This window comes from Xyrauchen texanus, chromosome 17, assembly GCF_025860055.1.
Source record: "Xyrauchen texanus isolate HMW12.3.18 chromosome 17, RBS_HiC_50CHRs, whole genome shotgun sequence".
NCBI lineage: Eukaryota > Metazoa > Chordata > Actinopteri > Cypriniformes > Catostomidae > Xyrauchen > Xyrauchen texanus.
The window spans coordinates 10,858,537-11,102,329 of NC_068292.1; the positions used below are offsets into that span (position 1 = coordinate 10,858,537).

The 243,793-nt window shown below is 40.2% G+C and overlaps 3 protein-coding genes across 4 annotated transcripts; 1 reads left to right on the top strand and 2 right to left on the bottom strand.

Moving 5' to 3' along the window:
* Positions 1–84,807: 84,807 nt before the first annotated feature.
* On the top strand, positions 84,808–192,132 carry LOC127657985 (zinc finger protein 236-like). Its single transcript, XM_052147029.1, has 31 exons — positions 84,808–84,879; positions 92,012–92,139; positions 102,701–102,865; positions 103,022–103,200; positions 115,027–115,154; positions 115,470–115,642; positions 119,239–119,364; positions 119,553–119,723; positions 121,485–121,683; positions 124,752–125,024; positions 136,187–136,390; positions 136,751–136,883; positions 137,409–137,669; positions 140,629–140,780; positions 142,208–142,309; positions 142,762–142,898; positions 143,940–144,040; positions 156,209–156,360; positions 156,460–156,642; positions 156,870–157,161; positions 157,636–157,739; positions 164,591–165,010; positions 165,351–165,496; positions 165,572–165,800; positions 167,195–167,380; positions 168,174–168,305; positions 170,494–170,651; positions 178,588–178,767; positions 182,415–182,544; positions 182,631–182,825; positions 190,174–192,132. The coding sequence occupies exons 1-31, from the start codon at positions 84,828–84,830 to the stop codon at positions 190,335–190,337; spliced, it is 5,355 nt and encodes a 1,784-aa protein (XP_052002989.1). The 5' UTR covers positions 84,808–84,827; the 3' UTR covers positions 190,338–192,132.
* Positions 192,133–197,234: 5,102 nt separating this feature from the next.
* On the bottom strand, positions 197,235–222,727 carry LOC127657994 (myelin basic protein-like). The gene is made up of 5 exons (XM_052147045.1): positions 222,586–222,727; positions 209,340–209,441; positions 208,293–208,319; positions 198,551–198,634; positions 197,235–198,466 (listed from the first exon to the last, which is right to left on the bottom strand). The coding sequence occupies exons 1-5, from the start codon at positions 222,700–222,702 to the stop codon at positions 198,431–198,433; spliced, it is 366 nt and encodes a 121-aa protein (XP_052003005.1). The 5' UTR covers positions 222,703–222,727; the 3' UTR covers positions 197,235–198,430.
* Positions 222,728–222,765: 38 nt separating this feature from the next.
* LOC127657993 (myelin basic protein-like) lies at positions 222,766–242,901 on the bottom strand. 2 transcript variants are annotated; one of them, XM_052147042.1, is made up of 4 exons: positions 242,728–242,901; positions 236,546–236,594; positions 231,971–232,037; positions 222,766–223,064 (listed from the first exon to the last, which is right to left on the bottom strand). In XM_052147042.1, exons 2-4 carry the CDS (start codon positions 236,588–236,590, stop codon positions 222,766–222,768), a joined length of 411 nt encoding a protein of 136 aa, XP_052003002.1. In that variant the 5' UTR covers positions 236,591–236,594; positions 242,728–242,901. The 2 variants fall into 2 exon arrangements, with proteins under 2 accessions (XP_052003002.1, XP_052003003.1); XM_052147043.1 differs by lacking the exon at positions 242,728–242,901 and adding an exon at positions 242,471–242,564.
* Positions 242,902–243,793: the final 892 nt, after the last annotated feature.

Consider the following 243,793-nt stretch of genomic DNA (forward strand, 5'->3'; position numbering starts at 1 on the left):
TATTCTAATTATTCTTATAAGACAGCTGCTATGTTATAATTATTCTACCTATGTTTATTGCCCGATTATGTGGTTGAGTTCCCGTTTTACTCACGCGAGAGTTCTGTTGTAGCTCCAGGGAATCCCCCGTGACGTCACTCGAATCAGCTGAATGACTTTACTTCCGTTTAAAAGGTAAATTTAGCTCTAAAAAAACCTAATTTTGTACTTTTTCTCCATGAAGTTGTACATTATATTAATTTGATTTCTGGCTCCAACAACAAAAAGGCAGTTAAAACTGTCAACATATGGTCCTCTTTTTCGTTATAATGACCTATAAGCTTCCACTGGCAAAACTCTTGTATTTTGTTTTCATCTTATGTTTGAAAATTGTTATGTATATTTTGATAAGTCACTTGTGATTTGTATTCTTTTTTTTTTTTTTGGAAATAAAGATGACTCGCGCGAAAATCACCCTATCAAGCTGTTCCAGACTGTGACAGAAAATACATTGTGGAATTATCTTTATTTTCTTGGATTTATTTGCCTTTTGGATTTCATCACAGAACAGCGCTGCTTCACATCGAGCTCCCTTTCTCAAAACGTATCAACCGGTGAGGCCGATTCAACACACACACACACACACACACACACGGGTAGGGTAAGACCGTAAAGTTTTTTTTGGTGTGTCATCACTCTAGACTGAGCATTGCATATTAATTCTGCTGTATTTTTTAACCCAACAAAATCCGATACAGAAACGTCTTTATGAGATTTTGGTCTCTGTTTCCCTAAAGTATTATGATAAGTTATTTCTGTAAATATAATATCACATAATTTAGGCTTTTGAGTAAAATAATTGATACCAAGTTTCCAGTATTTGCTTGTTGAACATTAGGCAGATTTGCCTGTTGATCAAATAGATTTTAAAAAATAGATTGAAAAAGATCAGATTTTAAACTGAAATAAAATTAATTTAAGGACCCATCCTCCTCTGGTAGTCAAGTCATTGTTGTCACTTTCAGTAAAGGTGATTTTTCCAATGATTTTCAGGTGTTAGCTTCATTAACATAATCACTGGACAGACAAAGAGAGACAGAGCGTGCCTCTCAGTGGGAGGTGTAAATCACTTTACTGTCAAGACTCCCTGCTGAGTTAAAGGCTTCAAAGACTGAAAACACACTGTTTTGTTTGAAAAAAATCCTTCTGTCACTAAAGCGGGGTCTTGTTTTCTCATCAAGTAACCAATGAGCTTCTTCTTTTACTGAAGAACAGACAAGACATCAAGCTGATGTGAATGTTTTCATCGCACTCAGATTCTGTCACCAAGCTTTTTTCTTGCACTAATAAGAGCCACAATAGTATGTTTTTATTGGATGCATTTCTTTACTTACTGAAAGTTGCATGTGGACATGCATTCTAAGACTCGATCAGATAAATAAACAATCATGCACTTTCACAAGGAAAAGTATTCCATCTTCACAATCACTTCTTTTGTGTTATGGCAGAAAACTGTGAGACTCTGTGACTGTGAGAACCGCTTCTTTTCAATGGCAAAATAATGCTAAAGCAACTTATGACTGATAAAAATAACCACAACGTAAATTTTCCAGTTCCCCGTATGTCGCTCACTTCGACTTTGTGTCGAAGAAGCGACACTAGGGGTCTCTCTTGAGCGCCGAATATACCTCTGATCTATGAAAAAAGGCCAATGAGAAGTTGGCAGACAGAATTTGCATGTCCCGCCCCCGAGAAATTCCCCAGAGAAATGCGTCTGTTTCAATCAGAAATTTTCTTCGGAGCGATGGTCGCGTATGCAGCGATCTGCTGTTGGATCTATGGCGCACTTCAGCGCAAACGTAAAAGAGTGTTTGTTAAAAGAGTGATTTTCTCTAAAAGAGCAAAACACAGCGGCGTTGAACGTCCTTTTCAGGACGCGTCTTTATAAAGATGTCTTTCCGCCCCTGTGTATTTCCTGGATGCGGTAGAGTGCTCTCCGCTTCAAATGGCCACAGGCGCTGTCTCGTGTGTCTGGGCTGCAATCACACCGAGGCAGCGTTTGTGGATGGTTCATGATCTCACTGTGAGAACATGACCATGGCAACGTTGTGGTCGCAGCTTTCCTTCAACCGAAGGAACGCCACTCCAGCCGCCCCCCGCGTCGCTCCTTCTTCCCACAGGATTGAGGACGACGCAGCTGGCAATGGAGGCGATCTGGGGATGGCAGCGGGCTCGGTTTCGCCGGGTATGCCCCCACGAACCACCCGCCCCCTGGCATGCTCATTGACTCCTCCAGTCTATCCTCTGGAGCCACCCGAGCTGGATGAGCTCGCCGCTGCATCGGAGAGCAGTCCGGCATCTGATGCGGGTGACTCGTCTGGGCTGCCACCTTCGGGCCAGCATTCCCAGGCTGAGGCCGACGCCCAGATGCCCGACATGCTTGCCCGGGCCGCTGCCAGCGTGGGGCTGGACTGGAACCCTCCGTCCTTCCCACAGCCGTCGCGGCTGGATGATTGGTTCCTGGGGTCTGCGCGCTGCTCACAGCCATGCCCCCCCCAGCCATGCCCCCCCAGTCCCTTTCTTCCCGGAGGTGCATGATGAGCTGACAACTGCATGGAGAGCACCCCTCTCCACTCGTCACAAAGCCCCTCGCTCATCCGCTCTCACTACCCTCAACGGCAGAGCGGCCCACAGGTACACGGCGATTCCCCAGATGGATAGGGCGGTTGCGATCCACCTATGCCCCGAGAACGCCGCCACCTGGCGGGGTCGCCCTGTGCTCCCCTCCAAGGCCTGTATGAGGAGGACGTCATCATTGGCCGCCTACAGCGATACCGGACAGGCCGCTTCCGCCCTGCATGCCATGGCCCTCCTGCAAGTCCACCAGGCCAAGGCACTCAAAGATCTGCACAAGGGTAGTCCTGATCCCGACGTGTTGCAGGAACTGCGCTCAGCGACCGACCTCGCCCTCAGGGCCATGAAGGCCACAGCGCAGTCACTCGGGCACACTTGTTGTTCATCTGTGGCTGAACTTGGTCGAGATGCTAAAGATGGATAAGACACGCTTTCTCGATGCCCCTGTCTTCCAGTTCAGCCTCTTCGGCGACACCGTCAAGACACCGACCCTGGACAGACCTCTGCTTTCTGCGGGCAGGAGTCCCCTTGCAGCAGGTGTCCCGACGTGTCCTGGTCACGACCGACGCCTCCAAATTGGGTTGGGGTGTCGTGTGCAACGGGCACGCAGCCGCAGGCCATTGGAAAGGGGCCCCGCTGTGCTGGCACATCAACTGCCTAGAGTTGTTGACTGTATTCTTTGCCCTGCGGAGGTTTCTCCCGCTGGTGCAGGGCAAACACGTCTTGATCAGATCAGACAGCACCACCGTGGTAGCTTACATAAATCGCCATGGCGGAGTACACTCCCGCCACATGTCACAACTCACCTGTCATCTCAAGTTGATGCGTGCCACTCACATCCCCGGCAACCTCAAGGTGGTGGTGGAATTCGCCCAGCAGTTCTCCATGGTTAAAAAGCAGATGGAGGCCATCTCACACATCCTGCCCTGCCGCAGACCTGCCGCCACGGGCCAAGCCCCGTCTGCTCGCCGAGGGCGTCCTCCTGTGGCTAAGAAATGTGCGGCTCTGCCTCAACCCGGGCCCTCGGGCTGCGGTACCCACGTTCTCAATAAAATAGATATTTCCTTTGTCTCTGGGTCACCTGGCCCGCAAATGACTTTCTCACTGCACTCTGCCGCCACACCTCAGCAGTCCCGGCATGCTGGACGCAGACCCCCCGCCTGCAGCCCCACGACTGACGAGTCTAGAGGACGACACAACCGGACCTCTTTATCAGTCACTAACCCACCCCCTGCCGGGTGTGCGGAGCAAGGTAAGTGCTTCGAGTCTTTTCTCAGCACCAGAGCCTCTGGATGCACATTTGCCTCCCGACGTCGTACTACCTACTCCACCCCGCTACTCCGCCCCACCGGGTACGTCAAAAATAATCGTCCCGTTAGTGCCCCTAGAACGGAGCTTTGATGCGTTGCTTTCACTTCCCAACCCGTCACGCTATCTGGCCAGGACCATCCGACTCAATATGCAATTCAGTTTGCCAGCCCCCCCCGGGCATCTGATTTACCGCAATACACAGCGAACATGCCAAATCCCTGTGCGCGGCCCTCTTACTCAAAGACGCGATACAGCCTGTCCCTCTGACCGAGATGAAGAAGGGTTTCTAAAGCCCTTACTTCATCATACCCAAGAAAGGCAGCGGCTCACAACTGATCTTGGACTTGCGAGTTTTCAACCGGGTGTGTGCCCACAGGGACCAGGCGCTCAGGCACCTCAGCCGCTTAGGGCTTCAGGTCAACTGGGAAAAGAGCAAGCTCGCCCCGGTTCAGAGCATCTCTTTTCTTGGCATGGAGTTAGGACTCAGTCTCAATGTCAGCTTGCCTCACCAACGAGCACGCTCAGTCAGTGCTTGAATGCCTCGCCGCCTTCAAGCCAGGCACTGTGGTCCCTTTAAAACTTTTCCAGAGGCTCCTGGGGCATATGGCGTCCTCTGCGGTGGTCGCGCCGCTGGGTTGATGCATATGAGACCGCTTCAGCCCTGGCTCCAGACTCGAGTCCCGAGACGAGCATGGCGCCACGGCACGCACCGTGTGATGGTCATCCCCGCCTGCCGCCAAACATTGAAACCCTGGACAGACCTCTGCTTTCTGCGGGCAGGAGTCCCCTTGCACTAGGTGTCCCGACGCATCCTGGTCACGACCGACGCCTCCAAATTGGGTTGGGGCGTCGTGTGCAGCAGGCACGCAGCTGCAGGCCATTGGAAAGGGGCCCCGCTGTGCTGGCACATCAACTGCCTAGAGTTGTTGACTGTATTCTTTGCCCTGCGGAGGTTTCTCCTGCTGGTGCAGGGCAAACACGTCTTGATCAGATCAGACAGAACCACTGTGGTAGCTTACAAGAATCGCCATGGCGGAGTACACTCCCGCCACATGTCACAACTCGCCTGTCGTCTCAAGTTGCTGCGCGCCACTCACATCCCCGGCAACCTCAAGGTGGTGGCGGACGCGCTATCAAGACAATGCTTACCCAGTGGAGAGTGGAGGCTTCACCCCCATTCAGTCCAGCTGATTTGGGAATGGTTCGGCAAGGCTCAGGTAGACCTGTTCGCCTCCCAAGAGACCTCCCACTGCCAAGGTCAGGGAGGGCGAGGAACAAGTCACTCTAGTGGCTCCCTATTGGCCCACCCAGGCTTGGTTCTCGGACCTCGTACTTTTCGCGACAGCCCCTCCCTGGAAAATTCCCCTGAGGAAAGACCTTCTTTCTCATGGACGGGGCACGCACTGTTATCCGCACCCAGACCTCTGGAACCTCCACGTATGGCCCCTGGACGGGACGCGGAAGATCTAGCTGATCTGCCACCTGCCGTCGTAGACTCGAACAAGATGGCGCTGCGTATGGCTGCTGCATTGTGAGCTCTGTTACAACACTGCGGTTTATTGTTTGTTTTGTTTACAGTTCTTTGTTTTTTGTCTTGGATGTTGTCTGCCTTATTGTTTACAACAGACAAATGCTTTTGGACATTGGTTCTACAATTTCACATCGAAAACCGGACTTCAAATTCCTTAATGCCGACCCGCTGTTTACAGACACGCCGGCGGAGCCCTTTGTCTGGGCTGCTCGGCCGCGGAAACGCAGAAGGAAAAGGGGAAAATGAGCCGGTGTTCTCATCAGAGTAAGACGTCGTGCAAATCGACCCCCGCTACCCAGTATACTACTGGCAAATGTTCAGTCTCTGGACAACAAGCTCTGCGAGCTGAGAGCGCGGATCTCTTTCCAACGAGAGACGAGAGATTGCTGTGTTATCTGCCTTACAGAAACCTGGCTGGCTGCGGAGATTCCAGACTCGGCCATCGAAATCACGGGCTTTTCCGTGCACTGAGCGGACAGAGCGAAAGACATCTCAGGTAAAAGCAGAGGTGGTGGTGTATGTTTTATGATCAACAAATCATGGTGTGATCAGAGGAACGTACATTTCATCAAGTCTTTCTGCTCTCCTGATCTGGAATATCTCATGCTTCTGTGTCGACCATTCTGGCTACCGAGGGAATTCACAGCGGCCATCATCACAGCTGTGTACATCCCCCCACAAGCCGACACAGACCAGGCACTCAGGGAACTGTATGGGAGTATAAGTAAGCAGGAACCGCGCACCCTGAGGCTGCGTTCATTGTTACCGGGGACTTTAACAAAGCCAACTTCAAAACAATCGCTCCAAAATACCACCAACACATAAAGTTCAACACACGAGGAGACCAGGTTTTAGATCACTATTACTCTCCTTTCCGGGATGGCTAAAAATCCCTCCCCCGCCCCCCATTTGGCAAATCGGACCACTCTTCCGTTCTGCTTCTGCCCGCTTACAGGCAGAAACTGAAACGGGAAGCACCCACCCTCAGAACGATCCAGTGCTGGTCGGACCAATCAGACTCTGCACTACAAGACTGTTTTGATCATGCGGACTGGGAGATGTTCCGGTCCGCCTCTGATGACGACATCGAGGTTTACGCTGACAGCGTAACGTGTTTCATCATGAAGTGCGTAGAGGACGTTGTTCTGACCAAAACAATACGGATATACCCCAACCAGAAACCATGGGTTAACGGCGATGTTTGCGTGGCACTCACTGCGCGGACCTCCGCTTGTAATTCTTCTAACACGGAGGAGCGTAAACAAGCCAGTTATGCCCTCCGTAACACTATCAGTGCAGCCAAATGCCAGTACAGGCACAAACTTGAAGGTCAGTTCAACACCACTGACTCCAGATGTATGTGGCAGGAAATTAACACCATCACGGACTACAAATGGAATAAAGACTCCGCCATGAACACTGCATCTCTCCTGGATGAACTTAATACATTTTATGCTCGTTTCGAGGACAATAACACCGCCCTCGCGGAGAGAGCACTCGCGACTGACGCTACAGAGGATGGTTCACTCTCCGTCTCTGTTGTGGATGTAACCCGATCATTCCGATGGGTGAACATCCGTAAAGCTGTGGGTCCAGACGGCATTCCGGGCTGCGTCATCACAGCGTGCGCGAACCAACTGGCTGGTGTTTTTATGGACATTTTCAATCTGTCCCTCTCCCTGTCTGTAGTCCCCACATGCTTCAAAACATCAACCATTGTGCCTGTACCGAAGCAAGCTATAATCACTTGCTTAAATGACTGGCGTCCTGTTACTCTGACCCCCATCATCAGCAAATGCTTCGAGAGGTTAATCAGAGATTACATCTGCTCTGTTCTGCCCACCTCTTTGGACCCATTGCAGTTTGCCTACCACAACAACCGCTCTACTGATGATGCCATTGCATCTACACTACACACTGCTCTCTTCCATCTGGAAAGCACATATGTGAGAATGCTTTTTGTAGACTACAGCTCAGCATTCAACACCATAGTGCCCTCCAAGCTTGATGAGAAACTCCGGGCTCTGGGCTTAAACAGCTCGCTGTGCAGCTGGATCCTTGACTTCCTGTCAGGCAGATGTCAGGTGGTTAGAATGGGCAGCAACACCTCCTCATCACTGACCCTCTACACTGGAACCCCGCAGGGCTGTGGTCTCAGCCCACTCCTGTATTCCCTATACACACATGACTGTGTGGTAACACATAGCTCCAATACCATCATTAAGTTTGCTGACGATACGACGGTGGTAGGTCTGACCACTGACAATGATGAAAGAGCCTACAGAGAGGAGGTGCACACTGACATGCTGGTGTCAGGAGCACAACCTCTCCCTCAACGTCAGTAAAACCAAGGAGCTTGTAGTGGACTTCAGGAAGAAAGACGGAGAACACAGCCCCATCACCATTAACGGAGCACCGGTAGAGAGAGTCAGCAGTTTCAAGTTCCTCGGTGTCCACATTACTGAGGAACTCACATGGTCCGTCCACACTGAGGCCGTTGTGAAGAAGTCTCACCAGCGCCTCTTCTTCCTGAGACGGATGAGGAAGTTTGGAATGAACCACCACATCCTCACATGGTTCTACACTAGTACTGTAGAGAGCATCCTGACTGGCTGCATCACCGCCTGGTACGGCAATAGCACCGCCCACAACTGCAAAGCCCTGCAAAGGGTGGTGCGAACTGCCAGAAACATCATCGGAGGTGAGCTTTCCTCCCTCCAGGACATATATACAAGGCGGTGTGTGAAAAAAGCTCGGAGGATCATCAGAGACTCCAGCCACCCGAGTCATGGTCTGTTCTCACTGCTACCATCAGGCAGGCGGTATCGCAGCATCAGGACCCGCACCAGCCGACTACATGATAGCTTCTTCCCCCAAGCAATCAGACTGTTGAACACTTGATCTATCAGGATCAATAATTACTACATGATAGCTTCTTCCCCCAAGCAATCAGACTGTTGAACACTTGATCTATCAGGATCAATAATTAGCACTGCACATTATTCATCTATAATCTCACACTGGACTGTCAACATATTCTCCTCAATACAACTACTTAAATATATATATATATATATATATATATATATATATATATATATATATATATATATATACATATACTCTTACTTATTGTATTTTGTGTATTCTATATTGTGTGTATTGTCTGCTGTACATTGTATATAATTATTGTGTTGTGTAAGTATGTGTACATTTGATATGTATATTGTGTTGCGTAAGTATGTTGTTTACTGTAATTGGTATATGTCTTGTCACTGTCATGACTGCTATGTTGCTCGGAACTGCACACAAGAATTTCACCTACTGTTGCACTTGTGTACATGGTAGTGTGACAATAAAGTGATTTGATTTGATTTGATCAACCAAGCCAGAGCCCCTTCTACCAGGCAACGTTACACCCTAAAGTGGCGCTTGTTCACGAATTGGTGTTCTTTTCAGGCCGAAGACCCACAAAGGTGCGCAGTCAGGTCAGTGCTCTCATTTCTGCAGGAGAGGTTGGTGGGGAGGCTGTCCACATCCACCTTGAAGGTGTATGTAGCTGCTATTGCAGCCCACCACAATGCAGTAGACGGCAAGTCTTTGGGTAAGCACGACTTGATTATCAGGTTCCTAAGAGGCGCCCAGAGGTTAAATCCCTCCCGGCCAAGCCTGTTCCCCTCCTGGGATCTCTCAGTGGTCCTCTCGGGCCTTCAGAGACCCAACTTCGAGCCGTTAGAATGAGTTGGACTCAGGACCCTCTCCCTAGAGACGGCCCTGCTGATCGCGCTCGCCTCCATCAAGAGGGTCAGGGACCTACAAGCGTTCTCTGTCAGCGACACTTGCCTGGAGTTCGGTCCGGCAGACACACATGTGATCCTAAGACCGCGGCCGGGCTACTTGCCCAAGGTTCCTACCACGCCCTTCATAGACCAGGTAGTGAACCTGCAAGTGCTGCCCCGGGAGGAGGCAGACCCAGCCCCTTCGCTGCTGTTTCCGGTATGTGCTTTGCGTACCTATTTGTACCGCACGCAGAGCTTTAGAAATTCTGAGTAGCTCTTTTTCTGCTTTGGTGGACAGCGGAAAGGGAACGCTGTCTCCAAACAGAGGCTCTCTCACTGGGTGGTGTACGCCATTTCACGCCATCGCACCCCCTTGCGTGTCCAAGCACACTCAACAAGGAGAGTTACATCCTCATGGGCACTGGCCAGAGGCACCTCCCTGGCAGACATATGCGGAGCAGCGTGTTGGGCAACACCTAATACCTTTGTGAGATTTTACAATCTCAGGGTAGAGTCAGTTTCATCTCATGTTTTCTCAGGTCCGAGCCAATAGAACTCGGTTACACGCTGATGGACTGACCGGGTGGATCGCTTGCACCTAGTGCCCTTTCCCTCGGTTGAGGTAAAACCGTGCGCTTTTTCTCCCAGGCGATCCCAATCACTCGGCTCCCTGGATGACTCCTTCCTAACCCTCTGGGTCCGCAATTCAGCGGAGGAATTGGGGGAAGGGTACGTGCGGTCTGATACAGCTGATCATTTTGGCATGTCAAGTACCTGCCTGCTCCTGCGTCAGCAGTACGCGTACACGGCTCAGCGTATGGCGTGATTTATATTGGACCCCTAGTGTCACTTTTTCGACACAACGTCGAAGTGAGCGACAGACGGGGAATGTCCTCCGTTCCCTGATGGAGGGAACGAGACGTTGTGTCCTCCTAACCACGTCGCTGAGCTGAGCCACTGTTGTGGCCGGACCATTTCCGGCTCCTCAGACAAATCCTGAATGAAACAGATGCATTTCCCCGCATTTATACCCGTATGTCTGGGGGCTGGACATACAAATACTGTCTGCCAACTTCTCATTGGCCTTTCTTCATAGATCAGAGGTATATTCGGCGCTCAAGAGAGACCCCTAGTGTCACTTCTTCAACACAACGTCTCGTTCCCTCCATCAGGATGCAATTTCTATTTGCTATGGATTCTCAATAGGACATGTCTTTAACAAACAACCAAACTTAGCAGATGCTGCAGATTCTTGTGTTAATATTGAAAAATATCTGTGTATTCAAACGCTTCAGGTTGATTGGCTGTGAAAATGGGGCATGTGTTGAGAAAAGTCAAAGGCAGTCATTAAATGTTACACCTTCCCTCTCTTTTTAATCTGTATGTGTGACAGTCTCACTGACTAAGAGGGCAAGATCAGCAAAAACAGTCACTATTGGGACTTTTCCACTGCACGTTATGGTTCGACTCGACTCGACTCTGCACGCTTTACTTTTCTGAGCTTGCTTTTCCATTGCAGTTTAGTCCCGCCTCTATATGGTGGGATTATAGGCTGATCGTCATAGTTGCGCCGCCTCTACTGCCGTGACATCTTCTTAAATGCGACACAAACATTACTGATCATAAACAATAACATGACCGCTAGCTGTTAGCTACTAGCTCATTGTGCTGCACAAAGCAGTTGTTGCATGGTGATTTTACACAAGTGTAAATAGGCCTGGTTGTTAAAGTGAAGCTTTCAAGCAGAGTATAGAGTTTATGTAACAAAATGTACCATCCTCCATCGTGGACTCCAACAACGCCATGGCCATGTTCAGGGCAATCTCCCTCCCATTGCTCACCGGTCTATTGCCATAGATAGTGTCCATTTTGTCGAAACCACTTCCACTTTCTTCTGTTTGAACAACTCCGGATGTTGTGGTTTTTGATGGTTCTGTAGTCACTTTTATGTTTTTTTTACTTTTCCCTACACTGTTGTTAGGTCCGGTGGTAGCCATTTGCAGCCAACAGCTTAGACAGTTCCTGAAAGACTTTTTTGTTTCACATTGTTTTCTTCGTCGCTAACGAGAGGAACGTCTGCATCTTGTTTATTGACCACGGCGTGGTTTTGCGCACAGCCATTTCTTTTTACAATTCAAAAGTCACGATAACAAATTATACTGCTATCACTGTTGCTAACTTTAAAACTAGCGGGTTGATGTCGCGTGTCGAAAATCCAGTGATGCTGGTAGTGACGATTCTCTCACAGTGATCTGCAGGGTTTTGACGTCACATATAGTATCGGCTCTGCTCACTTGTATCCTCTACCGAAGTGATACTAAAAAAAGTACCAGGTACTATCCACAGTGGAAAACCCCCAAAAAGTGAGCAGAGTCGAGACAAGTCAAGCTGTACCGTGCAGTGGAAAAGCCGCATAAGTATGATTATGCCCCCACCCAAACTGAGTTGTTCTGAGTCAGTGTGGAGCCTGTTTAAGAAAGAGGTTGGCCAGTTCGAGACTTCTCATATCTCGCATTGCACTGGCTGCATTGAGATGATGGTTGTTTCCTCTCTTGTGAACTTAAAATAAATCAAATCTAAACATGTTAGTAATTATGAGCTTATCAGGTCAGATATAATTACACTATTACATAATCTGATGGGAGTGGTATTTTTTTTTAAATATTTTTCTTCCATTATTCAGACTCTTACAAGTGATTAGATTAGGCTAATATATTAAATTGTGTTTATACAGTATGTGATGGAAAATATCAGTAGGGTAATTAATCTTACCTACTATCAATGCTACTGGCTAGACAGAAGATCATGTTATCACTAATATCATGAATATACTTCTCTGTCCAGTATGTACACTTACTTTGACACTTAAGTTGAAACAAATGGATTTTGTATTCAGTGTAGCTGCGTGAGTGACCAGGTAATGGATCAATCAAAACATTTTAAAGATGGCCACAGGTAAAGATTTATATAGCAGAAATTCAAGTTAAGCAGAAGTTTAGAAAATCTTATTTCTATGCACACATCAGCAGCTCTGCATGGTTTTTTAACATCTAAAGTCGATGTGTGTCATTTCTGCATCACTAGCATTATCAAACGAAATAGCGAGAGAGAGATCAGACTCACCAGAACCCATCTGTGTGTCTATGAAGATTGAACAGTCCAATGATAAAAGGATTATTTTTAAAGATGGTAAAGGTAAAAAGTTACATTTACATTTAACATTGAAGATGTTTTGCAGATACTCTTACACAGAGAGACTGCTGTGGTCAACAGATGACAAACATGCAATTTAGACAGTTATATACAAGGAAGAACAGCCTATACAAATACAAGTAAATGAGCCAAGACAAGCTTATTGATGGTTCATCCAAGTATTCTTGAAAGAGTTATGTCTTTTCTCTGTACCTGAAAATTAAGTAGTAATTGTCCTGTTTTCACGTTTTTTCCATCACTTGGTGTCGACCTTATTCACAGTAGCGGCATCTTAATTTTTGATGGGAATGACAATGCGGGGAAATCTTCAAAATTCTATGACTAGATTATTTGAATAAAAATTATACAAATGAATAAATAAAAATGTTAATAAGCATCTGCATGAGCATTTGAATGACTGAAACACTGACTCTTTTTCCATTTAAGCCCAATCCAGCAGGAGAGATCAGATTTACTGGAAACCAGCTGCGCATCTATGAAGAGTACATTGGAGTGGGGGATCTCGATTATGAGGTTAAACTAACCGATAGGATGTCAAATATACCACCTCAACCTCCTGAAATTGTGGAGGGAGGTGGTCCCTGTGACGTTGGCTTCCGGAGAAGGTGGAGCTCGGGCCTGATGTGAATTAAAAAAGGGAGGATTTCTCCCTCCCTTTTGTTTTACAGATGGACGCTTCAGACAGAGGTCTGGGGGCCGTACTCTCACAGGTGGTGGAGGGGGAGGAGCACCCGTTGCTGTACATTAGCCACAAGCTCTCATTGAGGGAAACTAAGTACAACACTGTAGAAAAAGAATGTCTTGCCATCAAGTCGGTGGTTCTCACTCTCCGATACTACCTGTTGGGGCGGGCCTTCACCCTCTGTTCGTATCACGTCCGACTCCAATGACTCCACCGCATGAAAGACACCAATGTGCGCATTACCCATTGGTATCTGGCTCTTCGGGCATTTACTGTAAGTTCACGGTGGTCCACAGACCGGGATCGCAGATGGCTGCCGGTGATTTCCTTTCCAGAAATGGGGCGGAGTGGTAGGCAGGGGTGTGTTCAAGCGTCCGTCCGGAGAGAGAGAAAGTGGTAAGGGTGCTTCCACCTTAGCCTAATTATGTCTAACACCTGTCTATAATTACAGTGAGCATGGGGAGAACGGCATAAAAGAGTCACAGCGCCAGCAGACCCAGAGAGAGAGCCTGGGTCTATGAGTCTTATAAAGCTGAAAGAGTAATGTGAAGCTGAAAGATTATTGTGAAGCTGGAAGAGTATTGTGAAGCTATTTTGAAACTGTGAAGCTGATTTGTTGTGGTGCCCCTGTAAAAACCCAAGTTACTCAATTAAACTGCTTACCTGAATTGAAGAAACCTGGTTCCCGGTGCCCTCCCTTTACAATTGTTTTAAAGAATGATTATAGCACGAGCCAATAGCATTCGAGTGCTGGCTGTGAAGAAGCATATTATTGGCTTCACTTGCAAAACAAATACGAAACCAGTCTAAACAGTCATTTGAGTCTGAACGAGATGAGATGTCTTGCACATGAATGACCTGAATGTACTGATATAATAGCTTGCGAACAATATTAATAAATCACTCACTGAACAAATGAGAGGAGTTAAGTCATTCATTCAGTTGGCATGTGAGTCCATTGCTTTCAACAAAGAGAGAAAGGAGTGAAATATTATGTGTAAAAATGACTGAAGACACAGTTAAAATAACATGATTTATGAATGGAAATGTTTTGCTTTGTGCACATTGTAAGATATTTAGGCTTTTCTTCATTTTTTCTATGTCTAGGTAATACAGGCCAGCATTTGTGGTAACGGAAGCATCAAAAATCATTGTAATAAGAACAGTGTGGAAAATGCCATCTTTTCACAGAACTTGGGAGTTAAGGGGATCTGCCAATATCCCTTCATCAAACCGAGAGTCGAATAAAAGCAAGCCGCGCTTAACTGATCGAGCAGTTCATCAATCCAAGGCATTGTGTATGCATCAAACTTAGACATTGCATTGACTGAACCAGAACCACCAGGCTGGCCCAGACACTGTGGGATTCCTCTATTACCCCCATAACTAGCACGGTCTTTAATTCTTCCCGTACCACTTCTTTTTTGTGTTCGGGTAATCGGTAGGGATGACTGCGTAGCAATACCCCTGAGGTTGTTTCAATATGTGCTTTATGAGATTCGTACGACTGGGGAGAGGCAAGAACATGTCTGAGAATTCTCCTTGCAACCTGGCAACCTCAGTGACTTGGGATGGTGAGAGGTCATCTCCACAAGTGTTCGGGGTGACTCGATCGGTGGCTTTTAATTTCACCTCTGGCACAAGCTCCTCCGGCACCAGCTCCTCCCTTTCCGAAACCACCGTCGCCAAAGTCACGCACTGCCTCTCCATGGTTTTAGAAGGTTGAGGTGGTAAATCTGACGTACTCTGCCTCTATCCATTAGTTTAACCTCATAATAATTTCCCCAAAACACTGTGTGACATCAAAGGGTCCTTGCCACTTGGCAAGTAATTTAGAGCTCGATGTGGGGACCAATACAAGAACTTTATCTCCTGGTGTATAGTCCCGTTGTTGAGTGCCCATTATACACCCAGCTTTGACGTTCTTATTTTAGGCAAATTCTATTGTGTTAATTGCTGCAGTGTGTGGAGTTTGCTCTCAGGTCAAGAATGTATTGAATTTTATTTTGCTATTTGAAGGTCCCTCCTCCCAATTTTCCTGTAGAAAATAATTCAATAATTAAATAATACAATATAATACAAGAATTAAAATGGGGAGAACACCGAGGAGATTTGCAGGACCTCTCATACTGCAAATAATAGGGGCTCAAGCCACTTGTCCCAAGATTAGTGGATGGGAGAGGTGGGGACTAACCGCAGACTCGACACTATGCTTTTGTTCCCGAAATTGAATAATGACCATCATTAAAGGGTAATTTTGAATATCTCCATGCACACACCTTACCTTCACATGCAGGCTTGTATCCAAAGCCTCGGATTGAACCAAGCTTTGGTGAATGGAGGTTTGATTACAACCTGAATCCACCCAGGCCTATGTACCCATTTAATACTCATAGGTATCTGGTATGCTCCTGCTTGATCGGGGCCGGCCTGTGGATGTGTCAAGGATCCGAGCCAATGTTTCCACCTCCATCGCGGGACATCGGTCCTGAAAGTGCCTAGGTTCCTCGCAGCTCCAGCTGACCGGCCCAGACTTCACACCCACACCCGCAGCAGCAGATTAACTAGCCTGTGAAGGAGAGTGGAGAGGGTTAGTGAAAACTGACGGGTTGAAAGGTCCACGGGACCGGGGAACTGGGTTTGGGTCATAATTCCCCATTTTTGGGGAATTGAAACAGGACAAGGGGAAGGAAAGAGGGAGTGAAGAAGAGGGCTCACCGGCCCCCGAATACGCTGCCATATGGTCCTCAGCCAGCTGGACCACCTCATCTACCGACGCCGGTCGGTGGCACTGGACTCACTCTGCTGTCCCTTTCAGTAGCTGGATCATTAATTGTTCCAGTACCTCCAGATCGAGGTAATCCTCTTTGTCACGATCTTCAGCAAGCAGAAACCATCGGCAGGTGTCACGGAGCTGTAAAACGAATGTGAACGGGTGGCCAAGAGTTGGTGATGCGGCTGAGCCACGAGTTGTGCTTCCCTGGACAACAGCAACAGGAGCCAGGCCGCCTACTCAGAATCAGAATCAGCTTCATTGCCAAGTATGCTTACACATAGAAGGAATTTATCTTGGTGACAGGAGCTTCCAGTGCACAACAATACAAAAAACAATACAAAAACAGCAGCAAGACATAGATAATAAAAAATTTAAATATATAATTATACATATGTACATACACACAGACACACACTTTCATACATACACATACGTAGTGCAAATTTAAAACAAATCCGTTATATAAATTACAAAAATACAGTATGTTGTGTACAGTGCAAAACATTTTTTTCCCTTTGTATGTAATGGCAGAAGAGGATATGTTAGATAATATAAATAGACTTAAACTGTGTATTGCACATAATTATTGCTCAATGGGGCGGCTTTAACTGTTTATGAGATGGATAGCCTGAGGGACAAAACTGTTCCTGTGCCTTGCGGTTCTGGTGCTCAGAGCTCTGAAGTGTCGGCCAGAAGGCAACATTTCAAAAAGGTAATGGGTTGGGTGAGTGGGATCCAGAGTGATTTTTACAGCCTTTTTCCTCACTCTGGAAGTGTATAGTTCTTGAAGGGGGGGGCAGGGTGCAACCAATAATCCGCTCAGCATTACAAACTTTCCTTTATAGTCTTCTGATGTCTGGATTTTGTAGCTGCAACAAACCAGACAGTTGTTGAAGTGCAGAGGACAGACTCAATGACTGCTGAGTAGAACTGTATCAACAGCGCCTGTGGCAGGTTGAACTTTCTCAGCTGATGGAGGAAGTACAACCTCTGATGGGCCTTTTTCACAATGGAGTCAATACGTTGTACTGAGTGCTGGGCAAATTCCATGCTCCAGCCATCCACTTGAAGAGCTCAAGGAACAACTCTGGGATGTCCTGAGGTCCCATCTTCACCAGAGTGGGTCCAGGGTCATAGCTAAAGACCTCTCCTGGTGTACCAAGCTTCTTAGCACCTGCTGGTTCACTGCTTGAGCCTGGAAGAGCACCAGGAACTGCTGCTCCTTTTCCATATGCAGAGGACTGATGTTGGGCTTGGTGGATACTGGCGAGGGTCTTGAAAACTTCGGCCAGCAGCGAGGACTCCATGATGTCCTTCCTCCTAATCCCGGGGTTTGGCACCACTATGACAAATCACTAGCTCTCTTTATGAATGAGGAAGTGACGGCCAGGTAAACTGTCTTTATTTTTACACACTTTTAGGTGCAACACAACAAAGGAACACACACATAAACGCTGCTGCAAGTGTCTCTCTCTCTCTCTCTCTCTCTCTCTCTCTCTCCCCTCTGATGGTCTGGACTGCCCTTTTATCCCTCTCCAACTCTCATTGCAATACAAAACAGCTGTTAGAGATAATTTCCCACAGGTGTCAATCCTTACCGCTCTTTTTCTTTACAGTATCCTTCCCCAGGTAGGCGATTCCAGAATGCCCAATGATGAGCTCAACTCTCCATCAAATATCTTTGTTTGTGTTCTGCAGAAGAACGAAAGTTATACAAGTGTGAGACAGCATAAGGTCGAGTAAATCAGGAGAGTATTAGAGAAATATTTTAGGGTGAACTATACCTTTAAGACTACTTTGTTAAACGTTTGTTTTTATAGTGTCCTACAGAAGATGCTGGACTGAGTGAAAAGAAGAAGGAAAATAAAACAGGAGACCAGAACAGTCAACAGGTGATACCTTAAAGATATTCTGGGGAGCAGAAACTAGATTTGCTGTAGTAAATGCAGTGAACATAGACTAAATGTCTGTAACAAGAAACATTTGTCATAGTCTAAGCCTCTGGTAAAATGTTGCTGCTATTTCCCATCCTTTATCCAGAATGTTTCTCAGACAAGACCGAACAATTGCTGAAGGAGAAAACAATTACTTTTTCAAATCCTATTTGAGGATGAAAGTAGATAAAATCAGTATTGAACATGAGGTGTGACAGAGTGAGATCCAGGAGAACAGAAACAGAGGACACACCAATCAAATGCAATGACATCTTTAAACCTTTACCTGGACAAGACAAACCCATCAGAACTGTGCTGACAAAGGGAGTCGCTGGCATTGGAAAAACAGTCTCGGTGCAGGAGTTCATTCCGGGCTGAAGGGAAAGCCAATCAGGACGTCCACCTCATATTTCCACTTCCTTTCAGAAAGCTCAATTTGATGAAGGACAAAAAACTCCAAATAAATGGAAATATCCAGTGATGAATATAAGATTTTTGATGGTCTGGATGACTGTTATATGTCTCTGGATTTTCACAGCAATGTGAGGATGTGTGATGTTAGTGAATCAGCCGATGTGCTGCTGACAAACCTCATCAAGGGCAGTCTGCTTCCCTCTGCACTCATCTGGATCACCTATAGACCACCAACAGCTGATCTCATCCCCTCTGAGTGTGTTGATTGAGTGACAGAGTTATGAGGATTCAATGAGCTGCAGAAGGAGGACTACTTCAGGAAGAGTATCAGTAATCAGAGTCTGGCCAATAGAATCATCACACACCTGAAGACATCAAGGAGCCTCTACATCATTGGTGTTCTCAACCTGCGGCCCCCGTCACACAAGGAAGTGGATATGCCACCCACATTTAAATAATAACTTTCAGTTTTACAATTCCTTTTCATTTTTAAATTAATTCAAAAAATAATATATATGTCTCAAACAAATATAAGTTTGACCTATAACGTTTTTTTTTTTTTGTCATATAAAATAATTTGGGTGATCATATAATATTTTTAGACATGTGCAGACCTACTATGTGAGCACATAACTCACGCAATTACGCAGTTAACGAGCACATGCAAGTGCGTGCTTTGGCAGAATTAAAACAGTCATCAGCAGTCATTAGTTCTGTATAATAAGGGATCAAAATAGACAAATTTGTTATTAGGGGAGAGAAATGAAATGAGGAACATGCCAATGAAGGAACACATGCAAACAAGAAGAGTCGAAGCATCAGCAGTGAAGGTAGGAGAGTGCTGGAAGAATGGAAGAACCAGTTTGCTGTCACTGGTCGAGACGGGCAGCCTTTCTGTTTGCTCTGTAGTAAAGTACTGGGCATATGCAAAACCTACAATGTCAAAAGACATTTCGATACCACCCATGCAACATTTGACAAGAAATGCCTGGTTTGATCACAGGAGAGAGCTCTCAAGATAACTAATCTTGAAAAAAACTCTAATTGCTGAACTGAATATAATGCAAGCTAGTTTAAAAGTGTCCCAGGCCGTGACATTAGCAGCATTCAAAATGTCATGGCTCCTTGCCAAACACGGCAAACCATACAGTGATGGGGAACAAGTTAAAAACTGTTTTCTGGAATCACAATGTCTATTTGATGATTTGAGCAACAAGAGCGAGATAATCCGCAGGATAAAAAGTATACAGCTCATCAGTAATGACACAGTTATACGTCAAATTTCAGAAATGTCTGAGAACTTGACAGAACAACTAAAAACTAAGCTAGCCACTGCTTCAGCACTCAGTTTGGCAGCAGATGAATCAACAGACATCGGAGACTTTGCTCAGCTTTGTATTTGGGTGAATTCAGGAACGTTTGAGGCTACAGAAGATTTATTGTCATTGAAATCGCTTCATGAACGAACAAGGGGCGAGGACATTCATAGAGCACTCAAAGACATGAACATACCGGCATCCTCCGTCGTCTCCATCACTACTGAAGGTGCACCCTCAATGATGGGAAAACACAAGGGTCTTGTTGCTGAAATGTGAAAAATGTCCCCTGAATTGTTGGCATTTAACTGTATTGTGCACCAGCAAGCACTGTGCAACAAGTTAGCTGATGGATACCTCTTGAAGGTTACAGACACTGTGGTCAAGGCAGTCAACTTAATTCGAGCACGCCCTCAACTGAAACGCCGGTTTGTTGCATTGTTGGACGAACTGTTCAAAATGGAGTTTCAAAATGAAGCTAGTACACTGCACAACTCAAAGATGGTGATTTAACTCATTTCCTACAACTGAATGTTGTGAGTGTGTGTTGGACACACAACAGAGAGAAAGATTTGTTGCAACTGTCAATCAAATGCAAGAAACATTTATCTCTCGTTTTTCAGATTTTGAGAAACTTCAATTTGCTGGACATTTCATCAGAGAGCCATTCACTTTCCATGTGGAAAAAATCAAGGACTTGGCTGCAACTTTCGGTTTGCCCTGCCACTCACTTAAAGATGAACTGATGGATGTTCAGGCAAGAGGAAACAGCACAGCCATCCTCCCCAGTTACAGAAATGTGGCGAAACATCCCTGGACAGAACCTCAGATTTTTAAATTCGAAAGTGCTTTCCATATTTTGATCAACACATTTGTGAATGCACATTTTCTGCAATGTCGTGCATCAAGTCACACTTCCGTGTGCGACATACAGACTGCAACTTACATTTGCAACTTCATTGTGCTGTGACCCCTTTCGAGCCGCATTTCACCAAATTGGTCAGCTCCCGACAACTCCAGGTGTCCTATTAATGGTGAGTGTTGTGTTCTTTTATAAGTAATTACTGTCAATGAGATAGCACTATGGTTCCATTTGCTAGTGCCTATAAAAGATGAAGAACAATAGTGTGTAGACTATACTAGATGCTGCCTGTAATGTAACACGCTGACGATATTTGTTTGTCCTCCTTGATGTATTATTAAAATCTCTGAAACTTACAAGTGATGCTTACCAGAACTATACATAATGAGTAACATTATACTCTGTTTAAATGTAATTGTCTAGGTATCACAATATTCATATTATTAACTGCTAATACCATAATATTAAATCCGGTTGGTTTGCATTGATGACGTCATATGTAAATTATATGTGGCCCTTGAGATTTGCACTTGGACCGTAGTGTGGCCCAGTAGAAAAAAAAGGTTGAGAACCATCCAGATCAGCTCAGTAAGTAACACTAAGGACATTCATTATTGTGTACTTAATTATGAAAAACTTTCACATTTCATTATAAAAACCCATAGGAAAATCCAGAAGGAACCCATGGCGAATTAGCCTTCTGGGTTCGCCTCTACAAATTGACATCGCGACTGAACAGCTCTACTGTATATACTTAAGAATAAATAACATTTGAAAAATTAATATTTTATTATGTACCAAGTAAGAAGGTCCTCTGTATAATTAACAGCATTATCCAAAAGAGAAATTTCTTTCATATGCAATCAAAATAGACATAATAACAGAATTGATTCTAATTAAATCAAAATCGGAATAGAAAAGAATCAAGAGGTTGTCAATCAGAATCAAATAGATCAAACCAATACTGATTGATCAATAATAATCGATATTAATGATAATGTTAAATTATATTTAGTCTTTGGTACACATCTTTGGTTTTGTGTCGATGAAGGGGTGGGCCTTACTGATGGTGCTCTGGGGGTACTACGCTACACTCTCATTCTCTCCACTTCCATGTCTTTTGTGGGGAGAGTCCCTGTTCTCTAGAAAACATCATATCTTGTCCAGGTGTTGTGATGAAATCTGACTCCCTGCCAGATTTTTACTCCCTGCTACCAGATTGGTCTCCATCCCTCCAGCTCACCTTTTACATCTTCCCCTAAACAAAACCGGTAACACTTTACAATAAGGTTACATTTGTTAACATTATTCAACATGAACTGAGAATGAACAATACTTTTACAGCATCCCATAAATCTTAGTTAGTGTTAATTTCAACATACACTAATACATTTAATATACTAATACAATACATTTTAAAATCAAAAGTTGTATAAGTTAACATTAGTTAATGCACTATGAACTAATATGAACTAACAATGAACAATTGTATTTTTGTTAACTAACACCAACAAAGATTAATAAATGCTTTAAAAATATTGTTTATTGTTAGTTCATGATACCTTATGCATTAGCTAATGGTAACAAATGAAACCTTATTGTAAAGTGGTACCACAAAACCATACTAGGCACGACTGGCTACCATTGTATTGGTATTTTAATAACTACAGGCCAGCCACACTAACCTCTTTAATTAATTCAAATGAATGCTTTGACACGTTTAAATATTTTTTAAATCAAGGTTTTACATTAAAAAAAAAATGGCTAACGCTATAGTAAGATTCAGTGTCTTCATTGCAGAAGTGTGCACTCTACAAATTAACATAACATAGGTTAACATCGTGGAGAATTATGACTTTTCATGTCAGGATGACCTTGTGTCAAAGAAAGCCAGTAAAATTTTCAGTGCGATTATGGCTCAGACTTCATCCAGCATACCTTAATCAGACCATCATGGCCTCTGTGTTGTGCGTGAGTAAATTAACAACATTTTCTTCTTTTCTTTAAATACCCATAATAATGTGTTATGGGCACTTTGTCAAATTATACAGATATAAATGGGAGAATCAAAAGTCCACCACTCCTTTTAACATGATGAACATGGTGAAACTCTTAGACAAGCTATTCCCGAGTCTGCTCGACATAACAGGCTAGAAATCGAGCGAGTTCAGAGAGCCTGGCTCGCAGATCGGCTTAGGGAGTCAAGCCCTGATCAATTCTGGCCAAATTTCTGATATCATCTGAAAAAGATCTTGTGTTAGGTGAGGTGAGGAATAATGGAAAGCTTTCTTGGAAGAATCACAACATTTTCTTGTTTCCAGACTTTGCGATTTCGACAAGAGAGAAACATGATAGATTCAAGGAATGCACTAAACTCTTACATCAACAGAAGGTCGCTTTTGCTCTGATGTTCCCGGCCAAATTGAGAGTAGATACTAATGATGGCTGCAAATATTTACTTGCCCACAACAAGCGATGTCCTTCATAAAGTCAGTGGGGTGAGTAAGCCATATGGTGTTTCTCATATGGCCCCCAAGTGGATTGACTCGGCTGTCTGAGGAGGCTGGGCGCCATTTTGTTTATTTTTGTGTTGGTTCCGCCTGGCGTCTGGAGTATGTTTTGTGAAATAACACTCCTTCAAGACATTTTTGCATCGACGAAGAGTCACTTTTACATTGACGTTCCAGGCTAAATTGAGAATAGATACTAAGGATGGCCGCAAAATATTTCTATGCCCACAACTAGTGATGTCTTTCATAAAATCAATGGACAGAGGAAGTCATGGTGTGTTTCTCACATGCCTCTAGTGGACAGACTCACTGAACTCACTGGGTGCCTTTGTTTCTTTTTGTGCTGGTTCCGCCTAGAGGCTGGAGTCTGTTTTATGGAATAACACACCTTCGGGTCAGTTGTGGATGAATCTGCTCATTCTCTGTGCTTGTGCCTCCTATTTGCTGGAGTTTGTTATGTGGAGTATTTTTGCAGGAAATTGAAATGATTACGTCATCTGCTGAGCTCATGGTACAGCTGGCTCACGGAAAATTTGTTTGATTGCCCATTACTTTATTATTAAAAAAAAAAAAATGTTTGTGCTGGTTCTGCTAGCAGATGGAATTTGTTTTGTGGATGATCACACCTTAAAGACAGTTTTGTTAATGTCTACATGTTCTTTGTGCCTATTCTGCCTATTGGCTGGAGTTTGTTTTATAGATTAGGTATTTCTGTCTCACAAAAGTTATACAGAAACACAAGTTGTCGCAGGGACAGCACTTTATGTAAGAATGTGTAGGTCTTATTTAGTCTGTGTAGTCTCATGTGGTTCTGTGTTTGTCCTATGTTGTTTTATGTAGCATCATGGTCCTGGAGGAACATTGTCTTATTTCGCTGTGTACTTTACTAACTGTATATGGTTGAACGACAATAAAAAACACTTGACTTGATGAGCATATGGCTGAATCCTATACTATGTATTAATAAGTCCTCTTTAATACACTCTGTGACCTATTTAAGAGTGGAGTGTTGAGATCTTTCGAAAATTGTATTCAAAATTTTTTGGATTCCCAGATCAGTTCTATAGGTATTTACAGCTGCGCCACCTGCTCTGCACTGTTTTTGGGAATAGCACACGCCCCGCTAAATCGGCAGATACTCTTGGAGAGGTGATTACTGCTTTCAGAAAAGGTCTGGGGGACAGAGTCTAGGGGATGGAGATTTAACTTCTCTCAAAAGATTATGGGAGGAAGATTTAAACTTGGGCTAGGATTCTAAAAAACATCAAGTCTGCATCTAGAGATGCATGGGTGCACATTATGCAGCTAAGATTTAAATAGATTTGATTATACCTCCCTAACCCTAAGACACACCCACCTGCTGGCGTTGCCATTCAGATGATGGAGACACAACCCATGTTTTTTGGGGGTGTCGTAAGATCCATGAATTTTGGTTGAAAGTGCAAAATTGAAGCACTCAAATTTTGTTCTGCCCCAGACTCTGTATTTTGGGAGATGGGGAGGTCATAAATTTGGAAGGTAAGTACATAAAAAATTGGGTTTTGACCAGTGTGATGATTGTTAGGTAGGTTATTTTAAGTGGATGGAAGTCAAATGGAGCACCCTCGTTCCCAGAGTGGTGTACAGAGATGGGGAGGGTGGCTGATTTTGAGGAGGAGGTGGCTGATATTTTTCAATAGGAAAAAACTATTTTGTGTTTTTGGGGGACTCTTGAGGAGAGTAATTTAGTTTTTAATTATACTTGATTATTGTATTTTCTTTTTTGTTGTTTTAGTTTTGTGTTTTCTTTTTTGTGTGTGTCTCTATATTTTATTGACCACAGGGGTGTTCGTGGGGGGTCAGGGTGGGGTGGGAGATTGGTAGGGGTTATAGTGAGGGTTAATGTTAAAAGTGATTGATTAATTATATATATATCTAGAAAAGAAAGTGTGTCGAGACAAACTTTAAGTTGGCTTGAGGTAGGGATAAGGTCCAGTGGTGGCTCAGTGGTTAAAGCTCAGGGTTACCACTCGAAGATCGGGGGTTGACATGTTATTAACATACATTAACAGATGAGCCACCATTGGTGGCTCATCTGAACATTCCATCAATGTAAGTGAATGGCATTTTTACAGTTTTTCATCATCCGCTGTGGGAAAACCGTAAGTCCGATCAGTTAGAAAAGATATAGCACACTATTCGAGATTAGTCTGAAGGTCTGTGCCGTGTTTGGTGCATGTAGCTTAAAAGCTCTAGGAGGAGTTAGATATAGAAATTTCATCAGTACAATATCAGTAAGTTGGCTCTCACAAGCCAACTTAATAATAATAATAATAATTTATTACCTCAAATTGCTGGGCTGCTAGAGGGCTCTGCTTGCTCATGCAGTGCTGCCTTAAGTGGTTAATGCAGACTATGAGATTATAAAAAACAGCCTTTTGCGGTTTAGTAATCTTAAGTCAATCAATCATGCAGCCTTAATAGATACCATACCAATGTCACAGAGGTCAAAGTCACAGCATTTTGTATTTTCCTTTTTCCATATAAATTTGTTTCACATACTGTATGAGCAAGTTTCCCAATTGAAACTGTAAAAAAAAAAAACTTCTATGGACTATGATGTACAATCATAAACCCAAATCTGTAGAGGTTTATGATTGTTCATGAAATTCAGTGGCGTAGCAACAGGTGTGCCAGGGTGTGCAAATGTCACCCAAATGTTAGCCTGCAAATCATATTTATTGTTATTTATTATTATTGAAATCACAATTATTTATTTATTTACTGGCACTTAATACTAGAGGTGCATTTGGTGTGAATATAAAAATGTTATACATCACCATCTGGATTTAATGATTATAATGTTTATAATAATACCAAATGTGTAACAGAAGCCATCTCAGATTGCATATGCAGTCTCGCAACAAGCAGGGAGTGCATGACTCTGAGGAAAGCGAGGACATTAAATTCAGAGTGTTTTGTTTCTGAGTTCTGTTTTCAGTGTCATTATTCATAACTGTGTGCATCCATTTGAGCAAAACATGATTCATTGTTCTTTTCTTCACCACTGTATTATGCATATTATGGGATTTGTACAACACACTTGGAAAGGTAGTTCTTTACATGTTAAAGGGATAGTTCACCCAAAAATTTTTATTCTCTCATTATTTACTCACCCTCATGATATCCCAGGTGTGTATGACTTTCTTTCATCACTAAAACACATTAGGGATGTTAATGATTAATAGAAATTAAATGAATTGTTGTTAACAATGCTTATCGAGCATTGATTAATTAATTTAAGGACAAATGCATTTTTAATAATGACAACAGACTTTGATAAGGCTGTCTATACAGTCCTCCTCATTCCATTCCAACCTACTATTACGTCAGTGATCGCTGGGAAAACACGAAGGCACATTTAGCTAACATCACAATATTTCCAGAGAATTGGTATATGTAGTGTATATGAACAAGCTTGTTATGATTTGACTTCATTTCTAATAAATAAATAAAAAATATGTCAGAAGGTCAGAAGTACCCCACAATACACAACGTGAAGTTTTTATGAACTGAAATATATATCAAGTGATATATAGAAGTTATTTTTAACAGTAATTCATTAACAGTAATTATACAATTCTCAAATTTGTACAAAACATTGTAATAAACATTAATTATATTTCAACAGTAGGCTACATGCAAATATTATTTGGAGTCCTCCTCGTGTGTTTGGGGATATTAACCATTAATCGATTAATCGATCGTTAATTTTCAGGATGATTGATTATGAACATTTCTGAAAATTGACATCCCTAGAAAACAATTGAAAAAAAAAATAGAAAAATATCTCACCTCAGTTGGTCCTTAAAATACAAGTGAATGGATTTCCCTTATGACTCAGTACACTTGACATCCTTTATTAACTCCTTACACAACCTAGTTGAAACCTCTCTACAATAAAGGCAATATTCTAATATTGGCTATGGTGTTTGAGCCCCGTATGTTTTAGCGTGAAACTGTCCACTATAAAAACAGGTGCAGAAACACCATTGTGGCAGCGGGGGCGTGGTCAAGCGCCCGTCCGGGAGAGGAAAGCGGTAAGGGCGCTTACACCTGAGCTAGATTATGTCTAACACCTGTCTCTAATTTCAGTGAGCACGGGGAGAGCGGCATAAAAGGCAGCCAGAGGGCCTCCATGGGGGAGAGAGTGGCATACCAATTTACTGTGTTTGTGTGTGGTCAAAACTGACTGTTTAAAAGTGCTGTGTGCACGTTGTAATTAAAAAGAGAATAAAGAACCTCACCTCTGAGCCGCTGTGTCAAGTGTCGTCCCTTGGAGGAAGTCAGTACAACCATTTCCTTAGAATTTCTTCTTTCAAGACAGCAATCATCTCTTGTCTAGAAGCCCTCTACCTTCATGTCAATATACATGAGTCAGAGGGCGGAATCTTCATGGGAAGACTTTACGCTCCCCTGCAGTACTCCGGCGAACATCACACCACCTCGCCACCTGACACTTCGCTGGTGAACGGTCCTCAGCATCCTGATTCCCTGCAGTGGCAGAGTTTGAGTATCCTTACAAAGCAATTGTGTATTGTATATTGTGTGATATAAATACAAATATATTATATATATATATATATATATATATATATATATATATATATATATATATATTTATTTAAAAGAGTCACTTACGTGTTCACGTTAAAGATATTGTTCCATAAGTGTTCCTTGTGCGAGTGGCACATCCCGCCGTCAGATCAGCATGACTGTCCTCACTGTGAGGGCATGAGTCTCAAGATGCTCAATCGCCCTTGTTCTGAGGGACAATTCAGCCTCACGCGGCCTCCCACCCGCCTCTTCTGTGATACCTGAGGATTCACACGAGGAGGCACGGCGGGGCCGCAAGGTCGAGTAAGATGACTTTGAGGAGGCCCCTCAATCTCTATGAAGCGCATGTTTTCCAATACGTTATGTAAGACACGAGCTCCAGCCTTCTGAAAGAGCGGGTGGCCTCGTCTCATTCAGCGGTTCTGACACTGTGAATAATAATGACAATGTCATGTCTCTCGCTGCATCAGGCGAGTGGTCAGTGGATGATGCTGTGCCCGCGGCACTGACAGGGAGATGCTCTGCATCCTTACAAGGGCGGTTGAAGAGCTTCACCTTGAGAGGTCTCCCCCAGAGGAGCCTGTACAGTCTTTCCTCAATGAATAGTTCCTGCAGTCCGGGCCGTCAAGCGGCAATGTCACACAAATCTGCCCCATTCATCCCCGAAGTTCATAACGAGTCTTGGCACGCTGACACATTCAGTCATGAACACAACTTTACAGGCCAGAGCACCATCCACGAGACGCTTCTATGCACTAAAATGGAACGTGTTCACTGAATGGTAAAGATCAGGCATTAACAGAAAATGAAACCGTAATATCTATAATGTTATTGTGTAGTTTCATAAAATACAATTGTGAATTGAGTTTAAAAATATGTAATTAAATAGAAATTGTATTTATAAACTGCCCCATACATGAAATTCTAATCTTTCGTCAAGAGCGATTACACGCAGGACTCACTCTGTCAATGCTCAGTGTATGTGGCAACTATATCTGCGTATAACGCACATGAAGCCGGCACAACTATAGGCAAGCATGATTTAATCATATGTAGTTCTTTATAATTACATTTTACATTTATGCATTTGGAAGACGCTTTTCTCCAAAGCGACTTACAGTGCACTTATTACAGGGACAATCCCCCAGAGCAACCTGGAGTTAAGTGCCTTGCTCAAGGACACAATGGTGATGGCTGTGGGGATCAAAGCAGACTTAATTTTGTCCTAAAAGCTCTCGCAGGGCCCCCCTTCAAGCCTTTGGACTGTTGATTTACATGTGCTCTTTGTTAAGACCACACTACTGCTGGCTCTGGCCTCAGTAAAGTCGGTGAACTGCATGCACTATCAATCAACAATTCATGTCTGGATTTTGGCCCCGGCCTTTCAAAAAAAACTGTCAAACCCAGAAAAGACTATGTGCCTAATGTCCTAACCATGCTCCTTCAGAGCGCAGGTGGTTCAACTTCAGGCCTTCTTCCCTCCTCAATTAATTCAGATGAGGAACAACTATTGCATTTGTTATGACCTGTGCGGGAACTACACGCATATGATGAGCATACACGTCAGTTCAGACTGTCTGATCAGCTCTTTGTATGCTATGGAGGATGCACAAAAGGAATGTCCATCTCCAAACAAAGACTTTCTCACTGGATTGTCAATGCAATTGCCCTAGCTTATGAGTCGCAGGGTAAGACTTGCCCAATTGATGTTAAATCACACTCAACTAGAGGTATATCCTCCTCATGGACATGGATGAATTGTGTGTCCTTACAAGACATGCAGCACTGTGCAAAATTATTAGGCACGTAAGATGTTTCACAAAAGTTTTTCTCTTAAGATGGTTATTTATATATTCAGCTTTAGTGTGTCAATAGGAAATATAAATGTTAGACTCCCAAATATTAATTTAGCAAATAGAAAAGATTAGAATATAAGAGGGAAGCATGCAACAGATGTCATGGCCCCCACATACCCCCTATTGAACATCATGTCAGTCTGAGATTACATGAAATTGAGATAGATTGCCTAAATAGATAGAAGAACTGTGGTGAATTCTCCAAGAAGCTTGGGACATCCAGTCTAACAACAACCAAGAAAAACTGTGTCCAGGGGTAAGTAGGAGAATTGGTGCTGTTTTAAAGGGAAAGGTGGTCACGCCAAATATTGATTTAGCTTTTTTATGTTTACTGGACTTTGTATGACATTAAGTGATAACTGAAAATTATTTATGTCATTATTTTTGAAGACATCCTCACTATGCATAATTTTTCACAAGTGCATAAAACTATTGCACAGTACTGTATGTTTTGCAGCAAGATGGTCTTCTCAAAACACATTTGCAAGTGTGACGGAGCGGTACAGATTTTGTCCACAAGCAAATTTATTTTACGTATAAGGATTTTTGAGTACGCCACCCAGGGATTTTCACCCAGGGAAATATTAATAACAACCACAAATTGTTATTAGGTCACACAGGATCAATTCTCTAATAAAAATGGTAGGCAGAATCATATCACGTGGGGATCATATCAAAATACAAAAACTTCATTAATACACCAATTGGTTTTAGAAAATGTCAGTTCTTTAAAATAGCCTCAATGGCACTATACAGCGGATGACAGCTCTCGGTTTCAGATACAAGACGATAAAGAAAAATATAAATACAATACAGAGAAACAATTAACACAAAAACTGAACAATTACCCAAAAAAAGAAAAAAAAGAAATACACCCCTACAGGGCTGAGGTTCCCCACAGCTAGTTATCCAAAAGCACACTTCCAAACACACCACCGTGCACTCTGATCACAGAACCAAACACTTCAAAAGTGTCACAAAGCACATGTTGAAAGAGTACCACCACCAAAATATCCGTCCACTCTTGGGACCCCAGTTCCTGAAAGAAATAATAAATAAGCCAATTAACTTAAATTTATTCACAGTTGATGGTTTCCCACAGCTCATTCATGCAATCAAGCAATAGCAGTGAGCAATCACAAAAGCATCACAACAAACATTCAAAATGAAAACTAATAAATAAAACAAAGATGGCGGCCACGTGCAAATAGAGCTGAGACACGGAGTATGTATTACCTCTGGATACTGGATGCTTGGCGTATAAATCATCAGAATGCCCCCATCGAGGAAAGGCCCGATACCGGAGGAGTTCGAGGAGATAAAGCTCTCTATCCACTCCCTGTGCGGCGATGTAGCTGCGGTTAGAGTGCAGCAGGAGCAGCTCTTGGGGCTACTGGAGGAGATGAAACAACTACGCCTCCAGAACGCGGAAAAAGACCAGCGTATTGTGGATCTCGAGCGGAGAGTGGACGAGCTGGAACAATACTCCCGCATGAATGATGTGGTCATCACCGGCATTAAGATCAGGCCGCGCTCCTATGCGCGTGCGGTGGCCATGGACAGCGGGGAGCTCAGCGACCAGGAGACACAGTCGGTGGAACAACAGGTTGCTTCCTACCTCCAGAACAGGGGGATAGAGATGGACCTGGAGCACATCGAGGCGTGTCACCCACTGCCCACGAAGAACGAGAGACCACCAGCGGTCATTATGAGGTTTACAAATCGAAAAAAGAAAATAGCACTTCTGAAGCAAGGACGCAAATTGAAAGGCACAAATGTTTTCATAAATGAACACTTGACAAAGAAAAATGCTGACATCGCAAGGATTGCACGACAACTTAGAAAACAAGGCAACATTCAACAAACCTGGGTAACTAACTGTAAGATCTTCATCAAACTAAATGGGACACCGGAGGAAGCAAAAGTTTTGGTGGTGAAGAGGATAGAAGATCTTGATAAGTATTGACATTGATGCAGCATCTGAATATCCTACAACATCAACAAATGGAACTGGAAACGTGCGAGTATCAAGAACACACTACAACAGAGCCTGATACTGAGATAGACCCTGACAATAATTTTTTCTCTTCGATTGTTAAAAACTGCAATTATTTTACCCAAGAACAATATGAAAATAGTGTAAAATCAGAAAATAACCTGTCAATAATACATTTTAACAGTCGAAGCATGTACACTAACTTTGAGGCTATCAAAGATTATTTGGAACACTTCGCTCATCCATTTAGCATTATTGCAATTACTGAAACCTGGTTTAACGATGATAAAAGTATTGATTTTTGTCTTGATGGCTATGAATTAAGATATACAAACAGAATAAACAAAATAGGAGGGGGGGTTGCTTTGTACCTTCATAAATTTAATGTTTCAACTGATATGACCATAGCTGTGGAGGGCTTATTTGAATGCATAACAGTGGAAATTCATAATGATAAAAAGACAAATATTTTCATGAGTTGTGTATACCGGGCACCTGGTTCAAGCATAGAAACTTTTAATGAGTGGATGGGTAAACTGTTTTCTACTGTGAACCAAAAAAACATATTTATCTGTGGTGATTTTAACATTGATTTGTTAAATCCAACCAAACTAAAAAATGTTGATGACTTCACTGACATAATGTATAGCTTGTCTCTGTACCCAACTATAACGAAACCGAGCAGAATAACGACACATAGTACAACAATCATTGACAACATTTTTACTAACATTATGGGAAATCAAATCATCAGTGGCCTATTTATATGTGATATCACTGACCACTTACCTGTTTTTACTTTGTATGACTGTAATCTTAAGAAAACGAAAGATGCTATGGCAAAAATCTCTAAACGAAAAATCACTGAAGACATGATCCGTGCCCTAAACAATAGTTTAGCACTCCAGGATTGGACTTCAGTTTACAGAGAACCAAATGTGGACAGTGCTTATTGTAATTTTTTAGATAGTTTTACTTCCCTGCATAATAAACATTGCCCTGTGAAAGAATATTTCATAAAGGAAAAACATAAAAAAAAGCCCCTGGATTACGAAAGGAATAATTAATGCCTGTAAAAAGAAAAACAATCTCTATAAATTATTTATTAAAGTAAAAACAATAGAAGTGGAACAAAGATATAAGAAGTACAAAAATAAATTAACTGATATTATAAGAACAAGCAAACGGTTATACTATCAAAAAAAACTATGTGAATATAAAAATAACATAAAAGGAACTTGGGATGTTTTGAATAGCGTAATCAAACAAGGATCCTCAAAGTTGATATATCCTGATTACTTTATTGATGAAAATGGTGAAGATTATAATATGAGTAATGTAGTAAATAAGTTCAACAATTTTTTTGTAAATGTTGGCCCTAAGTTGGCCGCTGATATTCCAGAAAATGGAGCTGCAAAATCAACTATTGAACGGAATTCTTCGTCATTCTTCCTCTCAGCTACAAATGAGCAGGAAGTAACAAACATTGTGTGGAAATGTAAAAATAAGTTCTCCACTGACTGTCATGATATCAGCATGATATTGATTAAAAAAGTTATATTGAATATTGTAAAACCTTTAACTTATATTTGTAACTTGTCATTCCAGACTGGCTGCTTTCCAAGTAAAATGAAAATTGCTAAAGTAATTCCACTCTTCAAAAAGGATAACAAATATGCTTTTACTAATTACAGACCAATCTCTCTTTTGCCTCAGTTTTCAAAAATATTAGAGAAACTCTTCAGTTCTGGACTTGAAAAGTTTCTCGAGAAACATCATGTAATTAATGATGGTCAGTATGGTTTTAGGTCCAAAAGAACTACTTCAATGGCAATAATTAAAGCTATTGAAGAAATTACTAATGCACTGGAACAAAAAAGTATGCAGTTGGTATCTTTATTGATCTAAAAAAAGCCTTTGATACTATTAATCACTCAATCCTATTAAATAAGATGGAAAGATATGGAATTAGGGGGCTGGCTGGAGATTGGTTAAAAAGTTATTTAACGGGGAGGTTACAGTTTGTAAAAATTGGTCAGTATTTATCAGATACTCTTGGCATTGTTTGTGGTGTCCCCCAGGGGTCAGTATTGGGTCCAAAACTGTTTAATGTGTATATAAATGATATTTTTCATATATCCAAAGTACTGAAACTTATACTATTTGCAGACGACACGAATATATTCTACAGTAGTGATGATTATAATGAGCTCGTAAATACGGTAAACAGGGAACTAAATATAATAAAAAAGTGGATGGCTACAAATAAATTATCCTTGAATATAAATAAAACTAAGACAATGATGTTCGGTAATCGCAACAAAATGTCTAAACAGAGTATAAGTATTGATGGTACCCAAATTGAAATTGTGAGTGAGAATACATTTTGGGAGTAAAAATTGACAGTAAATTGTCATGGAAACCCCATGTCAGACACATAAAATCAAAAATCTCCAAAAGCCTCTCAATTATAAATAAAGCAAAACTATACCTTGATGAGAATGCACACCGTACTTTATACTGCACCCTGGTACTACCATACCTTATGTTTTGTGTTGAAGTGTGGGGAAATAATTACCAGAACACAATAAATCCTCTGATCATATTACAGAAAAGAGCTGTGAGGATCATTCATAAGGTTGGTTTTCTAGAACATACTCATAATCTGTTTACGCAGTCAAAGTTGTTAAAATTTGATGATCTTGTAAAATATAATACATCAATGGTCCTATATAAAGCATTTAACAACTTATTACCGCCTAAATTACAACGTTTTTTTCAAATTCCAGTGCGAGCTCATAACTTGAGAGGTTTTGGATATTTTTCATTACAAAGAGCCCAAACCACTCGTAAACATTATTGTGTGTCTGTATGCGGAGTGAAACTCTGGAACAACCTGGACTTACAACAAAAGCAATGTAAAACTATTCATCAATTTAAACTGTTATATAAACATCGGGTCTGGTTAAAATACAGAGATGAGGATTTTTAATTTACATTGCTGTTGTACTCTGTCTTATAGTGTTAACATGTGCTCAATGTTTCCTAACCATCGTTGGTATATTGTCCATTAACATCGTCGGTATATTGTCCATTACCATTGTTGGCATTGGTAATTCTTCTTAATTGTTGGTACTGTTGTTATAATAAATACTTGTTACTTGTGGTAACGCCACCATGATACAACATTTGTAAACAATCCGTGAGCAAAGTAAAATGAAGCTCAATGTATTAATTATTAAATGGGGAACTGGGGTGGGATTAAATAAGTTGTCTTCTTCCCACTCCCTTTCAGGCAGATTTCGATCTTCATAGTTTAATACTGTATGTTTGCTTTACACTGTATGACTTAACAATATTTGTTGCCTTGTAATTCTGTGCCATTGCCTGAAATAAATGAAAAATGAATGAAAGCAAATTTAAACCAGACAGCAACAATCTCTGCTGCTACAGTCAGGTCCATAAATATTGGGACATCAACACAATTCTAATCTTTTTGGCTCTATACACCACCACAATGGATTTGAACTGCAGACTTTCAGCTTTAATTTGAGGGTATTTACATCCAAATCAGGTGAACGGTGTAGGATTAACAACAGTTTGTATATGTGCCTCCCACTTTTTAAGGGACCAAAAGTAATGGGACAGATTAACAATCATAAATCAAACTTTCACTTTTTAATACTTGGTTGCAAATCCTTTGCAGTCAATTACAGCCTGAAGTCTGGAATGCATAGACATCACCAGATGCTGGGTTTCATCCCTGGTGATGCTCTGCCAGGCCTCTACTGCAACTGTCTTCAGTTCCTGCTTTTTCTTGGGGCATCTTCCCTTCAGTTTTGTTTCAGCAAGTGAAATGCATGCTCAATCGGATTCAGGTCAGGTGATTGACTTGGCCATTGCATAACATTCCACTTCTTTCCCTTAAAAAACTCTTTAGTTGCTTTCGCAGTATGCTTCGGGTCATTGTCCATCTGTACTGTGAAGCACCGTCCAATGAGTTCTGAAGCATTTGGCTGAATATGAGCAGATAATATTGCCCGAAACACTTCAGAATTCATCCTGCTGCTTTTGTCAGCAGTCACATCATCAATAAATACAAGAGAACCAGTTCCATTGGCAGTCATACATGCCCAGGCCATGACACTACCACCACCATGCTTCACTGATGAGGTGGTATGCTTTGGATCATAAGCAGTTCCTTTCCTTCTCCATACTCTTCTCTTCCCATCACTCTGGTACAAGTTGATCTTTGTCTCATCTGTCCATAGGATGTTGTTCCAGAACTGTGAAGGCTTTTTAAGATGTTGTTTGGCAAACTCTAATCTGGCCTTCCTGTTTTTGAGGCTCACCAATGGTTTACATCTTGTGGTGAACCCTCTGTATTCACTCTGGTGAAGTCTTCTCTTGATTGTTGACTTTGACACACATACACCTACCTCCTGGAGAGTGTTCTTGATCTGGCCAACTGTTGTGAAGGGTGTTTTCTTCACCAGGGAAAGAATTCTTCGGTCATCCACCACAGTTGTTTTCCGTGGTCTTCCGGGTCTTTTGGTGCTGCTGAGCTCACCGGTGCGTTCTTTCTTTTTAAGAATGTTCCAAACAGTTGACTTGGCCACAAGATGGCGGCGCGGTAGCACGCAGCGGCCACTCTGGATCCACAATGGTGCTATTTTTGTTAAAAAAGCCCGACTTTTGCAACACATGGACATCGGAGCAACCAGTGTTCGTGTCTACCATCGCCAGACACTACTCAAATATAAGACTCATGCAAAAACCAAGCTGCATGATGACCTGCAGGAGGCGCTACGCGTACTCGGCTTGCTGCGGAGACCAGGCCTCCAGCCCTCGGCATCGCCTGATGCCGGTGGCTGGGGAGAGGACGTCGTAGCGGTGTCGCGAAAGCGGAAGCGGAAAGAGGGCGGGGGTCCATGCTAGGCTAAAACAAACCCTAGCCGGCCGGCTCTCCCGTCTATCCTGCTCTCAAATGTTTGCTCCTGGACAATAAACTGGACTATATCCGACTCCAGCAGGCTACGCAGCGTGAGTTTAGAGACTGCTGCGTCTTTGTTTTCACGGAGACGTGGCTCAGCGACAGAGTTCGGATGCCGCCATTCAGCTAGACGGACTCGCCTCGTTTCGTGCCGACAGAAATACAGCTCTCTGCGGTAAGACTCGCGGTGGTGGCTTGTGTGTTTACATCAACACGGAATGGTGCAAGAACTCTATGCTAGTCTCTAGTTACTGTTCATCGCTGTTGGAGCTTGTGACTGTTAGATGCAGACCTTTTTATCTACCACGGAATTCACCACTGTTTGCATAACCGGAGTTTACATTCCCCAGCGCTAACGCTAAGGAAGCGCTCTGTGAACGGTATGGGGCTATGAGCTGAACTGCAGAACGCTCACCCCGACGGACTGTTTATTGTTGCCGGAGATTTCAACCATGCAAATCTCAAGACAGTGCTCCCTAAATTCCATCAGTATGTGGACTTTGCAACGAGAGGGGCGAACGTGCTTGATCTTGTTTACACAAACATCCCAGGCGCTGCACGGGCGGAGCCCCGCCCCACCTCGGCTACTCAGACCACATCTCTGTTATGTTAATTCCAGCATACAGACCACTCGTCAGACGCACAAAACCGCTTCAGAAGCAGGTGAAAACCTGGCCAGCAGGAGCCATCTCTGCTCTTCAGGACTGTTTTGAGTGTACTGACTGCACATGTTCAGGGAGGCTGCAACATATGGCGATTCTACCAACTTGGAGGAATACACAGCATCAGTGACCAGCTACATCAGCAAGTGCATTGATGATGTCACTTTCTCCAAGACCATCACCACACGCTCCAACCAGAAGCCGTGGATGACTGCGGAGGTGCGCACGCTGCTGAGGTCCCGAGACTCCGCCTTCAGAGCAGGCGATAAGGCAGCCCTAAGAACAGCTAGGGCCAAACTGTCACGGGCAATCAGAGAGGCAAAGCGCGCACACGCCCAGAGAATCCACAGTCACTTCCAGGACAGCGGTGACACGCGGCGCATGTGGCAGGGCATCCAGGCCATCACCAACTACAGGACAACATCAGTTGCCTGTGACAAAGATGCCTCCCTTCCAGATGCGCTGAACGACTTCTACGCTCGGTTTGAAGTGCAGAACGACGTGATGGCGAGGAAGTCCACCCCTCCTCCCAACGACCAGGTGCTCTGTCTTACCACGGCAGATGTGAGGAAAACTCTACGTAGAGTCAACCCACGGAAGGCTGCTGGACCAGACAACATTCCTGGCAGAGTGCTCAGAGGATGTGCAGACCAGCTAGCAGATGTTCTTACCGACATCTTCAACATCTCTCTGAGCAGCGCCGTTGTTCCAACGTGCTTCAAGGCCACCACCATCATCCCCATGCCAAAGAAGTCTCCAGTGTCCTGCCTCAACGACTACCGTCCCGTCGCACTTACACCCATCATCATGAAGTGCTTCGAGAGGCTCGTCATGAGGCAGATTAAGACCCAGCTGCCCCCCTCACTAGACCCACTGCAGTTTGCGTATCGTTCAAACCGTTCAACGGACGATGCCATCACCACAACCCTCCATCTGGCCCTCACCCACCTAGACAATAAGGACTCATACGTTCGAATGCTGTTCATAGATTTCAGCTCAGCATTCAACACAATCATTCCCCAGCACCTGATTGGAAAGCTGAACCTGCTGGGCCTGGACACCTCCCTCTGCAACTGGATCCTGGACTTCCTGACTGGGAGACCTCAGTCAGTCCGGATCGGGAACAGCATCTCCACCACCACCACACTGAGCACTGGGGCCCCCAGGGCTGTGTGCTCAGTCCACTGCTGTTCACTCTGCTGACTCACGACTGTGCAGCAATGCACAGCTCGAATCACATCATCAAGTTCAGCTGATGACACGACCGTGGTGGGTCTCATCAGCAAGAACAACGAGTCAGCATACAGAGAGGAGGTACAGCGGCTGACGAACTGGTGTAGAGCCAACAACCTGTCCCTGAATGTCGACAAAACAAAAGAGATGGTTGTTGACTTTAGGAGAGCACAAGGTGAACACACTCCGCTGAACATCGACGGCTCCTCTGTGGAGATCGTCAAGAGCACCAAATTCCTTGGTGTTCACCTGGCGGAGAACCTCACCTGGTCCCTCAACACCAGCTCTATCACCAAGAAAGCCCAGCAGCGTCTCTACTTTCTTCGAAGGCTGAGGAAAGCACATCTCCCAACCCCCATCCTCACTACATTCTATAGAGGGACTATTGAGAGCATCCTGAGCAGCTGCATCACTGCCTGGTTTGGGACTTGCACCGTTTCGGACCGCAAAGCCCTGCAGAGGATAGTGAGGACAGCTGAGAAGATCATTGGGGTCTCTCTTCCCTCCATCAAAGACATTTACAAAAAACACTGTATCCGCAAAGCAACCAGCATTGTGGACGACCCCACACACCCCTCACACAAACTCTTTACCCTCCTCCCGTCTGGCAAGAGGTACCGAAGCATTCGGGCCCTCACGGCCAGACTGTGTAACAGCTTCTTCCCCAAGCCATCAGACTTCTCAATACTCAGAGACTGGTTTGACACACACGTGTCCTGAGTTGCACTTTAATAACTGTCACTTTATAACTGTCTGCTACCTCAATAACTGCTATGTGCATAGAACATTATCTCATAGTATGTTATGTTTACATTTTAGAAACTGTCATCTTTTTGCACTACTGTGTACTGGTCGGCGCTGCACTGTCTATTGTCCTGTTCATTGTCAGTAATTTGTTGTACTGTCCTGTACTTTTTGCACATGTTTGCACGTGCACTTTATATAGGTATATATAGGTAGTTTATATAGGTATTTTATTTCGTTGTGTTGTCTCATGTGGTCCTATGTTGGTCCTTTGTTGTTTTTATGTAGCACCATGGTCCTGGAGGAACGTTGTCTCGTTTTGCTGTGTACTGTACTAACTGTATATGGTTGAAACGACAATAAAAACCACTTGACTTGACTTGACACCTAATGTTTTTGCTATCTCTCTGATGGGTTTGTTTTGATTTTTCAGCCTAATGATGGCTTGCTTTTTTCAAAAATTACTATGCCTCTTGCAACATTTTTTTTTTATGTTGTTTTGCAGAGAAAACTCTTAAATAATCATAGTATATTTGTGTAATTTGTGTCAATGATGGTATAGTCAATGCAGTTACCTGTAAATATTTTAGTGTATAATAATTGAATATGCAAGGAAAAAATAATAAATAATTTACAAAAATACCAAACATTTAAGAGGTGAAGCCTATGTTATGGCTAATACGAGTTCAATGGAAGACCCTTAATTCATTTAGTTTTTTGCCTCATAAAATGCAAGTAAACTTTGGTATGGTTAAAATTGTAGACCTATGCCATTCTGAACACTGCCAATATCTTGTTCTGCTTTTAGCTCTGGCATTGCCCACATAATGCTACTTTATACAAATTGTCCAGTAATCATTAGCTGATGCTTTGAAAGGTCAGGGGCAATGGGTTCAAAGGTGAAATTGTCTGAAATTTGACTGGAGCTTCAACAGACAACCAACAAGCTAGCCTGCCACAGCAGTCCCTCATCAGTGTCATGTATTGCGTGTTTGGTTTAGGTGATGGTTAAGACCTGACATGCTTTTGTGGTCATTAAATTCTGCTTTTCAAAGGCTGCATAATCATTTATTTTTTTATAAATAATGATTTTTCTATTCTTTTGGGATAAATCTATCCCAAAAGAATAGATTTACGAGGTCCTTTCTTCATCACTTGATCACTGACACAGAATCACTGTTGTGTTTGTTTTGTGGTGTGGAGGTCAGTGTAATGACACCTGGCACATTGCAAAGAGTGATTATAACTCACACGGAGCTAAACTAAATGTCAGAATCTAATGTCAAAATCTAATGTCAAAATTAGCGAATCAAACATTTTAAATTAATAATTAACGTGTTAATCGTTAAAAGAAAATGAATGTGTTAATTTTGACAGCTCTAATTTATTTTATATCCAAAATTAATTTGAGCCAGTGAATGAAAAACCAGCTGTATTTTTCATTAAATATTATATAGGCCTTCTGCATGTCCCCAAATTGTCTCTACCTTTACATTTGTGTCTTCAGCATGCTTTGTAAAATAATTAGGGCTGTGAATCAAGTAAAACAAATGTAGCTTAATAATTGTACAGTTTTCTGTGATTAATCACAATTAATCAGGGTACATTAAAATATAATTATCATAAATATATTTGATTTATAGATGAGAATGGAATACATTTTAGAGTGCTACTTTCTGGAGGAACCTCATGAAGTAAAATTAGGTTCGTTTTTTGCAATCATGGAAATTAGAAGAAAATTCCAAGGCACATCTAGTACAAAAGTTAAAATGCCTTTATTTATGTTTGGCTGGTCACATTGGGACATTAAAAATGCTTTAATCAGTGATTGCACATTGATGCATTTTGGAAAACAGACTTTTGCAGAGTGTGTCAGAAAACAAATAGGTGACAGGTGTAATTGCATTTAACTAGTCAGTAGGGCTGAGGGAATCCAAAAACTATATTTAATTTAAACTTTGTCTCAAAAAAGAAATTGGTTTGTCAATCAGTGGGCATGCTGTAATCAAAAGTTCAAGGATCAGATGGCCAGATTCAATTAATATCAAACTTACACTGCCAGTGCATAATTAGACACTACACAAACATATCTAAAACACATTGAAGTTTAAAATCACTAAAAAATATTATTTTCTCTGGCTGCCAGTCTCTATCACTCACATTTTTATTTATTTATTTTTCACACAAAATTCTGTGCTTTTAAACATTACATGTTTTCAGTGCTTTTTGATTTTTGGCTTGTTCCAAAATGTTTATATTATTTAAAGTCATTTATAAAATGTAAAAAAACTGGGTTTACAAAGTGCCCATTCCTTCTTGTGTACAGTATATTTTCCTAATAAAATAAATAACTGCACAATGTATTGCTGTTTACATTTCAATGTGTCATTTTGATAATAAACATTTACATAAAATACATATATTTCTACTACACAACCCAATTTTCTATTAATATAAGTTTTCTAAATCCTTCAAAAATACTCTCGAGTAAATACAATTATAAAACAAATTCAAAATTGTTTATTTTTCCAGTCCACAAAATTTTAAGCTTAAATCTTGGTATTTTCCATGTTTTATCCCAGTAAATATTGCCAAATAATGAAGACCAAAAAAAACTGCAGCAGGAAATGTAACAGAACAAAGAGCATTTCTTATGACCTTATTGCTATATGTTTGTTTTAAAACATCTACATTATTTATGTAAATATGTTCATAAAAATCAACTATTTTGATTTCCGTTGAACTAGAGTTCCTTAGTAGCCTAAGAAGCGTCACACTCTTTGGAAATGTGTCGAGAACAATTGCTAAATCTCGTAGTTTAACTGGAAATTGACATTTTTGAAGAAATTCAGTATATGACAAAAAAATAGCCATTTGAATTAAGCAACTGCCTTACTAATATAATTCTTTTAATGTACCGTGTGATAGAATAGAGATTTATTTTTAAACAGTATATCTTTGTTGTTCCATATAAAATAACTGTGGTGAAACATTGTGCTTGTAGATCATATTCCATGCTAGCAGGGCTTGTTTGTGGAAATTGGCCAATTTGACTGGAATTTTGTCAACAGGAATATTAAATATATAATTAGGAAATACATTCCACACACTTCTTTTATTCTTCAGAAATTCTATCAAACATTTAATTTAATAAAGTGTCATTAAGTGTATTATAATAGAAGACCTCAAGTCCCCCGTGCTTTTTTGTATTACAAATGACTTCCTTTTTATAAATAATGTGGCTTTTTTCCAAATGAAGTCATAAAGTATCTTGTCTAAATCCTTAATCACCTTAGAAGGCACATCTAATGACAAAGAAATATACACAGATCTAGATATTCCTTCCACCTTTGACAACAATACCCTACCATATATTGATATAACTACAAATTAAATTTCTTTGTTCTTTTTTCAATAATTGGATCAAAATTGTATTGGTTCCTTTGCTTTCCATTTTTACAAATTACTATTCCAATATATGTTATTTTTTGTTTAACTGGAATACTTTCTATTTCTGTAAAAGAACACTCTTTAAGGGGAAATAATACAGATTTATCCAAATTAATATTTAGGGTTGAAACATTTACACATTTAGTAAATAGATACATTTACTGCTAGTGATAATGTATCATTTGGTATCTCAAATAATTTTTGTAATTCAGTGTCATCAACAAACTGGCTGAGTTTAAATTCTGTACCTAAAGCTGTGATACCATTAAAGTAAATTTTGTACATGCATTGCCAAAATCTGAGTGACTAACAGAAATAAAAAAAGTATAGAGAAGGCATCCTTGTCTAATACCTCGATTTATATCAAACCTTTGTGAAGTACCGTAAGCAAGTTTGACTGAACTATTACATCCATTGTATAATGTTTTAACTGCTTTCAAAAACATATCCCCAAAACGTAACAACTTGATCGCTTTGAACATAAAATCGTGATTCACCGTTTCAAAAGATTTATAAAAATCAATTAATAAATGAAAACTATCATATTCAATAAAATTATTATAATCAATCATATCTAAACCATCCATCCATCCATCCATCGTCAGCCGCTTATCCTGTGTACAGGGTCGCGGGGGGCTGGAGCCTATCCCAGCTAACATTGGGCGAAAGGCGGGGGACACCCTGGACAGGTCGCCAGTCCATCGCAGGGATATCTAAACCAGTGTAATATTATTTCTAATATGATGGCCTTGCATAAAACCAGACTGTTCTTCATCAATTATTTTATCTAGACCTTGCTTCATTCGTATTGCAAAAATCAGGCCACCAGGGGGCCCCCAAGAGCAAATTATTATTATTATTATTTTTTTTTTGTGATTATACTGTCATTATACAAAATGCAATATTATGTTAACGGGCTGCAGGATGCAAGCAAATTCAGACAGCAAAACAGCAAAGTCACAAAAAAGGACATATCCTCTGGTACAGAGAAAAGGATGTTAGGGGTATAACAGTTATGACCCGGACCAGATATGGAGAAAGAAAACCAGGAGTCGAGAAGTTCAATTAAAAGAGTCAAAAATTTACTGAAGTATAGTCTGCAGTGAAATTGGTAGAGCCAGCGGCAAAGTCTCACGAGGAGATCGAAAGCCAACTCGTACCTTACACAAAATCTTACATCAATTATACCATTTGCAAGGACGTACATTCCATTATTTTACTCCTGATTGGCTAAAAGAACATACAGTCACAACATATAGACAGCTATGCGGCCTATCAACATTAATCAGCGCACTTGTCGTCCGAGCCCGAGATTTACATCTGAAGTGACCTCGCAGATGGTCGCGGGCGTCTTCGAGTCGGCCTGGTGTGCATCCCTGGGTTCAAAAACTGGGTAGAAGGTCAAACGCACACACAAAACACTGACGAACGACAGTTCTTCTCTGGGCACAAGAGAGCCAGAGCACACATTATCAGGCCATTTGAACCAAAACAGAGAGATAAAATATTCACTCCTCGGGCAGAGGAGAGGGTTGAAATAACATACATTTCTTCCCTAAAGAAATAATAAGAGAAAATCACACTTCTACTATTCAGGTATTATTACATAGGACTTTAAACCATATAATTAGTCATGGAAAGGTAACAATCAAACACAGAATACATCTGGAACACATGTTTAACGCATTCCCCTGACCCCTCCCCTGAGAGGCTGGAGAGCGTCACAAATAAGCTTATCCCCAAAAGACCTTCAGCCGACGTGCAGGACAGAGAGACTCTGGAATGTTCCTAAAAGAGACTAATTAACATTCAACACACATATGATTCAAAGTATATTTCAGTTATGCATAAGAAAATAGAATTGATTATGTGATCATGCATATAGTTAATTCATCACTTTATTAAAGAAGTTAAGCAACAGAATACAGATAGATATTGATATAAAAAGATATATATGTATATGTATTGATATATCTGAAGAGACAAGGGATTTTGACCCTCACCCTTCAGTCCCCCGTTTTAGACCAATGTGGGGTCCAATACCGCCACGTCTGGTCTACCAAGTGAGGTCACTATGGAAGGTGGAGTGGTAACGCATGCTTCCCTGACGGGTCACACTTGTCTCTTCGCCTTATTGCGGACATGCTGGATACTAAAAATTCCCAGTCCCCACGCGAAGGCTCTCCCACCTTCATCTCACAACAGGGCATGGATGTTATCCTTCTTAAGTTTCTCTTCCAAGCGTGTCGTCAGTTTTCTCAGTCGGTTCTCCTCCTCGGAAGGGTTCAAGTTACTGCAAGCAGACCTGCATACATAAGAAAAACAGAAACAAACACACATCCACACACACAGACAGAGGTCACCCACTCCCAAAAGAGCTCCAAAAGCATATAACACATATTTAACAGCTCCCATGACCAAATCCTCTGACGCAGCCACAAACTCCTCCCAAGCTTCCTCCACATATTCCTCCACTGTTTCCGTCATGTCAGTAAATATTGCTCCTACCGAAAAAGCCAAAACGAATGCTACTGCTATAGCAGACGGAGGTTCCGAATCAGTACACCATGGAGTGCCCTTAGATTTAAGCCATACAGAATTCAAATACTCATAACCTGCAAATGGATCATTAGTTTTTATCTGTTCCAGAAATGCAGTGATAAATTTCTGCCGAGCTGTTTGCGCCTTCAACCGATTAAAAACTCTGCAACACAAAGAGACAGCTCTGCTTCCTTAGCTTTCTTACTCTTATCAACTGGACGCCATGCAGGACCCATGGGGTGTGTCAACCTGTGTTTAGCACAGTCCTCTGATGGAGTCTTAGACTCTAGATCTCTGATTTCCTGTACTGAAGGAATTGGAATCAGAAATTGTCTAAATTGTTTTGCCCTGTCAAACCACTCATCTCCAATAGCTACATCGGACAACTGAGGCCACATCCTCACCTGAAATGATTTATAATTGTCCCACAATAGCTCCTCATACTTTAAAGGTACCAGACTAGTCTTTGCTCGAGTGTACATCATTTCAATATTCAGTTTAAACACTTGCAAATGCATCCATGCTGTCACATTATAAGCCATTGATGTAGGATTACAACATTTATCTTCAAGGTAATCATGCAAGTGATCCATGTTGAAAACAGTTTTGTTAGCAAGGTTCCTAGCAAACTCATACTGGTGCAACACATCAGAAAAACTAGCCCAAGTGTAACCTGACTTAACAAAAGAAGCATTACACACCTCCCAGGGTATCTCCATCATCTTTACACCGGTGAGCTTCTCAGAAATTTCTCTACATTTATCAACATCTCCAGGAGGAAACATCTTAACAAACCACTGTTGAATTTCTTTACCTAAACAACGCTCAACATGTGCAGTCTTCTTCCAAGGGTCATCGAATCTAGTGTACCTGGGCCAAGAGAGGGACAAAGCATTAATAGCAGGCAAACCATTTTTACTGCCATTCAGATCGAACTTGTCCTTGTCAGTTTTATCTATCCGTCCTAACCTATCACAGACTGCACCGTAAGCCCTATTAGTGTCCCATCGGATCATGTGGCATTTAGTTGGGACTAACACTCCCCATCTCATCAAATCCTTATCATTTATTGCTGTTTGATACTCATCAGACCCCGGTTCTTCTCTAATCACAATATTGCTGTATATATAGCTTTGGGCTACATCTTTAACGACTTTGTTGTAACCAAGTTCATTCTTAGCTTTGGGAAAATAGTATGACATGATGTGGCGAGGATCAGGAGCACTTGGGTATAACGGAAGTTTCACTGCTTTTCCACCTAAAATCATGTGGGAGTCATTCACATCTGCTACCTGACGCCTCCTTTGTTCTGCTCTACTCTCACCTTTTCTAGATTTTAACAAATATCAATTAACCATATCCATTCGTATAGAGCATGCACTCATGTTTTCACGAGCTATGTGGTCAGGGATCCAGCTCATTGAACTGAAATCTCCTTCAAACAGGTCAACGCCTCCACTCCTCACCCACCGACCTTTTTGCATAATGAGGGTAGTATCGGGATAATTTGGGGAGTGACCAAGCCAATAGGTCACTGTCTCATTTCCGTCCAGACGATAACAACGATCATTTACCTTTTGGTACATGGTCGGAATTAAATTTAGACCCTCAGTTGAATTTAGACATGGGTATTGTACCCATGATGGACGGTTATCGATTTCCTCACAATCCCAATGAGTTGAAAACGCATGGAATCTCCCTGTCCAAATTGAAATTTGAATCCACATCAAAAATGATAAAGCGATCAGAATTAAAAATACCAATGAGAGCGGAAGTACCAATCAGATGAAAGCTCGTTTCACTTTCAGTCGTCTCTCACTACGCACTTCTTCTTGAAGAATTAGCAGCTTCAGTATGTCGTCGGATTCAGCCATCTGTAATGATAAAACATTTGTTCTAGAATTCTAGAATTTTAACATACACAACAGACATTTAATGATCCCGAGGTAGTAAGTTGTTACACTTTTCAAGTGGTTTCACCTGTGACCAATGTCTCCATACGGTACCCAAAACCCCCCTGTCCAGTAGAACAGAGGTGTTAGTGGTCAATACCACCTGATAAGGCCCATCAAATTTCTGACCTAAGGGGGAAACTATCTCCCGCTGTAACATTACATTGTCACCTATTTCAGGCAAAGCAGGCATGTCTTTTTGCTCAACATTATCTCGATCTGCTTGTCGTGTGCTAACACTAACCCGTGTGTCTCGCAGACTGTCATCCAAAGCTTTCAGATAATTTTGTAAAGCGTCTTTCAAAGGCCCGGATGGTCCCTCATGTTGCAAGGGGGCATCCCAGGGCAGCCGCATGTAGCGACCTGTCATTACCTCAAAAGGGCTGAGCTGTGTAGTCTTGTTAGGGCTGGCTCTCATGCTTAACAAAATCGCTGGGACATTCGCATGCCACCCTTTCCCCCACTCCAACAATCTCTTTCTCAATGAAGTATTAAGTGTACGATTAGTGCGTTCAATAGATCCGCTAGATTGGGGCCTAAATGGAATGTGAAAGTGTTGCCTCACCCCCATCAATTTCATGACATTTTTCATCACCTTCCCAGTAAAATGTGTACCCTGATCTGAATCAATTTGTAAGGGCAAACCCCATCTTGGGAAAACTTCATTCAACATAATCTTGGCGGTTGCATCTGCGGTGCAGTTTCTCAGTGGAAATGCCTCAACCCATCTGGAAAACAGATCAACAATCATTAGAATGTATGTAAAACCTCCACTAGGGGCAGTGGACCTATGAAATCAATTTGGAGGTGTGTCCACGGCCCTTGAGGTCGAGGGGCATGTCCTAAGGGAATTTTCAGCTTAGAAGAAGAATTAACCTTAAGGCATACTAGACATCTCTTACAAAAATCATTGCAAGAAGCCCTCAGTCGGGGCCACCACCAGGTTTTGGAAATCATTGCATGTAGTTTTTCAGGACCTGCATGTGCCAAACCATGATACAAAGACATTAGTTCAGTTCTAGCAGAAACAGGACAAACAAAACGCTCATTAAATTTCCACAGTTCCTCTGCATTTTTCTGAGCTCCTAATTTTGTCCATTGTTCTATCTCTTCAGGGTCATCCTCATCATAGAGTTTAAAAAAGTCTCTGGGGGTCTCACTCTCCTGAGGAGCAAGAGCCATAACACTCACGTAAGTCTCAGTCCGTGTTGCAGCCTCACTGGCAGCTGTGTCAGCAGCTCGGTTTCCTGTGGTCTCAGGAGAATTGTCCGTTGCATGTCCAGTGACTTTGATAACTGCTCCTGTTGCAGGAAGATCACAGGCATTCATAAGTTCTTTTACCTGCTGTTGATGAGAGATCGGCAGACCGGCAGTGGCTAGAAATCCTCTGCGTCTCCACACAGGGCCGAAGTCATGAACAGCACCATATGCATAACGGCTGTCAGTGTAAACATTGACTCGTTTCCCCTGGCCATACTGCAATGCTCGTGTCAATGCGACCAGCTCGGCCACTTGAGCCCCTCCTCCTGAAAGAGAACCACAGTCAACAGTTTCACCATGTTCATTTACAACAGCCCAGCCAGTGAAGTGTTTTCCCTGTTCATGAAAGCTGGAACCATCCACAAACAACTTCATGGCATCAGAAAGTGGTTCAGATTGAAGAGGGCTCTGGCTGTCCGTCTCGATCAGTCGGGCACAGTTGTGTGCAGTTCCTTCTTCTGGAAGTAAGGAGGCAGGGTTGATAGCCGTTTCAATGTCAATATTTATATCCACATTTTTACTCAAGAGAGTGGCCTCCCATTTAGCTCGTCTTTGATTAGAGATAGAGCCTAAATGAGTGTTTGTTAACAATTTCAGAATCTGGTGTCTAATGTGCAGTATCACCTTCTGATGAGTCACAATGTCCTCGGTAATCTTTACAGCCCACTCTGCACAGTCGCATATCAACAGGCACGGATGTTGTCCTGCCATTGAAACAGGAATAGGAGCAGAATAATATCCTACCATCCCATAGGAGTTTCTTCCTGGAACCCTTTGACCCAGGGCCGCTGAATAGGATCGAGTTCCCACCCATGTCCATAGATGGAACGGCCTGCTGGCATCGGCATGACGTAATGCTCGGGAGGAAGCAAGAATTTCTTTGATACTCACAAACGCCTCCTCCATCTCCTCAGTCCAGTCGATCAGCTCCGATCCAGGTTTTCCTCCTTTCAGCGCCTCTGTGAGTGGTTTAGAAAGTTCAGTGTATTCAGAAACATACTGGCAGCAGTAATTCAAAAGACCCATTACTTGCCTTAGACCAGTAACCGTGTTTGGTTTTGGAAGTTCAATGATAGCTTTAACTCGTTCAGGAGTGATGCGTCTGCCGTGCACACCCACAATTTTCCCCAAATAAGTCACTTCAGGCAGTGCTAGCTGTGCTTTCTTCAAGTTCACTTTGAATCCCCCGTTTTGGAGGGCATTCAAAACAGTCTGTACAGCAGTCAAATGTTTGAACTTGGTTGGACTAGCAATTAAAATGTCATCCACATATTGTAGGACAACAGATCCATCATATTCAATTTGTTTTCTTACCGGATCGATGAAGGATGCTAGTACCTGATGAAACAGTGTGGATGAGTTGCAGAAACCTTGTGGCAAACGACTCCATGTCCATTGGCGACCCCTGCTGGTGAAAGCAAATCTGCCTTGGTCCTTCTTGGCTAGGGGACAAGTCCAAAAACCGTTAGAAATGTCTAAAGCAGTAAAAAAACAATGTTCAGATCCTATCTCATGTAGGATAGTTGCGGGGTTGGCCACCAGAGGGTGCATTTTCTCAGACACTGAATTCAGAGAAGTGTAATCAATGGTCAAACGCCAGCTCCCATCCGGCTTTTTGACAGGCCACATGGGAGAGTTAGTGGGAGAGGAGCAGGGAATCACAATCCCCCGTTTGCATAATTCATCTACAACAGTGTCAGCTCCCTCTCGAGCGTCATTTTTCAAAGGATATTGTCTTCTGGCTTCATGCAAAGGACGTGGGATGCTCAGTGGCTGAATCTGTGCTAAACCACAATCATATTTATCTTTTGCCCATACATCAGGAAATTTGGAAATTATAAACTTCCACTCAGGGCGAGTTTCAGTTAGACTAGCAGGTTCAGCCACTGCACATCTCAGCTCATGGTGGGGGCCACTCTGAGATAAGTGAGTTGTTTCATTGCAGCCAAGCACTAGCTTATCTTGAGAAAGCAAAACATCAGCTTCGAGTTCTTTCAGAATGTCAACACCGATTAGAGTCCCTACAGTAATTTTCCCTACCCAAAATTCAGTCCAATAGACTTTTTCAGAGTTAGAAATGGTTAGAGGGATAGGAACTGATTTATGATATACATTTGTGCCATTTAGACCTTCTATATACAAAGTTTCAGAAGTGATCTCAAGATCGAGATCTGTAATTGATACAGTCGCGCCCATGTCAATCAAAATAAGGCATTGCCGGCCTCCTAACAACGCATGTATGAATGGGCGGGTGTCTGCATAATTACATGAACCGGAGGCCGCTGACCCCTATTCGTCCCCTATCAGCTGCCTCAGCTTTTTGAGCTCAGCTGTAGTCAGAGAGTTAAGCTTCAGAGTATCACTGTTGACAGAAACATCATTTTTAGGACCTTCCTTTTTCTCATTTCTGTGATTTTTTTGTTTACCACTACGACAGTGTCTAGCAATGTGGCCCTCTCTGTTACAATTTCTGCATCTGGCAACAGGCTTAGTACAATCTCTAGAGGTATGACCTCTTGTCACAATTATAGCAGGTTATGTTATTGCGGGGACTCATTTCCACTTCAACTGACACAGCAGATACTTTACCCACATTAACATCATCATCACGTGTTTGCAAACGGCTCCAGCTTACAGAGCACCAACGAAGCAAATCCTCCCAATATCTGATGTCAATGGCACTGTTCAAAAATATTGTTGATTCAATCCGCCTGTAGCGGATTCTATCACTATGGCAGAATCAATATCTTCTGCGTTGTTGTTTGCAGCACAGTATGTTTCATAGGCTATGCGAAAGCGCTCAATGTATTCTAAGGGGTTTTCGCAAGCCCTCTGTTTAATCTGTGTCACACTGGTCCAGGGAAAAGACCCCCGACCCAAAATATCTTTCACGCGTAACTTGTAATCTGAGTAAGCTTCACAAAACTCAGGCCAATCTGTGGGGACTCTGGGGTGGAAAGGAGCAATCTGAACCGCCCTTAATTTGCTGGTGGGAACCAAACCCTCAACCAAAGACTGTATATCTGCCATCCCCAGATTCTGTTGCCTAGCAACGGCCTCTAGCCTGTCCCATAGAATTTTGTTTGGGTTATACAACTTAAAAGGTTCCAACCCTGCAAGCAAACTGTTTTTCTCAGCCGCTGTGAGTCTGACCCATTGACCATCCTCACAGCCAACACCCATCTCAGCATTCAATCCTCCCCAAGCCTGATGTCGGATTGGGGCGGCGAATGCCGTCTCAATGGGTTTAGACCTTTCTCTGGGGGACATGTTAAGATTTCCGACCCCCGGTTTTTGCTTAATCTGCTTTGCTTGCACGGCAGGAATCTCCGAAATGTCATAAGGTGGGGGGCGCGAAACAGCCACATTCAACAATCCGCGCGCCTCAGCATATGGCCCATCGTTCTGATTATCAGTCTGATCAGCAGCGCTGAAAGCAGCAGCTGCCTGAGCAGTCTGAGAAGAGCAGGTGGGGGCCAAGGGAGCACTGGGAACTGTCTCATTTTTCACAGCATTTTCTGCCTTCTCACAAACAGCCTCGAAACCCTTACTCAAACTACACAGATCACAGCCGACTTCCTGCCCAATAATTTTTGCCACTCTATCACGCTGGGCAATCAAACTAGACCATCCGTCCATCATATTTGGAATTGCCTTTTCATGGCTTAAAGGTATACCACCCAGTTTACAAATCCATGAATAGGCAAACACGGATAGATATTTGGCCCTATCAGCGTCTTTTTTGTTCTGCAGCCAGTCAATCTGCTGCATGACGTTCCAATCAGACTCAAACCCCTGACTGACCATTTTCTTAATGAGCTGTGCACATTTCTTTGATTTGAGCTCGTCAGAGCAGAGCTGTTTACAGCGTGTGCCCTCCTCGTTTTGGTCAGAACTACTCAGAAAATTCCCTTTATCAGTCATTTTTCTTGGTCACAGTTCAAAATCACTACCGAAAAGATTTTAGCAGCAAATATTTTACGTGGATAAATTAACTATAGCAGCAACAATACTGGATTTCTACACAATACACCACAAAGTATTCTTCACAAACATCCTGGTCACATATACTGATCCATACCAATTCGGGTCATAATTTATTTATTTACTTGGGACCGCTCCTGATGCATCCCTGGCAAAACAATCCCTATTGTATTTTACTTTATTTTATATCTAATATCTGAATCCCTAACTGCCTGATTCACTAAGCTCGGGGTACCTCTATCTGAGTTGGAAGAGATTGAGCAGGTTTATGGTGCCACTGGACCTCCCGTCCAGGGACGCACTGTGCCGGGGTGGTGCTACACCAATGCCCACCTGGGCCCCCCCACAGAGCACGCTTCACTTGCGCTGTTTGCTGTTTTAACCCTTAACAGCTCTCTCAGCGACTTCTTATACTTTCAATAGCATAATTAAATTACTCTTCACTCGCCTCGTCAGAGTGAAGCTCTCCCGCTCCCCTTCAAAATCTCTTCCAGTCAGACAGCCCTAACAATTAATAAAAGCTTCCTACCTTGTTTGCTGATTTGCCAGAGATGTCACCGCGGAGTGATTGCCCGCCGAATCCTCCACCAAGGAGGATTATATAACAGTTATGACCCGGACCAGATATGGAGAAAGAAAACCAGGAGTCAAGAAGTTCAATTAAAAGAGTCAAAAATTTACTGAAGTATAGTCTGCAGTGAAATTGGTAGAGCCAGCGGCAAAGTCTCACGAGGAGATCGAAAGCCAACTCGTACCTTACACAAAATCTTACATCAATTATACCATTTGCAAGGACGTACATTCCATTATTTTACTCCTGATTGGCTAAAAGAACATACAGTCACAACATATAGACAGCTATGCGGCCTATCAACATTAATCAGCGCACTTGTCGTCCGAGCCCGAGATTTACATCTGAAGTGACCTCACAGATGGTCGCGGGGCGTCTTCGAGTCGGCCTGGTGTGCATCCCTGGGTTCAAAAACTGGGTAGAAGGTCAAACGCACACACAAAACACTGACGAACGACAGTTCTTCTCTGGGCACAAGAGAGCCAGAGCATACAGTATCAGGCCATTTGAACCAAAACAGAGAGATAAAATATTCACTCCTCGGGCAGAGGAGAGGGTTGAAATAACATACATTTCTTCCCTAAAGAAATAATAAGAGAAAATCACACTTCTACTATTCAGGTATTATTACATAGGACTTTAAACCATATAATTAGTCATGGAAAGGTAACAATCAAACACAGAATACATCTGGAACACATGTTTAACGCATTCCCCCTGAGAGGCTGGAGAGCGTCACAAATAAGCTTATCCCCCAAAAGACCTTCAGCCGACGTGCAGGACAGAGAGACTCTGGAATGTTCCTAAAAGAGACTAATTAACATTCAACACACATATGATTCAAAGTATATTTCAGTTATGCATAAGAAAATAGAATTGATTATGTGATCATGCATATAGTTAATTCATCACTTTATTAAAGAAGTTAAGCAACAGAATACAGATAGATATTGATATAAAAGGGTATATATATATATATATATATATATGTATTGATATATCTGAAGAGACAAGGGATTTTGACCTTCACCCTTCAAGGAAAAAGAAGAAAACAGAGGAAGAGAAAAACAGCACTATAAAGGTATGTTAAGTAGCTACGCTGTTAAGAGCTAACATTAGCTGGCTAGTTAGTTAACATAGACTTTGTAGCATATCTGCTTTTTTAGGAAAGTTTGATTAAACATCAGTAAATAGCCTTGACATCTTAATATATTATAGTACAACATATTACTTAGCAAGTTTAGATTAAAGTTTTTGTCTTCTGTGTAAAAATAACTTTCCTGTGTATATATTTTTGTAATAAAAATAAGCTTCTGTTCCATAAACTTTGTACTGATAACAGCTTAACATTATTTACATTAGTCTACCATTTTGGGGTCTTTGCTATTATTTCCAATATCATTATGCCTCAGTTAGCTAGTTATAGATTAAGAGTTGTTGTTTAGGTGTACAGATGGCTTGCTGCTGTGTATAATAATTTGTGTTGAGAAAATAACATATTTTGTCAAATATTCTGTCAAATATGAACTCTTATGAAACTTCCCTAGGAGCACTGTTGAAATATTTTGGACGTGGGGCACAACCAACGCCACCTGCCCCAAGTGCCAGTGCTACAGCTGATGATGATTTTTCAACAATCCCAGATCATTATATTTATATGCATAAACCATGCCTTTGTTTTTGACAGACAGTTGCATTACCTTTTAATATGACATCTAACATGGCTAGCTTTTATTATTATTTTCATCTTTCATCAGGTCCATCCTCTGCATGCGAGGAGCACTTCCCAGCACGTGCATCCACTGATGTGGTCATCTGACTCTGAAAGGACTGATCTGGTAAGAAGAGGGCCACTGCCTATAAAGGAAAACTTCACATTCCCTGAAAAACCTGATGGCCTAAGCTTCCACTACATCTACAGAAAGTTAATTAATGGGGAAAAAAATGTAAGTGGAGCTGCTCACTTATTCAAAAAGAAATGATACTGTCTACAGCTTCTGCTGCAAATTGTTCTCTAGGAAGTCCACAAAACTGGTAACAGAGGGACAACAGGATTGGGTAAATATAGGTGTGCTACTGTTACATTTAAAACCGTAGAAGGGTAAAATCATGCCAGGCAGACATTGGTATGTTGTAAGCAATAACATCTACAACTAATAAAATTGATAAGGGGTGTGTTAGATTTATAGTGTGCGAATAATCAAGCATTGACAATATTCAATCATATTGGCAGCACCGAGGGGCCCCCAAATAAAATTCTGCTTAGGGCCCTATAAAGGCTTGGGCCGGCCCTGCATCCTATCAACTCCTTAATGTCAATTTCTTTATCACACAGATTCTTAAAGTTCTGGTCTATTTTTCTGGTATCACTCTGAATGCTATTTAGTGTCAATGTTAAAGAATACAAATTACTAAAGAACTGGGCAACATAGAAATAACTAAAGAGTTATCTACTATTTTATTATTAATCATTAATTTTGAGTTTTTCAAGGCCCAAAAAATATAAATATATATATTTTTTTCCCTTTTTCTAACCATTTAAGTCTGGATCTTATAAATGCTCCTCTTGCTTTATCCTCATAGATATTATCTAATTCGGTTTGCAATAAATCAAGTTCTTGTACCTCACAATTAGTCCAGGCTCACCTATTCTTTTTACTTAAATTTAAAATTGATTTAATAATATCATAATAATAATTCTTTTACATTTTGATTCCAATTTTCCTTGGTTAATTGTTACCAATCTGATTTCAGATTTCATGAATTCCCAACACTTTCCAAATGACTTGTCTTGTATTTTTCAATAATTTGTTTAATTTGAATTCCCAGGCCTTCATTTTCTGGCAATTTATTATTTAGGTTCTAGTAACTATTACCTTTTTTTGACTGATTTTCCTTGCACCTGTTGTGGAAAATTTATATTTTACTTTCTTTAAGACATTATGTGGATTTTCTTTCGATTCAATCATGTTTCTCTATAGTATTTTATTTCTTTTTCACCTGGCAGAAACAGAGACACACACACACACACACACACACACACAGTAAAACAGATGGTCAAGGAGAAGGCCTTTTGAACTCCCCAATATGAGTGCGGGAAAGACTCTTTGAGTTTCACGGGTGTGAAACTCAGTGGAGCTCAACAAAGGACCACTGTCTTCAGGACGAGATAGTGTTTATATGGCCTTTTATGACCTCACAGATGTAAGCATCGTAAAACCCGGGGGGCTTAGAAGAGCCATTGGTATTTCTAAGACCAGTTAAAATCCGGTTTTAGTGGGATCAGTGGAAAATTACGGAAGAAGGGACTTTGAGGACGGGGGTATAAATAGGCCATGTGTTTTCTGTGTGAGTTGGGTCTTGTTCCTATTGCGAGGTAGCTGTCGCGATACTTTTGTGAACAAACCTCTTTTAAAAGAATAAACTATCTTTTAAAATGTAATTTGGATCCTGATGTCTCTTATCTTGTTATGCATATTTGTTTAATGATTGTTTTTGCCACAACACACCATATTTAGTCAAATAAATATTCCTTTATGATCCGTTATTATGGAGGGTTCTATCAGAACAGAAGCCACATTATTAGTTGTCAATAGACACTATAACCAATAGTCAATATAAGAATGAAGAGAAGATTCCTTATTACTCCATGTATATTCCTTCTCGTCTGGATTCTTATATCACCACACATCAATAAGGCCTAATCTTGAACTCACATTTTCCAATTCTCTAGAAGGACCAGGTCTACTTTTAGGAGGCCATCTATCGATGGTCTCATCAAACACAGTATTAAAGTTCCCTCCCCAGATAATGTTGGCAAAAGACATATGAAAATGAAATGCTGAATTCTTGATTGAATATATGTGAAACAGTATTTTGTTATCCACTTTGTTATTGGAGGCATAATGGTTGACTAATACAAATTGTTCATTTTCTTTATCTATCACGAGTAGTATCCATCTACCACAATCATCTTTTTCATAATTTAGGATCCGGCCATTACATTTCTCTTGTAAAGTAGTGACCCCTGCTGAGCGATTACTGCCAAATGACAACCAAATCTCTTTCCCCGGTGATTTCTCCTAAATGTAGCATCTGAAGAACAAGCATGTATTTCCTGAATTAAACAAAATCTGCACTTTTCCCTTTGTAATATAAAAATAAAGCTTTCCTCTTTAAAACATCACGAATACCTCTGGCATTGAATGATAATAGAGAAAAAGACATAAAGTACAAAAATAATTAAATGCAGTAACTACTGACTAAATAGCCCAAACTTTAAAATTTCACACACAGTGGGATTCTCATAAATAATCAAAGACAACTTGTAACAGTTGCAAACATTAACTAATGCTTAAAGTGCATCAAAATATTATATAAGTTCAAATTTACTCAGTGTCTTTCAAGATACCACCAACTTCAGGCTTTAACGAGATGATCATCTGTCTAAATAGCCTCTTTAAGATTAAACAAAAGCCCTCCCTCCACTGAAGAATGCGATTTTGCAGTAGGGATAAAATCTTTCCATGGCACTCGACCTGCCACGGCTCTCACTCGACATCACTCGCCCTGCCACGGCTCTCACTTGACCAGCCACGGCTCTCACTCGACCAGCCACGGCTCTCACTCGACCTGTCACCGTCACACATGTCTATAACATATTGTAACATGGCATGGCGTGGCTGTGATATGGCCTGGAGCTGACGAGACGGATCATGTGTGAGAGCTGGGCTGTCTAAAACATTTTCTAACATAGTATGGCATGGCTGTGACATACAGGTGCTGGTCATATAATTAGAATGTAATTCCATTCAAAAAGTGAAACTTGGATATTATATTCATTCATTGCACACAGACTGATATATTTCAAATGTTTATTTCATTTAATTGTGATGATTAAAACCGACAACTAATGAAAATCCCAAATTCAGTATCTCCGAAAATTTGAATATTACTTAAGACCAATACAAAAAAGGATTTTTAGAAATGTTGGCCAACTGAAAAGTATGAACATGAAAAGTATGAGCATGTACAGCACTCAATACTTAGTTGGGGCTCCTTTTGCCTGAATTACTGCAGCAATGCGGCGTGGCATGGAGTCAATCAGTCTGTGGCACTGCTCAGGTGTTATGAGAGCCCAGGTTGCTCTGATAGTGGCCTTCAGCTCTTCTGAATTGTTGGGTCTGGCGTATCGCATCTTCCTCTTCACGATACCCCATAGATTTTCTATAGGGTTAAGGTCAGGCGAGTTTGCTGGCCAATTAAGAACAGGGATACCATGGTCCTTAAACCATGTACTGGTAGCTTTCGCACTGTGTGCAGGTGCCAAGTCCTGTTGGAAAATGAAATCTGCATCTCCATAAAGTTGGTCAGCAGCAGGAAGCAGGAAGTGCTCTAAAACTTCCTGGTAGACGGCTGCGTTGACCTTGGACCTCAGAAAACACAGTGGACCAACACCAGCAGATGACATGGCACCCCAAAGCATCACTGACTGTGGAAACTTTACACTGGACTTCAAGCAACGTGGATTCTGTGCCTCTCCTCTCTTCCTCCAGACTCTGGGACCTTGAATTCCAAAGGAAATGCAAAATGTACTTTCATCAGAGAACATAACTTTGGACCACTCAGCAGCAGTCCAGTCGAGACGCTTCTGACGCTGTGTCTTGTTCAAGAGTGGCTTGACACAAGGAATGTGACAGCTGAAACCCATGTCTTGCATACGTCTGTGCGTGGTGGTTCTTGAAGCACTGACTCCAGCTGCAGTCCACTCTTTGTGAATCTCCCCCACATTTTTGAATGGGTTTTGTTTCACAATCCTCTCCAGGGTGCGATTATCCCTATTGCTTGTACACTTTTTTACTACCACATCTTTTCCTTCCCTTCGCCTCTCGATTAATGTGCTTGGACACAGAGCTCTGTGAACAGCCAGCCTCTTTAGCAATGACCTTTTGTGTCTTGCCCTCCTTGTGCAAGGTGTCAATGGTCAACTTTTGGACAGCTGTCAAGTCAGCAGTCTTCCCCATAATTGTGTAGCCTACAGAACTAGACTGAGAGACCATTTAAAGGCCTTTGCAGGTGTTTTGCGTTAATTAGCTGATTAGAGTGTGGCACCCGGTGTCTTCAATATTGAACCTTTTCACAATATTCAAATTTTCTGAGATACTGATTATGGGGTTTTTCATTAGTTGTCAGTTATAATCATCAAAATTAAAAGGAATGAACACTTGAAATATATCAGTCTGTGTGGAATGAATAAATGTATTTTATGTATCACAATAAATGTGTATGTATTAATAAATGGAGCAAATCCATGCTGTAAAAAGGCTACTTACTAAAAATATGCCGTACCAGTCAGATACAGACTCCATGAGTGCATGCTGAGTGTCTGTGCTCGCGCTGCTGTTAGTCAAGCACACTGGACTTTTGTATACATTTGTTTTAGTATTTTATTGGCCAAAAAAAATATAGCAAAGTAAATAAAATAAAAAAATCTACTTAGTTACTTTACTCAACTATTCCTATATGATCAGTATAGGAATATATGTGAACAACACCGTCTCTCTTCCGGATGAGCTTAACACATTTTACACTCGTTTTGAGGAAAACAACATAGCCTCCATGGAGAGAACTCCCATTCCCTACACAGCAGAGGTTAGTTCACTTACTGTCTCTGTAGCGGATGTAACTGATCTCTCAAATGGGTTAATATTCTCAAAGCTGCAGTTCCAAACAGCATTCCGGGCCGTGCTCTCAGAGCATGCAGGGATCAACTAGCGGCCGTTTTAACAGATATTTTCCATCTCTCCCTCTCCCTGTCTGTGGTTCCTACATGTTTAAGACATTGTGCCCATACCAATACAGTCAATGATAACTTGCCTAAATGACTGCCGTCCTGTTGTCCTAACTCCCATCATCAGCAAGTGCTTTGAAAAGCTTATCAGAGACCACATCTGCTCTGTGTTGCCTGCCTCACTGGACCCACTACAGCTTTCTTACAGAAGCAACCACTCCACTGATGATGCCATTGCATCTACAATACACACTGCTCTCTCTCCCACCTGGAAAAAAGGAACACATATGTGAGAATGGTGTTTGTAGACTACAGCTCAGCATTCAACACCATAGTGCCCTCCAAGCTTGATGCGAAACTCCGGGCTCTGGACTTAAAAAGCTTGCTGTGCAGCTGGATCCTGGACTTACTGTCAGGCAGATGCCAGGTGGTCAGAATGGGCAATAACATCATCTCATGGCTGAAGAAGTTTGGAATGAACCACCACATCCTCACACGGTTCTACACCAGCACTGTAGAAAGTATCCTGACTGGCTGCATCACTGCCTGACACATCATCGGAGGTGAGCTTCCCTTCCTCCAGGACATTTATACCAGGCAGTGTGTGAAAAAACTCGGAGGATCATCAGAGACTCCAGCCACCCGAGTCAAGTTCTGCTCTCACTGCTACCATCAGGCAGGTGGTATCGCAGCATCAGGACCTGCACCAGCCGACTACATGACAGCTTCTTCTCCCAAGCAATCAGACTTTTGAACACTTGATCCCTCACAATCAATATACATCAGCACTGCACTTTATTAATCTTATATCTCACACTGGACTGTCATAAATTGTACTCTTTCTTAACAACACACTGGCAACTGACTATCAACCAACTGCCTGAATGTCAATACAGCACAATACAAACTTACTGCACATTTCTATATATTATTTAGATTTTATACTGTGTATACTGTATATCTGTGTAACTGTCCGAGGCTTTGTCAACCATGAGGTAAAATTCTAACATTTTGGGATATCCAACACAAATCTATTTAGTATTTTGATGTCTGAACATGAAACATGAAATCTAATGTTTACAAAACCCCACATCCATGTGGGGTTTTGAACATTAGGATTTGTTCACACTGAAGGGGAAATTTGAAGGGGATTTTTTGGGGGAAGTTATATGTGGCTAGATCTCTTTTTTTTCAGACTTCAGTCACTTTTGCTAGCACATTTTGTCATAGTAATGATGCAATTTCATTGACTTCTGATTATTTTCAATGCTTGTTTATATGGACAAAATGGGTTTGATTACTGATTGAGAAGCCTGACTCCAGTCACACAGTAGGATAAATTGGATAAAATCACTGCATGCATATATAACTTTAATAATGGTAGACAGTATAAGGTCTAATTATATGGAAAGATTTCAGATTTGTTGTAACAGTTTTACCCTCTTCATGTGTACAGTAGATCAATCTTTAATATGGAAAACAGAATGACACCTTAAAACATATTGACCCTTGAGGAATACCCTTTTTATTACTTTGAAAAGATGACCTTATACCATTCATTTTAACACACTGCTCTCAAGATTTTAAGGATGATCTCAAGCAATTTGACATTTCTATTGAATACTCGATCATAGACCCACGGCTTCGCCTCCTGAGCCTCCCTCGGCTCCGTCTCCAGGGCCTTCTACGGTTCCGCCTCCTGAGCCTTCCATGACCCCACCTACCATGGCCCTGTCTCCGGAACCTTCTACGGCTCTGCCTCCTGAACCATCCATGGCCCTGCCACCTGAGTCTTCCACGGCTCCGCTCTCCTTGGCTCCACCACCAGAAACTTCCATGGCTGTGGCTCTGAGGCTGACTCCTAGGCTTCCAGACCCAGACCCTACACTGCAGCCGGCTCCCAGGCCTCCTGAACCGGTCTTTGCCCTATGGCCGGCTCCTAGGCCCCCTGATCCAGTCCCTGTCCTGTGGCCGCCCATTTAAAGAGGGGGGGGGGGGGTAATTTCACAGTTCCGCCTGACACTCCCAGCAATTACACTCCACGTTCTCTCTCTCCCCGAATACTAATCACCCGCACCTGAAACCTGTTCCCTCATCATCTGCCTCACACTATATAAGCTCCACTCTCCATTCACTCTTGGTCTGGTCTCATAAGTCGATCATAGACTCACTTACCTGCTTCCTCTCCTAGACGTTTCATAGTCATCGTCCAGAGCTCCTCGCTCCTTCGTTCCAGCAACGTTCCACGTAATTCTCCTCTCCAACGATCCGGCGTGTTCAAGCTCCTCACTCCATTGCTCCATCGACAAGTTCCCGTGATCTCCTCTCCGAGCTCCGAGCTCCATCACTCCTGCTACGTTCCACGTAGTTCTCCTCTCCAACGCTCCGGTGTGTTCAAGTTCCTCACTTCATCACCCCATCGTCCAGTTCCCGTGATCTCCTCTCCATAGCACTGCGGTGTACACTCAGGTTCACCAGCTTCCCTTTTCCCTTAATAAACTACACCTCCGGGTTTAACTCTGCCTTCGAGTCTGTGTATCTGTTACAGCTATATTGTATCATAAAAGCAGTGTCTATTCCAAATATGTCTGTAGCCTTAGAATTTTGCTTTAATCAGCTTTAGAAATATAAAAGGTGGAATGTGTGTCTCATATTATCTCTTGTGATAATTGTACTGGTTTCAGATTTGAAGCAAGTTCTTTCACTGATTGAACAAAAAAAATAAAAAATATTTACAATTTCACTACTCTCATTACTTATCCTTCAATTTATATTTGCACTCGCATTTAGTTAGATTATTAAGGTGCTTCCTAAAGACGAACTCCTTCCATCTGCTTCTACTATCAGACGCATAAAATAGGCAGTCTTTGCCTTATGTAATTCACCAACTACCTTCACTGTGTCTGTGATATCCATTATATAGGCACTATATGGGCAGAGGTGGTTCAGCAGTTAAGGCTCTGGGTTACTGACCAGAAGGTCAATGGTTCAAGCCCCAGAACCGCCAAGATGCCTCTGTTGGGCCCTTGAGCAAAGCCCTTGACCATATTTACTCCAGGGGCACCGTGTCATGGCTGACCCTGTGCTCTGATCCCAGTTTAACTGGCATATGTGAAAAAAAAATTATTTCACTGTATTCACCTTTTTCCTGACTTCTCCATGGGTGGCGCTATTGTGGCAAGAGACATCCTCTCGGATGCTCCACACTTCCGCTTAGTTGTTGTTTTCAGCTACACTAACGTTACTTGTGATGGTGAGCAGCTAAGGGTCTGGATCGTTATGCAATGTTATAGGGTGTTATAACAATTACAGATTGCTCAAAGTCTACTGGAAATGAATGTCACAACAATAAGCCCCCCAAAAGCTGCCAGTGCTGAAACATTCCTAGTCGAACCAGATTTAATAATCAGAGGTTGCATCAAGCTAATTCTCCATCCTGACAGAGAGACAGAGTTGTTCTCGCCAGAGTGTGTGCGAAGGCGGCACTTGTTAATGCAGAAATAATGCCATAAATCGGAAGATTTTTAAATGGTGACCATATGATGACCATACACCCTCTTTTCACGGACTTATCTTCTTTTTCAAACCTTAATAAAGCATCCGGTCGGATATCTAGATTCCCTAAATGTCCGCGACTTGGCTGTTTTCATACTGAAGTGCACGACAAGAAACGCAATGAAATCTAGTGCATATTCGTGGATTATCTCTCTCTCTTTACACACACACACACACACACACACTTACAGGGCGTGTGCAAAGAGCGCTAGAGCAGGTTAACTTTACCATGCAAATGTGTGTGTGATTGTGTTCTCATCTGTTAAGGATTGGCCATTTTGTAGGAGTGTCTGAATTCTGAGTGAGCCAGTCATTTCCTACTTTTGCTCATTCTTACTCACAATGTACTCTAATTTCGAGTGTACATTCGATGTACACTCAGCGACAGTTAATTGCCCATAATCCAATTGCCCGTATAGACATACGAGTTGGGAGAGGGAGTGTGTGCTGGAGAGAGACAGCACGAGTGAGCGAGCGGGCGAGAGGGAGAGATGCCAATTTACTGCTTCCCTCACTCCTGCAATGTTTTATTTCATGCTGAATGTAGTAAATTACTTTTTGAAAAATCATTACTTAATTAAAATAACAATAACATATAGAGTGACAAAATATACAGATACATTTTAAAAGAATCCTTTTTTACTACTAAATAATTCACTGAGGTGAAATAATTTTAACTCAGGAGACTGCACATAGCGGAAATGATAATTCTGTGGATGATTTAAATATTCGGTTAAAAAATTTTCACAGCTTCACAACAGGGCTCTCTCAGTCTCTGACTCTCTCCCCATCTGGAGGTTCTGTGGCTGTTTATATGCTGCTCTCCCCATGCTCACTGAAATTAGAGACAGGTGTTAGATATAATTTAGCTCAGGTGCAAGCCCTTACCGCTTTCTCTCCCGGACGGGCGCTTGACCACGCCCCCGCTGCCACACAAGTTCTGTGCTTTTGTATCTCTCTCATGTTTATTTGTAAAAATGAGATCAATAAGCATTTTAGTAATTCTAGTTGAGCCATTCTGTCATTGTTGTACCTTTCATTAGTTCATTAAATGTATTTAGTTGTAATTCATTTCTATTTTTACTTTCTGCCTTTATCTGCCCAATTTATATAAAAATGACCAAGTAAAAATGTTTCAGTGTTTGCGGAGCGACACGCCCCTCCCTCTCGTTATCCTCACCCTACCTCTGAGGGCCATTCTTCAGCCAGGCTCACAATGGGAGTGGGCAGGGAGATGAGAGGTGCAATTTAATAAGCTTAGTTTGGGCAGCGGATGATGAGACACCCGATGTGAATATAGCCTCATCACCACTGTCATTAAAATGTAGATAGCGCCTCTCCTCGCGAAGCCAGTTTCTGTCTCCTCGTGTGCACATGCTGATGTCCTGCAGGTCCAGCAATGGAGCAGGAAGGGTCCGGCAAGAATTAGATGTGACGCCAGGGATTGGCGTCATGGCCAATGGGAAGCATTCTCATGAACCATCTAATGGACACTCCCCTTTCCTACACAGAGCCCCGATTCATGGCGAGGGCACCAGATCCCCCTTTATTTTGGACTCTTTACCCCTTTAACAATTTAAATCACTTTTTTGGGCATTTTATGTTGACTATTATTTCCAATCAATGCCTGGTGGGTTATATACATAACCACAATATTAAAATAAATTTTAGGACATTGCAACATTTAACACTAAATATTCTAAACCAATGGCATCCAATTTAGAGTATTTCTAAGTAGCTCTAATATACAGTGCCATTGATAAGTATTTGGACAGTGAGACACTTTTCATACTATTGGCTCTGTACTTCACCACAATGGATTTGAAATGAAGCAATAATATTGGCAAAGTACAGACGGAAATTCAAAGTGATTCATATTCAAATTGAGTATACGGTCTAGGAATTACACCAATTTGATTTGACATACCAGGTGATGTGGTATGCTTCTATCATGAGCCGTTTCTTCCCTTCTCCAGACTCTTTTCTTCCCATGACGCTCACAATTTTTACCTTAAGGAATTAGCTTCAATAAGTGAATTATGATTAATGTGATATTATTCTCATGGCTTATTGAAAATTATATCACATGTATTTAGGTACAGCTTTGAAGCAAAATCTTTTACAAACAGGGATGAGATTATTTATCAAAATATACCACAGTCATTCATCTTTGAATGCAGACAAACTTTGTAGCTATTCTAAACATAAATCTAATCTAACACATATATGCATGAGACAGGTTGGTGAAAAGAGTGACAGAATGTGAAATAAATGATCAATACAGTGAAAATGAACTTTAAGGAGTCTGTTGCCAAAGCCTTAAGAAATATTTAACCTTATTTTAGTCTACATCGATTTGCTATCGGATTACCCAAATTATTTAACAAATACACCATCACTTTGAGCACAATATTGGAGATATACTTGAATGTTGTGGTGTTTCCTTGTGAAAGTTCATTCCGTCGATGTTTTGGACCTCTGTAAGATCGGATAGTTATTGTCTGTATGAATGATGAGGTTGGCTTTGAAGCGAGGTCTTCTCATGTTAGTGTGAACCGTAGAGAGTGATGAGCTTTCTCAGGACTTCGAGTCCCAAGCTTCCTTAGACCTCACATGGCATGGATCTGGTTCCGACGAGCAGGGCCGACGCTAGATTTTTGGGGGCCCTAAACAAAAATAGTGTATTGGGCCCTACAGGTTTCTGAACCAGCCAAAGGATGTGCATGAAGCACGAATCATCCCCACAATGATGAGACGATCCGGCACAAATTAAGCCCTAGAGTACAACAAAACACGATACACCCTGCCCCCCATTGCCTATGAATAGAATAGATTTGCAGTAGATTAAACAAAAATCCATTGTTTTAGGGAACACAATTATTTATTTAAAAATATATTAAAACAGATTTATATCTAGATAAAGTAGATTTAACAAATTCAAAGAGCAGATTTAACAAAGTGCAAAGAGCAGGCTATAAATGTGCAATAAAAGTACAATGAAAGAAAAAAACTCTTAACAAGATAAACGATAATACAAAAGTGCAATAAAAGTACAATAAGAGATAAAAACTCTATAGCCCAATATGGCTCTTCACAGCCAGGAAATTGGCCTAGGCTTCAGTAATAACCATGGGTTGCCTGGACTTCAGAACTTCTGCTTCCTTGTCTTTCTAGAGGCAACATCATCTATAACTGCATCATAACACATCTGGTTGCCAACTTCGGGTTGATGCTAATAATAGCCAGTCGACTTAGGTGCTCCTGAGACATGGATGACCTCAGGGAGATCTTTATTAATTTCAGCTTGGAAAAGCTTTTCTTTGCAGATGCGACAGTGACTGGAAGAGTGCATGCTATTCTCAGCGCTATCCAGAGGTTTGGGTACAATTCGGACAGCTCCTTATGGTGGATAAAGGAAACCAGCTCCATTGCTGTCATTTCTGATTTTGGAAGGTTTGGAAGGCTCTGGATCTCCCTCACTAGCTCTCTCCCATCAAAGTCAGCTGCATCACCACATGTGAGTGTGGTGTCATCAAGATGTTGGAAGTTCAGGAGCACTCCAAATTTATCTCTGACTTCTCCTAGAGATTGGAAACAGAAATGGAAATTGCAAAGTGCCTCTTTGTTCTTCTCAGCCTCTTTTGTTGAAGCACTGCCTCCACATTCATTTTTTCACAGAGATCTTTCGCTGTGGTCTGAGCATCTCTGAAACCAGTGGCCCTGTAATTCACTAGCGATGCTCTGGTTTTGTCTATTAGACTGACTGCAATGTCCAGCTGCATGTTCACAGATTGAAGATGCTTAATTGTAATAGTAATCTTGCACAAAATGTCATACCAGACAACAGTGCATATTTGGAAACTGAATGATCCTATTTCTTCAGCTAGAGACTGGGCCTCGTGTCTCACAGATGGATTTTTTGCCTCGTCTCTGACCTCAAGTAAGGCATCCCTGACTTGTCTGAATGGAAGCATAAAGGCTCATTGCTATATAGCCGGCTTTCCCACCTTGTGTCACTCAAGACTTGACGTGTTTCTCTAAAATTGCCCACCTCTGCGTAGCAGCTGAAAAAAGGTTATACACCTTCTGTACCACTCCAAAGAAGCTGGTGGTATCCACTGACCCTTTGGCAGCATCTGCAACAGTCAAATTGAGCGTATGTGTTCCACATGGAACACAAAACGCAAGAGGGTTCCTCTCCAGTATTCTGGCTTGCACCCCCTTGTTCTTCCCCTTCATGTTAGCGCCATTGTCATAAGACTGGCCTCTGCAGTCCTGAAAGGGTATTTTGAGCTCCTCCAGTCTGTTCAGAATAAGAGTGGATAACCCAAGACCTGTAGATTCAGGGGCTATCAGGAACCCAAGAAAATGTTCATTGATTTGAGGAGTTTTCTCTAGGCACATAGTTCTGATTACGACAGACATCTGCTCCTGGTGGCTGATGTCTGGGGTGCAATCCAGAATAATTGCTAAATATTTTGACTTCTTTACTTTAGCCACCAATATATTTAGGATTGAGTCACTGATACTGTCATGTTCACTGTTGTCTTTTGTTTTTGTGCTTTTTATGTTGAAGTTTAGTTTAGTTCCTGTTTACTGTTGTCTTTTGTTTTTGTGCTTTTATGTTGAAGTTTAGTTTAGTTCCTGTTTGGTTTTTGTAGTCCTTTGTAGTTTCTTTTTATGATTGGTGTTCCCCTGATTGTATCCCCCAGGTGTCACTCATTCCCTTGTTTGTTCCTCTCTGTATTTAAACCCTGGTTCTTTGTTCAGTCATTGTCGATTGTTGAATGTTCATGTATTCATGTTCGTGCCCATGTTAGCATACTCTTGTCATTCGTGTTCGTTCGTGGAAACCTTACCCTTCGTGGATGTTTTATTAACCTATGTTCTGCTGTATGTTATTTTGTGGACTTTTCATTTGTTCCCGTGTTTGTCTGTGCTTGTTCAATAAAACCGCAGTTGGATCCGCACCTCCCGTCTGCCTTCTCCTTCTCCCTGTCATAACAGATACAGGTGATGAGCTCATTTCGGATGGTTTTGCCCAAGTATGTTACATAATTCCCTCCACTGTCAATGCGCCTGATATGCTCTTTTAAAACCGGGTCAAACTTGGCTCTTAGTTCCACTTCTTCGAGAAAGTTCCCATTATTGTGTCAATACAGGGTGTCAACAGACCCCCTGAAAGCAAGGTTTTTCTCTGCTAGAGACCGGATGATTGAAACTAATCGAATTAGCACCTCTCTCCATCTCCTCTTCTCTGCCTCCAGGAGGTCAACTTCGGTTTGGTCTATTGTTTTCCCTTTTTTTAAACGGGCTCTAGTTCCTTCCAAGCCTTTAAGTTGTTTACATGTTCTGTGCTGTTTTCATGTATCCCCAGTATCTTCCCAATATTCATCCAGTCCTGTTGTCCCACTGTATTAAGCTTTGCAGATTTTTATTTTGAATAATTTACAGCAAAAACAGTAGACAGCATCCTTCTTTTCTGAATACATCAACTAGCTACGTCTAATTTTCTCACCATTAACAAGTGGCCTAAACATGTAACGATGGTGGAATATTCTATTTTGTCTTTTTGGAAAAACAAAGTCTTGGTTCACCTGTATTGGCCTACTGATAACCATATCTACCCTAACTGTATCAGTTATGTGTGATGGCCAATCAGCTAGATCAATTGGTGGACCAGAGGCAGAAGAGGACGGAGCTGAACTTGCGGTCATAGTAGATGTAGGGACATGTGAGGGAGACATGTCGATGTTGCTGCAGCACCAGAATGACCAGCAGCTGATGGGGAAGACGGACCTGGTATCATGAAATAAAGAAGATAAATTAGATATTTTCTAAATAAAAAAAGCTCTCAATTCAAAAAGATATTTTTCTTTATCAATGTGTCACAAGAATAGAGAAGAAACGGATCCTTTTATGTACACTTACCAGCTTAATCCTCACTGGAGATATCGAGAGGGAGTACCTGTGTACCACTAAGACCAGTCGGCATTGCTGTATCGGAATGCTGTACAGTTGCTGCAGCACCAGAATGACCAGCAGTTGCTGGAGATGACGGACCTGGTATTATGAAATAAAGCATTACCAAGATGGCAGCGCGGTAGCACACAGCGTCCACTCCGGATCCAAAAATGGTGCTATTTTTGTTAAAAAAGCCCGAATTTTGCGACACATGGACATCGGAGCAACCGGTGTTCGTGTCTACCATCGCCAGACACTACTGAAATATAAGACTCATGCAAAAACCAAGCTGCAGGAGGCGTACTCGGCTTGCTGCGGAGACCAGGCCTCCAGTCGTCGGCGTCGCCTGATGCCGGTGGCCGGGGGAGAGGACGTCGTAAGCGGTGTGCGAGGAAGCGGAAGCGCGGCAAGAGGGCGGGGGTCCATACTAGACTAAAATCAAACCCTAGCCGGCCGGCTCTCCCGTCTATCCTGCTCTCAAATGTTTGCTCCCTGGAAAATAAATTGGACTATATCCGACTCCAGCAGGCTACGCAGCGTGAGTTTAGAGACTGCTGCGTCTTTGTTTTCACGGAGACGTGGCTCAGCGACAGAGTTCCGGACACCGGCATTCAGCTAGACGGACTCGCCTCATTTCGTGCCGACAGAAATACAGCTCTCTGCGGTAAGACTCGCGGTGGCGGCTTGTGTGTTTACATCAACATGGAATGGTGCAAGAACTCTATGCTAGTCTCTAGTTACTGTTTATCGCTGTTGGAGCTTGTGACTGTTAGATGCAGACCTTTTTATTTACCACGGGAATTCACCACTGTTTGCATAACCGGAGTTTACATTACTCCCAGCGCTAACGCTAAGGAAGCGCTCTGTGAACTGTATGGGGCTATGAGCGAACTGCAGAACACTCACCCCGATGGACTGTTTATTGTCGCTGGAGATTTCAACCATGCGAATCTCAAGACAGTGCTCCCTAAATTCCATCAGTATGTGGACTTTGCAACGAGAGGGGCGAACGTGCTTGATCTTGTTTACATAAACATCCCAGGCGCGTACCGGGTGGAGCCCCACCCCCACCTCGACTACTCAGACCACATCTCTGTTATGTTAATTCCACTTCAGAAGCAGGTGAAAACCTGGCCAGCAGGAGCCATCTCTGCTCTTCAGGACTGTTTTGAGTGTACTGACTGGCACATGTTCAGGGAGGCTGCAACATATGGCGATTCTACCAACTTGGAGGAATACACAACATCAGTGACTAGCTACATCAGCAAGTGCATTGATGATGTCACTTTCTCCAAGACCATCACCACACGCTCCAACCAGAAGCCGTGGATGACTACGGAGGTGCGCACGCTACTGAGGACCCGAGACTCCGCCTTCAGAGCAGGTGATAAGGCAGCCCTAAGAACAGCTAGGGCCAAATTGTCCTGGGCCATCAGAGTGGCAAAGCGCGCACACGCCCAGAGAATCCACAGTCACTTCCAGGACAGCGGTGAACGACTTCTGCGCTCGGTTTGAAGTGCAGAATGACGTGGTGGCGAGGAAGACCACCCCTCCTCCCAACGACCAGGTGCTCTGTCTTACCACGGCGGATGTGAGGAAAACTCTACGTAGAGTCAACCCACGGAAGGCTGCTGGACCAGACAACATTCCTGGCAGAGTGCTCAGAGGATGTGCAGACCAGCTAGCAGATGTTCTTACCGACATCTTCAACATCTCTCAGAGCAGCGCCGTCGTTCCAACGTGCTTCAAGGCCACCACCATCATCGCCATGCCAAAGAAGTCTTCAGTGTCCTGCCTCAATGACTACCGTCCCGTCGCACTCACACCAATCATCATGAAGTGCTCGTCATGAGGCACATTAAGACCCAGCTGCCCCCCTCACTAGACCCACTGCAGTTTGCGTATCGTCCAAACCGATCAACGGATGACGCCATCGCCACAACCCTCCATCTGGCCCTCACCCACCATGTAGAGTATGAACGGAAAATCATGAACTCATTAATTCTGAATGCAATGCACACATTCTTGCGAAGGGTCCTAAAACCCCCACACACTGTTACTCTCCCCACACCCCCCTCCTTAGATGAGAAAGGAATGTGAGAGGTTGAAAGACACACACGTTCCTACCATTTAAAACCCAGAAATGGCTTATTTTTAAGGAAATATGTTTTATTCCCGTATGCTTGGGTATTTCTGCTGTTATATCAAACTAGTTAAGATTGTTTAGTTGTGTAGTTAAACTCTGAGGGCTTATATAAAGAGTCTAAGAGTATATATTCAATTTTAAGTGTACCAAATACAAGTTTCTTGGTATCAAATTAAACCTTACGACTCACCCTAGCTGAATATATATATAAGGTTACATTAAAATGTATTCTGCTATGTTTTACCATCTTTTGAGTGATTCAAACCACATCCGGACCCTGTTGTAAATTAGGCAATTGACGAGCCTTGACAAGACAAAGGGAACCATCTCGCGCCAAAACTGAGGAGCCTCATTGGCTCATTCCTCCCAAAGGAGGTGCGACCTCCCTACCTTAAAAGTCCAAATCTGGTGTTGAATCGCTCTCTTATCCTCTTGCTCTCTTGTCTCTTGTCCTTACATCTCTCTCTTACACTTCTCTCTTGCTTTCTCTTCTGAACCTCTTCAAGTTTTCTTCAACTTCTCTTCAAACTCTCGTCAGACATGTCTTTTGTTTTATTTGGCGTTTATCTCAGTCTTTTCCTTGTCTTCGGACAAAGCTCAACACCCTACGTTTTTGGAGCAGTCCGATATCCTCCGGGTGAAAGGACTCTCTCTCAGTTTCAACCGTTACTCCTAAGATGCTTTGAACTTCCCACGAGCGATCCACACTCCGGAAGCACCAACAGAAATCCTCCAGCTCACGGACGCAACGAGGACATTCACGCACACACGCAGTCTTGTTCAGCGACACAAAGGTCAATTTTGCAAGTATTATTCCATCTAAATTCAAATGCGTTAAAGTGTTTAATTCCCTTGCTGGCTCTTAATGTTTAACTGTTGTAACAAGTTTGCTATCCCTGTAATCCCTTTATTTTCCTTACTGTTTTACTTTGTTTGTTCTATCCCAGATAGCAAAAAATGTCCGCACGGCTTCTTTTTGCCACCATCCCCAAGCTGTCGGCTATAGGTGTGTCCCACTGGCGGGGATGAAACGTTTGCCGCCGAATTCGTCACTCCCATTTCTTGCGAGATGCCGCCGGCGATCAGATGGCGGGCCGCCCGCTTCATTTTCTCTGGCGGTTGCCTCGCGGCAATCGACCGCGGCCGGCCGACGGCAAGCCACTTTGAAATACAAGGACAGCTTAGACTCTCAAAATCGACCAGCCATGTTGGCTATTATTATTTTTTGCTCCAAAGCCATTAGGGTTTATAACAGATTCTTGACTCTTGATTCCATGATAAGGTAAGGTTTAGGAAATTACATTTAAATTACTTTGAAACTCTGAAGCGATTATACAGTAATATATGTAAAATATATTGAATTATTTATGCACAGGTGAAAATTGTTTACATTTCCTTGATTGATGCACATTGAGACATGCACTAATAAACCAAAAATAATTCCTTTTTGTAAAACTTACTTGGCAATAAATATCTTTATGATTCTGATTAGGTTTTAAAATAGATATTTAATACAGGGTATGAACAATTTAGCAGAATAAATTGATGAAGTTAGACTTTTCACCAATGCCTGTATCAGTGAACAGTGAAAGACATCTGCAACATGGCCAAAATATCGGGTATACTTTAATTATTTTTTATTAATTTGCAACCATGGTGATATCTATCATAAACATGAAAATCCCTGTTTTGACGTGAAGGATAAACTCAATGAAAAAGCGAAATTATCCTCTGGTTTCACAGTTGCGCAGAAATTTCGTTTATGTCTACATTTTTCCAACCTCGATTTTTTTTGTTATTTTACCTTTTACAGGTTTTGCAATTATGACCTGTACAAATGTTTAAGAAAGTGTTAAAGTCCCTGTAAAGGCAATAAAAAAAATCTAAACGCATTATAAATGTTAAAAATATATTGCTAAAACACATGACAAAGACTGAACTGTGAAGTTCTGCTGTCGCCATATCTGTTTCCGGTTTACTTGCGCGTCGCCCAAAATGTCTTTTTACTTGATGTCTCCAGAATCTTCCGAAAATACGCGTCAGCGATGTTCATCGCATTGTTGATGCCTGGTCCCCTGCTCCGACAAGCAAGAGGGACAAGGGCTTTAAACTCTACATATCGAGTTATCTGCACAACTACAAGGGTAAGTATTTTAATCTAATGTGGTGTGCCGGCAGATAGCGGCTAAGCTAGTTCGCCACGTGTTCATTTTTAATGTAACGTTAGTATAGAAGCTTGTTTTTTCTTAGTTTTAAAGCAGACTGTTTGTTAATTTTTGTGATAATTGTGATATCAATTATATTAACTTGGTCTCCTCCCAGTTTCTAATAAAGATCAGGACACCAGTGAAGTCACTGTCAGGGCATTGTGTTACAGGTCCATGAGAAAAGCAGATAAACCTCACAGTTTGAGTGTATGGTGAAGCTAGAATTAATAAGACCGCAGTTATAGGCTTGTTACTTTAATAGCCCGATGTTCCTGGGGACTCGGCTAAGGTTATTCATGTTTAATGTAACTCAAATCAAATGAAAACAGTTATTGTAGGCAGGTAAGTTTCCCTAGCTGGTCCCTCTGTGTAAAATGCGTTCTTATTCAAGTTTTCAACTCAGTCATTCGTTTAAGATGCAATCTTGTGTTATTAGTATTAGGCTATCATGATTATACAGTGAGCAAGCTATATAAATAAGTATTTAATATAATAAAAGTGTAGAGCAACAACCGAGGGTGTAAGGTAAAGGCTGAATATTGTAGATTTATTACAATATGTTGCATGTTTGAATTAAAATACCTGTGGATATGCAACTTCCCACTAATGAAAGTTTTATTCAAAAGGAGCACACTCTACAAAGGCCTGACTGGAGATTTGCCTGATCTATCCGGTCCTTCAGGTGAGTAGGGATATAACAATAGCACATTTCACTGTACAGTATGATATATCAACCAAAATCTGTATACCAATATTTCATTTTCTTTTTCCTCCCTTTTACAAACAAATATTCTGCTTCAAAGAAAAAAATGAAATTGATGTTATCATAAGGGTTCTTCATTATGAACTTGTATGCCATGCATAACATACTGTGGATAGAAATTACAGGGAAAGTTACTGGTATGATAATTGTGGATATATTATATTACTATTATATTTATTGTATTGCTAATCAATATATTGTTACTTCCCAGATGACAGCGGCTCGCTTCAAGAGCAGGTGAAGCAAGTTGGGACAATGTTGAAGACATTTGCTCGCACTGGGCAATCAGGTACAACTTGCAAACAACACCTGTGGTTGTTGGTTTAATTCCCACTGGGGCCACCTGTACATGTAGTAGACCTAGATATAAATGTGATAGTTTAGTAGTTGAAGGACCAGGACTGACTACTTTATTCTTTTATTCTGGGAGCCCCTGTAGATGCAGATCAAACCCTAATGCTGCGACGTCTTGGAATTTGGCGATGTTGTGCGTAGCATGGACGACAAAATGCTATGCTGCAATGTTTCAGTGCCAATGTGTCTGTTGGAGAGTTATCCCTGCCAGGGGATCTGTTACTCCCCCCTAGACACCCAGGAAGATTTGGCGTTGCTTGACAACAGTTTGAGGCAGGATAAAGAGCTCCAGCAACGATTTGTAAGTGTGCCGATTTCGTTTATAATGCCATAGGGTAATCTAAAAAGTAAAATTAAGATCGTACACTGCATATTCTACAGTCTGAATCCACAGCCTGTCACATTTTAAATTTATGAGAAGCTTCAGAGAAATGTAATTTGTAACATGTTTTTTTTGTATTTTCAGCTTCGGTTTTTGGCAATCAAATGTGGGAGGGACCTAAAGACAACCGTGTGGCTGAATGCTTCAGAGTATCTTCTCTAATCACCTTTCCATCAATACAACCTGGACTGGTGTAGGGGATAAAGCATGTTTTAGAGACATGTTCCTGAAGACCATTGTTCAAAGTAAGTTGGATATTTTTTTATATTTAAGTAGATGTGTATGACCTTATTACCATTCAAATGGAATGACAGACCTTTATTTTCTACAGGAGCCATCCGGAAGAACCCGGCAACCCAGGATGCCACTGATGAGGCATTCCAGGTTAACGTTACGCGTTACCTGAAAGGAGCATCTGAACATGAAGGTGGAAAAAGGCGCCGCACAGCTGAGAGGGACCCACAGCCGACCCCTTAAACCTAGGCTGACTACTGACACCCCAGCATCACTGACAACTGGAACCCTTTCTTTATCCTGCAGTCAGTAACATCAAGACCCCTAAAAAAGCCTGCTAAAAGTGTCAGACTACACTCACCCAATCCACACAGTTCACTGTGGAAATTGCTCTTTTTTTTTTCTCTCTCTCTCTCATGTCCCTGCTTTGAGGGCAGCTCCTTGGATGAATATGGGATGGTTTGTGCTTTTATACAGGCGCACGAGGAATCACTGAAGATATGCTAATTTGCACTGCCTCATTCTGGAGGTCGGGGAAAACCGGTGATTCTTAGCCCACTACGCCACACAGTCCCCAACCTCTCCAGACATTCTGATTGGCTGTGTTCTCTATAGCCAGATTTTCTGCTGTTAATTATATTTATTCCCACTTGTTGGCATGTGTAAATTGAATGTCAAAATGTATATTATACCTGTTATCCTGCACATTCCTTGATACCAAAGATCTCAATTATTTCATATACAATTTGCTGCTTATTTCATTGTTACAGTGCTTAACTATTCTATTTTTAAATATAGCTTGTAAATCCTAGATTATACATCTAATACTTGATATTTGCACATTATCTGGTATCAAATATTCTACTTACCGTGACTTTAGTATTGGCTTATTTCATTCTGTCAGTGCTTAACAATTCTATTATAGTTTGTAAATCCTATTTCATACCTCTGATACTTGATATTTCACATTAACTAGTACCAAAAATTCTACTTTCATTCCATCACAGTGCTTAACTGTTATTCTATTGTTACATATAGCTTGTAAATCCTTGTGCCACAGTCAGCATTGCAGTTGGTATATTCTACTCCAGAGCTTTACTCTAAATTATTACCACTTAACCTATTGTTAGAAATGACTTGTAAATATGATGTTATACCTCAATTTATTTGGTATCCTGCACTTTCTTTGGTACCAAATATCCTCATTGCTTGTGTTTACTGGTAATTCTTTTCATCCCAGAGCTGACCTCTTTATATTATTAACAATTATTGTAAGTGTTACAATAGTGTTTTTTAAAAAAAAAGAAATTGGAAACCTGCATGTTCTTTTGTGTGTGTGTGTATATATAATGTTTGTATTTTTCTGTTATTTATATTTCAGTGATCTGACATCTTGTTTCAATGACAGTTACTGTACTTTGAAATGTGGAATTAAAACGCCAAATGGAAATTTGTCTGGTTTGATCAATCATTATTCTTGATAAACTGCAAGCTATAAATATATATATATATATATATATATATATATATATATATATATATATACAATAAGCGGCGGCAGATCGCTCGGAAAAAGCGTTTGCCTCCGACGGTCCGCCTTCGATATAACGGCGGCGGAGCGGCGGCTGGCCAGCGGGCCGTCCGCGTATCGAAGGCGGTAGGAAGGCGGCTGCCGCTTTTAAAAAGCGGCTGCCGCTGGCGGACCGCCGTCAAACGTGTTTGCGATATTGCCATTCTGCCGCTTCTACTGCTGCCGGCGCACTGCCAGCGGACCGCCGACTTATTGCTATCTGGGATGTTAAATGTTTGTTGTTAAATGTGTTCTACGTTTGTTAAGTTTGTGATATATCCTAGTTCCTTGTATTAAACCCAATTATACGCTTGATTGTCTGTGTTTGTTGGTCATAAAGCAAAGCCTCTTTAATGTGCGATCTAAAGCTACGAGCTGATATTATCAAAGTAAGTTAACGTGCTTTGATTAAGTAAGCTTATACTAAGAATAAACCTTCTGGAGAATTGATCAAGAGTATCGAGCAAAGTGGTTTGCTGGACGAACTGGTTGGTTGCGGTACGGTTTAATTCCATTAAGGTGTTCTGAAAATTAATACAGCCTGTCTGCATATGATGTATATTCCTAATTAATTATAATTCATTGTGTTTAATTATCTATATATATCTGAAGCAGACTTTTGGGCTATATAACCCCTGTTTTGGGGCAATTTAGAATGTATTGTTATCTAGTTCAAACCGTATTATTAATCATTGATTACAATCATTAATATTAATTGTACATTCCCCAAACCTGAACCAAGAAACCCTACACACCAAGACAAAAATGACTCATACCTTCGAATGCTGTTCATAGACTTCAGCTCAGCATTCAACACGTTAATTCCTCAGCACCTGATTGGAAAGCTGAACCTGCTGGGCCTGGACACCTCCCTCTGCAACTGGATGCTGGACTTCCTGACTGGGAGACCTTAGTCAGTCCGGATCGGGAACAGCATCTCCACCACCACCACACACTGAGCACGGGGGCCCCCCAGGGCTGTGTGCTCAATCCACTGCTGTTCACTTTGCTGACTCACGACTGTGCAGCAATGCACAGCTCGAACCACATCCTCAAGTTTGCCGATGACACGACCGTGGTGGGTCTCATCAGCAAGAACGACGAGTCAGCATACAGAGAGGAGGTGCAGCGGCTAACGGACTGGTGTAGAGCCAACAACCTGTCCCTGAATGTGGACAAAACAAAAGAGATGGTTGTTGACTTTAGGAGAGCACAAGGTGAACAATCTCCGCTGAACATCGACGGCTCCTCTGTGGAGATCGTCAAGAGCACCAAATTCCTTGGTGTTCACCTGGCGGAGAACCTCACCTGGTCCCTCAACACCAGCTCTATTACCAAGAAAGCCCAGCAGCGTCTCTACTTTCTTCGAAGGCTGAGGAAAGCACATCTCCCACCCCCCATACTCACTACATTCTATAGATGGACTATTGAGAGCATCCTGAGCAACTGCATCACTGCCTGGTCCCCTGGTTTGGGACCATTTCGGACCGCAAAGCCCTGCAGTGGATAGTGAGGACAGCTGAGAAGATCATCGGGGTCTCTCTTCCCTCCATCAAAGACATTTACAAAAAACACTGCATCCGCAAAGCAACCAGCATTGTGGACGACGCCACACACCCCTCACACAAATTCATATATATGGTATATATATGGTATTATATATGGTATTCATATATAAATTAATATTTATATTCATATAACATCACACACCTGAACTATATATACCATATTAAATGATATAAATATATGTATGATTATTTAAGGCTAATCATCCTTTATCAATAAGAATTTACACAGCAATTTTTACAAAAATCTTCTCCTGCCACAATACTTCATCAGACTTCAACTGTATTTTCAAACATTTTAATTACAAGCTAGAGGGAAACTTAGGTTGTATGAAATATACATACTTGTGTGGGCAATGTAGAACAGCAGACAGATTAGAAATATAATCTATTGTTTGAAAGTTATGACCATTCTAGTTATTAGCGGGAAAACGGCTGGAAAGGGTACAGTATTAAAAGAGGCCACAGATTGTCTGATTCGGGAAAACAGCATTAGGACCTCGGTAAACTTCAGCTAGCTAGCTAAAGTTCATAGCTAGCTAAGAAGAGCATTGGCACTGCAGCTGCTGTTGTGGTGGTTTAAAAATTATATCAATAGATACCAATATGCTTACTACTTGCAGCTTACCTTTTTCTCGACTTCTTTTCTCCTCTTCAATTTTTTCTTTTTTCTGATCCAGGTACGTTCGCTTCATGATGGCTGGACATCGGTTGCCTAGCTACTGCTCCTGGCAGTTGACACGTAAACAGCAGAGTGCTGCGCACAGCGCGCATCATCCTCTCGGCACCCACACAATTTCAAATCATCCTTCCTTGTTCCAAAATTAGGTTTAAGAAATTTAGAAAAATATATTAAATGAAACATTGGGGGGCCCCAAACAATCGCGGAGCCCTAAACAAAAATTTTTTTTGTTTGTTTATTGGTTTATTGTTATTTCCGACAATATCCAGAGGAGCCCACGAGGGAAGAGTCAGAGCGAAGTCTGACTATTCAGAAGAGCAGGAGAGACAAGCAGAGAGGGAAGACGACAAGAGCAGAATGTTCTTCCTGATTCTTCCTACCCATTTGTACTGAAATTGGCCGCATCCCCAAAGGTGTCCTGCGCCAATAAAAGTGACTTTTCAGAGCCACATGGTCAACTGGGCTGTTTTTTCCAACATTTGATTTTATGGTCCTTTGTTTTACAAAATTCCTGCTCAAAATAGTGCAAGTTTAATCATTAACTTTATATCTTGCACATGGTACAAGAGGCAAAACATTTGTTGTCATCAGCTTTCTCTGCATATGCCAGCGAACGTTTACATACTAAACATGACATTCTTTCATGGATATTATACGTGTTGGTAACAAAACCTGACAATCCCTGGTTACAAATCATACTGGCTAATTAATTGGTTATATAACATGGATAAAACATTACACACATTTTAAAGAGGTAAATAAGACTATAATCATTAATTTGTCAGTTATACAAGTTACCACAGTTCAAGCAATTGTCAAAATTACCTAGCAAGACTAGGTATTGTATGTGGGTCCATACGGTCTTCTTTTACGGTATCTTTTATAGGATTGATTCAGCAAAGTATTGTGACATTGTGTGAGATGTTTCTGGATTAAGGAATGTCCTTTTTAAGATGCTGTTTGCTGAACAATGATCACGATGTCACAGGATCTGATGAGTCTAAGTGTAGCAAACTGGTTTAAAGTGGACACTCCACCGAGACTGTCCTGCTGTCTGTCATGGAGTCGCTGAGACAGGCGAAAGCTGAACCCAAATCATCCATTCTGATTCTGCTGGACCTTTCTGCAGCCTTTGACTCAGTCAACCATCAGATTCTTCTCTATACTCTGGGCATCAGAGGAAATGTGCTGGACTGGTTGACCTCCTATCTCTCAGATAGGTCCTTCAAAGTAGCCTGGAGAGGTGAGTTATCCAAGCCACCTCAGTTACTTACTGGGTACCTCAGGGATCAGTGCTTGGGCCACTTCTCTTCTCCATATACGCAACATCACTGGGACCCATCATTCAGTCACATGGTTTCTCTTACCACTGCTATGCTGATGACATGCAACTCTACTTGTCTTTTCAGCCCGACGACACCACAGTCACTGCTCGAATCTCTGCCTGTTTGGCAGACATCTCTGGATGAAGGAACACCACCTGCAACTCAACCCAGCCAAGACCATACTCCTTGTCTTTCCAGCCAACCCTGCTGTTGAACACAACGTCACCATGCAGCTGGGTTCAACTACAGTATCGCCTTAAAAAACGGTCAGAAATCTAGGGTTAACCATCGATAACAATCTAAATTTCACAGACCACATCTCAAAGACTGCAAGATCATGTAGATTTACACTCTACAATATCAGGAAAATAAGACCTTTCCTCTCTGAACATGCCACACAATTGCTTGTTCAGTCAATTGTCATAACTAGACTGGACTACTGTAACTCTCTCATTGCAGGCCTTCCTTCATGTGCAACTAGACCTCTGTAAATGATCCAGAATGCAGCAGCACGTCTGGTCTTTAATGAACCAAAGAGAGCGCATGTTACACCTCTCTTTGTCTCTCTCCACTGGCTGCCGGTTGATGCACACATTAAATTCAAGGCTCTGATGCTGGCATACAAAACAGTTACTGGGTCTGCTCCAGCATACCTACAATCATTTATGCAGATGTACACTCCTGCCAGAAGCCTGCGGTCAGCTAAGGAATGTCGCCTTGTTGTACCAACACAAAGAGGCACCAAAACACTTTCCCGGACTCTCAGTTTCATCATACCACGTTGGTGGAATGACCTTCCCAACTCCATCCGTGACGCTGACTCACTCTCTGGCTTCAAAAACACGGCTCTTTTCCAAGAGCACTTAACCAGTCACAAAAAAAAAAAAAAAAAGATTTGTTTCACTTAAATCTGTTTTGAATGCTATTCTGATGCTAGTAATACTTTGTAGTATGGCACTTTTCGTACAAATGTCTCCTTAAGATGATTCGCTTATGATTTTCCTCTTTTGTAAGTCGCTTTGGATAAAATCATCTGCCAAATTAATAAATGTAAATGTAAATATCGGAGGACAGAACCTTGTATGTCCCGTGTCTCTCGGGAACTCCAAGAGTGTATGTTCTGTCTTTTATTGCTTTGACCTTTGAACTTTGGGCCTCTTTACAGAGAAGTTTTCAAGTCATATGGGATCTAGACAAGTCTCTTTGTTAGTTTTATTGGCCAGATGTGAGACTCACTAGCACTGAAATCTTTCAGTTTATGACATTGTGGAATTCCAGGATTAAGATTGGGTTTTTCCTAGATTCAAATCATGTCGTTTCAATTCTTCTGCATGTATAATACTACACAACTGACAGTCAGTTCAAGCCAAATTTAACTGACATTACACCAATGTTGATGTTCAAATGTTTACATACACTTGTTCTAATATGGAGTTGTAACACTGTGTATGTGTATGTGTGTGTGTGTGTGTGTGTGTATATATATGTGTGTGTATATATATATATATATATATATATATATATATATATATATATATATATATATATATATATATATATATATATATATATGTATATATATATATATATATATATGTATATATATATATATATATGTATATATATATATATATATATATATATATATATATATATATATATATATATATATATATATATATATATATGTATATATATATATATATATATATATATATATATATATATATATATATATATATATATATATATATATATATATATATATAATATTTTAATTAATAATTTAAATGTTGGTTCTCAAATATACTCATTAACCTGCCTCCCTGTGCATCAATGTCTGCTTGAAGCCTTTTGTGATAATTGTATCTGAATCCCTCTGAGGGAATCCTTCTGGCAAATCTGGATTTCTATCAACTCAAAAGTGCAATGCTGGGAAACCTAAGAACTTGCAGTACCTGTATGGTTTTGTCAAGAACAGTGGGCACTTCACTGCCCAGAACAAACCAAGGGCTCATGCACAACTATCACAAAAAATGCTCAGACAACACAACATATTAAGAACCAAGAACTTTTGAACAAGATAATTTGTGACATTTGAGCTTTTATTTTGTCACAGAATATATAGCAAATATGACGTGTATATTTTATATCTTGTAAAATCTTAATGAAAATATAAGTTGTCAAATAGCTTCATCATCCCTTTTATTTATAAAAAAAAAAAAAAAAAAACATATTGCAGATAGGAGTATTTGAGCACAGCTGTATTTTTTATGAAGTGGATCTTCTTTATGTGTTGTATTTTTGCACTTAGCCTACAGGTGTTGCACAGCAATCCAAACCGCTCAGAAACTGGTGATTTTGAACAAGGAGCCATTACAGAGATGGCAACAGAGACTGAATCACACTGTTTATAAAATTCCCAGCTTTACACATGTGCTGAGTGAAGCACTCTGTTTGTGTATTGTATATGTGCACCAGTATTTCAGCTGAGCAGTTATTCCAATTTGCATGAACACATGGCTTTTCGTTCAGTTTGTGTAGAAATTCTATTTACTTAAGTGATATATTTGCTGGACATCCAGATTTCTGAATATTGTTAAATAGTTGAATAGCGTTCTAACTTTTACTGTCAACCTTTTAAAACAATCAATACCATATTTGTTGTTGACACATTTAGTACTTTTGTTATGGAAAGAAAACAAAATAATATTTGATATTATAAGGCTCTGCAGTTAGTGTGGATGACACTTTTAGCAGAATGTGCATATACTGTATACCATTTGAAGCAAAAGGCATAGTAAATGCAAACACTGAACTCAATAACTTTCCCTATTTTATGAATCTTGTGTATAAAAAATATGAAACATTGCATAATACTTTGTTACATTGTTATAGATTTGCATATCATAAACAAACATTCCTTTGTCCGAAGGGATAAGGAAACATAAACAGTATGATCAGCCATGGAAGGATTCTTTGAAACAGAATGCTGTTGTTGAAAGTTTAGGAGTGATCTCAGGGAATTATCTGTCCCAGTGTATTGGTTTGGATGAAAATATAAACAATACAGTTTATACAGTGTCTTTGGACAGATACAAATGATGGAAAAGGGTATTCACATGATGTTTCTGCTATGGTTTACTGTCAATTAAAAAAAATTCTCTAATCCTGTCACTGTGTTGTGTAAACTCGACTGTTTCAGAAGTTCTTAGCAATAAATTTACATATGGTGCATATGATGTTTAGAAATAACATTATTCTACTTCAGTCATGCATAGTCTTTTAGGAGTTTTGAGAGAATATTCTATTATCAAAAAAGTTATTAATTTCAGAGAAACTTATTTAGCCATCACAAGCTGCTTGTGATGCAACAAACAAGATATAATGAATAAAAGAATCATAATACAATAATTATTCCTACAATATTAGTAATTAACATTATTTTACCTACAAAAAAACAGGTACAGAATGACAGTTGTTACAAATATTTTATTAGATGGGGAAAAATTGGTTGGAGCCGCTGCACACAGGATGCCCTTCAATGTATAAATAGTGTAATAATGAACTGCTGTTTTGAACAGCCCAACAGCCTCTGACGTTAGCGGTTTGTGGTTCGAGGCCAGAAAGCTTTTGACTGTTGGTGGAAAAGGGGCTTAAGTCAATGGTTGGGTGGGCCTGTTTGCCAATGGCACTGGCCCACCTGTGGCTATACCAGTGGAGGGTAAACAGCTTGAGGGGAAATTATATATTTTGTTTGTTTGTTTTCTAGCCAGCTAACGCAGTCATGTCAGTTTACAGAAACATCAATAAGGAAAAAAATTCTAATCATTATTAGCCTATTATTATTTTGAGAGAGCACAAAAAAAGAAAGGTAAGCTGACTGAAACAGGCAAATGATTAGCAATGTGTACACAGTGTTGTAGGCTAAACTTCAAATGAACCATGTATATATTAAAACAAATATGTATTACATTTAGGGCCTGTATTATATTTAAGGCTTTTATTAAAAAAGTTATTGCATTCAGCACGTTTTGTTTTAAGAACCAAAAAGAACCATTACATTTGTGACCTCCACGCCTGCAACACCGAACCCCCAAATGGTTATGGCCTTCATTTCAATCACGTCATGGACAATTTCATCCAGTATTTACAATTATTTCCTACTTGAAAATTATTATAAAGGAATACACCTCACAATGTCCTTAGTTCAAATTCAATGTTGAATTTGAACTACGGGCATTGTGAACTACGGACATTGTATTCCTTTATTAATAATTTTCAAGTATATATATATAAGTAGAATTTTCAATTTATTCTTGGCACCAAATGCAGTCTTGTTTTTGAGCACCTTGTGTAGCGATAAATGTCCGCCAGATGTCGCGATGAGACACGGCTCTCTCTCGCTCTCTCTCTCTCCCCGCTGTCTCGAGCAGCGCACTCAACCTCAACTCCGTCGCCATTTTGAAACCCAAATCGCTCACAGTACACCCGCGCTGAGAGCTGGAACTATGCCGCGGGGCCGGCCGCGCAAACAAAGGATTAAAGCTGACAGCGAAATCGGTAAAGTCAGTTACAATCTCACTAATAAAAACCTCTCATCGTCCGCTATTTCATAAGGTCCGTAGTGCATGAGGAAATGGAGCAGAAGTTTAGAGAGAATCACTTGAAGCGTGTGTATATAGTCCCCGGATACAGTGCTGCGGGTGGGTGGGGGGGGTGTGTGTGTGTCTTTGTGCTGCTGCAGGAGTGATCGCGGCGGAATGATATTAATAACACGCTCGTGTGTAACGCGGGAGTGGTTGTCATGGAGTTCAGGAGCTCACCCGCAATAACTGAACTCTGGTTGAAATATAGGCGATTATATCGCGCTTCAGCGTGTCCGCATCGAGGCTAATGTTTGCTAATGCTTCCGCACATCTGTCAGGAGAAGAAAACCTATTGGGTACTAATGCAAACATATGTTTACAGTCGGTCCTTGAGGCTGTGTGTCATTTAGATCGGCGAATAACTTAACCTTATACAAAGTTCTGTGGTGGTACAGTGATGTCATGAGATGACAATACAATGGTACTTCGATATATACCATGGGGTTTACTTCAGAAAGTCATGTTAGTCCTTGCTTGAAAAAAACAAATAACCTATTGTATCGTCGGTTTGGTATACTTGACCGATATTGGATTCTTGTTTCTGCATGTTTTTAGATTTAAATATAGGCATATAAGACCATTTTATTTATTATATATATATTTTTTGACAAAGTTGTATATTGTAGTATGTTGGTGGATTATTAATACAAATGCTCCCTTTAAATCACATTTGGAACATATGCTTGTATTCTACTTCATGAAAACATTTCCAACCCTTTACGGACACACAGGAGAAAGAATAGCCATTGGATAATCATTTCTTTTTTACTCACTAGACTTTTAACATGTAACCTAATGTGGCTGTAAACATAAACAGATATTAAATGTCTGTCTGAATTTTTCAGCTATATTCAAATATGACCACACACAGTATATATAGCTTGTGAAAGTGTATATTTAAGTTTTGTTTTTGATCATATAAATCACATTTTACTGCTGCTTTTTTAATACAAATTCCTTGTATTCTATAAATTAGCCTAATATGATTTCATGACATTGCATAATAATGATTCGAGCTGGCACTGTTTGAAATTGCATGTAATGTACCTATTTTTAACACAAAATAGGCAGTTCAAATAACGATAGATGTTATAACATTAAGTGTTAACAGCAACAAAAAGCATCTTCTTTGCAGTAATGTAGTTAGATGCTATTAGCACCCTGGTGTAAACAGTGTCAGATACTATTTAAACCTTAATTAAATACTAAACATACAGTATAGCATACTTTATCACTGCAGCGTGTTTGAGTCCTGCAGTCACCCAATACCTACCCCAAAACATAACCCTAACCTTCCCTAACAAAAATTAACCATGGTTTTACTTGAGTAACAATACTATCACCATAGTATTTTGAAGTAAAATCAGAGTAACCACAAAATTAAGCATGGTTACTTTATTAATACCATATTACTGTGGTAACACCATGTATAATTGCATTACAATTAAGGTCTCTGCCAAAAAACATGGTAACTACAGTATTACAATAGTAAAACCAAGATTAATTTTACCTGGATCAAACCTACCTGACCTTCACCGTGACCAAATCACTGTGAGGAAATCAACATTTATTTTATTTATTTATTATTATAAGTTGTATTAAAGGAAATATTAATTGGAGACAGGAAACAGGATGGGAAAAAGTGGGACAAAAGGCAGATTTGAACCCGGGTCCATCTGCATGAAAAACCCATCCACACTGTCTTTACATACCATTCTGTTGCAGTGACACTTGAGGGTGCAGTATGCCTTTAATTTCTGTGTTTCCACCAGACTCTCAAGCACTTTAAACAGCACAAGCACTTTGTCAACACACTTGATGCAGCAACTGGCCCACATTTTAGCAATAAGATTCTGTGCTGTGAAAATAGTAATGGCTGAAGGTGGATTGCCTGCAGCCCCGTCAGCTGTGACAAAATATTCATAGAGCATGGTCTCCAGTGCCTTATAGCTTTTATAAAATGGTTACCAACATAAATAAAACTACCAAGGGCACACATTTTCATGAAGATGTTATTTTATTAAAGAACTATCATTAACTTACCTTCTTCTGATAAAGGATATAGTCCCAAAAATGTGATCAAGACTGTGGTTGAGATAAATAATTTTTCTATGGAACAAACAGTTACTTAACATTTAGTAATTTAGCAGACACTTTTATCCAAAGCGACTTGATGATGGAGGAGCATAGCACACAATTTGTCATTCAAAAGTCAACATTATCTGCAGTATTATCACACTGCCAAGTTTTCACAATAGCTGGAGTAGTATAGAAGTTAGTGCAGAGGAAAGAGACTAGGAAAGTTTTGAATTATTATTATTGTTGTTAATAAATAGTAAGTGCATTTAGTGTGGATTGGTTAAGTGCTCTTGGAACAGATGTGTTTTCAACTAGTTATTTTTTAAAAAAAATTTTTATCCCCTATTCTCCCAATTTGAAATGCCCAATTCCCACTACTTAGTAGGTCCTCATGGTGGCGTGGTTACTCACCTCAATCCAGGTGGCTGAGGACAAGTCTCCGTTTCCTCCACTTCTGAGAGCACCAATCTGTGCATCTTACCACGTGACTTATTGTGCATGACACCGCAGAGACTAACTGCATCTGGAGACTCATGCTACCCTCTGCGATCCATGCACAACTTACCACGTCCCCCATTGAGAGCAAGAACCACTAATCGCGACCATGTGGAGGTTATCCCATGTGACTCTACCCTCCCTAGCAACCAGGCCAACTTGGTTGCTTAGGAGACCTGGTTGGAGTCACTCAGAACACTCTGGATTCGAACTCGTGACAACAGGGGTGGTAGTCAGCCTCAATACTCGTTGAGCTACCGAGGTCCCACACTTTTCAGTTGGTTCTTGAATGTTGTTATGGTTTCAGCAGATCATGTGGAGGTTGGAAATTTTTTCTGCCACAGAGGAACAGAGAAAGTGAACGATTGTGAAATTGACTTTTTGCCTCTTTGCGATGGGACTATCAGGCACTGCTCGCTCATTGATTGCATAGAGCGATAAAGGACATAGAACTAGCAGACTAAAATTATGTAAGAGGGTGTTGTTCCTTTGGCTGTCCTGAAGGCCAAAGTCAAAGCCTTGAATTTTATAAGGTACAGCTACAAGTAGAGGTCAGTGGAGTGAAATCAAGAGGGGGTGATGGGAGCCCTCATTGGCTGATTGAAGACCTGCAGCTTTCTGGACCATCTGCAGCAGCTTAATCAGGCTAGCTGGGAGGCCGGCCAGCAGGGCATTGCAGTTGTCCAGTCTTATAAAATAGAAAAAGTGGCCACACTATGCATATATTGTTTATTTTTGCACAGACGCGTTTCGGCGTGTGCCTTCAGTGTGCAACAAAATCACAATGTACCCAGTCTTATATAACCACACCCATTACCACACCCATATTAACACCAGCCTATAATATAGGATAATGATCAGACCAATAATACCAACAGTACACAGATGAGGCTGTTATACATTTGCAAAAATATTAAAAAAAATTAATACAATTGTTCCAATTATAAGAAACAACTGAATGATAGATCATCATTCATCCCACACGGGATACATGTGTTTAAGTTAAAGATATACCAAGCTTCTCGTTGTAAGAGGCGGTTCTCACGGTCTCCACCCTCTTGGAGCCTGATCAACACATTCTAAGCCCATAAATTTGAGCGTATTGACAGCATGGCCCGCAGAATTGAAGTGCTTTGCAACTGATGATTTTTCGTCATTCTTCCTAATAGCACATTTGTGCTCAAAAATACGGGTTTTAAGTTGTCGCTTCATTTTGCCCACATAGAGTAACCCACACGGACACGTCAATAAATACACAATAAAAGTAGATACGCATGTAATTCTGCCCTTTACTTTATATATCCTGCCTGTTTTTGGATGTGTAAATGAATTAGCTGTAAGCATAAAGTTGCATGCTGCGCAGTTCAGACATCTAAAATTTCCATGTGGAATTTTGAAGGGAAAAGGCAACTGAATAGGTGCAGGGAGGTGCGACCGCACTAACCGATCTCAAAGGTTAGGTGCTCGTTTATGCAAACTTATTTTTACGATTGTTAAGTGACATCAGCCATCAGACTATCGGTAATGAAATTCGTTGTGGATAATTTTTATTATAATTTATTGATTTTAGTTGTTGCATCACAACAAGAAAGCGACTATTGGTGAATCTCTAAAATTCTGGCATAAAATTCTGCCTTTCAGTGAAAGAGAAATTCAAATAAATGAAGTGTAAAGTGGCTACGAGTTTTCATTATTTAATATTAATATTACTCTACAGTAGGGCTGTGTAGATACAATCAAATATTGATGCCACAATACCTTTTCTTATGATATTTGTATCAATACTTTAGATATATGTATTGATATTAATATTAAACTATTTGTGTATTCATATCAGAGGGGTTACCAGGATATCATGTTTGGGGAGGTATTTGGCTTGTTTGGGGGGGCAACATAAACAATTGAAAAAATCGGCGCAAAATTAAGCTATACTACACACAATCTGTTTTAGTGCATATCTTTTTCTAAGCCAGGAACCCAGAGATAGGCACAGGGCCCCTATTAGACTATAGGGCTTAAACTGGATTTTTGTTGTGTCAGACCTCACTCATCTGCTAGCGATGGAAAAATATGCACAAAACAATCCACTTTTAAATTGTAATTTATCATCAGATGCAGAGGCATTTCCAGCATTGAGGGACATCCGGGGCTTAGCCCAGACAATTTTATTTTCACACTAGCAACCACTTCCCTGTAGTCCAAAGCTGGTGAGAGGGTATTCTTTGAGTTTTGCTCTGGCTGGGCCTGTTTCTACAGTTCCTAAATCTTCCACTCTAGTACTATCCTCAACATCCTCTCTCCTCCCTGAACAGAACAGATACAGCACATAACTTATTGCAAATCAGCTTCAAACAACTAATTCATCAAGTGCTACATATTTCAAATTGTAGACCAATACCATTGAAGTAAATGTATTGGGAAGAGCAGATCAGTGGGATTGCCCTAATATCTATCATGATTCTTGAATTTTCATGTACATTAACATAAAGTCATCACAAAAGAGTTATATTATAGTGAGTAAAGTGAGGTAAAAAAAATATTGAATATAAATAATTTATATTTTTTGACATAAATAGTCAAAATTATGTATAAGATCCTAAGTTAAAGCAATACATGAATGACTTTAGTCTAAGTTCATTGACACACTATGGCATCGAACTGTATATAATTCACATCATCTCTATGACAATAATTCATCTGTCAAAATCCTTTCATTAGGATCATTAGGATCATTGGTATAAACAATTGTGCAGGGCGGAGGGCGGGGCCGGGTCGTGATACTACACATCGGTCCCGTATTAGGCTAATTATGCCTCATCAGGCCGATTGGGGACCGGGCACGCGATATTCCGACCCGGCCCCGCCCCCCTCCGCTCCACAACAATGTTTCACTTTTAACTTTCTCTAAAGTAAAGTGACTTATTAATTGTTACCAGTTTCCATGCCTGATTCTGGTACAGCTGCTGCTCCTCAGTCTGTAGCTCATCATTGCTACACTCTACAAAACCATTTAATCAAATCAAAGTGTATATTTCCTACAAACTGATATCACAAAACAAGTCACACATACATTTTATGTTAATGCTTATTGGTTATCCTTAGCGAAAACAACACCTGATAAACAAGAAAAGTACTCTCCGAATGGGGCTCGAACCGCGGTTTCCAGCATGAGAGGCGACTGCGTTAACTCGGAGCTACCAAGCTGCGTCAGTCTAAACAAGGAGGTTAGAGGCTACAACTCACAGAGGTTTAGCCTACTGTGGGTGAAAGCCAGCTAGATGATGATCTTAAGACTTTAAGGACAATGTGAATTCTTACCCACTGACTTCTTTCGGAAAAATCCCCAAAGCCTCATTTGCTTAATTTTTGCTGTCTTTCCTGCTAATTGCCGTTAACTCGCCACTAAGTAACGTTAGTTGATGTCAACGACTGTGCAAGCTTCTGCTCTACCTGCTGCATATTCAACAGAGAGGAAGAAACGGAGTCGCCCATAGGCTACCGACAGCAAAGGAACTTATTCTATAGGCTAGATTATGCCTATGTCTATTTTTACAGGCTGTATGCAGTATGTGCAAAGCCAAAGCACAATGAAATAAGGCAACTTATGATTTCGGGGGTTTACATAGGCTTTTGTCCGGTTACATATTTGTCAGTCAACTATTCAAAATACATTCTGGGCTACACTCAAAACAACAGATGGACAGATTATTTCTCAAATTCTCAGGGGAGGCAGAGCTTATCCTAGGGGAGGCACTGCCTCCCCCAGCCTCCCCCTAGACACGCCCCTGATTCATATCATGTAAACACAACAAATTTGGCACACAATTACTTCCAAATGAATGTTATGAACTCACTAAGAGACAAAAATGTCACGTTTCTAGCTACATGCTCTTCATCAGACATCAGTATTTAACTAAAATAAACGCAAATGGATTGGAATTGCAATTGAATCTTAATCAAATAAAATTATGATATTGTGATTATGGCAATATATCAAATTGTGAAGTGTATTGCAATATGTAACGTGAGGTGCCAGGCAATATCCAGCCCTACTCTAAAGTAAGGCTTTTTGTGTATTCAAAGACTGTTGGAGGGTATGATCTCTGACGTTCATATTTTCGGTATCTGATATCTGATTTAAACTGATTTACCCTTCCTGTTTGTTTTCAGTTCTAAAGTCCATTTAATTTAAACAACCGTAGACAAAATCATGCAATCCATATTCTCAGGGGTTTCATATATAATAAAGTTCACAATCTCAGATATGTTTTATCCTAGAATGTGCTCAACAAATGTATATTGAGACAGGACTTCATGTATGTCATTTTAATAAACAATTGTACAATTCGTACATTGACGAATGTTGTTAATCCATTTGTATCATTAAAATAGTGTTTTAATTCTCACTCTATTCTAATCTGTATCTTCCTTTTCTCTCTGATTAAATGGTTGTTTGTTATATCGTCCTGCAGATGGAGCTGAAGAGGCGAGTTCAGACAGCCAGAAGAATGTGGAGCACAAATGTAATATTTGCTCTCAAAGTTTTGTCACTGACAGTCAACTGCAGAGACATCTGCGAGACCATGAGGTCAATGATAAGGCAAGAGACCACACTGCATTATCTCACATGACACCTGCTCTTTTCTGACATGAGTTCCACATCCATGTAATTCAACTCCAAACTGACAGTGGGCATAAAACAGATATTTAACCTGCTCATAGCCAATTATATGACGTTGTGAATGGTCAGTTAGAGCAATAGTTAAAAGCTTGCTGTGAGCAAGTCACGCTTGCTGAAACATAACAATTATAACCTGATGACATGCATCATGCAATCACAGTTGACCATATAGACCAGGGGTGCCCATACCTTTTTGCATGATGATCTACTTTTTAATGACCAATTCAATAAGATCTACCAACTAAAAAAAAAAAGTTTCATAAAAAATGCTTGTTGGGACAACTACATGTATCCCTACATGGAATTCATCTTCTAATTAATACCAAAAAATATAATAATGTTCAATGTTGATATCATTCAGTTTTAACACTAATCCCAAAACACCAACAGCACAATAGATTACAATAGCCAGGGCATTTAACTTATTCTGATGACTTGCACTGAATGGAATCAGACAGTTTCGCATAATCTGGGCAGTAGCTGCTGGTAGCTAGTCTCAAACACTGCTAGATTTTTCGTACTCTGTTCTCAGAAGCCCTTGAAAGGCATGAACCTCGTTGTCATGGCAACTGAATAAACAAAAATCTCGCCTGGTCAAAATGTTCTCGTCAAGTACATGTCAGACAGAAACTAAAAGAAGGAAAGATATTATATTTATTTTTATAAACATTTTACGAAAGCACATTCAAATTTTGTGCGATCTACCAGCATTGCCTTTGTGATCGACTGGTAGATCGCGATCGACGTATTGGGAAACCCTGATATAGACTTTACATTTACATTTATTCATTTGGCAGACGCTTTTATCCAAAGCGACTTACAAAAGAGGAAAAACATCAGCGAATCATCTTAGGGAGACAGTGGTACAAAAAGTGCCATATTACAAAGTTTCACTATCATTAGAATAGTATACAAAACAGATTTAAGTGCAACAAGAAATGTAAATTATTATTTTTTTTTTTTAGTCACCGGTTAAGTGCTTTTGGAAAAGATGTGTTTTTAGCCGTTTTTTGAAGATAGAGAGTGAGTTAGCTTCCCGGATTGAGTTGGGAAATTTGAGTTGGAACTTTCTTATTACATGTTATTGGTCTTATTGAACACATTAGTGGATGTTCCCTTACAAGTTGGTCTCTCGACGTTGCGTCAGTAGCTGCCTAAGAGTGACGATCTCTGAAGCCCGGATAGAATCTTGGCAATCTCATTGGCAGATGTAATTTAATGCTCCGCCCCTCACATGTGCGTCATCACGCTCCACGAATTTGGTGCTCCTGCCACCAAGATCTCTGCACAGGAAATTGTCAGGTCTGTTGGCGGCCTGGTGTTCATGGAGTGACACTTCTGTATCCCTAATGTAGCCCTCTCACTTAATGCCTTCACTAGCCAAGAACGAGTTGCGACGTAACGCAGGTCACTTCGATGCCTGTTTTTATTTTTCTTGCCGATGTGCCAGGAAGCTGCTCGGTCACAACACAAACATGTAAGGGATTCATGTTGGTCAAGCCCTGTGAAGCAGTTTCTTTTGTGTTTCCAGGACAGCGCTTTTACTTTCCCTGCCATTATGGACAGCGAATGAGAACTCAACAAGACTTGACTACTTTTACAGCTGTTGCCGATGTGCCAGGGGTCTGTCATGTCACAAGGCACTCAAAAGACATCTTTGCATTTGCATGAGTCGCCCCTGTGCCCACTGGCTCACTACTTGGACAAGTGGTGTAATCTGCCGTGGGTCTCCAGCTGAGTACCAAGCATGGTCCCAACTGCCTATAAATAAAATGTATAATAATGTTTCAGTTTGAAGGGGCGACAACCTCACTCTAACTACGTCCTGTCTTCCACGGTGCAATTTCTCCTCATCAAGTTAGAGTGTGCCACCGGACAACATGCAGAAATGCTTTTACAGAGGTTTCAGGTCAAAGTCCTTCTGTTCAGCATGTCCCTTGCTCCTCGCACATTTACCAAATTTGTCGATGCAGCACCGGCTCTGGAGTGGTGGCTGAGTGGTGTCCACATATTAAACTTTCTCAACGATTGGCTGCTGTTAGCTTAATCTGAGGATTGTCGGGAAAGCACAGGCATCTTTTGCTATGCAATTGGAGCATTTGGGCCTCAAAGCCAATTGACTTTGTCAATAAGTCAATATGACAAAAGCTTTACTTGGCATGGATGCCCTAGCTTACAAACGGACAGCGAAATTCAAGTATGCATTCCCTATAAGCGGACAGCTTGTTGTGCAATGTGCAGTAAAACGTGTCCACAGTCCTAACTGCCCTTGGTTTTCCGGAGCTGGTAAAATTACTTTGAGGAGGGATGCTCTTGCTAGTTTGAAGAATGACTGGCACTTGAACGAGGCTCATCAGACACTCAGGGCTTGTCGCAGTCAGTACCTGACACAATATTACAAGCCAGAGCTCCCTCTTCGAGGCGGTTATAGACTTTGAAATGGTGCATTTTCTTTGCCTGGTGTTTCTCCCAGGGTAAGGACCCAGTGTGTTGACCTGTGCAGGCAGTGCTCCACTTTTTTTCAAGAGCGTGTGGATGCAGGACTCTTGTCATCCACACTCAAAGTTTAATGTCACTGCCATTATAGGAGGACATGCCCTTTTGGGTGGTTTATCATTAGGCAAACAACCTTTGGTCAGTACGTTTTTTTTAAGGGAACGAGACACTCTAGCTCCACTACTGTACCAGTCTGGGACTTAGCACTGGTGTCAGAAGCGCTTTAGGGTCCCACATTTGAGCTGTTTGATGCGGTGAGCTTACACAAACACATGCTTAAAACTGTGCTGCTGCTTGCATTTGGCCTCGGTAAAATGTTTTGGGGACCTATTGATCCCGTTGGTCAGAAATGATTGTTTAGAGAGAGGGAAAAAAAAAGATTTCTTCATAATCTTTAATCAAAAAGGATAGCGTCACCTAAGCCCTGCTAATGGTGCAATAGCCAAACATGTTTGATTCCCATACCTCCATCCAACTGTCAAAGACCACTGCCAATCAAGTCCAGCCCAATATATTTTTGTTCTCTATGTGGGCCTGTACTCACTCAGTACTGACAATGATGCGCAGTGCTTTTCACACTATCAGGAATTTTCAGTCTTGCACATCGGCAGCTCTCATTTACTGCCGGTGCTCTGTTCTGTCCCTTCTTCACAAGACAGTCTGCCCTGTCAACATGACAAGAACTGTAATACTGTTATCTTCTGCATATTAGATCATCTTATTCTGCCCAAGAACTGTTCAGTTCAGATATGATGGAACCGCCTAACTGACATGTGAAACCACCGATCACACTTCACTTGTTTAAAATCAATTTTAAGGTGTTATTGATATGTGCCTACTGTAGTTTGGCAAACATGCATTTAGTTTATTTGCATCATAATCATGTTTTTGGAGTTAGCACAATTAATAGCCTCAGTTTCTGAATTTGTCTAATTAATGTTCTTGAAGGAATGTTACAGTTTCAATACATGTTAAGCTCATTGACCAGCATTCCTGGCATAATGTTGAGTACCAAAAAAAAAAAATTGAAAAAAATAAATAAATATTGCAGTTACTGTAATGCACTTACAATGGAAAAAATACAGTACATTGCTTTTTAAAGTATAGCAACAAGATGTAAACATTAGGCAGAAAAATCGGACGATATTCAGACTTTTAAAACTTTTTAATCGGCTGATACATTTTACCGTTTGGCTGATTTTGTCTTGAGGGTGCCGAAAATCGCCTGCTTGCATGTGAAGTGACTGAGACATGTAACGTTAACCAATAATTTTGTTGTTGCGTGCCACTGCAATAATAGACTGGTGTGCAACACGGTATCATTTAAATGGTCCGTATATCAGAGCGGCAGAGGCATTTGAGCTCATAAAGTTAAAGTGTTTCATTCTGTTCAACAGTTCCCTGTCATTTTTAACTGTCTTTTCTAATAATAAAAAGAAAATTTCAATAAAACTTCTATTATATACCATCTACAAATATGCAGATATCTCATTTAAACAGATGTAATAAACTAACCTCACACAACTTCAGCAGATCCAGCATCCTGTGGAACACTCATAAATCTTCCTCTAAAGCATGTATTCTAACAGTCTCTCCTCAACAGTTCCCTGTAACTTTTCTTGTTTAATGATAAAAGGCAAATATCAATAAAACTTGTATTATATAGCATTTGCAAATATGCAGTTCGGTTTAATTCCTACTGACAGAGGCAGTGTAAACACTATTGGATTATCGCAGCACCAGCCAGATAGGTCGAGAGAATATACCAACAAAGTCACGTAGTCGCTCAGCATTATGCCTCTTTCGCTTTCTCGCGTGGTTGAGGTAGGTTGTTTTGGTTAAGTGATATATTGCGCTGTCAAGTGCAGCTTACAAGAGCAGCGAGATATCTTCCTCACAAGCTGTGTCAGTGCGCATCTAAGCCATTTCAACAGATTTGAAGTATTTTAGCTGCGTTTTGGTGAGTTTCATTCCTTTTCGTCGGTAACACTCTTTGCCTCTCGGTGCAATCCGGTGGTTCGTGTTTTCTGTGCTATATGTTAACGGTCTCCCGTTGACATTATCATCATCCATTCAGTTGTTCTGAGCGTTTTTCCTTGAACTTATGTGATACTCTGTGCCCTTCTTTTCAATCCATTGGCCATTTTAGATATGAGATATTTCTTGCCATTACCTGTTGGTTCACATGGTGGAATCATATAATTATAATTTTCCTATCCTGTCTTGTGCTTCATTACCATCATTCTGCTTGACTTTAAACCTTACGGTGCTATCCGAAGGTGTTATTAGCGAGTAACTATGGCTTACAGCTCGATTGCCACTGGTTTCCCACTGACTTGTAAGCTGTGCTCTAATAATCTCCTCCCGGACGATGGTCATGACATCTGTCCATCGTGTTTGGGTATTCAACATCTGAGAGAGGCTCTCACGGACCCGTGTCTGCACTGCAGTCTTTTACCTATGTCAGAACAGCGGCTCCATCTTGCTGAGTTAGACCCTAATTCAATGGTGAAACTCTGGCAGTTGGATGTAGCCCCTTCTCGCACTCAGAATCGCAGGGCGTCTGCGGCAGCCGACGCTCCACTCCCATCTAGGAGGAGGGCCACATCGTGAAGTGATGTACATTCACGTGTAAAATTCACTTTCTAAGATGTATCTGTGCTTTCTTCAGAGATGGCGGCGCTGAAATGCCTGCTTCACTCGCGTCAGCCTGTCACATCTACTACACCTGTGAAGATGCCACAGGAGGATGAGAATGTTCAGAATCGTGGAGGTGGGGAAGAGTCTATTGATTCCCCTCGATTTTCACATCATTCTGACTTGGATGTGCTTTCTATGATTGTTTAGAATTATTTTTTTTCATGATCATGGAAATGCTGTGGATGTTGCGGCACAACTATCGCCTCAGGGTGTTTTCACTGGTTATCCAGCAGTGGAGGGGTCTAGTGGGGGGGTCAGTTCAGTCATCTGGACAGGCCCAGCCCTCTTCTGATGATACTTTGGCTGTGCTCGTCTAGGACTTGATGAGTCACCTGTCCGATCTGCCCAAACCAATGTCTTTTTCAGGCAGGCCACAGCTACGACTTATTTTGCCATTCCACCATGTAAAAGATTTTGTGGCTGAATTTTCAAATGCCCTCACAGGTTCTGGTCCACCTAAATGGCGCTCAAAGATTGCTCAGATGTTAGCATCTATGGCTGAAGCAGATTCCATCAGGGTGAGTCGTGCTCCGGAAATAGAGCAGCCTATTGCAGCTTTGGTGGCGTCTCCTGACGAGGCTCTACGAGGTAAAGTGTAATGTCCCAGTGCGCAATGTGGTCACACAGATTCATTGCTAAAAAAGGCATACGAGTCTGTTGCCTACATAATTCATGCAGAAAACACAATCTATCAGTTACTTCTTGCTGCCACCAGAACGCTAGAACCAGAAAATGTTGATCCATCGATTTCACAGTTTCTGCAAACGGCTCTTTTGGCAATGGGCCATGTAACCCGCGAGCTGGGTAGTCTTGCAGCCACGCTTCTGGCAGCCCGCCGCCGAGTGTGGGTTGCCCATACACAGCTACTTGAGGACTATAAGACAACCATGAGAGATCTTCCATTCCTTCCCGGGCATCTTTTTGATCCTAAGGCTCCAGAACTGTTTGAAAAGAGGGTAAAGCTGTCTGAGGCCACTCGTCAACTGACGCAGGTGCATCGCAACCCTACCTTTAGGATGCCAGCAGTTCAGACCCGACATCGCTATGCCACACTGGATCAATGTTTCCGCCAGCACTCTACACCTCAGTCACAGCCCCCTCAAAGGCCTCGTGTTTCTGAGAATGCTACTGTTTTTTGGCCACCTCATCTACATTTGCAAGGAGGACCCCGTCAACGTCCCCCCGCGACCACTGAAAATCGCACATATAAAGCCCGAGATACTCAGGCCGGAGGTCAGTCATTTTCAATAGAACAGATGGAGTACTGGAGGACCAACACAGCAGACCCTTGGGTTTTGACGACTGTGAGCACGGGATATACTCTACAGTTTCTATAGAATAGTTCCTACAGTTATCAGAGATGCAGTTTGTTCAATGGCCCTTTCTCTGGAAATTCATTCACGGTTACAGAAGGGAGCCATTGAAAAAGTTAATCCCCTCATTCAGGCAGACAGGTTCTGTTCAACATATTTTCTCGTTCCAAAGAAGGATGGTGATTTCCGGCCAATTCTAGATTTGAGGCATCTGAATTTGTTCCTGAAGGTCCTTCCTTTTCGAATGCTGTGCACAGCCGATGTTCTTCGGTCTGTGGCAGCAGATGATTGGTTTGTAAGTTTCGACCTGGAAGATGCCTACATTCACATCCCAATTGCTGTTCATCACAGAAAGTTTCTGCGTTTCAGTTTCCTGAATCAAGCCTACCAGTTCAAGGTTCCACCTTTCGGTCTTTTGCTCCTCGCGTCTTCACAAGGTGTGTGAGCGCAACTCTGTCTCCTCTTTGGATGAGAGGTATGCGTATTATGCCTTATCTGGACGACTGGCTTATTTGTGCCCCCATAAATCAGCAGACTGTGCAATACTCCAGACTACTTTTGAGACACGACTGCTTTTCTGTGAACGAGAAAAAGAGCTTGAGTCCAACACAGTCCACTATGTTCATAGGAATAACCCTGAATTCCCACCTAATGTCTGCCTCCCTGTCTCAGGAACATGTGACAAACATTCTGCAACTCTTGGCTCACTTTCACCCTGGTGTGTCTTTGCAGTACCAGGTGGTCCTATGACTAATAGGGATGTTAACCGCTGCTACAGTGGGGATTCCTCTGGGTTTACTCCACCTCAGACCACTCCAGTTATGTAACAACTGTTTGCGGCTAATTTCTCACATTGCATACTTGCGGTGGAGACGGGTAGAGTTGCTGAAGACAGGAGTGCCCCTGGGTGTTGTTCCTTCTCATGACCGATGCTTCCCTCACAGGGTGTGGGGGGGGGGGCAACATGGAATCAGAGGGGTATTTGCGGGTGCTGGACACCGACCCAGGCCACAGAACATAGTCTCTACAGTTTACTCATGAGATTCTGGCATGGTGCCAGCCGCGACTCGCTTCACTGAGGGCAGCTCATATTTCAGGAGCATGCAACCAGACAGCGGATGCTCTTTCCATATCAACCTGCTCGAACTACGTGCAGTGTTCATGGCTTTAAAATATTTCATGCCAGTCCTGGCAGGCCGCCATGTTCTCGTTCGGTCCGACAATACCTCAACAGTGTTCCATCTGAACCACCAGGGCGGCACGAAATCCCGCAGGTCTCTACAGCTTACTCGCAAGATCCTGACATGGTGACAGCCATGACTCACTTCACTGAGAGCTGCTCATTTTTCAGGAGCACGCATATAGTGGCCGAACTGCCTACTATATGCGTTCCCACCTATCCCTCCGTTATGGGAGGCGATACACAGGATCTCCCTGTGCAAGCACAGAGTGCTACTCGTGGCACCGCGATGGCCAGCCAGACCATGGTTTCTGAGACTTCTGTCAGGCAATCCATGGAAGCTTTCCCCCAGGAAGGACCTCCTCTCCCAGCTGGAGGCCAGCATCTGGCACCCTGATCCAGCTCGTCTGCAGCTTTGGGTCTGGCCAATGGGTTAAATCCTTCTCTGGAACATTGTAATCCTGCGGTTTATCACACAATCTCCAATGCTAGGGCTTCTTCCACACGACAGATTTATGCTTCCCGCTGGAGGCTTTTATCTGCATGGTGTGAGAAGCAGGAGCTCAATCCTGCAACGTGTGACATTCCGAGCATCTTAAGCTTTCTTCAACATTTACTGGAGGAGGGTAAAGCGGCTTCCACATTGAAAGTGTATGTCGCTGTGATTTCTGCATATCATGTTCTAATTGGGTGATCTTCTCTTGGATCTCACAGTCTTGTCTGCAGTTTTATGAAGGATGCACGTCATCTGAAGCCTGTTCAGAATCCTCACTTTCCCGCTTGGGATTTGCCACTCGTGCTTGCATTCCTTTGCTCGTCCCAGTTTGAGCCCTTGCTAAGCATTGACATTGAATTGTTAACCTTGAAGACTGCTTTTTTTTTTTGGCTATTGCTTCTGCGAAATGAGTCAGTGAGTTGCACGTCTGTTAGCAAATTGGGCTTGCGTTGGTTGCCGGATGACTCCGGGGTGGTCCTCCAACCCAATCCTTAGTTTCTTCCAAAAGTCCTTCTTCCTCAGTTCATAAACCAGCACATTGAACTGGCCTGTTTTCAGACATCTTCAGGGTCTGATTCAAGTGCTTAACTTTTGTGTCCTGTTCGTGCCTTGAAGTGCTATGTGGACACTACTGCTCAATTTAGACAGTCAGACCAGTTATTTGTCTGCTATGGTGGTGTGAAGAAAGGTTCTCCAGTGTCAAAGCAGAGGTTGTCAAACTGGATAGGGGAAACTATTACACTAGCTTACAAGGCAGCAAGGCAACCATTGCCCTGGGGGCTAACTTACCATTCTACGTGGGCCATCTCATCTTCATGGGCTGTTTTTAGAGGAGTTTCGTTGGCGGACATCTGCACTGTCACTACTTTGGCTTCTCCATGCACGTTTGCCAGGTTTTATAAGGTCAACAATGCTACTCATCATGCCGTGAGTTCTGCAGTTCTTCAGGAGCGGCCTTCATTTTTCATTAGATTGGTGGCATTTCTCATGACTATGTTGGTATGTGTCATCCAATAGTGTTTACACTGCCTCTGGCGGTCAGTAGGAATGAAACAGAAATTTATTTACACATGTAACTGTGGTTCTGTGAATTCCGGATGACCGCCAGAGTCCTTTGTCACTCGGAATGTGCGAATAAAGGCGTACCGAGGCAGAGTGCTGAGCAACTGTGGTTTATAACCTCCAGGGCTCAGCATACATCACATGTGACTTTGTTGGTATATTCTCTCGACCTATCTGGCTGCCACTGCGTTAATCCAATCGTGTTTACACTGCCTCTGGCGTTCATCCGGAATTCACAGAACCACAGTTACATGTGTAACTAACGATATCTCATTTAAACAGATGTCATTCATGAACCTCACAAAAATCCAGTGTTTTCTTCCCATTGAGCGCTTATCTAGTGGAAAATGCTGCCTTTGGAGGCTGTATACAGAGGTACGATGAAAATAAGGTGCTTTTCAAACTGTTCGGAGACCAGTTTCCTTAAGTTCCATTTATTCAAAACAGATTTCAGTTAAGCCATTAACTGATTAGGCAGCAAGGTAGCAAGTCAGCTGCCTATGTTTTCTGATGCAGCCCAAGGTAAAAGTGCTTCACATATGCTATAAGTAAATGTATTATTCACTATGAATTGTATGTACAATTGGTTTGATTTGGTATTTTTAGAGAAAATGTGATTGCTAACATGGACATGCCATGCATGGTTGCTAGACTGCTGTGTGTACTATTATTTCCTTCTATTAACAATTTCTTTATGTGCAAAGAAATTAAAGAAATTTGATGACTAAACAGAAATCTGAAGAAACTGCTATCTACCATTTAAAATACAATACTGCTTTTAGTTTTGTGAAATTGAGTAAATATAGTGCTAAATAAGAGTTTATAATTATAAAAAAATTTTTTTAACAATTATATGTTTGTTATTTACTATATGAAATATATCTGCATTGTATCGGCAACACTGCTATCTGTATATCGGCAGCGGCCTTTAAAAACCTCATATCAGTCGACCACTAGTTCACATACAGTATGCAAGCAAGGGAAGTACTGCTGGCTTCAACTTTGAGTACTCCTTGTTATATTCTGTTTCTGAAGCAAAATGTGAATTCTGTTTTACATGTACTTTAAAACCTGTTTAATGTTCAGCAATGTCCTGAGCTCACTGTAAAATGAAGGCTAACAAAGTCATGAGGATTGATTTAAAGTAATGCATTTGTGTTTTATTAAGGGTAATTTGCATGTCATGAACTTTTTTCTTTGATGTGACCATTCTTCACTTATTTCTGTCTGTAGCCGTATCGGTGTGACCAGTGTCCCATGTCCTTTAATGTGGAGTGCAATCTTGGCCTTCATAAATCCACTCACAGCACCAGTGAGCTCAAGTGTCCAGTGTGTCATAAGAAGTTCTCCAGAGTGGCCAGTCTGAAGGCACATGTCATGATACATGAGAAAGAAGAGGTCAGACAACTTACTTCAGCCTGTGGTCACTGCATTAATGTTCATTTAATTCATATTAAAAGCTCATTGTCCTTCCAGTCATGTTGACAACATTTTAACAACATTAAATGTCTTTCAGTGTGTTTTGAGTAATGTTTTTCTGCTTTGTGTGGTCAGAACTTCCTGTGTTCAGAGTGTGGAGATGAGTTCATTCTTCAGAGTCAGCTCTCTCTGCATCTGGAGGAACATCGTAAAGAACTCAGTGGAACAAAGTCATACACCTGCAAGACCTGCAGCAAAGAGTTCACAGCGCAAAATCAGCTAAAGGAACACTTGAAAATTCATGCCAAAATCAGGTGCTATCACCCTCTCATTGATCAGTCTACACTGTTATTTAAATGCCTCTGATTTGCCATTGTCGCTGCATTGTAATCAACAATATTCAGTGACTATTTTTAAGTGACTCCAACACTGTTACTCATTTCACATTTGAAGAGAATGTCAGCAGCCAAAAACTGACAGTTTAGAAAGAGGGTCAAAGAGAGGATGGAAAACATCATGTAAAAAAGCATCATCAAAATATATGATAAGACCTTTTTCTGCATTTTGACCCAAAAATGGGGCAGTGGTGGCTCAGTGGTTGAGACTCAGGGTTACTGATGTCGTGGAATATCGCGATGAATCTCTAAGTTGTAAGAAAACTCTCGGAGTCTTGAGTTCCAGATGCCAAAGTTGTAGTTTATTGAACACCAACAAACATGAGACCGGCCAGCTGTCCGTTCTGACTGTCTTAGTCCAAAACCTCCTCTTCTATACAGTTTGTTATCTGGCATTACCTAATTTCTGTGCCCCTTTGTTATTTTTGTAACCAATGGATACTATTTGCCACCATTATCTCACAGAGCCTTTTGATATCTTTTTACTGGTAGAAACTTGGCTTTAGTCTATCTTCAAGGTCCTTAGTCTCATTATTTTGTTACAGCTGGGTGCTCTTTGTAGCCTCTGCAGCATCAACACTTTTAGTAACCTCATATGCTCTTTCCTGGGTCACACAAAGGCCAGGAAACTCATATAAGTATTTTGATATATAAGAAACATACTAGAATATTGAAAATATACTATATATTCCCACCTCTGAGACTTAAAAAGTCTCACACTCTATTTCCTCAAACCAGAGTGCAGTCACACAAGCCAGCCTGTCCCATTTCATCATGTAGCCAAAGTAGGCCACTCAGTCCACTATCCAATGCCATCTTTATGGGGCTGCACTCTGCAGAACTTGGGACCAAACCTCTCCATCCACACTTGGCTAGGAAGGAGTAAAAGATCCCAGTCCTCTAGCTAGCACTGTTCCTGGGGGTGGGTGACAAAAATCAACTCATTTGTAATAAGCATGTGCATGCAACTGTAAAGCCTTGCGTGATATAGAGTACAATTGATTATCCATTAAGTAGAAGATATATATATATATATATATATATATATATATATATATATATATATATATATATATATATATATATATATATACATACATACATACATACATACATATACATATATATATATATATATATATACATACATACATACATATACATATATATATACATATACATACATATACATACATACACATGCTTAACAAAACACTAGTAAAAGTTACAGTAATATGCATCCTTCGTTGCCAGAGGAACTCACAGACAATTCTGGTAGCCTGGAGCACTATCTGGTGGTGTGTTGGAGCAGACAGCGGGTTTTTAAACCACCAGTTGAGTCTATTTGCTCTTGCAGCCAAGCACTGAGGTGCTCGTCCCTCCTGTCTTCAAATATAGCTCTTATGTCTTCTCTTGGCAATAACTTCACATATACATTATATGGAACCATAATCATCAAAAATGCTACTTCTATTTGGTTAGATACAGTGTACTAAAGATATACTTCACCAATAAGTAATTGGTTACGTTGATAATAGGGGAATATGTCAAAAATAACAAACAAAACACCCTCTAACTCCTTTCTTGAGATGCTACCTATTTTGTTATGTAAAATGAAAGTACAATAGTCATGCTATCTCCCTTACTATCAAAAACATGAGAAAAGTGTAAAATAAAATTCCCCTTAAAAATAAAATTCCCCCAGTGTTGTTTCTTGATTGCTTCTCAGTAAATCTCATCAAGTTCATCCAATCCTGGCCCAATGGTATATTGTCTGGTTGCTACACTTGTTTGCGTTGGCATCATTGATACGGTTACCATTTGCTTAGCCTCCGTTCTAGTCATAATTGATCTCAGAATGGGTATAATACAACATAACAAGAATGCAAATAGGGTCAATCCTACTACTAACATTATACCTATTTTCATTAGCCAAATCTTCCATGACCCAAAAAGATCATCAAACCATTGCCCAAACAGCTGATCTCTCCCTGCATTAGATTTAACTTCCTTTCGCAGGTCATGCAGGTTTCTTCATGGCCTGGGTAAAAGCTCCTTCTGGAGATTTATTATTTGGTATGTATGTACAGCAATCTAAACCTAATCGCATTATTATTAAAAAACATTTCATCATCTATATGCCATATTACTGCACAATTGCCCTTAAATTGTCCTACATTCATTTTTCCTTTAGTTTTGTTAAAGCATTCATACACCAGTTGACAATTTATTTTATATGATAATGGGCTTTCTTTTTTCTCATTATCCACACGTACATCTAATTTTTTGCATTCATCTCCCCACCCTATCATCTTATAATATTTATCATATTCTGGATGACCCAAGAATGCCAAACATTCTGCTGGGCAGAACACTGTTCTCCCTGTTTTACCACAATTTTTTGGCATAATACTCAGCGCATTGCTTATAATCATACTGATTTGGGACTACTACAAATTTTTTCAATGGAGTGGGCGAGCACATTACACAGTTTGTCATTTTTGCTTGCTTAGCTGTATATCTGGCCCATTTATACCAGTCATTTTGATTTACATATTGTAATAGTTTCTCTGTTCCTGCTGACTCTGTGGGTTCCATATCATTTTCTAAATTTATTTGCTTTTTCAGTCTTTGGGTGATTATTTTGATAGGTGTCTTTTGAGGCCGATTCTTCGGTTTGTTCTGCTTAGCCAAATTGCTTAGATTCTTTGCTTTTCGGGTTCACCTTTGTTTAGTGATCCAGGCGTTCGCTACTTTCTGATTTCTCGTGCTATGTTATCTAGTCTCTGCTCATTCGGGGAATAATATTGAAGGTCTGAGATGTCAGTTGTAGGAAATTCATCATACCATAGTCGTTGTGATGGTCCCTCGCCTGGGTAGTCTGGGCCTTAATTGATCGCCTGTCCGGTAGGCCCTGTATAGGAGGCAATACCTGTCCCAAATATGTTAGTAACAGCATCATCAACACTAATACCTCCTTGAGCTTCCATTCTTTCTCCATTTGCCACAACTCTTCCTCGAACAACTGCGCTTGTTGGCCTGTTTCATTTCCTTCAGTTGCTTCTGAATCTGTTTCAGCAGGACGATCACTTTCTTCTTGTCTTTCTCCTTCTTCACCTTCTTGGTCCTGTTCTTCTGTGACATGTACTTCCGTCTCACTTTCTATGCTTTCCTGCTCTACTGCGGCACTTCAATCCCTTTTTCTGCCGCAGCGTGCTCTTCCCCTACTTTCAGCTTGTCTTTCTACTTCCTCTTCTCTTTCCTCAGATTCTGTAGCCGGTTCCTGCTGATCTTCTTCTTCCTCGGGTTCTTAGTTTTGTGCTTGCTGCTCTTCTTTGTCTGAATCTTGCCTCGTATTCATCGTTGGGAAGTCCATATTCATAGTTTCTTCAATACAGTCCGTCAAGTGCTCTGTACTTTCTTAATTCTTGGAAAGGCCATCCAAGATCCCCAAGGCTGATTGTAGGGAACCCACTCTGCAGTATGCTTTCTTAGAATTGTTCATCTGGTGATCCTGGTCCTTCTTGGGACGTTTCTCTGGTAGGCCCTGTCATTGGGGGCAACACTTGTCCCAAGTATGTCAGTAATAACATCCATATTAATATGTCTTTCTTATTCATTGGTATTGTAGGCCGCAATTGTTTTCCACCTTCTCTCCTTCAGCTGGGTCATCCTGTCCTAACTTGCTTCAATGATGACAACAGCATGACTATTTCATTTTATATGCATAAAGAACACTGTAATCACCTCATATGGTTACATGTTTTATATTAACTAACAATCATTACTTTCTGCATTCATTTGATTAATATATTAAATGATTTCCCTTATTAGAGTCATTTGCTACACACACATTTGTTGCATCTCATTTCTAGCACTAAATAACACATGGGTCCTCTGCCTCCTCCAGGCAGGAGCCAGGCATAGCCTGACTTTGTTCCAATTAAAAACATTACATCATCCCTTTAGTATCTATACACAACATTTTTCATGGTCATTCACAAAAAGGCTATAAGTCTCCACAGAGGAGGTAAACTACCACAGGTGTTCCTTATTTTAAAATTCCATACTCATTCATTTATCAAATACATTTCATTTCCTCCTGTTTCCCAAGGTCTCTCAATGTCTGTATCACATTAATTAATTTTCCCTGAAAGCTAAGCTTTTTTTTCATAGTTTCAGACTATATCAGAGTAATTCAGAGTATTAAATCAATAAAAAAATTATCAAATATATAACATATCATTGGAGGAATCAATTTCCTCCCAGTTTGGTCTTTCTGTTGCATTGGGCCATTTACATTGATCATCTGGTTTTTTATTTAATCAATGGTAACACAATATTATATTATTCCCCTCTCACAAATTGTTGTTTCAATTATTATACCAATTGTAGCCAGCCCTGCACCCTATTTCTTAATTAATTCCATTTATATTGTTACAAACAAACAAGACAAGCAATCGTAATCTTTAGTCACCACCATGTATCTTTTCCATTCTTCATTACTTTTAAAATGTATATGAGTTCAATTTAAGCATAAGTAAAAGTAATAAATCATCTTCCAGTCTAAATTCATTATCATACAAACATTCCCCATGTTTGTTTAATACTTCTATAAAATGTCAAGCACTCCTTTGTCTGCAACGGTTCTCAAAACTTTACCCCCAAAACCAATCTATAAATAATCCTCTACACAGGGTATGATCCCCTGACAACACAGTGACAGAATGCTTAGTATTTAACACTGTGATAAGTTATTTTAGTAAAGTGGTTATTAAAATGCTGTCGGGTTCAGTGGAACTTTACATTTTTGGGCAGGTCTCTTCTAGACCTCCCTTTTGATGCTTCTGATCTAAGAGCATTCATCCACTTCCTTAAACCCCTTTCAAACCTTCTTAGTCAGGTCTCCAGGGTGGTGACGCCCCTGCTTTGGTTGCTTAACCTTTTATGCCATTGTCAAGTCTTACCCGTCATTGGGTCGTCACCTCTTGCCACTGGTCTTGATGCTGCTCAGTCCTCAATCCTTAATAATTTGCTATCAGTAAACAGATATTTTCTTTTTCAGGGAGTATCACCAGAGAACCGACACAGCCAATGGAACATCTACAAATGCTTAAATATGGAGACAATTCAAAACATGGTTAAATTCAAAAAAGCATTATTAAAAATTCATCAATCTATTAAAATTGTCCAAAGTAAAAGTAAAATATGCTAAAATTGAACTCATTTATAGATAATTAATTTCCATTCAGGTTTTATTTCTGCTACTTCAGCAAATGTTACACAAAACTATGTGGGGACTAACATCAGATCAAGGCCTCTCAAGCTTCTAGGAAGCTTAATTAAAAACATCACCTCAATTCAATAATAGTCTCTAGATAGTTTTTGAACCTACATTTATACTTTCAGATGAATTTTCAACTTAATCTCTTTTCTTTAGTATAAACCCTTAACTTTAGATTGCCCTCTTAATATATAAAATCTTTAGTCATTGATGAGTAGAGCTGTTTGAACTCCTTCATATCACTCTATCTAACATTGGTGTCAAGGCACATCATTTTACATATAAAAATAAAATCAAACCAAAATAAAATGAAATAAAACACTTATGAATATTTCTTCAAATTCTGCTCTTGTGTTTCTGTTTCAAGCAGACACTTATCAATTTTAGACTGAGAGTGAGGAGTGGGGCATTACACTGTTTCACAATAATACATTTAATTTATTCTTCAACAGTAAAAATAGTGATATTTATAATAACTGATTATATTAACTGCTTTCAAACTTTCTCATCTCACACCATTTAAAAACAAAACTACTCTCATCAAAAACTACTCTCATCTTACTTTCTTCTGTCCATTCAAACAACATACAAATAACCTTCTAATCTTTAATAAAACAGAACACAATGTCTTTTTCGACATTCTCTATATAATCAATACAACTTATGTTTAGCCTTCTGTTTATGCAGAGCTTTACATTTACAACACCTATTTTATTATTAATATATTATAATCCCTTTTTATTGTTAAGTAATAATTTATTATTACTACTTTCTCCATTTCTTACACTTTCTCAGGTGAAGGAACTTCCATTCTATCTAATAAAATAATATAAATCAAGTTTTTAAACTAACAGAAAAGTAAAAGATTAAACATAATAAAGTCTTAAAGACAAACATATCTAAAAACATATCATTTTCTTGTGTTTTGAAATAATTGCTCAGTAAGATACACTACTTACTTTTAATTTCTCATGACTCATTACATTATTTATTTATTTATTTATTTATTTTTTATCCAAATGTTTCATCATCTTTTAACAGTTATCACTATTATACCTCTAAAATTACACTTTCATGTATTAACTATGGCAAACTAAAATAGTAGTAATAGAAATAGACACTCAATCAGCACTTTATAGCACACACTAAGCTCCTTTTTTTTTTTTTTTTCCTTTATTATGAGGGTACTCTCTGGAAAATTTGGGGAGTAACCCATCCAATAGGTAACTCTATAACTTTGCCACATGTTTGTAATATTTACTCTTCAAATCAATAAATCAGTGGTTAGCTGCTGGATTTAAATTTAGACCCTCAGAACAATTTAGACACGGGCATTGAACCCATTGATGGCATTCTGGAAAATCATAAAGTGATCGTATAAGACTGAAATCAACTTTTCCAGAGAAATTTTAATCCATATTGTAAATGGCAAATCAATAATGATTACCAGCAGTAATGAGCGCAGGAAGATCAATCAGATCAGTCACATCATTTTCAGTCTTCTTTGTGTCCGGATTTCCTCCTGCAGCATTAGTAACTTCTATAAAATCATCTTTCTCAGCCGTCTGCAATGGTGAGAAACTAGCTCCAGAATGAGTTAGTGAAACAACACACATAATAATAACAAATGAAACACAGAATAGACACATGAATATGAACTTATTAACATTCATATATGAGGAAGTTATGATGTTCAATTTAATCTTAACCTTTCTCTATGGGCTTCACCTGCCCCAAAGACTAATTTTTAAATGATCCAAATCATTCTTAAATTTATTTTCCTTTAATTTTAGTCTCAAATGCAGCTTCTCAGTGTATCCACGATCAACCAAGACCTATTCTGTGTATACCAAACAAAAATAAATAAAATAAAAATAAATTAGCTATCTATCTGCTTTCTATCTTTTTCTAAAGTCGGGGCCCCTTTCTGTCTGTCTGAAGACATCAAGAGAGGCCTGTTTCCCTCAAAGTCATCCTCAATGCCTTCATCAGATAGTTCCTAACAAAAATTAAAAATCTCTGCCTATCTTTTGTTGGTTGATCAAGTTTACACCGATAACGCTGCACTCACATTTAAATTGTTCTCCAGACATTTTTAAAATCATAGAAAATTCAAAAACAACTTTCTTGTGTTTAATTTAATAATGTTAAAATAGTATTCTCTCATAAACTGGACCAGACAGAACATAAAATGGACACATGAATGTGAAGTTTTCACATTTAAGGTTTGACTGCATAAGATACAAAATATAATTTTCTTATTTTATCATATCTTTGGTCCTCTTTTGCCATTTGCTTTAATATAACAACACTTATCTTAAATACAACCTTGGTTTAAAATACAATTACTTATTTGACTTTAGTTTAGCGCTAATACACTTTCGACTCAAAGCTTTATTGTTTGTCCAGATAATGTGATTTCCCAAATGCAATTCAATCACTTTAAAGTTATCACTTTTTTATAATCTAAATATTCTTACTCATCACTTTGATATAAAAGGAGTTATGATCTGACACATGTCCATTCAACAGCTGCTCCCTTTCAGTTTAGTTAATCTTACATCAGGCTTCATTCATGGCATGAAAAGAACAGCCCAAGAATAAACATTGTCCAGTCAGCTAAGAGTTAACTTTTTGATTTCATGCACATTTTTGTTTTAAAGCTATTTGTTTGTTTATACTGTATTATATTTATCCTTATACATACATACATACATATACATATACATACACACATTTACACAGACATACAAATATAATTTTTATCATTGGTTTTAATTCTACAATCATAATATTTATTAAGTGCCCTCTTTGTTTTTAATCATCAGATCTCTTCTGCCTCTTATATTGATGAAAATAGTCTAAATAGATTTTCTTTTATGTAAATTGCATACATACTCCTCATTAGTTATGCAGCAAAGGATCAACCTCTCTATCTGGATGGATATTTATAGGGCTCATATAACATACACTTCCATACGCAATCACACTTCAGTCATACTTCCCATACTTTAAAACACAGATTCTCTCACAAACACAGAACCTTTCACACTTTTTACAAACACAAGGCCTTTATAAACACAGAGCTCTCAAAAAATATTATACTAAAACAAACCTATTACTTCTGCCCCTCCTTTTGCTCTCCTCTTTTTATCCCTCTCCTTTATTTCCATAAAAAACACTCATTATTTACAGTGGTTGATTGCTATATCTGTTACTTCTTTTTATATTAAAACTCATGTACTTCCACCCACAGAGGTCACATCCATTTTGGGTCTCTGTTCAAGACAATTTCTACATTGGTGCTAATTCTCCTTTACTCTCCCTATTAAAAATCACCTTAACATTTTTGACTGTATTTAATTTGTTCATAACTCCAGAAATGATCAATAATTCCCTGTGTTTCTATTATTAATCTTTTTAATTCGATTTCTTTTCTCCTCTCAGTTAGTCTCCTCTCAAATTCAGTAACATCTTATTTCCACATTATTATTTCTGCTTCAGGAGGAAAACTGAGACAAGGAAAAAAAGTATTGTTCTGTTTCTCTGTGCGTGCTCAAAGCCCTCCCTTTACAGCTCCCTATTCTCACTCTAGCAGCCCCACCCTTCTCTCTTTCCCAGCACTCAGTCTCCAGCGTACTGTAAGAGAGAGAGAATGAAAAAATCAACAACTGTGCTCATTTATCCGAGTCTTATCAACTATACTTCTGGATAACATCCAACTAAATAAACTAAATATTTATTACTACTAATACTTATTTATATATTTATTATACTTATTTTTATTTCTTATCTCTTCCCCTTATATTTATTTATTATCTTTTATTTCTTTCTTTTTACTGTTTTTGTTATCCTCTTTATTTTCTTAACTTATATTTTCTCTTATTCTTTTATTTTATTATTTGCTTATGTTCCTTCTTTTATTGCTTATATGGTTTCACTTTATTTCTTCTCAAAACCAACTATTTGTTTATTCATGCTTTATGTTTGTTAGTATAATCTTATTTTGTGAATTACAAAACTTTTCTTAAAACATGGTTATACCTCACATACTACTTATACATACATCTTGGGTACAAAGTCTAAACTGGATAATAAGATTATACATTACTTATTTCTTATACATACAGCATGGTCACAAGTGTTTAAACTAATGCATTCATTGTTTTAATTATTTGCTTTATCATGCATTATACTTTCATTTTTGATTACATATGTATTTCAACATGAGCAATACATTGCTTTCACATAAGTAATGCATCATTATCTATGTCTATATTAGCAATACACACTTAAGTTTTGCATTCTGCTTTATATCATGCATATCTATGTTTCCCTATCCAAGTCTGCCCTTTTAAAACAATGTTTCCCAATAATGTGCCACTTCAGATTTCAAGTAAGGAATATTCGCCTCCTTGACTGACACTTTCAAATGTCCCTTGTATATATCTATCTCATCTCTATGGCCTGTTTTACAGAGTGTAGTTATGTGATCCACAAATAATTTAGGATCTATGTTCCTAACCGCAACATCCAACCAGTTAACAAATGGCCACTCCTGTTCTATTTCTCCTAAATTCACCACTTCAGTTAAGGTTCTCATTAACTCCTTCTTTTTTGCAGTTAATTTTCTCTTCTGCCCTCCGTAATCTATGTACTCTGATTCTTTCCAAAAATGATCGCTGATTCCCTTTGACTTTATCAGCGCTCTTTCCAATTCTCTCTCCCACTCTTCAGATCTGCATTGATCTCCAACTTTACAAAACTCGCTTGTCTCTGCATTTTTCTCTAGTCTTGTTCACTGTAATGGAAAACTTTTTGCCTTTTCTTTATCTTTTTCCCAATTATTCTATTTTTTCTCTTCTGAATCTTCCCTTCCCCTCACTCACAGAGCTGTCCGTTCAGCTGACCAGTGAGTGAGAACAAGGCAGGGAGATATCAGAGAAGCCGGTGCCATTTTGCGTCTTTATACTTTTTCAACAATTGTTTTATTCAATTCAATGTTTCAATTCATTTTCCACTTTTGCTCTCATTTAGCATTTCCTTAGTGCACCTGATTCTCTGTATTATTCTGCCTTTGCACACAATACATCATCAACACTGTAATCATGCATTTGAATAAACACAAATACAGCGCATTTAGTACCGCAAGCACACATGCACCAACAACATAGTTAGTCATGCACATTATTCATTATCTCAAACATGCACATAGTTCAACATTTCCCCATTTTCTACACAGTCCGGGTTCTGCCAAACACTTCAATAAATAACTAAATCTAACACCTGGAGGAATTTTACGCGAATTTCACTTCTCCACCCGTGTTAGGATTTTCACCTGTACAGGATTTTCAGCCACTCTTCTGGCAAAACCTTGAATAAAAGCACCTAACCGGGAATTTTCACGCGTCGCTGCTCGACTCACCCCAGGCTTTTTCTACCTTCTTCAAATAAACTTTCTTAAACTCTCTTTAAACAATCCCACCCCCTATTTTTGAAATCTGGAACTCGCCTCTATTTTAGCCAATTAGTTCAAATTATTCTATGTCCGGACTGGCAAAAGTCTTAGGGAAGCCACTTACCGGGACTCGCTACCACAGATCACACAAAAACACCTTAAGCAAAGATGCTTACCTCAGTTTCTGGCGCCGGTGTTTCTGTGCGATTCGTGCAAGCCGTCCCACCAGCGACCTCTGCCCCCTTGACCTCAATGCCAGCCCCACGAGTTGGGCGCCAAAGATATGTCGTGGAATATCGCGATGAATCTCTAAGTTGTAAGAAAACTCTCGGAGTCTTGAGTTCCAGATGCCAAAGTTGTAGTTTATTGAACACCAACAAACATGAGACCGGCCAGCTGTCCGTTCTGACTGTCTAGTCCAAAACCTCCTCTTCTATACAGTTTGTTATCTGGCATTACCTCATTTTTGTGCCCCTTTGTTATTTTTGTAACCAATGGATACTATTTGCCACCATTATCTCACAGAGCCTTTTGATATCTTTTTACTGGTAGAAACTTGGCTTTAGTCTATCTTCAAGGTCCTTAGTCTCATTATTTTGTTACAGCTGGGTGCTCTTTGTGGCCTCTGCAGCATCAACACTTTTAGTAACCTCATATGCTCTCTCCTGGGTCACACAAAGGCCAGGAAACATATAAGTATTTTGATATATAAGAAACATACTAGAATATTGAAAATATACTATACTGACCAGAAGGTCGGGGGTTCAAGCACCAGAACCACCAAGATGCCACTGTTGGGCCCTTGAGCAAGGCACTTAACTCCAGGTTGCTCCGGGGGGATTGTCCCTGTAATAAGTGCACTGTAAGTCGCTTTGGATAGAAGCGTCTGCCAAATGCATAAATGTAAATGTAAAAAAAAAGTTTAGTGAATTTGAGTGGAATTAATGTCCTTAAACCAAGTACAACTGTTGATATAATTATGATCTCATCAATACATTTTAAGGCCTATTATAACAAGTTCAAGAAACTACAAGAACATCGATCGGAGAGGATTCAAGAACATTTGCCACCACTGTGGGAAGACGTTTAAGAAACCCAGTCAGCTTGTTCGACATATACGTATTCACACAGGTAAACAGATAAATTAAGGCCAACAATGGCCACTTATAGTGTTATATGAATGTCTGTGTCTATGAAGTTTCTAATCAGGGTGAGAAAACCACAGTGGCTGTTGAATGATTCATTTTTCCCTAACTCATTTCCTAATTAGCCACTTGTTCTGATTAACTTCATACTGTTCCTGATGTTGAAAGTAGACTAGGATAAGTTTTTTGGTTCACTTTAGTTGTTGTTATCATCATGTTGTTTTGGGTGTTGACATCTCATAGCTGGCACTGAATAATGCTGTGATTTGCGGAGGGTTTTTGACTGTGTATTTGTTTGCAGGTGAGAGGCCGTATAAATGCACTCACTGCGGAAAGTCCTTCAACCAGAAGGTGGTGCTGCAGACACACATGGTGCGGCACACTGGAGAGAAACCTCACATGTGTTTACAGTGTCCTGCCTCATTCTCACAGAAAGGAAACCTGCAATCACATGTTCAAAGAGTTCACTCACAGGTAACAAACAGAAATGTGCAGGCTTGATGTGGATAGCTCAACATTCAGCTCAGGAATTTAATTCATCATTTGCTCAAACTCATGTCATTCCAAACCCGTATGACTTTCTATAATCCGTGGAACACAAAAAGAGATGTTCAGCTGAATGTTCACACTGCTCTCTTCCATGCAATGAAACGAAATGTAATGTGTTAATCACTGAAAATCTTCCCCTCTGTCCCAGCCCAGGGGACCAGTGTTCATTTTTGCAGTTTATATTTTTATATTTAGGGTTGTCAATCGATAATTTTCTTTATCAAATTAATTTCATGGCATGCCAATTAATTAAAGGAATAGTTCACCCAAACATTTTTATTTGCTTATCATTTTCTCACCCTCAGGCCATCCAAGATGTATCAGAGTTTCTTTCTTCATCAAAACTTTAATTTCAGGCCTGACTGTACTCTATTTTTTGACTGTCCAAAATGCATATTTAGGGTGCATCAAAATGATCCACACGACTCCAGTTGACAAATAAAGTTCTTCTGAACGCATATGATTGATTCTTTTTAGAAACATAACAATACTTTTTAACTACAAATGTTCACTTCCGTACATCTCTCTGACACGTGCTCATGAGAGGGATGAAGTTAGCTCGTTGGTAAGGTCACGCGTCACATGGAGGAGGAGGCAGGAAGCACGTCATTGTTTACAAGAGAAACTCGCACTGACCACAGACCAAGCGCCGTTCACAAACCTAAACAGTCAAAAGCAATTTCAAATATGATGTCAGAGGATTTTGATTTTAGAAGAGAAGAGGAAATGGAGTTTTTAGCACAACCTTACCTATTTTAACCCGAATACACCAATGAACTGAGGGAGATGGAGGAGGCTGCAGCAGTGGTGCAATCACAAGTCTCAGGGAGGCTGAGATCTATGGAGACTTGGTGGTGCTCATGTAGTAAATATAAACCAATGCCAACAGAGGCAAAGAGCCTGTTTTGCCATGATTGGACAATAGCAACCCACCATTGGAAACAATTAGCGAGGCAACCCGTGAGATCAGTCCTAGCTGCAGTCCCAGCTAATAAACTGGAAGTGCCATCCGAGGCCAGAAGGACCCAATGGCACCCTATCAGTAGAGTAAGTATCATGTTTTGTTTGTTACTATAGCTACTATATAGAAATATACAGGCAAAATGACTAAGTTTTCACACATACCTGAGTTCGCTGGAAAACAGCATAGGCACAGCCGATGAATTCAGATATCTACACTTTGTTTCTTTCGATGGTCTGAAATCCTCAGGGGTAAAATGTTCACTGCACACCCTCCAATATTTGAGAGAATATAAGGATGTACTGATATCCAGGTTCAGCACGATAAGCCAGAGCTTCAATCGCTCATGATCTTGTATATATTTTCATCCATGAAAGTTAATATTTTTCCCATCATGCATTTTCTTTGGGGTTTCTAAATGCTGAAACATCCAAGATACACACACCAAATGACCATTTTGAACAATACACTTATACAAATACAAATCTATAGCAAAGACAATAAAATGTTTGCACAGCACTCCTCCAATGACGCATTTCCTGCCTCCTCCTCCACATGACGCGTGACCTTACCAACGAGCTTATGTCATCCCTCTCATGAACGCACATCACAGAGATGTACGGAAGTGAACATTTATAGTTAAAAAGTATATAAGTATTGTTTTGTCATGTGGATCGTGTGGATCATTTCGATGCACCCTAAATATGCATTTTGGACCGGCAAATAATAGAGTACATTCACTTGCATTGTTTAAAGGTGGAGGGCTGAAATGAAATCCTAAAATCTTAAATTCTGATTTGATGAAGAAAGAAATTCAGATACATCTTGTATTCAAATAAAAATTTTTGGGTGAACTATTCTTTTAATCAAATTAATCGCAATATATAGCATATATACATTTTTGCTGAAAAAGCCCCTTAAAAATAATTTAATATAATGATTAAATAATTACAAAAAGTTATATGTAAATAATTATAAATTTTATATATATATATATATATATATATATATATATTAAAATAAAATATTCAGATAATTAAAATGCAATAAATTATTGTGGCAGTCAAGGAAAGCATTTAAAAAGACAATACAAAAAATACAAATAACATTCAGTTTTTAGGTTGCTGTGTCAAGTTCAAATGTAGATTGAAACTTTGAAAAACACGTCTTGTTCACGCCTTGTGTTCAGACTTGCACTCCATAAAGCTGTGTTTGAATGCAAGAGTGAGACTCTTGTTGTGCTGTCTGCTGTAGGTAAGTGTTGTTTGTTCTCTGTATAAGATGTGTGTTGCCTACACAGCTGGAGTTTTGCTTAAGTTGCCCTATAGTAGGAATATTCCTTATTACTTTCTGAGAACATGATTAATTGCGTTTTTTATTTTATTTAGAATTAATCACAGTGAATTAGTGCATTAAATCGCCAGCCCTTTTTTAAATTTTAGTCATAATTTGATGAAAATGTCCTTTTAATTTAGTGGATGTTTCATCATGTCATATTTTACTCCGTTATATAGTCTAAAATGGCATTTAATTTTAGTCAAAAATAAAATAAAAGTTTAGTTGACGATAATGTAAAAAAACACAAATACATGCATCAAAATGTAACAGACAAACTTTCACTAATAATTAAAATATTGAAAGAAATGTTTAAACTGCTTAAAGTGATTTAATCATGTAGTAGACATATTAATATTTGATTGATACAGTATGTTTGATATACAAGATAAAAAAAAAACTGTGGTGAAAAGATTAATTCCTGAAATAATAGCATACAATGAATATATAGAAGTTACTTTTACAAGTGACTCTTTTGAATTCCTCACGTTTAGACAGTTTAGGATATTTTGTGTTACCACTAGCGTGTTTTTAAGGAAAAGATGTATTCACAACGCAAATTATATATTCTGACTAGCACGTAACATGTTCACCTGTTTATAGGCTTCACTGTCTGTGCAGATGTATTATGATGTTGATGTTCTGGATATAACTGAGTAATGTCACTTATTACACGGCTCTCTGGAATACTTTATTTTGATTGGTCAATGGCACCATCTAGAGTAACAACTGCACATCCACGTAACAGACCGCTCATCTTGGTATTTGCAAGCCATTTTTCCGGCTTCTTGGATCACTGTGCGATCTCTACAACTAAACTAATAAAATAATTTCAACTCAAGTCAATGTTTCTTGTGCATTTATTTATTTGGCAATTAGTCTTGTAATAACATGAACACTGAGCGACTGCTCATGTCTATTAATTACAAAATAAACGCCAACAGAAACTATTTTCGTCTCACATAGTGATATATGCATTAACATTATGTGAGACATGCAAGAACCAATGACATTTGACATAATATCAAACCTGATGCCACCCATCCCCATTCACTTCCATTGTATGAAACAGAGCAATGTGAACATTCTTCAAAACTTCTCTTTTTGTATTCCATGGTGGAAAGAAAGTCATCTGAAGGTGAGCTACGCATTCTGAATTTCTGTTTCAGAGTGAGCAAATTTGTTGATGAGGAATGACTCAGTGTGGTGTCTCGTTGTGTTGTAGGCGGCGAGTGGTCCTCTCTTCCCCTGTATGGACTGCAGCTGTGTATATAAGAAGCTTGGCAGCCTCAATGCTCACATCAGCAAAATGCATATCTCAGTGATGGAGGTGGAGGAGCCAGCCACACAGGTGACTGCAGAGATAAAGCTCAAGTGTACTGTTACAGCTCAAGTGCAATGAAGATGACCTACAGCACTTTAATAGTATATTTTATGTGTGGCATTAGTAAAGACCTGTAGAATTTGATATTGACCATTTGTTAATGAAATCAAGCAGTCTATGTGTAATGTATGCTACTGTTTTCCTGTATTTTACAGAAGGGTGACTTGGGGGCCTGTCAGGGTGCGACGGGGTCAGAGGGCACGGAGGGTGTGACAGATGTTATCCAACAGCTGCTGGAGCTGTCTGATCATGTGACAGCAGACAGCGTTCAAGCCCCTCCCCCTGGGCAGGCCATTGACACAGCCATCAACCAGGACATCCTTCGGGTATAACAAACAGATTTGGTTTTCGAAATGTGAAAATGTGTTACATTTAACAATTTATGAATGGATCCACATAGAAAGCCCCACGTTTCTGGGATTGAACCATATAGGGCCTTATATGAAGATACAATGAAAAAACAAAATTGCTCATATCTTAAACATGTATTATGGCGTTTGCACGATTTTTGCCATACTTCTAAAACTTTTTGTAAATTACAAAAATTACATCACTGTGACGTCTTCATGAGCAACATTTTGCTACAAATAAATAAGTAAATCGTTTGGCCCCAAAATATGGGGCTACATGGCGAAAGAGAACACATAAGTTTGCTGCTATTGAAAACTTAGCTAAACTATTTACTTATTTGTAGCAAGATTTTGCTCTCGATGACATCACAGTGACGACATTTTGTCGTTTACATAATATCGTAGAAGTGTGCCAAAAGTCTGGAAAATGGCATTATGCATTTTTAAAGGGCACCTATTATGGCATTTAAAATGTTCCTAATATTGTTTTGAGAGTCCCCAACAACAGTTTTACATGCATGCAATGACAAAAAACACTTTTGTTGTCTTATAATATGCATTTATGTTTACCTGATTTGCTCACCGACTCCCAAATGAATCCTTCAACGACTCATTTTTCCAAACCCCTCCTTTGCGTGACGCTAATCTGCAGTGATTGGTCAGATGACCCAGTCAGTTGTGATTGGTATACTCTGTGCAGAGGTTGTCGGAAACGGAACGCCCATCACCGCTTTGTAGTAAAAAAAATCTAAATCAGAGAAGGAATTTGAGTTGATTTATATTAGCGATCATAGCCCAAAGTTCGGTGGTAAACACCCAATCAGTTATTGTTTGCGTTAGCCCAATGCATAAACATATTGGTAAAGCACTGCATTACTACATGTTATTGCTCTATTCTTTATGACAATTCCAATAACATCGACAAACATTTCACATATTTCCAAAAAATTGACATTGGAGACCTAGAAGCTGCGCTGAGTGTAACTTACACAACACACACAAATACTTATTAAGCATGCTAAAAAACGCATAAAAGCAACAATTATTAATAATACTTACAGGTTGTGATTCGGAGGAGGAAGCTGATCCAAATAAACTTGGTACTGAACCTTCCTTCAGTATCAACCGGCTCGCGAATCCACACTTGAAAGCATTCATGTTCGTAAAGCAATCGTCATTAAAATGACACAAGGTTCGGGCTATACTTGTGTGGTATAGTTGTAAATATAAACTCTAGCCACTGATTCTTCACATGCTCGTCCCTGGGCAGTGAAAAAAGGTCACTTTTGATTTGCACTTCAGAACACAGCGTCTTGTTGTCGACATGATGTTTTAAAGTTTTCCCTGGTGTCTGCGCGCGCAATGAGTGGGTGCGGCCAATTTGATAACTTTGCGTCTTGACGTCACAACGAAAAGGAAAATGACTCATTGGAAAATCTATTCATTACATTGACTCAGAGTCGACTCCTACTTTTGAGAGACAATAACTTTTTTTACGGTGAACTTTCATATATAAAACTTTGCAGGATGTTTTTTGTTCACTTTTGTTACACACTACATGAAAGGTCATTTTCAAAATTCCATAATAGGTGCCCTTTAAGACATGAGAAATCAAACATAGTGGCCCCATTTTTTTGCCACCCTGTATATTGTCTTAAAAGTTTTTTAGCGGTTTCTTTGCAACAGCATATAATTTTTGCTCTGTAATGAGAAGAATCGTGATTGTGGTTTTGACAGCAAGCTTTGGAGAATAGCGGCTTGACCGAGATTCCAGTTGGATCTGAAGCTCAGAGCAGCAGCGCTGGACAGAAGACAGCAACAGCTCCCAGCAGCACCCCAACAGATGATGGACCAGTCACCTCAAAAATACTCATGACAGACACCATTGTCAAGAAGGAGAAGAGAAGCATCGTCAAAAAGCCTCCACAGATGCTGGGTAAACACTAGACAGCAGAATAGAGTGCAACTGTCTTCTGGAAGTACATTTTCCATTCATTTCTTCCATGGGGATTTCATTAAATCCTTCATAAAAGAGTTGTAAGCCATGAACCAAACCAACCAACTCTGAGGTGAATCACAACATTACACATTATAAATTTGAAATAAAAAACAATTACAAAATCTGACAAATAGACGAATGTATAAGACTGTGTGATTAACGTCTTAAGTCTTGAACTACAATCCCATGAAGCATTGCGAATTACGTAATAATAAAAAGTTATTTAATATTGTTGATTATAAATATAGAACATAATATTTAAATTGTATTGCAAATTATTCAGATATGTACAAATATATTAGTATTATAAATGTAGAGCAGAGCTATTCAATTGAAAGCCTATTTATTCATTTTTTTGCCCTCGATTTGAGTAAAATCATCTCACTGTCTGATCAACAGTTTAGGTAAGCATATTTGATCTCGTCTTATTCAATCAAATATATTTATGAAAAGTGAAACTTTAAAGGAAATGCACAGTTTGCTTTTATTCTAACTGCTTCATGTTTTAAACGGGCATCTGATTTGTTCAGCGTCTGTCGTAAACATGAAGCACCACTGAACTTGCATACATGCATATATCCTGACTGTGCTTGGCTCAGTATACAGATGTGTGCCAACATTCTCAATACCGAACATCATCAAATCAACTTGTTCTCTGGTTACCAATGATTAAACACACAAATAGCAGGTTCCTGTGTGCAAATTCACAATATTTGCAAGACAAGGAAAGGCTAATTTTCTCCTCGTTAAATGGGAAGATAATAGGGACAGAGCAAATATAAAACTTTTGATATTGTCAAAAATATGGGCTTTAGCTAATAGAAATGTTCTTAGGTTTCTCTTAGTTTTCATAGTTTGTAAACAATAGCCCTATGTTAAAATTATCATGTTATTTTTTTATGTGAAGTTGATCAAAACGTATGTGTTAGTTATGGTTATCACTAGATCTTAAGTAGGAATTTATGTCCAGACCTTAAAAAATGTTCATTGAATACCCCTGACTTTGTTCAGAGAATTCATTGGTCAAGATTTATGTTAATATGTTACTTACAATTAAAGTGCTAGCCTAAATTCTGAAAATGTTTGGCCCTCATCAAGTTGTCAATTGGATAATCTGGCCCCCGCAAAAAAGTAATTGAAGAGTCCTGGTGTAGAGAGACTGACATGACACATTGATAGTGTGTAATGGAAGTGGGCGGTCACTGCAAAGCTCTTTTGCTGCAGTTTGTTTGCTGCTCTTCTCTGAGTGGTGGAGCTTTCTCTGTTGAATCATGGCTAGTGTTGTTCACCAGCAGGTATTATGCTTTTAAACTAGGGCTGCACGATTTGGGAAAAATGTCATATTGCGATTATTGAGGCTAATATTGCGATATGCGATTGCGATATAATAAACAAATGGTAATATGAGTCAGCTTGCTTGGTTATCAAGGAAAATGCACAAATAGATTACTGATAATGCTGAAATGTGTATTTCTCAACTCAAACATACAAACTAGCAACAACAACAACTACACATGCAGTGTTTTCAAATTAAAATAATATTTTTATATTCTAAAAAATAAAAATTATATAAAAATAATATATTTTCTGAAATATATATATATATATATATATATATATATATACACACACACACACACACACACACACACATTTTATTGTTGTTGTCATTTTAGTGTTATTTTTCACATAAGATTGATCTTATCATGATGATGTCATCAATGATGCTACACGTTGCACTGCAGACAGCGGCGGTAAGAGAGCGTCTCCATGTTAGAGAGCGCATCACCCGACAGAACTTTATATCTCTCCCGGTCTCAACTCCCGCTCAGATTGGGTCTCTTCCGCGACTGGTTGAAGCGGGTCTGACCGCACCGAGAATGACAGTTTTGGAGTTTGTGTTTATTTACATGGCACGCTCCCGTATTATATAAACTTTAATTAAGGATCAAATAAGGATATATCGTCAAGCGGTGATCTGTGTTATTTTTTCTGACCACCAGTTCAGCGTCGGTCTGCTGACTGGTCATCTTTATTGGCGGTGTAGAAAATGGGCAAACAGCTCTCAGAGAGAACACATGCACTTAATTATTTAATATAATCGCAGCATTTTGCCGTCATATAATCGCACAGGCTGACATCGAGATTGCGATATGATTTATTGTGCAGCACTATTTTAAACACAATGTTTTTTAAATTACGTTGAAATAACGCAAACCGATGGCTTCAACAGAGGCATATGCCTTCAGTTAACAACCCCTGAGCTCACGCTAGATCTGTATTTAAAGGATTATAAGTTATCATTAAAAATAAATGTGTGTATGAATAGAATTTTAACTTTTTGAACCAAACTGCTTAATTGTTTCTTTGTCCCCAACTACATTAGATCTAGATAGATGTCCCCTAAATAGTGTGATGTCACAGCTTCTGTTTCAAATTAAATTTGGGGGCAGTGGTGAGGCTCAGGGTTACTGACCAGAGGGTTGGGGGGTTCAAGCCCCAGCAACACCAAGATGCCACTGTTGGGTCCTTGAGCAAGGCACTTAACTCCAGGTTGCTCCGGGGGGATTGTCCCTGTAATAAGTGCACTGTAAGTCGCTTTGGATAAAAGCGTCTGCCAAAATGCATAAATGTAAATTTAAAAGCACTTGTTTTTTTTTGCATTTTTCAGCATACCTGTGTGAATTTGAAAATGTCTTAAATATTTTATATTTGCTTAAATGTCAGCATGCACTGGAGCTGGCATGAAAAAAAACCCTCATGATCATGTTGTCCAGAACAACATTCTCTCATGTTGTGAGAATGTTTCAGAGTGCATATTTTGTGCTTAAATGTACAAAGAGGTTTACGTTCTCTGTCACAAATTAGCTTTCATTTAGTTAGTGGCCTAGAATCTGAAATAATTCTTCATTTCTTTGTTTTAAATTTGTACTAAAATTTGCTCTTTTAGTGTAGTTTCTGACTTTTGGACACCACTAATGTATGATATTTGCATTTGTATTTAGGCACTATCAGACAGGACAGTGGCGTGAGGTGGCACGGCTGTCCATACTGCTCAAAAGAGTTCAAGAAGCCAAGCGACCTGGTGCGTCACATCCGCATTCACACTCACGAGAAACCCTACAAGTGTAAGCAGTGTTTCCGTGCTTTTGCAGTGAAGAGCACGCTGACCGCTCACATGAAGATCCACACGGGCATCAAAGCCTTTGAGTGTCACTACTGCATGAAGTGTTTCTCTACATCTGGCAGCATGAAGGTCCATCAGCGTATACACACCGGTGAGAACACACTCTGCATGATACAAGGTTATAATAGTTAACTGAAATGAAATTCCCCAAAATATCCTTAAACAAGGAAATACAATTTTAAACTAAATTATCCATAAAAAACTCTGAAACTGAAACTGTCCTGCATTGCTTCACAACTAACTAAAATAATAATAAAAAAGATAATTAATCATTTTCAAAAACGATATCGATATAGATCACAGTAAAGAAAATCTACGATAAGCTTTTGAGGAATTTTCGATATTTATTGCGTTTGGCTAAAACACAAGCAGTTCGGCTTTCTCAGGCTGCGTTTCCACTGGGGCGGACGAAATCCGCTCAAAGGCGCTCACAGCGCTAGGAGAGAGCTTGCGCCGCACCGCTGCCAATCCTACGATCCACCTTGTGAGCATGACGCTCGGCTTTCATAGAAATTCATTGAAAATGCTCTCAGCTTCGCTCACAATGCGCAAGTGGTAAAGTAGTGTCAGACTGGATGAACTTGCTAATGCTAGCTGCCTTGCTAACAGTTAGGTTACGTCGGACACCGGATTGATTCCATCCGCACCGCAAGACTTCATGACAATGGTTTCGCCCTCTCATTGTCTCTAGTGAAGAGCGCGACAGAACAACAGTGATGTGGACAACAGCTCTGATCTTTCTGCGCTGTAATCTTAAATATTGTCCTCTAGCAACAAACATGCATCATTTCTGCCCTGTCCCGCTCCGCACGCGTCGCCTCTTTTCCCTGCATGTGTGTAGACATGAAACGCTGCATGAGATAACGTGGTTTCAAAGCACCTTGTAGACCATAACGTTTTTCCCTTCTAAATCTTTATTGATCAGCATGTTACGAGCCTTTAATAATAAACAAATCGATTTCTGTTCTAATTTTGTGAAAATTAATTAGATGTCTGGAATGGATAAGGAAAGACTCAAATTACTAGTTAGTAGACTAGTCTCTCACAAAAAAAAAAAAGTTTTCTAAAGGTTCTCTCGGGACACCCCTGAACCCACATTCAGCATCATTTCACAGTCACAAGGGCTTCTATGCCCCATACTTGGGTATCTGAATCTAAAGAAACATAACAAATATTTAATTTTAATGTAAAAAATATTGCAACAAATACTGGACTGCTGTCACTATGCTTCAGAAAAAACAGATGATCTTTTAACATTCATTTTCAATTCATAAATGGTAAAAGATCCCGCAGACCCCACTGCTTTGGCCGTCTCTGGACCCCTGTGCAGTTTTTAGAGACTATTTTGACTGTTAAGAATAATTGTTTTCTTCGTTTCTTCCGTAATATTTGAAATAAAAAAAGAAAGTGCAATGTGTAAATGTATATCGTGATAAATATCGATATCGAACATTTTGAAAAAGATTGTTGTGATAACAATTTTGGCCATATCGCCCAGCCCTAGTTTTAGTTTTTAAACCATGACTTGTGCATTTTGCAAAAATCCTTTTTGTTTCTTTTATCTACGTTGGCTGCATTGAAAACAAATGATCTACTGGCCATGATTGTCTAGCAGGAGAAACCTCATGGCCGGTAGGAGATGTACCTGCTGTATTTTTGGGGTTTTTTGAGTATTGAGCACTGACTGATAAAATGCATAAATGCATATTTGTTTCTCAAAATAACATAAGTAGCTGGTATCTGGAAGGGAAAACCCCAACAAACTTGAAAGTGCACCTGCAAAGCAAGCACAATGAGGTGTACAAAGACACAGAAGACCACGGGGCTCAGCTAACAAGGGAGCGCACCTGTAGCAATCCTTCCATCCAAGTTACCAATGTAATATGTGGGAAAAGGTGGAATATTGCAAAAACAATTTGCAAACAAAGCAGTGTTACCATCCGAGGGTTCAAGAGAACAGAATCATCACTTCCGGGAAATTGGCGTAACATGTAAATGAAAATGGAAGTTGAAGCCACTGTAGCTCTTTTATTAAATGTAATAAATTATTTGCGGTTTAGAGTGCACAGACAAAACAGCGAAAGTGAAAGCATTTTTCTTTCTGGGAGGTAATAGTAGACAATAATTTTCATGACAAGCTTTGTGTCCGGCATTTTAGACTAACCAGAGCAACATGCAAATTATACATTCACATGGCATGTTGAGGCAAAGTGACAATACTTTTTTGATTAAACTATATTTTCCTATGTAAATTCTATAAAAATATTTTCAGTAATGTGTTTATTAATGCACATTTCTTTTTATTGAATAAAAGTATTACCCACCTCAAGCAAGCTTTTTTCATGCACATTTTAGAGATATTATTTGCATATTGGTGTTTCATCCACCCTTTTTATGAAATATCTAAAAATTCACATGAAAATATGTGGATGTAAACCCAGCTAGTAAGATGCCTTTCAGCTCTGGTTGCGGCCCAGGGAAGTTATCTCTCTCATCTCAGCTGGTAGGCCAACAGATTTTGACAAAGTGCTTTAAACGTTCATATGTCATATACTCGCCAACTATTAGTTAAAAACAAAAATTAAAGACTAAAACAAAAAATAAAACAAGAATTCATCGGGAAACTTAACTAAACCTGACAAACACCGTTTGCAAAATAAGTAAGGGAAAATCCACGGCTAGGTGTGCGTTAAATAATTTTTATGCACGACGTGGAGGTGAAGAACCACCCGATGCAAAGCGGATTTAAGTCGTTTAACACACACCTAGCCATGGATTATCCTACTTATACCATGGCCGTCCCCTTTCATAAAGCTACACTTATGATGCTGCATTGAGTTTGTGCTTTGGAACAACTTTAGGTGTGACCAGCTGGGAATATTTGTGCAACACGTCAATGTACATTGACCGGAATTTATAGCCTCTGCCGGTGACATCATTGGATGCACCTGTAGCAGGGCTATAAATAGATGCGTCACAGGTGCATCGTCAGATCTTTTGTCTTGAGATCACTCTGTGTGTGTGTGTGTGTGTGTGTGTGTGTGTGTGTGTGTGTGTGTGTGTGTGTGTGTGTGTGTGTGTGTGTGTGTGTGCACTCCATGAGCCTGTCAGAAACATTTCTACTTTCCTCTGCTATGAGTTAGATTTTGTTAGGCAGTGCGCAGATACCTTTCTCTTCTTTCTCAAAAAAAAAAAAGAGAAAATGACTGAAAGACAGAGCAAGCGGTGTGTGTTCCCTTGTCTACGCTCTATGGCTGAGAGGGACACACTTAAGTTTTGCTTTGTATGTTTGGGGGAAGAGCATGCTGCTCTCGCGTTGGGGCGGGTGCAAGCATTGCGAGGAGTGAGAGACGGGTCCGTCCCTATCGCTCGCTCTCTCCCCAGACCCAGCCGGTCCTTCCCGTGATCCTGAAGCGTGCTCCGGCGCCTCTTCGGTTCATAAGGGGGGACCTTGAATCTCTTTAGTCTGCGGACTTTGAGTTACCCACCTCCGACCATTCCGGGCATGAAAATAAATCATCGGAGTAATTACTCAAGGTGATTACTCGTGCGGTGGTCAGGCTTCAATTAGACTGGCCACGCGAACAAGAGACCCCCAAACACTCCAAGTTGGTGGACAGATTTCTGTCTGGTGGCCAGGGGAAGGGAACGCCTCATCAGTCCCTTCCCTTCTTTGATGACCTCCATGACGAGCTCTCTCGTTCATGGAGGAAACCTTATACTTCCCATGTCTGCGTGCCCTCGACGTCGATATATTCAACTACTGTGGGTGCTGAGACACGGGGGTATTCCGTGATGCCGCCGGTTGAAGAGACACTTGCGGGTTATCTCTCGCCTGGTTCGGCATCATCGTTAAAAAGACCCTCTCTCCCCACAAAGTCGTGCAGGACTACCTCCACACTAGTAGGGAAGGCTTATCAGGCAGTGGGTCAGGCTGGTGCTGCCCTGCACACTATGGCAGTGTTACAGGCATACCAGGCTGATCTGCTGAAGGACCTGAGTGCGGTTACCACGCTCGATGAGGAGGCTTTCTCCGAGCTTCATCGAGCCATGGATCTATCTCTCCGTGCGACCAAGCAGACGGCCCGTGCCCATGCCATATGTCTGCTTTAGTCAGCATGGAGAGACACTTATGGCTCAACCTATCAGGCATCAGAGATAAGGACAAAGTTTTCCTTCTTGATGCCACGGTTTCACCTTCTGGCTTATTTGGGGATTATAGTTATCACCAGGTTCCAGGAGGCGAAAAATCACGAGGAAGCATTCGGGCAGATTCTTCCTCGCCGCACTCAGGGGACGGGGCCGTTGGCAACCCAGACCTGCCCCGGTCCTGCTAGAAGGGAGGCTCAGAAACAATGCATAGCGAGTCGTGCTCCCCCTCGTAAAGACTGGGGACAGGCTCGTCTCCCTCAGCAGCCCCCAAAGAAAGACCTCAGGGGAGTAATTTCTAAAAAGAGAAAACCCTGATGGTCTTGCGCCCAACCTTGTGGGGGTAGGCCCCCTCGGGACGGGGTGCGTGTATCATCCACTTCGACCCTACCGGTACCACCACAAAACCTCTCCATTCGCTCTGGTGTTTCGGGAGTTAGAGGCTTCCAGCGAAATATTGGAGGTACCGCTGCTTCCTGCCTTAGTCCAGGACGCGGAATGCTCGACATCCCCTCAACAGGAAGTGTCTAAATTAATACCCATCTCAGAGAACCTGGCAGTGTGGAAACTTCTGCCAGGCATTTCTATGTGGGTCCTAAGAACTGTAGAAAAAGGCTACAGAATTAAATTTGCTCGCAGCCCTCCGCATTTCAACGGCGTGGTTTCCACTACTGTGAAACCGGAGCAGGCATGTCTACTGTGGAAAGAACTGCAAAATCTCTTGGTCAAAGGGGCCATAGAACATGTTCCCCTTCCAGAGAAAGAGTCAGGTTTTTACAGCAAATACTTCCTGGTTCCCAAGAAGGGTGGGGGGGTTGCGTCCGATCTTAGATCTTCGAGGCTTGAATCGCTCAGTCAGGGCGTTCAAGTTCAAGATGCTAACAATCAAGACGGTTGTGTCACAAATCCAACATCAGGATTGGCTGGTCACGATCAATCTCATGGACGCATACTTTCATAAAGAAAGCCCTATCACCCCGCACATTCACGAAATGCGTGGATGCAGCACTGGCTCCTTTGCGACTCCAGGGCATCCGCATTCAGAATTACATAGATGACTGGCTGATACTAGCACAGTCTCAAGAACTGGCAGTTCAGCACAGGGATATTGTCTTAGCTCATCTGGTTTCTCTGGGTCTGAGACTCAACGTCAAAAAGGGTGTTCTCTCTCACACCCAGGGAATTACCTATCTGGGAGTTATATGGAATTCGATCCCGATGCAGGCACAATTGTCTCCTGCTCGAATCATGTCCATTCAGAACACCCTGAGCAAAGTCAGGCTAGGTCAAGGTTGCACTGTTCGTCAGTATCAACGAATACTAGGTCTCATGGTGTCTGCATCCACGGTGATCTTTTTGGGCCTTCTGCACATGAGACTGTTTCAGTTGTGGCTAAAAGCCAGGGGATTTCATCCAAGGGCTAGTCCCCTAAGGCAAATAAGGGTTACGCGCTGGATGCTTCGATCCCTTTTCTATGTGGTTCAGACCCCGGTTTCTTACCCTGGGTCCCACTCTGGGTGCGTCTTGTCGTCGCAGGTTGCTAAAGAAAGACGCCTCCCTGATGGGCTGGGGAGCGGTCTTAAGTGGTCGTCCAGCTCAAGGGAAATGGGAGGGTCATCAGCTCAATTGGCACATCAACTGCCTCGAGTTGATGGCGGTATTTCTGGCCCTGAAATACTTCCTCCAGCATTTGAGAGGCTACCATGTCCTGATGCGAGTGGACAACACAGCTCCTGTCACTCAGGGCAGTTTATATCGCCAGCAAGGGTCCTGCCTCTTACTGATAGCGCTGCGCTGGCCAATCTACGCCAATAAATGGGGTGTCTTTGAAAGATGGTGCAGTGCACATAATGCAGATCCAGTTAACTGCCAGATTGCTTCAGTTCTGGACTTTCTGCAGGAACAACTGTCAGCAGGCATATGCCCCGCCACTCGCAGGGTCTATGTGGCTGCCATTTCAGCTTGCCACGCCTTGATGGACGGGGTGCCGTTGGGGAGACACCCTCTACTCGCTCGCTTCATTCATGGAGCTATGCGACTGAGGACTCCTGCTAGGACCAGGACCCCTTCATGGGACTTAGCAATAGTCCTTGAGGGTCTGGTTGAGACCCCCTTCGAACCTCTAGAGTCAGCGTCTGATAAACTTCTGACTCTCAGGATGGTTTTTCTTATTGCAATCACCTCTCTAAAAAGAATTGGGGATCTACAAGCTCTCCCTGTCTTGCCAGCCTGCTTAGATTTTGCCCCAGGAATGGCTAAAGCAATTTTGCACCCTCAGCCTGACTACCTGCCTAAGGTGCCTTTTTCGACCTTACATCCGGTCACTCTCGAAGCCTTCTGCTCCCCGCCGTTTACAACGCCGGAGCAGGAAAGACTTCACAGACTTTGTCCAGTTCGTGCCTTTCAGTCTTATGTCCACCGCACTAGCCAGTGGCTTAAGTCAGGGCAACTATTCGTTTGCCATGGGGGCCACAACAGGGGGTGGCCACCACCAAGCAGACTATGTCGCATTGGGTTAGGGACGCTATTGCCCTGGCCTACGAGGCGCGCAGTCAAGCTTCGCCAGTAGGTATCAGGGCTCACTCTACCAGAGGGGTCGAATCCTCTAAAGCCTTGGGTAGAGGTTTCCCTCTGCAGCATGTTTGTGATGCGGCAGGCTGGTCCTCTCCGCACACATTTATTAGATATTATATTGTTTGGATGTTCATGCCACTCCGGGCTCTTATGTCCTTGAGTCGACATCACAAGCTCATGTCTGAGACCTCTCGCGCTCTTGTGAGCACACTACACAACCGTAACGGGGTTACAGTCAAGTAACCAGAGACGTTTGCCAGCATTAATCAGTTAAAGCTGTCAATGATTTTTACAGTGCAAATTTTTAGTCAGTCAGTGATCACGGGACACCCTCTTATCACATTACAAATCAAATCGTCTTTCCTTGTCTTGCCAGACAGCGAAAGACTTATTTGATGGGTTACCATCCCGGTTACCTTCTCTCCCCCTCCATGAGAAACAGCTGGTTGTCAAGCTATACTTTTTTCTCAAGTGCTTTGGGTGAGTAAAATGGGGCTGATGAACACTGTTGTCTTTTCAGTGTTTCCTGTAGTGCTTCACAGTTGATTTAAAGATGGCACTGCATGACTTGATGGTGTTGTTTTGTAATATGATGTTTAATCCCAGCTGTGAGACTATATTCACATCCAGAGGTCGTTTGAACGGAGGCATAAAACTCTTGCAATGTCTTAATATGGAGGACAGCAGACTAGGCACATTAATATAGAACGGTGATTAAAACTGACTGGAACTACCTGTGCATTAAACATTAAAGTTTCAGTGCACACATTCCATCCAATCAGAATAGAGTATTCAAACAGACCATGATATAACTGAAACAAAACTAAATAATAATTTCATGAAAATGAGGCTGTGAGTGATAGATGTACAGTCTCTTCAGTGACATACACTGTATAAAGCTATCAAAACTCCCCTAGATCACTTTAAAAAAAAAAAAATGTGTGTTGAATGTGCTTGGAAAGATATTTTTTTCAATGTTTCATCACTTGAATCTACAGTAGAGCCCACTGAAGAGACTGTACTTCTATTCCTCACAGCCTCATTGATATTCCCATTAAAAAAATCAAAGATGGCACTGCTGTGAATAAGGTCTTTGCTTTTGAGACAAAATATCAAAGCAAGTCTCATCAAATAAGTTTTCCCAGAGCTAGTAATGCTAGAACTAACTAACTCAGAACTACTAGCAGAGAAACCACAGGTGTAGTTCATCGCATTTAATATGGACATGTTTGTAGCAGTGTCCGTATGCCATATATAATGATAAAGAAAATAATTTGAATAAGAAAGTAGTTCTGGCGCCAGGCAGCGCTTAGATCTCCACCACAATAAATAAAAGAATTCTCCGCTACATATACCAAACTACTAAGTCCTTCAAATATAAAGAAAAAAAAAAAAACATTTTAAAATAGCTTTTTTGTTTAAAATTTTAAACAAAAACAAATCTAATCTATCTATGGGCCAAATCTTATTATTTAAATTTTTTTTTGCATTTTTACAAGTATAATCTTTGATACAAATAGTATATACATGCCGTAAAATCAGAGGATATGTTGGAATTTGTGCAAAATCTTCTGGTGTTTTTGCGTTTTTTTTATATAAATTCAAAATTCTATTCCTATTAAACTTTATTGGCAGACAAACTTAAGTGTACATTGCTAATGCATTATTAGACACTGTACATACAGATATAAAACATATTGGGTCTTTTCCAAAACTTAGTGTGCAGCCTGCTGTCTCCTGCCTACATACTGTAGGTAGCTGTCTTCTATGGCATCATCCTTACTAATATGAGGCCTCATAAGAGAACAATTTGGAACGCTCTACATAGACACAGCTCTGTACATCATTCAAATAGCACTCCTTGGGATAAAATGGAAATTTAAAATATTATTTTTAGTCATAATTCAAGTCTTTTTTCACAGATTTTACTTCTGTTTACAATTACAAAAATAAACCATGGTTTCACTACAGTAACATAGTTTAACCATGGTATATGGTATATATACACACACACACACACACACACACACACACACACACACACACACTCACAATTCACTCAACTGTGCTTCGGCATTGCGTTAGCAGATTGAAAATGTTCTGGGTCAAAAGACTACTAGTTGTTCTGGCAGCCACATGTATCATCACTTATTTCAGGAGGGCATATGCAAAATCCTAAGAAAGATAGGTGGAAATGCCGGTGTATGCCCTTGACTACACTACTGTCCAGAAGCTGTTTCTCTGATTTTCTATCATTACCTCTACACTGATCCCTCTTGTTTGAAAGAGTCTAGTGACGGTTCAAGCGCTTGTCTGCTTGTGTCTTTCAACATGCATGTTAAGATTTTATTAGTTTACTTGTAGAGATCGCACAGTGATTCGAAAAGCAGGAAAGATGGCTTGCAGAACCCAATGAGCGGTCTGATACGCGGTTGTTGAAGAGAAATATCCAACCACTAGATGGCGCCATTGACCAATCAGAATTGAGTAATCCAGAGAGCCGTGTAATAACCTGAACTAACAATAACCACGTTTACATGGACACCAGAAAGCCATTTATTATGAGAAAGTGGCTTAAGGCTTGAAATCTGTTGATGCATTTACATGAGCGGTGTTCCCAGCATACTTTTTAACTCCAATATACATGCAGCTAAGTCGGGAAGCAGCTTTCTCCACAACAACATAATTTCCCCAAGACGCTTGTGTAAATAACGAACATGGCATCTGAGGACGACTCACTATTTTATTCTCTGTTGCTTCACTTTATTTCCAGATATTCCAGAGTTGTTGCTGTGTTTGTTTCATTAACTTTCTCAATAGGGGGCTTTCCCTGTTACATAATACTCCAAAATCCCCTCAATGTGTGAGCACATATAATGAAACGTGAGGGACAGTCAATATTTTACATTTGTTTATAAATGGGTATAGTTTATAGTGTATGTGATTTTCCCACTGTACTCCCAGAAATGATGAATTCTTTCTGCTGTGCTGAGTTGATGTTGGGCTTCATCCTATGACGTTTATTATCCTGTCTGTTAACGCACATGTGCACTCCTCAAAAAATGGTTCGAACTGTGCATATGCATTTATGTGATTACATAAACTGCGTTCCCTTGGAGAAACCTAGGTGTGTTAAACCGCGTCCTCTTAATCCCTTAAAAGGATGAGGAAATCATGTTCTTGTTTATATGACGTTTCTGAACGATGCTTTCTGCAATAATCCTGGAATAAACTGTTTTCTTAAGTGCATGTAAATGCTGTCCATCCATCCGTCCATCTTCAACCGCTTATCCGAAGTCGGGTTGCGGGGGCAGCTGCTCCAGCAGGGGGCCCCAAACTTCCCTATCCCGAGCCACATTAACCAGCTCTGACTGGGGGACCCCGAGGCGTTCCCAGGCCAGTGTGGAGATGTAATCTTTCCACCTAATCCTGGGTCTTCCCCGAGGCCTCCTCCCAGCTGGACGTGCCTGAAACAGGGGGCATCCTTACCAGATGCCCAAACCACCTCAACTGACTCCTTTCGACGCAAAGGAGCAGCGGCTCTACTCCGAGCTCCTCACGGATGACTGAGCTCCTCACCCTATCTCTATGGGAGAAGCCCGCCACCCTTCTGAGGAAGCCCATTTCGGCGGCTTGTACTCGTGACCTAGTTCAGCCGGGGGCTCGTGAGTATCCCCACACCCGCCCATCGCCTCACACCCTGGGAAACTCCAGAGAAGAATAGAGTCCATCCCCTATCCAGGAGTTTGGATCCAGAGCCAAAACTGTGTGTCGATGTAAGCCCCACCAGATCCAACTGGTAACGCTCCACTTCCCTCACCAGTTCCGGCTCCTTCCCCCCCAGTGAGGTGACATTCCACGTCCCCAGAGCTAGCCTTTGCTGCCCGGGTCTGGTCCATCGAGGCCCACGGCCTTCACTGCCACCCATATGTCAGCGCACCCGACTCCTGCGGTTTCTCCAATGGGTGGTGGGCCCAAAGTATGTAGAGGGGGGTTTCATGTCGCTTCTTCGGGCTGTCAATGCTGTCAATGAACAATATTTTTATAGCATTTGTTAATCTTGGTTAACATAAACTAATGAATTTTCTTGTATTTGTTGTATTTGTTTACATTAGTTGGACTATGAACTAATGTGAACTAACAATGAACAATTGTATTTTTTTAACTAACATTATGATTAATAAATGCTGTAAACATATATTGTTCATTGTTTGTTCATGATACCTAATGCATTAACTAATGTTAACCAATGTAACCTTATTGTAAAGAGTTACCATTATAGTTTAGCAGGTCAAGATTTCCAGCCTTCACCCCCCCAAAAGTCGAAAATGAAAACTAAACCAAAAATTCAGCTGAAAATGTTCCTGTAAGGCTAAAGGGTCCAAATACAGTTTGATTGGTAATCGTTTGGTAATCGTTGAGTAATAATTTCTGAGAGAATATTTGTAAACTTGTACCAAGAGACAGGTCAAGAGATCCATATGCATTAGCTCAATACTGAAGTTTGACATGTTTTTTGCTTTCTCTCAGGTGTACATCCGTTCCCATGTCCTCATTGTGAGAAGTTCTTCCGTACTTCAGGCCACAGGAAAACACACATTGCCTCTCACTTTAAGAGCATACACCAGAAGAAGCACAAATACCCCAGAAAGCCTCATAAAACACGAGTGTCCAGGAGCAATCTGCCTCTGCCTGATATACCACTGCAAGAGCCAATACTCATCACAGACATGGGTACACAAGATTTAATCTACATAAAATAACATACCTGAGCCTGACATTTCTTCAGTCTCTGCACTTCTGTGTAGCAAACACTTTACAGCAGCACTTATGAAGTGTAATGAACTCGTTACACTTTTTAAGGCAGCTTTAAAGAATGTGTACAGTGAACCACTGACAGTTGAAGATGCTGAATCTGATCAGAAATGGTGTGTTATCACAGACACTTAGAAAGCCTTTTACTCCTCTGAACAGTCCTATAAGTTACTGTGTTGTTTAAAATACACTTAAATTAAACATGCAGTAAATACAGGAGATGACACTGAAATGAGTGGCATGTTTCTTTGTGTTATCATTGTGTTCTCGTTCTCACAGGGCTCCTGCAGAACCAGAACTCACGGGCCGCGCTGCAGCAGTATCTGGACATCGTGGAGAATGAGCGGCCTTACAAGTGTGGATACTGCAGTAAAGCTTACAAGAAATCAAGCCACCTTAAACAGCACATCAGGTAAGAGTTAGGACACAGCGGCTACATGAAATAACACGTGTTTGGAAGGATTATTATTCCATTCATGACGTAATGTAATTTGTGGACTGCAGTTATGTAGGGGACAGAAAAGAAGAAATGATTAGTGTGGGACAGAGTGAAGGCAGTCGTAACTACATGTGTCTACAACACTACATTTCTTATAGGTAGTATTCAGCCAAAAAGAAATGTTATGTCATTATTTACTCACCCTCGTGTTATTCCAAACCTTTCCATTTTTTCCTTTAAATCAAAGCGGGCCGCAGAGCTCCAAACTGGTCCATGTTGATATAAGTCTTCTGAAGCCATATGATAGTGATTCTGTGAGGAACAGACTTAAATTGAAATGTTGATCTCCACCCTACCTCTAGATCTGTTCTGTCCACAGACACATTCATTTGAAGGTTGAACTAGAAATAGCCAATAAAAAAAAAATATCTTCTATCCATGATTGTTTGTGCAGACATGCCATGTGTTTGAGCACTGTGTGTTTGCTGTATTGTGCAGGTCACACACAGGAGAGCGGCCGTACAAGTGTCTGCAGTGCAGTAAGGGCTTTGCGTCATCCGGCGTGCTGAAAGCTCACATCCGCACTCACTCTGGACTCAAAGCCTTCAAGTGTCTGCTGTGTGACACCACCTTTACCACCAGCGGTAGCCTGAGACGTCACATGACCACACATAGCGAAATAAGACCGTACATGTGTCCATACTGCCAGAAGACCTTCAAATCCTCCCCCAACTGCAGGAAACACATGAAAACACACAGGTAAAGCATGAAAGTGCACAGGTGATGAGGGGCTTAATTTTTCCTGATAAAATAATAAGGAAAGATTAAGATATCAGTCCATTTAATTGGTGAATGGCTTAGTTATTGTTATCTACAAAATCCAAAATGTGACGATATGCATCATGGATATGAAAAATGGATCACAATATAACATAGATTTAGCTATATATGTGTGTGTGTGTGTGTGTGTGTGTGTGTGTGTGTGTGTGTGTGTGTGTGTGTGTAACTTAATGAGAAGGGTGGGCCTGCTTATTCTACATAATCTGGTCCCAAACCAGTTCGCAGGACAAACAGGGCAACACGCATGTCCGGAGAAGCGTTTCGTTGTTTCGTCTTCATTTTGGTCAAAACTGAGAATCCAGTTTCACACATATAGGTAGTTGTGAAGGGCAGTAGCAATGCTTGCTTTGCTCAGCATGGGATACTTGGTGGAGAGGCCGATCCAGAACGAAGACCATTTTTCTGTTTTGTGTCAAGTTTTCAATGTGCCGTCACAGGATATTTGCAGCATTTCTTCAGAAGGAGTTTAATTCAGTTCAGCGAATGAATCTTGGGTTTCAAAGGGATTTTTCACCCACTGTTCGTCTTTTAATTCATTGAACTTCTCCTGTGGAAAGTAGCGAGAGTAATTCCTAGTCAGTGCATCCAGTTGTGACTTATGAGGCACTTCAGGCCAGCGACCGATTTCTTTGATACACCATTTTCTTCAATGTGTAGTTCACAACTTTAACAATGTCTCTCATCACCATTTCAAGTTCAAGTGGGATTCATTTTGATGCCAAAGCTTCACGATTCCTGCTGCATTCTTAATCCTTCTGACAACTCTGCTATTTTTGCCAGTGACGTTGGCTGTCCCGTCACTGGTGATGCCTTTGCAATTGGCCCAATCCAGAATGCATTTTGTCATGAAAGCATTTAACTCTTCAAAAATATGTAATCCTGACATGCTGGAAGGCAATGTTAGGTAGCATAGAAGATCTTCAACAAATTCACCTTGCCAAACATATCGAACATAAACCAATAACGTAGCGCTTGATGCAATGTCTGTGCTCTCGTACAGCTGAATAGTGTCCTTTGCTGACTGCAGTCTCACTTTAAGCTGTTCTTCCAAATTTTGGGCAATATCCCCAATTCAACATGACACAATATTGTCACTAAGAGGTATTAGTTTTAGCTTTTCAGATGCCTTTTCATCCAGAACTGTATTAACTATGTCTAGTGCAGCAGGCAATATTAATCTCTCTCCAATTGTGTGGGGCGCTTTTTCTTTGGCAACACAATATGAAACTTTAGATGATGCCAAGTGCAATTTGTGATTGTGTGTTATGCTTCTGACTGAATTTCTTGATCCTTCCTCTGAAAAAAGATAATGGTTTGTCTGGCAGATCGGCATGACGTGTACTTGAATGTCTTTCCAATTTCACTGGTTTCATACTTTCATTTGCCAACTTATCCCCGCATTTACTCACACTGGTATTGCAGCATGGCCTGCGTCGGAATAGTTGACAAACCCAAACTTTAAAAAATCATCTTTATATGGCCTTACTCCGGATTTATGCTTTTTCTTTGCTGGGCAAGAACTGTCAGTACTGATACTGCTACGCTGTTCGCATGCATCGCCTGCACTATCTTTTCTGCTGATCTCCGCTGTGTGCAGCAGGGTTGAACAGCTGATGGCATTTTCTGCTGCTCCATTTGAAGGGGTCGTGGTCTTAGGCCCTCTTTTTCTTTTGAAAGAATCATAAATGGTACTTTTGGACTTTGGCCTGCTCATGTTCAGCATAAAAAAAATTAAAGACTGGCTAGTAATGTCACGCTAATGTGAAGCCTTTGCATCATCACAGTGGGGGTGGGGGCGGGGGTGGCTGCATCTATGACATGTGATAATGTTTTAAGCACTGCCGAGGTTAAAAAAAAAACGTGTGGGGTATTTATTTTGTATTTAGTTGAATGAGGTAGTTCAATGTACTTCTATTCAAAGTTATTATTATTATTATCATTAAAATTGAATTAATTTACTTTTGGAACAATATCCTTAAATCATCATGGCGACCAATTTTTTTTCTAAAATAATGTAGATTATTAAAATTAAAGTTACTGAAAATGCTAAAAATGTAATCTCCCTTTCAACTTTTTTTTTTTTTGTGTGTGTGTTGAGAACCACTGCGCTAGTGTAAACGTAAAAACCAAAGTGTTCATTGGGCTTAATGGATTATTCATTGGTGACGTTGGTCCTCCATTCCTTTACCATGAGGATTCAGATAGAGTGCTAAATACTGATTTAATCTGTGACGGGGTTCAAGTTTAATGCATTTTTATCTAACATTGGGGAAGGGACCGTTTTGATTAAATGGGGAACTGCGTGAGATAAACACATTTATAATCTCATATTACTGCACTGGAGGGCCACTCCTTCACTCTGAAGAAAGCGGTGAAAGCACTCCATAATCTACATCGCAGCCTTTTGCAATTTAGTTATCATGCAACACCATATCATGATTTTGTTTGAATGCAGTCAGCTGTGCAGCCTTTAGGGCTGTGCTAAACTCACTTTTTAGTTACTGACAGCCATACAGAATCTCTGCACGCAGAATCCTGCAAAAACAAAAACATAGTACTCTCAACTCAGTTTACCATGTTGAAATTCATTCTGCAAAATTTAGCAGATTTTCCAACAAAATCAGCACTGAAAATCCCCAAAATTCAGATTGTGTCTGGCCTAAACATTCTTGATTTATCATTGCATTGATGTCTCTAAATGATTATAATGCTCATTTAAAAAAATAAAAAATAAAATAAACACTGTAAAAGAAATTAGACACGACTGGTGTTAATTTCTAATTTCACAACTGGTGTTAATTTCATTAAGCGTATGCTGTTATGTATGTCATATCAGCATTCAGAACCTCATAGATGGAGTGCTTGTGTTTGGTATCAGATATGAGCTGGCACAGCAGCTGCAGCAGCAGCAGAGCTCCGACGACATGCAGCCGCCGGCCGCTGACACACAGAACTTGCTGGAGGTGGTGGGAGATGGTCAGCAGGTGGCACTACCCACTGCACTGGAGGAGGATGCCCTGCAGGACACGGGTGAGAAAGATGCACACTCAAGAGTTCCTGAAATATACATTTTTGTAAAAGCTATCTTAAACGTACCCAAGCATAATTTAGCAGCTGAAATTAGCTATTAACATACATGTATCATGACCTCATTTTACATCACTGATGACGTGTCCAGGTGCAGGCAATATCACAATATCAGCATGGCTGTGATTTGCCTATAGGCACAAGGCACCATATTAGCTACAACATATTATATAGGTGTGATATTGCCTTTATACCACTGTTCTATAAACAAGTAAATATTTAATCACTTTTAAGTATTTTGTTTACTTTATTTCTTCCAACCGAAATACTGCCAAAAGAAGCCAAAGCAGCGAACACCAAGTGGAGTGATACAAACAGTCAAGTGTCCCAGTGCTGTTCTACTAAAACCATGTTCACACTAAGAAGTTTAAGTTTTAAAACTCAGTTTTCAGTTTCCTAACTTCATCTTTTTCTAAAACATGCATAAATATAGCTAAATTAATCAATTTTCAGATGAAAATGTATTAGTGTGGACGTGGCCTAATGCTGCGTTTACATAGTGTCGGAATTGCTGTAATTACGAGATTGCAATAGAGTGCAACATTGCCCCGCCCACTTATTCAGCGTCTGAATTTTTCCCATTCAAATTTTGCATAGGCTTTTCATAAAATCCACCATAAAAGAGTTATATGAACCAAACCAGCCAGCTCCTAGGTGAATCACAACATCACAAACTTTGTTTTGAGACAAAAAGACAAAGGTACAAGGCTGTGTCCTTATCGTCTTTCACGAGGGTACAAACTACAATCCCATGAGCATTGTATCGTGCAGTAGTGGAGGGTGGTAGCTTGACGTGAGGGCTTGTTGATTCTAGTTTACTTGAGTCCTGAAGCTGCTGAACTGAAGAGAAATGAGACTGCTGAGTGAACCCATCAGAGATAGTGAAACCTGTGAAAGAGAAAACACACAAACACCAAGAGAAACTGTCCAGGTGTAAGTAGGAGAATTGGTGCTGTTTTAAAGGCAAAGTTGGTCACACCGAATATTTATTTAGCTTAAATTTTTTATGTTTACTGAACTTTGTATAACATTTAAGTAATAAATGAAAACTATTTAAGTCATTATTTTTGACATTATTTAAGACATCCTCACTATGCAACATTTTTCACAAGTGCCTAAAACTATTGCACAGTACTGTATGCCAGCTGATACCGATTCATTTAAAAATACCAAAAATTGGCTGATATATTATCCTCAGTAATATATTGGTCGACTTCTAATTAGTGTTTCTTGACACATTCAGTGTGTTTGGCAGAGAATCAACTTCAAAGAAATATTCATTTGCACAGAATGGTTTGTGTATTATGATCTCGGATGGTTTTGATGTAAGGCAGTCTGTAATTAATGATTAAAACATTGTTTATCCACAGAATCGTTTGTGAGCACGCAGCATACTCTGCCACAACACATGAGTCAGTATGACACGCCAGCGCTGCCACAGCCCACGTATGAGCAGCCCGCACTCACACAAGGTAACACACTCTCTGCTCAAATAGCACAATGTTACACAGTTGAGGGCAAAAGTTTGCATACCCCTATGCAGAATTGATAAAAATATATAATATATAATTTTGTATTTATTATTGCCCTTCAGAAGCTACATAACAGATATTTACATATACCCCAGAAGACAAAATAATAACAATGTACGCAAATCATCCTGTTCAAAAGTTTACATTCTCTTGGTTCTTTATATTGTGTGTTGCTTTCTTGAGCAGCAGTAATTAATTTAGCACCTTTTAGTAATAGTTGTGTACTAGTCGCTCAATTGTCTTAAGTGTCACAGTTGGATCTCGGCATCATATTGCATAGCCACTGTTGGGAAGAGCTCAAATCTAATGAAGATGCTGGGAAACCAAAGACCGTGTAGTACCTGAAAGATTGTTCTTTGAAAGGTGGGCATTGTGTGTTTTCTCTTTCACAGGTTTCACTATCTCTGATGGGTTCACTCAGCAGTCTCATTTCTCTTCGGTTCAGCAGCTTCAGGACTCAAGTACACTAGAGTCACAAGCCCTCACATCCAGCTACCACCCTCCACTACTGCACGACACACACACTGAGGTAAACACTAAGACACCCCACTATTACATGACACACAAATACACAAGGTCATTCTCAACCCTGGTTAAATGGGATCCTGTTTCATCCTGTTCATTCTTTTCTCTGGGTTAATAATTAATCCTGGGTATTCAAGTTCTGATGTTTCACACTGTACATTTGTAAACCTTGGGTTAACGCTCTTATTTGCATGTTTGCGATGTCGGAAACAATTATTGGCCCAATACAGCTCAGGATGGACATGCAACCTGTCAGTGGAGTTGCTCTTCTGTGGAAATATCATCAAGCAAATCAGCTCTGTTTGTCTTTGGTCTTCTGAAATATACTACAAAAACACACGCAAAAGGAATACCATCTCTTTATCATGCCAGTCATCACTGTTCGACAGTTGACTGGTGTCCCTCAGACGGAGAAAGTAAACAGTGTGTGATAGTTTTTGAGACTGTACAATGCGTGTGAATATTAAATGAGGTAAGCACAGAGGCATTATATGATTGGTTGTCTATTGATAAACAACTTTCTAACACATTGCAACACCGCATGGTGAGGTAAGCCCACTGTATACGTTTGGTACCGCAATAAAAAATGGTCCCGATGCTACTCTGGTGCAGGATTTGCTAACCCCATTTCAAAATGACAAGTGTGAAACATTGCTTTTAAAGAGACGATAACCTGGGGTTAAGCGCAGTGTGAAAAGCACTATAGATCTATACATTGAAAAGAGAAAGTTGTCACCCTTGTTAAATGCCAAAAAGCATTGTGGTATTACCTTGTTTTTTTGGACATGCACAATGCTAATACCATCATACTTTTTAAAAATACCTTGAAGTCAACATTATTACAAGTTATTTACATGGGACTTCTGTCACAGATGACCTTCCTCATTGCTTGAATACATTTGCTTGTAAAAATGTAAAGCCATCATCCTGCAATAAGTGGCCTTTTCCCCCCTAAACAGTACCACAATACTTTTGAAGAGTTTTGTGTGATGAAAGAAACATCCAACCAAAGTGAAATGTAATGGCATGTTTTTGTAACGTGTAGACGAGTGGTTTACTGCAGGAAGCCAGTCAGGGTGATCTGCCACTGTCCATCCAGACACAAGATTTCCAGGACGAGGATGACAACAACAAGAGAGTTTATCAGTGAGTTCACACAGCTCAAACACTGCACGGACAACTTTACACCACACACACACTATCAGCTTTCAATTCCACCATGTATGTGTTCATGTACACTAAGATTTAGTAATTGTTATTTAGTAATTGTTCCTTACAAATGTACATTTGAGCAGTTTTAATCTCATCAAGGAAACTACTAATGAAAAAGTTTGTTGAAGAAGGTTTTTTTGTATTTTATTTATCAACTTTAACAAGGACGAGACGAAAAAGACACTATGATGATAATCAAACCATTTTAAAGAATTCCTGTTTCAGTGTAAAACACAAAATTAAAGGCTAAAAACAACAACAAAAACAACAAGGAGGGTCAAGTGTTTGGTATCATTTTAAAGAAACATTTTCAACATTTTTAATTATATAGATTTATGATAATTTTTGAGAAAATCACAATGAGTGATTTTAATGACTTTTTGTCTTATTTTTCTGATTTGACATTATAAACCCCCTCGTGTCACCAAACAGTGCCAACCCGTATCTCAGAATAACATTCAGAGATTATATTCTTAACACAATTGTACAGAGTGGTTATCTGAGTTACCGTAGACTTTATCAGTTCAAACCAATCTGGTCATTCTCTGTTGACCTATCTCATAAACAAGACATTTCCATTTGTAGAACTGCTTCTCACTTGATGTTTTTTGTTTTTGGCACCATTTGAAGTAAATTCTAGAGACTGTTGTGTGTGAAAGTAGATCAGCAGTTACAGAAATACTCAAACCAGCCCACCTGGCACCAACAAACATCCATGCGATTATCTAATCAGCCAATCCTGTGGCAGTAGTGCAGTGCATAAAATCATGCAGATACAGGTCAGGAGCTTCAGTTAATGTTCACATCAACCATCAGAATTGGGAAAAAATTTGATCTCTGTTATTTGGATCATGGCTTGATTGTTGGTGCCAGATGGTTACAGTTTTTCTGTAACTACTGATCTCCTGGGATTAACCGCTGGGATAACCACTCTGTACAATTGTCGTGAGAAGAATATCATCTCAGAATGCTATTCTGAGATTCGGCTTAGCACTGTTTTATCAGCATGAGGGGGACCTACACAATATTAGGCAAGTGGTTTTAAAGTTGTGGCTTGTTGGTATATACTGTATATATATATATATATATATATATATATATATATATATATATATATATATATATATATACACACTAGCCGACAAAAGTTTGGAATAATGTACAGATTTTGCAATTTTGGAAGGAAATTGGTATTTTAATTCAAGTTATTTCCAAAGTGGCATTCAACTGATCACAAAGTATAGTCAGAATATTACTGATATCCTGAAAAAAAACAGCACCATCACTATTTGAACAAAGTCATTTCTCTTTTTTATTTTTCAGATTAACAATTTTTTATTGATTCACATAAATGAACATAGAAAAGCAAAACATATATACACAGAATCAACATTAACCCCCATTATACCCTTCCCAATCCCCAATCCCACTCTGGCCCCAACAACATGCCAGAGGTCATAAATGATATAGACACACACACACACACACAGAATAAACAATAAAAAAATAATAATAGTAACCCACACATCCATAAATTACATATACCCACCCCATTTCTCCACAAACAAGCTATACTTCCCCATTCTTCTAAATGACGCCTCTTCAAAGGCTGCCACCCTTCCCAACTCCGAGCACCACTCCTGAAAAGAGGGTGCTCCAGCCGACCTCCAGCCCCTTAAAATTAACTGCCTGGCAATCATGACACTGGTTACCAACTTTTGACCCAACTTTTTATGTGTCTATTTTCAATATCGATGACCGACCCATCGACCAAAATACAGAGTCTGGGGCAAAATGATACCCGAGTGCCCAATACATCGCACACCATAAACATGGTTTATGTCTCCATCCTCTGATAGGCATCGCCAGTAGGTGGGTGTGTCTTTAAGACCAAGCCTATTCAGGCTAGAGTGGGTCCAATAGAACAGAATTAAAATCTTGAATTGCATAAGGCGCACCCTTGCGTCTCTAGATGCAGACTTGATGTTTTTAGAATCCTAGCCCACTCTCCCTCCTCCAAGTTTAAATATCCCATTTCTCCAGTGGTTGAGGCTCCATCCCCCAGACTTTGAATTAACAGGGAGTAATACACCGATGCTTCATGACCTTTTCCAAAAGCAATTTTCATCACTCTCATAGTATCTGCCACTTTAGGGGTGTGTATGCTATTCCCAAAAATAGTAAAGAGCAAGTGGCACAGCTGTAGATACTTAAAAAAACTGATATCTGGGGATCCCAAAATTTTCAAAGGACCTCAACACTACTCTCATATAGGTCACTGAGTGTAGTAACCCCCCCCCCCCCCACAATACTTTCTGACCAGCAGAAAGGGGACTTATTAATACGTAATTTGGTGTTCACCCATAAGCTTGAGGCAACATTTAGATAAATATCCTAATTAAACATGATGATTGAAAGGCTTTGCAATGGCAAATTAGGGGCAAGAACTTCCTGTTCAATACAAAACCATGGAGAGGCTCTTTCAGGTGGAAGTGACCAATGAGCCAAATGCCTGAGACCGAATGCATAATAATAAAACAAAATCTTGGGTAGGCCTAGCCCTCCTTTGTTAATCTGGGATGCTATTACCATTCCAAATGAAAGACTTCACTATGCTCTCAAATTGCTTGAAATAAGAGAGACATCTATATAGAGTGACTGTAGCAGGTAGTTGGATTTTGGATTTTAATAACATTAACCTTCCCAATCATAGATAAATGTAATGAAGCCCACCTGCCCACATCGCTCAATAACCTTTTTATTAAAGGGTCAGAATTGGCTCTACAGACAAATCTAACTAAATCAGACAAATTTGCTGGGAATAAAATACCCAAATATTCAATGTCCTGTTTGGGCCACTGAAAGGTACCCGGCTGGAAAGCCATCACTGGGCAGTACACCATCAGAGACAAAGCCTCAGATTTAGACAAATTGACTCTGTATCCTGATAATTTTGAAAAGGAATTAATAATCCTGTGGAGGCAAGGCAAACAGGGAGTAATTCTTACCTCCATACCTCCCGCCATCACCCCTGGAAAATCATCCTCCTTTCTTATTGCTAATGGTTCCATGGCAAGACAGAACAATAACCCTGCTGGTTGCCCCTATCCAGAGTAAAATAATCTACTCTGAATGCCATTAAAATGCCATTACAGGGTGTCTATAAATGAGTTCTAGAGGTTCCACAATGTTTCTAATATTCTCATCAGTAGACGAAGACGTGGAACTATAGAGATCAAAATAGAACTCTTTAAAAGCATTATTAATATCAATGGCTGAGGTAAATATTTCACCACCAGCAGATTTCACAGAGGGAATGGTAGAAAAAGACTCTCTCTGCTTTATATATCTAGCCAAAAGCTTTCCTACTTTGTCCCCCCTGCTCAAAGTATGACTGTCTTGCCCTGAATAACCAAAACTCCACTTTCCACAACAAACTAGTATTTTATCTGTATTTCAATTGGGTCAGTTCTCTGCTTTAGATTTTTGGATGAATGAGGCATACTGTATGATCCGACCCCTAAGAACCACCTTAACTGCCTCCAAGCCATGCCCACAGAAGATACTGAGGACCAGTTAGTCTCCATATAAATATTGATTTCAGCCTTTAACATTTGTTGGAATTCAGGATTTTGCAAAAGGGATACATTAAAGTGCCAAGTATATGATTTATTTTACTCCATATGTGGCAACATCTCCAAACTCACCAGGGCGTGATCTGAGACTAAGATGTTTCCAGTTGAGCAATCAACAGCTGAAATAAGGGACTTCTCTAAATTATCTATTGTAGAATAAATCTTATGGACTGATGAAAAAAATTAATAGTCCCTCCCAGATGGTTTCAAAAGTCTCAAAATATCTGCAAGACCAAGATTTTTGCACATTCTGAGAAGTGTCAGTGTTGCTTTAGGGGGCTTACACACTTTTGCTTCAATATGATTCAATATGAGTCCATCAATAAATTAAAGTCTCCTCCCAATATTATATCACGAGGGGTGCCAGCGGCTTGCAACATCCCTTCAAGATCTGTAAAAAAGCCCTGAAAATCAGCGTTATGTGTGTAAATATTAGCCAAAATCAACCTTTGCCCCTGAATTTCTGCTAAAACAATAATGGCTCTTCTTAATTTATCTTTAATCTGTTTGAGATATTTGAAATGTAGATGCTTACTTATCAGTGTAATGACTCCCTTGCTTTTACTTGAGCCAGCACTAAAGAAAACATGTTCACCCCATATCTTACCAAAATTTTCAGCTTCCTGTGGGGAAAGATGCATTGCTTGAAGAAACAACGTTTAAGAAAAGAAATGGCCTTCATTCTTTTTATGGGGTGCCCCAACCCATTTACATTCCACGTGGAGACACAATCCACTCACATTAACATTTGACATTTTGACATATTAGAATTTTTTTTATTGTGTGTCAAAAACAAGATTATAAAGACCACATTCCAACATTAGTGCAACAATCAAACCCTGAACTTCCCCCAAGCCAAACAAACAGAAAAATAAAAACGTTCACATTAATCCCGTGCATGACAGCACCAACCAGATTCCATCACTCTAAACTCAAACATCCACATACGCCTATGACAGCCCCCGCTATAACTCTGCTATCAGATTGCTCAAGTCCGGTGCTTCTATACAAATGTTGTGAGGCAAAATTACATAACAGAATATACTCTGTTAGTGTTGTCAAAAATACCGGTACCCCAGTACGAAGTATTATTTACGATACCAGAATTTCTGAAGGTACCGGGGTACCGAGTACCGGGTCTTCCCGGTACACATGCAGAGGCAGGAATTTTCGAACACTCACAACAAGCAAAAGATTGATGCATTATTGCTTTATTAAAGTTCAAATAATACAGAAGCAGATCATGTAAAACTGTAAACTCAGAAACTGGCATTTCTCTGTGTGGTCGGTGCCTCTTCTATAAGTTGCGCGAATGTCCCGATCTAAGGGGGAGAGATTGAAACTGCACCCGGCTGAGAGAGACTCTGCCTCTGGGAACTCATCCCTCGTGCGCGCACGCCAAATGCAGCTAGATTAGAACGCGATTGCTTGCGACTTATTTAATCATAATATCTATATATATGTCACTATGCATTTCTTATCATGAAGAAAATTTGCAATATGCAGCTTTATTAATAAGAGAGCGCTTTGCACATTAGTTTGGAAATGTTTTTTTATTCATTCTATTGTATGCTTGTTTATTTAGGTTTTGTTTTTTAGTACTTGGTAAAAACTTAAATTAAAAGTTGCAAAAGTTGAAGCAAATCTTATATAAGTGTTCAAAAATACTTTAAGCATACATTGTTCAGTTTTGTTATAATAAAAAAATTATATATTTAAATTAAAGTGTTGCTCAATGGCATATTTTTGTTCTTAGTTCTGCTGCTAATGTTTTGTAGACTTTGTTATTAAAAGAGTGTTGTTCAGTAACCTGTTTTTGTGTTTTGCTTTGGTATGGAAAATGGTATCCAGTACCGTGAAATTTCACTGGTATTGGTACCGACTACTGAAATTTTGGTACCGTGACAACACTATACTCTGTGTTTATTCTGCCTATTGGCTGGAGTTTGTTTAAAAAAAGAATGTCTCGGGTAACTTAACTGTAACCCTTGTTCCCTGATAAAAAGCGGAACGAGATGCTGCGCTGATTTAGGAGTGACCAGCTGTAAATATGTGTGCAACACGTCAATGAAATTGACTAGAATTTATAGCCTCTGCTGGTGACATCATCAGGATGCACCTGTAGCACGGCTATAAATAGATGCGTCACAGTTGCTTCGTCAGGTATTTTGTCTGAAGAGCAGTCCTGGGGCATCCTCAGTGCGGCAATGAAGCGCAGTATCTTGTTCCGCATTTATCAGGGAACAGGGGTTACAGTTAAGTAACCCGAGACATTCCCTATCAAAAAGCTACACTTTGATGCTGCGCTGATTTAGCGCTTTGGGAACGAGAATACCCTCGCCGCCGCACACCGGACCCCATACGGTTGTGTAGTTGTGCTCATAAGAGCGCCAGATGTCTCAGACATGAGCTTGTGATGTTGAATCAAGGACGTAAGAGCCCGAAATGGCATAAACATCCAAACTATTGAATCTTATGAATGTGCGGAGAGGACCAGCCCACCGCATTACAAACATGTTGTAGAGGGACACCTCTGGCCAAAGCTTTAGAGGAGGTGTCTCCTCTGGTAGAGTGAGCCCTGATACCTACTGGCGAAGCTTGACCGCGCTCCTCGTAGGCCAGGGCAATAGCATCCCTCACCCAATGTGACATTGTTTGCTTGGTGGCGGCCGCCCCTTTGTTACAGCCCCCATGATAAACGAATAGTTGCCCTGACTTACGCCACTGGCTAGTGAGGTGAACATAAGACTGAAGGGCTCGGACTGGACATAGTCATTGAAGTCTTTCCTGCTCCGGCGTTGTAAACGGCAGGAAGCAGAAGGCTTCGAGAGTGACCGGATGTAAGGTCGGGAAAGGAACCTTAGGCAGGTAGTCAGGATGAGGGTGCAAAATGTCTTTAGCCATTCCTGGGGCAAAATATAAGCAGGCTGGCAAGACAGACAGAGCCTGCAGATCCCCAATTCTTTTTAGAGAAGTAATTGCCATAAGAAAAACCATCTTGAGAGTCAGAAGTTTATCAGACGCTGACTCTAGAGGTTCGAAGGGGGTCTCAACCAGACCCTCAAGCACTATTGCTTAGTTCCATGAAGGGATCCTGGTCCTAGCAGGAGGTCTCAATGCATAGCTCCACGAACGAAGCAAGCGAGCAGGGGATGTTTCCCCAACGGCATCCCGTCAATGAAGGCGTGGCAAGCCACATAAACCTTGAGAGTGGCGGGGCATGTGCCTGCTGATAATTTTTTCTGCAGATCAAATCCAGAACTGAAGCAATCTGGCAGTTAACTGGATCTGCATTATCTGCAGTGCACCATCTTTCAAAGATACCCCATTTATTGGCATAACTTCTAGTAGAGGGAGCCCTAGCACTTAGAATGGTCTTGATAACTTCAGGTGAAAGCCCAGTGTCCCTCAGTTGGTACCCTTCAGGGGTCAAACATGAAGGTTCCACAGCTCGGGCCGGGTATGAAATATCATAGCCTAAGACAGAAAGTCCCTCCTGTCCGGAATCGCCCAAGGCGAGCCGTCAAGGAGAGACATTATCTCCGAGAACCATACCAGTAAGTGGCAAGACCCTTGCTGGCGAACTCTGGTCAGGCACATTATGGGCCATGTATGCGCCATCGCGTCCAGACTCAGGGGGGCTGGGTGACTCAGAGAGAAGTAGAGGGGACATTGCGCTGTCTGTTGGGAGGTGAAGAGGTCCACTTATGTTCTGTAAAATCTCAACCAGATTTGTTTCACTACCTTGGGGTGGAGTTTCCACTCCCCCGTCAGCATTTTTCATATGGACAGTAAATCTGCTCCCACATTCAGGCATCCAGGGATATAAACTGCCCTGATTGACAGGAGCTTGCCCTGGGCCCAAAGGAGAAACTGCCGTGTCAATCTGTTCAGCTGGCGGGAACGTATACCTCCTTGATGGTTTATGTAAGAGGCTACCGCTGTGTTGTCCACCCGCACCAAAGCATGGCAGCCTCTGGAGGAAGTATTTCAGGGCCAGAAATACAGCCGTCAACTCGAGACAGTTGATGTAACAATCGAGCTGACGACCCTCCCATTCCCCTTGAGCTGGACGACCACTTAAGACCGCTCCCCAGCCCGTCAGGGAGGCGTCTGTCATTAGCAACCTGTGAAAGCAAGACGCACCTAGAGTGGGACCCAAAGTGAGGAACATAGAAAGGGTACGTAGCATGCAGCGCGTAACCCTTATCAGCCTAAGGGGACTGGCCCTTGGATGAAATCCTCTGGCTTTGAGCCACAACTAGACCGAATGGAAGAACCCGATATTGTAAAGCTTCGCCCCTGAAAGCGAACCTCATGAACTTCCTGTGTTGTGGCAGACTTTCTATATGAAACTGCGCATCCATGACCAACCAATCGCGATGTTGGATTTAGGACACAACCGTCTTGACAGTTAGCATCTTGAACTTGAACGCCCTCTGAGCGATTCAAGCCTCGAAGGTCTAAAATCAGACGCAACCCTCCATCCTTCTTGGGGACCAGGAAGTATCACTGTCGAGTGATGTCGAGTGTCCCACGTCTTGGGTTACAGCAGGAAGCAACGGAACACCCAAGAGACAGCGGGAATGAAGCGGTTTCGTGGGGGTATCTGGAGGGTATAGGTGGATGTTTTACACAACCTGTCTCAAGGGGGGGCTACTCCCACAGCTGGGCGCAAGACCGTCAGGGCTTTCTCTTCTTAGAGATGATGGTCCTGAAGTCTTGCTTTGGGGGCTGCTGAGGGCGACGAGCCGGTCCCCAGTCTCTGCAAGGGTGAACTCTATACGATACGCTCTGTTTTTGAGCCTCCCTTCTAGAAGGACCGGGGTGGGGCTGGGTGGCCGGCGGCCCCTCTCCCTGAGTGCGGCGAGGGAGGAATTGCCCGAAGGCTTTCTCATGGCTTTTTGCATCCTGGAACCTGGTGATAACAGTGTTCATGGCGTCACCAAATAGGCCAGAAGGCGAAACCGGGGCATCGAGGAGGAACGCACGGTCCATATCTTGGATACCCAAAAGGTTTAGCCAGAAGTGTCTTTCTGTTGTGATCAAAGCAGACATACACCGACCAATGGCGCGGGCCATCTTTTTGGTCGCCCGGAGAGACAAATCTGTGGCACGGCGAAAGCCTCTTCGTCGACCGTACTGCCCGCACTCAAGTCCTTCAGCAGGTCAGCCTGGTATGCCTGCAACACTGCCGTAGTGTGCAGGGCAGCACCAGCCTGACCTGGTACCTGATAAGCTTTTCCCACAAGCGTGGAGGTGGTCCTGCACGGCTTTGTGGGGAGAGTGGGTCTCTTAAGAGATGATGCCGAGCCAGGCGAGAGATAACCCGCAAGTGTCTCCTCTACCGGCGGCATCCTGGAATACCCCCGTGTCTCGGCACCCATTTTTATGAAAGACATCGCTTGCTGTGGGCATGCAAATACCCTGCGGCTATCCTTGGGATCCATTCTCAATTTGGCCGGAACCATCAGTTCAAAAGCGACCCTCCATTGATGCAAAAGTTTCTTGAAGGAGTGTTATTCTACAAAATTAACTCCAGCCGCTAGGCAGAACCAACACAAAAAGGCACTAAGCTTCCTAGGACAGTCAAGTTTATGTTCAGCGAGTCGAGCTCACTTGGAGGCAACATGAAAATCACCAAATGGCTACTCACCCCATTGTCTCTATGAAAGACAATGCTTGCTGGGGACATGTAAATACTTTGCGTCTATCCTTAGTGTCTATTTTATTTCAAGGCGATCTTCAGTTGATGTAAGTGTTTCTTGCATTCCTTGAATCGATCACGATTCTCTCTTGTCGAATTTGCAAAGTCTGGGGACAAGAAAATTCTGTGACTCTCTCAGGAAAGCCATTCTTTAATCCTTGCCTGTCGTAACACAAGATCTTTATCGGATGATCTCAGAAATTTGACCAGATTTGATCGGGGCATGTCTCCCTCATCGGAACACTGAACCGGGTTTCTGTGAGCTCGTTCAATCTCCAGCCTGTGGCCTGTTATGTCAAGCAGACTCGGGAAGAGCTTGTCTAGGAAATTCACGATATCTCGGCCTTCCTCATGCTCGGGAATTCCAACAATTCGGACGCTGTTTCGCCAATTACGAATCTCAAGGTCTTCTAGCTTTTCCCAAACGCATTCCAAATCTGCTTTGGACACTAGCGGATTGGCAGCTAATTCCTTCTCTAATGACACCAAATAATCGATCCGTCTCTCGACCTCCCTGATTCTTGTAACCGACTCAAAGAATTTTGCCTCCATGGAAGTAATCAATCGACGTATTACTGCAAGTTCCTCCAAGTTCGCCACAACCTTCGCCAGCATTACAGACATGCTGGACAGTTGCCATTAAATTTCTCCCGCTGCACCATCCAAATTGAGTCCTTGGTCTGTGGCCCTGTCTGGGGTCAGCTTGAGCATGTATCTTTTAATATCTCCAGAGCCTGAGAATTTTGAATTCTTTGACATGTTGAATTCTTAGAACAGTTATGTAGCAGGGTGTATTGAATCTCATTGGTTTATGATACAAAAAGAATGAAAAGCTAGCGAAGTGCGCAGAGCTCGCCGTTCACACGTCCGACTCCCACATGGCACCACACGACTAATTTTTTATAATTTTTTATCAAATCTAGACAGGCCCCATTTCCAGCAGCCATCACTCCAAAGCCTTATCCTTGAGTAATCATGCTAAATTGCTAATTTGTTAGTAGAAAATTACTTGCCATTATATCAAACATAGTTGAAAGCTATTTGGTTCATTAAATGAAGCTTAAAATTGTCTTTGTGTTAATTTTTGAGTTGCCACAGTATACCATAGATTGGCATGTCTTAAGGACAATATTAGCTCAAAAATGAAGAAAAAAAAATAAACCGCTTTCTCTAGAAACTCATCAGTCAATCATTGTTTTGAGGATTTTCAATGCTTGAAATTGTCAAAAACTGAAGATTTCATTCAAAGGTATACACTACAGCTGGCTCTAACAAGGACAGAAAGAGATATGGAAGGCCAGATATACAACTAAACAAGAGGATAAGTACATCAGGGTCTCTAGTTTGAGGAATATACACCTCACATGTCCTCAGCTGACAGCTTCATTGAATTCTACCTGCTCAACACCAGTTTCATGTACAACAGAAAAGAGAAGACTCAGGGGTGCAGGCCTTATGGGAAGAATTGCAAAGAAAAAGCCACTTTTGAAACAGAAATCAAAAAGAAAAGGTTAAAGTGGACAAAGAAACACAGATATTGGACATTATACTGTAAGGTACGTGAGAAGTGCCTGACAAGACAGTCACATCTATGGTAAGTGGTAAAGGAAGTGTGGGATGAAATGTTGCCTGAGTATCTGGATAATCTGACAGTTAGAATAACAAGAATCTGCAAAGCTGTCATTGCTGCACGTGGAGGACTTTTTGATGAGAACTCGTTGAAGTAGTTTAAGAAGTTCTGAACATTTTTTTCAAATTGTAATTTCTCATGTTATTAATGTCCTGACTATACATTGTGATCAGTTGAATGCCATTTATTTTTAATTTTGCACATTATTGTCAGCCTAATTATATTATTATAAGTTAGTCAAAGTAAAATTGACTAAAATTAATGAAGATGACACATTGACTAAATTTAAGGAACATTTTCATCAAAGAGAAAATAAACACTGCATTTGAATAATATCATTATAATGTTTTGAGTTATGATAATGATAATGAGATTTTTTTCCCTTATTCTCATGTCACAATGCAACACATCTTTGTGGTCCCAAAAATAGGCTTTCTTTGTATTATGCAAAGTGTTATATTATTATTTTTTTTTTTTCACCCTTTTGATTTTGTGGTGAAATATGTCCCAGAGCAACATACATACGAGCAAATTTACTAAACAGTTGGGTATTTCTGCCCAAAAACCTTAATCTTATTCACTAATCACACACAATCTATTTTATCAGGTGCAATCAGCCCTGAAATTGTGCTGCATTTTCAATATTTAAACATACCTTCAGCATGTTTAAGAGATTATCCAGGTGTCTGGATCACAGTTGAGATGTACAGTCCCTGCAGGGTGTCAGATAATGCTGGTCTGCTGCATCCTCTGCTATATAGCGCTCTGAATTGTCCCGCAAGATGGAAATTGTGCATGGAAAGTGCATTCAGCAGCGATTTTATGGGCGCATTTGTACTGTTGCTATATCTACATAAATCCTTCAGTGAATCATGCACAAACCAGCACAGAAAGCCCTTGCAATTAACCAGCTTTTTTACAAGGTGCAATACATGCTTAGTGAATTCCCCTGCAAACATCTTAAGTTATCATGAAAATTAAATGTTACAAAGTGGATTGATTTATAGTCCCAAATTTCCTTAAATCTTACATTTGTGTCCTAGTGGCTTCTACTCTTAATCTGATCTGTGAATCGTAAGATAAATGTGTTTGATTGTTGACATGTTTAATTTGAGTTTGTGTTTTTTCAGGTGTAATATGTGTGATAAGAGTTTTAAGAAGTCCAGTCACTTGAAGCAGCACGTGCGCTCACACACGGGTGAAAAACCGTACCGCTGTAACATCTGTGGCCGGAGCTTTGTGTCCACTGGAGTGCTCAAATCTCACCTCAACACACACACAGGTCAACCTGACGGTTATACCTCGTCATAGTGTTCTGATGAAACATTCTCCAATCATATTCACTCTCATTTCTACTCTTCATGTCTGGTTGTTCCTTTAGGAGTCAAGGCGTATAAATGTAACATGTGTGATGCTTGTTTCACCACTAATGGCAGTCTGAACCGTCACATGATCATTCACCTGAACACAAAGCCCTTCAAGTGCACCATGTGTGACGAGAGCTTCCGTACAGTCATGCTGCGCAGGAAACACATGAAAGTCCTGCACGCTGTAGGCCCCAGAGGTACGTCAGACTAAGCCAGGACCCGTCCTACTCATTATTAAACTATCTGCTGTTTAATGCTACCGAAATGCAGAGATTTTACGTTGGGAAGCTAAATACACCTAGCCTAATGTTTTTGACGATTTCAAATGTAAACTGTTTGGGTATTTATGCTTATTTTCTGTGCCATTTGATGTTGGATTGTGGTTATATTGTTGTTAGATGTTCACATATCATTGATATCTCAGTTGTGGAGGTAGATGAGGCCGGCGAAGAGAATGATGGGTCAGATCGCTCCGGGTTTAAAAGGAACCGCACAGGCATCATCACGCTAACTGAGGAGCAGACGGCAGAGCTGGCCAAGAGAGACCCGGGGGATGAAGCGTCTTTGTCAGAGAAAGTTCTGGCTCAGACAGCCGCTGAAAGAGATCGGATCAGTGAGGTTAAAGAGAAAGGTGTTGATCTCAACATGGAGCCCAAGTTTGCTAACCGCTGTCAGTACTGCCCAAAGAGCTTCAAGAAGCCCAGCGACCTGGTCAGGTGTGTAAGAGCTATCACAAGCCTGCCTCAATATTAATCATCTGCTCATTTACTATACATTTTTATGCTTAGAACCTGCCTTATTAAAGTTAAATGAATTATGTATATTATGTGTCACACCCTATGGAGACTACAAATGTGTAGAATAACCCAGGAAACTTAAAAGCACTTCAAGAGTTTCTGCCCATGGGTAGGACTTAAATGTGTATCTGCATAAAGGACAAGCATCGCTTATTAAAGAGCCAAGTGAAGGTCTTGTACGTTGAGGAGATGTGCTTTGAGAGAAAAGTGAACCAGGGCATGTATGAGACTGGAACAACAACCTCCTTTCATCTCAGAGCTGGCAGTTTTGGGGCTGTTCATGCAGTGATCACAATACACTATGCGTCTCAGACTGCGATTCGTGGGAGAAAATGTAGCACTGCTCATCTGAATATGTTGCCTGAGTGTAAACTGTCTTCTTCCATTTTGTAGACATATCCGGATACATACAGGCGAGAAACCGTACAAGTGTGACGAGTGTGGGAAGAGTTTCACTGTGAAATCAACACTGGACTGTCACATAAAGACACACTCAGGTGGGTCTGAGAGAAGAATGTAGTTTATGTCACTGTGTGATTGTCTGTGTTTAGGGGTGTCACAATAACAACATTTCAGTAATCACTACCACCAGGGAAGTTTCCTGTGAAAATAAGTGGGCAATTATCACAAAACCTGTCCAAAATTAAAAGAAATAAATGAGAAATTATATTTTGCCTATAGAAAATTATGCCTATATTTACCTACAGTACATAACATGAAAAATGTAATTATATATCATTTCAATTGTAAAGGATTTATTCATCGTAATAGTTCTCCTTTGTAGTAGTTTTTTTATTATGGTTGTTGCTGATTTTATTTAAGAAAATAACTGTTCAACAGCATTTACTTTTTATTGGTAAACAGAAAAATGATGACTGTGTTATGGTAATGTGAAACATCATTGAAAACAATGGAAGCAGATAAAGTAAACTGTCCGGATGCATCTTGGTAATAATTTCTTTTTTTTTTCTCTCTCTCTCTTTTTTTTTTCTCTCTTTTTTTTCATATTTATTTGAAGTTAAATATGACCTACAAATTTTCTTGGCAAATACTAACTAATTTCTTAAATGGACTGTTCACCCTATATTGAAAATTATCTCATTCCATCCCAGATGTGTTTGACTTTCTTTCTTCTGCAGAACACAAATTAAGATTTTTAGAAGAATATTTATTTGAAGCTCCAAAAAGCATATAAAGGCAGCATAAAAGTAAACCAGATGACTCCAGTGATTAAATCCATATCTTCAGAAGAGATAGGTGTGGATGAGAAACAGATACATTTTTTAAGTAATTCTTTTACTATAAATCCTATAAAATAGAGTTTTTGGTGATTCATTTCATGCATATCGCCACCTACTGGACAGAGAGATGAATTTACAGTAAAAGGACATAAATATTGTATATGTTTCTCATACACACCTGTCATATCACTTCTGAATACATTCATTTAACCACTGGTGTCGTATGGATTACTTTTGTGCTGACTTTAAGTGCTTTTTGGAGTGCTTCACTTGCATTGTGAGGGAGCAGAAATATTCTTCTAAAGTGTTCTGTGTTCTGCAGAAGAATGAAAGTCATCCACATCTTAGATGGCATGAGGGTGAATAAATGTTGAGATAATTTTCATTATTGGGTCAACTATCGCTTTAAGCAAAGTTCGAAGTTCCTTCCAAGCAATTATTCAAGTTCTCAAGCAATCGTTCAAGTTCTCAAGCAATCGTTCAAGTTCTCAAGCAATCGTTCAAGTTCTCAAGCAATCGTTCAAGTTATCAAGCAATTATTCAACTTATCAAGCAATTATTCTTGTTTTCAAGCAATTATTCAACTTCTCAAGCAATTACTCAACTTCTCAAGCAATTACTCAACTTCTCAAGTAATTATTCAACTTCTCAAGCAATTATTCAACTTCTCAAGCAATTACTCAACTTCTCAAGCAATTACTCAACTTCTCAAGCAATTATTCAACTTATCAAGCAATTATTCAACTTATCAAGCAATTATTCAACTTCTCAAGTAATTATTCATGTTCTCAAGCAATTATTCAACTTCTCAAACAATTATTCAACTTCTCAAGCAATTACTCAACTTCTCAAGCAATTACTCAACTTCTCAAGCAATTATTCAACTTCTCAAGTAATTATTCATGTTCTCAAGCAATTATTCAACTTCTCAAACAATTATTCAACTTCTCAAGCAATTATTCATGTTCTCAAGCAATTCTTGTTCTCAAGCAATCGTGAAACTTCTCAAGCAATCGTTAAACTTCTCAAGCAATTATTCAACTTCTCAAGCAATTACTCAACTTCTCAAGCAGTTACTCAACTTCTCAAGCAATTATTCAACTTCTCAAGCAATTATTCAACTTCTCAAGCAATTACTCAACTTCTCAAACAATTATTCAACTTCTCAAGCAATTATTCATGTTCTTAAGCAATCGTTCAAGTTATCAAGCAATCGTTCAAGTTATCAAGCAATCGTTCAAGTAATCAAGCAATCGTTCAACTTCTCAAGCAATCGTTCAGCTTCTCAAGCAATTGTTCAACTTCTCAAGTAATTGTTAAACTTCTCAAGCAATTATTAAACTTCTCAAGCAATTATTCTTGTTCTCAAGCAATTACTCAACTTCTCAAGCAATTGTTCAACTTCTCAAGCAATTGTTCAACTTCTCAAGCAATTATTCATGTTCTCAAGCAATTATTCAACTTCTCAAGCAATTATTCTTGTTCTCAAGCAATTACTCAACTTCTCAAGCAATTATTCAACTTCTCAAGTAATTATTCAACTTCTCAAGCAATTATTCTTGTTCTCAAGTAATTATTCAACTTCTCAAGCAATTATTCAACTTCTCAAGCAATTACTCAACTTCTCAAGCAATCATTCATGTTCTCAAGCAATCATTCAACTTATCAAGCAATTATTCAACTTCTCAAGTAATTATTCATGTTCTCAAGCAATTATTAAACTTCTCAAACAATTATTCAATTTCTCAAGCAATTATTCATGTTCTTAAGCAATCGTTAAACTTCTCAAGCAATCGTTCAACTTCTCAAGCAATCGTTCAACTTCTCAAGCAATCGTTCAACTTCTCAAGCAATCGTTCAACTTCTCAAGCAATCGTTCAACTTATCAAGCAATTATTCAACTTATCAAGCAATTATTCAACTTCTCAAGCAATTACTCAACTTCTCAAGCAATTATTCAACTTCTCAAGTAATTATTCATGTTCTCAAGCAATTATTCAACTTCTCAAACAATTATTCAACTTCTCAAGCAATTATTCATGTTCTCAAGCAATTATTCATGTTCTCAAGCAATCGTGAAACTTCTCAAGCAATCGTTAAACTTCTCAAGCAATTATTCAACTTCTCAAGCAATTACTCAACTTCTCAAGCAATTACTCAACTTCTCAAGCAATTATTCAACTTCTCAAGCAATTATTCATCTTCTCAAGCAATTACTCAACTTCTCAAGCAATTACTCAACTTCTCAAGCAATCGTTCAACTTATCAAGCAATTATTCAACTTATCAAGCAATTATTCAACTTCTCAAGTAATTATTCATGTTCTCAAGCAATTATTCAACTTCTCAAACAATTATTCAACTTCTCAAGCAATCGTTCAAGTAATCAAGCAATCGTTCAACTTCTCAAGCAATCGTTCAACTTCTCAAGCAATTGTTCAACTTCTCAAGCAATTATTAAACTTCTCAAGCAATTATTAAACTTCTCAAGCAATTATTCTTGTTCTCAAGCAATTACTCAACTTCTCAAGCAATTGTTCAACTTCTCAAGCAATTATTCATGTTCTCAAGGAATTATTCATGTTCTCAAGCAATTATTCTTGTTCTCAAGCAATTACTCAACTTCTCAAGCAATTATTCAACTTCTCAAGTAATTATTCAACTTCTCAAGCAATTACTCAACTTCTCAAGCAATCGTTCAACTTATCAAGCAATTGTTCAACTTCTCAAGTAATTATTCATGTTCTCAAGCAATTATTCAACTTCTCAAACAATTATTCAACTTCTCAAGCAATTATTCATGTTCTTAAGCAATCGTTACACTTCTCAAGCAAACGTTAAACTTCTCAAGCAATCGTTAAACTTCTCAAGCAATCGTTCAAGTTATCAAGCAATCGTTCAAGTTATCAAGCAATCGTTCAAGTTATCAAGCAATCATTCAAGTTATCAAGCAATCGTTCAACTTCTCAACCAGTCGTTCAACTTCTCAAGCAATTACTCAACTTCTCAAGCAATTATTCTTGTTCTCAAGCAATTTCATGTTCTCAAGCAATTATTCAACTTCTCAAGCAATTATTCATGTTCTCAAGCAATTATTCATGTTCTCAAGCAATTATTCAACTTCTCAAGCAATTACTCAACTTCTCAAGTAATTATTCAACTTCTCAAGCAATTATTCTTGTTCTCAAGCAATTACTCAACTTCTCAAGAAATTATTCATGTTCTCAAGCAATTATTCTTGTTCTCAAGCAATTATTCTTGTTCTCAAGCAATTACTCAACTTCTCACGCAATTGTTCAACTTCTCAAGCAATTATTCATGTTCTCAAGCAATTATTCATGTTCTCAAGCATTCGTTCAACTTCTCAAGCAATCGTTCAAGTTATCAAGCAATTGTTCAACTTATCAAGCAATTATTCTTGTTTTCAAGCAATTATTCAACTTCTCAAGCAATTATTCATGTTCTCAAGCAATTATTCATGTTCTCAAGCAATTTTTCAACTTCTCAAGCAATCGTTAAACTTCTCAAGCAATTATTCAACTTCTCAAGCAATTATTCAACTTCTCAAGCAATTACTCAACTTCTCAAGCAATTATTCAACTTCTCAAGCAATTATTCAACTTCTCAAGCAATTACTCAACTTCTCAAGCAATTACTCAACTTCTCAAGTAATTATTCAACTTCTCAAGCAATTATTCAACTTCTCAAGCAATTACTCAACTTCTCAAGCAATTATTCATGTTCTCAAGCAATCGTTCAACTTATCAAGCAATTATTCAACTTATCAAGCAATTATTCAACTTCTCAAGTAATTATTCATGTTCTCAAGCAATTATTCAACTTCTCAAACAATTATTCAACTTCTCAAGCAATTATTCATGTTCTTAAGCAATCGTTCAACTTCTCAAGCAATCGTTCAACTTCTCAAGCAATCGTTCAACTTCTCAAGCAATCGTTCAACTTATCAAGCAATTATTCAACTTATCAAGCAATTATTCAACTTCTCAAGCAATTACTCAACTTCTCAAGCAATTACTCAACTTCTCAAGCAATTATTCAACTTCTCAAGTAATTATTCATGTTCTCAAGCAATTATTCAACTTCTCAAACAACTATTCAACTTCTCAAGCAATTATTCATGTTCTCAAGCAATTATTCATGTTCTCAAGCAATCGTGAAACTTCTCAAGCAATCGTTAAACTTCTCAAGCAATTATTCAACTTCTCAAGCAATTACTCAACTTCTCAAGCAATTATTCATGTTCTCAAGCAATCGTTCAACTTATCAAGCAATTATTCAACTTATCAAGCAATTATTCAACTTCTCAAGTAATTATTCATGTTCTCAAGCAATTATTCAACTTCTCAAACAATTATTCAACTTCTCAAGCAATTATTCATGTTCTTAAGCAATCGTTAAACTTCTCAAGCAATCGTTCAAGTTATCAAGCAATCGTTCAAGTAATCAAGCAATCGTTCAACTTCTCAAGCAATCGTTCAACTTCTCAAGCAATCGTTCAACTTCTCAAGCAATTGTTCAACTTCTCAAGTAATTATTAAACTTCTCAAGCAATTATTAAACTTCTCAAGCAATTATTCTTGTTCTCAAGCAATTACTCAACTTCTCAAGCAATTGTTCAACTTCTCAAGCAATTATTCATGTTCTCAAGCAATTATTCAACTTCTCAAGCAATTATTCTTGTTCTCAAGCAATTACTCAACTTCTCAAGCAATTATTCAACTTCTCAAGTAATTATTCAACTTCTCAAGCAATTACTCAACTTCTCAAGCAATTACTCAACTTCTCAAGCAATCGTTCAACTTATCAAGTAATTATTCATGTTCTCAAGCAATTATTCAACTTCTCAAACAATTATTCAACTTCTCAAGCAATTATTCATGTTCTTAAGCAATCGTTACACTTCTCAAGCAATCGTTAAACTTCTCAAGCAATCGTTCAAGTTATCAAGCAATCGTTCAAGTTATCAAGCAATCGTTCAACTTCTCAACCAGTCGTTCAACTTCTCAAGCAATTACTCAACTTCTCAAGCAATTATTCTTGTTCTCAAGCAATTTCATGTTCTCAAGCAATTATTCAACTTCTCAAGCAATTATTCATGTTCTCAAGCAATTATTCATGTTCTCAAGCAATTATTCAACTTCTCAAGCAATTATTCTTGTTCTCAAGCAATTACTCAACTTCTCAAGCAATTGTTCAACTTCTCAAGCAATTATTCATGTTCTCAAGCAATTATTCATGTTCTCAAGCAATTATTCTTGTTCTCAAGCAATTATTCTTGTTCTCAAGCAATTACTCAACTTCTCAAGCAATTGTTCAACTTCTCAAGCAATTATTCATGTTCTCAAGCAATTATTCATGTTCTCAAGCATTCGTTCAACTTATCAAGCAATTATTCAACTTCTCAAGCAATTACTCAACTTCTCAAGTAATTATTCAACTTCAAGCAATTATTCATGTTCTCAAGCAATTATTCAACTTCTCAAGTAATTATTCATGTTCTGAAGCAATTATTCAACTTCTCAAGCAATTTTTCAACTTCTCAAGCAATTTTTCAACTTCTCAAGCAATTATTCATGTTCTCAAGCAATTATTCAACTTCTCAAGCAATTATTCAACTTCTCAAACAATTATTCATGTTCTCAAGCAATTATTCAACTTCTCAAGCAATTATTCATGTTCTCAAGCAATTATTCAACTTCTCAAGCAATTATTCAACTTCTCAAGCAATTATTCAAGAAAAGTATATGGTGTGTAATAAAATAAGAACAAAGAAACAACTCCTGAATAGCAGTGCAGGAAATTCTAGTGTGCAGCATCATACAAAAACAAAAAGTTCCAGTTATGAATGCAATTGTATAAATTTATATATATTATTTCTTACAGATGTATAACCCATGATTCATTTATTCCATAGCTAAAAGATACTAAGATAAAGTTAATAGCATTGGGCTGGTCATTTGACCTCAACACAGCAGCAGCCATGAAGGGAGACCCCCCCCCTTATGTTGAACAAAAGTGCTGTTTTAAAGGTGTGTGTGTGTGTGTGTGTGTGTGTGTGTGTGTGTGTGTGTGTGTGTGTCACTACAGGGCAGAAGCTATTCAGCTGTCACATGTGCAACACTTCGTTCTCCACTAAGGGCAGTCTGAAGGTCCACATGCGTTTACACACAGGCTCAAAACCCTTCAAGTGTCCTTTCTGTGACCAGCGCTTTCGCACATCAGGACACCGCAAGACACACATCCAGGGTCACATCAGACCGTCCGACCGCAAGAGCAAGCGCAGCTTGAGCACAGATCCGCAGGTAGCTCAGGACATCCAGAGTGTTCCTCAGTCTCGGCACACATCCTTAACTTCAGACGGCCAGCCAGCAGTGGGATTATTACAGACCACCAGCGCTGATCCAAACATCTACATCCCAGCAAACCCAGTGCTGACGGGCCCGTATGAGTCCAGTCTGCTGCAGCAGGGGCTGGTGGGACAAGCCATACTGCCTGCGACTGTGTCGGGTAAAGCTTTGTTTTATGAAGTCCAGCTGTTCTCTGTGTGCGCTATAATCATTGGGGCTCTCATTCACACTAGATCTTTCAGACCATTTAGAGCTGGATCATTGAGCAAAGGAATGTTTGTAGGAAGCTGAGATTACAATGCTCATACACACTGTTTCTGAGTTAGGTCAGACAATGTTCTCAGCATGTCACATGTGTTTCTGTTTCAATGCAAACTCACATTCGGCTCTGGTATGAAACAGCACGTCACAAGTACAAAAATGTTTATGTTGACTTCAAGATGAGGTGCTGATATATTGATTCTGATTGTTTGAGTGATGTTGTTGTGTGTTTGACCCAGCGGGGGGAGATCTGACCGTGTCTCTGACCGAGGGTCTCGCTACACTGGAAGGCATTCACCTGCAGCTCACGTCTGCTAACCTGGTGTGTCCAAACGTGCAGATCTCTGGGATCGACCCCAGCAACATCAACAACATCACGCTGCAGGTAACACTCAGTCTGAAGCATGCGTGTGGTGTGCGTGAGGTGAGCTGCTGCAGTAATGTGTGTGTGTGTGTTCAGATTGACCCCAGTATTCTCCAGCATACGCTGCAGCAGAGCAGTTTACTGTCTCACTCTCTGACGGGTGACCCGGGTTTGACCCAGCACACAAGCGCTCACCTCCTGACTTCAGCAGACGCTGCTGTTCCTGCTAATGTCGTCATCCACCCGCTAAGCGGCCTGTCTCTGCAGCCGACACCAGCAGCAGCCAACATCAGCAACATTACAAATCAGCATGACAACAACACAGGTTTCCCTCTTTCCTTTTCCTTCAGATTTTAATTGAAACATCTTATTTTGCATAAAGACAATGTTATTTATTTTCAGGGCCGTTGAGATTTTTTCATTGTGATATTTTCATTACAGTTAGAGAATACGCTCCCTGCAAAAAATAATTATACATATATTACCTTGAATAATCTTTGTTGTATTTATTGTGCTGCCATTCATTTTTAAATATATACATTTTAATTCTAAAGATTGTACTGAAATTATGTTATACTGTAATATAGTAATGAGAAGCATCATTGAGAATAATGAGAATCAGTGTTGTATGATCTGAGTCAATGTAAGAGAGAAAAGTGTATGATTCATGTACAACAATGACCAAGGGGAAAATAAATAGATATTATTTACATTTTGTCAAGCGGAAAAACAAAAACCTTTCTGTGAAGTTTTTTTAGAAAGTAACTTAAAAGTATTAAGTGATAACTTAATACTTGTCTAAATACTGTAGGTTGCTTAATTGATTATCAAAATAACAAACACAAAAACATTCATTTGTGAAATGAAAGTTTTTAATAGGCCTTAAAAGTAAGTACTCAAAATATTCTCTGTATTAGGATAGATAGCCCTATAAATAAAGAGGTTTAGTGTCAAACTGAGTCAAACTGATAAAAGATAGGTGTGATTAAACTTAAGTGTGATAGATATGGTTATTTCATTTCATCATTATTCTGCATTATTTCATTATTTACATTGTATTTATGTTATGCATCATGTTTATTAAATCACTATAGTATCAAAATATTTGTCTATCGGACGAAAGATTGATTGGAACATCCCTACTTTGAAATCTCTGTGGCATTTCTCTCACTGAACACTATTGACTTTGTATAAATGCAGTAACATCATTTGTCTGATTTTTATTATATGTGGACCGTTTTGACTTAAATCAGGAGCAATATGTCAATAAGACATATACATGCTGTGTCATTTAAGCAGGGAACTCGTGTGTGTGTGTGTGTGTGTGTGTGTGTGTGTGTGTGTGTGTGTGTGTGTGTGTGTGTGTGTGTGTGTGTGTGTGTGTGTGTGTGTGTGTGTGTGTGTGTGAGCGTGTATTTATCACTTTGTGGGGACCAAATGTCCCCATAAGGATAGTAAAACCCGAAATTTTTGACCTTGTGGGGACATTTTGTCCCCATGAGGAAAACAGCTTATAAATCATACTAAATTATGTTTTTTGAAAATGTAAAAATGCAGAAAGTTTTCTGTGAGGGTTAGGTTTAGGGGTAGGGTTAGGTTTAGGGGATAGAATATAAAGTTTGTACAGTATAAAAACCATTATGTCTATGGAAAGTCCCCATAAAACATGGAAACGTGTGTGTGTGTGTTTGTTTGTTTGTGTGTGCACGGTTATGTTAGTCCTCTCAGGTTCTCAGGTGCTGCCGCAGGTGTCGAGCACTGCAGGTCTGGTGAGCAGTAGCAGCAACGCTCCAGAAATCACTCTGACTATCAATAACTCCAGTCTGACTCAAGCTCTGTCACAGAGCAGTGTTGCCGCACACACACCCGCCACCAGTGCACCAGAGATCACACTCACTATAGCAGGTACATACAGTTTCTGTTGATAAAACACTTGTGCTTTTATTGTCCCTCACTGTAATGGAAGCAAAAGTGGATGAAACGTTGCTAGAGTTCAACACTTTTTGTGTTTGTATGGCAGCACGCTCTTCTTCACATGCATTTATTTCACTATAATTCAACACTTTTTGTGTTTGTATGGCAGCACACTCTTCTTCACATGCATTTATTTCACCATAAATCTGCCTTTACACTGCAAACACTGTGTTCATTCTTGCACACAATGGACAGAAAGACACATGTGGATGTCATGACAATGGCAAACCCTAAAAGCTAAACTTGCCTGAATATTGAATACTATTCTACTGCTGCATGTACTGATGTTTCCTTCAGTGCATGCACATCTAATTTATTTACTACATATTAGAAGGAGAGCATTAGTTTTTAAATATCAAAAAACTTTGCCTGAAATCAGCAGTGAGATTTTTATTTTATTTTGGTAGCAGTAAAGGTATCTTTAAAATATGCCCAATGTAAGCAGCAGATCATGTGTACGAGACATTTGCTGCTCTAATGAGGAGCTTCATGAAATCCTATTTTAAAGAACAGGTTTATTGCCTAAGTGACATTTCCATGTTCCAAGCTGAGGAAAACTCATCACTGTGTGTTTAGATCTGACCTCTACCTGCCAAAGAAAAATCACCACATCTTGCAGGTTGAAGTTGGCTTTGTTCTATTTTCAGGAGTGTTTTTAATCATTATTTTGCAGTGAGAAACCATACCAACCCAAAGCCTACCCTCATGTGTTTTGTGTGTGCAGGTGAGGATCTGCTCCCGCACCACTCCACTGCCGACATGACCTCTGACCTCAGACTCACTACAGTCAGCAACAGTCTGACTCTGAACAACCAGCGATTGCTTCCTCTCAGCTCTGCTCCTTCAAACATCAGCGGTGAGTCAAGTCAAGTCATTTTTATTTGTATAGCGCCTTTCACAACACACATCGTTTCATAACAGCTTTACTGAAAATCATGCATTAACAGAAGATAAAACTGTAATGTCTATAAAGTCTTAGGGTGTGTTGCACCAATAAGCATTAAATTAAGCAGAGTTTAGGGCTATTCCAGTGTGTGTTGATCCAAGTTTTATTTTAATTATGTTAAAAATTTGTGTTGCACCACTTAATTTTAACTAAGGTTTAACAAATCAGAGACTAAACTTTTAACCTGTGATTTAAACGGTCACCTACAATTCATTTTGTCCACCATGATGGATTGTGAACTTAGCTGTAGATTGAGAAAATGTCTCAACAGTATGTACAATATCACAAGCTTTAAAATATGGCATCATAATTTAAAAAAAAGGACCACATGGGTCTTTGATCGACTGCCTCCCCTCATTAGCGCCACTATTGTGGCCAGAAATGAACAGCCCATGCTGCCGACTGAAACGAGTATAAGAGAGGAGGGGAGCAATAACGATCGCCTGTCGCTTGTAACCGTGCTCTTTAATGCCAAAATGATACTTTACTCTCACTTCTCCTCGAGAGACCCGTCTCTGTCCAGTGTCTCTGCATGTAAATGATGGTGTACCGAGACGAGCCGCCAACGGCCAACATTTCTGACCTTAATTAACATAAATAATATGATAAACGTCTCTCAGAGGGCTGACGGCACATCCACTGTTCGTTTACAGTGTGATAGCTTCTGAGTTTGTGGACAATCAATGTGAGTATTTTTATTACTCTTTCAGTGTCAAAAGCAATTTAAACAAAAAGGGCTCTTGTGGAAAACATACACACAAACAGGTTCTCAATTATATAAACTCTTCACACTCATTGAAAGCATGTCATGTCGCTCTCTATCCCCTTGTGATGCTCTGGTGTGCCTTATCAGGTCACCCTCCACAATCATTATAATGAGAGACAGGTGTTAGAGTAATTACAACTCCAGTGACGAGCCTTACTGCTCTCCATCTCCCGCAGACAGACACATGACCATGCTCCCATGCCACAGTCATTTAAACCACCTCAACTGCAAGTTTAAAGTTAATCCCTAACTGAGATTTAAATAAGAGTTGAAATTATTGGAGCAACAGTATTAAAATGTATTCAGATTTACTGTATCATTTTAATCAGGATCAAATCAATGGATAAAATGTAACCCTGATTATTTTTAAACAATGTTTAAAGTTTGGTGCATCAAAATTATCAGATAAACCTTGATTTAATCCAAATGTAAAATTAATCCTTGATGGTGCAACACAACCTTAGAGTCATCATTGTGTCGTTTGATTAAATATGATTTTACATTGTGTATATAAATTAAATAATTAAATAATAATTGTATTAATAACCCCTGTGAGCAAGCTGAAGTCGAATGTGCAAGGAACACAAAACTCCATAAGATGTTGGTTAATGGAGAAAAATAATCTTGGGAGAAACCAGACTCACTGTGGTGGCCTCTGACTAAACAACATGAATATAATGCCAATATTAGTTATTTATGTGCAGTGCAGGTCATGTTTTTAAATTTGTAAATTAGGTGGTAAAAGCGGAATAATGGACTCCATACTATTGGAAGTATTGGAAAAATAATACACACCAGGTGTAACTGTGCTTCGAATCATGGCTACTTCATTACTCTCTCGGAGTGTGCATTATTTGTCAATAATCAACGGTCCATTTACATTTATTGCTAACTTTAATCACTTGCTCAGCAGGATTCTCTTTAAACATTTGTGCTCCAGTTGTTGAGCTGAAAGAGTAAACTGATTGTTCATGCTAATGTCCACTTCAGCAGTCCTTACAGCAACACTGAGAGTGCAATGCAACTTGTGTTGCATCACAAATGATGCCTCCATTCAGAATGCACAGAATCAAGCTCGCATAGCAAGAAACATTTGAGTTCATATACCTTTATTGTAAAGCCCCAGCTGAGTCTGGTTCCTCGCAAGGTTTTTCTCTCCACTAACTAAATAGCTAAAAAGTTTTTTTCCTTACCAAAGTCACCTTTGTGTTGCTCACTCGGGCCTTGAAGACATTTAGGCTTGATTTTCTGTAAAGCTGCTTTGAAACAATGGGGCCTCAGTCAGTGAAGATATTTTGGGTCAAATCTGTCCATGTCTTGTCTTCCCATCAGTCAGTGCGCTGGCACCCAGCACTTCTCTCTCTCAGACGGCCATGTCATCTCAGAGTCTGGTGATGTCATCAGGGGGCGTGGCCAGTGACGGCAGTGTGACTCTGACTCTAACAGACACACAGATACTTGACACTGTCTCGCTCAGCCTGAACACACAGGTGAGCACACACGTGCCTCTGATGCTTTTGACAGGTCCACAAGCACAGTTATGATGTTATTCAACAAGAAAACAAAGAAATTAAATCTTGAGCTTGCTTTGAATTAAACTATATGCCCTCATTCACATTGAGCACTTACTGTACATGTTTTTCAAGGTAAATTAAAGATAATAATTAACATTCATTCTAGGTCTGTCAATTTAATGCTTTTATTAAGTGTGATTATATGAAAAATTACTCTTTTAAACAGGGAACACAATTCATCATGCCCCTGACCTGTATGAAAACTATATTTAACTTGAAACAGTGACCTAAACATTTTATGTTTATGACGCAACGCACCCGAGACGCTACACAAGCATATCTGACGACGGTGTAAATAGACAGGCTGTTAAACAAGCCCTCATAATGAAATGGATTGCTGTGAACTGTGTGCCAATGATTGACTTATGATCAGTAATATGATAGTAAACAATACATTGTGTTCTAAAGCCGCTTTTTGTATTGTCTTATCAATGATTAACTCTTCTGCCACAAGAATGTAATATATATATATATATATATATATATATATATATATATATATATATATATATATATATATATATATATATATATATTTATTTATTATATTTAAAGATAACTATGTATAATTATATATTGAATTATTGTTATATGAGGGGCTTTCTCAGCAAATATTTGTATATGCGATTAAATGAGATTAATCGTGATTAATTAATCGGGACACCATGTAATTCATTCGATTAACATTTTTTAATAGATTGACAGCCCTAATTTATAATCATTTTAATTATTACATGTTATACAACAGTTAGTCCTCAAATCTGATTAGATGAGAGACTGATGTCTCACACTATGAGCACTCGGATGCTTCACTGTTTGTATCACTCCTCTTGTGTTCGTTGTCTTCTAAACTAAACTGTAAGAGCACCTGATGTGTGTCTTTTCATTTTTCCCTGTATCAAAAAGGGAATGAGTCAATAAAGTTTCTTTGAAGTCATTGTCCAGGGTTCCCACAGATCCTTAAAATCTTAAAATGTCTTAAATTCAGTTTTCCAAAATGTAAGGTCATAAAAAGTCTTGAGGGCTTGTGAAAAACAAGCACCTCAGTGGTCGAAATCCAACTGACAAAGACACATAAATAGACAATAAAACAGCAGAAAATACTTAGAAACATAAAAAAGAACATACAAAGCATACTTTCAAAAGCAAAAAACTAAAAGTTTGCAACACACATCCAAAGCCCCTTTGGAAAGGTCTCTCTCCGCTGCCCCTTCCGAAAAGGCTAAATAGCAGCCCCATTTCCTGCTGTACAAATCCAGTTGCCTAGCATTCTGCATGCCATCTCCTCAAATGCCACTACTCTGCCCATCTCCTTGTACTACTCCTAAAATGAGGCGCTCCAGCCGACTTCTATCCTATAAGGATGATCTGTCTACAGATCATGACACTGGCTAGAACCCACATTTTTTTTTGTTCTTATCCCCTATATTAATGACTGCCCCATCACCTAAGATGCAGAGTCTGAGGCAAAATTAAATTTGAGTGCCCAAAACGTCACATGTAAATCTCTGAACCCTTAACCAAAATTCTTGGATCTTGACACACCACCAAAAAACATGGGTTGTGTCCCCATCTTCTGATTGGCATCGCCAGCAGGTGGTTGTGTCTTTAAGTCCAAGCCTATACAATCTAGAGGGGGTCCAATAGAATCCATGTAGAACCTTAACTTGCATAAGGCACACCCTTGCATCTCTAGATGTAGAATCCTAGCACATTCTCCCTCCTCCAATACAAAGTTCAAATCTTTCTGCCATAATCTCTTGAGATAAATTGAAGCTCTGTCCCCCAGACTCTGAATTAGCAGGGAGTAATACACTGATGCCTCATGACCTTTTCCATAAGCAGTAATCACCACTCCCAGAGTATCTGCCGCTTTAGGGGGGGTGTATGCTACTCCAAAAAAAAAGTACAGAGCAGGTGGTGCAGCTGTAAATCGATATAGAACTGAGACCTGTGGATCCCAAAATGTTGAACCATATTTTCAAAAGATCTCAACACTCCACTCTCATATAGGTCACCAAGCGTATTAACCTCCCTCACAATCCACTCTGTCCACCAGAATGGGGACTTATTAATACATAACTTGGGTTCAGCCATATGCTCAAAGCAACATTTAAATAACTGTCCGAATTAAACACTCTGGACACTTTTGCCAATACCGCGCGCAAATGCGTGATAACGGGGTGCAACTTAACTTCTCCATTTAGGTTGTTTGAAAGGTGAAATAGGGGCAAGAACTTCCTGTTCAATGCAGAACCAGGGAGGGGCTCTCTCAAGGAAGTGACTAATGAGCCAAATGTCTGAGACCAAACGGATAATAATAAAACAAAATCTTGGGTAGGCCTAGTCCACCTTTGTCGATCAGCCTATGCAATTTACTGAAATGTAATCTGGGGCATTTACCATTCCAAATGAAGGACTTCGCTATGCTTTCAAATGGCTTGATATAAGAGAGCGGGACATCTATGGGGAGAGATTATAGCAGGTAGTAGAATTTTGGAATACAATTCATTTTAATAACATTAACCTTCCCAATCATAGATGAATGTAATGAAGCCCACCTGCCAACATCGCTTGAAAAACTTTTTATTATAGGGTCAAAATGAATCACACAAATTTGGTGGGAATAAAGTACCCAAATACTTAATGCCCTGTTTGGGCCACTGGAAGGCACCTGGCTGAAAAGCTGTTACCTAGCATTATGCTGTCAGAGCCAGAGCTTTGGATTTAGACCAGTTAACTCTGTATCCTGAGAACTGGTGGAGGCAAGGCATAGATCTAGTGTTGTCAGAGATGATTAATAAAATATCATCTGTATAAAGCAAAAGTTTATGCGCCACACCTCCCGCCACCACCTCTGGAAAATTATCCTCCTTTCTTATCGTGGCAGCTAATGGTACCAGGGCAAGACAGAACAATAATGGGGAAAGAGGGCAACCAGAGTAAAATGATCTGAAATTAATCCTTTTATTTGTACCACTACCGCGTGTTTATAAAGTAACTTAATCCAACCAAAAAAAGTATTCCCGAACCTGTACATTTCCAAAATCTTAAAAAGATAATCCCATTCTGCCATATCAAATGCCTTTTCGGCTTCAAGTGAGATGGCAGCGACCGGAGTCTGATTATTCACCACTGACCACATGATATTGATGTCATAGCTTTAATTAATCAATTAGCCAAGATTTTTGACAATATTTTAACGTCTAGCTGGATCAGGGAAATTGGACTGTAACACTTAAACACGCTTGGATCTTTGTCTTTTTAAGAATCAGACTGATCCGAGCTTCCGGCATGGTTAGCGGAAGCTTTCCATTCTTTAATGATTCCATATAAACGTCTAGCAAAAGTGGAGTAAATTCTGAAGCATAGGATCTAAAAAACTCAGCAGCAAAGCCATCTGGCCCCCGGAGCCTTGACTGTAAGCCAGGGCCTTAATTATCTCGCCAAACTCCTCCAAGGTTATCTCAGAATCAAGATAATTGTTTTGCTCAATGGTCGGTGTAGGTTCTAATGTTTTCACAAAGTTTCTAATATCCTTATCAGTAGACGAAGACATGGAACTATAGAAATCAAGTTAGAATTCTTTAAAAGCATTATTAATTTCAATGGCTGAGGTACAAATTTCACCACCAGCAGATTTCACAGAGGGAATGGTAGAAAAAGACTCTCTGTTTTATATATCTAGCCAGAAGTTTTCCTGCCTTGTCTCCTGACTCAAAGTATGACTGTCTTGCCCTGAATAGCAAAACTCCACCTTCCTCAACAAAATAGTATTATAGCCAGGGGTACACATAACTTTATCAGTGAGTTACTCAGGTGAGTACCAGGAGATGGTGTTTGGTACTCACGCCATATGTAGCGTAGTCTTATTAAGTGCAGTCTTCCTCACTGTCCTCCTCAGTGTCGCCACCACTGTCCTCTTCATTGTCCTCTGCTTCAGCTTCCTGCATGGTAGATGATGAAGATGCTGCATATGCACCTCCCTGTCCTTGGTTGAGCCTGTCTCCATCCACAGGTCAACAGCTTGCTTTGGGTCAAATGTTTCTGTGGTCTGCTTTGATAGGTGTATCTGCATCAGGGCTGAGAGACGAGCATGTGACAGACGAGATCTGTACTTGCTTTTTATTATGTTGAGATGTGAGAATCCCCTCTCACAAGCTGCACTGCTTAAAGGCAGCGTAAGAGACAGCTTAATCACCTTGTTGATGTTGGAGTAAGCATCTGGGTTACTTGTATTTACTATTTGGACCAAGTCATACACAGAACCGTCTGTTATGGCCTGTGCAGTTCGGTCAGCACCCAATTCAATCAGTCCAATAAAATCTGAGGTAAACTCTCTGTTGCTGGACACAGAAACAATGTAAACGATTTCCTGCTCAGTTTTTGTGATGTCCTCAGATCCATCAAAAAGCAGCCCCCAAAATTCAGCAGACTGCAACTTGGCTCGTAACTCCCCGCTGATTGCGCGGGCGATGCTTTGCATGATCCGTGTGCCCCCTTCACGTGAATGATATGCACCTCCGACATTTACTCCTAGCCGCTTCAGTAAAGGAATATCCTCAGAATAGGAAGACATGGGACGTGCGTGTTTAGCTTTATGGAATGCGAGGAGAAAAATATTAAACAGAGCTTGCGGCTGTTCTTCATTCAGCTTGTCTCGCCATCTGGCAAGTGGGCGACTGGACATTTCTTCTCGGCTAGCTTGTTTATTAACAATAGCTTGCGCCACATTCGTGTGCTCCTTGCTCTTTTCTTGTTTGTCAAATAAAGGATGGTTGAAATTCTTTGAGCCTTTATAAAACGCACCTGTTTTGTCTGCTAGATGTGGATTTGAGCGGCAAATCTTGCACCACATTTCAGTGCACTCATAGTTAGCTTCAAGCCACTGCACATATTTGAGCCACTTTTCCGAAAAAAGTATTTTTTTCGGCTCTGGCTCCCGTTGCCGTTTCTTTGTAGGTGGCGAACGCCAAAGAAGCTGCTTTATGTCTGTTGCTTTTTGGACATCTCTGACAGTATAACTTAGTTGACAAGCAACATGTCATGTGTAAGTTTAGATGAGAAGATTGGTTAAGTACGCAAAGGCGCGAAGTAACACAAGTCGCATTACGCATTCCTGATTTTTGTCACGCATGCGTACCTGCGTACCAGTTATGTGCACCCGTGATTATAGCTGTATTTCAACATTCGCCGCTTCAGCTCTGCCTCTGAACTTTTAATATTACCTTCCAATTCCATGAGTTCTTGTGCTTTGGATTTTTTGGTGAATGAGGCATACAGTATGATCCGGCCTCTTAAGAACTGTCTTCAGTGCCTCCCAAGCCATGCCCACAGAGTATACTGAGGACCAGTTGGTCTCCATGGATTTCAGCCTTTAACATTTGTTGGAATTCAGGATTTTGCAAAAGGGATACATTAAAGCGCCAACTATATGATTTCCATTTCTCCATATGTGGCAACACCTCTAAACACACCAGGGCGTGATCTGAGACTAAAATTTTTCCAATTGAGCAATCAACGACAGCTGAAATGAGGGACTTGGATATAAAAAAAAATAATCTATTCTAGAGTAAATCTTATGGACTGATGGAAAAAATGTATAGTCCCTACCAGATGGGTTCAAAAGTCTCCAAATATCTGTTAGACCAACATTTTTACACATTCTTTGAAACGTCTTTGTTGCTCTAGGGGGCTTGCACACTTTTGCTTCACTATGATCAAGGACTGAATCCATCAAAAGATTAAAGTCTCCTCCCAATATTATATCATGACGGGTGCCAGCAGCTTGCAACATCCCTTTAAGATCTAAAAAAGCCCTGATCATCAACATTAGGTGCGTAAATATTAGCCAAAATACGACTTTGCCCCTGAGTTTCAGCTAAAACAATAATGTCTCTTCCTAATTTATCTTTAATCTGTTTTAGACATTTGAATTGTATATGTTTACTTATCAGTGTAATGACTCCACTGCTAGTATTTGAGCCAGCACTAAAGAAGACATGTCCACCCCATATCTTCCCAAATCTTTCAGCTTCCTGCTGGGAAGGATGCGTTTCTTGAAGAAACATTATATCATATTTCTTACACTTAAGAAGAGAAATAACCTTCATTTTTATTTGGTGCCCCAACCCATTCACATCCCATGTGGAGAGAGACAATCCACTCATATTAACTTTTGACATTTTGAATATCAGTGCTAAAGCGACCCTCTGTTGATGTAAGAGTTTCTTGCATTCCTTGAATCGATCACGTTTCTCTCTTGTCGAAATCACAAAGTCTGGGAAAAAGAAAATGCTGTGGTTTTTCCAGGAAAGCCTTCCTTTACTTCTTGCCTTGCATAACACACGATCTTTCTCGATGATCTCAGAAATTTGGCCAGAATTGATTGGGGCCTGTCTCTCTCAGCTGATCGCTGAGCTTGAACCCTGTGAGCTCACTCGATTTCCTGCTTATGGCCTGTTATGTCAAGCAGATTCGGAAAGAGACGTCCAGGAATTTCACCATATCCTGACCCACTTCTGCCTCAGGAATTCCAACAATACGGACGTTATTCCACCAGTTATGGTTCTCCAACTTCTCCCAGACATGCTACAAATTCACCTTGGTTGCTATCAGATTAGCAGATGATTCCCTCTCCGATGACTCAAGATAATCTGTCAATTTCTTGACATCTCCCACTCTTGTAAACACCTCAGAGAATTTAGTTGAATTTCGTCGAATTTCATCGATCGACATATCACAGCAAAATCCTCCAATCAGCAACGACCTTTGTCAGCATTGCCGACATGCTCAGCATCTCCCAATTCCCTTTCTTCTCCATCCAAATCGACTCCCTGGTTTTGGGCCTGTTCTGGGGTGTCAGCTTGAGCACGTAAGTGTATTTTAATGTCTCCAGAGCCCAAGGATTTTGAATTCTTTGACATATTGTCCTCCTAGAACAGTTATGGAACAGAGTGTATCGCATCTAACCGGTTTATGTCATTAAAAGTGTTAAAACTAGCAAAGTTCACACATCCGATCCTCGCATGGCATCACGTAAGTTTAAGCATTTTAAACTTTCATATATCCTACCCTATTTTACTGATAAGCATTGTTAAGGTCATGTTGAATATGAGTCCCTGCCTGTTTAAGTAAGAGTCTGTGATACATGATTTATTTTGAGATAGTATTGGTTTGTTTTCGTATGGGGATACGGTATTAATTTGATTTGTTCAGGTCTTGGAAAAAGGTCTTAAAAAGTATACAATTTGATTAAAAAAAAACTCACTCCATGATTGTTTGGATTATTACTACTGTACACTACAGCTGGGAAACAGTTAAACTAACAGTTTTAGCACTAAGACTTATCACTGCTGAGAGACACAGAAGATGTAGTAATCACAAATACTCAAAGTGCTTACCTACCGCACATTGGGAGGAGATATAAACGTTCAACATGGCAGAGGAGAGAACGAACCGGCCACCATGAAATACTCAGGGATGGATGGCTATTTTTACAGAGAAAACAGGATGTATTTGACCAATATCCCCATTATCTTCAGGAATCTGAGTTTCACTACATCAGAGAAATAGAGTTAAACAGCTATAGCTTTTTCTGTTAATCACACTTGTTCCCCTTATCAAACTCACACACACATCCTTGTTATTCCAATAATTTGTTAGAAACAGCCCAAGCTGTCATTTCTAGTCCTAAAGTGAAGTTTTCGATTTAGTAACGGAGGCTTGTGCGCATCTTTTGAACTAGCAACTGCAGATCCAGATCCAAAAATATTTCCATTTATTATTGTGTGTACACCTTCTGTTGCACAGTGTGACACAGGTGCTGTGTGTGTTTCCTGTGTTAACACAGATGGTAGACAGTCAATCATTGGAGAAGGATACAGAGCAGAAGCATGAGTGTTATTACTGCAGTCAGACACTGAATACTGTAAACGCACTGAGACGGCACTGCAAACAGGTCCATGGAAGAGACCGCTGTCATGTCTGCCGCATCTGCAATAAAGCTTTCAAACGAGCTACACACCTCAAGGTATCATCCTCTCTCTCTCGCACACACATACTCCTCATCTGTGTGAACATTACTGTTTGAGCTTTGGTGTAAATCCAAAATTGCTTAAGTACCAAAAGTGTGTTGCGTTTTTCATACACTTAAGCCAAATACATTAAAACTAATATTATTATTTTAAAAGTTAAAATTATAAATGTTATATAGGCATTTTGTGCATATTTTCTTATTTTTATTTTTATTTTTATTATGAGTTGTGAATAGGAATGTAAGTAGGAATACAGTGGGTACGGAAAGTATTCAAACCCCCTTAAATTTTTCACTCTTTGTTATATTGCAGCCATTTGCTAAAATCATTTAAGTTCATTTTTTTTCCTCATTATTGTACACACAGCACCCCATATTGACAGAAAAACACAGAATTGTTGACATTTTTGCACATTTATTAAAAAAGAAAAACTGAAATATCACATGGTCCTAAGTATTCAGACCCTTTGCTGTGACACTCATATATTTAACTCAGGTGCTGTCCATTTCTTCTGATCATCCTTGAGATGGTTCTACACCTTCAATTGAGTCCAGCTGTGTTTGATTATACTGATTGGACTTGATTAGGAAAGCCACACACCTGTCTATATAAGACCTTACAGCTCACAGTGCATGTCAGAGCAAATGAGAATCATGAGGTCAAAGGAACTGCCTGAAGAGCTCAGAGACAGAATTGTGGCAAGGCACAGATCTGGCCAAGGTTACAAAAAATTTCTGCTGCCCTTAAGGTTCATAAGAGCACAGTGGCCTCCATAATCCTTAAATGGAAGACGTTTGGAATGACCAGAACCCTTCCTAGAGCTGGCCGTCCGGCCAAACTGAGCTATCGGGGGAGAAGAGCCTTGGTGAGAGAGGTAAAGAAGAACCCAAAGATCACTGTGGCTGAGCTCCAGAGATGCAGTCGGGAGATGGGAGAAAGTTGTAGAAAGTCAACCATCACTGCAGCCATCCACCAGTCCGGGCTTTATGGCAGAGTGGCCCGACGGAAGCCTCTCCTCAGTGCAAGACACATGAAAGCCTGCATAGAGTTTGCTAAAAAACACCCGAAGGACTCCAAGATGGTGATAAATAAGATTCTTTGGTCTGATGAGACCAAGATAGAACTTTTTGGCCTTAATTCTAAGCGGTATGTGTGGAGAAAACCAGGCACTGCTCATCACCTGTCCAATACAGTCTCAACAGTGAAGCATGGTGGTGGCAGCATCATGCTGTGGGGGTGTTTTTCAGCTGCAGGGACAGGACGAATGGTTGCAATCGAGGGAAAGATGAATGCGGCCAAGTACAGGGATATTTTGGACGAAAACCTTCTCCAGAGTGCTCTGGACCTCAGACTGGGCCGAAGGTTCACCTTCCAACAAGACAATGACCCTAAGCACACCGCTAAAATAACGAAGGGGTGGCTTCACAACAACTCCGTGACTGTTCTTGAATGGCCCAGCCAGAGCCCTGACTTAAACCCAATTGAGCATCTCTGGAGAGACCTGAAAATGGCTGTCCACCAACGTTTACCATCCAACCTGACAGAACTGGAGAGGATCTGCAAGGAGGAATGGCAGAGGATACCCAAATCCAGATGTGAAAAACTTGTTGCATCTTTCCCAAAAAGACTCATAGCTGTATTAGATCAAAAGGGTGCTTCTACTAAATACTGAACAAAGGGTCTGAATACTTAGGACCATGTGATATTTCAGTTTTTCTTTTTTATTAAATGTGCAAAAATGTCAACAATTCTGTGTTTTTCTGTCAATATGGGGTGCTGTGTGTACAATAATGAGGAAAAAAAATGAACTTAAATGATTTTAGCAAATGGCTGCAATATAACAAAGAGTGAAAAATGTAAGGGGGTCTGAATACTTTCCGTACCCACTGTATATAAAGAGAGAATATAAACCTAGAGAGGTAAAAAGGGTAGGCATAATAAGGTTTTGTGCAAAAGTTGTATGCATTAAACTTTCATGAATTGTATAAATGCCTAAATAAATAAATAAATGAAATGATACCTACTGTATTAAAACTATGGTTTCCACCAAAAATACATGGTTGCTTAACTTACTTTCGTAGTTACTACAATATTACAATATTAAAAGCATGGTTAGCCTACAACAGTCCTGGTTACTACATTATAACTCTTGAAAAATGATTTCCTCAAACTATGGTCACAGTCTACAATGTTACTTCAGTAAAACCATATTTAAACTATGGTGTTTGAAGTAAAACCATAACAACCACAACATTATGGTTTTTATTAACATAGTTTTTGTTTTCTTTAGGGATTGTCTCCAATACTGAAGCTTTTAGACGGATCGGGTATTGGTCCAACGAGCCCAATCCAAATCGATACTGTGTGTGTTAGTCATGTTCTTTACTGTCAAGCTAAAAAAAATGACATAAAAGAACCATTAAATCACCATTAAATTAGTTCATATGACTCATGCATTTTATTTAAAGCCACTTGAAGACGTGCGATAGCTCTGTGAATCACAAAAGACTGTGTTTAATAAGTAAATATATAAAATGCACATGCAGCTCCAGTGTGTCAGTGAATGGCGGTGCTCCGTTTACACAAACTAATGCTCAGGCTGTTAATACACTCGTGGCTATTTTTAGCCTTCACAGTGGTGCACAATATTCAAGAACAACATCTCAGGTGTAGATACTCAGAAGATTGGTTCACTTATAATATGCATTTAGAATGGCACTGGAGGTGTTTTTATTTTTTTTTTATTTTTTATATGAAGTGAATTAAACTACGGTAAACTTGCCTTCAAACAAACAGAAACATACAGGACTTCCTGGAGAGTTCAGTATGTCAAAATAAAAGCGTGAGGTGTTTTAAAAGTGCGCGATTTAAATATATTACTGTTGTGTTTAAAATTAAAAGTCAATAATAATAACCATTATCATTATTATTATTATTGTCATCATTAGTATTTGTTTACGATTGATAATAATAAAAGAAGTTGAATGGGTTCCAAAAAATTATGTGTGAATGAAAAGTGAGCTGATATCTTACAACTAAATTGAGCAAAAAAGAGATCTGAATCCTTTAAAGTCCAGATACAAGTTGAAAAAAAATTTGGGGAAAAAAGGCAAAAATAAAACACTGGTTTCTTCTGTACTAAGGACTTGAAGACTGAAATTACTGTTAATTTAGCTGATATATTATCCAGTAAACTAGTTAATAATAAAGTGTTTCTTAATAATCTATACATTTATATTGAAATAATCTGTAGTTAGAGGTTTGTGTTTCTTTACATATTAAAGAGTACTCCCAATTAGTTCAACACAATAATGTAAATATATTCTAAACTGATTATGCAAAACAACAATACTGGTATCGGATCAGGATCAGTGAGATTTCTGATATCGGATCGGAAGAGAAAAAGTGGTATCGGTGCATCCTTAGTTTTCTTGTATTTTTACTGTTTTCACTACGAATATCATGGTTAACATATGGTTACTGTAGTAAAACCCTGGTTAACTTATTGCAAAGGAAATGCAAAACTTAATGTGAGGGAACGTAAAACTATTTCAGAACAAAAATTCCTCCCTGACATCTAAAGGGCTCCCTTGTTTTGGACATGTAGAAATAGTAATTTGTTCGTGTGTGTTGTGTGTTTCAGGAGCATGAGTATGTGCATAAAGAAGGACCCAGTGTGAACTCACAGAAACCAAAAGGGTTTAAATGCTCCAACTGTGACAAAGCCTTCACCAAACCCAGTCAGTTAGAGAGACACAATCGCACACATACAGGTAACACACACACACTCACACTTTGGCCTGCCTTATTTGCTGTAGCGGGTGTGAATGACGGATTCTCATGTTTGTGTCGTTTTCAGGTGAGCGGCCGTTCAAATGTTCACTGTGTGATAAAGCATTTAATCAGAAGAGCGCTCTACAGGTGCACAGGGTCAAGCATACGGGTGAAAAGCCCTACAGGTGTGAAGTGTGCACTATTAGTTTCACTCAGAAGAGCAACATGAAACTACACATGAAGAGATCGCACGGTTACACAGCCTCCAACAAACTCTTCGGTATGTGTGACTGTGTCACTGTGTTGTTGTTGTTGTTCATGTAAACTAAAGCCAAAACCGGTGAAACATTTTTGTTAAAGAGACAGTTCACCCCAAAATGAAAATTCTCTCATCATTAATCCCAGATGTGTATGAATTTATTTCATCTGCTGAACACAAATGAAGATTTTTAGAAGAATATTTCAGCTCTGTAGTTCCATACAATGCAAGTGAATGGTGACCAAAACCTTTAAGCTCCAAAATCCACATAAGGGCAACATAAAAATAATTCATAAGACTCCAGTAGTTTCCATGTGTTCAGAAGTGATATGATAGGTGTTTTTTTACTAAAAATGATCCTCCTGCTCAGTAGGTGATGATATGCATGAAGAGTTTGAATCGCCAAAAAGAGAAGGAAAAAGTGAAAGTGGAGATTTATATTTGATGAGAGAATTTTCCTTTTTGGGTGAACCGTCCCTTTAAATATAAATGCATTCAATTTACATACCTGCAAACTTGTCGCTTTTCGGCGAAAATCGCCGTTTTCTTGGTCAATTGGGTCATTTACGTGAATCGCGTAGAACCGGAGAGTTTTTTTATGGGGGGTGCTATGCTGCCCGCCCTTCATCTGCATGCCATGGAGGCTAGAATTGAGAAACATTATTGGATAATTCTTATAATTGACATTTCTCTGAGCCAATCGGAATCTTAGCACTTTTTCTCTTGGCCAATCGGAATCTTAGCACTTGCGTCAGAATCTTGAAGCACACAGCGTCAACCACGCGAGTCTGATGGAAACTCATAACGTGTAGAATCGTCTGCCCGCCCTTCATCTGCATGCCATGGAGGCTAGAATTGAGAAACATTATTGGATAATTCTTATAATTGACATTGCTGCCCGCCCTTCATCTGCATGCCATGGAGGCTAGAATTTAGAAACATTATTGGATAATTCTTATAATTGACATTTCTCTGAGCCAATCGGAATCTTAGCACTTTTTCTCTTGGCCAATCGGAATCTTAGCACTTGCGTCAGAATCTTGAAGCACACAGCGTCAACCACGCGAGTCTGATGGAAACTCATAACGTGTAGGAATCGTATGTGAAATTCGAGGTAAGTCAAGCTTTTTGAGCTAAAAACAAAAGCTATTTGTTTGCTTGATTCAAGTAACGTTAGCTACCGCTTTTTATGTGATATAATTTACAATAAGATTGTATTGTCTATGGGTGGAACGGTACATGTAAGTTATTCGTATTGAACCGAAACTGTACGGGTGTCACGGTTCGCCCGTGACACCCGTATTTGCACAGTGAATACAAGGAAAAAAAAAAAAACTCTAGATAGCGATAAATTTAGCTCTATTCACGTTTGGTGTGAACGCAGCATAATAAACAGGCTGCGATGTCAAGATTGTAATGCTGTAGTGTGTGTGTGTGTGTGTGTGTGTGTGTGTGTGTGTGTGTGTGTGTGTGTGAGTGAGTGAGAGAGAGAGCGCGTGGCGTTCGAACATTGGAAACAAAAACATACTCCATCATTTTGTTAATACAGGACATCATTCAAACTGCAAAGTGTTTACTTATTTGTGTACACTCGCAATCAAATACAACATTGTGCTTTTGTCACACTCTAAACTCTTGTCAAACTGTAACCTACAACTGTCACCCAACCAAAAACACACACACACACACACACAGTTTTAAAAGCAAAACATTTATCCAACCCCATTTCAAAACAGTCTGTAGGTTCTATCTTTTGGACATTCATCATATCGCATTGGTTTTCATTTCTTGTCCTCAGAGCACTAATCTGTTTATTTTTAAGTTACACATTCTACGTTGCTTAAAAAAGAAAATCAAATGTGTTTTTAATGGTAGTATTATATTATACGGAAATCAATTATTTATAATTCAGATGAGAATAAAGTTAGGGTTAATTAAAATTAAGGAAAACAAATATATTGATCTGAAATATAGCAAATTTATTTTAAATTCATTCAGGTACAATTACCAAACATATCTCAAGGTCTTTTTATTAATTTTTATTAATAAACTAATTGTATAAAACTATTGTCAGTGCACCACAAATAAACTGGTTCTAAGCCTTTATTAATAAAACTCATTTAAAAAATACAAGGCTTAAAACAATGATAAAAATGCTATATATATAGAGATGGATGATTGGATAGCCGGGTATCCAATCATCCATCTCCCCCCCCCGACGATACTGTCACCTTTTTTACTCTGAGGAGTTTGCAGGTATGATTTAATGTTGTCACCCTATTTGTTCAACCATTACAAATGAACAATGGTTTTACTATAGTAATATTGTAACCATGACAGTGATGATTACTACATAATTGGCCCTTCGCTAAGCCCCGCCTTAAAAGGGCTTCTGACCAGTCCTGTCTTAGTGTTATGATCCCGTGTTGTCCGTACCGTGTTTTCTGTTTCACCCGTCACTAGTCACGTCCACGTCACGCTCCCTTGTCCGCTCCGTGTTTTCTGTCTCACCGCTCACGCTTCCTGTCATGTCTTCCTGGTTGTCCGCCCGTGTTTCACTGTCTCTGTGAAAAACTACACTTCCCTTCTTCCCGTCTTTTCCGGCCCGTCACAGCTTTATTGTCCACACCTGTTCGTCATTTTGTTATCACCGTGTCTGTCCTTTTAAACCCCGCTCTTTTCTCCTTCCCCTGTCGATCGTTGACGTTACATGTCTCCGCTTATGTCTGATCCTGACCCTCTCTGTTCGTGTTCCCTGCCAGTCTGTCTACCCGCTCGTGGTTACCCTGTCGTATCATCTACCGTCCGTGGTTACCCTGTCGTGTCATCTGTCCGTTCGTGGTTACCCTGTTGTTCTCTGCCCTCCGTATCCTCTTGTATTTAGTTTCCCTTTTTCCCATCGAGGACTTTCTTTTGTTCCTGTGTTTTGTTTATTTTGTTCTTTGTTCCAATAAAGCCGCATTTGGATCCACACTCCCGTCTGCCTTCTCCTACTTCCACACTAGCATTACAGAACGATCGACCAACAATGGATCCAGCGGTCCAGCAGGCTAACTACCGGCTGCTCAGCCTAAAGCAAGAAGGCCGACCCATAGAGGACCACGTCCGCGACTTCTTTGAACTGGCGAGTGTCGCGGACTTCCCTGACTCCTCCCTTGTGGCCTTCTTCAGGGGTAATCTGAACGGTTCGCTTAAGGAGCGGTTGCCACCGGCGACGCGCGGCTGGGCTCTCCAGGCATTCGTGGAGGAGACCTTGCTGGTCTGCGGCTCACCATTCACTGTGGGTGTGGCCGAGGAGGACCCAACCTCTCCTTCCACTGTGGTGACTCCCCAGTCGTCTGTGGCACTTCCTGTCATGCCTCCCCCACCTGCCAGCGAGCCAACCCCCATGCCGGTCGTTCCCCATGAGCCTGCACGGTCCACTTCGTCTGCCCGGAGGAGGAAGAGAAGACGGGCTTCCGCCTCCCGGCCCTCGCCTGCTCCAGTCAGCGAGCCAGAGCCCACGCCTGCCACGGTCAGCGAGCCAGAGCCCACGCCTGCCACGGTCAGCGAGCCAGAGCCCACGTCAGCGAGCCTGAGCCCTTGCCAGCCACGGCCAGCGAGCCTGAAGCCACGTCGACCAGGAACAGTGTACCAGCGCATACCACGGTCAACCAGCCAGAGCCTGTCGCCTCAGAGGTCAGTGAGCCAGAGCCTGTCGCCTCAGAGGTCAGTGAGCCAGCGCCTGTCGCCTCGACCGTCCCTGAGCCAGCGCCTGTAGCCTCGACCGTCCCTGAGCCAGCGCCTGTAGCCTCGACCGTCCCTGAGCCAGCGCCAGTAGCCGCGACCGTCCCTGAGCCAGCGCCAGTAGCCGTGACCGTCCAAGAGCCAGCGCCAGTAGCCGGGACCGTCCAAGAGCCAGCGCCAGTGGTCGTGCCCGTCCAAGAGCCAGCGCCCCTCGAGCCTTCCAGGGCTCCGCCTCTCAAGTCTCTCGAGCCTCCCAGGGCTCCTCCTCCCGAGCCTCCTAGGGCTCCGCCTCTCCAGTCTCTCGAGTCTTCCAGGGCTCCTCCTCCCGAGCCTCCCAGGGCTCTGCCTTTCAAGTCTCCCGAGCCTTCCAGGGCTCCGCCCCTCGAGTCTTCCAGGGCTCTGCCTCTCGAGCCACCCAGTGCTCCGCCTCTCAAGTCTCTCGAGCCTTCCAGGGCTCCGCCTCTCGAGCCTTCCAGGGCTCCGCCTCTCAAGTCTCTCGAGCCTTCCAGGGCTCCGCCTCTCAAGTCTCTCGAGCCTCCCAGGGCTCCGCCTCTTGAGCCTTCCAGGGCTCTGCCTCTCAAGTCTCTCGAGCCTCCCAGGGCTCCGCCTCTCGAGCCTCCTACGGCTCCGCCTCCCGAGCCTCCCTCGGCTCCGCCTCCAGAGCCTTCCAGGTCTCCTCCTCTTAAGCCTCCTACGGCGCCACCTTCCTCGGCCCCGTCTCCTGAGCCTTCCTCGGCTCAGACTCCAGAGCCTCCCACGGCTCCGCCTCCTGGGCCTCCGGAGCCATCCTCGGCTCCGCCTTCCTCAACCCCGTCTTCTAGGCCTTCCTCGGCTCCGCCTCCAGAGGTACTCTTGGCTGCGCCTCCTGAACTTCCCCTGGTTCCGCCTTCAGAGCCTTCTTCGCCCTCGCCTCTCCCAGCTCCGCCCCGAAGCCTCCATTGGCTCCGTCTTCTGAGACTTCCACGCCATCGCCTCCCTTGTCTCCGCCCAACACTGTTCCGCCTCCGGACCTGCCCAAGGCCTCACCGCCTGATTCTACCACGGCTCTGCCTGTCTCTGCTCCGCCCCCAGGGTCTCCGGCATCCTTGCCTGCGCCACCTTCAGCACCGCCACCCAAGGCCACTCCTCCTCCCAGGCCCCCCGAACCGGCCCTTGCCTTGTGGCCAGCTCCCGGGCCACCCAAACCTGTCCCCATAGCGTGGTCGCCTCCCAGGCCACCTAAACCGGCCTCTGTCCGGTGGCCACCTCCCAGGCCTCCAGAACCGACCCTTGCCTTGTGGCCACCTCCCAGGCCTCCAGAACCGGCCCTTGCCTTGTGGCCAGCTCCCGGGCCATATAAACCGGTTCCCCTATTGTGGCTGTCCCCCAGACCACCTAAACCCGTACTTGCCCGGTCGATACCCCCCTGGCCACCTAAACCTGTCCCTACCCGGTGGACGCCCCCCAGGCCACCTGACCTGGTTCCCTTCACACACCCCCAGAGACTGCTTGCCTGCCCTCTCGGCCCCCCTGGTCTGCCAGTCTGCCCTCTCGGGCTCCCTGGTCTGCCTGTCTGCCCTTTGTGCCCCCGTGGACTGCCTAATTGCCCCTGTGAACTGTCTCATTTCCCTTTTTTGCCCCCGTGGACTGCCTAATTGCCCCTTGTGCCTCCTTAGTCTGTCTCTGTGTCATTGTGCCTCCTTGATCTGTCTCTGTGTCCCTTGTGCCCCTTTTGGTCTGTCTTTTCTCCCCCTCTTCTAGCCCCCCTTGCCTGGAACATTTTGTGTTTGTTGTTTTTAAGTTTGTTTAGACCATCTGGAATCCGGTCCTTTTGAGGGGGGGGGCTATGATATGATCCCGTGTCGTCTGTACCGTGTTTTCTGTTTCACCTGTCACTAGTCACGTCCACGTCACGCTCCCTTGTCCGCTCCGTGTTTTCTGTCTCACCGCTCACGCTTCCTGTCATGTCTTCCTGGTTGTCCGCCCGTGTTTCACTGTCTCTGTCAAAAACTACACTTCCCTTCTTCCCGTCTTTTCCGGCCCCGTCACAGCTTTATTGTCCACACCTGTTCGTCATTTTGTTATCACCGTGTCTGTCCTTTTAAACCCCGCTGTTTCCTCCTTCCCCTGTCGATCGTTGACGTTACATGTCTCCGCTTATGTCTGATCCTGACCCTCTCTGTTTGTGTCTGTCTACCCGCTCGTGGTTACCCTGTCATGTCATCTGTCCATTCGTGGTTACCATGTTGTTCTCCGCCCTCCGTATCCTCTTGTATTTAGTTTCCCTTTTTCCCATCGAGGACTTTCTTTTGTTCCTGTGTTTTGTTTATTTTGTTCTTTTGTTCTTTGTTCTGCCTTCTCCTACTTCCACACTAGCATTACACTTAGCAACTGTTGCCCTGCCACCATTACTCTGACACACTTTTTTTATTTTCCAATGACAGCCTATGGAAGTATTGTGTGTTTCAATACTTTTAAGTGGGATTTTATCAAAATAATAAAAAAAATTGGATACTTTTTAAAAATAATCTTTAAACAAATCTGGAGAAGAGCATATTATGGATTAAACGGTGTCAGCCGTCATTTCCAAACGAACATTTAACATCTGTAACGACACCTACATTTACTCCAAGATAAATGAAAGCGAATAACTGAACATTAATTCATAATTCAACTTTTGGCAACAACATCTTCCAGATTTTTTTTTATTATTATTTTGCCAAAATGTTTGTTGATATGGCTATAAGGACTCAAATTAATTTCCGCCTTAACAGTGTGTGTGGAAATGTTTAAACCATGTGTGTTACAACTAGCCCCGCATTAGTTTGTGCCCCGCTCTCCCCCTACAACTATTGAAAATAATAATAATCTACACACAAAAGTGTTTTATGGGTGAAACCCTGAAAATTGTTTGAGTTAAAAACATGTGGACCTACATTTTGTTACTGTACATTTGTCATAGTAATATCTTACCTTCTGTTGTCTTTCTCTAAAAAGAAGAGAGAAGATTTCCGGCCATTTTTACAAGTCTGCAACACTTTTGAAAACTTGCATTACCTTCAGAGGCCTGAGTTTCATGTGAACAATAGGAAGGACATGTCAACCCATCGTCTCGAAACTCTAACATACTTTTTGCCTGTGTTTTCAGAAAACTGGCTTCTTTTCACGCTGAGAGAGTTTGCATGCTCCGGGTTGCAAGATTGCACAACTAATGCGTCACACTGGCAGAATATTTCCAACCTGTGCAAGTGTACAGATCTGATTGGGGGATTTCAGTAACCCCAAACATGTTGAAATCTAATTCTGACCGGCTAATGGCAAACATTTAAAGTCTGTTATTTATCAAACACAGAGAATTAAATATTTTACTTCCATGATTAGTTCCAAGTAATACATGACACAAATTATCTAAGGGGGGATGGTTTTTGGTATTTCTCGAGCTCTGATTACTATAGTAATACCATGGTTAAACTATGGTTACTGTAGTAAAACTTCATTTTCATTTAACTGAATAATGTTAATGTCATTTTATCTGTAAATGTCTGGGATTTTTAAACTGTTATAACCATGATGACTCCCATTATCATCTGATTATTATATGTCATTGGAATTACCCGAAAATAATAATGGCCTCATTGTGTATGTTCCTTTTGTTGCCCCTTAGCTAAACCACAGGAAGTGGAGGTGGTGTTGGACCATGATTCTGAGTCTGATACTCAGCAAGTGAGTCAGGAGAGCAGAGCGAGTCAGTCAGGACTGGATCTGGAGGAGGTTGTGCAAGAGTCCTCAGGAGACTGGCAGTGTCCCATTCCCACCGTCTTCCCATGAACCCCTCACTCAGATCCTCGTTCAGATCCATTACTTTCCATGTCATTTGAAACCAATTGGACTTTCCTTCTTCTCTGGAATACAAAAGGAGAAGTTTTGAAGAATCAGCATGCTATAAAACAACAACTCATGTCTGTCAAGCTCCAAAAATGTCCTTAAAACAACATAAAACAAATCAGATTGCACTTTACAATAAGGTTCCATTTATTAACAATGAACAATACTTTTACAGCATTTATTAATCTTAGTTAGTGTTCATTTCAACATATACTAATACATTTTTAAAATCAAAGTTGTAGAAGTTAACATTAATGCACAATGAATAAAAATACAAATGTTCAAAGATGAATAAATACTGTAGAAAATATATTGTTCATGATTCCTAAAGCATTAACTAATGTTAACCAATGTGACCTTATTGTAATGTGTTACCACAAACCATGACAAATATTATAAAATATCAACAGGCCAAACATTTCAGCATGATTCACAGAAAAATGATATGAAGTGCTATTTTCACATCTAAATTTGAATTACATATATGATTTGAAGGTTTTTTAGTAAATAACAACCAAATTCTGGTCTGTTATTTTGTCTTATGGGTTACTATGTTTTGTTGTTGTTTTTTGAAGCTTGTCAGACGTGTTTACTATGAACTGTTGTTGCATGAACGAGATCTGTGTGAAATCTCTTTAAGCATGTCTACCTTTGTGCTCCCGGAACAGCATAAAGGTTTGGAACAACATGTGGGTGTGTGAATAATAACTGGATTCCAATTTTTAGGTGAACTATTCTTTCAAGGCTTGTTTACTTTGACATAAGCCAAATGTTGCTCACTTTTTATTCTTGCCATTAGTGGGACATACATGGCACAAATCATGTTTATTTCTGTGAATGTACATTACTTTTAAAGTTGTAAATAGCTACTTCTCATTGCATTAGACGGCAGATGTTTTGTACGTTTTATTTTTAAAGCTGTACGGTTTAAGTTGGAGCCGTATTTGTCACTACTTAAGCAATTTTGTATTGGAAAACACCATTTTCATTTGTATTCATATCCGTGGTATAAAGCACCCATCTAACGCAGAAAATTTTGTTTGCTACTCTCAGCATGTCAATATTACTTGCAAGACAATATGAATTAAACACAGAGGACAACAAACATCTGATATCCTGTGATGTAGAGCTGCTGAGCTGCTCCCACATTAAAGGGTTATTTCTCCCAAAAACAACCCTCATGTCTTTTCAAACCCGTATGACTTTCTATCTTGCGTGGAACTCAAAAGAAGATGTTAGCCAGAATGTAAAAGAAGATGATGATCTTCAAAAAGAGAATGGTGACTGATCTCTTTATTATCATCTCTGCCTTTATTGTTTAGCAGAAAATTCATTCTGTGCCATATTATTCTATGATATCTCAAGCTCAGCACATCAATTCATATGATGTGACCTCAGTGTTTGTGGACTTGTGTGCTGTTGATGATATTTCTTTAAATGATCAAATGGTTTGTGATGTTGTAAACTAGTTTCATTTCAAATTGGGATTTCATAACTATCTGCATGTAAATAATGTGAAAAACATATGGTGGATACAGTATTTTCTGAATAGTAATTGGTCTTTTTCTTTAATGGCTACACTATTGTACATTTTTATATTGTTTTTCGCTGGAATGATCCAATTTTGTCCAGACTTTGTAATATGCAAACATATTTAAGAATAAATGTTTTTTTTTTTTTTTAACAAATGTCTGTGAAGTCTAGAGTAAAATCAGTAAATCAGAGACAAACTTAATAAACAAACCTTTACCGTTTTACATTTTGAACATTCATACATTTGAAAAAGTTTACAACTTGAGGATTTATGGGATAGTTGGATGACTCTTCTTTCAGATCGTGCCTCAGGTTTGCATCTGGATGGAGACTGAATTAAGACTAACACCAAACACTCAATAGATTAGAATAGTTGTCAAGTAAGAGCATTTCTTTTTTCTCTCATGCTGTTTAACACTTTCCAATATTTGCTTTGCTGATTCTCAACATGTTTCTCTCCACTGAATATTCAAGATATTCAAATCAATACCAACGTAAACATTTACAAATCTGCCTTTGAAACCCCATATTGATCAACTACTAATCTGAATATGGAAAGCTGTGTCCCTCTGTGTCTGTGGTGGTCACTGTCCTGCATTTCTCCAAACTATGATAAATGCTCTCAAAACAATTAACCTTTAAATGCATTTTACCTTTATTACATACTTTGGGTCTTTAGCGACCCTGCACAAATATATATCACAAATGAATCAACAAAATACCCAGAGAGTGACGATTATAAAAAATATGACTGCAAGCAGCAATTAACGGGGTCAAAGCATTTAAAGGAATAGTTCACCTTTTTTGGTGTGTAAATATAAACTTTCTCTTCAACATTCTTGTCTGGAAGTGACTTTCACATTGGACCACCTGCTGGTCAAAAGTGGAGATTTATCTAGTTCAAATCCAGGCCGTGCTGAGTGACTCCAGCCAGGTCTCCTAAGCAACCAAATTGGCCCAGTTGCTAGGGAGGGTAGTCACATGGGGTAACCTCCTCGTGGTCGCTATAATGTGGTTCATTCTCAGTGGGGCATGTGGTGAGTTTGGCTTGGATGGATGGCGTGAAGCCTCCACATGCGCTATGTCTCTGCGGCAATGTGCTCAACAAGCCACGTGATAAGATGCGCAGATTGACGGTCTCAGACGCGGAGGCAGTCGTCCTACGCCACCTGGATTGAGTCACTATGCCACCACAAGGACTTAGAGCACATTGTGAATTGGGTATTCCTAATTGGAATTTTAAAAAAGTGGAGATTTGTATTAAAAAAATAAAATTTATTAATATTAATAATAACCATGAATCTGTTTCTCACACACACCTATCATATCTCTTCAGAAGACATGGATTAAAACACAAGTTGTATGAATTTCTTTTATGCTGCCTTTATGTCCTTTTATGGAGCTTCAAAGATCTGGCCACCATTCACTTGCATTGTGAGGACCAACAGAACAGAGATATTCTTCTAAAAATCTTCATTTGTGTTCAGCAGAGAGAACCATAGGTAGTACATTAGTACCAAACAAAACTGACATTTTTAAATTTCTCAATGTTATAGCTGAGTGTTATAATTCCAAAGTTTGGTGGAGATCGGTCAAAAAGTATATGTCGTACATGTCCACTAAAATCTATGAGAACTGGATGATCTATATATATTCAAATAACGTGTTTGTGTGAAATGCCGAGAATGTACAATCAGAAGTCCTGCTCTGATGCGGCTCGTGAGAGATGAAATAGAAATAGAACAGAATTGGGTTCACATGACGCCATGTGAGGATCGAACGTGTGAATGGTATAATAATATAAATATATATATATATAAAAATAAAAAAGTTTTAATACTATATATAACATTACTGGTGAGATTAGATACACTCTGTTCCCTAACTGTTTTAGGAGGACCATATGTCAAATAATTCAAAATCCTCGAGCTCTGGAGACATTAAAAGACACTAACGTGCTCAAGCCGATGCCCCTTAGCAGGTTGCGGGCTTTGGAGTCGATTTGGTTGGAGAGGTGAGGGAAATGTGGTGGGAGATGCTGAACATGTTGGCAATGCTGACAAAGGTCATTGCTGACTTGGAGGATCTTGCTGTTATACATCGATCGATTACTGCCATGGAGGCAAAGTTTACTGATGTGGTTACCAGAGTGGGGGATGTCGAGAAACAGCGATAATCTGGAGTCATTGGAGAGGGAATTATCTGCTAATCCGCTAGTGATCAAGGTGGATTTGGAGCATGTATGGGAGAAGATGGAAAACCGGAGCCGGCAGAATAACGTCCGTATCGTTGGAATCCCTGAGGTAGCAGAGGGACAGGATACACTGAAGTTCCTGGATGGGCTCTTTCCAAATCTGCTTGACATAGCAGGCCATTAGCTGGAAATTGAGCGAGCTCACATGGTTCCTTCTTGTCGATCCGCAGAGGGAGATCTTGTGTTACGTGAGGTGAGGAATAATGAAAAGCTTTCTTGTAAGAACCACAGCATTTTCTTGTTCCCAGACTTGCAAATTCAACAAGAGAGAAGCATGATCGATTCAAGGAATGCAAGAAACACTTTCATCAATGGAAGGTCGCTTTTGCACTGATATTCCTGGCCAAATTGAGAATAGATACTAAGGATGGCCGTTAAACATTTACATGCCCACAGCAAACGATGTCCTTCATAGAGTGAATGGAGTGAGCTAGACATCTCATTGTACTCACGTTGCAGCCAAGTGGACTAGCTCACTGAACATTCGCTTGACTGTTTGAAGATCCTGTATGCTTTTTTTTTTTTTTGTGCTGGTTCCACCTAGTGGCTGGAGTTTATTTTGTTGAGTATTTCTTGAAAAGACATTGGAGTGATTAAGTAATTTGTTTGCACTCATGCAGCCGAGTGGACCGGCTCACTGAATATTTGTTTGACTGTTTGAAGAATCTGAGCATTTTCTTGAGCTGGTTTCGCCTAGTGACTGAAGTTTATTTTGTAGAGTAACACACCTTCAGGACAGTTTTATGGATGAACCTACATGCACTTTGTGCTTATTACTCCTATTGGCTGGAATTAGTTTTGTGGAGTATTTTTTGCAAAGTCAGTGGAGTGAGTGGAACAGCTCACCGAAGTAGGGGAGTCATTACGTTGATAAGTAAACATCTACAATTCAAATGTCTCAAATAGATTAAAGATCAATTAGGACGAGTAATTATTGTTTTAGCTGATATTAATTTTTTCTAATATTTATGCACCTAACGTTGATGATCAGGGCTTTTTTTAAATCTTGAAGGGATGTTGCAAGCTGCTGGCATCCCTCATGATATAATATTGGGAGGAGACTTTAATCTTTTGATGAACTCAGTCCTTGATCATATTGAAGCAAAAGTGTGAAAGCCCTATAGAACAACATTGACGCTTCACAGGATGTGTAAAAATGTTGGTCTTACAGATATTTGGAGACTTTTGAACCCATCTGGTAGGGACTATACAATTTTATCATCATCAGTTCATAACATTTAACTCTAGAATATATATATATATATATATATTAACATCTAAGTCATTCATTTCATCTGTTTTGATTGCTCAATTCTAATCATTTATGCCTCAGATCACACCCTGGTGTGTTTTGAGATGTTGCCACATATGGAGAAAACAAATCATATAGTTGGTGCTTTAGTGTATTCTGAATTCCAACAAATGCTAATGGCTGAAATCAATGTTTATATGGCGACCAATTGGTCCTCAGTACCACAGCCATTGATATTAATAATGCTTTTGAAGAATTCTATCTTGATCTCTATAGTTCCACGTTTTCATCTACTGATGAGGATATTAGAAACATTGTGGAACAATTAGAACATCCTAAACTTCCAGGGGTGGTGGCGGGAGGTGTGGAGCATAAACTTTTGCTTTACATTGATATTTTATTATTCGTCTATTATTATTATGATTCCTCCACAGAATCATTCATTCCTTTTCTAAGTTCTCAGGATACAAATTTAACTGGTCTAAATCCGAAGCTTTGCCTCTGGCAGCATACGGTCTGGTAACGGATTTCAGCCGAGTGCCTTCCAGTGGCCCAAACAGGGCATTAAGTATTTGGATACTTTATTTCCAGCAAATTTGTGTGATTTAGTTAGAGATAATTGTGACCCTTTAATAAAAAGTTTTTCAAGCGATGTGGGCAGGTGGACTTCATTACATTCATCTATGATAGGGAAGGTTAATATTATTAAAATGAATTGTATTCCAAAATTCTACTACTATAATCTCTCCCCATAGATGTCCCGCTCTCTTATATCAAGCCATTTGAAAGCACAGCGAAGTCCTTCATTTGGAATGGTAAATGCCCCAGATTACATTTCAGTAAGTTGCATAGGCCGACTGACAAAGATGGGCTAGGCCTACCCAAGATTTTATTTTATTATTATGCATTTGGTCTCAGACATTTGGCTCATTAGTCACTTCCTTGAGAGAGCCCCTCCCTGGTTTTCTTTTGAACAGGAAGTTCTTGCCCCTATTTCACCATTTCAAAGCCTTTCAAACAAACAAAATGGATTGCATTTGCGAGTAACAAGAAGTGTCCACAAAAGTGTCCAGAGTGTTTAATTCGGACATTTATTTAAATGTTGCTTTGAGCATATAGCTGAACCCAGAGTTGTGTATTAATAAGTCCCCATTCTGGTGGATAGAGTGGATTGTGAGGGAGGCTAATAAGCTTGGTGACCTATATGAGAGTGTAGTGTTGAGATCTTTTGAAAATATGGTTCAACATTTTGGGAATCCCAGCTCTCAATTTTTTTGGTATTTACAGCTGCACCACCTGCTCTGTACTATTTTTGCACACACACCCCTAAAGTGGCAGATACTCTTGGAGAGGTGATTTGACCTCTCCAAAATTTTACCCGCTGTGAAGAAATTATATGAAATTCATATTCTGGACGCTGGATATCACTATCACGTACACTCACTATTCACAGTGTATGGTCACAACTCCAGCAGCTTCATCCACTGGCATCCTATTCAATAGGATATTGGAATACTCCTTTTTTCCAATGATGAATTGCCAGGCAGACAGAATGCTTCATTTATTAAAGGATTGGCATCAGGTGAGATACTTAACTCAAAGAGATTATTGTTGTTATTAAGATGTGTCATTAGGTGGCGATGTTATAAAGGTGCCTCTAAGTAATATTTAAAAGGATATACTGAGAAGAACAAAACACACTTCGGTGACATGAGGTTGTCTGCAAGTGACTGATTAAATTACGATGTTCATCAATTATTTATTTATGTAAACATGTGAACATAACACTCGTCACATCATACAAATGAGTAGAGCTGTAGTGCAAGTGGCTGCACAGACTTTTGAGTGCTAACCGAGCACTCCCAGAATGCCCTCTGTAGCACTGGAAAGTATGATGTAATCAATTGGTTAATTTAAACAAGAGAAATACTTAATTGGGGTGAGAAACAGATCAATATTTAAGTCCTTTTTTTACTATAAATTCTCCATCCTACCCAGCAGTGGCCGATATGCACAAAGAACGTGAATCACCAAAAACAGAAAATGCTGATCTGTGATGATCTACATGATCTGTTTAGGAAAATTGAGTATTGTTCCAATGGCTGTTAATTATTTTGATAATGTTGACCTTAGTTTAGTGAAATGTGTAAAATCAGCTGGACAAAAAAAAAAAAGAGAAATACAAACATTTGTTTTTGCACTTTTAATCATTGTAATGTATTAGTGAATTTGCTGTAACATCAACATAAACGACATGTAAAACATGTTTTAGTTTGTATGAGACACATTTAGCCTTTTTGTTTGTGGTTTTATAGCTTTTGATTCCTAATGGAAGTGTGGTCTTAGATTGGTATGTATGTGTGTTTCTCATCATACATTTAACACAAGAATTGGACTGGAGGTTTGTCTGTTAATAAATTAAACCAAAATCTCCAGAAACAAATTCTCATAATGTTGAAAAATCCAGTTATGGAAGTCAGTCAATAAATACCAGGACACACATGACATGTTCAATGGATTATGGGATACGCAGTGTAAATCTTGGCATCTTTTCCATGATTCTGTTTTTGGAATAACGCTAACAGAGAAATAAATCGTGTAAGCCAAGCCATGAAGAAAATAAAAACATTTAGGGTCTAAGAAACAAAATACTGCGAGTGAGACTGACCACACTGAAGCTGTGCACAGATTGAACGATACAGAGAAGGGACAGAAACATTTCTAGACTGATGGCTGTTGACCTAACCAGTCGTGAGAGGAGCTCAAACTGACTCATTATCAGTGTCAGATTAGATTCATTCTGACAGCGACCCATCAACGATTAGTATAACGCTGACAAGATTAAACAGGAAAAATTCTCAGGACACAGATTGTTTTGTCACATATCAATCAATGCAAAAGCCTATTCAAGTCTTTGTTACTGAATTAGAATTAAGAAAAGACAAATCCATCCATCTCTCTCCCTTTCCTCCTGATTTTTAAATCTGCACTGGGACATCAACGCTTGGTAGATGAGGCAGACTGGCTTCCTCCCTATAAGGGACAGACAGTAAACACAAGCTGTAAGTCGTTGAATTGACGTTTTCATCACTAATACATAAAGAGAAAAACTGTTACCCTTTTGAAGATCCTGGTAAAGGTGCCTTGACTTTCTCCACGTCCTTTTGGACCTTTAGCAGAGCTCTTTGACTTATGCTCTCCCTGTTAATAAAGGACATGGATGCTAATATTAGATCCTTCTTCAGTAATTGGACAGGAACCATTTGATCATTTATTTGTCTTCAGTGATCTTGAAACATGTTGAAATGAATAATGATGATATGTGCATTTATTTTATTTGTTTAACTGAAATGGAAGTAAATATGCTCAGTTTACTCTTCTCTTCTGTGCAACTAAACTCTACTGCAAAGATTTCCAGAACTAGAATACCACTTGTTTAGCTCTTGCAAAAACTCTGGAATCAAACAACTCTATGTGCTATGAGCAGTGCTGGAAAACGTACTCAAGTTCCATATGCAGTACAGAAAACACACCTATGTATTACTTTATAGTTCACCAAAAACATTTCTCTCCTCATTTACTCACACATTTGGGATGGGATGTATGTATGACTTTCTTTGTTCTGCAGAACACAAATAAAGATTATTAGAAGAATATTTCAGTTGTGCAAGTGAATGGTGACTAGAACTTTGAAGCTCCAAAAAGCACATAAAGGCAGCATAAAAGTAATCCAAAAGACTAATATTGTTTAATCAATGTCTTCAGAAGTGTTCCAGTTGGTTTTTGGTGAGAACAGACCAAAATGTAACTCCTTTTTCACAATAAATCTTGACATCAGTCTCCTTGGTGATCATGATTTCAAGCTCGATTACATTTCCTTGTGCTTGACGCATGCACAGTGCACTAGATGGCACTATAGGAAGTGTAATCGTGCTTGAAATCATGATCGCCAAGGAGACTGCTGTCAAGATTTATTGTGAAAAAGGAGTTACATCAAGTCTGTTCTCACCCAAAAACAACTGGATCACTTCTGAAGATATGGATTAAACCACTAGAGTCTTTTTATGCTGCCTTTATATGCTTTTTGGAGCCTCAAAGGACTGGTCACCATTCACTTGCATTGTATGGACCTACAGAGCTGAGATATTCTTCTAAAAATCTTCATTTGTGTTCAGCAGAAGAAAGAAAGCCATACACATCTGGGATGAGGGTGAATAAATTATAAGAGAATTTTCATTTTTGGGTGAATTATCCCTTAAAGTAGAAGTCACCATTTAAAGTACTACTCAAATAAAAGTAAGTAAAAGTGAACCATCCATATTGTCATGCACCTCATGCACCTTACAGTCTAGCTGATCCCACAAAAGCGCAATGGGGTTTAGATCCATAACACTCTTTTCCAATTATCTGTTGTCCAATGTCTGTTTCTTTGTCCACTCAAACCTTTTCTTTTCATTTTTCTGTTTCAAAAGTGGCTTTTTATTTGCAATTCTACCCATAAGACCTGCACCCCTGAGTCTTCTCTTTACTGTTTTACATGAAACTTGTGTTGAGCAGAGTCAGTAAAGTGGCATTTTATTCAGAAATTAAGCTAGATTTCATGGAACTGAACTTGGTAGATAGCTTGGTTGCAATGGGAGACCTCTTCAAGTTCTTCTGAAAAATATTTGGGGAAAAAAAATGATATATATATATGTGTGTGTGTGTGTGTGTGTATATATATATATATATATATATATATATATATATATATATATATATATATATATATACATATACACGCTATATGGCCAAAAGTATATGGATACCCCTTTCTAATTAACGAATTTGGTTACTCCATTAAATCAAGTAAAGGAAAATCGTAATATTTCTTTGTTTAATGGCTTGGGCTTTGTGTGCTTCCAAATTTGTGGCAACTGTTTTGGGATAGCCCTTTTCTGTTCCAGCATGACAATGCCCCTGTGAACAAAGTGAGGTCCATAAAGAAATGGTTTATTCTATCTGGCGTGGAAGAAATTCACTGCCCTGCACAAAATCCAGACCCCACTGATCACTTTTGGGGTGAACTGGAACAGCAATGTAAGTCAGGCCCCATCAACCAACATCAGTTTCTGACCTTACTGATAGCCTTGTGTCTGAATGAGAGCAAATCCCTGCAGCCATGTTACTACAGACAGTATAGTGGAAAGCCTTCCCAAAAGAGTGGAGCTATTATTACAGCAAAGGGGGAAATTGATGCCTAAGAATAAAATCCAAAATAAATCAAAACTGTTATATTTAGCCATGGCGTTGTGGGCTGGAGTGGCTTTCCCTCCGAGGAAAGAAAGCCACGATCGCAACATGGCCATGGTCATGCTCTCGCAGTGCAGGCATGAACCATCCACGAACGCTGTCTCCATGACTGTCAGAAGCGGGAAAGGCATCTTTAATAAGCCGCTTTTTGTCAGTGGCCACTCTTTTAGGGAATAAATACATTTTTAGGGAGAAATATACTCTTTTAGTACTAAACACGCACTGTCGAAGTGCCCAGGGGTGTTCTATTCTATTTGTGCGAGAGGGGGAGAAACCGCTGTGATGCGCCGTGAAATCCAACAGCCGTGGAGATCGCTTGCTTTCTACAGATGCAAATGGATTGGCAGTGGAATACATCAACACCGCTCGGCTCCGAAGAAAAAATTTGAATGAGTGGTTGCGAGCCAGCTCATTTTAAACCCGTAATTCCCATTGGCCTTTTCTCAAAGATCAGACAGACAGGGAACTAGTTCCTTCAGGTGCATTCAAGTCATGTCTGAATGATTGTATTTACAATATAAAATGTGATCATGTCACTTTAGAACAGGGGTGGCCAACCAGTCAGAGACCAAGAGCCAAATATTTTAATCTGTTACCGCAAAGAGCCACATCACACACATGGGCACACATGAACATCAACCCATCCCTTCCTCACACACACACACACACACACACACACACACACACACACACATGTTTGGTTTCCATGTTTTATGGGGACTTTCCATAGACATAATGGTTTTTATACTGTACAAACTTTATATTCTATCCCCTAAACCTAACCCTACCCCTAAACCTAACCCTCACAGAAAACTTTCTGCCTTTTTACATTTTCAAAAAACAAAATTTAGTATGATTTATAAGCTGTTTTCCTCATGGGGACCGACAAAATGTCCCCACAAGGTCAAAAATTTCGGGTTTTACTATCCTTATGGGGACATTTGATCCCCACAAAGTGATAAATACACGCTCACACACACACACACACACCTGCTCAGCCATATTTATTGTAAATGACACACACACACACACAGACACAGACCTCTGCTCAGACAGATTTATTGTAAATGAAACACACACCAACATGATAATAGCAGAAATTGACTTCTACTCTACTACAACCACAGGCGAGTCATTTTCAACAATGAGCATTGTGAGCACTGTCTCACACACACAAACTCTCAGTTCAACCAAAACTAAAATAAATTTAAAAAAAATAATAAAATAAAATTATTTACTACGGCTTTTTTCTTTTACTATGCATGTTGCTTAGTGGGACTTCTGGCATTCCTTGCCTTGAACAATCCTCCTCAAATCTGGATCATATTCTGTGGTTGCCACTCGAAGCAATTCTTTCACATGGGTGTCAGTCAGAACAGATCGATGCTTTGATTTCACGTGTTTCAGGGTAGAAAATACAGACTCGCAGACATATGTTGACCCAAACATTGACAGTATCTTAAGCGCAGCCCGTTTGACATTGGGGTATTTTTCCATTGGCACTCTTTTCCAGAACTCAACGGTCCCTTCCATTAAAGCAGGTTTCAGTTGATCCTCCTCACAAAGATCGATCATCTCTAACTCAGCCGCAGCCTCATCTGTGACTAGCGGGGCTTTCAAACAGTCCGTCTCGGCATTAAATGGGTCGACGAGGAACGTAATCTGTGACCTTTTCAGTTGTAGATCACGGAACCGGTGCAAAAAGCTTTCTTGCAAGTTTTCAACTAGTGTAGCATATTTGTTTCTTTGGTTATTCAGGGCGGCGCTGGTGGCTTTTAGCAGAGTGGAAAATGCGTTAAATCTCCCTTTTGAATATGCGCCTTGAACAGCTTCAGTTTGTTGACAAACGCAAACACACTTTGAACCAGGTCAGGCAGCATTTTTAACTTACCCTGCAAGGTCAGGTTCAGTCTGTCCAAGTGACACAGCATGTCGACCAAAAAGGCCAGATCCATAATCCACTCGAGGTCCGAGAGCTCGGGATAGTTCTTGTCCTTCTCTTCCATGAACAGTTTCACAGCATCCAAAAGCTGAAAGAAGCGAGAGAGTACCTTGCCTTTTGACAGCCACCTCACAGTGCAGTGCAGTGGCAAGTCACCTGGAAGCCCTTGGTCCAGCTCAGCGATGAGATTCTTGAATTGCCGGTGGTTCAGCGCATGTGTGCGGATGTAGTTTACGATTTCCATCACAGGCTTCATGACGTTGTCTAAATTCAATGATTTAGACACGAGTTGCTCCCTGTGGATGATGCAGTGGAAATTCCAAAAGTCGGGAAATGTTTGGTCAGCTTTGCACAGCCCCACAAGTCCGTTCACAGATCCGAACATTGCTGGCGCTCCATCCGTGGCTATTGCTGTTAGTTTTGGAATGGGCAGATTTGCTTTCACAAATGCAGCCATCATTGTTTCTTTCACATCTATGCCACGGGATCTGTCTTTTAATGGCACAATATCAAGGAGTTCTTCTTTGATCAAACAATCGTTTGACACAGACCTTGCAAATATTGCCAACTGAGGCTTGTCTTGTATGTCACAACTTTCATCCAATGCGACACTAAAATACTCGCAAGCTTGAAGGTCAGAGTGTAACTGTGATTCAATAGCTGTGTTAATGTCCGATATTCTGTGTTCAACAGTGTGGCAGGACAGTTGGACGTCTGATACCATTCGTTTTAGTTTGTCGTTTTCAGGAGACAAGATTTCAACAACATCACCGAGACATTTTTTGATGAACTCCCCTTCATTGTACGGCTTTTTAGCCCGTGCAATGTTCCAAGCCAGTTGATATGATGCAAGCGTTACAGTCTCTGAGTGCTTCGTAATTTTTTGGAAAAACTGTATCTGCTTTTCTGCCTGACTTTTCAAAGTGACCAACTTGTGCTTACGAAGTTCACTCCCTTTTGGGAATTCCTGGTCGATGTTAGCATGGAGTGAGCTGAAGTGGCGCTGAAGATTTGAAGCTTTGAAATGCGCTAATGACACCTGACATATAAGGCAGAATGGCTTGCCATTATGTTCAACAAAAAAATATAAACTCTCCCACTCTGTTAAAAACGTCCTGTGTTCATCTTCATATTTTCGTTTTGCTGTGCATTTTTTCCCTGCCATTTTCAGAGCGAACTTGACACAAATTGTTTACTCAAATGATCTTGCTCCTACTGGGAAACTGAGGTATTTTCATCCCATGCACAAGCAATTTTGACGAAAATAGTACCGTATCTCAAGCGAAGTGATGAAAAAAAAATAATAATAATAATTGATATGAACGTAGGCTAAGAGCCGCATGAAACCGGGCAAAGAGCCGCGGGTTGGCCAGGCCTGCTTTAGAAGACATTACTTTAATAGCTGGAATCATATGGATGACGTTTATGCTGACTGTCTGTGATTTTTGGAGCTTCAAAAGAGAAATCTCCATTCACTTGCATTTTAAGGACCTACTGAGCTCAAATATTTTTTAATTTTTCTTCAAATGTGTTCTGGTGAAGAAAGAAAGTCATCCACACCTGGGACATCATGAGGGTGAGTAAATAATAAGGGAATTTCCATTTTTGGGTGAACTATCCCTTTAATCTTTAAGAGGCATCATGTGAAAAAAAAAAAAAAATAATAATTCCCATCATTATATCAATGTGTGGCAGCACGAGAATAATAAAATAGGTAGACAAAGCATCAATTACACACCTGATGCGTGGCTTTAGTTGTGAAAGACCAAAAAAATGACAGATAAATGTAGTATATGTTACATGATGAATAAATATGGAATCCAGGTAAATACAAAATGCCTTATTTGGGTCCTGGGCATTTTTATTAACACACAATGAAATGTACCTGTATTGGAGACTTTGGAATTACTTCAGTCCAAGCATTGTTCCAAAGAGTGATGGATCAGATTCTCAGTGGATTTATGATCTGCTCATTACACAGAGAGATGAGCAGAAGCATTAAAGTAAAGTGGATGCAAACCTGCAGGGACTTTAGAACAATGGGCTGAAGGTCCATAAGGACAAGTGTCCTTTTTACACTCCTCTGTAGAGTAACAGGGCCACGTGAGCGACAGTTCAAGGCACCCTCAATAGTGAAGGTTATCATAGGCCCCATTTCCCCAAAAACGTGAGTCAACTTTGCACAGGATGGCAACAGTCCCAGGAAAGACCAAAGTTTGTCAAAACCTAGTAAACATGCTTAAGCCATTGCACAAGATATTTAACAAATCCAAATGGTGGAATGAGACAAAGCATTGCTAGGAGGCTTTCAGACAGATGAGGACAGCCCTGTCTCAGACTGAGTGCCTCACTCATTTCAACCCAGTCTTGCCAGTGCAGCGGACATAGGATACATCAACTTGTGAAGTGGGTGCGGTATGCAAATATAGATTGACAGACAGGAAGGACATCCTATCCTTACATTTGGACAGAATGCAACAATTGGTCGATCGTTTTTTAGTCCTGTCCCTTCCACAGAATATATATATATATATATATATATATATATATATATATATATATATATATATATATATATATATACAGTGGGTACGGAAAGTATTCAAACCCCTTAAATTTTTCACTCTTTGTTATGTTGCAGCCATTTGCTAAAATCATTTAAGTTCATTTTTTTCCTCATTATTGTACACACAGCACCCCATATTGACAGAAAAACACAGAATTGTTGACATTTTTGCACATTTATTAAAAAGAAAAACTGAAATATCACATGGTCCTAAGTATTCAGACCCTTTGCTGTGACACTCATATATTTAACTCAGGTGCTGTCCATTTCTTCTGATCATCCTTGAGATGGTTCTACACCTTCAATTGAGTCCAGCTGTGTTTGATTATACTGATTGGACTTGATTAGGAAAGCCACACACCTGTCTATATAAGACCTTACAGCTCACAGTGCATGTCAGAGCAAATGAGAATCATGAGGTCAAAGGAACTGCCTGAAGAGCTCAGAGACAGAATTGTGGCAAGGCACAGATCTGGCCAAGGTTACAAAAAAATGTCTGCTGCCCTTAAGGTTCATAAGAGCACAGTGGCCTCCATAATCCTTAAATGGAAGACGTTTGGAATGACCAGAACCCTTCCTAGAGCTGGCCGTCCGGCCAAACTGAGCTATCGGAGGAGAAGAGCCTTGGTGAGAGAGGTAAAGAAGAACCCAAAGATCACTGTGGCTGAGCTCCAGAGATGCAGTCGGGAGATGGGAGAAAGTTGTAGAAAGTCAACCATCACTGCAGCCATCCACCAGTCGGGGCTTTATGGCAGAGTGGCCCGACGGAAGCCTCTCCTCAGTGCAAGACACATGAAAGCCCGCATGGAGTTTGCTAAAAAACACCCGAAGGACTCCAAGATGGTGATAAATAAGATTCTTTGGTCTGATGATACCAAGATAGAACTTTTTGGCCTTAATTCTAAGCGGTATGTGTGGAGAAAACCAGGCACTGCTCATCACCTGTCCAATACAGTCTCAACAGTGAAGCATGGTGGTGGCAGCATCATGCTGTGGGGGTGTTTTTCAGCTGCAGGGACAGGACGAATGGTTGCAATCGAGGGAAAGATGAATGCGGCCAAGTACAGGGATATCTTGGACGAAAACCTTCTCCAGAGTGCTCTGGACCTCAAACTGGGCCGAAGGTTCACCTTCCAACAAGACAATGACCCTAAGCACACCGCTAAAATAACAAAGGGGTGGCTTCACAACAACTCCGTGACTGTTCTTGAATGGCCCAGCCAGAGCCCTGACTTAAACCCAATTGAGCATCTCTGGAGAGACCTGAAAATGGCTGTCCACCAACGTTTACCATCCAACCTGACAGAACTGGAGAGGATCTGCAAGGAGGAATGGCAGAGGATACCCAAATCCAGATGTGAAAAACTTGTTGCATCTTTCCCAAAAAGACTCATGGCTGTATTAGATCAAAAGGGTGCTTCTACTAAATACTGAACAAAGGGTCTGAATACTTAGGACCATGTGATATTTCAGTTTTTCTTTTTTAATAAATGTGCAAAAATGTCAACAATTCTGTGTTTTTCTGTCAATATGGGGTGCTGTGTGTACAATAATGAGGAAAAAAAATGAACTTAAATGATTTTAGCAAATGGCTGCAATATAACAAAGAGTGAAAAATGTAAGGGGGTCTGAATACTTTCCGTACCCACTGTATATAGTACACCCCTCACATTTATGTAAATATTTGATTATAACTTTTCATGTGACAATACTGAAGAAATGACACTTTGCTACAATGTGTGAACTCCATGCCCAAGAGGGTTAAAGCAGTGCTGGAAAATAATGGTGGCCACCCAAATATTTACACTTTGAGCCCAATTTGGACATTTTCACTTAGGGGTTTACTCACTTTTGTTGCCAGCGGTTTAGACATTAATGGCTGTGTGTTGAGTTATTTTGAGGGGACAGCAAATTTACACTGTTATACAAGCTGTACACTCACTACTTTACATTGCAGCAAAGTGTCATTTCTTCAGTGTTGTCACATGAAAAGATATAATCAAAAATGTGAGGGGTGTACTCACTTTGGTGAGATACTGTATATATTTACATTTAGACCAGTATAACAAAAAATGTTCTGGAAAAGATTGCACACCCTAGCTTTAAGGGAACACATACTCCACATCGCTCTGCTGCCAGTTTCAAGCAGTTCAACCAGTGGGAAGAAATTTGTAATCACCTCAATCGTTGGCCCAAATACAGGTATCCCTTCACTAGCAGTCAAAATGCATAAAAATGCCTGCTCCGGTTTGCACATCAGTATGATCTCAAATTCAGATTAATATATAATCATTTAAAGGATAGTTAACTTTAAATTCTCCTCCCTGCCCAGTAGGTGGCAACATGATGAAGAAAACAAAAGAAGAAGAACATGAAAGTGGATATTGACAGTGCAAAAGAAGTATCCCTTTAAATATTTATCTTTTTCTCATCCACACCTATCATATCACTTCTTAACACATGGATTAAACCACCAGAGTCTTATGGATTACATTTATGCTGCCTTTATGTGCTTTTTGGAGCTTCACAGTTCTGGTCACCATTCACTTGCATTGTATGGAACTAGCTGAAATATTCTTCTAAAAATCTTCCTTTGTGTTCTGCAGAGGAAAGCCATACACATGTGTGATGTGCAAATGATGAGAGAATCTTCATTTTTGGGTCATATATTCCTCAGAGCTCATGGACAAGCAGCGAACTTAAAGAGGTCTCCTATTGCAACCAAGCTATCTAACAGGTTCAGTTCCATGAACTCTAGCTTATTTCCTGAATAAAATGCCCTGTCCTTATCCACTTTACTGACTCCTGACTCAGCTTTACTTATTGCACTGCACTGACACTTATTGTATCCAATATTACTGTCTGAGACTCAATAATGTGTTTTCTTATGTTTTTGTTTTTCAAAAAACGTTTGTTTCACTGTATTGATGGATTTTTAGGGAAAAGGGAATGCATGATTAGAAGCAAAAGATAAGATAGATTTATTAGCTAATTCATTTCATTAGCTAGTTCATTTCTTGTAGGAAAATAACTGTTAACTTGAGGAGATGAACGCTTACCCTAGATTTGGGAGTAGAAGGTGAAACCTGAATGGAAAAAGAAACTAAAATGTTAAAAGAACATTTCCGGGTCATGTCAACGTAACAGTAGTAAACCCTGTAGTCCTAGTAACTATTGCACAATGTTTGTAGAAGCATACCAAGAAGGGAGGTGATGTGACTTCTTTATTTGCATGGAACAGAAAGAGTATATTGATGATGGACCAGGAATGGACTCTAACCCTCATTTTCATTTATTTTATTTGTATTTATTTTTTTAAGAAAGGAGCTTCTGGGCAGCTTTTTTCTATGTAAACAAGTGGCATTCCAGTGCAGCTCCTATACCTGTATGGGGGAAGACCCAAATCTCCATAGCGGTTGATCAAGATTACGATCAACGCACATATTTCAAATCAGCAGTCAAATCTGGCAATACTGGTATCATAAATTGAGCTTCTTTAGCTCAATTCATGCTAAAAAAAAAGAATTTTCCCGGCTTGTAAAGCTAATGCACATTCTCGAGTTGATTGACAGGCAATTTCTCCCATTCATTTTAATAGAAGTGGTCCGTCTTTGCTAAATAGTCTCTGTTAAAGCCCAGCTGACAGTCATTTCTGCAGTGAACTTGAATGAAAGCTCAAGCGGTAAAACACCACAGCCAGCGCCCATTGCTTTTATTACGGACAGACGGACTACTGGTCGAACAAAGACAAATTCATAAAACATATTTTATTTGGAAAATGAAACTTGTGAATCTTCAAAAAAGATCAGGGGCTTGGGACAATACATCAGGGGTTTAAGCTCCCTAAGCCTCCCCCTCACAACACCCCTGGAAAGGAGTAGGGATGAGGAGCGAGTAGATTTTTTTGGTGGTAACAAATATTTTGCAACAAATGCTGTCAATTGAACTTAAATATTATACTTTTGTAACTTAAGTATTGAACCCAGAACATTCCTTCAACATCAGTTAAATGTTAAACAACTGTGTTGATTCTCAAATAAATCACATTAAGTACTACATTTTTAACAGATTCAATAGAAACATAGACAGAGGAGAGAGATACATACAATGTTTCTGAAAAAATGCATGACAGCGTTCTCATCCGCACGGCGTCGAGGTGATGAGCTCGATCTCTGAGGTGAGGCAGACAGAGCTCCACGGAAAGATCCCTGATGAAGAGAACATATCTGATCATGAAACATTCACAGCACATCCTGTAAATCCACAATAAAGTCTTCAATCCAGACTTTTACGGTAATGGATTTTAAACTCACTGGGTGGTTTCATTGCAAATTTGCCACTAAAATTTTCACATGCAAATGAGCTTTGCGTCAAACTTGCTGCAAATTTTCCATTGTTGCCAAAGGTTTGGTGCAGGTTCACCAGCACAGATGAAGAAATGCAAACTTCCGGCAAACATTTGCAGTATATCACAAGCTCATTTGCATGTGAGTGTTTTGCCAGAAGTCCAGATTTTTGGTTAGGGAGACCATTATTGTGCTTTAGGTTTAGGTAGTTTTTAGGTAGAGTTCACATGATCCCCAGACCACCTTTTTAAGTGGGCTCAAGTGTGGTTCACTGGTGCGCACCAGATTTCATTAAACTACATTCACACCATCCAAATAATCTGAACACAGATGTCAATAGACTGTTAAAACAGCTTCAGGTTGGCTTTGATCAGCCATTTTTCTGCAATAGAAAGGAAGATGGAAGACTGTTCCAAATCCTGCTCTTCTGTAGTGTATCCCATCTGGGCAGCTTTGACATTTTACTATGATTGATTAAGTTAAGCTTAATTTTAGGATAAAGATGAATACTTTGGCATAAAGGCATACTGTATGGATAGTACTTAATTCATCATTTCATAGCCAGCAGAATGACTGCAGCATTTCTAGATCCAAACACAAAAGTTAACATTCAGATGATAGTAACATAAAGAGAAACTGCATGCTTTACTCACAGAACATTCAAAAATCTAAAGTTACTTTACAATAGAAGAAACAGAACAAATGATACACTATACAGAGGACAGTTTCCGTCATAAAATGTTCTGTTATTTCTGTGACTTTCATACATATGAAAACTGGTGTCTAGCATCCTTAGAAGGAATAGTTCACCTCAAAATTAAATTACTCACCCTTTTGTTATCCCAAATTCTCAATCAAAATGACTTTCTTCTAAGGAACGCAAAAGAAGATTTCTTGAAGAATGTGTGATGATTTATTTGCTTTTTTTGGACCCGTTTCACACTCTGGTTTTGGAACACAGAAGTAAGTTATTGCAGGGTAAACCTCAATAGAATGGGAGACCATGTCAAATATCATTTTTGCTGTGTGATGATGTGATATGGTTAAATGCTGGGAATATTTCCATCATCATACTGATTGTTTGAAGACGTACAGTAGTGTGTGAAAGTTTTAAGCAGTCGTGAGAAATGTTGTAGTGAGGATGTTTTAAAAAAAAAAAACAATCCATGAAAAACACATCCAAACTGCAGTAAACATAAAAAAAGAAAAACTAAATGAATATTTGGTGTGACAGCACTTTGCCTGTAAAACAGCACCAATACTTTTTTCTTGGTTGTTGGCAGATAGGATGTTCCAAGCATCTTGGAGAATTTGCAGAACACAGTTCTATGTATTTCGGCTGTTTCAGTTGCTTCTGTCTCTTCATGTAATCTCAGACTGACTCAATGATGTTGAGATTTATTCCTTCTGTTGCATGACTCCTTCCACTTCTATTCTATTTACAAAGGAATGTTGTTTTTTTGTGAAACATCTAATGTGCTTTAAACTTTTGCAAAGTACTGTATTTCTGCTCCAATTTAGCTTTGTAAATACCGTGAAATAAACTCTCTCTCTCTCTCTCTCTCTCTCTCTCTCTCTCTCATAATGTTCATTATTTAATAGAAGTGTGTCTCTTTTCATTGCTTCCAGGGTAGTAAAATACAAACTTATCAACACTAAGGGAGTTACTATAAATTTGACTGCCGTAATCCATCTTCCTCTTTCAGAAAGAAACATTGACTTTTATAAGCCAGTGGTGCTGTTCCCTGCTATAGTTTACTCCTATGATTGTGATGTTCAAGTTCAAGTAATGGAAAATAATTGCAAACAAATAAGTTATGCCTCACTTTTAGCAATGACCTGGTAATCCAAAATCTTTGACATCTGAAATTTGCATTTGATTTTAAAATAAAGCTATTTATAATATTGAGAAACCTTCTCCTTCCAGCTACTTGAGGTGTGAAAGTCCAGTTCTTAGAAACTCCAGACAATATGTGATCAGGTGTCAGGTGATGCTTTATTACTGCCGAAGTATCTAATTTCTCACATTCTATACATTACTTTATCACTTCCTCATAAATGAATGCAAATTCCATGGTCATATTCCAGAAGCTCAAAGTTTATGAGCTGTAGACAAGACTTCAAACTTTCCTGTGAATGGATTTTCCCTGCATGCCGATTGTTCAAAGGAGCCTCGGTTTGTTCCTGTCAGACAGCAAATGCACTAACCCTGCCCCCACCCTAATCCTAAACAGAGGAGCCTGTAAAGCAGAGCACCCTGCCAGGAAAAACCTAAGGCACCTTTCTCCTTTCGCATCCGTACATGGATCTCACGGCACCACGTCCGGTTTTCCATCCGCCCATCAACACAACTTCCCCTTTAATGCTCTTACTGGCAATGTTGAGATGAAATAACTGCCTCACTAAGGCTTTTTATTATGATTTCCCAGCTGTTTGTGTGGGTGGTGCCAAACAATTTGAAGATGATTGTTTTTCTTTTCTTTGCACTATGATGCATTTAAAATGGGTCATGTGTCAAGGTGTACCTTCATGAGTTTTGAGTGAGCAAATGAGCAGACACAAGGAAAAACTCCTGTGGTTTCCTGATCTCACACCTGTTGGGGTCAAAGTGATCATTTGTGTTTATCAGTAACTTATGTCATGCATTAGTACTCGTGTTTTCAAACTTTTTGATGCAAAGGACCCCCAAATATAATAATCCCCTTTGCAAGGGATCCCCCTCCTAAAATATAAAGACAGTTTTATATTTTAATATACATATATACAAAAATGCGTTACCTTATAAAGACATGTATATATTTGTCATTTTATATGATACATAAATGTATACACATTTTAATTGTCCTAAAGCCAAAATAAATCATTAAAATATTATTTTGAAAAATATCACCCATAGACCAGTGGTGTGGGCTGGCTTTTTTTTTTTTTTTTCCAGTTCCAGTTGGCATTTAAATAGCTTTCAGGTTTAACCCATACAAATCTGAAGTCTGATTTATCACAACATATGATGTGAAAATGTAGGCCAGCATAAAAATATATAATTTAAAAAGTGACATATTTTGCTTATAAATGCAACACAACATAAAAGCAAAATAAATGCATTATGTTAACTGCCAAATATGAGATTTCTGTACGGGAAGCCATATGAAATACCTTTTATTAAATCAAGTTAAATCAAAGACTCATCAAGTGCATGCATTGTTTTTAATTATTAATTTGTCATTACCTAAAAAACAATACCTACAAGAATACAGCAAGAAGCATATTTCATGATTATTTTATCTGTTCGCCTATTATTTTTCAATTCATCTTATTTTTGGATCATCCGTCATCTACTCCTTGTTAAACAACACAGGCTTCGTGAAGGCACGGACCTTTAAGAGCAAATGTTCACTAAAAAAGTGTCACTCACATACCATTTCAGATTTTAAGTAATTTTTTTTATTTAGATGTGACCAAAAGTGTGGTTGTCTGTGACAGTTAATTATTTTATGAGCAAATAGTGTCTGCACTTCCATCAGTTTCATTAGAGATCTGCTGAGCCTGTGAGGATGACAGCATGAGAGGCGGCACTATCGCATTGATTGATTGACAACGTATTGAACGAATCAGCGCTAATCTGAGCTAACGTATCCCCTCACGTGACCTTTCGCCTATTTTCCGCATCACAATCATCACGTGCTTTATGAGCATCTATATAGCTACGAACTGAAGGGAGGCTTGAGAGACGCTGCCTCACACTGAAACTTTATCCACTGGGTGTCGATGTTTAACAGAGTTAATGCTAAAATATGACTGCTACACACATTGTTTGAGTTCACATATTGTAATATTTTATTTGCTATATTTATGTACAGTTGTTTATTTTGCGCTCCCGAATTTTTGAGGAGACATTGCCTCCTTTGCCTAGAAATCCCTCAGAGAAATCCCTCAGAGAAATCCCTGCTGCCATAGAGTAATGTTAGGTATATAAACCTGAAGAGAACCTTTTCAATCAGAAAAGTCTTCAGAAAGCAGAATGAAACAGTAATAATGTAGAAATTTTCTTCAGACACCTTAGCACCCCCTTGTGTCCCCTTCATACCTGTCAACACTCCCGTTTTTCCCGGGAGTCTCCCGTATTTCACACCCATCTCCCGACCCCCTTCCATTTTGTTATTTCTCCCAGGAAACTCCCGTAATTTGTATGGCCCAAACCTCGTTATATTCATCACTGGTAGATGGGAGGCAGGGCTGCAATTGTAATCTGGCATACAGGGTATTTTCCCAGTGGGCCGATGCACTTTGGGGCGGACTGGCCATCGGGAAAACCGAGCGGGCCGGTGGGTCGGCCACGAAACAGGCCGAATGGGCCGCGATAAGCTAAAATGAGCCACCGCGTTATACAAAACGGAGAGCCGCAATCAACTTTTGGGCCAGTTGCTATGTAAAATCCCGGTGCCGATTTCTCTACACAGTCTAGCCCTGATGGGAGGAGAAGACTAAGGTGGTGCTCTGGTGAAAAAAACTAAATATACATGTAAATTTAACAACAGCTGGACGGAAGAATTCAATTTCATATTTCGAAGCCATATGGACAATGCCCACGCCTTTTGCAAAGTGTGTCACACTGATTTTAATATCAGGACTTATCCAGACATGTGTTAATGAGTGTCTATTAGTGCTGCACGATAAATCATATGGCAATCGCAATGTCAGCCTGTGCGATTATATGATGGCAAAATGCTGCGATTATATTAAATAAATAAGTGCATGTGTTCTCTCTGAGAGCTGTTTGCCATTTTCTACACCGCTAATAAAGATAACCAGTCAGTCTCAGTTTAGGGAGTGGCACGTGTGGTCATGTCATGAGAGTTTCCGGTGTGCAGCGTGGAAATCAGGAGAAGATGAAAATGTTTACAGTGTTGAGTGGCTAAAATATCAATATGACTAAAATGTCAAGTTTTCATTGACTAAAACTACATTAAAAAACCCAGTAAACAAAACAAAGCACAATTACAGATGTGTTTGCGAGTGTCATATGACAAGTCTTCACAGAGATATAAAGAGACATGATGCACCGTTAGCAAAGTGGGATTTCAGAAAATGATCCACACACTGGACAAGAGGTACCAGCGATAAGTAGAACTTTTTAGAAAGAGGATTTGGAAATACCAGTTGGTCATTTAAAAAAACAACAACAACAACAGTTTTAGTGGTTTGAGTGAACCACACTTTTATATCCAGTTTCCATTTACATCCTGATTAATGTAATCCCGTCCCTGTTTGTTTGGACAATCACATTTTCATGAAAATTTGTATGTTCTTATTTATTGTTCTATTTTATTTAGGTGTAATATTGAGAAAATAACAAGTTTGCAGTAATGCAAAGATGTTATTTAATTTTGTAAAAATATTATTTTAATTTGAAAACACTGCATTTATAGTTGTTGTTGTTTGTATGTTTGAGTTGAGAAATACACATTTCAGCAATATCAGTAATTTTTTGTGCATTTTCCTTGATAACCAAGCAAGTTGACTCATGTTACCATTTGTTTATTATATCGCAATATTAGCCTCAATAATCGCAATATGACATTTTCCCCAAATCGTGCAGCCCTAGTGTCTATAAAACTTTTGTTGTCTGTCTCTTTCTTCTGCGGTACTTTATGTACTACTCCAGCTCCTCTGACATCTTGGCAGTCTGATACTGATATATTGTTGACTTTTGTGTGACAGCTTGCTTGTTATGTTCCTCATTTGTAAGTAACTTTAAATAAAATTGTCTGCTAAATTACTATATGTAAATGGCTTGCGCAGCTTCACAACAAAAGCTCCACCTTAAAAGCATTTTTGATGACTTATATCTCATCTTAGCATCTGTTGCATCCACCATTTCTCTGAGAAGCGCTTAATGCTTTTTTCCCAACGAGAGTCTAATGTGTGTTTGAGTAGTTTTAAGCATAATTTTATAGAAATTATCCAAAACGTTTACAAATAATAGAAAACTTTGTTGATGGGTCACTTGTAATAGTGGCACAAGGTACGCAGAGAGCAGTAGTGTAGTCTAGGGCATACACCGTATGCCCACCTAAAATGAGTGATGATGCATATGGCCACCAGAATGAGTAGGCTTTTGACCTGGAATTTTTTCAGTCTACTGTTTGTGTGCCCAAAGTATCCTTCGATTCTGACGTGAACACTGCATTTGACTGTGCGCCCATATACAGGTGGTTGGAGCATGCCCACTACACCGGACACAAACACCGGACTATTTCTGAGTCATTCTATGAAACGGGTGCCATTTGGGTCCACAACATTTAATATGTCCCAACGTGTGTTTCCAAAGGATAGTTCACTCTCTGTCTCTGTTGCGGATGTAACCCGTTCCTTCCGACGGGTGAACATCCGTAAAGCCGCGGGTCCAGACGGCATTCCGGGCCGCGTCATCAGAAAGTGCGCGAACCAACTGGCTGGTGTTTTTACGGACATTTTCAACCTGTCCCTCTCCCTGTCTGTAGTCCCCACATACTTTAAAACATCAACAACTGTGCCTGTACCAAAGCAAGCCATAATCACTTGCTTAAATGACTGGCGTCATCCAAGCTTGATGAGAAACTCCGGGCTCTGGGCTTAAACATCTCGCTGTGCAGCTGGATCCTTGACTTCCTGTCAGGCCGACGTCAGGTGGTTAGAATGGGCAGCAACATCTCCTCATCACTGACCCTCAACACTGGAGCCCCGCAGGGCTGTGTTCTCAGCCAACTCCTGTATTCCCTGTACACACACGACTGTGTAGCAACACATAGCTCCAATGCCATCATTAAGTTTGCTGACGATATGACAGTGGTAGGTCTGATCACTGACAATGATGAAACAGCCTACAGAGAGGAGGTGCACACTCTGACATGCTGATGTCAGGAGCACAACCTCTCCCTCAACGTCAGTAAGACCAACGAGCTTGTGGTGGACTTCAGGAGGAAAGACAAAGAACACAGCCCCATCACCATTAATGGAGCACCGGTGGAGAGAGTCAGCAGTTTCAAGTTCCTCGGTGTCCACATTACTGAGGAACTCACATGTCGGAGTGGTGGTGGTGTAGTGGTCTAAAGCACATAACTGGTAATCAGAAAGTTGCTGGTTCGATCCCCACAGCCACCACCATTGTGTCCTTGAGCAAGGCACTAAACTCCAGGTTGCTCCGGGGGATTGTCCCTGAAATAAGGGCTCTGTAAGTCGCTTTGGATAAATGTAAATGTAACTCACATGGTCCGTCCACACTGAGGCCGTTGTGGAGAAGGCTCACCAGCGCCTCTTCTTCCAGAGACGGCTGAGGAAGTTTGGAATGAACCACCACATCCTCACACGGTTGTACACCAGTACAGTAGACAGCATCCTGACTGGCTGCATCACCGCCTGGTACGGCAATAGCACCGCCCACAACTGCAAAGACCTGCAAAGGGTGGTGCGAACTGCCAGAAACATCATCGGAGGTGAGCTTCCCTCCCTCCAGGACATCTATAACAGGCGGTGTGTGAAAAAAGCTCGGAGGATCATCAGAGACTCCAGCCACCTGAGTCATGGGCTGCTCTCACTGCTACCATCAGGCAGGCGGTATCGCAGCACCAGCCGACTACATGACCAGCCGACTACACGCTTCTTCCCCCAAGCGATCAGACTTTTGAACACTTGATCTCTCACGATCAACAGTCAGTTGCACTTTATTAATTATCATCTTGTATCACACACTGGACTGTCAAATATATTCTCCCCAATTATATATATATATATATATATATATATATATATATATATATATATATATATATAATTATTTTTATTTATAAAATAAATTAATTTTATTTATTTTTATTGTATGTGTATTCTATATTGTGTGTATTGTTTACTGCACATTGTATATTGTGTTGTGTAAGTATGTGTACATTTGTTATGTAAATTGTGTTGTGTAAATATGTTGTTTATTGTAATTAGTACTGCTATGTTATTCGGAACTGCACATAAGACTTTCACCTACTGTTGCACTTGAGTACACAGTAGTGTGACAATAAAGTGATTTGATTTGATTTGAAAGCTTAAAGTTATTAATTGAAGTGTTCTTGTTAACATTATATATGATAAAAATACTATTCTTAAAGAGTAACATACTATTTTTTATCATTTTTCATTAGTACATAGCCAATTTCACATGTCCGTGTTGACCAACATCTAAAATATCATCAAATAAGTTATCATTTATTATTTTCAGGATTATATCTGTGTCCCTGTTAACATAAGATATATTTATTCAAAATAAAAATAAATTTATAAAAATATTTTTTTTGTAAATATTTTATGATTTGTGTGCGTCCCCTCAGTTTAACTTACCACCCCGTCACACTAACTTACTTTATTTATAAATAATGTACTGTTGCTTTAAATGACATCACAAAGTGGAAATGACACCATTTGAGCCTTGTAGCCATCAAGAACAAAAGTACTGACATTCTTTTACATTGTTTATTTGTTGCTTGTTCATGTTAGGCAGGGTCCGTCAAGCTCAAACCAACCACTCCATCATGCAAAATAAATTGGGAAAACGTCTCGGGTTACTTAAGTGTAACCCTTGTTCCCTGAAAAAAGCGGAACGAAATTCTGCTCTGGAAAGTGCTTTGAGAACAGCTTTAGGTGTGACCAGCTGTGAATATGTGTGCAACACGTCAATGAACATTGACCGGAATTTATAACCTCTGTCGGTGTAATCATTGGATGCACCTGCGACAGGTCTATAAATAGATGCGTCACAGGTGCGTCGTCAGGTATTTTTTCTGAAGAGCAGTCCTGGGACATCCCAGTGCGGCAATGAAGTGCAGCATCTCGTTCCGCTTTTTTCAGGTAACAAGGGTTACACTTAAGTTAAGTTACCCAAGACGTTCCCTTTTCAAAAAGCTACACTTCTGATGCTGCGCTGGAAAGGGCTTTGGGAACGACAATACCCACGCCGCCGCACTGTGGCTGTCCGGATCCCCTACGGTTGTGTAGTGTGCTCACAAGAGTGTGAGAGTGTACATCTTCTTCTAGTGCAGCTTCGTGACAACAAAGGTTTAAATGTACCTGCAGCCACCTTTTTCACCCATTAATTAATGAAAATAATTCCAGGCGCATGCGCATTCTGCACATTCAAAGACGCGTGATTAGAAAAGTCGATCTGCGCGCTTTCAGCACTCGAGCACTCAGCTCAGCGTGTGACCGAAGTATACTTTGGGCTTAACGCGATGCCGCAACACGGTTGAGTGAATTGTGATTTTATTTTGAAGTGTGCACGGAGATTGTCTCTCAATGTGCACGGAGCTGCGGGAGGCGGGAGCGCAACTGATGGCACGAAGACAGACAGACGGACTAAGCGGATACACCAATCAGAACGTTCATTTCAGACACAATTGGATATTTGCTAACCAATAATATTTTCAGTTTCAATTAGGGACGGGACATTTCCAGCGTCTAATGCTGATGCACAAGCATCCCTGGAGTAACCATGAAAATTTATATAAATATAAAGGCTATATTTACATTTTACTTATGCAATTAAACTTCTGCATGTTTTGCACCCGTGCTAGTTTTTGATGCTCTTAGAAGATGCTTGACAACGGTGTCCTGTAATTATTCCATCAAATGCTTTTTTGTGCCTTTTTCCAAATCAACACATAATAGTACATGAAAAGCACATAATAGTACACAAATAACCATTCATTTATGTAGATTATATGGTAATACAAGATAATGTGTTAACGTGACTACACTCATATTATACAATGCTTAGCAGTTTATTGCGTATTATGTATGTATAAGTTTATTAATTAGAGTAATAAAGTATTAACAATTTTCATAGTAGCACAATAAAAGGAACATTAATGACACCTATTAATTTAAATACATATTTAACATCAAATTACCATAACATTGTTCTTAGCAGTGTGCTCTACACCATACCAGCCAAAAACCCTGATATCCAGGGTGGGACCATTATTGTCTTTTTTTATGGAAAAATATATTTCTAACACATTTCACATATGTATTGTATATTATTTTTCATAAATTCATAGTATGTCCACCTCTTCAGACACTACTACACCACTGGCAGAGAGGATGTTTTCTTTCTTTCTTTTTTAAATCTTTAAATAAATCTGGATAAGAGCATATTATTGATTAAACTGTGCCAGCCCTCATTTCCAAACGTTCCCAAACATATATCAGCGAGGACACCGACATTTGCTCCAAGGTAAATTAAAGCTGATAACTGAACGTTAATTCATACAAATAAAGAGCTCACAGCTTCATAGTGAGTGTGTTGAGACGTTATAAGCAGTTCTGTTCACTAAAAATAATTTGATCAGGTGTGTAATTGGCATTTAAAGATGGTTTTCTCTTTTCAAGTGACTGTCATAATTGTTTGCCTTGATTCTGATTCACAGTCTCCACAGTTTTCAATCAAAAGACTGTTATTTAACAATTTATTTTACAAAAAACTAAAAAATCTTTTGAATGTCACTTTTCGTACCATCCCACGTAAGAATATTTTCAATTTATTTGGAAAGCAGAAGTTGATTCAAAATGTATACATCTCTGTCTGCATTAATGGTGACCTCACAGATTTGCAAGTTACCCATGTCATGGTCACTGACACACCCCCATACCATTGACAGACACTGGCTTCTGGACCTGACACTCATAACATATTTTCCTCTTTGGCCGGCTTTAAGTGACAGATGTTTTTTCCATAAACTATTTGAAATGAACAAAACAAAATTCCACTGTTCTACTTTCCATCTCAGATGAGACCGAGTCCAAAGAAGTCGGCAGTGCTTCTGGACAGTGTTGCTGTATGGCTTCTGCTTTGTATAGTAAAGTCTTGCATCTGTGAATACAGCAGCGAGTGGTGTCGACTAACAAAGGTTTACTAAAGTAATCCATGATATCCATTACAGACGAATTACAGTTTTTAAGACAACGACGTACAAGGGATAGGATTTCAAACACATTTAGAAGTGGTTTTCCAGCAGAACAACGTCAAACCACATACTGCCCATATAACAATTGCATGTCTGTGTTTGCAGAAATTGTGGGTGCTAGATTGGCCTGCCAGCAGTCTCCAGTTGAGAATGTGTGGCACATTATGAAGAGCAAAATACGCCAAAAAAGGCCCCGTACAATTGTGCAGCAAGGGGGGAAATTCTGCTTGCTATAATTTACAATCTTGTTTCTTAAACTATTAAGAATTATTAAAAGAAAGGTTACACAGTAGTAAACATTTTCGATACTGTGCCTTTTTCAGAATTGGGTTTGTAATTTGTAAACTCATAAGACATTTAAAAAAATCCTATTACAATACAATTTATCTTGACAACTTAGCATTTCTATTGTGGCCAGTACATGTCAACAGCATACCACAAAAACATACAAATATTTGCTAAACCTTATTCTGAGCATCAAACAGAAATCCTAAAAAGCTAAATAAACAAACAAAAAAATAAAGCCAGGGTTCATATTGTTACATAGATTTTTAATAAAGCAGACATAAAATAAAGCTCAGCGAAGGATCAGGTTAAGAGATAAATTGAGGGTATCACAAACTCTTGTTTTGCAAAGTATTACAAAAGGGCAACAATCAATAGGAACTACTAGTGAGACACTTACACTTCACATTGTTATGTGAGAGACTGGATAACCTGAGACATGTTTGAGAAAGAAGCAGCATGTAGCTCTGAGACAAACACAAACTATAATACAGCTGGTGCTGGAAAGAGGACAAAATATCTCTGTTTGTGCACATTATTAAATAACACATAAAAGTCTTCTGATTTCATCTTACCATCTTCGTCTACTTAGTTTTTGTCAACACAAAATGTAGATTGATACTTCTTAATTTCAGACAATGTGCACAGGTCAGTAGTTCTGCAACATTACCTTTTAACAATGATATGTCGCTTTAAAAATATGAACAAACAAATATACCTCATTGAGAAGCTTTTTTGCAATTTCATTTCACATTTCCACACAAGCCAAAAATACTATCTTTTCATTGACATGCACATGCAAGGAGTGACTCAAATGTAATTTCCTAATTTCCCAGAGTTTCCCAACTTTGGTTTTTGTCACATAACAGCTAAATCTTCTAAAATAAAGCTTCTTTATCTCTCTTTTTTTATCTTGAAAAGTTAAGGCTCTGGAAATTGCATAATTAGAGAAATACATACAATGATGACAAATCATAAGGATAATTAAAACAAAATTGGCAAATTCAGTTTATGAACCAAGTAGATTGGGCACAGCCTCCATATGTACCATGAAAAACCCTGAGGACCCAATTTTTCATTTCAAAAACAAGCTGGAAAGCCTGGAATCGATAGCTTCCTGTCAAAATTGATATAGAAATATGAACATCTACCTCTCTTTAACAGCTTTGATCACTCTTGAGGAGTGATAATGCCATCACAACTGCCATTAAACCATGAAGACAGACTGAGAAAAATAACATCTTGCATTCTGAAATCTCTATAAAATTCTGATACACAAAGTAGATCACAGATAATATGGGAAGGCCATAGATATGTGAAATTCCATAATTGAAATTCGCTAAAACATGGTACCACTCAAATGTACCACATACATCAAGTACCATACAACATCATTTACTGTCAGTGAAAAAGTGGTACAAATACTAGACTTTACAGGCATTTAAAATACTTATAATACATTTTATAAACGTAATTTTGTTTATAACACAATATCTGTACGTCAAATCCCTGCACCAGAGTATAATCTATTAAAAAACAAAAATGCAGCTTTATATCTTCAATGCCTTTACTGGAAATCAGTTCTAATAAATGTTGTTGAAAAGACAAACATGAATGCATAAATATCATAATCACATAAACAAATACTCCAGAAATAAAGCACAATAAAACAGTTGTACAGACTCATGTGGAGAGGTCTGAATGATTTTGTCTAATGAAGCCCACTTTATCCTCACCTTTCCCTTCCTCTTCTTGTCTCCTCCAAAGAACTTTCCGATCTGATCCATAACGGTCGGGTTCTTCTTGCTGCGGCCCAGTCTGAATGTGGACTGCGAGGAGCTTGCGGATGCCATGCTGAGTGTTTGCTTTGTTCTCAAGAGGAATCGGAGTGAGGGAAGAGTAAGAGAGGAGGATTTCTACTCGGGGTCCTGCTCGGCACAGTCGGAGCCACACTCTGAGCCCGCTCCTCCGTGCTCCTGGATGGTCTGCAGCTCGTCGGATTCCGAGGGGCGGTCTTTGAAGGTGTTGTCCTCGCGACCCGGAGCATCTCGAGAGAAGAGGCGGACCAAGTGTGGGCGGGGCCCCAAGGCATTCGGGTTGTCCGGGCTCAGCTGCTTCCAGCTGCTGTGATGTACTTCAGCGTTCATGGAGTCAGTCACCGCTGCACACTTGCCAGAGCAATCATTGTTCTGGTTCATGTCCGCCTCGCCCAGTCCTACACACAATCACTGGAGTTATCTCTGCACTTACAATAACATCATTGTCACCACCACCATCCCCCAGCTGTCAACAAGATCTGCACACAACCCTCTGCATACATTATCAACGCTCTTTGTGAAAGAATGATCCAAAATCCCAATAATAAAAATGAAAAAGTACCAGGAAACCTTCAGCGTCAGTTGTAAATTGAGAGGTGAGTGGGTTCAGTTTCCATTATGTCAACAGGCAGGGTCCAAAACTAACACTAGGCAAATTAAAGTAAAAATTGGCTTTGGTAAGTAAATTAATGAATTTTGGCATTTCACTTTATAAAGAAACTGCAACTGAATTCATGGTTTAAAGTGAATTGTAATGTTGATATTAGAGGTTGGCCGATACTGGATTCTGCTGATAACAATAACTAATGCCTAATTCACACAAGCAGCGACTTTTGTCCATGATGTCGCTTATCCCTGTACTATGAAGTCACTAGTGGGCGTTCTTACTGCTGTCGATTAAACGTTATTGGTTGACTGCATATCTGGCCATTACCAATTTGACAAGGAATTAGTGTTCTTTTCCCTAAAATTGAGCATTCTGCATGCGAGTGTTTTTTACATGAACTGCAGCAGTGCTCATTGCATCAAATTATTAACAAGATGAATGATCTATAAAGATTCTTTTCTGTGCATAATTTTTATTATATCCATGTACATAGACAAATCACAGGTGGTATTTACACTTGATCACTTAATGAGTTTTGCTGATCAGATTGGTGTAAAAGCACTCCAAGGCGGATACGAGACGGATATAAATCTGATCAACAATAAATAGGATGTTTTGAGACGCATTATAAACGAAATTCGGTCAAGTGTAAACGTATCTGGCTGTTCAAGCCACAAATGTAAACGTTACTCCTCCTAAACAGTACTACATCAGCATTGGGAAAATGTGAAAAATAACAGATGTTATCAATTATTTGCATAGGGCTCACACGTGCAATAAATAATAACCAATAAGAAATGGATGTACGCTGTAGGAGAGACTTTTTTCACTTATTTGATGCAGATCGCTGATGTAACTGAAACTTTGCCCCTGAGGGCAAAGATACAGTGCGCACACATGTGCTTGCATGGGGCAAAGTCACTTGGAATCAAATAATAATTCACATCTTTTAAATTCACTGCATTAGCATAATCATGGAAGATCTAGTTGCATATAGCATGAGAATTGAAGATCGGCTTTATATCTGTTTGGTGGAGACACAATGATGTTTTCAAGTGTAAATGGAATGTGCTTTTACAATCGAATAGCTATCCGATCAGTAACAAAGTGTAAAAACTCCCACCTAGAACAGTGAAATTGCTCAGAAACTTTGTCCAAAAGTCGCTCCTCATTTGCATGAAGTTAAACTTTTCTTGACTTTCTTAAGCTGCTGCATGTGTGAACGAAGGTGTTGGAAGAAAGCCGTTAACCAATTAATCAGCTGACAGTTTTTAGCGAAACGTGACAAAAGATATCTGTTTACAGCTTTTAAACTCTAAAAGCTTTTTACTCCCGGATTTTACTTGATATTAATTTCATATGGAAATTAAATAATACGTTTTGCATTCTATTCATGATCTTTCTGATCGGAATGATGATTTGACTGCATGTTTGATGTTTAATACATAATCATATTTCATGGTTATGGAAACTGAATACTTGGTAAGTGTTGGTTATATTGCCTGCATGCATTGTAAAGTTTTTTAAATGACTTTACATTTTGTGTTATTCAGGCTTTATTAATTCATTTGACGATTTTTCTTTACAGCATGGAACTTCAAAAGTATGCCAAAATATTTATGTATTATTCTTTAAGCGACTCAAGAGCAAGCGTACAGTAATTTCCTCATTTATTTTCTGCCTGCAGTAGAGGCAACAAGTATAACAAATGATATGTACCTACAACTCATTTAAGATGCTACAATAATTTAATAAATACATTTAAATCCAGAAATGACATTGCTAGCATTGATTTTGTTAATTTGTGAAACATCTAGTAAGCATTTTGGCTGTGCACTCGAAGAACGATGTATGCCTCTTTGCATGTCATCACTTCAATTTAGAACAATTTGATGATTTTGATTAGATAATAATCATCAAATTGTGTGGATTTGATTTGTCTTTATCCATCATAACTGACAATATTCATCCATATTTTCAGTTATGATGGATAAAGACAAATCAAATCCACACAGTTTACTGATAGAAGAAAAAAAAATATCAACAAACTATCTTTGTTGTTTTTTGCCAATAACAGATTTCCAAAAGCAACTATCGGCACAGATTAAGCAGGAAAACTGATAAACAGGTCAACCTCTAGTAGATAGTCTGCCCATTGCTGATATAAGTGCTGCGTGTGATTCTATCTATGAACATTCAAACCATCTACTCAAGAAAACACCTGTCCTGACCTGCACGTTGAGATAACTTTACCATCATAAGTTTATCTAGGATGCCTAGTTTATGTCATAATTTGGCTGGAAATTTTTCTCAATTTGCCCATCAGAGACTGGAATCCTGGACCCTGTTAACATCTAAAGTTAGATCAGTTACAGAGTGGAGCTTCCTCAGGAGGTCGTCAGGTCTGAAGGCAGTGCAGCAGCACAAAGCCACAACTGTACTGCACAACACAAGAGAATCTGCATTCTAGTGTCTCTGACAAGAGACTCTTTGTCCAGCCACACAGTTATTGTAGAAGCACAAAGGAAACAGTGTGACTGTAATAACTTCCCCAGGCTGGAATTTGCAAAGTGACACTCATCTAATATGTGAACTCCATCATGTAAGGTGCAGCCGAACCAAACATCTCTTCATGGCAGGTACCTCTACTGTACTAACACCCTTATCACCATTCCTTTTTAGGGTACACGAATTGTTAATTTAGAGATCAAGTAAAAACAAATAATACTTAGCTGGGCCCCATAACGTCTTTAAGTCTTCAATTCTGGTCTCTAGATATGGCTCAAATTGATGGAATTATTTTGCTTGTTTTATCTTCCGCTAGGGGATAATTGTCTGACTGCTCAGAAAAATACAGCATACCTCTCCTGAAACAAGTAGCACGATTAAAGATATCACTCATGTACATTAAGACCGAATTATACGTCTATTCCAAACCAACGCCATAACCTCTGAGTTCATCCAAGTATGTGAACTTGTTGAGGATTATGACGTATTATTTATTGTGCTGAACGTGTTGCCTGCTATGCAGAGAGAAGAGAAAACACATATATTGTATGCTTGCTCTTCAGTCTTAAATAATGATAAATAAATATTTTGAATTATTTACTGTATACAATACTGTCAAAAAATAGTATTTGAAAGGTCTCTACAAAGAGAATAGGACAAGCATATTGTTTTACGTATGGAACAAAAACAAAGTGTATCAAGCAAATATATACTGAGAAAAAGCTGTGAAAATACACAGAATTAGCTGTATCATGTTGTGTAGCTTTATGTCACATTTCTGATTATAACTTCATAAAACATAAACAGAATATAACACAGCAGATCCTACCAATTAAAAATTTGTCCAAACTGGGGGCCTGGGCAGCTCAACGAGTACTGACACTGACTATCACCCCTGTAGTCACGAGTTCAAATCCAGGGGGTGCTGAGTGACTCCAGCCAGGGCTCCTAAGCAACCAAATTGTCCTGGTTGCTAGGAAGGGTAGAGTCACATGGGGTAATCTCCTAATGGTCACGATTAGTGGTTCTTGCTCTCAATGGGGCGTGTGGTGAGTTGTGTGTGGATCGTGGAGAGTAGCATGAGTCTCCACATGCTGTGAGTCTCTGCAGTGTCATGCACAATGAGTCATGTGATAAGATGCGCAGATTAACGTCTCAGAAGTGGAGGCAACTGATACTTGTCCTCCGCCACCCGGATTGAGGTGAGTAACCGTGCCACCATGAGGACCTACTAAGTAGTGGGAATTGGGCATTCCAAATTGGGAGAAAAGGGGATAAAAAAAAATATATAAATTGCCAAAACGTAATGTGATACAATGCCAATCCAATGATCCGGAGACAAACTTAGAGAAAATATGAGGCTACCTCAGTTATGTGTTTTTATCATCCTAGAATGTCCTGGTTACAAACAGACCATCCACATCTGTTGCGGTCTGCATAGATGCGAAAACAACAAACTACCCAACACCCTTTATTCACTGTATGCTAGCAGCACGACATAATGCATCAAAAGCAAATCGCTCCCATTTGTAATCATTAATTCTTTTTTAACTGAATGTGACCGTCACGTTGCATCATGTCGTGCAAACAGTTTAGGGACACTCCGTTCTATTTCTGATGCACTGGACATGCTTGACACTACAACTCACAGCAGATTGTCCGTTCACACTCTCTTTTTACAACATTTGATTCAACACATCCATTATATATTTATACACAGCATTAGTATAAATCAGCTTAGATGCTGCAGGGCAAGTTACGCACTGAATACTTTGGATTTGGGGTTTGTTCATATCCCTAACCTAAAGCAAACTACACAAAAGAAATGAACAGTTGGATGAGATTTCCGAGACAATGCTAAACCCTCCAGTTCAAACAGAGGCACACAGTATGCAGCAGTGGGACTGAGGCACGGGAAGCATGTCTCTGAGAGGAGCTGCAGGCATGCCGTCTCCCACTCCTGCATGAAATGCTCTGTATGGTGGCATTCATCAGTGTCCGCTGGCCCCCACACACCCTGAAGACAGTCACTTGTCTGTTTCACTGTCCTCACTGAACATTCACCAGCCTTCAACACGGTTCACTCCCCTCATGCAGCTGAGGCCGAGCGTTCACTCAGTGCTCTTCACAAGTCATAGACTTGTATTTATCAATTACATATCCTGTACATGCTGGTCTGGCAGCGGGAAAAAGGGCCTCTGGATCCAGGTTTTGTTTCGATTTACCCTTTTGTTTGTATTGTATACTGGACAACTTACATACTAAAGGATATGCATATTACAGCTAACAAACTATAGTTCAATAAAAAAGAGAGACTTGCAAAAACAATCAGCAGCTTCTCTAACATACTGATGTTGATCTCCAGCAGCATATGACAGAGTTCATCATCAGCCTGCATAATTACATATAAATTGCAAATAAGCATTCAAGTTTAGATTTTTTCGAGGGTTCTTAAAAGTGAACTTTTCCCCTGTTTGCTGCCTTCATAGGATAGTCTCTCGTCAGGGGTTTGGGACTGTGTGTGTTCATGTGGTGCCATCAGCATTGATGACAGCAGCCAGGTCATGTAATTCTGGGGCTGCATGAGCCAGCTGAACAACAGCCTTTGAGAAGAATGATAATGATAATCTTTCCAAGTTATTTTTATTTATATAGGGCTTTTCACAATACATATTGTTTCGAAGTGGCTTTACAGAAAGTCTTAAATGCCCCCTGAACAGCTTCATTGTAAATCATGCCTTAATGTTTTGAAGTGCAATTTCAATTTAGAAATATCTTTGGTTTTTCAATTTCTGTGGTTCAATAAATGACTTTCATTTCTAAAGAAAAAATACACCCTCGGCAGTGGGAGCAGGGGGGGTTATGATGTAATCGGATATCGCAATGTTTTTTTTAATAAAAATATTCTTGCATATCCCCCAGCCCTACAGTGTAAACTGCATTTAAGCACTGCCGACACATGAAACTGACCCTTAAGAATGTGTATTTAGCTGTGCTGATTAATTATACACAGAATATTAAATAGCAGCAATTATTGTATCTGGAATTATTAGAAACTGATTGGAATATCTGCCAAAATAATATAACCAAACTGGTGACATTAGCAACACTCTTGAATTGAAAATATTGGCAATCACATTATGTACTTTTATTTGTCACTCCAAAAATATGTTGCGAAACACAGGGATGCAGTGTCACAAGAACATACAAACATCAATTTACCCCATTCGCTCTGCTCAAATCACAAAATGACGTGCTTTCTCATTAAAAAAACCTTAAAGGGGTCATGACATGAGAAACCAAATTTGCCTTGATCTTTTGGTATATAAGAGGTCTTTGTATCATTAAAACGTCCTGCAAGTTTAATATTTTAAGACGTCCTCCCCATTCTAAACGAATCATTTATTTAATCAAGCTCAAAATACAGCTCGTTCTGGATTCATGGTTAGAAGTGACGTGCAGTAGCCAGCGTTTGCATATGACCGCCTCCAGCACAAGATAACTACGCTTTAAGCGCCAAGACAACTACGCTCATTTCAGTATCGCCGTGCGCTTCACAAGTGTTCAGTCGATGGACAGCGAGCTCTGACAGAGACTACTTGTGCACAGGAAAATTACGATGCCACACAGATGTGCTGTTCCTGGCTGTGGTCAAACAAAACCTCTGAATAAGCTGCCGAAAGATCCAGACGTCAGGGAAAAATGGATGCAGTTTATTTTTTGCGGACGTCCCAGTCACGGCAGTGTTAACTTAAGTGTTTGTTCTGTACATTTTAAGGATGACTGCTTTGAGAACAAATCTCAATATGATGCTGGCTTTGCCAGAAAACTGTTGCTCAAAGATAAGTCCGTGCCGACTATTCTGGGAACAACGACGACGCAAACTGTAAGTAATCTATTTTAAACTTTAAACTACTTTTTAAAGCGCAATTTCATTCATTATGAATAATAACAGTGTTTTTACTTAGTTTACTTGCATATTGTTCTGGCTGGAGTGCGTCAATAATTGATACATAGGCACTGACGTTAGCCAATCATAACAGTGGGCGTTAACACTGAAGTCTTAAATGGAAAACACCCCCAAAACAGACTGTTTGAATCAGAGGATGAGAAACAGGGTGGGAAAAGGTCATAAATCACTAGATTTTAAAAGTTTTTCTTAAAAAAATATATATTAATACTATAATTGCACCTAAGGGAACATAATAATACAATAAAAAAACCCATGTCATGACCCCTTTAAGAAAGTTTATTTTTCTTTTACATTGGTAAATACATATTCGACAGCATAAAATGCTTGAGAAAAACTTGAATCAGTTCAAATGCAACAGAGAGGGCTATCTGTAGTTGTGAAACACATCTTATATTATCTGGCATCTTCTCATTGATCAGCGTCCACTTCAGGCACTTGAAAAACAACTATATTAAAGGGCTCACAGGCTGGACAGAGCAGATTTACTGGCTCTTTACCAAAATGTCAATTCAGAGGGGATTAGTATAACCAGGGGTTATTTTTACTGGGCATTTTAGAGTAGGTAAAAGACACTTTAATCTCTGGTGTGATGCAGGAACAGACACTAAAATCACAGAGAAGCTCTGGTAGTTATTATATCACCCCATGTCTCCATCTCAAACTAATCCCATCCAAATAGGTCTATCGTTGCAAATCACTATGATCTATAAATTGGATACTTGTCTCGATAAGGATACTGTATTCATCACTAACATGGTCACAATTTGAAAAAAGGTCTGAAACAAGGCAGAGCTGTGGAAATATCTCCACTAAAGCCTGTACATTTGTAAATCCAGCATTCATAAACAAATACATTCAGCAATAATAGCATTTTTAATCATTTTATTCCATTCAGTAGTTTGCCACACACTGTGTTTTATCAACTACGTTCCTATACAAAACTTTGAAATATTGTGGCGTGAATAAATGACGTGTGTGTGCTGATTACAATCATAGCACATACAGTACCAGCTGCATGTTTGTGTGTCTGCAGCTTCCTTTGCACAAAGGATTTCATGTTTGTGTGTGTATATGTGTAAGCAGAAGTGTTGTGTATTCAGTCAGATGAAGTGTATGTTGGGGTAGGTTGTTGGAGCGAACACCAGCTGGTACAGAGAGAGAGAGAGACTGACCACTGCAGGCCGCTGCGCTCATATTCAAAAGCTCATATTGTTCAGTACGCTGGTATGTCACTGTCATCATTGTTCATCATTGCACAAAAATGTGCATTTTACTCAAACACATACCTATAAATAGTAAATCCAGAGAAACTGGTAATTTCATAGTGGTCTCTTCATTTTTTCAGAGCTGTCTACATCAAACACAGCAGTTCCTGAATGAATGTTACTTACACAGAAGTTATGACTTTTGTCATGTCCAGCTCTAAATGAAATAAGAACTGTTCTTGTGTTTTGTAATGTGTAATGCGGTTACTGACAGGCTGTTCATATGACAATATGTATTTTTAAGATACACAAGTTTTGTTGTAATTAGTATAATTTTATAAAAAATAAACAAATTAAATATTTAAAATGTTTAGTTTGTTTAGGATTTTTATTTAACATCTTTCATGTGTATGAACACTTTAAGGATGAAATCTAAGCTAAATTCATGAAATGAACAATGACTTTCCCCACATCTGAATACAGTACAGTAGTATGCCAAAAGTAGTATCTCATAGGAGTAGAATGCCATGTCAGATTCGAAATGGTGAATAAAAAGCAAACAAAAAAACAACAACTGCGAAGCAGCTCTTTACACCTGCAAATGTTGAATATACCTGTAGAAAGTTGTTCTATGTGGTTAAATGATCATACTTGTTGATCAAATTCGATTATTTTGCAGTTGGTGTTAATACATTCAGGTCACGGGACAATGCCCACGTTCCCAGATTAATTATATCTTGGAATTTATTTATTTATACTACTCATCTGCATACCTAAAGAACATAGTTTATTAATGGCCAAGAAGTTCGTCATTAAATCCAGTTCATAATCTGACAGTACTCATCTTGACTGGAGTGAGCTCACTGATATTAATGAAATACCTAAAGATCTCAAGAAGTTGTACAAAATGGTTCTTGCAGGATGGTGGGTTAACCAGTAATCACAGATCAGTAAATCCACAGGCATCAATTAAGCAAGTAAATAAATAAATAACATGCAAAATGTTCTTACCAAACACCTCATCTTGTGACTCTGCAGAAGCGTCCACCAAGATGTGTTCAGATACTGTTGAAGACACCTTAAAAAAAACACAGAAGGACAATGAGTAAGAGATTTACATTTCCTAGCCAAAAAATATTATTTAAAAAGAAAAACAAAATGAAAATATAATTGCAATGGAAGAAATAATCCATGCATTGTTTTTAGAATGGTGAATTAATAGCTACTCTAAAACGTATATTGACAGAAATCTTTCGCCTGTCACATGTTGACAGCTCGAGGAGTTTATATGGCGTCAGGTGCGCTGTGTATATGTAAACAAACACATTCTTTTTGTCTGCTTTCAGTTCTGGGCTTTTAGAGCAAACAAATACACATTAGCTTTTCGTCATATTTTTTGTTGTTAAAATAGCCAAATCTGTCGGATATTTCTCCCCATTGTCCTCATAGGAATGATTGAGTAACTATGGAAACAGGGCTTTGCTTTCCCCCACAAATGGGTAGGGTCTCCTTTCTAAATGTATGGGTTAAATTTCAGTCTGCTCCTCACATAACGCTATCACATGGCATCAGAAGAATTGAAATATAGTGCACAAGTGATATAGGTGACATTTATAGTGCTTTTACGAGCTTTTGAAGCTTGACAATCACAATCCTCTCATCACTCAAGTAGCTATAATAAAAACATTGCTCTTGCAGCAGTATCACATCCCTAACAAAAATTGAGAGTCCATTGAAAATTTGCCGCAAATTCACCACTGATCATTTTCACATGCAAATGAGATTGTGGGAAACTTGCAGAAAATTGTCCATTGTTGACAAAGGTTTGCCGGAGGTTCACCACTGCCAGTGAAGAACTGCACATTTCTGGCAAACATTTGTGGCGAATCACAAGCTTATTTGCATGTGAAAATAATGAGTGGCAAATTTGTGGCAAATTTTCAGCTAGTTTGCTTGATCTCTTGAGTTTTTGTTTAGGTTATTTGTATTTTATTCTATTTTGGGATGTCTTAAGAGTACATAGGAATAATTGTTTTATGCATTAAATGAAATGTAACAAAGTATACAGAAAATAACAGAACAATGCAAGCATGGTGACCAAAAGTTTAAATGTAATGCCCCATTCACACTGCAAACAACACTGTCGCCAGGTAACGCTAGACTCTGCGATCTGTGTCGCTGGTGGGCATTCCTACTGCTGTCGTTTTAATGTTATTGGTGGACTTCACATCTGGACATAGTAGCTTTTTAAATTATGATACAGATTATACTGCCGGGAAAACTAAGATAGCATTCTAATTTGACAAAGTATCAGTTCTATTGCTTCTAAAAATGAACATTAACATATGAATAGCCAACAGCAATGCTCAATGAATCATATCATGAACAAGATGAACGATCTATCAATGTATGAATCAAACTCATTCAGAATGCCAACACTGTTTGCCACGCATCATTTTTAATAGCCCATTTCCATGAATGAATGAATGAACATTACATTTATATAGGGCTTCTCTGTATCAATGTGTGTGTTACAGACAAATGATATAGAACACTGAAGACTGCACTCAACTCCAGTATCTCACACTCGCACCAAATATGTGACGTGAGCTACACTGTCTTCACTCTCATTGGTAGACGCTCGCAAATCCTGCTAAACATTTGCATAAAGTTAGACTTTTATCAACTTTGTCTTGTTGCTTGCCACACCCACATATTGCTGCCAACAGTCATTGTCACACGTGTTGCCGGAACTTGCTGTGCTCTCACTGAAAGTTAATACCATCCTCTCCTTTTGTCAGGGGCAAATGTTTTTTCTTGTTTTAAAGGGGGGGGTGTCCTAAACCACTGATTTACTGTAAGGCCTGTGTTATTGTTAACTGTAATTAAGTATTGATTACAAATTACAAGACTAAAATTGTAATCAATAAATGTAATCTTTTAGAATACACTTTTAGGTCACCTGAATTGATTACTTTAACATTACTTAATGCATGTGTTATTGCAAGCAAATTAAGCACCAATTCAAAAGCAACTTGCTATTTGTCAGTCGCTGAGTAAAATAAAAGGTATTTGAGCAGGTCAAACAAAAGGGAAAATCTAAGAAAATGGAAGACAATGATAACATGCATGTATTTTTTTAATTGTAGGAGAATTGTTGTTGTTTAGGAATAGGGATTGGGTTGTTTTTCAGTTCAAATAATCAATAATGAGTGAATGTCTCTAGACATGTTGTAGAGACGTACGATTTGTACCTCATAATTATTCATGAAAAGGTTTGGCCCTAATCTACGACGCAAGGACTAAAGTGCATTTGTATGGTGCCAAAGTGGTACAAAAGAACAAAGCTGCATGTGACTGGCACCTCTGAAATGTTTATTTGCAAAATGCAGCTTTATTTCAAAATTTTCGTAAGCCAAAGATTGCATTGCTTGGTTATTTTTCCCAAGTGTCTTTTAGAAAGTCAAGTTTGTGTGAGGTCAAATGAGGATCGGGACTGCACTGTTTGCAATGTCTGGCTAGGTCTATCACATGTATTTCAGGCTTTGGCTGAGACCACACTTTTAAAAAAAAAGAATAATCATCTGTAAATTAAGCACTAGTTATTGCCATTAGCTAACTGGTAATGTAATGAAAATGTAATTGTGTAATCTGACTATGCATCATTTAAAAACTTTAATGTAATCGTAATTGTTTTTGTGATCTGATTATGTAATCTGTTACTACCCAAAATTCTTCAAGTGGATGGTTGTTTTTTCCTTTCTTTTAAAGCTGTACCTAGACAGCCAAGTTTAAAACTAATCACATATTAGGCACATATTATGTGTGTCCAACTCTGAATCTGGTTTCAGAGATCAGATCAGAAAACATTTGTTTACACCTGTATTATGAATCAGAGCTGTCCACTTGTTATAGTGTCTGTCCCTGCCTTTTGATGACTGCCAAAAGTCCGAGTATCTACTTCTGGTGTGGTTGTGTGTTAGGTACCGAGGCACTGGTGATTGTGGAATTTGGGATAGGTTGATAAAGAAGCTCAGCATGACTAAGTTCTATGAGTGAACTGGATTTCTCCCAACATCATGCTCCATCCTGACTTTTCAGCTCATGTAGGGGGAGAAGGTAACTCACTCGAACAGAATAAACTTGCAAATGCCATCTCAGGGAGTCGCTGTAGACCATGATTATCCACAGCAGGGTGGCATGTAGCTTCTGGCAGACCAATCTTGTCTTTTGTTTCAGAGAAACACTCTTGTTTGGTTTCAGTTTGAGGTTGGGAGCTCCTACTCTCTAAATGTTTGTAGGTGCTTCTCACTTGCCTGTATGGACATTCCCCTAACAGTGTGTCCTCGACTGTGCAAATAGTTGTTCTTTAATGCATTTTTGAAATACTTTGCTACAGTGCATGTACCAGCATGAATATCCAGAGGAGCATTTATGATTTCTCACCAAAACGCAAGTGTCAGAGAGCACGCTTTGTATTCAGGATGGTGAATGCTTTGACTTTGAGAATGTCTGCAATTATCTGTTCTAACTTGCTGAAATGACTTATTCGTGGGGTGTTCTTACTTAATCCAAGATGTAGGTTAAACAACAACATAAAGCAAGGAGCATTAAAACTGATTTTTCAGGAAAACTGACCACTTTTCTACCCCTATACCTTAATTGATACAGTAAGTGTAACTATAGTAAATTTGTGTAAGGGTTGTGATGAGTGGTTTAAAATGCCTTACAACTGATATCTGTTAATGGTCCTGTTTTCATCGTAATTGCTGTTTCTAACGGCGGGTCTGTTTTAATGTGATTTTAAACTAGTTTAATCACAAACTCATTTGGGGTTTTCACTGAGGTTTTCAACAAATAATTCAATTCTAAATTCCGCGACCTACTCCACGCTTCTTGCATCACTGTTTTTAATGTTCTATGCCGCATGGTTGAGAGTTCGAGACCTGTCCGTCAGTAAACGGACCTGCTCTGCATTAGTGCAACTCTGTCCATTGAGCCGCACTGACAACTCTTACAAAAATCAAGATTTCATTCCAAATTTGCCACAAACTCGCCACTGATCATTTTCACATGCAAATGAGCTTTGTGGCAAACTTGCAGAAAATTGTCCATTGTCGCCAAAGGTTTGCTGCAGGTTCACCACTACCGGTGAAGAGCTGCAAACTTCTGGCAAACATTTGTGGCGAATCACAAGCTTATTTGCATGAGAAAATAATGAAGTTTACTGCTAGTTTCCAGAACTCTAGATTTTTCGTGAGGGAGCTATTGGAGTGTTTGCCGTTTCATACACAACAGAAAACGACAGCGCCTCAAGTGAGTCAGGCATCTTTGTAGTCGCACTAGTGTGACCTCATTGTCAAAATTGAGTTACACTGAAAATAAATTGTTTTTAAAAATAGCAAACCATTTAGTCGCAGCCTGGAGCCCTCCAGCAAGGCACCCTTAAACGTTTAGGCAACATTGCCTTTGATTCTCCAGAAACATTTACATAAACAAAAAACAACTTATATATAATTTAAATAATTTGGCCTATTTTAAGTATCATAAAGTTAGATCACAAAAACACTGTAAAACATAGCCTACCTTGGAATCAGACAGCAGCTCATGTTTTCCAAGGTCCTGCCCCATGTTCCTAAGAAAGAATGGAAAAAAGAAGGCAAAGAATTAAATAACCAAATATTTACAGCTTATAATTATAGTTAAGTGTGTGGTAGTCAACACTGCTGTTTTCAACTTCATTTTCATACATTTAACTGTATAAAGGTGTCTGAAAACCGTTAGCTCCTGCAAATCCACTCCCACACAAACATAAATTCTGTACATAAAACAAGCAGCCTTTTTCAAATGTACAAAATCAAAAGCAGCAAATGAAGTACAACAGGACCAATAGCTCATTTAACTTCCTCAATATACACCCATTAGGGATTTCCAGTCAGATAAAACAACTAAGATTATGTACACTGCAGTTTTTCCTACAGAATTCAGCTCTTGCAGCGGGGAAAAGAGCTTTGGGGGAAATACAATTTGTAATACTAAAACATCTACAATTATTTTAAGTATACAGTCTACATTATGGCCCTATTCTTCAGTCACTTGTTTCCCATCAAGACATAATGCAGTCATATGGTGACTTACATTTATGTTCTTCTTATTGGCAGATACCTTTAACAGATACTTTAACAGATACTTTAACAGGTGTTAGGGCAGTTCACCCACAAATGACATTTCTGTCATTGTTCACCCTCAAGTCTGCATGAATTTGCATCTTCCTTAGCACACAAAAGGAGATGCTAGGCAGTATGTCTCAGTCACCATTCACTGTCCCTGCATCTTACTTTCTATCCAATAAAAGTGAATGGTGACTGAATCTAATATTCTCCCTAACATCTCCTTTTAAGTTCAATGGAAGAAAGCCATACAGGTATGCAACAACATGAAGCTGAGTAAGTGATGGCACAATTTTCATTTTTGAGTGAACTATCACTTTAAGAGTACAAGTCAATAATTGTACAAGGTGTTTATTTATTTATTGCACTATTTCTGCCATTCTTTGTGCTGTATTTTTATGATGGAGCACCATGATTTGAAAGCCGGTGTTCTGACAATCTGTGCTACCAGGAGGCACAGGAGAACCTGTCAGTATGTACTACAATAGCATGAAATGTGTTAAAATCCTAGGTAGCACATCTTGTCAGGCAGATAATACCTATCAGGATGTACTAACTATCAGATACAGTAGTGTGATATGGTGTGAGGCCAGGGGTGTATAACTTTTTACGCTATTATAACACATTATTATTACTTTAGTAATTTTCATAATGATTTTTCCCCGATGTAATCAAGATTCATCATCAGTGGCGGCTTGTCATTAGAGGGCACTGGGGCACCGCCCCCATCAAAATTCCAGAAATATACATGTATACAAAAATAATATAAAAATGCAATAAAAATAAAAAAAATAAAATAGTTTACTCATACGATGTGCATGCTGGTAGTAAGAGCCTCAGCATTTCATAAAAACTGGCTTTAATCGGTTAACTATTTTCTATGTTTTTCAATATGTTTCATGCGGTTTCATGGGCGAGGGACGCCGAACAAACTGATGTCTATCTGAGTCCTTAAATTTTCGGGCAGCATGTGACCTGAAGCTGGTCTCTAATTGGTTTCTTAAAGATTCTCCTCCGGACGCAGGTCGCTGCGTCCCTGGCGAATCAGAATTGGATACATGTTATTTTATCCAATCTGATTGGTTCTCGTCACCTGTCATTCAACTTTACACTCTTGGCCACTACTGCGAGTGCGCAGGCGACTCCGGCAAAACCTTGCTAGGCTGATCACTTTTGCGGAGATAATGGCAGCAGTTAAACCAAACTCTGTCATTGATTTACAAAAAAACCCTTTCACAAGGCGTTCGCTGGAGACCCGAAGGTGGCGGCCCAGACGAGTCATCAGCATCAGACGCCGCTGTAACGCTCTCTGATGCAGCAGTGATGTCGTCATCCAATTCCGGGAGCTCAAGGGACCAGCAGGCCGGCCGCGAAGTGGGCTGCACTCATCCCGAGCTCGGAAGGAAGCAAGCAAACGTGCCGGGGAGGCGGGTGGTTCGAGGGGATTTACCCGGCGAACGGAGTCCGTCATTATCCCCAAATCACCTCCATCGTCCGCGGCGCCTGCCTCAATCCCGTAGGAAGGAGGCGAGACACGGGGGGGCGGCTGAAGTGGCTCTCTCTCATGACAAAAGAAAGCTGCGACCGCAATGCTGCCATGGCTATGTTCTCGCACTGAGAACATAAACCATTGGAGAGAGCGTGCCGGGGAGGCGGGTGGTTCGAGGGGATCCCGCGGGCTGGATCAGGCCCTCCACATAGTATAATGTGGCCCGCGGCTCATTTATCGTAAAAGCTTTTTTTTTTAATTGGATAATTCAGTTAACTTGCATTGGGACGTAGCACGTCTTCACAGGTGTTTAACATGCTCAGGGTTGCCAGATAAGAGACGCAACACCCCCAGATTGAGATTTATACTTGCGCAAATTGGAAATATTACACCTAATGTTATACTTATTTTGGGCAATCTGGCAACCATGCACACGAGTGCGCTATTTCTATCTGGCTTTCCCCTTTGAACAAACATAGCGATCTGTAGTGCAATATTCTGCTCAAGGAAAAGTGTTATACGGCTACTCTGTGTCCATTCTTGAGGCTGCTTGTGAAGTTTGGTGCTACTAATTTTGCAGGTAAAACTTCTCAGTGATTAAATTAAATATAGAAGTAGATCTCGGCATCATTGACACACAGAGGGGGTAATCATTGACATGCGAAACCATCGAGGAGACCCGCATCATGACACTTTTAGCATGTAAACAAACCTGAATATATAAAATACATTTATAAGCTCAGCCTTTATTCAGTTTTTTTATGCCTGACTGAAAAGTATCTACATATGCAGAGCAATACAATACTTTAGGCAATTGCAGAATAGTCCCATTAGTCACAGATACACTTCAGAAAATTGAGTACACAAATATTTCTAGGCTTAAAAGATACAAAAACCAAATCATTGCAGAACATTGTATCTCAAAAGGAATACAATGTGGGCCCCCCCATGCACTACTTACAGCCCGATGTGGCCCCTTAAACAAAATAGTTAAAAATATTAATAATTACACACAATCACCTTTACAAATTTGTTTCATGATTTTACATGAGTAAAAGTAACTGTTATATTTTGTTATGTTTATATAATATGTTATAGTTTCATATTAAATAATCTAAAAGGTAGAATCTATTAGACCTCATTTTATATCAACAGTGGCAGTTTTAGTTAAAGTTTTAAGATGTGTTTCAGCTAGTATTTATTTCTCATAAATACATACAGTTTGTATTATTATTATTACTACTACTTTTTAAGACTAGCACACTGACTTAAACATGGTAACGAGGATCCTTTCCTTCTATGTAATATGTGTATAAATATGTAATATTAGATAACAAACAGGATAATAATGGGCTCATATAAGTAAATATGCCCTTCAATTTTTAAAAGAGGGAGAGACAACTTCCTGTAGATTTTGTTGTTGACATCATCAACAAAAATAAATGTCACTTGATGCATGTCCTTGTACTGGAAAACCATGAACAAAACTATGCAACATAAAAGGAAATGCAACCCAGGATACATTAAATACAGGTTATGTTTTTACTATGGTGGGGCGTCACTTGATGTCCAATGTAAAATCTGTCCTGAAGCAAAACCAGTTGAGAACCACTGAAATAAAGGGACAGACAGGAGCATTCTGGCTGTGCTGTCATGCACCTACAGTATATGTTAACTGTTAATAATATAGAACATTATTTTAAAAGCTCACACAGCTGATGTTATTTTTCAATTAGTAGTTCATTTAACAAGCTATGATAACATGTAAAATAACATGCTTTAGTTATATAACATGTTATAGTTACATGCTATTTTTTATCATGTTTATAATTCTGTTTATTATAATTCTGTTAGCTTTCTTATTTTTTCTATTTATTTATTTTCAAAAGGGAGACTTTTTATACACATACTTCAATAAAATAAATGGTTTCAAGTTTCAGTTATAATAAAGTATTTGCTCAAAAATAAATAAATAAAATAACCCTTCTGTTTTCACTGATAATAGTAATTGTGTAATAATGTATACCCTGATACAGTGAAACTGTGATATTTTCTGAGACGGTTATCATACCGTGAAAATCTCATACCGTTGCAACCCTAGTCATAACCGTATCGTTTCAGTTTGACAAGAAGCCCAACATTAGTTTCCAACTAAAACTTAATATACATTTCTATTAGGGCTGTCGATTTAACGTGTTAATTCAGTGCGATAAATTTTACAAACAATAAAGCGTTAAAAAAATTTACGCATTTAATCGCAATCCCACCCCACCCAATGCAAGCTTGTAGTACCACCCGTTTACTCCAGAGGGCAGTAAGTGAGATTTCAGCTGTATGAGCAATGCGCAGTTTATACAGTGAAGAAAACACTTCAGTAGGCAGAACAACACAAACACGGGTTACGTACTTGCATTCAAAACACTAGGAGGAGTGCAAATGCGATCTAAGGGATCTCAAGATGTGTTTAAAGATTGAGTTTATATTTAGATTGAGATCGAGAAACTATATTTAACCTGACACAGTGACCTAAACATTTTATGTTCATGATGCAAAGCACCCAAGACACTACACAAGCATGTCTGACGCTGGATTGAGAAGAAATTTCCTTCAAATGTATTTAGAAGTACTACCTCACTAATTATTTTCTTGTAGAGAGATTTAATTGTGATGTCGATATATTCTGTACATTTTGTGGTCTGCAGGAGGAAACATTTTTTCATTTATTTTGGAGTTGTCACTACTCTACTTGTTTTTGGTCTGATTTCTGCAAGATTGTTAGAGATCATATTATTCCCAGCTTTCAACATTGTTTTGAACATGTTTTATTCCTTTTTTTTAGCTATGACATCTCTCTTCATAAGGAATATTATTTGATTAATGTTCTGATTTTGTTGGCAAAGTTTAGTATTCATAAATGTAAGTATGGTGGTTATAAACCATTAGTTTTAAGTTTTAATTCAGAGGTTCAGCAATATCTAAGAACAATTTCCAATTTGATAACAAGAAAGCTGTAAAGTGTATTGAAATATGTAAACAATTAGATATTTTTATTAAACTGTTATTTTATTTATTTATTTTCCTTTTTGTTGTTGTTTGTTTTAATATACCTCTCAGCTCTAGATGTAAAAGTTTTGTAAGCATTAATTAAAAAAAAAATAAAAAATGTCTGACGCAGGTGTAAATTGATGGGACCTTAAACAAGCCCTCATAATAAATCTCAACTAATTGACAAATTCACTTGTGAAAGGGATTGCTGTGAACTTTATATGGTAGTAAACAATACCTTATATTCTAAAGCCACTTTTTGTATTGTCTTATCAACGATTAACTCCTCTGCTACAGGAATGTAAAGCATTTTAATTATCTGAATATTTTTTATTATAATAAATATTTAACGATAACTATGTGTAATTATATATTGATATAAATATGTATAATCTTTATATATTGAATTATTGTTATATGAGGGGCTTTCTCAGCAAATATTTGTATATGCGATTAATCACAATTAATTAATCGGGACACCATGTAATTAATTCAAATATAAATTTGAATCGATTGACAGCCCTAATTTCGATGTATATTTAAGGTTCTGAGACCATTTTTAAAGGGTTGGATAGCAGGAGGCACCAGAAACTCTGCTTCTCGTTAGTTATCTGTAAGTTGTCCACCTTTCAGCCCTGAAATAAAATTAAAAAAAAAAACACGAGCGCATCGCCACCGCCAGACGGTTATCTGTTATCTCCTCGCGCGCTCAAATTACTGTAGTATGCAAGTGAGCCCGTGACGTCGCCAAAATATTTCCAGCCATAAATCGGGGCCTTTGACAAAGGTTAAAACGCAATGACCTACCTGTCTGACGCTGCACTGCAAGAATTGTACAAACTCTGTGAAACAGAAGGCCATCGCTAACATGCGTTTAACAGTTAACAGTTTAGTCATGACTGAAATAAATGCACTGTCCACCATCAGCTCAGCTAGCAATGGCAATGCGCAGATAGAGAGCTTGATCAAAATGTTGAGCAAATGCGACGGAAGGGAGCATAATAAGATGTCGTGATTTGACGAGCTCTCTCTCTCTCTCTCTCACACACACACACACACAGTACCTGTCTGCTCAAATACATCCACTGTGCGGAGTGTAGATGTTCAGTCTCACGATTCGGTTTAGTGGTACATCAGACAGTCGACATCTGCATGAATGCGAAGAGTTTTGTTACTTTTGTTTTTCCGTTTCTGCTGCATGTGGTTTAGATGGATGATCTAGTCGTGTACTTCCTGCTTTCTGCATGTAGTGGAAATGTGTTTCAGCGGGGTGGGGCTATGAAAAGACACGCACGCACGCGCGCGGTGTCATCCAGTATTCACGTTGTTGGTCTGTTGTCGTTTATAACTTTGACATGTTATAACACGAATTTCACGTATAACATCATGGCTGTAATATGGCCCTAATAAACAAACGGGTTTTTATTTACCAAATTTTTTCTACAAAATTACACAGAATGAGCATTTTCGAAATGATGGGTTCCTGCCAACATTTTCACAAGAACCACCACAAGTCATTTTTACTTGTAGCGCATTTCACAACACACCATTTCAAAGCAGCTTTACAGAAAATCATGCATTAACAAAAATGAAACTGTAATATCTTAAAAGTCTTTCACATTAGCACTTTTGGTGCGCACCCGGGTTCGAATGACGTCAGAGTTCGGTTCGTTTGGATGATGTGAACGCTGTCTTCCGAACTCGGGTGCGCACCCGCGAACCGTACTCGGGTCCGCTTAAAAAGGTGGTCTGGGGTACGGTTCATATGAACTCCAGTACGGTTCGCTGCTGATATGAACGCAAACGAACCAAACCGCGGAAGTGAACCGCTATTGATGACGTATAATGTGGTCGTCAGTCTCACACGCGTCACTTTCAAAATGAGCGGAAAGGGTTTACTTTGGTCTTCCGATGAAATTGAAACCTTGTTAGCTGTATGGGCTGATGAAAATATTCAAACGCAACTGGAAAACACACATAAAAATGCTGACATTTTCAAAAATGTTTAGCGAGCACATGAAAACGAGGGGATTCACAAGAACGCCGGATCAATGTGTGTGTTTGTGTGTGTGTGTGTAAACACTTACCTTGACGAAAAGCGGGATTGACGCACCCGCACTGCAAGCAGAG

Coding starts and splice junctions, on each gene's coding strand:
- LOC127657985 (XM_052147029.1), top strand. CDS start 84,828: ATGCCGCGGGGCCGGCCGCGCAAACAAAGGATTAAAGCTGACAGCGAA. Junction 140,781..142,207: donor GGATGCCCTGCAGGACACGG/GTGAGAAAGATG, acceptor GTTTATCCACAG/AATCGTTTGTGAGCACGCAG. Junction 170,652..178,587: donor CGCTCAGCCTGAACACACAG/GTGAGCACACAC, acceptor GTGTTAACACAG/ATGGTAGACAGTCAATCATT.
- LOC127657994 (XM_052147045.1), bottom strand. CDS start 222,702: ATGGCATCCGCAAGCTCCTCGCAGTCCACATTCAGACTGGGCCGCAGC. Junction 209,442..222,585: donor ACAAGAAGAGGAAGGGAAAG/GTGAGGATAAAG, acceptor TCTCTTCATCAG/GGATCTTTCCGTGGAGCTCT. Junction 198,635..208,292: donor CTTCTACTCCCAAATCTAGG/GTAAGCGTTCAT, acceptor CTTTATTAACAG/GGAGAGCATAAGTCAAAGAG.
- LOC127657993 (XM_052147042.1), bottom strand. CDS start 236,590: ATGGGGCAGGACCTTGGAAAACATGAGCTGCTGTCTGATTCCAAG. Junction 232,038..236,545: donor AGCTGCTGTCTGATTCCAAG/GTAGGCTATGTT, acceptor GTTTTTTTTAAG/GTGTCTTCAACAGTATCTGA. Junction 223,065..231,970: donor GTCACAAGATGAGGTGTTTG/GTAAGAACATTT, acceptor GATTGTGTGTAG/GACTGGGCGAGGCGGACATG.